We start from the raw sequence: 288358 nt of genomic DNA on the forward strand, positions 1-288358 counted from the left end.
CTTGCATTTATTTAATTGTTATCTTTAAGTTATTCACTTACAATTGTGCTTGGTTGATTCTGCACAAGTTTAGTTTGCCGCTACACTCCGATCGTGAAATTCCTGTCAGAACATGTATCTTATTGCATTCAAGATGGCAGCGCGTTTTTACGTATGACGTCGCTCTGACGTGTCCGGCTTTAACCCAATGATACTGCGGGGTTAAACACCTACGTCATTCCCTGAATGCACCTTTGCACTTCTGACAGGATTTGTTACTGCCAACAGTTTCAACTGTAACTTTACGCTGAATATTGATTTATATTATGCTCACTTACTTTCTTTTGATGTCGCTGTTCTCTGATTTCGCAGATTTACCATTAATATTTTCGTCACCAAAGTTCTTGATTTGCTTCCTCGATATTTCGCGTTATGTTCTACTTCCTTCTTATCAATCTTCTCTGTGAGCCTTCTTCCTTCGAAACTCTCGTCGCCAAGTTGTTGTGCCAAAGGATGATAGACTCCGGTGAAGAGATAATATAAGTAGTTTATTTAGAAATATATAGGTAAAGGCCCACAGGGGAATACAGCATGACGGACTGACCATGTCAGAAGGTAGCGGCATCTGACCTGTCAGTTTGTGTGACGTCACACTTATAGTTTCCGAAGATTCTAAGAAGACTCATAGTGACGTGTGGTGGTATAACTACAAAGGAAAACAGACTCACAAGGTTTCCTTAAAGAACAAAACAAAGAAGAATGATCTAAGAAATAAGACTAGGGGGCATTTCATCAAGGGTGGCGATAGGGAATTTTCGCCGCTTTAGTGGCTGTTTTCGGCCGCAAAGCGGCGATAATTCTATTGCCTATTAGCAAGCTATCGCTAACAGCAGTTAGCGACAGCTTTTAGGTGATAGCGAGCGGTTTGGGGCCCGCTTTGCATGTTAGCGATATTTATCGCTAATGACATGCAAAGTGGGCGTACCCAAACTGTTAGCGACTGAAAACAGTCGCTAACATCGCTATTGCCTATTAGCAAGGCAGGCGTAGCGATGGAAATATTCACGCTAAGCGCGAATACCTCCAAATACTAACACCTGCCCAGACCAGTTCTTAGCCATGTTATCCAATGGGAGGTGGATAACATGGCAAAGAGCATTTCATCGCCAATGCGTGAATATCGCTGTATTCTCAGCGATATACACGCATTTCGCCGCTATCGCCGGAAAATTTATCGCTTTGGAGATAAACGTTGCTAATAGCACATTATCTCAGCGATAAATTCCGGCGATGCTCAGCGATAAATAAATCGTCGCTAAGCCTATTTAGCGATAAATATCGCTATTTGTTGGTAATATGCCCCCAGGTTACACTACACAACACCAGGCGATCTGCAGTCACCAGCACAAGTGGGGCAATAAGACAGAGCCACACAGGTGATTTTCATGCGGTGCCACCTCCTTAAAGCCAATAGATGACTAATTGTCGCCTTGGCACTGGTGACCAGTTTGTCGCCAAGCAAGACCATCATGGGAGGAAAAATTCACAGCTGTACCACAGTCAAGCCTAATTTTCTCATGTGATCACAAGATCTATTTTCTAATAACTTCTTCTTCCTTCAACTCTCAGGGCCGACCTCTCAGCGAGTTCAGTGCAAACCCGTGAAGCGTCCGATTACAGGAGACCCGAAGTCTGTGACGCAAGCACCCAGCCGTTTGTTTAACGTTGCTCCCCATTACTGCACGAGGGGAATTTCTGACGTTTCTCTCGAGAACCCTCGAGGCTTGGAGTGTCATCTCTTAAGTGCATTCGATTGCTTCACTGGACGGTGCATATCCGGCCCGTCCGTCTGTCTGTAAACTCAACTTCCACAGAAACACCTGAACCACAGCACCACCTGACTTTTAGGCTATAATATTGCACAACCGATTTACCGAAATATAACTATTTTAAACATCGGAAAGTAAGCGTGCCCTCGAGGGTTGACATGTCATCTCTTCAGGGCATTCTATTGCTTCCGAGTGCAGTCCATATCCAGCCGCTCTGTCATTCTGAGAACTCAACTTCCACAGAAACACCTGAACCACAGCACCACCTGATTTTTCGTCTATAATATTGCACAACCAATTTACCGAAATAGAACTATTTCAAAAATCAAAAAGTAAACATGTGTGTGTGTGTGTGTTTGTTGAGCTTATGTTACCCTATCTGTTAATTGGGTTTCAAAATATTTCAGTACACTCTGCTCAATAGTACAGTTACAATGTGTCTTTTGCCCTGCTTCGTCAAAAAGACCCCAACAAACAACTCCCTGTGCCCCCCCACCCTCTCTACCCCCTCCTTTATGCCCGGCTCTAAAATACATTTCTTAGGGAGGGCCATAAAGAAGGGCGGGTCGGCCATTAAGATGAGTAGGCACTGGCCAAAACATAAGAACGTTTTTAATCAATCTGAAATGTTATGGATTGGCATCTGTCCGTATTTTACATTTTTAACAAAATAATCAGTAGCCAAAGAACTACGTACTTCGCTTGCTTTGATGTCCCTCCGATATTTGGGGAAGGGTAGGGATGCTACTTGTCACATCTTTAAGATGGAGACATTTCAGACTGCAGCAAGCTCCTGGTCATGTGCAGCAGCAGAAATGTTTATGTTGCCATGAAGAGCCACTTTACAGCTTTTCTTGTTTTAAAAAAACGTTGGTAGCTTTTTACTTTGCAAAGCATTGAAGTTTAAAAATACCATGCAATAAGCCCAGAATAAATAATTCAGTTTCCAGGATATCCATGCTGGTCATTTGTGCATCATAGCAGCTTATTAACTCTGCTGACTTCCCACCTCTCCCCAGGCCTGAAAGTAATCATAAAAATTACCAATAAGGGAGGAACGGTTGTATTTCAGTTCTTAATGGCCTTGGGTGGGCTAGGGTACTCCTTGGATGGGCTGGCCCACCTGGCTCACCCTCTAAAACCGGGCCTGCCTAAACCCTAGATTGGAAGAGTAGACCAAATAGAGTCCAACAACCACAGGTCATACAGTGCAGCTTCCACAAGGCTACGACTTTCAGGGTTTGCTTATTCCCGTAGAAGCATATAGGCTATAGTAAGTAATAATAATAGACCAAATTCAAAACTCTTCTCCTTGTTGGGCAAGTCGCCAAGGCATACCTTGAGAGAGAAAAGAAAGAAATGGGTCACAGATGGATTCAAATGATTCAATTCGGGCTAGTTTTAAGGGCTTAAGGTTGGTGTGGGCTAGGGTGCCCATGTCTAGGTAGCAGGGCCTGATGGAGCGAGATAGAAAACAAAATTTTGTTTAAACTCGCAAAGTCACATTTCCATAACATGAATAAAATTATTAATGATTTGTGATATGTTGTGCTAATACAACCTAGATTAAACTTTACACGTGGGGGGACTAACATGTGTGCTCATAAACGTGCATAAATGTTGCATCTTTTTGTTCGTGCAAAATAATAAAATAATTTATTGTTTTCGTTTTTGTCATTACTAACTGCTGCATATTTAAAATAAGCATGTGCTTGTTTTGCTTATTCTTGTCTGTGTGATGTCATTTCTACTATTCTAGGTGCATATGGGTCTCATAGAAAAACGGAGACTGGTAAATATAAACGCTGCTTTATTTGTTTGCAATGGCTAGGTAACATTTTGATTAATCGGGTGGGTTAATTATTTAGTAAACCATGGGGTGGATACAGAATATACTTTATTTCTTACATTAATACTTTTCTTGTGTTTGTTTTATACTAGAAATCATAAGTTGCCTGCTTTTGAGGCCTAACTATTTGAGCCGCACAAAAAGAGCTAATTCATATTTCTGCAGAAAGTCACGAGACGCCCATTCTGAATTAAAACGTTTATTGAAGCTGCATTCACAAAGCAAAAACTGATGAGCTGACATCATTCTGTCGGACATGGCCAAGGTCGAAAGTGAACTTTTTGTCAGTCCTTAACTTGGCATCCGCGGAAGTTGCACTGTAAGACTATGGAAGCTGCGAGGATGACTTAAAACAAAGTTGCAATCGCAGGAAGCCTCTGGCTTCACGTGGAAGAGACAATGGTCTTTGTAAGACATGATTTTGTGGAACTTTTTAAGAATCGGGTGACATGTCACTTGTCACTCTCAGCCAATGGGACGTCGAGTATTTCTGAAAACTTTCCTTTGCTAGTTTAGTTAGCGTAGAAAGGTATAAAAAGTCATGCCCTTAGGGTTGGGCTGGCTGCTGCTTTCTGACTTTCCGATGAGGGTGATGTACTGCTGGACTTTGCGTGGAGCACGTAAGAATCCTCAAAGATCTTTACTTTAATTTCTGTCTATTTAGCTCAGTTAGGGAAATAGGTTTTAGAAATGCTAAACTTTATATAATTTCTTTAAATTGATTCAATTGCTTAAATTGTATTTTTCCATATTTCTTACTATCATGCTTGCTTTATTGCAAATAAAATTTCATTTATAAAATTTACAACTTATATACCATAATCTAGAAAATAAAATCTTACTTTTGACAAACAAGCTGGTCTTGGTTATTTAGAAGTATAGGTTACCTTTAGCTAGATCACGTCGCCTATGGTGGTCGTTTAAATGGTTGGGTTTTATTCTAATGACAATATTCTTTCTGCAAATGTATAAATATGTTTATAGTTTGTAAATAATGTGTATATAGATTTATTCTGACCACCTGATTCAGTAGGCCCAAAATATATCAGGTTCATAAATGGGTCCATATTTAGTATAGAATTTTGTTTATAGGTTATGAAATTGGGTAGCGTAGTTTATGATATATTTTCTATAGCCCGCTGGATCAATTATCTGGTAGCAGAAATTGATGGTTGCTAAGCGGTAACCAAGGTAACATGTTGGTTGCTAAGGATTGCGTCATGGTATGAAAATAGGATCAATGTTTTAACACTCGTTAAGTTCGTTTTTCGTGCCTATCTGTAAGCTATACCGGTATAGATTGTGTGGCGAGAAATTAGTCACGCAAGCCATCTGTTCGTTTGTAGTGATATCGCCGAGTATCACAAGAGGTATCGCCGTGTACCATAGTGTTGTCGCCGAGCAGCACAGTTTTAGGGCTAGGTCTGAATCTTGTATAGTGAGGAATTTCTAAGAAATCAAAGCAGCATGAGAATAGGGACAAAGCGCCTTCCATAAAACTCACTGTGATGAGAGTATTAGTTATATCCGAGCTTGAGTGAAGGGTAAAATTTAACGTCGGTGCATGATTATCTATAAACAGGTTAGAGTCCTGTACGGGTACATGTTTCATATCTATAAACAGGTGAGAGCCCTGTACGGATAACGTCGTTATTTTGCTAACGGTGCATGATTTCTATAAACAGGTGAGAGTCCTGTACGGATTTCGTGTGTGTTTGAATTTAGGGAATTTTCCGTGTAAAAGTGCGAGTTTGAATTGTATTTTATGTTCAAGTGGAACTCTTAGAACTTTCACTTCGCGGTGGGTTCAGAGCAAAGCGAGTTCATAATTATACTTGCTTGAAGGGTGGGGTAAGGTTACTCTACTGACAATTGAATATTATCCTTAGTGTGAATAGCGCCGTCTATTCCGAAGTGTGGATACTTGAATGTATGTAAACTATCCTAATTAGTGAAACGAACAGATGTTGTCTTTATAAGTCATTGTTAAGAATTAATTTACACTGAAAAGTGTTCTTAAAATGGCGCTGTGAAAAGATTTTGTGGAGGAGGGGTAAGCGCCAGGAGTGAGAAGCGAGAAACCGCAGCTGCTGTGTACGTCACAGAGCCGCGCTGGGATTGGGTGACCTACGTCACAAGCTGTATTCTGATTGGCTCCTGAGTCTCTGACGGCCTGTGAGCTGATTGGTCCTTAGGAAAATCTCCAAAATTATTGGTCGAGCTGAAAAGTGACGCAGCTCAACTGCCGTTGGCTTGTTGGTGTGTTTCGCGCACGGATTGGTTGTTTTGCGGAACATCCCGGAAATATTTTACGAACGATTTTGTGAATTAAATTTAACTTTTAAAAATGAGTTATCATTTTAAACATGTTGAGAAAAAGACAACATTATTTCAGAAATTTAAGAATTTATTTTCACCTGACAAGAAAATCGAAACGCGAGGTGGTAAACTACTTCATAAGTATAAAACACCTGCAGCGTACATGGAAGGTGAATACGGATATCATACTGTCTTATGGTTCGACAGTTGGAAACGCTATACTAAAAACGATGGTGTTTTGACTTGGCCTGATGATGGTTCATTTAATGTAAGAGTTTTAAGAAACTTACGAGAAAAAATGAATGCTCTTGTTCCAAAACCGAGACCAACTCAATTTGAAGCTTTAGTTGAGTGGGAAGATGAGATGTATCAGTTACAAAGAGAAGCTAGTGGAATTAAAAGACCTTCTAAAAATCCATCATGGAAAAGAGAAACTCATGAAGATAGATTACGAATGTGGAGACAGGGAAACATGAGTGAAGGATTGTATTTAATTCATGAAATGGTAATGGGTTCTCCTACAGGAAAATCTATGGAAAGTGAATCTGAGGATGCAGTTATGGAAGAAATATATACAACTGCTAAAAATAAACAGCCGAATCAGCCTTTGAGACCTCCTAGATCGTGGTCTACTCCGGTGGTTTCTACTGAAACTTCACCGAGTGCACCTCCAATTAATGAAGCTCCTAAACTTTATCCAAATAATTGTGAAATCACTGAAAATCCTAGAAGACCAGAATTTGAGAATGCTCGAAATGAGGGTAGACATTTTTCAATGACTCCAAGAGCAAGGGAACCTCCAAAAGATTATGCAAGAGAGACAAGAAATGTTGATGAGGTCGATTATAATGAATACTTAAGGTCTAAAGAAGAATTAATCAAAAGAATGACAAAAAGCATGGAAGCTGTCACAGTTCCAGTAACAATAGGTCCTGTTCAACCTGTATTTGATCAAAGAAATACAAACAAAACTGGATTAACTATTCCTTTAAATACAGAAATTCAAAAGCCTGCTGAAAAATTTTATTCAGACTTGACTGAATTAAACACTTCTAGATCGAGAATGCCTGATTTAACCTTTAATGAGGATTTATCTCCAAAAACACCAATGGGTGCTATGTCAGATGTAGGAAGTCCTGAAGTCAGGGTAACTACACCAAAGCTTGATGTGGCCAAATTAAAAGCAAATATAGAAGAATTAATAATTGGAACAATTGGCCCAGATAGTTTAAATTACTATCGGGATGATGAACTATTATTCATTTGCAAAAGTATTCAATGGAAAACGAAAAATAAATATGATCAATTAGAGGATCTAGCTGCAGAACTTGAAATCGATGTGAGTAAACAAAAGAATTTTGCAAAACATTACAGATTAGATTTCTCAGAAAGCGACATTGAGAGTTTGAACTCAATGGGAAGAATAGTTCACATTAAAGATTTAATTGTCTATATCAAAAAGCTAGGAGAACTGAACAAATGGAGAGTGAAATGGACTAAAAGGAAGGAAGATGAAAGATTAGAAAGAATGTCAAAACAATTTCCAATGAGAGAAGTTGCAGGTGGAGGATATGTTCATGTTCCATGGTCGAGACAGGACATTCTGTTATTCACAAATGACTTTCCAAAATTAAGAGAGAAACCTGTTGAGTGGTACAGGCAAGTCGATAGATTTATCAAAGTGTCAAAAGTTCTGTGGATTGATTTGGATGGATTTTTTGACATTGTTGTTCCATCTGATCTTTGGACAGAATGTAAAATTTCTATTAGTTGGCCAAAAACAGAACCTGAGCGAATTAAAGAAACAGGTGCCCCAAATCCACTTGTAATGGATTTTTATGAGAAAGTAATTGTTTGGATGAAAAACAAAATTCCACCCAAAGAAGTTGATTGGGTTAAAATAGAAAGAACAGAGCAGGAAACAAAAGAATCAGTTCATTCTTTTTATGAAAGACTACTGTTAATCTTTAAACAATACAGTGGTTATGAAAAATTAGATGAGAAAGACATGAGTCATTTTATCTATAGATTTGTTTATGGACTAAAACCTGAAATTGGAGAAATGATCAGAACTAGTATTGTCGGATGGCGAGCACTATCTATTGATGATATTCTGAGAAAGGCAAAATATTGTAGCGATGAATTAGAAGTAAAACAGAAGAAGCTGAAGGAGAAAGCCATGTGGGCACAGGTAAAGGTGGCTGAGCAACAGATTGCCAGCATGGGAAATAAGAACACTAATTTTGTTCAAACTGGAAATACGAACCAGATACAAGGAAAGTTTAAAGGTAATAATTTCCAAAAGAAATTTAGCCCAAAGATAGAAGAGCTGAAACAAAGATTACCTTGTTTTAATTGTGGCGAAATTGGACATTGGAGGGACGAGTGTCCTCATCCTCCTAGAAATTTAAAGAATCCCTTATTGAATCCACAGATGCAGAATGGTGTTAACGTGCAGCAACAGCTACAGATGCAACAGGGGTTAAATGAATTTAATATTCAGCGACAATTACAACAACAGCAACAACAACAGGTGAATAATCGTCAGGACCAGTTGCCACAACCACCTTTTCCGAATTGTGGGGGAGTTCAAAAATATAATCCAAACGTGGGATTTCAGGGATGTGAACAGGTAATAAAACCACAAAAACAGCAAAAGCAGCAAAGGGTTCAAATGCAAAATGCTTCACAACAATTTTTATTAACAGAAAGCCAAGACAGTGATTCTGATGATTATTGCTGACGGTGCCCGAGAGAGGAGGAAGAGTGTGTTGTTGGAGCCACTCTTGAGGTTGACCAGTCTGGTCCTTATGTAAACGGGAAAGTTAATGATGTAGACATCACTTTTCTAGTGGACACTGGTGCTACCCGTTCTACTGTTAGATCAGTGGAAATTGAAAACCTACCTCTCTCTGGGGATACCATCCAAGTTGTCGGAGTAAGTAATCAGCAAATTAAAACAGACTTAACTGATCCAGTACCAGTTGAAATTGGAAATTACAGAGACAAACACAGATTTGTGGTTTGTAATAGTAGTCCAGTAAATCTATTAGGTAGAGACATTCTATGTAAAATGAATTGCAGAATATATTGTTCTCCTGAAGGAGTTGAGTTACAAACAATGGAGGAAGATGGTTTGTACAGAATGACAATGATGATGATGGAAGCAGAAGAAACAAAATTGTTTCCTGCATTTGAAGAAAAAGATTTACCTGAAGAGCTAAAAGAAACAGTGAAATCTGAAATATGGGATTTTACTGGGAATGAGATGGGTCTGATGAAAAACGTAGATCCTGTTAAAATTGCATTGAAGCAGGGAATAGAATTTCCAAACACTCCACAATATAAAATGAAAACTGAGACAATTGAAGGTATTACACCTGTAATTGAAAAATTAATCAAGCAAGGTGTATTGGAAGAAATGAAGAGTAGCTCTTGTAATTCACCAATTATGGGAGTTAAAAAGGCTAACGGAACATTTAGGATCGTACAAGATTTGAGAAAGGTTAATCAAATTGTTATTCCATGTTGTCCTGTGGTTCCAAATCCAGCAGTAATTCTATTTCAGATTCCATATGATGCTGAATGGTACACAGTCATTGACCTTTGCAATGCATTCTTTACTGTTCCCTTACATCCAGACAGTTATGAAATCTTTGCTTTCAGATTCCAAGGTAAGACCCTTGGATGGACAAGAATCCCTCAGGGCTATACAGAAAGTCCTTCAATCTTTAACGAACTGTTAAAAAGATCATTAGAAGATTTAGACTTACCAGGTAGGTCTACGTTGGTGCAGTATATTGATGATTTGTTAATAGCTGCAAAGACAAGAGAAAATTGTGTAACAGACACAATAATTCTGTTAAATCGCCTTGCAGAAGAAGGACATAAAGTGTCCCCAGCAAAATTACAGTTTTGCAAACAGGAAGTAAAATATCTTGGTCACAGAATTGCAAAAGGAAGAAGACAAGTAACAATAGAGAGAATAAAAATGATTCAAGCAATGTTACCGCCAAGAACACAAAGACAGGTCAGAATGTTCCTGGGAATGGTAGGTTACTGTCGACAATGGATAAGTGGATTTTCAGTAATTGCGAAACCACTACAAAGACTGACCAAATCAGATGTAAAAGATCCAATTATTCTCAGTGATGTTGAGATGGAATCTTTTGAAAACTTGAAAAAGAGCTTATGCCAAGCTCCTGCTTTGGGTATGCCAAATTATGAGAAAGATTTTGAACTGTATTGCAGTGAGAGAGAAGGATGTGCATTATCTGTGTTAATTCAGAGACATGGAAACCTAAAGAAACCTATTGCATATTTCTCTGCAGTTCTTGATCCAATTGCAAAAGCATTACCAGGTTGTTTAAAAGCAGTTGCAGCTACAAGTATTAGTCTTGAACAAAGTGAAGGAATCATTATGGGATTTCCTGTGAAAGTTTTTGTGCCTCATTCAGTTGAAATATTACTGACAAGAGGTAAGACTCAACATTTAACAAGTAGCAGATTGACAAAGTATGAGAAAATCATACTAGGAGCAGATAATGTTTCGATTTCAAGATGTTTGAATCTGAATCCTTCTACATTACTGCCTGATTCAGAAATCGTTAATGACATTGAGACAGAACATGAATGTTTAGATGTCATGGAATTCTGCACAAAACCAAGAAAAGACATCAAAGACAGACCTTTGCCTGAATCGGATTTTGTCTACTTTGTAGATGGCTCATGCTTAAGATCCGAAGGTGGTGTCTTGAAAGCTTCATACTCAGTTTGTACAGTCGAAAACATTAAAGAAGCATCATGTCTTGAAGGAGTTCGTTCAGCTCAAGTAGCTGAATTGATTGCTTTAATTCGTGCATGTGAAGTATCAAAGGATATAAGAGTTACCATCATTACTGATAGTCAGTATGGGTACGGAGTTGTGCATGATTATGGACAACTCTGGTCACAGAGAGGATACATGACATCAACAGGGTCACCAATTAAAAATGCAGTTTTCATTAGAAGATTAATTGAAGCAATACAATTGCCAAAAGAAATTGCCATAGTCAAGTGTGCAGCACACACTAGAGGAACTGATTATATTTCCAAAGGAAATGCCTTCGCAGATGAAACAGCAAAGTACTGCGCAAGGAAAAATTATTCTTACAATCGGAATAGAAGTACAGAAACTGATTCAAATTCATTAATGCTAACAACTATTGTAGAAACATGGAATGAGATTAGAGATTTACAAAACGAAGCAGATGATGAAGAAAAAGACCTATGGTTAAGATCAGATTGTAGACCACGTGATGAAGATGGAGTGTGGGTTTACAAAGATGGCAGAGTAGTTTTACCAAATTGTATGATTTCTGATATGGCCAGATTATATCATGGTCCTGCACATTTAGGAAGAGATTCCATGGTCAGACTGTTTAAAGAAACATGGTTCAATACCAAATTCAGAACAATTGCAGAATCTTTTTGTCAAAGGTGTTTGTCATGCCAACAAATGAATCCTAACAGAAAATCAGTGGTGGGGACAGGAATAATTGGTCGAGAGGGTGGTCCCTTCACCAGGTTACAAATAGATTTCATTGAAATGCCATTACACAACTGTTTGAAATATGTACTTGTAATTGTATGCTTGTTCTCAAGGTGGGTAGAGGCTTTTCCTACAAGACATTGTGATTCAATTACAGTAGCAAAACTAATGCTCAGAGAAATCATCCCAAGGTACGGTTTTCCAGTCACTATTGAGAGTGATGGAGGAAGTCATTTTGATAACAAACTGTTGAAATTAATTTGCGAAGCTATGAGTATTGAGCAGAAAATACACTGTGCATACAGACCAGAGGCATCAGGTGTAGTTGAACAAATAAATGGAACTATCAAAAACAGAATTGGAAAAATGTGTCTAGAGACAGGAGTTAAGTGGACTGATGCTCTTCCACTTGTTTTGATGTCAATAAGAAGTACACCAGATAAAAAGACAGGTTTGAGTCCTCATGAAATTTTGATGGGAAGAGTTATGAGGCAAGCTTTTGTACCTGTAGGTAAACTGTTGAGCATAAATGACAGTGCAATTTTGGATTACTGTAAAAGGTTATCTGATATGGTAACTTCTGTGTCTAATCAGGTGGGAACTGAAGCACAATCAAATGACAAAGTTTTGACACATGATCTGAGACCTGGAGACTGGGTCAGAACGAAAGTACATCGGAGGAGGAATTGTCTATCTCCTAGATGGCAGAAACCTAGGCAGGTAATCTTGATCACTACTAATGCTGTAAAGTGCAGAGGATTGAAGCGTTGGATTCATCCAAGTCATACTATTCCAATACCAACTCCTGAGAATTCTGATGTTGAAAGTGATACCACAGATGACTCTGATTCTGAAGCAGAAGACAGAACAGAAGGTGAAGTAATTCCAGATTCTGAAGATCGACAAGAAAGTCGACATCTGGAAACTGTGCCAGTGAATGGAAATCTGACAAGAAAAGACTTAGAAATAATTGAAATAGATTCTGAAGGTGAAGAGAATCTGCTAAAAGGAAAGATAACTGAGGATTCGGTTGTCTATGTTGAAGACAGAGAAGCTGAACCAAAAGAAGTTACAGACCAGGAGAGTATCGAAAGGCAGAAAACAAGCTCTGAAGTAAGGAACAAAATTCCGAAATCTGGGAAGCTAGAGGTAATTGAGGAAGAGGAGGAGAACGAATTACCGAGTACCAGTGATGGAAGACAAAGTGAAGTTCCTGAAGGAGTGAAATTGCCATATAGAGAAGTTCCTGAGTCAATTGAAATTTCAGACTACGAAACTGAAGAAAGTGACGTGGAAGGTGGAAGTGAAAGCAGAAAGAAAAGGACTTGGAAATCTGAATCGAATAATTCTGAACCAAAGAAAAAGTACGTGAGAAAAGCAGACTACTGGCCTGGTGGAAGATTGAGAGTCAGATTGATTAAAAAGCCAATAGAACAAGTTGAAGAAATCAGTAGTCAAAAGAGTCCTGGAAAAGAGGTTGGAGTTGGAAGGAAAATAGAAGTGATATCAAGAAAAGGGAAGAGAATAATTAGACCAAACCAGAAATACAAGTCTCCTGAGTGGACTTACTTAGTAATTCCACCTGTTATAGACATATATGATAGTAGTGAAGAAGAAAACGGAATCCAAGAAATTAGTGACAATGATTGAAGTACAAATTTATTAAATTGGCATAAGGCTGAAGAAATCCTGTTAGTTGACACAAGGTCGAAGAAAAACTGTCTAGTAGAAGAAAAACTTATGTATGACATAAGGTCGAAGAAATCTTGTTTAGGGTTATAAAAAGAAAAATATTTTAAAAGGGGGGTGTATATAAATTTTAAAATTTATTTTTATTTTTAATTTTATTTTTGAGGCTAAAACTAACCTAAAAATGCCTTACATTAAGGAGAGCACTTCAAAATGCTCTGTATTTAAAAGATGCTGTAAGATGACTCTGGTGTGTCTGCTTATTTTAGTTCTGCTCTGGTTGATACTAGCTGTGATTATACCTTTAGAAATGAATAGAGAATTACACAAAGTTAACTTAACAAGCAAAGCTCTGGTTAGCCAAACTAAACATAGTGCATCTGCAAAAGTAATTGATCATCAGCCTAACATTCATCAAGATAAATCAATAGGTGATTTTTCAAGCAATACTTTCACAAAGCTTTTGAGTGAATATGTAAAGGTAATGGATGCAAAGGATTGTTATGTATGCGTTAAGTTGCCCGCTTCTGTTTCTGAGGGAGTAACATATAATATGCTTCCTCTCACTTATGCTGTTACATGTAGTGTATTAACTAGTTTATTTTATCAAACTGGTCGTTTAGAATATTACTATTCAAATTATGATGAGATTTTTGCTAATGTCAAGATTGATAATGCTTTAAATAAGCATAAGAAAGCTAAACAATTGAGAGAATATTTCCTTGTTACTAATGAACTCACTTATGAGTATGCTTACAAGAATAATCTAACATGTAAATTAAGTGCTGAAGGAAAGAAATTTTTGAATATGGTTGAGGAGAGAAGAGCAATTTATAAGAGAAATGAATTAGTCAAGCAGACTAAGTCATCATTCTGGCAAAAAGAGGATGAGAAACTAAATGGCAAAATGCTTGAAAATATTGCAATTCACATAGACAAACCTGTTAGTGGAAAGCTTTGCATTAGAAGAGATAACACACTTTTTGATAATTATTTTGTAGGTGCAAGCAACTGTGAAGATACTTATCAGATTTTGGGAGGTTGGGGATTTAAAGGTGGAAAAGATCCTATCTTTCCTGGAATTTATTTTGTTTGTGGTGACAAAGCCTACTACAACCTTCCAGACCATTGGTATGGAACTTGTTATGTGGGAATTGTTTTTCCTAAAGTGTTTCATGTTGACAGAGATTCAGAAGGATTATTTAAAATCCATAATTATGTAAATAGAGCTAAAAGAGAAACTTTTACTGAAGTTCTGGGAGATATTTTCCAAGCTGTAATACCTTTTGTTGGTATAACCCTAAATGCAGGGAGAATCAGAAAATTGTCCACTATAGTTGATAGATTATCAACTGACACTGCTGATGGATTTCAATTAGTGAATGTTGAAGTTATTGCAATTAGATCCATGGTAATTCAAGACCGTCTTGCTTTAGACATACTCTTAGCAAAAGAGGGAGGAGTCTGTGGCATTTTACATGTCCAACATTGCTGTACATATATACCGGATGAAAGTAAAAATATTGAAATGTATATTAAGAATATTACACAAATGCATTCTGAAATAATTCCTTTAGAAGAAGAAGATTTTACTGGGAAACTTTCAAATAGGTTTCAAGCAATTAAAAACTGGTTTCATAATATCGGAAGTTCAATTCTTGGCAAGATTCTGGCACCTTTGATTATAATTATATTCATTTTTATTTTGACTAAAGTAGGTTGTTTGTTGCATAAAAGAAAGAAGCATTTGAGAGAAAAGAAGAGAATTTATAAACTCAGAAAAGAAGAGGAAAGGGAGATTGAGTTGCAGGAGTTACATAGAGAGCGTCATGTCAATTGCAAAGATTATGCTGAAACAGACTTTTAGGTTTACTAATACAATGAATTTGAATCGATTTCTTATAAAATAAATTTACCAAAATTTTGAGTGCTGGTGTGGTGATTTGTTAATCACCAGATGAGGGAGTTGATGGAGCGAGATAGAAAACAAAATTTTGTTTAAACTCGCAAAGTCACATTTCCATAACATGAATAAAATTATTAATGATTTGTGATATGTTGTGCTAATACAACCTAGATTAAACTTTACACGTGGGGGGACTAACATGTGTGCTCATAAACGTGCATAAATGTTGCATCTTTTTGTTCGTGCAAAATAATAAAATAATTTATTGTTTTCGTTTTTGTCATTACTAACTGCTGCATATTTAAAATAAGCATGTGCTTGTTTTGCTTATTCTTGTCTGTGTGATGTCATTTCTACTATTCTAGGTGCATATGGGTCTCATAGAAAAACGGAGACTGGTAAATATAAACGCTGCTTTATTTGTTTGCAATGGCTAGGTAACATTTTGATTAATCGGGTGGGTTAATTATTTAGTAAACCATGGGGTGGATACAGAATATACTTTATTTCTTACATTAATACTTTTCTTGTGTTTGTTTTATACTAGAAATCATAAGTTGCCTGCTTTTGAGGCCTAACTATTTGAGCCGCACAAAAAGAGCTAATTCATATTTCTGCAGAAAGTCACGAGACGCCCATTCTGAATTAAAACGTTTATTGAAGCTGCATTCACAAAGCAAAAACTGATGAGCTGACATCATTCTGTCGGACATGGCCAAGGTCGAAAGTGAACTTTTTGTCAGTCCTTAACTTGGCATCCGCGGAAGTTGCACTGTAAGACTATGGAAGCTGCGAGGATGACTTAAAACAAAGTTGCAATCGCAGGAAGCCTCTGGCTTCACGTGGAAGAGACAATGGTCTTTGTAAGACATGATTTTGTGGAACTTTTTAAGAATCGGGTGACATGTCACTTGTCACTCTCAGCCAATGGGACGTCGAGTATTTCTGAAAACTTTCCTTTGCTAGTTTAGTTAGCGTAGAAAGGTATAAAAAGTCATGCCCTTAGGGTTGGGCTGGCTGCTGCTTTCTGACTTTCCGATGAGGGTGATGTACTGCTGGACTTTGCGTGGAGCACGTAAGAATCCTCAAAGATCTTTACTTTAATTTCTGTCTATTTAGCTCAGTTAGGGAAATAGGTTTTAGAAATGCTAAACTTTATATAATTTCTTTAAATTGATTCAATTGCTTAAATTGTATTTTTCCATATTTCTTACTATCATGCTTGCTTTATTGCAAATAAAATTTCATTTATAAAATTTACAACTTATATACCATAATCTAGAAAATAAAATCTTACTTTTGACAAACAAGCTGGTCTTGGTTATTTAGAAGTATAGGTTACCTTTAGCTAGATCACGTCGCCTATGGTGGTCGTTTAAATGGTTGGGTTTTATTCTAATGACAATATTCTTTCTGCAAATGTATAAATATGTTTATAGTTTGTAAATAATGTGTATATAGATTTATTCTGACCACCTGATTCAGTAGGCCCAAAATATATCAGGTTCATAAATGGGTCCATATTTAGTATAGAATTTTGTTTATAGGTTATGAAATTGGGTAGCGTAGTTTATGATATATTTTCTATAGCCCGCTGGATCAGGCCCATTATAGTTTCGGGCATATAGGAGGTGGCACGATTTGGCTGCGATCTGGTGTGTTTTTGGCTTGTTTTGGCTGAATTTGGCTTGTTTTTCAATGGCCGCGGGTGGGGAGTATTTGGGTGAAAAGTTGTACCCCTTCCCATTTTACGATTGGGATGCTGCTTGGTGAAGTACTTGGGGATAAGTGGGACTAGTGTCCCTCTAAGTTTCAAACGGATCGATGCATTGGAAGAGGTGGAAACAGAATTGTTTGTGAAGGTGAGGGTTGCAATGTTATCCAACGGGCCCGTTTTCGAGGTTGTCGAGAAATGCTTGGGGCATTCCAGTTGCTCCAGGTGAAAACTGGATCTGTCACTGATGGCTAGGGATATCTACTGTGCCTGTGATTTTTTTGAGAGGAAATCGATCCATGGGAAGGGTGATTTTGGGCCTAGTGTCTAAATGGCAAAACGCCTACATTGGGGCCTAAGGAAAGGAGCGGTTTTGCATGTTTTTGAGGTGCAATTAGAGGGTGTTCCAGGTGTTTGCTAGTGGATGTCCTTTGATGGGCAAGTAGCTGGGAACCTCAATATTTGGCTGCAAGATGTTTGAAGGAATTTGATCCAGGGGAAGGGGTGTTGCGGACCTACTTTCTTGATGACATTTGTGAATTCCAAACCTCTAGAGTTGTCTTGGTAGAAGTGCTATGGTAAGCATTAATTGGGCTATCCCCTTATGGCTTCCATGTTGGATCCCAGATGGATCTGCCTATCACTTCACAGCCCATATGCACTCAATGCTTCTCTGAGGCTTTAACAAACCAACGTGCTACAATTCTAAGTTCAGCAGCCGTGTAGTAGAGCACAAAATCCGGGCCAGCTATCCAATTGTCTGGTTTAGGATTCCACTTAACTCAATAGCTCAACCAAGCTCGCCGACCCTGCAAAATGAACAGCAGCATCCAAGACTGGACTTGTGCAAGAAAAGACTGTGGAAACTGTAACCGGAAGACCTTGAAAAAGCGAAAGAGCCCATGGGAGAATGTTCACTTTTACAGTGTTAACCGTACCCAGCCAAGAATGCCATAACGAGAATCAGTGCCTGTAGTCATTACGATTGGAGCCAGGGGTTTCAGATAATTGGTGGTATAGAAATCCTGGAGTTTGGGAGTGATAGTTAAAATATATTATAGAAATGTTATATATTTTTTGTCCTTCCCTGGGCCTGTGTTGCTAGAGAAGCCATATACATTTGGGGTAGGATTAGGTTAAGAAGTTCCACATTATTAGTATTCATTTTAAAGGCAGTAATGGGCTCGTAGTCTTGAAGGCGCTAAAATACTTGTTGCACAAAGGTAGCAGAATATCATCTGCAAATAGTGTGATCTTATGTTCTTTACTAGCTAGGGATGCCTCTTGTCTCCCCATCCAGTTTTATTGTGGCCACCAGTTGCTCAATGCGTAAGGCAAGGAGAAGAGTAGTAGGTGGAGGGGCAGTCCTTCTGTGTACCTCTCTATAAGGGAAAGGGAGCAAAATATGTCCTGTTTACAAGGACATTCAACATGGGAGACCAGCAGCTCCTGATGAAGGAAGGGGCAAAGCCAACATCTTCATGGGTAAACTTCAAGAAGTTCCAGTCCGCCCGTTCAAAAGCACTTCAGACGTCACGGGGATACCTTTCCTTCATGTCTGATTAAAGAGTTTTGTTAGGTAGGGAGTTAATTTGTGGCAAAGGCTTTATAGAAATGGGACGTGAACCCATCTGGACTCGGTGCCTTGGGTAGTTTTAAGGATTTAATGACTGCGTCGATTTCCTCTTCAGACACGGGTGCCTCCATTTCTCCCCTCTGATCATCAGAGATTCGAGGCAGGTTAGTAGAATGTAAATAAGCTTTGTTGTAGGCTTTACGAAGTGTAAAGCTCAGCTTACCCGCTTCTGGCGGCTTAGTGGATTAATGTGACCGCTGTAGGCGCCTGTGTTTGACCTCGTGGTCACAGCTTCAAATCCCAGCAGGTCCACTCAGCCATTCATCCTTCTGAGGTCGATAAAATGAGTACATTGAGTTGGGTAAAAATAAACATCTATTTTGCAGCACCAGGGTACACTTCTGGATGAACGTGCCCTTTACAAATATACATGTTATGTTATCTGCAGTGAAGGATGTTTGGTAAACCTCAAGCCCACACTGAGTTAAAGTCTCAGATGAGAACGATGTCTCCAATAGTGAATTCTCAGTTTATAAGGAAGAGATCAAAAAGCATCTTAATTAATATTGGGGACATAGACTGGCGCTAAGGTAAGAGGCCTCCCTGTATGATACCTGCTACTATAATGTGTTGGCCTTCCTTATCCATCATGGGAGCCAGTCGGTAAAACCCTAATGATACATGAATAAATAGTGCTGCTCCATTATGTTTAGTATTGTTGGATCAGAAACAAGTACAGGGGTACAATTTATGCTTAGGGTTGTGTTCATCTCACTTGTTGAGGTGCATCTCTTGACCGGCAACTTTATCATAATGTGTTACCAGAGTTTGGTACATTTATTAGGGGAATTTATTACTTTTGCATTCAGGGAGAAAAGTTTAATCATCTAGAAGCACTAGAAGAGTGGCTCTCTCCCAAGGTCAACACTCTAGAGTCCCCTCCCCCTCTCCCAATAGCCTGTCATGCTCGTCAGGTAACCAAATAAAAAGAGGAGGTAAGCTCAGTGTATCAACTGTAATGAAAAGGGTTGTTCCTCTCATCCAAAACAAGCAACAACAAGTAAAAAAAGAATTTAACAAAATATCTTGCTAGAGTTAACAACCATAATCTTAGAGGGAGATAGGGTGTGTCCAAGTTGCTGAAGTCAGAATCCGTTTACTGGGTTTGGAGCGCAGAAACTTCATCAAGCCATCCCTTGGTCTGGTTATGCCTTCCAGCCTTCTCTGACCCACCCTGTGAGCTCTATTAATGCTAATTAGGGATTGAGGTTCCACAAAGAAGTGTGAAAAAAGTCCAGACAGGAATGCCTTCAGGTCTGAGCCCTCTGCCCCTTCCTAAAGATTCTTAATTTGTATATTGTCACATCAAAGATGATTGTTAAGCCTTTGTATTTCGAGGATGTAGCAACCATATGTTTTATGATGTGGATTAACAACGTTTTTAATATATTTCCCTTACTACTCCATCTTGTATATTGGCGATTCCATTTTGACCAAGAGAAAGAGCAATGAACTGTGATTGGCCTAATTACCAGATACTTTAGTATTCTCTCTTTCTTCAAAGATCTTTTCAACTGTGAGCTGTTTCATCGATAAACTGCTATGAACTATCTTCTATTTTTTTGTGTGTTGTAATTCTTTATTCACCTTTTGCAGTAGAGAAGGTTCTGCAGTCATGTTTTCCTTTTTCCTCTCTCAAATCCCATACCTCTTCTCCCCCTTGACAAGGTCATAGTCGAGTCTCTCGCTAAATGTTCCCTTACCTGCTTCTCAGGGAGGAGATTTGTGAAAAATTGTCAAAGTCCGTCTCTAGCTTGTCTCATTGGCTGAATCCTGACACACGGGCATCCATTGAGTCAACTTTGAATGGCTTATCAGATACATTAAGAAACCACATTCGAGATGGCCACCATGGATATGTGCGCATCCACTGTGGTCATCTCTGAATTGGGTTTCTTAAAATATAACTAAATACATTGAAGGATAGCTGTTCCAGGAGCAAGTACATCCTTGGCAGCCATCTTTGAATGGCTTTTCTTATGCTTTGAGATCCAGTGCTCATCTAGAACATTTAAACACACACTTTGGCAAAGTTCAAGGCCTATTTGTATTGTAAATGCTTGTTTGAATTGTGTTACACACTTCTATTCTAACTTTAGGGATAGGTGAGTCCAATCCAAAAAAGATTTCAGAGAACGCCATCACTTTCAATGTGTGTATATCTTACGTAAATGTAGAGAACTAAATAGAGCAAGCAGCTGTTAAAGAATCCTCAAAGCCTAGCCCTACACCAACCTTCAACACTTTATAGTGTACAGTGTCATTAAGTGGGTGACACTCAAACAATTAGTTAAATGTGAGTATTAGAGATGGTTAGCCAAGCAACTACTATTGGTAAATCCCAAGGACAATTCACTTGTGTTGAGGATCTAACCATCACCAAACATTTCCATCTTGGATTAGGCCTACCAGCTTTACTCTATTCCTCTCTAAAACCAATAGAATATGCATATGTTGTTTTAGATCACTTCTTATTCCAGGAAGCCTTGTGCTGAAACCTGTGATTGGTTCTATAGCCACAGACTGGAAGTCGGTGACGCAGGTAGACAGCTGTTTGTGAAACTTCTCACAGGTCGCTGAATCAGGGGAATTTCGGTAGCAGCTCTCAAGGGTTCTCAAGATACGAAATGGCATATCTTCCGAGCACTTGATTGCTTCAGAAGGGCGGGGCTTGCAGAGAAGTGTTTAATCCTGGCTGTCCTTGTACCTGCGAGAGCCACTTTGGAAAAGCAAACTGACTTTCTTGTTGTAATATTTCAGAAGAAATTTTCCGGAGTGCGACTCTTCCACACTAGAATGTGTCACTTTTCCAAGAACTAATAGTCATAGAGCATTTGGTATTTTTTCATGGAACACTGAAAGAGGACTTAGTGGCTCCCTGGCACAATAGCATGTTAACAAAGGCTTCCACTTAGGACACGGTTTAGAAGATCACTCATCTTTACACATCATTGCTTTTCCTTCCAACAATTCGGGCCAAATCCGAAATTGTCCATCATTTTGCAATCCATGTGCAAGCACCTGTTTGCACACTTGTACAAATATAAATGTGCAAGTTTTATTGCACTTACTACATATGGGTGCAATAAAGTTTGCACCATCTGATACATTTCAGCAGATCAATCATGTTGGCATTTAACAGGAAACATTTTAATTTTAATGTGGTGAGAACTTTTCATTCCCCAGGAAGTTGGAATAGGCAGTAATTATCACACATGGGGGCCCGTGAGCACACCTTGGGGGTAAGCCTTACTGTTTCCTGCCGTCCCGGAGACCGCCACTTCTGGGTCCTGCTTCCTCCCCTCCCGCCGCCGCAATCCACATCCTTCAGCGGCTGCAGCGCGGAGGGGAGAATACATCCGGACTACCAAGCCCAGACTCCCTAGCGGCAGCGGAAGCCGCAACTCGCACTCTTCGCGCCAGGAGGCGCACAAAAAGGGACGCAACCCCTGTGGAGCGGGGGCCCGCGAGCACACCTTGGGGGTAAGCCTTACTGTTTCCTGCCGTCCCGGAGACCGCCACTTCTGGGTCCTGCTTCCTCCCCTCCCACCGCCGCAATCCACATCCTTCAGCGGCTGCAGCGCGGAGGGGAGAATACATCCGGACTACCAAGCCCAGACTCCCTAGCGGCAGCGGAAGCCGCAACTCGCACTCTTCGCGCCAGGAGGCGCACAAAAAGGGACGCAACCCCTGTGGAGCGGGGGCCCGTGAGCACACCTTGGGGGTAAGCCTTACTGTTTCCTGCCGTCCCGGAGACCGCCACTTCTGGGTCCTGCTTCCTCCCCTCCCGCCGCCGCAATCCACATCCTTCAGCGGCTGCAGCGCGGAGGGGAGAATACATCTGGACTACCAAGCCCAGACTCCCTAGCGGCAGCGGAAGCCGCAACTCGCACTCTTCGCGCCAGGAGGCGCACAAAAAGGGACGCAACCCCTGTGGAGCGGGGGCCCGTGAGCACACCTTGGGGGTAAGCCTTACTGTTTCCTGCCGACCCGGAGACCGCCACTTCTGGGTCCTGCTTCCTCCCCTCCCGCCGCCGCAATCCACATCCTTCAGCGGCTGCAGCGCGGAGGGGAGAATACATACGGACTACCAAGCCCAGACTCCCTAGCGGCAGCGGAAGCCGCAACTCGCACTCTTCGCGCCAGGAGGCGCACAAAAAGGGACGCAACCCCCGCGTCGCGGGACCACGCGCGGGCTAAGCCCGGGCAAAGGGCGGGCCCTCTGTGGCCCTCAGAGGCCAGAGGAGACCGGACCGGGCCTGTCCTCTTGGTTTTTTGCTTGTAAGGTGATCCTACTTCGAGACTTTACCTTCATGTCACGTGACAATGGCTTCTAAGAGCTGTGGTGTGCAGAGGAGAGAGGTCACGGGGCCCATGGATTGCTATCTAGAAATGGTAATTTTACCTATCACTCATGAACTAGATAGTTTAGAACAACGCCTGCCCAGAGATAGCGTGCTCTGCAATCACCCTGTCACACAGACAGCCGAGGTAGCATATGGATCAGCCTTGCTGAAAGAACTGAATGATCTTTGTAAGACCCAGTACGTAGCAGCAGATTATGTAACCGAGCAACTCCATGTTTTGGTCAGTCCCTTAGTAACTCCAAATGCCCCGCCCACTACGCCTTTACTGATAGATGTTAATACACCTGATGCCCCCTCTCCATCTCCATTTGTAAAACTTAACACCAACCATATAGGGCCCCTTAACATCCCACCCGCCAAAAGGAATGGTCACGGAACTACATGCACGGGGAGTGAAACCAAACAAGGAAAATTGTGTCCAAATTCCCTAGCAACTACTATACTTACCCCGATACCAGCTAAGATACACAAAACTCTGGAATTTCATGCTCCTACCTCCCAGGCCACTTTACTGGACGTCATAGAACGGTTGGTTACTTCTATCATATCCCCACTGATAGTAAGAATAAACAGTCTAGGAGATAAGCTCAGTGAAATTGAGACGTCAATTAATGCCAGCATGTCACTAATAAAGAACATGGCAGAACTCAGCCACCAACCTGTTCGAGCTGCTACTGTGGTGCACGAATCACCTATTCAAAACAATATCTGTAGGAATAAATCAAACGTTGCACATAGGACAGCACGAAAAAATCTAAACGTAGTTAGCCACTCCACTACATCCCAGAGGTCCAACCCCAAAGTAAGGTCTACCCTAGTCCCAACACCTCACAATGTGATAGCTGACAACCAAGGTACCACCCCTGGCAGAAGCGACCACATAAATCTACCCCCAATAGCCGCCCCTTTTGTATGTGTCCTTTCGGGTGTCCCACCACTTAAGAAAGGAAAATCGGAAACACAGTACGACTTAAGAAATAAAGTCGTTTTTTGGCTAACGAAAAACAGACCCCTGCCACCTCATATTGACGGCTCGATAGTAAGTGTCAGAAGGGTGGGTTGGTTGGGATCGCTCCCTAAGGATACCAAAGGGGATCTTGTCTTGGTAAGATTTAGAAATGAACGTGTCGTCCCTTATTTACAATCCTGGCAGCCCCAATTGGGAGATGGGCCAATATCTACATGGCAATTACATGACTTTTATCCCAGGGCGTTTTTCCTCACCCCGTCAAGATCTATAGCAGAGAGCAACCATCACTTGGCCAGAAATGTATATGTATAAAATGGTTATAAAATGCTGACTTCAAATCAATTCTAGATTTTGCCCCGAATCTGGCGTGGATTAGCTGTAAATATTAAATTCTGTAAAATATTGTTTTCTTTTAATCGTGTAAATAACTATTTTCGTGAAATGTAATTATTATGACTGCTCTGAATAATTTGTATGCTTTTATGATTTACATTTTTTTAAATCGAATAAAGCTTAATTGAAATGAAATTCTTGTTTTCTCGCATGGATGATCGGTGCACAGTACTGTAGAGCCGTCACCAATCTGGGTTTGACCTAAACTGTTCCGACTTATGCTGGCCCATTTGGGTCAGAAGCAACACCTGACCCAGGGAGCCCTAGGTTGTGTTTGAAACTAAAAGAACAGGGTTGGAGTCAGACAGAACACATACTGCGGGTTAATCTGCAGTGTATTCTGTCTGACAAAAGTTTAATGCAGCATTGTTGTGGCCTAGATTGACAAAATGATGACAACCACATTTGTGTGTTTTATATAAATGTGTTTTTTAGACCCAGTAGTTTCGGACTGGTTAAGATGCATTGAAGCCAGTCATAACCCACCATTCCAAATAGAATGAGTACGATACACTTGTCCGATAACCTGTGCCCACGCTCTGATAGCTTGGCACCGAGCAGTATGGCTTATCCTCAGGCTTGAATGTAAAGAGTTAGCACAACACCCCCCCCTGGCAACACACTGCGTGCACCATATAAAGAGTCCCCACTGTATGTATAAAAACACAGGTCTTTGTATTACACAAACACACGCACTGAAATCAAAACAAGATACACATTGTATATAGACTTTACAGTTATACGCATTAGTCAATCTTCTCAATTGAAATCACAACGAAACACACTTTGTAGCTACCCTTTACAGTTATATGCAATTGTCAGACTTTCATTTTGCAGGAAGGTCAAACAGGCACTTGCCTCTGGCAACACCCCAAACCCAGCTCCTCGGTCTTTCAAACCTACCAGCCAATTATACAAATTACCCCTGCTGGCGCCCTCTTGACTAGACAGTCAGAACCACCTAACACGGACAGAAACGGTTACTTAGTTATGTCCATCTGAATTAGACCTCCAGGTGCCCGACGTCACCTGCATGAGGGTGGGATTGCTATCCCCCATAGACAAAAGGTTGTGATCCAGCAAGTTAGCGCACTTCCCGTCTGGAGAAATGTTTTCTCCTTAAGTGAAGGTGTGACCTGCAGTAGACCTCCGGCAGTCAGCTGCAGCTGCGCACAAGACCACAGGAAACTCTTTGGGTCTTGCCACAATGTTTTCCAAAACAAAGTACCCTGTGGCGTGAGTCCAGGGAAGGGAGCCAATGACCTCGGCCAGAGGCCGCGATGTCAGGTACTGTCATCCTCCCAATCTGGAGGCCGAAGACACTCTCAGCTCCCAGCTCAGGCTCTCCTAACACCCCTCAGACAACACAAACTTTAGAGTATTAGCGAGCACAGTTTCCATTGATTGCAAGCACGGCCCCCACGCGCTTTGCAAGCTTCCCCTGCACTCCTTGAACTCCTCACATCCCAGTACCTCAGGTGGCTGCTGATCTTTGCGCACACACTCCTCGTGCACAGTAAGATGATGTTTGTCAAGGAGTCCTTGTCCCAACCAAGATCACTTCCACCTGTCTCTGCCGCACCCAGTATGGTCTTTATGATTTTGGGGAGACAGTGAGATCCTTTGTGTCCCTGGGATCTCGTGGACAGGAGGCCAGCTCACCAGCCCTTGGAGAGTACAAGACCCATGCCTTGACAGATGGCACTAGCTGCAGGCCAGCGACATCCAGGCAAAATCCACCAAGTGATAGTCTCCTTCTTGGAGCACGACAAGCTCCAAGCCCTCACAAGTCTGTGGATAGTCCAGTTGGAGTCCCTCCTGCCTTAATGATTCCTCAGGGGAGAGGTGTGGCGCCGCGGCCAGGGCGACTGACGCTGGAATCTGGGGACCACGGTTCGATCCCCGGCTCCGGCAGCAGGTTAGCCCAGCACCATGTGACTCTGGGCAATAGCTCGCTTAATCTTCCCGACGGCCCCCAGCGCCTAGAGACCCTTACGGGTGATTGTGCGCTTTACAAATGTGGACCTTACCTTACCTTACCTCATGTCAATGTCCTAGTATCAAACTTGCGTAGTATGGTTCCAAATCACAAAAGTGTCTCTACTTTCGGAGGCTGAAGCCCTAGTAGTTATGCCCACCATAGCCTTTGAAGATATGATCAGTTCAAACGGCCACCTTTGAAAATGCACTGGTCCTCTCTAAGGGCTAGATGTAGGTAATTGAAATTTACCGATTCTAAAATACCGAATTTTACCGATTCGGTATTTTAGAATCGGTAAATGCAATGTAGGTAAATATTCTGTAAGTATTACCGAATCGGTACGATTCGGTATTTACCAAATCGGTATTTACCGATTCTGTAATTTCCATTAATTCCTATGGGCCTATGGGCCTGGAGGCCCATAGGAATGAATGTGAATTACCGAATTGGTAACTACCGATTCGGTAACATAGGGAAACATTCAAGGGTGGCAGGGTGTCACATTGACACCCTGTTGCACTCCTGAATAGTGCTTGTGTGCACATGTGGCGCACATACATGCCCTAAGAGCATGTATGTCTGTCACATGGCACAGTTGAAAATGCACAAATTTGCATTTTCAAAGGTATTCGTTATTTACCACCAACTAATAGTTGGTGGTAAATAACGAATCCTTAAAGCACATGAACACTCTTTAAAGTGCTTCCTACATGTCATTTACCGATTCGGTAAATACCGAATCTGTAAATAATGATTCGGTAAATACCGAATTGGAAAAATACCGATTAGGTATTTACCGAATCATCCCCTACATAGGAAATGGCCCAGTACCGTTCGGTAAGCCTGAAATTTACCAAATTCGGGTTTACCGACCGGTAATGGGCCACCTACATCTGGCCCCGTATGTTGTCCTGTCTGCCATACTACCCTGGGAGGTTGGATCATAATCTTTAGTGGGGCCAAGAGCCTGCCCCTTGGAATGCAGGTGCCAATTCCACCTCCGTGTAACCATCCCAGAAAGGCCCTTCAGAGTCAGAGGTCTGCAGTTTCCTGGGAACGCTAGTTTATGGCCCTCTATCTGGAATGCACAGATGTGGATACCTTCCTAGCACCCACTTGTGAATTAGGAGACAGGCTGCCAGGCACACAGAGCCACGCACACTGAAATGTCCACTTCCTCAGAGGGACATTTCCATCACCGTAAAGTTGAGCCCACTCCCACTACCGGAGAGGATTAGCCATTTAGGACTCATCAATACCAAAGATCATACTGTTGCTATTCTGCCCATAGAAAATATTGCTAGACAGCCTTTCCCTATATCCCCCTCATGCTAAAACAATGCGAGAAGCAGGCACCATCATACCGAACACACCAACCGGTGTCAGTTACGTCTCTTCAAGGTAACACATACACACACCTGCCCAACCTCTTCCCAACACTGCACCCTGTCACCAGGTAGAACTCTGATGTAGCTGGAGATATACAGAACCTTAGCACACAGCTTTGTAAATGCCAAGTCGAGTGACAGTAATTTGTGCACACAGGCCCCACCAGGGCAAACCTGTAACACAATCGATGAGCTACTTCCGTGGGTGGCACAAGTAGTACGCCAGGCCCACGGTGGCACATTCGAGATACATGGGCCTAGTATAGGTCTTACCCCATGACAAGGGACTTACAGCTACCTTGAATCAGCCAATCATATATACACAGCTCCGTACTATGTGCATGATGAGCACAGCCCTTTGACACTGCACGGCACCGCAAAACGTTCCCAAGTCCTAAGGCTAGCATCCAGAGCAACAGAAAACTGGGAAGGAGAAAACAAAAAGTCAAGGGACAGCACTCTAGAAAGGGCAATTTCCATCATTGGTGATCAATTATTTGGCCCTGCTTCAGATGATCAAATTTCAACTGATAACTGGTGCATTTATTGGTCATATCATTGAAATACTTTCAGTAATTTACAAAGATGTAGGTATACCAAACTAAGTGACATTATTCATAGAAGAATTCACAGCCCATAAAGATAAGAACCTTCACTTATTCAGCCTCTGTCCCAAACAATTAAATGTCCCTGTTGTTGGTCCTTCAACCCCTGGAGTGAATACATTTCAGAATATAAAGTGCCTTCATGATAAAAATCAAAGGGGAGAGGTGTATACAAACATTATAGAAATTAATTTGAGAAGCCTGTTAGCTTATCTCCTTGCAGTTATTTAAAGGTCCACTGTGGGGAGACCAAGCCTTACCTGCACAGCCCGTGGCAGGGGCACAGGGGCGCATTATATCCAACACCAGCGCCGTGAGGGGAACGGCCGCGCAGACCAGGAAAGCCGTGAGGGGAACGGCGGTAGTTCCCATCGGGGAACTACACCACCCAGCAGCCCCGGGACCGGCGCACGAGGGAGGAGTCACCAGCGCACCCGGAGGCGCTTCATAGCTCGCACCCTCCACTCGCCCCGCGAGTCGCACGCGGGAGCTGCCCGGGAGAAGCCCGGGACAAGGGCGGGGCAGTCTCTGGCAGTCCGGGGCAGGAAGAGGCAGGGCAGGGCCACCCCGTTAACATCTACCACTATAAATGGGTAAGAGGAAAAAACATTTAACGATGGAGGATGGGGGAAAATGCTAAAGTACCAAGACACTCTAACTCTATAATGTCATACCTATCCTCTGCGGTGGGGGCACTTAGCAAGGAGATTGCCAATGCTGAGCAAGAACTGGGCATTGTGTTGACTTCCCCTCGATATGTTGCATCATCACAGTCTCTGGAGGCTGCTGTGCCAGGCCCCATTAATGTATCTAGTTTCCCCCTGGAACCTCTCGTCACCATAGTAAATCCTCCCCCTCTCGGTGAAACGAGTCAAGACATTGCCCCCATTCTTAATGTTATATCCCCAAGGGTGTCACCCCTGCGGGCGCCTCAGCCAATTAAAAAAGGGAAAAAAGTTAACACGAAGCCACATACAACTGACATTTCGGCCAGTCTGGAGGATAAACTTGAGGAGCTTTTTGTGGCGAGGATTGAACCCCTCTTGGTGGGTATTGCAAAAGACATTGTGGACACTTTAAATACATGCTTGGAAGGCCTTCTAAAGAAATGTTCCCTCATTGACAGACTTGTAAGTTCCTTACCGGCCAACCCAGCTCTAACGAACAAATGTATACCTGAAGCGGCGGGTGGGGTTTTGACACCAGTAGGCAACACGATAAATTTACTCCCCACAAGTAGTACTATGCATAAAAATGCCAGGCCCCAGGTCTTAACATCAGTTCCCCCCCAACAGATGGTGAACGCCCCTATTTCTGGAGCTCAACCATTGGCCCAACTCCCGAAGATCTCACCCCCACAGAGGAGGGCCACCCCAAGTTCATACAAACTCCACCTCCCCCCAGAGGCGTCTCCCCTGGTAGCTGTGTTCATTGGGGTGGAACCCCTTATGGAAGGGGAGAGGGAATCTACCAGGGATCTTATGACCAAAGTGAAAATGTGGTGCTCTGAGAAATGTTGTGGGGAGAACATTGCTGATATGATAACCCTGTGATCTAGGCTGTGGCTCAATTGACTGTATGGAGACAACGGGTCAGGAGGGCCCTCACTTTGAGCACACCAAAGCAGGTGAAGAGCTTGAAGAATTCTTGGCCTATTTTAATTTTTTGGAACCAAGGAATAGGGAGGGGGAGCCTAGATTACCGACCTTTAAGGGGACAATGCCTGGGACAACGATTGATTATATCTTTGCGACTCCAACCGTTCTTACCCGTACTATTTCTTACTGCACAGTCCCTTCCCCTGTCAGTGACCATAATCCCGTCCTTTTGGTGGTGGCATGGGGGGATTCCATGGGCCCTAAGCCAGGACAGGTTACCCCTGGACCTGCACTAAGTCTAATTGACCAGGGTAGACGGCTGAAGTGGGCAAATGTGGTCCCTGGTGATTTTTATGCTGATATTGGTCCACAGATAAATGACCTGATTATGATTTGCCAAAACTCATCCTCGCAGGGCCGGGACATCATGGATGCTTTCCAAACGATCTGCAGTAAAGTCTCTTCCAGCCTAATGGTCCAACTGAGGAAGGGAGAGATTAAACGCTGCCGATGGTTTGACGCTCTGTGTTCAAAAGCCCATAAAGCCCTAAAACTGGCCCTTAAAACAAATCCTGGTTTCAAGCTTAAGAAAAGAATATAAAAGAGCTATTAAAAACATACAGGATAAGATCAAGCAGGAGGCTTGGGATAACTTAATTTCCATAGATATTTTGCGGGATAGCAGGCAATTTTGGTCTGTAATCAATCAGCCTTACTTCTCCGACTCACCAAACTTAGATACGGACTGCGTCATCCCAGATGACAAGTGGCTAGTACATTTTAGTTCCGTTTATGGAGATAATGGTACCATCACCCAACCACTTGATACTACCTTCTCTGAGGCTATTCCCTTGCATTTTAATAGGGCCAAGGTTGAGATAGCAATCCGCTCCACTACTAGGAATAAAGCCCCTGGCCCGGATGGGGTACCCGCGGACTTTTACATACATTCACCTGAATTATGGGCCGGTATCTTAGCTAACGTATTCACAGCTGCAAATAGCACCCCTCCCCCATCTACATGGGTGACATCTACTATAGTTCCCATATTTAAAAAGGGGCAAAGGGACGATCCGGGGTGTTATCGGCCTATATCCCTCCTGGACTCCTCAATAAAGATCTTGGGTAGAGTGCTTTTGGCTAGGTTAAGGGATAGTCTGGAAGGTTGTGGTGGGTTGGCCGACATCCAGTACGGCTTCAGAGAGAAAAGAGGCCCGATTGAGCTGTGCTCTAACTTGCACCTGTTGATCTCAAAGTACATGGTGGCCAAGGAGGGGTCCTTGTACTTAGCATTCATGGACCTCTCCTCGCCCTTCAACTTGGTCAACAGGTCCAAGCTCTGGGTTACCCTCTTGAGGATGGGGATTGATGAGGCCCTGGTCAGGTTCATGGCCTCACTCCATCAAGAGCTTTTTGCAGAGGTGAGGGTCACAAGAGAAGGCAGATGTACGTCCCGCTTTAGGTCGATGCGGGGGGTTAGGCAGGGCTGCATTCTAGCTCCCCTGCTTTTTACAATCTACATCAACGACCTTGGCAATCATCTGGAGGGGGCTGCGAGTGATGTTCCGCGTGTAGGAGAAGTTAAGATCCCTGCTCTCCTATACGCGGACGACGCAGTGCTTATAGCCCGTACTGGCGTCTGTCTCCAACAGCTTTTGGATGCATTTGGTACCTTCATGGACCACCTTGATTTGAAGGTTAATTCAAGTAAATCGCATACTATGGTCATTGGATCGCATAACAAAAGATCCACGGTAAAAACATTCAGATGTAAAGGAGAACTAGTGTCTAGAGTTCCCGTTTTTCCCTACCTGGGTGTGCTTTTTGACAACAAGGGCACCTGGGGACCCCAGGTAAGGGCCAAAAGCCTAGCGGTGACAAGGACATCTATGGCCCTTTTGGGTTTTGCCAAAAGGTTGGGCCACAGACCGATGGAAGCCATCTTAAAGGTGTATAACAGTAAATGTTTTTCTGTGGCACTTTATGGTGCACCTTTATGGGGTTATGTTCGTTTGGAAAACATCCAGAAGGCAGAAAATAGATTTCTACGCTCTCTTTTGTGCCTTCCCCAATCGACACCGACTTTTTCCATTCACGCGGAGGTAGGAATGGATTATGTCTACGATAGGTTAAAACTGGCGCCCCTAGTATACTGGCTCAAGACATGGCTAAATCCAGAACTAACCCTTAACCATCTGATCTTGAAAGATGTTATGTGCTTGGAGCATAGTAGTGCATTCCCATGGCTGGCTTATTTGGAAAAAACTTTTACGAACCTGTGACGACCATATTTGTTTACTGCCCCTTCTGGTATAACTATTCAAGATGTGGATACCATAAAAAAACAATTTATGCTAAGGGCAAGAATGAGCCGAGAAGAAACTGAACTGTTAAAGCCATCAGTTAGACGCCACTATTTGTTAGTTAATTCACCTGCACTTGAACCTTATTTATGTTTTGTCACCAATTCATTTCATAGGTTTCTTTTAACGAAATTTAGGTTTAATCTTATTCATTTTTATTTGGGCAGTTTCAATACCTGGACAAAACCCGAGCTAGCACCACCGTGTACATGTGATAACTTTTCTGCACAAGACACCATGCACTTTATTATGTTTTGTGATTATTTTTGTGAACAGAGAAAAAAACACCTGCTACCTCTTTTAAGGGAAGCTGGCTTTTCCCAGGTGAGACCAGCCATGTTTTACCTACAATCTTTGAAAAATATTCGCATCACATTTTGCATGGCAAATTTTTTAGTGGCGGCAGCTAGATCTAGATCATGTAGGAGCTTAGAAATTCACCCTGTATAAATTGCTTGTATAGATTTTTAATCTTTGTTTTTATCATAACACTCTGTCACATGTATTCGATTGTAAAGAAACTGTTTAATTGTATTTTAATTGTATATAATATTTTTTATGCTCTTTGTATGATTTTTAACTAAATCGAATAAAGGTTATTTGACTGACTGACTGAGGTCCACTGTGGATTTTGAATTTTGTGGTTCTTTTATTTTTAGGGATTTGTCATTGCTCTTTACCAAAGCAAAAAAATCTCTTTGTTTTCCATGCTTATTGATACGTGTATTAAGGAAACAGCTGGAGCAACAATGGGGAAGTGCATTTTCCATTTGACTACAAGCGTTTCTATGGCCATCACTCATAGAGTACGGAGTTGAATTGAAGTGGTCAGGATGTTCGCAACCGCATTCAGGCCCGTTTGTGCCAAAACCTTGTTCCTTGCACTGCCCATCAAAGCATTGACCGCTCGCATGAAGGGACACCACAAGGCTCTGGCCCGCCCATTCACGATGACAAGAGGATTTTTGCACTGCAGCGACAACAATCAGTGACACGAGGCCTGCTCTTTGTGGTACATCGACAACTGTTATGCTTTCCTGCTCTTCGCGGTCCCTACCATGTGAACAGGACTCTTAGCGCTGGACTGAGAAGGCAACATTTCAGCTGGACTAACCTGGTTGCTGTATCTAACCCGTGACTTTCTCCTGGTCTTGCATTACCAGATAGCCCTGAGTAGACTTTTGGGCTTCTTGGCCCTATTTTAACGTAAAACTTTAAAATTGCATATCTCAAATACTACTGATTGTATTTTTGTTGTTTTGGTTTCGCTGTATTCATAAAAGTTTGCTCTATTGTTCTGAATTGTGTTGCGTTTTCACTTTATTACTGTTTGAAGTGTTGCATATATACTTTACACATTGCCTCTAAATTAAGCCTGCCTGCTGTCTGCTTATCTACCAGAGGGTTGAGTACAGGTTAATTTAGAGTTTGCTTGTGCTTCACCCTGACAAGGATTTTGGCTGCTGCTTGAGTGGGGTTTCACCCCCTCAATCAGTAACCCAATTTCTCACAGCAGTTAAGATCATATTTTGTTTTAACTGAATATTAATCCAAGTTCATTAATAACTTTGCACCACTAATCCATCCCCTGAGATCATTGTTGAAAAAGAGTGTCAAGTTTATGTGGTCAGCGGATTGTAAATTGGCTTTTCAGACGTTTAAGAAACATGTAGGGTATATGCCAACTTTGAGACGCTTTGATGTGTATGCCAACTTTGAGACCCTTTAATGTGCAAAAAAAACATGTACTTACAACAGAAGCCAGCCTTAAAGGGCTGTTGGGGTTTTGTCGCAGATTGTTGCTGGTAAAGAGAAGGCTATTATGTTTGTCTCTAGAGCCCTAAGGAGAACTGAAGAGACCAGTTATATAACGTGAGGCGCTGGCCAGGACGTGGGCAATTCAGTCGTTACAATTTTACTTGTGGAGATTGCCTTCAAGAGCATCCACAAGCCCAATGTTCATATTTGATTCATGCAAGCAGAGTCAAGGCAGCATTCCTTGTATTGAGAGATGGATGGAAAGTGTAAGTGAGAACATTTTGAGGTGTAATATGTGTCAGGTTTGGAGAACAAGGTAGCCGATTGTTTGTGAAGGGTACAACTTGTCAACAAGGCTCTTGTGAGGAAACCAGGCGTGGAAATGTTGACATGGCAACCAAATCTATCCAGTAGATTCAGTTCGAATTTGTGAAGGATGGATGAGTAAAAGGCTATTTGTGAGGATTTAATGTATAATAATATTGTGGGCTTTGTAGTGAATGATTGGCCAGATGTAGTTGATATGGATGTCCACACTAGTAAGTATCATGTCATAAAGAATGAGTTGTATTTGTTGGCGTATGTAGTTTGTAGAGATAACAGGAGAGTTCCTCCTGAGTCAGTCAGAGAGTGGCTGGTGAACATTGCTCATGAAGGGCACTGGGGATGGAATTTAAGCAGGGCGAGATTGAGAGTGTTGTATTGGTGGCCCAGTTTCAAAGGTATGGTGGAGACTGTTGTCAGGAATTGATATTCATGTGCTCAAAATGATAAAAAAAAAATAGGGTTGCTCACCAACAACATTAGCACAAATGTCCTCTGGAATGTTTTGTAAAAGAAGGGGTGGAATTCACTGTCATCATTGGCTGTATGACCCACGGAGAGAAGGAGCTGCATCAGCTCAAGCCTGTCCTGCATTGTTTCCTCGATGGTGTTCATGTTAAACTTCCTGACAAGGACTGGCGTCTGAGAGTTATTTTTTTACTTTATCACAACACACTATATCAACCCGACATCAGAGCATAATAGAAAATGAGCAGGTGGTCCAAACTCCCATCCCAAGTTGTGTATTCATACTCCCCTGACTGCCCTCTGGGAACAAAGTCATTCCTCCCTCTCACAGTTATCTCAGCCACCCACCCAGACTCCAGGCGCCATTTTGAAAGACAACCATGTCTCCGGTTAAGCCGTGGTAGCACTGCATTTACTCCTTTCGTCCTTATGTGTTGGTACTCCTTCCACACCACCAAGGGCCCTTGCCAGTGGCAGGGCTTTGGGGCTGCCACCACCACCATTCGGGTTGCTCTGTGCACAACACGCATCTCCGCTGACAGCCAGGCTTGAGGGAGAGGGGAGAGGTCGCAGATGACTTTCCTGATGGAACCAATACTAGATATTAGTCCCGAGAGAGCTCCACCACCAGGGCATTCTTGATATTCCTCCCAGGGGTTTCAGGTAGTCCTTTAAATGAGCAGGTACCATCCACTACTGAGTACCTGAACTTTTTTAATTTTAAAGAGATCGTACCTGCACTTCTCATCACAGCTGTAATACACTTAATGGGAGAGTACCGGCAATTCTCAGGAGGAGACAGGTACTCTAAATAGTGAGTACCTGGACTTCCTTATTTCCATTTAAAGCACCGGTTTCAGGCGAACCAACTCAGCGTGATTTGTAAACAAGCATTTACAATGCAATGGTCTCGGCATTATTAAAGGTAGAGCTATTGGCATTGCTCATGAAATTATATATATATATTTTTTAAATCATAAATAAATGGCATTGTCATTTACATTGCCAATATTTTAATCTTTTGCATATGCGAGACCTATTGCATTAGCACTCACACACAGGGGGCAGGGGCAGGAGAGCAAGCACAACGAACGAGGTGGCAGGGGAGCAAGCACGAGCAACGAGGGGGCAGGACAACGAGTAACGAGGGGGCAGGACAGCAAGCACAAGCAACGAGGGGGTAGGACAGCAAGCCCAAGCAACGAGGGGGGCAGAACAGCAAGCACAAGCAACGAGGGGGGCAGGACAGCAAGCACAAGCAACGAGGGGGGGTAGGACAGCAAGCACAAGCAACGAGGGGGGGGCAGGACAGCAAGCACAAGTAACGAGGGGGCAGGACAGCAAGCACAAGCAACGAGGGGGGGCAGGGGAGAATTTGTTGAGTTGTACACGTTCCTGAATATTTAATGTTTAAAAAGTTATACTATGTTGGAGGGCTAACACAAGCCACATAATGCATCCTAATGTTCAAAGGAAATAAGTGGTTGGAACACAGCGCACGCTTATGAAGCACTTGATGGTGTGAAACCCAAACATATTAATTCTTGAAACAAAACAGATGCCAGTTTCAACAATGCGTTTACTACTGTAAATTTCATTACAATACTTTCTGTTGCTTGCTTACTGAATACTGCAACATTATGTTGCAAGCCAAAACAAACAATACCACTCGGTGAATGTAAACTACAAAATAACTAAGCTCTACCCCATCAGGCACTGATTTGAGACACTGGAAACACGTGCTTTTAAAGTCGCTCACGAGGTACAGGCTCCACTGCCAAGGGAGAAACGCCTGTTAGCTTCTGTTGTGGCATCACAACCAAATGTCCATCCCCAAGAATACATTTCAACGTAATCGGCGTTGGCTTGCGGGCAGTGGAGACTCCAATCTACCTTTACTGACGGCATTACACAATGACAAAGGAACGGAAGGTGGGATGAACATATCGGAGCTCTGAAATAGACAACGTTAACTATGGATGAAGCAGGCTGCAGAAAAGGCGGGACTGCGTAGTCACAACTCACATTCCATATTATAAGGGGTTTAACTCGGCCTCCAGGGGGCGCGGCGCATTATCAGACCTACATAAGCTACGTGGAAGCGGGAAACCCTTCGACCCGTTATTTTGCCTACAGTGTCACAGTCTAGACACCAAAACAATTAAGCATAGAGGCTGCACTGGCGAATGTGACATTTTAAATACTTTGCACGGGTCCATGCAATATTAAAGTTTGTGGTCATTATATGATATAGGGTGGCCTTTCACGTAGTTACAAGAACAATGAGCGTGGGGAAAGGGGATACAACGGACATCCTGCACAGAAGGGCAACGCTCATTCGTCCGCAGTGTGTGCACCAAAGCAATAGCTTCGGCAACACTGAGTTTACTTGACCGCCAATTCCATGTGGATTTAGCTGCACTGTAAGAACAAACACAACACCCTCCCGCGAGGACGGGATTGAAACACGTGGTTCAGAGGGAATCCTTGGCAACAAAGCGCCGCCTAGCCACAGTGTAGCAGAGAGGGAATCAGACGAGAGCAGAGCAAACCAACAAGCGCGGAGAGGAGCACACCAGCTGAGCTAGCGGGCAGCTGCACATAGGCAAAGGGCTTGATGTAAAGGCAAATGTTAGGCTAGCCAAGAACCAAGGTGGAAAAACACGCGGCCTTCTGCAACCTGCAGGAAAAGGTTCAACTGCGCTGGGTTGGTTAGCACGTCCTCTGGGTGTTTTGATGGCTGCAGCAGCCCATAAACGATGCATTTATTTAGGACTTATCCCCAGCAGGCCCTGCACACTCGCCCTATGGTGCAATCTGTTATTTAAAGCCTCAATTCCCTCTCGCCCTCATCGTGGAGACTTTACGATGTGCCACTCCCGGAACCCACAACAGTGCACTGTTAACATATGCACTCTCGTTATCAGGCGCTCACCTCGGGCCTGCCCCGGGCCGGCGTGGCCTCCCTCTCCTCATCGCTGGAGAAGTTGCGGCTCTTGCCTTTGTTGCGCACCGTTTGGTGCTTGCGGTAGAGCTGCACGTACACGTCTTTGCGCTGGTCCCAGGCCGGCAGCGCCACTCTGTTGGTCAGCACAGACGGGTCCTCCAGGAACTCGGGCATCCTGCACCAGCTCCCTGGTTTTTGCCTGGCTGGCCGTGACCAGTCCAGAAGCGGCTCCCGTGCTCTGAGCTGCTGCGGGTGGAGGAGGCAGAGGCATCAGGTGACAAGCTAAGCCAGACAAATGGAGCCCGCTCTCACACTGTCGAGGAGGGTAAAGCTCACCCCGCAGCAACGCGCGCTACAATTGGTCAAAAGCGGTATGAAGCAAGGTGCTTTTTGGCTGCCCCCACCAAGACACCATAACCAAGCTCGTAGCTCTGTAACAAAAACCTTGAGTCGCACAAGCAAAATGGCAGGAAAATGCCCTGTCTGAATCGAGCGGGAGGGAGGGCGTGGGTAGAGCGGCCTGACTCCATCCTCGGCACTCCCCGCTTTGTAGTGTCTGCTTATTATTGTGCTGCGTAATAGCATTAGAGCCCATACTATTTTAAAATACAGGGTTTTCTGATTTAAGAGTCTGCAAAGGTGGGGACATTCTATTAAAGAGGACGTTAAACAGAATGGTATAGAGTCATTTGTTGTGAGAGGCATCATTTACAAATGCTGCTCGGACAGAGACCAACCAAAAAAAAGAAATGGCTGCCGCAAGTCAGAAATTTTTCGGAATCGGGGGCGTGTTTTTTGCTGAGTGACGGATGACGTCACAGATAGAAAGAACGCAAAAAACACGCCCCCGAATCCGAAAAAGATGGGGCTTGAACCGAGTGATGCCCCTCTCCTCCAATGGCTGGCCTCAGTTTAGGAAGCCAGCCAATGGAAAAGAGAGGCGGTTCAAGCCCCCTAACTAAAAAACATAAAATCTTCGGACTCCGCCCACTGCTACGCAGTGTGACGGTCCTCGACCTAAAAAAGGGAGCCGATCTAGTGAGCTCCAAAGAGATGCAGCCATCTTGGGCCTTGTCCAGTGCTACGTCATTTCCCATGCTTTTGCCTTACATACCTGCTCACAGAAGTCTCCCCTCCACCCAGCGGCATAGAAAGGGGGGGGTCAGCCACGGCTGGCAGTGGGAGTACATGCAGGGCGGTGACTTGGGGAGGGGGAGGGGCTGGGTGGGAGGTAGTAATGTATGGATTACGGAGTTTTACAGGTAAGTAAACATTTAAATAAATACAATAATTTCGTTGCGCGCACTGCATCGCATTTGGGGATGCAGTGCACTCAACGAAATTCATTTTATTTATTTAAATGTTTACTTACCTGTTAAACTCCGTAATCCATACATTACTACCCCCTACCCTGCCCCTCCCCCTCCCACGTCACCGCCCTGCAGGTACTCCCACTGCCGGCCGCGGCTGGGGGAGGGGCCCGCCCCGGGCAGCATTGGCGTAGCAAGGGAGGGCAGGCAGGGCAGTCCGCAGCAGGCGGCATAAGTTTTGGGGGCAGTTGCCTCCCCCCACTCTTACTTGCCGGCATGCAGGGCAGCCGTCGCAGGAATTGCCTGCACCCCCCCGCCCCCGCTCTTACAGGCTGCCGCAGAGCAGCAAACGCTGTGACTGCCACGGGGCGGCACAACGTCTAGCTACGCCACTGCCGGGCGGCATGAGTTTCGAATGAGGTGGCCCACACCCCCACCTCCCCACTCTTACCTGCAGTCGTCACGGTGCGGCAAACGCAGGTATGGTCAGCATGCCCCACCCCCTTACCGGCAACGCCTGCTGCCAAGCGGCAAAAGTAGTTACTGCCACGGGCTGCAAACTATTTAGCTACACCACTGCCTCCACCCGCTTACCCTCACAGCTATCAATGAAACATAATATCATAACAGCACCTAAGCTGACCCTAGCAGCAGTAATGGCTCTGAGCATTATTGGGTAACAATAGAATGTCAGTTTTGGAAATTGAAACCTTGCTGTTCAGCTGAAGAGCCAGCTGATGTCTGATGTCTGTCGGGAGCTCGTTCCAGGTCTTGGCCGCGATGTAGGAGAAGGATCTTCCTGCTACTCTGTGGATGCGCGGGGTTTCGGCGAGGACAAGGATGGCTGATCAGAGGTTTCTTTTGGCTACGTGGAGGGTGACTCTGTAGATGAGGTATTTGGGTAATGTGTTATGTTGGCATTTGTAGGCTTGCATGAGGATCTTGAAAGTGGCTCTCTTTTCCACGGGGAGCCAGTGGAGCTTTCGTAGAAGTTGGCTGATGTGCTCTTGTCGGAGGAGGCGGAGGAGGAGTCTGGCGGCGGTGTTCTGTATAGTCTGGAGTTTGCGGAGTAGGGACTTGTTTATGTAGGCGTAGAGTGCGTTTCCATTATCCAGCCTCCTGGTGCTGAGTGCATGGGTGGCTGTCTTCCTTGACTCGGGGGGAGATCCATTTGAACATCTTACAGAGGATCTAGAGGGTGTTGAAACAGCTGGATGCAACGGCGTCGACCTGTCAGTTCATGAAGAGAGATGAGTCGAGTACAATGACGAGGTTTCTGGCATGATCCGTGGGGGTCAGTGGGCTGTCAAGAGCTGTGGACACCAGGTGTTCTCCCATGCTGAAGGGGAGGTTCTGAGGATGAGGACTTCTGCCTTTTCGGAGTTGAGTTTAAGGCAGCTGTTGGTCATCCAGGCTGTGACGTCCTGCATTCCCTTCTGGAAATTGAGTCTAGCAGTGGTGGGGTCCTTGGTGAGGGAGAGGATGAGCTAGGTGTCATCGGCGTAGGATACAATGTTGAGGCTGTGTTGTCAGACGATGGCGGCGAGGGGGGCTATGTAGATGTTGAAGAGGGTCGGGCTGAGTGATGATCTCTGTGGGACTTCACAGGTGATTTCCGTAGGGTTGGAGAGGAAAGGCGGCAGTCTGATCCTTTGGCTTCTGCTGGTGAGGAAATATCGGATCCAGTCAAAGGCAGTTCATTGTATGCCGGGGTCTTCAAGTCTGGTTACGAGTATGAGATGTGAGACGGTGTTGAACGCTGCTGATAGGTCGAGTAGAATTAGGGTTGCGGTGTGGCCTTGGTCGAGGAGGATGCGGAGGTCATCTGTGGCGGTGAGCAAGGTGGTCTCTGTACTGTGGTTGCTTCGGAAGCCGAATTGAGATGGGTCGCGGACAGCATTGTCTTCAAAGAATCTCGTCAGTTCTGCATTGACTGTTTTCTCCATGAGTTTGGCATGCGTTATATAATTACCCTGTTCAGATTATCACATATCTTGGATCACATATAATGCATTGCACACATAGGGGTCTATTATGATATCGGGCGGATTGCCTCCGCCAGGCTGGCGGTGGCCACCGCCAGCCTGGCGGAGGCAATCCGCCCGATATCATAACCAGATCCCCCCCCCCGCCATATAAGGATGGCGGGGGGGACCACGGCGGACGGAAAGACCGCCCGCGGCTTTTCCGCCCCGGTCGCCTTGCGGCCGGGGCGGAAAAGGAATAATATGGTGGCGGTGTCTAACAGACACCGCCAGCCATATTATGATGTCTGGTTTTCAGTGCCTTTCCGCGGCGTCGATGCCGCCACGGATAGGCATGCGGTCTTCACTCTGGGGGGCCCCTGCGGGCCCCCAGAGTGAAGTACAGGTGGGGGGTGCACATGGGGGGTACCTGTGGTACCCCCTTCATTATCATTTACAAAGCAGCAGGCAACGCACGGTGCCTGCCGCTTTGTAAATGACAATGTGAAAGTGCATTTTCAGCATTGTGGCGGGCGGTGCAGAGAGCACCGCCCGCCACAATGCTGAAAATACAGGATGTGCCCGCCACTGTGGCGGGCACATCCTTATAGCACCCCCGGGACTCCCGCTCTTATGGAGGGCGGTCCCGATTTACGATGGGATGACGGGCGGGCAAAGTCCGCCCGTCATCCTAATGAGGCCCATAGTATCTAATAGTACATGTTAGAACATTACACACATCTAACAAAGGACGTGCAGCACATAGTTGGCTATCACCTTGCTGAAGACAGCACACACACCCAACATAGGCACACGCTTGACATTCATCAGCACACACCAGACAGGCCTCAGCACACACACATCCAACATAGACCAGGTGTACTATGTAGTTGGGTATTACCATGCTCAAAACAGCTCTGACCGCTAAGACACGAAACACAGTACCCTACAATAGAACACACTTAAACGGAACTACGAACATTCCTCCGGCACAACCGAAATATGAAAAGAACTGAACAATCAACCAGCTGAACTTTTAACCACCGACTGCCTTTCAAGAAATGAGCACGAGAACAGATAGAGACGATGCACAGGTGATATGGACAACCATATGATGTTATCTGTCACCACCAAGAGCATTCATTCCCCCGTAGCTCATTCACGCTGACACATTCAGTTAACACAGGAGCCAGGCCATTCACTCTACTGACAGCACACCTTCACAGGCTGAATCAGATCGCTTGCAGAGCTCACCTAGAAGTGTTTAAAAGCTAACCTGACTATACAAAGCGCTACAGTGCCATTCCAGTGGCAGACTGTGCGCTGCCAAATGTGAAAAACAATAAAATATGCAGATTTGTAAAGGGAAATGTCACCCTAAAAGAAACCTGGAAAGGTCTGAAGGGCGTGGAGTTCATGGTTCATTGGCTTGCATCAGTTCAAGATGACAAAACAGGCAATTAAAAAAAAATAAGTAAAGGTTATTAGATTAGAAAGAGTCGACACTACAATAAATGATCCAATATGTTTTGTTTACTTTTTGATTTCATGCGTCGTGGTTCAGGAGACTATCCATCCGACAGAGGCCCATGATTTGTAGGGTTTTGGAACTGAAAATGCTGCATAAGAGAAAAGAGAGAGAGATACAAAAAAAAATTCTCCCCTGGAAGCTCCACGTCAGCGAAGAGCCAACCTCTGCCAGCGCAGCAGTGCCTTCTGCAGCAGACTGCATTGCAGGGTTTCTGCCAGGGACGTGGAAAGAAGCTCTGGCTGGAATCTGTGCAGGGGCTGCTCCTGAAAAGAAAAAACACAGCTAGACACCGAGGACTAAAAAAGCTTGCTAATTCAGTAAAAATGCAGCAATTACAGTACAAAATCTGTTCTACGGACGAGTTATGAGTGAAGTAGGCTGTAACAATGCAATGATATTATTGCTTAAACAGCGCTTCATACCGCACTTCTGTCTTTTCTAAGCACTGTACCTAACAGGTGTTACTATTTCCTAATTTTGAGGTACCCATCTCAGAAAGATTGATGAGGTAATCAACTTTCTTGGGAATTGAACAGGTGACCAGGCATGTGCAGAATTTCGATTACGCCGGACTAATTTTGATAATGCCACATTATTCACTAATGTGGAATTACCGATAATTAAGAGTAATTTGGGATAAAAAATCTTACCCTTAGAGTGTGCTCGCTATTTGTGTTCTGCTGCATTTAGCACTGTCTCTTAGTGCAAAATGCATTCTCGCATCCATTTTATGCTAAATGCCAGTCGTAAATTGGGGGGAAATCCTACCCCAAGAGGACAATTAGTGAGCGACTGCTCGCGCTCGCTATTCATGTTCTGTTGCATCCGGTCTTATTTCTTAGTGCAAAATGCATCCTCAAGTTCATTTTCGATGCAAGAGGGCACTGCTACACTAAGAAATAGCTCTAAACACAGAACTACTCTTCTCGCGTAATTCAAGCAGAATCTCATTGAATTCTTAGATTCTTAGATTATGCTACATGGAATTACATCAACCCCTACAGGTGACCTTCAGAACACTGCATATTTCAGAAGTAATCCACAGAGGCATTCTGGCAGCTGATATGATACTTGGATGCAAAAAATATTGACACAAAGTTCAAAGGCAAAAGAGTGCAAGTCAGATAAATACTTTTAGCTGTTGTATGAATGCAAACGCTTCACAAAACACACCAAACTTGCCAGCACTGGCATATATACTGATATCTGCAATATTAGGGGAGCAGGAAAAGAAGTATATTGTTGATTGCATGGGTGTTTCTGGGAGCATAGAGGAAAGAAGATACGATTATTTCTAAGAATAAACTGTACAACTTTTGACTATCATGTCATGATACCTTTGATTTCCATGACCTTCCATGACCTTCGAGTGAATTTAGTCTGTGGCCCTGATGACTGCATACCCTGATTATGAATGGGCTACCATACTGACTGTATCCCTTACATATATCAGAATTGATAACTCAGCTGTGAAACAAGAGATTAGGGAACAATTTGGAACAATGAATCTCAGGGGAATGCAAGGAGGGTAAAGAAGACGCATTGGTTTTGAGACAGGGCGTTAAGCAGTTTCCAACTGTCATGTTCCTTAGGATCTCATACTATTTCTAATGTCTTGGTGCCTTTGCCTTTTTGGAGCCTACTGTAATGAGTAAAGCCTACCAGACTAGGAATGCCCCATGGTTTACAGAACAGTTAAAAGTTGCAAAATCCCTAACTAGAAAGGCTGAGAAAAAATGGCAAAATAATAAAGATCTAGTAAACCGCAATGCATATAAAACTCTACATATTAGCTATATGCGGGATATAAGATCGGCAAAGCGAACATATTTAGCGGAGCGCATAAATAAAGCAGAAAATTCCTTCAAGGAATTATACCAAATTTTAAGAGAATTTACCACCCCCAATAATCCATCTTCTATTCCCAACTCTAGAGAATGGACCGAAGCTCTTTCGGGTTTCTTTGAGGATAAAATAATCGCTATACATGAATCCTTTTCCCCATGCCAAATCCCAATGCAGCCTGAAGGGCCTATCTTCATCCCCGATGACTCATCACACATCTGGAATGAATTTGAAATGTTTAATAATTATAAGACTATGTCTGTTGGATTAAAAATTAAGTCAGGCTCCCCCACTGATCAAGTCTCACCCAAATTGTTCACTGTACTGGCCCCGGTTCTGGTAGAATGCCTAACCAGCCTCCTTAATAAATCTCTTCTGGAGGCAGATTTTCCCACAATATGGAAGGCAGCGAGAATCAAAGCCAGGATGGGTTCCACAGCGGTATTCGTACAAGCGCCTTGAGACCCTTGCGGGTGAGTAGTGCGCTATACAAGTATCCATTTACATTTACATGCTTAAAACACTATGTCTGGTTCACAAACAGATGTATGGCAACGGCCCAAAATGTTGGTCCCGGAAGCTTACTTGGTACGCTCCCGGCAGGCAACTCAGATCGAGCACTGAGTCGTTGCTTATCCCACTGAGAATACAAACTGCCAGAAACGGGGGTCGTGCTTTTTCCTTTCTTGCACCCTCTCTTTGGAATAAAATGCCCGTGAATTTGCGCACTATTTCTGAACACATCTGCTTTCGCAAAGGGTTGAAGACATGGCTCTTTACTAACTAAGCTGTCCTCCTCTTGTCAGAGCCGTTCTTCAAGCGCCACGAGACTCTTTGGACGTGATATGTGCGCATTACAAATGCCTTTGACTTGACTTGACTTGACAATGGAGAATGTCTGGTCATAAAATACCTATTGTGGGATTGTCAAGAACTCCCAGTGGCTATAGCCCACCCATTGCTTTCCATTTGCTGGCTTTATTGTCACTCTTCATTTGTTTAATCCTATTGGATGGCTATCCAGGTCCTACCTTGTCCATCTTGTGTTTGTACCTACCTTGGAGCATAGACTCGTTACCATCTCTATTATTGGCAGGCTAGATACAGCACATTCCTCCCCTTTTATTTTTCAATAGGCAGCACAGCTGGAAGGCTTGCGGCGTTGCCCTATGCCAAAATAATTTAAATAGGCCCCTTAGACTTCAGGTCTAAACTTAGACTTCAAGTCTAACTTTACCTTTGTGATTGGGCCCTGAGTTTGCTTCTTGGTGTTTAAATAATAGGCATTATTATTGCCTAACTCAATGGTACCCATGTTTTCAACCCCAGAAAAATGAAAAGCAAATACACTCTTTATGGATTAGGACCTGTCCACACAACTCAAAGTTCTAAATTAGAACAATCCAAATCAGATTTTCACTATATATGCTATGTTAAATTCCTCACATTTAGTTTTTTTTTACTGTGCCGCACCTAGATAAATGGACTGATTTGAGAATTAATTCCCCTTAATCCTTCACACTTATAGTAGCTGTTGGTGCTTTTAAGCAGCCTTAGGACAACATACAAGCTATACTATTTATCTGTAACACAAGTCCGCCAATTCATGACCCCCACATGCTCTGTTCTAGCCGCATCTTCTTCCAGGTCAATGAGTTTCCCTTTTCCCTCAGCTCTCTGCAGTCCTGTGGTATTTACACCCTCACGTTGTCGCTGTGAGGCTGCACGTTGGGATTATTTCAGTATGCATGAGCTTCTAATGAGCAAAACGTAAGCAATGCTCCTTCTGGGCATGTTTATGTTGCATTTAGAAATGATCCCCTCATGGTGTCCCTGCTCCCAAGCCCTACCTGTCTATGCTTCCAGGTCTTCTCACTAGCTACCAGCTAGGCCTCCCCATCTCATACCTGAAGTCCTAGAGTTGAGGTAAACAGCACACAGAACTCCATCAGTGTAACACAAGCTGGAATCTTGTTGCGAACAGAACTGATACTAAAGCCTAGCTGCTGATGCAAGATTCAGTCCATGAGTAACACACTTAAAGATGTGGGTATGACATGAGAAGGTACCTTCTAGAGTAGAATAAGTCAACACCAAGCACTGCATGAATAAACCCTTTTATTAAGGGTGCTTCATGAAATTGGGCACTTCATAGCTAGGACACTTCATGAAAAGGCACTTTCATATGTAAGGCAAGCCTTTCCAAAGGGCCCCGTGTAACAGCAAAAACAACAATTGATGGACATAATGCAGAGCAATGTCATACATTCTCCCCAGTACAGAGATCTGGGCCTAAATCCATCGTTTTTTGCACTTCACACCACCCAGGTTTAGACAAGGCCATATGCAAATCAGCCTTGACCCTGAGCCTCACGGGAACAGTGCAGCCCGAACTGCCAAGCCATGTCTTTCCTGGACCGGAATCAAGCATCCTAGGACCGGTTTCTGGCTATCAGCCGTCATCAGCCAGGATAGCTTGACTCCAGTGGTGTGGAGAGCACGGTACTCACGTCTGACCATAACCGTCCCACTCGGGGTAACACATGCAAAACAAGCATTTGCAATGCACTAGGTCTCGCATTAGGAAAATTTGAGCTATTGGTATTGTAAATGACAAATAGCGAAATTAATAGCATTGTTATTTAAAATGCCAATAGCTATAACTTTCGCAAATGTGAGACCTATAGCATTTGTAATGCAATATGTGTTGTATTTACGTGACTTACATGTATTGCTATTACAAATAACAACGGCTTTTAATTTTTTTAAATAATTAATACTTAAATAAAAGGTATTGTAATTTATAATGGCAATAGCTTAAACTTTTGTAAATAACTTTTGTGAAGATTATGTTCAGTGTATTTCATTGGGACGAAAATCCAAGAACAGAAGTGAAATATTAACATCTTTTTGTGACATTTGTAATAAAGCTTGAAACATTGAGAGAACATATTTGAACCAGTGATGCTGTGGTGGTGCTGAGTGATGCTGTGGTTACCCTGGGTGATGCTGTGGTTGCGCTGAGTGATGCTGTGGTTGCGCTGAGTGATGCTGTGGTTGCGCAGGTTGATGCTGTGGTTACGCTGAGTGATGCTGTGGTTACGCTGAGTGATGCTGTGGTTGCGCTGAGTGATCCTGTGGTTGCGCTGGGTGATCCTGTGGTTGCGCTGGGTGACGCTGTGGTGGTGCTGAGTGACGCTGTGGCGGTGGTGAGGGATGCATTCTTGGCCCTGAGTGATGATGTGGTGTTGCTGAGTGATACTGTGGTGGTGCTGGGTGATGCTGTTGTGCTGCTGAGTGATGCTGTGGTGCTGCTGAGTGATGCTGTGGTGCTGCTGAGTGATGCTGTGATGCTGCTGAGTGATGCTGTGGTGCTGCTGAGTGATGCTGTGGTGGTGCTGAGTGATGCTGTGGTGGTGCTGAGTGATGCTGTGGTATGGTGAGTGTTGCTGTGGTGGTGCTGAGTGATGCTGTGGTGGCGCTGAGTGATGCTGTGGTGGCCCTGAGCGATATTGTTGTGCGGTGAGTAATGCTGTGGTGGTGCTGAGTGATGCTGTTGCGGTGCTGAGTGATGCTGTAGTGGTGCTGCGTGATCCTGTGGTGGTTATGAGTTATCCTGTGTTGGTGTTGAGTGATGCATTCCTGGCCCTGAGTGATGCTGTGGTGGGATGCTGTGGTGGTGCAGCGTGATGCTGTGGTGGTGCAGAGTGATGCTGTGGTGGTGCAGAGTGATGCTGTGATGGTGCAGAGTGATGCTGTGGTGGTGTTGAGTGATGCATTATTGGCCCTGAGTGATGATGTGGCGTTGCTGAGTGATGCTGTGGTGGTGCAGAGTGATGCTGTGGTGGTGCACAGTGATGCTGTGGTCATGTCGTGGAGAAGTGTGGCTCACCGGTTAGAGGAGGCAGTCCCTGATGCAGAGGTCAGACCCGGGACCAGGGTTCAATCCCCGACGCGGCAGGGTCTTGAGCTCAAAATGTCCACGGACTCGATAATTCTCGCCTCGGTGCCTACTCGAAGCGTGGGTTCACACTCTGCAACTCTGGGCAATAGCTTGCTTAATCTCCACTACGGTCCCACCGCGATGGGATGCCTGGTCTTCACCTTGGGGATGCCCAGTAGGGGTAATCTCGCAGGGAAAGGCCAGGATGGGTTCCCAAAGCAAGCACCTTGAGACCTTACGGTGAAAAGGCGCTATATAAGAACGTACGATTTACGATTTATGCTGAGTGATGCTGTGGTGGTGCTGAGTGATGCATTCTTGGCCCTGAGTGATGATGTGGTGTTGCTGAGTGATGCTGCGGTGGTGCTGAGTGATGCTGTGGTTGTGCTGAGTGATGCTGTGGTGGCGCTGAGTGGCGCTGTGGTGGCACTGAGTGACGCTGTGGTGGTGCTGAGTGATGCAATCTTGGCCCTAAGTGATGATGTGGTGTTGCTGAGTGATGCTGTAGTGGTGCTGAGTGATGCATTCTTGGCCCTGAGTGATGCTGTACATATGTGTATGTGTGCAGTTAAGCTTATGTAACTCTCTGTGTGTGTGCCTCTCCACAAATGCTGTTAAAAGCTGGTGTGATGTAGAGCGGTCATAATGTAGGAGCGGGGTGGGAAACGGAAAAACAGCACACGGCGGGCAGTGAAGGTTGGGGAGGAGCGCACAAGGCAGAGTGAACATCAAAGAAGCACACAAGTGGGAGAAATATAGAGAGCAAGTGGGGGAGAGATGTACAACGATAAGGACGTAATGTTGGTAATGCCTTGTGCAGCGCCGCAGCGGTTCACTGTAAACTTGTTAAAGCTCCAATTAAAATAAATAAAAAAGCTGGTGTGAGGTAGAGCGGTTGTAATGTTGGAGGGGGTGGGAAACGGAAACAAGCTCTGGCATTGCGCAGAGGGGGCAGGGGAGAGCATTCCTTTGAAGTGTGAAGCTCTCTGCATTGCTGTGGCGGGTCTGATGCGATGATGCGGGGCACAGACAAATGGTGGTTTGTGACGTGGCTGGTGTGGGGGGGCAGAGGAGCGTAAGGGATTGCTTTGAAGTCTGATGCCGAGGCTCGGGGAGCAAATGGCAAGCGCGCGCACGGAGCACATGCACTGTGCGTAATCCACCTGCCAAAGCCCTCTTGAGAAGCTTTCCTGGTGCACCTCTATATGTCTCGACAGCTGCAATGCGCAAGCGCATTGGCAGGTCGAGACCCAAACAACAGTTGATGGACAGAATGCAGAACAATGTCATACATTCACCCCAGTACAGAGATCTGGGCCTAAATCCATCGTTTTTTTTTACTCCACACCACCCCAGTTCAGACATGGCCATATGCAAATCAGCCTTGACCCTGTGCCTCATGGGAACAGTCCAGCCCGAACTGCAGAGCCATATCTTCCTTGGATCGGAATCAAGCATCCTAGGACCGGTTTCTGGCTATCAGCCGTCATCAGCCAGGATAGCGTGACTCCAGTGGTGTGGAGAGCACGGGACTCACTTCTGAGCATACCTGTCCCACTCGGGGTGACAAATGCAAAAACAACAGTTGATGGACAGAATGCAGAACAATGTCATACATTCACCCCAGTACAGAGATCTGGGCCTAAATCCATCATTTTGTTGCACTCCACACCACCCCAGTTCAGACATGGCCATATGCAAATCAGCCTTGACCCTGTGCCTCATGGGAACAGTCCAGCCTGAACTGCCAAGCCATGTCTTTCCTGGACCGGAATCAAGCATTCTAGGACCGGTTTCTGGCTATCAGCCGTCATCAGCCAGGAAAGCTTGACTCCAGTGGTGTGGAGAGCACGGGACTCACGTCTGAGCATACCCGTCCCACTCGGGGTGACAAATGCAAAAACAACAATTGATGGACAGAATGCAGAACAATGTCATACATTCACCCCAGTACAGAGATCTGGGCCTAAATCCATAGTTTTTTTGCACTCCACACCACCGCAGTTCAGACATGGCCATAAGCAAATCAGCCTTGACCCTGTGCCTCATGGGAACAGTCCAGCGCGAACTGCCAAGCCATGTCTTCCCTGGACCGGAATCAAGCATCCTAAGACCGGTTTCTGGCTATCAGCCGTCATCAGCCAGGATAGCTTGACTCCAGTGGTGTGGAGAGCACGGGACTCACGTCTGAGCATACCCGTCCCACTCGGGGTGACAAATGCAAAAACAACAGTTGATGGACAGAATGAGGAACAATGTCATACATTCACCCCAGTACAGATATCTGGGCCTAAATCCATCGTTTGTTTGCACTCCACACCACCCCAGTTCAGACAAGGCCATATGCAAATCAGCCTTGACCCTGTGCCTCATGGGAACAGTCCAGCCCGAACTGCCAAGCCATATCTTCCTTGGATCAGAATCAAGCATCCTAGGACCGGTTTCTGGCTACTAGCCGTCATCAGCCAGGATAGCTTGACTCCAGTGGTGTGGAGAGCATGGGACTCACGTCTGAGCATACCCGTCCCACTCGGGGTGACAAATGCAAAAACAACAGTTGATGGACAGAATGCAGAACAATGTCATACATTCACCCCAGTACTGAGATCTGGGGCTAAATCCATTGTTTTTTTGCACTCCACACCACCCCAGTTTAGACATGGCCATATGCAAATCAGCCTTGACCCTGTGCCTCATGGGAACAATCCAGCCCGAACTGCCAAGCCATGTCTTCCCTGGACCAGAATCAAGCATCCTAGGACCGGTTTCTGGCTATCAGCCGTCATCAGCCAGGATAGCTTGACACCAGTGGTGTGGAGAGCTCGGGACTCACGTCTGAGCATACCCGTCCCACTCGGGGTGACAAATGCAAAAACAACAGTTGATGGACAGAATGCAGAACAATGTCATACATTCAACCCAGTACAGATGTCTGGGCCTAAATCCATCGTTTTTTTGCACTCCACACCACCCAGTTCAGACATGGCCATCTGCAAATCAGCCTTGACCCTGTGCCTCTTGGGAACAGTCCAGCCCGAACTGCCAAGCCATATCTTCCTTGGATCGGAATCATGCATCCTCAGACCGGTTTCTGGTTATCAGCCATCATCAGCCAGGATAGCTTGACTCCAGTGGTGTGGAGAGCACGGGACTCACGTCTGAGCATACCTGTCCCTCTCGGGGTGACAAATGCAAAAACAACAGGTGATGGATTATACCCAGATCTGTTGACTGGGTGTGAGTGTTTGATTGGTTCAGATGCTCCGTCCATCACCACCCCCTTTTGTACCGCTTTGTTTACCATAAGTTGGCAGGGTATGCTCAGACGTGAGTCCCTTGCTCACTTTGCCACTGGATTCAAGCAAGCCTGGCTGAAGACGGCTGAAATGCCAGAAACCGGTCCTAGGTAGCTTGTTTCCGGTCCAGGGAAGGCATGGCTTGGCAGTTCGGGCTGGACTGTTCCCATGAGGCACAGGGTCAGACTGATTTTCATATGGCCATGTCTGAACTGGGGTTGCAGAGTGGGCTAAAGAACGTGATGGATTATACCCAGATCTGTTGACTGGGTGTGAGTGTTTGATTGGTTCAGATGCTCCGTCCATCACCACCCCATTTTGTAGCGCTTAGTTCGCCATAAGTTGGCAGGGTATGCTCAGACATGAGTCCCTTGCTCACTTTACCACTGGATTTAAGCAAGCCTGGCTGAAGACGGTTGAAATGCCAGAAACCAGTCATAGGTAGCTTGTTTCCGGTCCAGGGAAGGCATGGCTTGGCAGTTCGGGCTGGACTGTTCCCATGAGGCACATGGTCAGACTGATTTGCATATGGCCATGTCTGAACAGGGGTGGCAGAGTGGGCTAAATAACGGTGATGGGTTATACCCAGATTTGTTGACTGGGTGTGAGTGTTTGATTGGTTCAGATACTCCGTCCATCACCCCCCCTTTTGTACTGCCATGTATAACAGGGCACTTTCTAAAGGGATAAATCAGAAGAGGGCATCTCATCTTTACCTTAAGACCCTTCAGGAAACAGGGCCGTTCATTTGGACCTTAGTTCATGAGTAGGCCACTTTATTAGTCTCATGCATCGAGAGAAGGACAATTTAGCTAAGGAAATAGAGCACTACTTTAGTAGTGAACGTCTTAAGTATGGCACATTATGAATGGGGCACTATATAGGAATACCCTTCATTGGTTATGCACTGCATGAGTATAGTGTTTCACTAGTGTGACACTTCAAGAAATAGGACATTTCACAAGGACACTATGGGTTGTACAGATTCTTCTTTTCCCACCTTTAAATTCGGGAGGACTTCATTGTGACATAGCAGGTTATTGCTTATTCTGCACACACTAAATGTTAATCGCTGTACGTCGAAAAGTTGTACGTAGGAAAAGTCTCCCTCAGACCTCTTATTATCAAGGCAGTGAAAAAGGTCTTCGGCATACATCAGAGGAGGAGACAATGGGAGCAAATCATCCTTGTGAAAGGCTCAACATAGATGTTAAAATGGCATGGTGATAGTGCCAAACCCTGAGGAGCATTGAAGAAGATGCAGTAGGCACTAGACACAGATGGTGCATCATAAACCTACTGGGACCATATGGAAGGAAAGAGGACAGCCATTTAAGTGCCATCCTGATCCTGCTATCTAGTCTTTAAGATGGTAAAGTTGATGATGTAAAATGCAGTTGATAGATCTAAAACGACCATAGCATTGACTCCACCAACACTGGCAGCCAGACATAGTTTCCAAAGTGCTTCCTCTGTGCTACCATAAGGACAAAAGTCCAACTGTGTGCCATTTACAATATTATTCCCTTGTAAAAAGGTTTTTAATTGGCACGCCACCTGCTTTTCCCTTATTTTATCTGTCATGGGAAGAAGGGTGGTGGTTGTTTGTTCCATAAAGTCCCAAACAGGGTTGTGTCGGAAGAGGTTCTACTGTAGCTTCACTAAGGTGGTTGAGCAAATGGCCTTCCTCCAGGGAGAAGTTTCAGATGTTAACAAATGGGGTAAAATAACTAGGAACAGTTGACTGAGGAGATACTCTCTGCATGGCTGTGGAGGAGCCAGATTTCAATCAGCTGATACATTGCTCCTTGAGAGTGATATCAAGAGGGTCAAAGGAAGTACCCGAAGAGGAGGTGGAGATCTCGCAAAAAGAATCGGCAAACCATTCAGCCAATTTACCTCTAAAAACAACTTCAGAGTAAAAAATGTAGCAAGGGAGTCGCAGAGTGCTTGTGAGGCAGTGATTTTTGGGATGTTCACAAGTTCTTTTAAAGTTACAATAGGCTGCAGAATTTTAGTGGAGTACATGTAGATCTCATTTACCATTTGCACCTCTGGAGGGCTCTTCTGTGTGTCATAAGAAAAATTGGTGTAGTCATATAGCCAGGGGTATAACCAGGATTCATCAGCCGTAGCATGAGTGTTAGACCTGCCAGAGACTAAGGGAAAGCACAGGACTGGTTTGGCCCTAGGATCAATGTAGATTTCAGAGGAGCCTGAGGAAACAAAATAATCCAATTGTTGATGGACACATATTCTATAGAAAGCTGTTAAATATGTGGCCATATGTGGTATTTAAATTGGACTATTGTTTGAAGAGAGGCTTTAGCACAAGCATGTTTCAGGGTGTGGCTAAGGAAGTTTTAATCTAGTAGGTGAAACGGGGGTAGAAAACTCAATACAAATCTGACCAAGTAATAGAGAGATTACAGTATATGCAGGTCTAAAATGCATGCGTCTAAATATCGCCCCCCTAACAAAAGCAGCAGCAGTGGCATCTTCTCTTCCAGCCATGGATACAAAACGTGTACCAGTGAAAGTGGAAAGATGTCCTTCCCTGTCCTGTTAGTTTGAAGGGTATCAGAGAACATATGCCGATAAAGCAGAAACTGTAGCATTATCATTCAATCAATTCGTTCAGTTTTCTGAGTCGTATGCCTAATACATTTCTTAATATTATACACGGGCAAGTTTACATGCATGTAGCATGTATTTTATCAGAGAAAAGCCCTGTCACATGAGACAAAGGGTAATTTACATCTAAAAATGAGTTTTTGTCTAAATATGATTTTACATCTTAATTTGACTTTGCCCTTAAATGTGATTTTACATATAAATATGGTTTGATGTTTTGCTGCTCAATTTAACTTTTGCTCATAAACGTGATTCCACTATCCTGCTGTTTTTACATGTAGAGTGAATTTGCACCTACATTTTGCTCCATTGTGTCAGCACACTGATTTCGGGGTCCATTCATCATCACCTGTAGACAATAGACTCTCTGACAGGGTTGTCTCATTCCTAAAACTCTCCCTTTAAAAAAGCATAACTCACTGGAGAAGGAGAACAAGACACCGGCCAGTTACTCTTTTCGCCAAAAAAGGATATATTTCATTCTGGGGAAAAAGGGATCTACCGAGTGTGACCCCCAATAATATTGGGTCGAATATTGTATCTTGGTGCAAAATGCTTCAAGAAGTAAACTTCACACTTAAGTGCAAGAACACTTTTAAGTGCAAAAATTCACTCTTGGTGAAAATTCACCCTAAGTGCAACATTGACAAGAATGTGAAAATATTTTTATAAAAACAAGTCACATTTATGTGCAAAAGTAAACATAGATGCGCAATCGCCCTTGATGCAACATCATCAGGAAAGTAGCAATACTTTCAGATATAATGACACATTTAGGTGAAAAAGCACATTTAGGTTTGAAGCACATCTAGCTGTAGAATTAGACTAAAACAAGATTATATAGACATATTTAAATGCAAAATACATATTTTGGAGCAAATATCTAATTCACGTGCAAAATCAGACTTGATGCAATGCCAGCAGCCGTGTGCAAAACTATTCAGATACAAACCACTCAGTATAGAGGGCAAATGAGGCAGTAAGATGTCTCACTAGGTACTGAGCATGTATTGAATTGTAAAATCATCCTTAGCGTAACATCAGCATGAGTGTTTAAAACCTTTTGGAGCAAAAATCATGCATGGGTGTAAAGAACTTTTTAACTGCAAAATAACCAGGAGTGTAGAAACGCTTGTAGAAACAGACGTGAGCCTCTATTTTAGCGCATGTATGCTTTACGGATGTATGACGGTACAACGCGTACCGTCACAACGCATCCCTTTACCACGCATCCCTTACAACGCAAGTCGTTACCACGACTTGCGTTGGGGGGCGCGGATTTCGAATAGTATAATTTACTATTCTAACACCAGTCCCCGTGGACCCTAGGGAAGGTGTTTGGATAGTAAATTTACTATTTTTAATCCTTTAGCGCCCTCCAGCGCAAGTCGTGGTAACGACATGCGTTGTAAGGGATGCGTGCTAAAGGTACCGCGTTGTAAAAACTTCGTGGTAAACGATGTTTACCATGCTTTACATCACTGTCCTTACACTGTGACGGGAGGCACTTGGTTGACGAACAATCCTAGTATCCAACTGCTAATTGTGAGAGTGAAAAACTCCTCTGGCCTTATCACATATGAGTATCACACTTTCTTCAAACAATGGTTGAAGAGGGGTGTTCCAGACAGCGGCGGTTCTTCCACTAAGGCGGAGGAGCGTCGCCCCACTGGAAAAATAAAATGATAATAACACCATGTTATTATTATTTTTTTTATTTTTCAGAACTGGCTCTGTAGGTGCAGGGTGCTGGGCCACTAACAGAGCAGGGGAAGGAGTGATGGGCACTTTCTAAGTGCGAATTACGGTTTGGCCGGCCGTCTATGGCGGACCAAACAGACATGCGCACTTAGCATGTTCTACTCCCGGCTACATTGCAAAGCCGGGTGGAGAACATGCACAGCCTCCCACTACCTGTCTGAGTGCCGAACCAGGCTGCTCAGACCAATCATGACGCTGCAGTCATGCTGATGACAGCAGCGTTGTGATTGGCTTAGGGGAGTCTCGGAGCCTGTGTGCTTCCTGCATCAAGTGAAGAGGACAGAGGAGAGGCGGCGGCTGGCAGTTAAATTACATTTTTTTTTTTTAACCTTCCCATCCCGCCCCACCACTACTGCCCCGTAGCACCACTTACTAGTTCCACACAAAATAATAGTTGGAAGAGACTGGCATCACCCAGGCGTATGTTTGTGATATTGATGACATGAGCTATTGTTGACAGTTAAAGCTGTCTGTAGCCACAGAAATACACTTACAGCACTAACAAAGAAAAAGTACGAACTAAACAGATTATTAAGCGAGAGAGCCACAACATGGATAAACAAATACAAATCCATAAACTTATGCTCAGCGAACAAAGCAGGAAGGGCACTCGCAGGATACCTAAAAGCCAAACAGAGGCAGCACTCAGTGGCGGCAATCACCGACACAGACAACATAACGCACACAGATAACAAACGAATCCTCGAAACTTTCAGGAGGTTCTACAAAGACCTATACACCGCAGACACAGCACTGGAGGCAGACGGGGGGGCTAGCCTTCTAGAGAAACTTGACCTACCTAAACTAAGCAGTGAACAAAGTGAGGCGCTAGACCAAAACATAACAAAAGCAGAAGTAGGGATAGCCATAGACTCACTAAAACTCAACAAAGCCCCAGGGCCAGATGGATTCACAGCGACTTTTTACAAAAAGTTCCAACCGCTGCTCAAGGACATACTAGTCAAAGTCTTCCAGACATGTGCAGAGAAGGGTACCATGACAGACTCAATGGCGGAAGCCAACATTATTGTCATCCCCAAAGAAGGAAAGGACCCCCAGTTCCCACAAAACTACAGGCCGATCTCCTTAATAAACGTTGACTGCAAAATCTACGCTAAAGTAATGGCAACAAGAATAAATACATACCTTCCCGTCCTCATACACAAAACACAAGTGGGATACCTGAAAAAACAGACTCTCACAGGACAACACCAGACTGCTCTGCCACCTAATAAACCGCGCAGCAAACAGCACAGAGAAGGCTGTAATGATCGCACTAGACGCGGAAAAAGCCTTTGACAGGGTCTCGTGGCCTTTCCTAAACCAATGTTTGCGCAAATTCGGATTTGGAGAAAGATACAGAGGAATGATTATGTCCCTGTACAAAACCCCCCGGGCTCGAGTGGTGGTCAACGCAGCCACATCAGAGACACTCACCCTAAGCAGGGGGACAAGACAAGGATGCCCCCTATCACCGGGGCTATTTCTGCTGGCACTAGAGCCTCTTCTCCACATGATCAGAACAAACCCGCAGATCACAGGTGTGCAAGTAGAAGGTCAAGCCTTCAAACTGGCGGCATATGCGGACGATATCCTGGTCACCACAAGCGACCCACAAGAGTCAATAGAGGCACTCGTACAAACAATAGAGGAATATGCACATGTCTCAGGGTATAAACTCAATAGGGAGAAATCTGAATGCAAACCGATGAACTGCCACACCACCAGAACAGTCCTAGGCACGTCAGGCTTGGCGTGGCAAACAAAACCCCTAAAATATCTGGGACTTCTCTTCTGGAAAGACCTCAGATCAACCTTAGAACACAATGAGGAGGCAATGCGGAAAAAGATCAACATGAAGCTAGACACATGGGGACCCAAATTCGTTAGCTGGTGGGGCAGAATAGAGACAATAAAGATGATGATCACCCCTATGCTAAACTACTTGCTGTCCATGCTGCCACTAACTCTAACCATAGACTTCCATAAACACTTGGACAAAGCCATCAACGCGTTCTTATGGGGAGGGAAGAAGCCAAGAATAAGCCTAGCGAAACTCAGGCTAAAAAGAGAGCAAGGGGGACTGAACCTCACAAACTACAAGGCCTTCCAAACAGCATGCCTAGCCAAGCAGGGGCTACACTGGGTAGCACCAACACCAGACTACACGCCAGTATGGCTGGACCTGAAAAGGGGCATTCTAGGAGGGGCAGACCCGATCATGGCCCTCACGGCAAACAGACACCCAGAAGCCAAAAACGCAATACTACGGAACACAAAAACAGCATTACTGAGAGTAGACAAGGAACTAGAAGTAAGCATCAGAGGCACCAAATGGGAGTCAATATGGTACAACACCAAAATAACATACAAAGGTAAAGCGCTAGACAGCAGAGAATGGCTCAGCAGAGGTATCACAATGCCGGCACAACTAGAGGTAGGAAACAATCCACTCACCTTCAAGGCACTGCAACAGACAACCAGTCTACCAGACAAGGAATTCTACGAATTCCTAAGAATCAAAGCAGCCATCACCAAAGCAAACCTCTCAAAACTCAAACCCACCATCATACAGTATGCACAGAACCTAAACAAGACAGGCCACCAAATGGCGCAGATTTACAAAATAATCACACCACGCACCACTACTCTTAACAACAAAACATTAGCCTTCTGGGAAGAGACCATACAGAGACCGCTAAATGAAGAGGAGAGGGCAAGACTATGGACATCGGCGTCCAAAAACAAGATCGCACCACAATTAGCACAAACAAAATACTGGATAGTACACAGAATGCACTGGACACCTGCGAAACTAGAAAGAGTAGGGGCGAGCGGCAGCAACACCTGCTGGAACTGCCATAAGGCAAGGGGAGACCTAGCCCACATGATATACGAATGCCCCAAAGTTAAAGTATTCTGGAACAAGGTATACAACCTAATAGACACAATCACGGGATGCCAGACACAACGAGGTCTAGCAGGGATCGCCACCGGCTTCCTAGAGACACAGCTTCAATCCAAAGAAGTATGTGACTTAGTTGACGTGCTCCTGACAGCCGCAGTAAAAACCATTCTGGGGAACTGGAAGACCACCGGCAAAGCCACCTTCAAACGCTGGTTCAACTGGGTAACTTTCCTTCGAGGGGCAGACAACATTACCGCCAAACACAAGGCGGCGAACCACACAGCCAAAGAGGACATGTGGGAGGCCCTAGATGTGTATTTGAAGCAGTGACACCCAAATGGAGCAGTGACCCCCCCCCTCTTCTCTTTTCCTTTCTCTCTTTTCTCTCTCTCTTTGGCACCACTAGGCCAAGCACACATTGTAAGAGCAGCCCAAGAAAGACAACTGTATACATTGTATATGTGAAATTTAATTCAATAAAAACTTTTGAAATAAAAAAAAAAAAGCTGTCTGTAGCCAGACTTAACAAGGATGTATGAATTTGACGTTGGTATATCCTATCAGAAATTCACATCCCAGTCACTGTCCTTCTTCATCACAGCATCATTCATATACAAACAATCAAAAGACCTTAGAGATTCAGCTAGCTCCTGGCCATGGGCAAGCGAATGATGCAGTGACGTATCCATTTCCCGACAGTGGCTCACAAATTGCTTTCTCTCATGAAACTATTACTTATTATAAGCTGCCTCAAGGAATAACTTTGTGCTGCAGCATGACAGCCAATAGAGGCAGGAGAGCAACTTCTCCTACGTGCACAAAAGCAGCCCCCAAGAAGTTCAAAAAGGAAGATTTAATAAGATGTTGCACATTACCAGCGGCAGATGCATTACTCACACCAAAAGAAGTGCCTTTCAAAGAAGGAAGTCGATTAAAACCAAAGGATGAGGGAAGGAGAACGACATTCAATGGGGTCAAGTGGTAATAACAAATAAAAAGAAAGTGCTTGAATTAAAATGGCTTAGAAGAAAAACATTAAATATATTAGGCAAAAGTTCATAAGGGTGAAGAACCATGTCAACTCTAATTTAGCAAATAAAGCAACAATAACTCCTGTTTCCAGTTTTCAAAACCAAAGGTCATATTCAAACTTGAAGAAGCACCACTCTGGACAAAGTTCGATCATCTCAGCCCTAAATAATCTTCTCATAATTTAGGAAGCAGTTATCTGGAGTCATAGGGGTGGCAAATTTCATGGTGGTGGTTGGGTTACTTCACCCCAGATGCCTTTTCAACCTGGAGGCAGAGACGTTTTAAGGCATGGGCAAAGTGTGCTCTGGCCCTGGGCCCCAGCCTTTCAGGGGCCCCTTGATAGAGCCAGCTCTGTTCTGCAGAGAGTCTTGCCTTTTTGACCTTGAATAATTCTTAAACAGATTTTTTTAAATACTTTTTTGTTTATTTATTTCTAATGGGGGTGATGTCTGAGAGTCTATTATGGACATTTTGCAGAACAATGTTGTATATGTGTTTCATGCAGCATCCATAAAAAGTTTATTTTACATAAAAACAGGACCTCTCGTATGAGAAATGGGAGGTTATCACAGACATTATTTGCAGTACTATTAGTGAGCTGCCACTGTGTTACAATAATAAAAAACATGCATCACTTTCTCTGAATATTAGATTCAAACACATTTAGAATTTGGACAAGTGTGTCTGTGCACTGTTAGTGACCAGGTCAAAGAGGGCATGAAAGAGCTCATATTTGATCATAAATTCAAACAGAGGCCCCAAAATACATTTTACCAAGGGCCCCCAAAATCTTTAAAATGTCCCTGCCTGGGGGCTCTGGAGGTCAAGCTGGCAAAATGGAACACCCAACTACCACTAACTATCATGGATAGTCCCATATTTCTTTCCAGTGTAGTGGCCCCTTGAATGATATTTGCAAAGATTTATTATTGAACTTGGGACAAACGAATATACTTACTAAGCTGTATCATATTCTAAAATCTACACAGAGATCTTTCTTTAGACTGTATATCAAAAAAGTATGTACTATGTCATAAAGTACAGACCACAGAATGAAAACTGCATAACCACAAAGTTATATATTTTTTTAATGTAGTGCTTCACTTAGAGATTTATTACAGCATGACTTCTTCTATAAATCGGCAGAGCCTCTGCAGGTCAAACTGGTGATTTCCCCACATAAGTTACAATCAGGGCAACCACTGGGATTGTAAGAGAAGGGTCTCAAGTGGATGAACCATCAGAAACCCTTTCCCTTGTCACCTTTCCACTCCACGGGCATCAGATCATGGGGATACTCCACTGTTTTTCTCCGATTGGGTCCACCATGCGAGACATAGTTGTACTCATGCAAAATGTTGGTCTCACGCAAAGAAATCCAACAAGCATTGGCATAGCCAATAGGTCTCACCTTTGGGACCTTATAAGTATTTAGCCATGCAGCAAAGTGTAGAGCTGATTAACACGATTATACAGTGCGTTTGGAAAATTAAGGACATATCTACATACATCGCTTTTACCGAATCATCACCTATAGACATATTATTCTGTTTACATATATTAGTGAGGAACTGAGACTACCTAATATCATGTAATCAATTATACCTGCATATCAATCTCCACAATTGGATTAACGTGGCCGTTGTCTGCCCTGTGAGAAACAGTCCCCTCAGACTCCCCCATCTCTTTGCCAATTAGATAATGCTGAAACAAGCTCCAAAGGCTTTTGGGTTGGTTCAGAACAATGCTGTTTGAAGTGCCATTTTCAAAGATTGTAAAGTACCATTACAGTGTCAGTTTTACTGTTCACAATACCTCAATAAGTAAAGCACCACTACCAAATTGCATATTGCCGTGTTTGTCAAAGCTCTGGTAGATAAAAGATCTGGGGTGGTTGCATTAGAAACAATAATGCTTTTAAAACATACATTCAAATTTGCTACAATTACTTTATTTTTACTGCAGTGCAGACACAACAATGGAAATTTCTGGTTAACCAGAAAAATCATTAATGCGCCTAACATATCCTTACTGAGAATGTGAGTCTTTGGTGGCGTGACTTGCACTCGCATGGCGGTGGTCGCATAGGAGACGAGCTCCAGCGCCGTCCGACCTGTGGAGAAATTATTCGTACCTCCTCCCCCATGGGCACCTGAACCCCAGTGTCTGGGAGGAGTGGTGGAGAAGCCTAGTTCCCCTGTTGATGGAAGGGGCCCCCCTATACGGAGCAGATGGCGAGAACAGCCAGCCCCGAGTGAAAACCAAAATGGCGGGTGCATCACCGGGCCAGTGGTGACTAGCTCGGCCCGGTGCAGGAGAGTGCCAGCCGGAGGAGAATGTGAGCAATGTTTACTAGAGCAGGAAGTGTGTGTCCCCCCCTTTGTAGAGTGGATGGCAGGGAGCATCGAGCCTGGTACCAAGGTCCACCTCAGCTGGCTGCAACACTCAGGTACCAGCAGTGCTAGCACGGCAAGGGTTTACAGAAGTCACCCTTTTGAAGCAATCTCGGCAATCGTGCACTAGCTTAATATGTTAAGTGAGCTGGCGTTAAAAAAAAAGTAAGCAAATAAAAAATAAATGTCGGCCACACATTCTCAGTATGCCAAGTTTCCCAAACCACGCGGGAAGTACCCGAACAAGGACCTTCCCTCCAGCCAGTAAACAATACCGTGCAGGGGTCCATGCAACACATGGTTGCAAACTGTGAAGCTCAAATCAACTGTGGAGACAATGCACAGGGGAGCAGGAAGCTGCGTCAACATTATGCGCTCTGAAGCTCAGGTGCTTTGCATGTGCATTGGTGTTTAGATCCATACATGTTGTGTCCCTTTTTCGAAATCACAAGAACGTTCCTGGTTTTGTCAAATAAATTTAAGAATGCAACTGTCAACGTTATTGCTCAATGGAGAGAATACGGTTGGCATGTTCAGGCTATGATACGTGCCTACCTCAAGATCTGTATTATTTCTTAACACCAACCGGTTTTGGCACTTCTGAATTTAATAATGCGGGACCACGAGGATAGCTCTTACCTGGCGGCAATGGCCACTCTGAATTTAAGAGTGTCTCACACATTGGAGTCGTACTTTTTAAAACGTAAAAAGTTTTTTGAACTCCTATAATCCAACTCACGCAACACTTTCAACTCAAATTTTAGTCATTTAATGTTTCACGGACATAAACGCATGTTGCACACTACTAACCGAAAAAATACAAACTCGTGCACGCTGTAAATAACAGCAAACAGAGCAAATAGAAAAAAACTCTCTCGGCGTAGCCCGCGGGTTAACAAGTGGAAGGGGTGGGGGAGTGCGGCCGAGAGCACGCACAATGTTTCCCTTGCTGGAACGAGCAGGGGAACCATCTGTTTGAAAGTTAATTACAAACAGATGTTGCCAAAGCTCGCTCCCGCAAGGGAATCGCCAAACGTGCATGCGTTGCCATTGAAAGCAATGCAAAGCGTGCACGTTTTTGGGCGAAAAAGCAAATCGATTTCAAGAGGTCTCCTCCTATAGAGCGCATGCGCGCTGCATAGGCAAGACCTAATAATGGCACCCACATGCAGGGAGAAATCTCCCTCTGTGTCACAACAAAATATTCAGTTTCTTGTTTTTCACTTTGGAAGTTTATTTCAGAAAAACAAAAAAGAATGTCAAGATTAACAAACATACACACACCCTCTCTGCATGTATCTATGCCAACAGGTCATGCTGTCTGCTACCAGATGCACTGAAAAAAAAAAAACAGTTGATGGATAGAATGCTGATCAATGTTAAACATTCACCCCAATACAGGGATCTGGGCCTACATCCATCTTTTTTTGCCCCCAATGCCATTTGAACCCACCCATATGCAAATCAGTCTTGACCCTGCTCCCCATGGAAACAGTCTAGCCCAAACTGCCAGGTCTGGTCCTCCCTGAACAAGAAACAAGCATCCGGGGACCAGTTTCATGGCTTCACCCCTCATCAGCCAGGCTAGCTTGACTCCAGTGTCCTAGCAAGCTTTCTATTGTCTCTCCTGTTGCCTCTGACACACTCCTCACTGTCTTACTCATTACTATCTGCTTTCCTCTCTCATTTGTCTCAGTTTCCTGCCCTTCTCTGTCCCTCCCTTGGTGCTGTGACTGCATCCCCCTCCGACTCCACTAAATGGAACTCTGCTTTTCTGTAAATAGAGATCACTCTAATCACTAGTATATGCAGTAGACCTTTGTACTCTCTACCACTCCTATGTGACTCAGAGTATATCCATTCATATCCCTTCCCTATGTATATAGAGATAACTCTAATCACTACTATATGCAGTAGACCTTTGTACTCTACTATTCCTATGTGACTCTGAGTATATCCATTTGTATCCCTTCCCTATGTATATTGAGATAACTCTAATCACTAGTATATGTAGTAGACCTTTGTACTCTCTACCATTCCTATGTGATTCTTAGAGTATATCCATTTGTATCCCTTCCCTGTGTATATAGAGATAACGCTGATCACTAGTATATGCAGTAGACCTTTTGCACTCTCTACCATTCCTAAGTGACGCTTAGAGTATATCCATTCATATCCCTACCCTATGTATATAGAAATAACTATAATCACCAGTCTCTTCTTTGTGTGACTTTACATCTTGTACATTTGCAATTTTTTTCTGTGTGTATCTTTTATGTAACGCATGTAATCCTAAGTCCTTATGTTTTGCAACTGGTTCTTATGTAAAGCGCTCTGACACCTTCGGGTAAAGTTTGCGCTATATAAAATCGCATTAAATAAATAAATAAATGGAGAGCATGGGACCCAGATGCATTGAAGGCACAGAGATCCTTGCCAGGCAGGCAAGCATATCTATATATGATGGGGAGGAGTCATGTACCAGGAAAGCATTGGCTTTGGCCTCGTTTAAACCTGCTGGCTAGTGGTGATCCACAAAACTGAAAATGAGAGCATTAGTATTCTATTTTTATGGAGTGGTAAGCTGTTTAATTCAAGGAGAAATAGAGAATCACCTTCCAATGGTGACAGTGAAAGAGATAGACGGAGAGAGAAGGTGAGGGAGTTGTTTGTGGGCGTGTGTGTGTGTCTGTGTGTTTATGTGCGTGTTTGTGTATTTATAACAGAATTACGCCTATCTCTGCATATAGTGGATATACCTCCTTGACATATAATAGTCACCCTGGCCTCTGATGCTCACCACTGGCATTTTGTGAACATGCTTTGTAAATGCCAGCTGTCCATGGCATGACAGAGCCAGATGTCCATCCTTTGTTTCCTTGGTAACCATTTCTGGCATAGAATTAGCATCTCTGGCACATAGAATAGACATTTCTGGCCTATGGTGATTGACCGGAATGTTGCAGCACCTTTCATAACTACTTTATATATCACTATGCCTACATAGCATTTCAGACATGAATTCCAGAGCTTTCTAACTGTGCTGCATGTCTTGTTTTCCAGGTACTCAAAGACTCCTTATCCTGAAAATGCCTAGAACATTTTCGCCATTTTTGAAGCACACTCGTGATTCCCAGGTCTGCTCAATATTTAAAGGTAAAAGATGATCTATTTGATATTTGTCTGTGCTCTGTGACTGACCCATGAAAAGCTTCAAGGTTTGAAATACTTCAGCACTGTTCTTCAAACTTCACATCTCCAACCACATATGAAATGCAGGTGAAAGAATGGCATGGATCCTGCATTTGAAACTGTGGGATTTAGTACGTTACATGTTAAACTGTCCGGAATAGGGTTCCCTAAAAGTACCACTCTGAGGAACTTTGGGGCAGATTTACAAGCCCCTTGCACCTCTTTTACGCTGCTGTTGCTTCACTTTTGTGACGCAGCGGCGGCGCAAAAGATGCGACATGGCGCTGGATATTTACAACGTGACGCAACTCCCAGATGCGTCACGTTGTAAAGCCCTGCGCCAGAAGGAGGTGTTGCATCGCAGGGGGAGGGCGTTCCGGCGCAGGAATGACTCCCACAAGTGGCTGAGTGAAATCTACAAGATTTCACTCAGTCACTTTTGGGCCCATGCTGCGTCAAAACCCTGCGCCTGCTTGAAGCAGGCGTAAGGATTGACGCAGCATTGTGGAGATAGAGCCCCCCAAGCCTTGCTGGAGCTGAATCGCGTTTGTGACGCAACTCCAGCAAGGTGCCGCTTTTACGGCACAGATGCGTGACGCATCTGTGCCGTTTTTGCCCCATGGTGCGCCGCATTGTCAATGCGGCGCATCCAGGGTGGCGGAGCTGCGGCGCACAATTACTGGCGCATCCCTGCTGATATGCAGGGATGCGCCAGTAATTGTAAATCTGCCCCTTAGTCTGCATCTCTCATGGTGTCATCTAAATAAGTATGTTGTGTTGTGTTATACTGTGGTGTGAGCATGTCGTAAGTTATTGCTAGTGGTTAATGATGTTTGTGCTTAATTTGAGCCGGTAGTTACTGTCAACACCTGCACTTATGACAGGCTGCCACTGTTTGCCTAATTTAAAGAGCAGCACATTAACAGTTGTTTATTAGTTCAATATGCAGTAAAAATGACTAATACATGCTGCCCAAGCTATTCTTAAATCTTTGGGGGCCTAGAATAGTGTAAAATGTCGTACCTATACATGTATGATGGTTAGTAGTTGTGTTGGTAGTGTCACTGGCAGCGCTGTAAGGGGCAATGGGTGGCGCTAGCAGCAATGGCCTTGGAACTTATTTATTTACAAATTAAGCACTATGGGGCATATTATCGAGAAGGGTGTTAAAATTATTGCTGCTTTCTGCTGCTAAAGCGGCGATAATGGGCTTGATAATGAATTCCCATAGAAACCCAGGTTCACACCAGAACATGGTCTTCTATGGGAATTCACAAAGGCATATTATCAAGCCCATTATCTCTGCTTTAGCGGCAGTTTCCTGCCACTAAATCAGCGATAAATTTAATGCCATTTCTTGATAATATGCCCCCATGTTCGTTGTGTGTAACCAGAGATCATTGCCTGCTGGGTACCTGCCATCTGAAGGATTGGTCTGTGCAATGACTCGGCTGCAATGCGTGGCGACCAAGGTACCACAAATCACAGACATGCTGACTGCAGGCCAATCAAGGAAATGGTGTAAACCCTTGAAGCCGAAGGCTGATAGATGTTTAACTTGCAAATGAGTTTGCGGAATAGAGCGAGTCAGATTGTAGAAAGTAGGTCACGGTCATTTGGGTAAGTGACAGCATGCAAATGACAATTAGGCGTAGGTAGGTTTGCAAAAAACAAATTCACAAGTGTGGCAATAGGGGAGAGCCTGGCTGAATTTACACGGGACTCATGCGAGGTCTCTAGGTGGGGCGATACCCTGCCCTGCCCTGAAGAGGAAGCCGCAATCAGGCGGTTCTCCAAGAGTGGCTTTCGCTGTTGGTAATGAGCACTAATGCTACCAAATGGGTAATTTGTCATATAATAGCCATAGTTAAATGACACACAGTCAAAGCTTACAATGCACTTGTAATAGGTACAAGAGGATAATCTCCCTATAAAAGTGTGTGATTTATTTTCTTGTCACATCCTCACTATGGTGTCAGAAGACTCCTCTAATCATAAAATGGAGCTTGTAATAAATTATTACAAGTATTACTTTTCTCTGTAATTCCAAGCTGCTGCTGGGTTTGAGCACTCCCCTCCTACACATTTGGTACTTCATCCCTCGAAGGAGGGAGCCCAACTGCCTATTCTGGAATCCAATAGCAGTAGTCGAGAGTTGGTCGTAACGACAATGCCACAGCCTCCACTTCCTTCACTTGCTCTGTCTTCCACAGACAGGGCACAGCGGACATGTGGGGTTAGTCAACTGCCAAAACAATGATGCTCCAGTTCTTGTTCTGGGATGGCCTCATTTTACAGCTACCACTAAGGCCCTAATAGCCTCAGGTTGATGTGCAATCGCGTGGCACACTAAACCAACACCGTACAAATCCGAAGGCAGGCCTTACTCTGCCCCTTGCATTGCTCCTCGCCCCTGTCTTGTCACCCAACTCTTGTATTGCATTGTTTTGCGCCATTTAAATTCCACTTACTACCCTTATGTAGTGTGCCTAAGCATTTGGCTATATGGGTAGCATGCTACAACGTCTAGGGTGTGTGGTTGGAAGGATGTTGTCTTTATTTTGATCCTATCTGGTTAGTGTTTCCATGTCACGCATGATGACCACCGAGGTGCGGTTATCGTGTGATGGGAAGCAGGGCATAGAAGTATGAGGGATGGACGTAAAGCATGCTCATAGCGTTGAACGGTCTGCAGTTCCCTCTATGGTATTTCTTATGATGTAGTCTGCTGAGCTTCTTACTGTAATGGGTCGTCCAGTCTGAGATTTTGTGTATAGTTGTGGCCTGGGCTGGCATGGTTGGAGGGAGAGAGAAGTGGAGAGGTCTGTGAGATAGGCTTTTATATTATCATCCCATACCTGGGTGTCTTTTTGAGATGAAAAGAAACAGTCAAATTGTATAGTTATTTGAGACCTGCAGTGGTAGACGGTAAAAGTCCTCTGAATTGTCGAGCAATATGTGGCAGATCTCTCTAGTTATTCCATGCCTGTTCACTTTTCAGTATTTGTTTTTGTGGCTGTACAGTGCTGGAGATGGACTACCCTCGCAGCAGATATTTCTTATATGAACTTAAGAGGTATAGATTACAAACTGCGACCGACTGCTGCATATTATGGCCTTAGTATTATTGTGGGCCATAGCTGATATATTTGCAAATAGATAACTATATAATGACAAAGAGAACCTTCGTAGCATACCTGCATGTCGAAAGCAGCTTTCTAGTTAAGTTTTCTCCAATTTGTGGGTTGTAAACTGATGATTTTGCTTAATATCATAACTGTTTTCTGGACTATGCTCCAGTGATGTGGGTGGTGCAGTTATCTAGGCAATAGCCAAGTTTCCAACTGTGTTCAGTAGTGTATTTGCTCCTGAATGCCTCTTGTGTTATCTGGTAGTGAGTGTTCCAGAGCCTGGAAGCTTGTACTGAGAAAGCTGTGTCTCTTACAGATTTCTTATGATAGGATGGTGAGTGGTACATGACTGGAGTACAATGTTCTGTTCGGTTTGCATTGCTTGAATTTAACTTGTAACAATGGCAGTCCTTTTCCTTGGAAGGCTCTGTGGACAATGCAGAGCTCCTTGAAAATTGTCCATAGCTATAGGTAACCATAAATTGCAGGACTGGAGTCATGTGTTCTCTTGGGTGAGGGCGGAGAAGAGAAGTGAACATGGGAGACGCCCACGCCACTACAATATCTTCCATACCACTCTCTTCATTTATGAAGATTGAAAACTATAAGGTTTAGCAGAATATCTTTGCATCTGGAAACTTTTTCAGACTTGATCAAAACAAAGGCCTATATTTTCTGCCATACCCCTGGGCTTCCTTATTGGTGAGTAAATCGACACCATGTTTTGTGTCACACAAGCACCCATGCCTAACCTTAGCAAATTACCTCCAACATTATCCAAAATGTGCACAGCTACCTGATTATAGGTCACTTCAGAGTTCTGTGCCTGTATATAACACAGTCAACTACCTCCTTTGCAGGGGCATAGCTTCAGGGGGGGTATAATGGGTGTGCAACCCCCCAAATAATAGCATTCTTGCTTTGTAGTTAGGTCGGGAGGTCCAGAGTCGGGTCTACTGTGTTTGTGTTGGTTGTTTGTCACAAATAAAAGACAAAACCAAGGGCCTCATTTATGAAGGCCTTGCGCCACTGGTACGTCACTTTTTCCTATTTTAAAAGTGACGCACCGGCGGCGCAAGACCTTCATAAATAAGGCCCTAAGACTTTTGAGCTACAACAGAGGAGAAACAAAGATATACATCTGGTGTCTGAATTTCAAAATATTAAACCAGATAACCTGAAATCAGCTTCAGCTTCCCTGAATGCTGAAATTTCCTGATCTTTCACAGAGCCTTCCTTCTCTTTATTATCGCACAAGAGAGTGCTTTTAAATACTTTTTTTAAGAATGTCTGATGTAGGGGGGCGTGGCTTGGCGCCCGGCGAGGACGGCGGTTCTCATGTGAGCGCTCTGGGTCGGAAGGGGTGTTCGCCGCATATCCGACTTCACCACCGCCTGCAAAGTATATTTTCCTGGATCGGAGGCCGAGGACATCAGCACGCTTCTGACTGTGACAGAGCACGAGCAGCGGAATGGTCATTTTCGCTACTTTTGTAGCGGACGCGGCTGTGTGACGGTCGCGCCCGCCATCTTGAATCCTGTCATCGCGGACCACGGCGCTCCCGTTCTGAAAACATGCGAGCCTGCCACAGAGTTCTCCATACCTTCAGCGGCTGCTGGTGAGATACTTTCTTCGTCTTGGCACCTCAGCTGCAGGAGTTTAAATCATGACGCTATTTTAAGTGAGTTTAGGCAAGTTTTACTCACGACTTCAAGACCTTGGCGGCCATTTTAAGCAATTGCTGTTCCTCTTACCTCAGATACCCTGCATGCACACGCAGTTGTAGCCTACTCTCCATTAAAAGCGTTTTATTTCCTCACGCTTTTATTTCATGGCTATTCACAACTTGGAGCAGTTTTTGCGCATTGTTGCTGCACGTTTTTCTCTACTTGCTCTTCCTGCATCTGTGATGTTCCTTCATTGATGGTCCTCCCCAGCACCACATTGTGCCGTTTTTTTTTGTTTCATATATCTCAGTGCCATGGTGTTTCTCTGCTTCCACCATCAACGTGTTAATTCCTCCAACGACTTAAATGCTGCTCCACTCACCTGCCTAATTTCCTGGCATTCCTGAATTCTGCGCAGATAGCCTTCTTTTCCTTCTTCTTATTTTTTGGAAGTCCAGGTGCCCTCCTCCTATCAAGAGTTCCTGCATATACTTACAGTTGTCTATGGGCTCGCAGTGAACACTACTGAACTCTATTTCTCCTTACCAATAACTCTTTTTATGGAAAGAAGGGCAATTCCTCGCACTCTCAAAACTCCACGCCGTGTCTTCATTAAAAACTCAAAAGTCTTCTCTGCACTGGCGCACCTCGAGGCCTCTCAGGCGCTCGTCACTCAGATGTCGCAGTCTTCCACGGAGCGGTCTGCCCAGCCTCAAGGTAAAGTCACGACGAAACGTCTTAAAAAACATCCACCATCACCAACAGGATCCACCTCGGCTGTCTCCATGGAGCTGTTATTGGAGGAAATTCGTGCCCTCAGACCTTTCATGGAAGAAACTAATTCTAAGTTGCAGGTTCTTACCGACAACTGGTCTCAAATGGATGCCAGGGTGACAACAGTGGAACACTCTTTGTCTTCTCTTCAAGAGTCGTCCTCCAAGGTCTCACATATGCAGTCTCAGATTTCCTCTCTTCAAAAGCAAGTTGAAGAATTGGAGAATCGAAACAGACGCAACAATCTCCGTCTCTACGGCCTGGCAGAGAATTGTGAAGGGTCTGATCCCATCGCCTTCTTCAAATCATTTCTACCCAAACTTCTTCATCTGCCTGAGGGTACTACGCTTAACATCCAGCGTGCACATAGACTGGGCCGCCTCCCTTCTACTCCCTCTCCTTCTTCACGGCCGAGAGGTGTCATCATGTACTTCCTGGAATATACTGACCTTCTCAAAGTTATCTCAGCGGCTCGTGCTTCACCTCGTCTCCAATGGTCAGGATCCAATCTCTTCATTGCGCAGGATTACGCCAAAACTACAGCCAGTCGCCGCAAAGCCTTTTTGGATATGCGACCAGAGCTTCGTGCCATCGGAGCCAGATACGGCCTTTTTCATCCTTGCCTGTTCAGAGTTACTCACAACAACAAGACCACGACCTATGAGGATCCTGTTAGTCTCCGAAGTTTTTTGAACGCAATGCAAACATCTGATATGGACTCATCTGGCTCCTCATCAGCTTTTCCTCCGTGAATCTTGCCTGATATGACTTTGTTGTCCTAATCACATTGCATCTTTCATGTTTGTTGTTGGTTGTTTTGCTGTTTGCCTTTCCTGGGCTTCCCAGCATCTTCAGTTTCTTTGTTCCTTTTTGACTCTTTCCTATCTTTCTTACATCCCTGTTGGATGAATATGTAATTTTCATTAGTGTCTTTTGTATGCGTTCTCGTTATACACCATTGTTTTGTTCCCCTCTTCTCTTATTCACGTTCTTCCTTTTCGTTTTTCTTCCTTGCAGGTCCCACGATTTGTATTGCGTTCACCCCTCGACTTGTTGGTTCGCTTACATTGGATGCTCTGCCTCCTCTAGTTGGCGCTCCCCCCTCACTCTTCTCTCCTCGTCTCCTCTCCTTGGTGATCATCCCTCCTCCTTTTTACCCTCCGTAAGTATGTTTTCCATTTTCTCCCTGATGTTCGCTTCCCTCTTTGTAACTTTTTTTCTCTCATCTTCACTAGCTTTCTTTGTTCTACAGGTGTCTTCTTCTTTTGTTTTTCGACAATTCTTCTGTTATAAACTTCTTCCCATCACTTTCTCTATTCTTTGGACTACCTTCTTATCTTTTTTAAGTCAACAGTTTTTAAATCCTTCTTTTCTACTCTCTCTTTCTTTCCTACAATCTTCTTTTCAACCCTATTTTGTATTGATTCTTATAGACTTTCGCATTCTCTTTGGCTTTTCTTCCCCTCTGGGTTCTTCTCACATCTTTTTTCTTCATGTTGATATTTTCCTTCTTATTTTTATGATATGTCTTTGAAGGTAATTACTTGGAATGTTAAAGGCATTAATTCTCCCATCAAACGACAGAGAATCCTATCACACCTTGCACGTTTAAATGTGGATATTGCTTTTTTACAAGAAACCCACCTATCTGCTGAAGAATCTGTTAAACTGAAAAGGAGTTGGGTGGGCGATGTTTACTATTCTCCTGGGGATGGTAAACGTAATGGTGTGGCCATCCTATGTCATAAAGCTCTTTCTCACTCCTTGCTTGCTCAAGAATCGGATGCTGACGGCCGCTGGACGTATGCTAGGCTTTCTGTCAAGAATGTTCCAATTTCTCTACTAAATGTTTATGCACCTACTACTGGTGATCCTACGTTTTGGCATTCATTTTCCCAACACATTACCAGATTTACTGATGACAATTTTATTTTGGCAGGTGACTGTAACCAACCCCTAGACCCCTTTCTGGACAGGAATTCCAAGGCACACTTCATTCCTAACAAGTCACATAAATCCTTTCTTCAAACCATCTCTCAACATCAACTTACTGATGCTTGGCGTCTATGTAACCCGGAACTCCAAGAATTCACTTTCTATTCTCCATGCCATCATTCCCAATCCAGGATCGATTACATTTTTGTGTCCCACAACATTGTTCAAACTCTCACCCATGCTGAAATTGGCCCGATTTTACTTTCTGACCATGCCCCAACTTTAGTTCAATTGGACATCTTACCTAAATCAGTTGGTCCTAAACGTTGGCGTTTTAACAATTCTCTTCTCTTAGACCCTAAATTTACCACCTCCTTCATTACTTTCTCAGATGAGTTTTTCTCCTTGAATGATGATTCCCCCGTCCCCAAGCACACCATTTGGAATGCCTTTAAGGCGGCAGCGAGAGACTTTATAATTGGCTTTGTTGCAAAAAAACGGAAAGCTGCTCGCAACTTCACAAATGCTATCCTTCTGGATATTAAGAAATTGGAGCATTCTTATTTTACTTCCCGTTCACAGGAAAGTCTAACTGCCTTGATTAATGCTAAAATGAAATTCAACAAAAAATCCACGGACGATGCATCCTTGTATCTTTTGAAATCAAGTGCCAAGTTCTATGCGGGCAAAAATAAGGCTGGTAAGATATTAGCTAATTATCTAAAAGTTAAGCAAAATAAGTTGAATATTGAATCAGTCTACGACGCTACCTCCACTCTCAAACACACAGATGCAGATATCCTCACTGAATTTTCCACCTTTTACAAAACCCTCTACTCTTCTGAAACCCAACCCTCTTCCCAATCCTTGGACAATTTCTTCTCTACCATTCAAAAACCAACCCACTTCCCACTTGACCTCTCTCATCTAGAACTTGAAATTTCCCAACAAGAATTGCTTAAGGCACTTCAAACTCTCCAAAAAGATAAGGCTCCTGGGCCAGACGGATTCACTGTAGAATTTTTTCTTCACTTTTCTAAGTTTCTTATCCCAAGACTCCACTCCCTCATTGGCGCTTTCCTCACCTTGGGTTCCTCCTCAGGCTCTTTTTCAGATGCGCATATCTGCCTCATACCCAAGGAGGGGAAAGATCCTCAACATTGTAAAAATTATAGGCCAATTTCTTTGGTCAACATTGATTACAAGATATTTGCGAAGTCTCTTGCGGCTCGTCTCGATCTTCTTCTCCCAGATCTCTTGGGTGAGGAACAGTCGGGCTTTGTTAACAGCCGTTTTATTACGGATAATACCAGACTTCTCTTTAATATTCTTTCTAAATCTCGTCTTTCACCCCATCCCCTTGCGGCCATTGCCCTGGATGCTGAGAAGGCATTTGACAGGGTTGAATGGACCTACCTCTTTCATACCCTTCGCTGGTTTGGTTTTGGCCCTGTTTTCATATCCCTAATTTCCCTGCTTTACTCTAACCCAAGGGCGGCGGTTTGCGCCAATGGTCAAATATCTTCTTTCTTTGATTTGCAAAGAGGTGTCCGTCAAGGGTGTCCCCTGTCTCCTTTTCTTTTTAATTTGGCCTTAGAACCTTTCCTCTCTAAACTTCGTCAAAACCCCCTCATTCAAGGTTTTCAATTGTCAGACTCCCACATCAAATTAGCCGCATATGCGGATGACATTCTTCTCTTTATTTCCAATCCCACTGTTTCGATCCCCGCCTTCCTCACTGAAGTCCACGCCTACTCCCACATATCTGGATATAAGCTTAACAATGACAAATGTGAGATCCTCCCCTTAACCAAATTTACATTTAAACCTGATTTTGTTGCCTCCAACTTTACATGGAAATCCTCTAATATTAAATACCTTGGACTGCACATCACCCCTACCATTCCAGATACTGTTTCCCTTTGTATGTCCACATGTATTCAGAAGTTAACGGATCTCACGTCCAAATGGCATCCTCTTTATTTGTCCTGGTGGGGTCGCCTCGACACCATCAAGATGATGCTCTCTCCATTGTCCTTTACACCCTCTCCAATATTCCAGTCCCCATTCCTTCTAAATTTTTCAAAAAAATTAATTCAATCCTCACGTCCTTTCTTTGGAATAAAAAGAGACCCCGAATGTCTCTAGCCCGTTTGATTCGCCCTAAATCAGAGGGTGGGGTCAACTTTCCCGACTTTCCTGCTTACCATAAAGCGTTTCAACTGCGACAAGCTTCCGTTTGGTTGCAGCACCCCAGTACTCCCTGCCCTTTATGGGCTAAATTTGAACGTCTTCTTCTTTCTCCCTTTTCCTTTGCTGAATATCTTTCCTTCTCTCGTAAACCCACCTCCATTTCTACTCCCATTCATAAATTCACCACTAAATTGCTTCTGTCTTCTTCTCCTTCTCCTCCCATAACCATTGCTGACTTTCTTTCCTCCCCCATCTGGCATAACACCTTCTTACTCATTCGTAATAGACCCTTCTTTTGGAGAACATGGCATAGCAGAGGTTTGCAGTGGATTTCCCAACTCTTCTCTAACTCCTCTTTCTTGCCTTTCCCTACTCTCTGCTCCCTTTATAACTTACCTACCTCCTTTGCCCGCAACTATCAATTGCTTAAGGATACAGTTCTAACAAACTACAACCGCCTTTCTCAGCCTTGTTCCACTCCTGCTTCATCCACTCGCCCTTCCTCACTTCACTCCTTTTTACGTACTACACCAAGAGCTGCTGCTATCTACAAGTACCTTCATACTGGTGAGTCTATCAGACCCAAATCTAAGGTGGAGGAATCTTGGGAACATGACTTGTCTGTGTCCTGGTCAGTTCCTTTTTGGGACAAAATCTGGATCAAGATCCGCAAATCCTCGAGAGCGGCAACCCTTACGCAGACTTTGTTTTTCACTTACAACAGACTTCTTTTTACACCCTCTGACCTTCACAAACGTTTCCCAACCACTCCTCACACTTGTTGGTCCTGTTCATCGCCACACGCCACTTTATTTCACATGTTATTTTTATGCACTCCTGTTCACAGTTTTTGGTTGCAGGTTTGGCCTCAAATTAATATGATTTTCCACACTTGTATCCCTTTTTCTCATACACATATATTCTTGGGTAGCCTTTCATCTTGCTGGGACAATGTTGATTTAAAACCTCAAGTTGTTGACTTACTATTGGCAGCTGCCTTTCAACAAATAACGGTCAATTGGAAAGACTTCTCCAATATTTCCTTCAAGGCGTGGTGGTTCAATGTCTGCCATAATCATAGACTTGACACTGCTTTTGTTTTTCCGACATGTATGGCTACAAAACGCATGGACTTATGGCTCCCTGTCACGCTTTATTTGGACTCATGCTCTAAACGTTTGTTTCACCCATCACCTTCGCAACAGGAAGTTCTCAAACCCCCCTAATTGCTTGATGCATTCCTTTTTTATTCTCCAATGTACCATTTTCTTATTTCTTACAATTATTTTCATGTTTCTGATGTTTGCTGTTTGACATACCTTTTCTTTCTCTTCCACTTTCCCTTTCTCTAGTACCCAGACCTATTTTCTCATTATATTTATATTCCAATGATTGGTTTTTTTTGCTCATAGTCTTTAAGTTACTATTCCAATGTATTTTGCTTTGACACCTGATTTCTTCCTTGTTATTATCAAATAAAAATTTTCTTGAACTTAAAGAATGTCTGATGTACAAGCTTATGCTTGATTTAATAGACTGTAATGTTTCTCCATCTATAATAAGAATCTAGGCCACATTTAGGGTTCACATGACTACTGACTTGCATCTTAGTTAAGTAATGCATTGTTGTTGAAGGCAAGTCATAGATGTTTCTCTGTTCCTGTTTAAAAACTATCACTTTTAATAAATGTCTGTCTATGCAGTGATATAAGCTGATATACTAAGGTGAAACACTACCACAAGTGAAAAATATAAATGTTTTGAACTTAGAAGAGAATATTTCATATTGTTACATTATGTTTGTTGCATAATATACATGCCCAATGTTTTTATGGCGTGGCTCATGCATGCGCTCTCAGAGTCAAGTCAGAATCATGGCTCTGCTCTGGCTCAGCTCACCCTATTAACTTGCTGGCACGCTCTCCACTATTTGCAACTCGGGCTTAGTACATCGGGCTGTCAGTCACTTGATACAATGATCTATTAATGACAAGGACTAGAAACATGAAGCCCTGCCTACATGCATGGGTTTGACAACCCTACTATCAAGGTTTCTCTTAGCAGACACGAAGAAGAGTGCATGCAGTAAAAATACATTTAAAATAAGTGATCCTAGTGCAGGGACTCCAGGCCGAGGTGGTGTGTGTAACACAGTGAATGCTTGCAAATAGTCTAGCCCGTGCTAAAATGCGGGGTCGCATTCTAACCTATCATTTTTTGCTCACAGTGCCACTCTAGACAGAAGCCCACCTAATGAAAATTACTACCTACCCTGTTCGTCATGGAAACAGTCCATCACAAACACGGACTGTCTCACTCCTCCACCCTGCAGCCCGCTGCTTTGTTTAGTTGGGAAATTTGAGATTCATGCCCCTGAATGTTACTGACTAAGCTATGCCTTGCTCATTTGTTTTAGTTCATACAATCTTCAGTACCTTAAAATATCCTTTTGATCAGTGATTATTTTGAGCTGGTGGTTGCAGGTGGGGCCAACACTATAGGGGACCGGCATTTATTTTTCTTCATCAGACTTTGATGCAGGGGCGTAACAAAGGGCCCTGCAGCCCCCGCAATGCGGGGGCCCCAAGCTCCACTGGGCCCCCTCAACACTTTACCCTGGCCTGACAGCTCCTGAGGAAGTCCAACTGAAATGCATTGGCATTAGCGCCTGCCCTCGGAAAGTCAAGCCATAGCATTGTTAATACCAATGCTAGTCTGAAATATAAAGCTGGAGAGTGGCAGCGTGCTGCTCAGGCATGCTCGAGCTGGCTGTCTGAGCAGTGATTGTGCTACAATGTTTGATTTGCACCCAGTGTCAGCAGCCGACTTTCGATAGCCGTGATACGTCACTTCCTGCTGGTGCCTGTAGCGCAGCAGGAGTCTGGCAGCAAAGTTTCTGTGCGGCAAATGGTAGTTCCGCTCGCACTACCATGGTCAAAATGTAAATTAAATGAAATGAATCAACATTGCAATTCCCGACGACTGGGCTCTCGACTCACAGGACCGTGGCAGCTGCGATGGAGTGCAGAGCAGGCCAGCACACCACTCATGGACTGTGCAGCTGGTGAGTACCTTTGAATCATTGCCCGGGCCGCATTAAGTGATTACTTAACTTATTCACACTGGGGATGGGCGGGGTTCACAGAGCCATGCTGTGGGACAGGCAAGAAAGGGTTTCTTGAAGTTTACAGTGTCCACCCCAGCTCAACGTCGTTAAAAATTACCCTCCACATCACCTTAACGTAACACAATCCATATGAGCGTTTGTTAAAGCTAGTAACGTTTAAAAAAGGTGCAAATATGAGGGAGAGTTTTTATCTTCACGCATCCCAAAACATGACAGCAAAGTCCTATGGCCAAGCCACCTTAAAAATTTCTGTGTAAATTGTAATACAGGAGAACATCCAAGTTGAGCCATTTTACCTTATTTGCCACTCGATTTAGAAATAGCACTTAACCTATTAAAAATGAGTTTTATTCGAATTGGAAGGCTCATATGGGTTTTTATATCTCTGGGAACATTTTATTTATCCAGTTTTGGGGTATCTTTCATAGATTCACATGCTTAGAAACATCCCCGCCGACCAGGTGGGAGTCTCGCGGTACAATAAAACATATACATTATAGTCATAATAACATCACACCATAGGCTAAAGTAGATAGCAAAGTCACTACACTAGCCTATCTTAGTCCTTTTGCAAAACGAACCAAACTTGGAAACCAGCCAATCAGGCAGCAGCCCCCTCTAGAACCTTTCCCACGGAGAGGCAAACCCTCAGATTTTCGACCGCACCTCGTGTGTTAGGGAGTCTCCTTGAGCTCTGCTCAGTTTTTTTTTTAAACCTTTCTTCTTGAGAAAAAGAATGTCTGATTCCAAGAAAAGTTTGTTTTTGGCCTGTTCTTCATGTGGGAAGAAGAGATTACACTTTGAGGATCCACATAAAGAATGTATCTATTGCCTCTACCCAGCTCACAAGGTCAAGGACTGCAGAATCTGTAGAACTTTTCCTGCCAATACCTTGAAGGATCGAGAAGGACGTCTGCTTGTTTGGTTGGAGAAGTTGAAGGCATCATCTGAGGTGGTATCTGAAGGTGAAGGCAGTATAAGTCCTCAAGCCTCCACCCCCCTATCCAAGAAGAGGGATAGATCTGGGGATCCTCCTGAGAAGCTGAGTAAGACCCTGAAGAAATCTCATTCAGAGATTGGTCACTCTTCCTCAAAAAAAGAGAAATCCTCATTCTCTTCTGAGGTAAAATCTGGAGAAAAGGTGAAGGTTTTTTGCAAACGACCTCAAAATCTCTTCCTGAGCCTCCGTCGGCATGTAAAACATCTTCGTCGACGAGAAAATCTCCACAGAAGGTGAGTGGATCTTCAGCATCGAAGAAAATTCCACTGACGATGAAATCTACGTCGACGGCGCAGTCGACGAGGGTCCCATCTCCGTCGACGATTCCCATCATGTCGACGCCTGCTTCGTTGTCGACGATCCCATCGACGATGCCTCCGCCGTTGACGACGATTCATCCTTCGTCGACAAGTATCCCGTCGACAATGCTACAAGTTCTGTCAACGGGCCCGCCGTCGACGACACTACCGTCGACGAGTCCACCGTCGACTATGATTATAGTCTCGACGACGAGTCCACCGTCAATGACAACGTCAACTATGACGTCGACGACCACATCGTCGACGATGTCTTTTCTGTCGACGACATCCATGATTACAACATCGACGATGCCGTCTATTACAGCCATCTCGGCAGAATATGAATCGACATCCACGTACATTTCAGCTACATTGAAACGTAATAAACCCGCGCCTTTACAAATTACGCCTGTTTTGAGCTCTAAATTATCATCTACCAGGCAATTATTTGGAGGAATCTGATCATGATGATCCCTTTGGACAGGAGCATGATCCTTCTCAACTTAGAATAAAATATCAAGAGGATGACAATGAAGAGGAGTTCTATGAACCATGTGAGTCTTTAAGAGGACCTCAAGAATCGTTCCATCAAGGACCTATGGTTCAGATGCCTGCAACTTTGCTTCAAGACCTTACAGCAATGTTAAAAGACTATAATAGCTGTTTTCCTCCAGTCGCAGCTCCACAAAGAGCTCCTGCACCTACAGAGATGCAGCCTGTGACCCCTGCAACACCAGTTTCTGAGCCCTAAGTGTTGTTGCCTTCACAATTGCTGTAAGATGATGACGGAGACACGGTGGCAGAAGATGGAGAAATTCCTAATTCACCCACTACCGTAGATGAATGGTACGAATATCTGATCCCAACACCAGCTTCACCGGTTCCTCTAGCTGTGGACTCCCCTCCTGAGGACATAGGAGGTTTCCATGCAATTATGGAAAGGGCTACCTCTAGATCACCTTTTCATGCCAGTACAGAAAACAGAGTGTTTTCTCTATGATTTTAAAGATCTGAATAGGAAATCCACCCGTTCAATCCCTATAATTGATCATATATGGGAGGAGGGAGTAAAGATCATGAAAACTCCATTTTCCATTCCTGCGATCCTCCCTAGGATTGACAAAAAATACAAAGCGCCAGATGATGCACCTGCCTGCCTTTCTGGTCACCCTAAACCAGACTCCATTACCTCTCAAGCAGCGCAGAGAAAATCTCGGAATCCTTCCACTCCAATAACAGCTCCACCCGACAAAGATGGTAGGCGCCTTGACAATATAGGCAAACGCTTTACCACCATGGCAGGCGCTACAGTTCGGGCTACGAATTGTTTAGCTATTTTAGGCAGATACGATCGACAATTGTGGTCGGACATTTCACCTTATAGAGAATATCTGCCTGATGACAAGAAAATAGAGGCAAAGAAAATTCTTATGGAAGGTGAAGGAGCTGTTTCTGAAGTCATAGATATCTCTATGGATATAGCTTCTCTGGGATTTAGTCAAATCGCCGGAGCAGCTACCCTTAGACATCAGGGCTGGCTGAAATCCACTAATTTTCGCCCTGAAGTCCAAACAAAATCCTGGACATGCCTTTTGATGGCGACCCCTTGTTTGGTAAACATATCGATGACGCACTGCAAGAAATAAAGAAGGACACAGATACTGCCAGATCTTTAGGTACCTTGCAGTATAGGAAGACACCTTTTCGAGGAGCAAGGGGTAGAGGTTCTTACTCCTTTCGTTGAGGTTACCAGAAGTACCAACAACAAGGGAGCCAGGGTCGATACGAATATAATTACCAACAACAACAGCAAACCTATAGGAATCCTCCAGCGGCCGCTTACAGACAACAAGGCAGGAAACGTCAGCCTCAGGGCAGAGATTCTGACAGAAAACAGTGACACTCCTATTGCACCTGCACCAGATATGCCTCAAGCATTCAAAATTCCAAATATTTCCCATCTCAAAAATTGGACAAAAATAACCAAAGACAAGTGGGTATTGGATATAATAAAATTTGGTCACTCCCTGGAGTTCACCAAATTTACCCCTCCTTATCCACCTTTAAAGAAAAACCCACCACATCTTTCTCTACTCAGAAAAGAGGTGAAAGCTATGTTGTCAAATGGGGCGATAGAAAAGGTTCCTCGCTCTCAAAGAGGAAAGGGGTTTTATTCTCGCTTTTTTCTGATAAAGAAAATGTCTGGGGATTGGAGACCAATCTTGTACTTGAGAATGCTAAACAAGTACCTTCAGAAGAAATCCTTTCACATGGTAACACTCCAGGAAAGTCTTCAGCTTCTAGACCATGCAGATTTTATGACACCTTTAGATCTCCAAGATGCGTATTTCCACATCCCAATTCATCCCAAGCATCGAAAGTTCCTGAGATTCACTGTGGCAGCTGCACATTTCCAATTCAAAGTCCTTCCATTTGGCCTGCGCTCGGCTCCAAGAGTCTTCACCAAATTTCTAGCTCTGGTAGCAGCTCATCTCAGGCTGCAAGGCATCCAACTATTCCCATATCTAGACGACTGGCTGATAAAGGCTCCATCCTTTTTTTTTTTTCTTTTTTTTATTGAGAATTGACACAGTATCAAAAAGACAGCAAAATACAGATGTTATACAATAGTTAATATCGCACAGTTCATATATCATCCTGACAATACATAAATACATAGTTATGATTCAATGTTATTACCAAAATATATAAAATATATAAGTTAGAGGGCCGAAATAAATAACATTATATAGATATGTACATGTATGTCATAAAAAAAGGGATAGAATTCATACTGGGTATTAATAGTTTAAATCAGAGCTACATTGGCGGCTATGCCCTCCCTCCATAACTTCACTGGAGCCCACATTTTATAGCCAAAGTCCCGCAATTTTCTGCCTTTATGTAGAAGATTCCAAGTTATGGATAGCGAGGAATCTGGCCAGCCACATTGAGAAGGTCGGGGGAGAGGAGTCCTTCCAAGCAGCTGATAGCAGGATCCGTAAAACGGCCACAGCGAGAAAGACTAGAGCCTCTGTTTCTCTCCTACTACTCAGACCCAGCTTGCCATCAATCCCGAGAATCATAACTGTTGGGGATAGACTGATCTTGGAGCCTAGCAGCCCCTCTAGGAATTTCTCGATCTCGGTTTTAATTGTGGCAAGTTTGTCACAGAAGAAGAACACATGTAACAGATCAGCCGAGTCTTGTTGGCATCTCGGGCATTTACTATCCGCCCTCATACCCCAGTCGTATAACTTAGAGGGGGTGTAATATAGGTTGAAGATAGTCATAAAGTGTTGAGCCTTCAGATTAGAGGGCCTAAGTACCTGCTTATCTAGAGATAGGGCTTTATCGAGATCTACATCTGGGTCTTGTAGTTTTGCTGCCCATGCTGCCTCATGTTTCTCCAGATCATCGGGTAGCCTGTCCACCAACTCCTGATAGACAATCCTGATCCTATCTCCACCCTTCGATAAGTATTCAAGGATAGGGCTAGGAGCGAGAGAAGCAGTGGCTAATAGAGCTGCATTGAATGTTCGTGTAATTTGGAAATACTTAAAGCTGTGGCCCGTAGGTAGATCATATTTCTGCTGAATAGCTTCAAGTGACATAACCTTGCCATTACACGTAACATCCCCCAGCGTCTGAATGCCCTGTTGTTCCCATACTTTCCAGGCCCCGTCTATACTTAGGTTCGGAAAGAAACCTGATTTCCATAGTGGTGTATATCTGTTGATTCTGGGAATCTGCAGGGATTTCTGTATCATTTTCCATAGATCCCAGGCTCCCAGCGTAACCTTAAGCCTTGTTTTCTTAAAAAACCTACGCCCGTTTTTTCTTAGTAATGCACCCATAGCTTCCTTCCCCATTAGGAGCTCATATATTGAAGGGAGGGTATATAGGTCTGAGGTTGGATCCAAGGAGTATCTCTCCCTACTAACAGCTTCGAATAAAATAGACACCTGGGTCATTAAACAGGCCCAATGGTAGAATCTTATATTTGGAGCACCCAGACCTCCAAGTTCCTGGGGGAGAGACATATATTTGGCTGCCCTTCTAATCTTGCCATATTGCCACAAAAAGCTATTAAAGATGGATTCAGTTTTTTTTAACACTCGTTCCTCGATTAGGAAAGGAATAGACCTATATAAATACAAGAGCTTGGGTAGCATTGTCATTTTCAGAACATTTGTTCTGCCGATAAGGGACAAATGTAATGCGTCCATGCGTTTTAAATCTGTTTCTATTTTTTTAAGAAGTGGGTTGAAATTGTCTTGTATGATTGACCCTGTATCTGCCTTGATAATGACCCCAAGATAGGTAGCAGAGTCAACATACCGTTGATCCATTTTTATTATATTCTTTGAGCAAACCACCTGTGTTTTTGCCTCATTTAACCTATACCCAGAATAAAATCCAAATTGCTTAGTGACCTCAACTAGTATTCGCATGGTCTCTGCCGGATCTGGTGTAAGAACCGCCAGATCGTCAGCATATGCTAGTATTTTGCTCTCGAACCCGTTGATTATTACTGGTTTTATGCTGTTATTTACCAGTATCTGCCTGATCAGCGGGTCAATATATAAGGCAAATAAAATTGGAGAGCAGGGACATCCCTGACGGGTGCCCCTTTCTATCCTAATTCTATCCGAGCTCAGGCCCATCATCTGTATACGAGCCAGCGGATCACGATACATGGCCCTATTAGCTGTCAGAATTTTTGGGCCAAAACTTCTCTCCTGGAGTAATCCCAAAGTTATTGCCATCTAACGCGGTCGAACGCTTTTTCGGCGTCGAGGAGGATCATGGCGATCCCCTCCCCCCCGGCATGGGCCTCGAATATAGATATAGCTCTTCTCACGTGGTCCGTTGTTCCACGGCCAGGAATGAACCTGTGCTGCCAAGGGGAGACGAGCCCACCAATGATCCCCCCCCAACCTCGTGGCAATGATCTTTGCGTACAGCTTGTTATCAGAATTTATAAGAGAGATCGGTCTGTATGATCCGGTGCTTTCTTTTGGCTTTCCCTTTTTATGGAAGACGACTATATTAGTATCGCTCCATGTATCGGGAATTTTACCTGTACAGATAATTCCGTTAAAAAGATCTAATAAAAATGGGGCGATCTCGATCTTCAGGCATTTATAGAGCTCCAGGGGTATGCTGTCAGGGCCAGCAGCCTTACCTACAGCCAGCTGAGATAATGCTTCCCGTACCTCTTCTATTGTTATATTAGACTCCAGGTTTGCCGCTTCACATTGCTTCAACCTGGGGCCTAAGTCCGGGTAATGGATACCTGAGGTATTCGGGTGTGTATCCCCTACTTCTTCCCTATATAGATTTTGATAAAATGTTGCCAATATCGATATAATATCTTGAGGTTCAATATGATCTCGCCCCTCATCATGTATACATGTTATGGCATTTTTAACGCTATCTTGCCTGATTCTTAGAGACAGTGTCCTCCCTAGCCTGCTCCCCTGTCTCGTACATTTTCTTCCTGTACGTCCAATATTCTGTAGATGCCTTTTCAGCCATCTGTTTCTGTATTTCAGCTTTAATCAGGCAGATTTTGGTTTGGCTCTGAGTACTCTCCTTCCCTAGTGACAGTTCAAGGCAGTGCTGTTCTTCTGCCTTAACCAAGTCACCCAGGAGTTTGTTCTTATCAACCTGTTGTTTTTTCCTTAACTGGGCGGTATAGCTAATTACTTCCCCTCTTAACGCTGCTTTAAACGAGTCCCAAACCGAGTTTCTCGAGGCACTATATTGATTTGCGTCGTAAAACTCGCGGGTCCAAGTTCGTAGATGTTCTACAAATGAAGCATCAGCCAGTAGTTTACGATTAAATGTCCAAGATCTTCTCTTCCTAGCTGGACCTAGGCTATTGTGACTAATTACTAGCGGATTGTGGTCCGAGAGGACTTTAGGGAGCTTCTTAATGTTAACCTTCCCAATCTCTCCTGAAGAAATTAAAGCATAATCTAATTTACAGTATTTCTGATGGGGGCATGAGAAGTACGTGAAGCCGGGATCGTCAGGGTGTTTTAAACCCCATATATCAACTAAGCCATGTGATAGCATCATAGATAAGAGTGCCCTAGAGACTCTTGGCTTCCTGCGGGTATATGGTACACTATTTGTCAAATCTATCGATATGTTGAAGTCGCCACATACCAAGATAGGTACAGGCCAGCTTGACAATTCCCCCTCCAGTATTTCAAACACTGCAGGGTCGTCCTGGTTTGATCCATAGATCCCACAGATCGTTAATCCACACCCTAGTTCCGCTATAGCCCATCTTCCCGACGGATCCGATTTAGCCCGTTTAGCCCCCCCCCCAGAATTATTTTACCTAAGATTACTACCCCTCTTATTGTTGAAGTCTGATTGGAGCATGATAGTATCTTGAAGCCACCAAATCTTAACAGTTTTCTTTTTGCCCAAGAAAGATGCGTTTCCTGTATACACAGGATGTCAATGGGTTCAGATTTAACAAATTCTATCAGTCTGGCTCTTTTTCGCCAATCGTTCAACCCCCCTATATTGATCGAGTAAATACTAAGACTAAGCATTTTCGTTTTTCAGACATCTCATGCTTTTTGAAACCAGGGATTGATTGCAAACAGTGACGATTCTATACAGTGAAACCACAAAAATCTAAGTTTTATATCGTCAATTCTCAATTTTTTTTTTCCATGCTTTTCCCCCCTGCCCTCCACCACCCGTGAACCCTTTAACCTCCCTTAGAACCCTCCTTTCTCCCCCCGCTTCCATCCCACCCTTTCCCTCTAGAAGCGCTCAGACCGAGGTCTGTGCGTTAATGGATGGAGACAGCAACGTGGTGTATGGGTGCAACTATACATCACCAAAATCATACCATAAAGAAAACATATCCTACCCCCAGAAACCCCATCCTGCCCCCCTATCCCCTTGAAGAGGGTCAACACAACAGAGAGAACAGTAAAAGTTAGTGATTTTTCCGACCATACATCGCGCCAAAATCTTTCAAATACTTTTTCCCAATATTAGCAGATCATAGTGAGTCCAGAAACTCCTTTGCCTTCACCTCAGATGAGAAATATTGAGTCTTGCCCTCTCTCACAACCTTGAGCTGTGCAGGATTTACTAAGTAAACCTGCATATGTTTATCCTGGAAAAGCTTAATCAGCTGCCGAAGTCTCCAGCGCCTCTCGACCGTTGCGTGGCAAAAGTCTGGTCTGACAAAAAAGGATATGCCCTCGCTCGTTCTTTTGGCGTCGGGTTTGGCTTTATCAGATATAATTTGTCTGAGGATGAAGTTTCCTAAAAATATTAACACTGCCCTTGGTCTATCAGTAGTAGTCCCTGCACGAATTTTGAATGGAGTGCGGTGGGCTCTCTGGATTTGGGATGACCAATTCCAGTCTGATAGTTCTAGGAATGTGTTCTTAAATAAAGTGATAATATAGGCCCTTGTGTCTGACCCCTCAGCCCCTTCCGGAACCCCCAGGACGCGGAGGTTGTTGCGTCTTAATCTGTTTTCCATATCTTCCAGCTTCCACTGGATATCAACAACCTGCGCCGCCTGAGAATCAACTTTAAGTGACGCAGAGGCAGCTTCTGACTCAGTTGCCACTATCCGTTCTTCTAGATTAGTGACCCTATCCCCACATTAGCATGAGCTTTCGACAGTTTTCTGACAACAGTTTGTAACTTACGCATTGCTGACTGTGACTTCCTCGTATCCTGTCTAGCTTCTTCTCTGTGCGTAAGCATAGTCTGGTAAATAACATCCAAAAGGGGGGGATGAGGAGCAGATGCCTCAGCCTCCTGGATACCCTGAAGTGGCGTGGCTGAGGAGTGATCCCAGGTCAAATCCTTATGTAATTGAGTACGGGTCTTCTCATTGCCAGCCGGTCTTTTGGCCGTGTTAGGGGGGGTTTGATCCAGGCCACTGTCTGATTCTATATTACTTCCCTCCTGAGAGGAACTCTTCTCGTCATCAGACCACTCTGCCTCCTCGGTCACGGAGTAGAAGCATTCGCTGCTATCCTTCTCCTTCTCCTGCTCGCTTTCCGCACCTTCCGCCAGGGTCATTGAAGCGAGAGGGGGGCATAGTGTATTATCCCTTTTCCTGCAATCAACTTCTTTCGCCGTGTCCTGACCGACAGTGGCATCTACAGGTTCGATGGCCGTTGGATCCGCCAAACATGAAGTTATAGATGGAGTACAGACATTTGTGCCTTTGCCAATTGCTGCCCCATCAGTTTGTTCTTGTTCCTGTTCCTGTTCGATCGTCTCTGTACTAGTAAGTTCGGGGGTCAGCTGAGTTACTCCTTCTACCCTTGCTTCAGGCAAAGCTACAGCACTCTCCGCAGCCAATTCTTGCAATGTGCTCCCCGTACCCCCCCGGTGGAGTAACATAAATAGCACTAGTACCTGATTCAAGTGTCCCTTCTTTAGCCGATATATGGGGTGCTGCACTTGCTATATTTTTCTGACTTTGACCACTACGAGCAAAAAGTTCAGGGATTGAAGAGGTCTGCTTCGACCTCAGCGCCGTTTGTTTATCTGACTTGGTCTGTTCATGGACCTCCGGCCGCTCCGATATTACGCCAGCCTCCAACACCGCTTCCTTCATCTGTGCCGTGATTGCTGGATCAGCTGCCGTGTGAGAGGCTGCCCGAGCAGCCTGTGCCTTTTTCTTTGCGGCAGCCGCCGCTGCTGCTTTAGTTGCTAACCCGGAGGCTACCTTTGGGGCCATTACCAGTCTTGACTGCTCCCGATATTGCCTACACCAGCCGAAACCACTCCCGAGCCCTACTTTCAATCGAGGCTCAAACACTGCCGAAGACCGCGAGACACGCCCGGTACTCCGCCGTCGCCGCGCCCAGGTAGTGAGTGCCGCCGTCAGAAGCCAGAGTATCGCTCCTGCCGCTCCCGATATTGCTTTCACCTGCTGGCTCCTTCGGGCTCTTGCGAGGTGCGTTCTCTTGCGGCTGCAAACGTCGAACATGGATAAACAGATTGCGGATTGCGGGTTGCGTCCGGTATGGTAGGAAAAAACGATCACCTATTCACTGCCATACGGGGGAGATGAGGAATCCAGGGGTATGTTTGCACCACCACACGCTGCTGCTCCGCGGCCCCTCTCACTCAGCTGCCATCTTGCTTCTTTTGGAAAGACATTTGCCGTATGGTCTCAATTCTCAAAGTTCTTGTCTACCGATAAAGGCTCCATCCTTTCGTCAGGCTTCTCTCGCAATGACAAAATGCCTGCAAATGTTTCACTCTCTGGGCCTCTCACTAAACGCCCAAAAGTCAAGCCTCTATCCTTCCCAAGTAATTCAATTCCTGGGAGCAAAACTAGACACTATTCAAGACAAAGCATTCTTGTCCACGGACAGAATATCTCGCCTCATCTTTCTGGCATCAGATCTTCTAAAAAGGAAGTTCGCTTCAGTGAGAATGATCAAATCTTTTCTGGGGATTTTGTCATAGGCAATTCTGCTAGTGCCTCAGACACGGCTAAAAATGAGGCCAATTCAAGAGGAGCTGGACAATCAGTGGCTCCAAATCTCAGGTTTGTTCGACGACATAGTTCGAGTAACTCCAGTTATGAAAGAAACGCTTTCTTGGTGGAGGTTTTCCAAGAATGTCGACGTAGGGCTCAGTTTTCAACCTCCAATTCCGGATTTTATCCTCATTACGGATGCTTCCCTGGAAGGTTGGGGTGCCCATCTTCAAGACCTCAGCATAAGAGTAAAATGGTCTTCAGCAATGGCAAAATGCACATATATTTTTTGGAGCTTCGAGCAATTTCCCTGTCCCTGCAGTGTTTTCTACCTCGACTCCAAGGGTCTACAGTTCTCATCAGAACCGACAACACCACTTGCATGCATTATTTAAACAAATAAGGGGGCACCAGATCTCACATTCTGTTTAAGGAAGCTCAAAACACCTAAAAGTGGCTTCTCTTGCACAATTGGCAATCAAGGTGGAACATCTTCCAGGAGTCCATAACACCTTGGCAGACACTCTCAGCAGAACAGAAAAATCTTGCCACAAATGGGAGCTGAATCAAATGATTCTGGACAATGTATTTTCGGAAGTGGGGCAAACCAAATCTGGATCTCTTTGCCACCAAGAGCAATCGGAAGTGCACTTTCTTTATGAGTTGGGAACCAGAGAAGGGCTCCTGGGGGAACGCTTTCATAATGAGATGGACGGGAATTTTTGCTTACGCGTTCCCTCCTTTTCCTCTGATCCCGAGACTTGTACACAAGATAAAGAAGGAACCATGTTGCATAATTCTGATTGCACCGAAATGGCCACGTCAGCACTGGGTCACAGAACTTCTTCTCTCCAAGTGCAAGCCATTCCGCTTTCCAATACTGCTGGACCTGTTGACAATGAGAAAAGGTCACATTCTTCATCCTTGCCCAGCTCAACTGCAACTCCATGCTTGGTTTCTGGATTCACGGATTTCATGGATATAAACTTACTTCAAGAATATAGAGACATTCTGAATAAAGCAAGAGCCCCTTCTACATTACGGACCTCTGCCTTAAAATGGACAAGATTCTGTCACTGGTGCTGCAACAACAATTTGCATCTGCTGGAATGTTCTCCCGATAAGGTTCTGCCTTATTTATTGTCATTATCTAAATCTGGTCTCATGTTCGCTTCAGTTAAATTGCATCTGGTCGCAATCTCCACATACAGACGATCCTCAGGGGCGACATCATCTTGTTCCAATCGTCTCATTAAGCAATTCCTGAAAGGCCTTTTTAGAACTTTCTCGCCTATTAGAGCTCCTCCTCCAGAATGGAGGCTGAATCTGGTTCTACAACAACTGATGAAACATCCGTTTGAACCCATTCATAAAGTAGACTTAAAATATCTCTCATGGAAGACAGCTCTCTTATTAGCACTCACCTCTTCTCGGCGAGTGAGTGAGATACAAGCATTCATTATAAAACAACGATATTTGAAGTTCAGCAATGATTATGTCCTTCTGAGAACTAATCCCACGTTCATACCTAAGGTTCCTACTTCATTTCATCTCAACGAACCTATGATATTGCGGACATTCTTTCCTAATCCGTCTTCAGCGGCGGAAAAGTCATTACATACTTTGGATGTCAAAAGATGTTACAAATTCTACATATCTCGGACTGTGTCCATCAGAAAATCTGACCAGTTATTTATCTCGTATGGTGGTCACAAGCCAGGATCAGCTGTATCAAAAGCTACTATTTCAAGGTGGATTGCATCCGCTATTCGATTCTGCCATTTCAAGGCAGGCCATCCATTGTCAAAGAAGCCTAAAGCTCATTCCACCAGAGCTGTGTCCTCATCTACGGCATTGTTCGCTGGTGTGTCTCTGGACAAGATTTGCCGAGCTGCAACCTGGAAAAATGTGCACACTTTCACTCTGCATTATTGCCTAGATTTGGCAACAGAGGCTGAGTCAGCAGTTGGGCAAGCAGTACTACGAAACCTTTTTAGATAAGGTAAGCCTTATGATAAGAGTATATTGTCCGTGCCATTGTATATAACTATTGTTGCGTACATGTATGACTTACTCTTTATGTTAGTACAGATATGTATTTATATATATATGTATATATTGTTTTTGCACTTTTTTGGTAGGGTGTATTTTGGATTCTTCTTATGATGCCCACCATCCACTATGCATCTATATATTGTTTACTGCTAGCTACTCTGATTCTAAGTATGTGAATCTATGAAAGATACCCCAATACTGGATAAGAAAACGAGTTACTTACCTGTAACTTCAGTTATCCAGTATTGGTATCTTTCATATATTCACATGCGACCCTCCCTCCTCCCCGGAAACGCTCACCTTATCATTTTGGCATACTTATTGTCACTTGTGCTACGAAAATCGGAGGGTTTGCCTCTCTGTGTGGGGAAGGTTTTAGAGGGGGCTGCTTGCTGCCTGATTGGCTGGTTTCCAAGTTTTGTTCTTTTTGCAAAAGGACTAAGATAGGCTAGTGTAGTGACTTTGCTATTTACTTTAGCCTATGGTGTGATGTTATTATCACTATAATGTATATGTTTTATTGTACCACGAGACTCCCACCTCGTCGGCGGGGATGATTCTAAGCATGTGAATCTATGAAAGATACCAGTACTGGATAACTGAAGTTACAGGTAAGTAACTTGTTTTCTTGCCCATCATAACGAACAAAGCAATACATCTTCGTTAAAATACAACCTGTCTTACAAAATAATTTTTTCATCGAATAAGATATAATGAAGCTACATCGTCTTGTACGTGTATAAACAAGTTATGCATACACCTCGTGTTACTTCGAAAAAGCTGTATTTTGTAATCCCTACAGATATATTCAAGCACATTATGACCACTCATTATTTAAAGTATTGTTAGTATGCGCAATTTATACATGTAGCTTGAAAAAAATATGCACATGTGGAGATGTTTTAAGTGTTTAATTAAGGAAATGCCACAATAGTTAAGAAGTTCATTTTCACATTAAATAGACCTGAGGCACTCAAGCCTCTCTTTCCAATCTTCAGAAAACGTGGTCTCCTTGACGTGTTAATGAGGATGGAGCTGTGAGCAAGAGTTAGAGCACGTGATAACAACCCACAAGAAAGCCGTATTGTAACAATAAGCTAACGCCTAATTCCCATATAAAAAACTCAGCAAAGGGAGCACCTCTCGCACTCCGACATCTCAAAAAAATCAAACCTTTTATCCCAGCTGAAGATTTCAAATCGGTTGTCCAATCTTTAGTCCTGTTGAAAATTGACTACGGAAATGCTTTAATCTCCGGAACTCCCAAAATTCACCTTACCCCCCTCGAATCTGTTCTCAACCTAGCGGCTAGGCTCACAACAGACTGTAAACGCTTCGATCACATCTCACCTGCCCTCAAGGCCCTTTAATGGCTTCCTATTAAAGGCCGATCCTCCGATAAAAAAGCATGCATTACGCACAAAATCCTCTACCAAAAGATCCCACCTTACCTCTCAAACAAACTCAACAAAGCGGGAAGCTGAGAAGCACCAACTCTCTTCTCCTCATTCCCCCTCTTCTGAAAAAACAAGCCTCACAATCCCGTTTCTTCTCAGGAAAAGCCCCCAGCATCTGGAATACCCTGCCTAAAAATCTACGAGAAAACCCCTCCTATCTAAATTTCAATTTGCCATGCTGCAATTGATAGTAAAAACACAGCTACAAACCGTCTCACTCCTATAAGTGTGACAATTCGGAATATTCCAGGCCCCCAAAGCTATAAGACTCGCTTGGGTGGCAGGTAATAGTAATTTTGAAAGTATATTGAATTAATAATTAACTTTTGTTGTGTTCTTCTTTAAATTAGCCCTACTGTAAAAAGCATTGGTGTTGGCAACTAAGTTCCGGTGCTCAGCACCGGAATCCACCTGCTCAAATTAAGCACTACCCATTGACCTTATTTCAAGTGCATGTGGATATAATGCACTTGTATTTGGGTGATATTATATTTGTAATGTTTATGACAAAGTATCCAGCCACCAAAATCTAAAACTGCTCAAAGCCACTTAGGGCCTAATTTAGATTTGACAGACATCGTACTGTTACAAACGTGATAGAGCACCCTGCCTGCTAAACCCTCGGTAGACCAGCCTTGTTGAGAGATGTGAGCACTTTCAGTATTCTGTCGGTGGAGCCCCGATTGACTCTATTAATGAAATACTATCTCCAACTGCCCAACAGGGTAGGGGCCGCCAGAGGACGAACATTACACCACCCATCCTATTTAGGAGAATGTATGAGTCATTATTTTTATGTATTTCAAGAACAAACTTCCACTTTGAGAGCTTGTTTTTGCAAAACAAAAAAAGTCAATAGTTTGGTATATGGCTGTCAAAAAACAGCTGCTATACACCAAACTATTAGTAGATTGAAAGGAACTGTTGTGGCAATGGTTTCTTTCAATGTACAGCGATGACTTCATGGCAGGCAGTTATTTCTAAATGTGCAGACGGTACACAGGGCTGGCGGTCATTTCTAAATTTGGTAGGGAGAGAACCCCTTAGATGGTGGAGATAATGTCCTCCGCCGTTCCAACGGACACTACATCGTCTGCCAAACTCATATCAGGCCCTTACGCAGGATTGTTATAAACTAGTCATGATTAGGTATGCATGAAATTGTATACAAAGTTTTGTATTGTAGCATTTAAATAGGTATTCATATCCTGGATGTGGTCATGAACAACTCTCATTTATATCAGGATCTGGTGTGGTATTTTCAGAGCAGCGAGTTGAGTAGCATGTTGGTTGTACATTGAAGCATGACGCACTGCTGTTGCTTTTGTTACCGGGGGGCGATAATGCAGCACAAAATGGCCCCCATTGCTCCAAAACTGGCCCGCCCTGCCTGCCCACCAGGAACACTCCTGATGCCCACTACGGGCATTCTGGCCCTGGTGAGAAGCAAAGGCTTGTGTCATGGATGGCATGATGAGTAAGGCACATTGCTGATAAGAGTGGCTCAAAACCACCTGAGAAAACTTACCTCACTCAGATATCATTCCCATAAAATAAGCCAGCCAGACAGTGGAGAAGAATTAGAAAACATTTATTAGGCCATTAGTTTCTCTATAGAGAGGCCCCGTCAGGACTGCACTCCAAGGAGTGCACCGAGAGGACTGACGGTTCTCAAAACGACAATACATTATAACACGTTACAGCAACATTAGTCACGCCCCTAATGGAAAAGTACAGGACTGGAGAAATGGTGAACAATGAACGCACACATGAAGCCGCTGCACCTGCGGGAGGATGGCTCTGTTATCAATCCCAAGGCCACGGAGCCGAGACTCTGCTCCTCCCGGGCATGGGAACATTACTGATAGCAAAGAAACACATTTCGTTGTTAGTTTTCTGAAAATACTAACTCAAGGCGAGAAACGCTGAGACGAGGGATTTTCGGCTCATAAGGAAGGGGGATTTGCAGTCTGGTCGCGGAGACATGTTCCCAAGATGGCGGCACAGGAGCTAAGCTAAGAAATTGCTAACTGGAACACGAAAATAACCAATTAGTCCTAAATACATATGCAACACATCATTCAGTTAGACACACTATGCTAACTTATACGTCATCATGTTGAGTGAATTGAGGGGCAGGAAATGCAAAACCTATCATTGCTTTCAGTGTAATGTGTCTAGCCATAAGCGACCATAGTAGAGATTGAAATGTTACTGCGAAACATGACCAGTCCTGAATTACACATTGAGGAAACTGTCTCTTCTTAGAGTGAAGCCTATCATGTGGCCCAAGCTATTTTGACCAAGTGTTCAATTGATGGTAGATGTTTTATTTACCACAGCCTACAAACCTGCCAACCTAAGAATATTTTTCCCCGCGTGAGAAAACAGGAAGGAGGGGCTTGCGTCTAGTGAGAGTGCGAGCGGTGCACAGACATAATATCGACTCCAAAATATCGTTTGGACATAATATCGACTCCAAAATATCGTTTGGACAAAATATCGACAGGACAGAATATAGACAGCCTAAATATCGTTTTTAAGGTAAGTGAAGTAATATCGACTGTAAATAATATAGAAAGTGAAAATATGTAAGTATATAATATAGATAGTAAAAAAAATTGTTTTTATTTTTAGGGTTCAGGGTCAGTTTTGGGTTTTTGGGTATTTTTAGGGTTCAGGGTCAGTTTTGGGTTTTTGGGTAAAGGGGTATTTTTAGGGTTCAGGGTCAGTTTTCAGTTTTTGGGTAAAGGGGTATTTTTAGGGTTCGGGGTCAGTTTTCAGTTTTTGGGTAAAGGGGTATTTTTAGGGTTCAGGGTCAGTTTTCAGTTTTTGGGTAAAGGGGTATTTTTAGGGTTCAGGGTCAGTTTTCAGTTTTTGGGTAAAGGGGTATTTTTAGGGTTCAGGGTCAGTTTTGGGTTTTTGGGTAAAGGGGTATTTTTAGGGTTCAGGGTCAGTTTTCAGTTTTTGGGTATTATTTTATTATATTTAGTTACTATATATATATGTTTTAATAAATATGAAATAAAAAAATATTTATTTAACTTTCATTAATTATTTAATTATTATAAGTTAATTTAAGTAATTTTAAGTATATTTTAGTAATTAATTGTTAATATTAATTTAATTTAACACTGTTTTTAGTAAATACGATATTTTTTACAACTATATTTTTGTAAACGATATTTTTAACTCGATATTTTTGTACTTACCTGTTTGTAGATAGAAACTCGATATTTTGACTGTCGATATTTTCTCAACGATATTTTTGATGGTCGATATTCTGTCCCTCGATATTATTTCAGTGATCCAGTGCGAGCATCATGTCAATGGGGTATTGGACCTGCTGTTTTGTCTGGTAATAGAGATCAAGACTGAGTGCCCATCAAGCTGTGGAAGATTCTTGTTGAAGGTTGTTAGAAATGGCGGTCTCCACCCTGTGCAAGTAAGGACCCACAATCCTAGTCAGGGTAAGTAAGTTACACACCAAAGATAACCTCTGCTTTCCCCTCTGGTAGCCAGGGGCATAACACAGGGCCCGCAGCCCCTGCAGTGCAAGGGCCCCAAGCGGCAGGGGGGGTCCCCTCAGCACTGTACTCAGGCTGGAGAGCTCTGGATTAAATCCGGAGTGGGGCCCCTCTGTGTACCTTGCAGGGGGGACCCTTCAACTTTCATTATGCCACTGCTATGATGAAGAGCATGAGAGGGAAAACACAAGGGGAGAAGAAGAGAGAAGGGAAAGACAGCAAAACAGTGACAAAGGGAGAAAGTAGAAACTAGCAAGAGTGCTATAAAAGAGTGTTTGCTGGGATAGTAAAGAGACATGTCGTGGAAGTAGGACTATGCAGCTTTGGTATTCAGCATTCCAATATTCGGTAGTCACAGGTCTTTCAAGCAAAACTTTTGGCCCCAGGTATTATACTTTTACAAATTAAGCACTGCTTATAATCTACGGCTGGGGGTACATTGCTCTGTAAGTGAAAGATAGTTTCAGGAAGTAGAGGGCACATCTCAAAACAGCACTGGCGGGTGGCAGTGACATTTGGTGGGACGTAGGGTAACAAAGATCCTTTCTTGAACTTGGTGGGATTTGGATATCCGAGGAAGAGCCTCAGTCAGATCCACCACAACCACAGATGTTTAGAATCATGCTGCTTTTTCAGCTAATGAACATCAGGTCACTGTTAAGAGAGGTTTATCTCTGGCCAAGAGGAAAGAGGAGTGGAAGCAGGATGTTAGACAATCAAGGGAATTCCGGAGCAGCATCCACTTCCTTTACCGCCAAATTAATACCACTCCTCCTCCTCATAGCATGGCTGTGACATCAACTACAGACTTTTCTGAGGATAAGGGACTCATATTGACAAATGTGCAGGAGAGTACAACTATACATTTGCATCAATAGACTCGAGGTGAAATAAGTGCCTGGGACTTTGCAAAGAAAGGGGAAAACTATAAGTGGTGTTGCATAGAGGAAAGATCCTTAGGGAAGGGTGGGACATCCTTGAACTTGCTCGGTTTCATCTTGGAAAGCACCGGTTAGCTGCGGTGCTATCTATGCTGTGCCTTCTCTCCAAAGTAATTTTCATCCTCACTCAAATTGCGTGCGTGTCAAAGTTGTAATTAAAACCCAACTTTGAAAACGGTCTCGGAAGATCGCTTTATTCTTGTCCTTAACTGGAAAAAAAGACTGATCTATTTGTCAACAAGCACTGTAAAAACCCTTACGGTACTGCATGTGAGTGATACAATCTCGGTTTACATTTCATATATTTTACTTTACCCTTCAATCCTTAATAGTTTTTACTGTTTTTCAACGTGGTGTGTTTCTTTAGTTTAACACTTGACTCTTGTATAGGGCTTACTTTGAATTGAGTCACCTCAATTTGTGAGAGGGTGTTTATGACAGGGCATGATTGCCAATTCGATCTTTAGGCAGAAAGTAGGGCGTGTTTCTGACAGTGCCAATGGGTCATATAGCTTTTCAGACAACATGCACATTCTATCCTTGGCCTCTCTGCAGAGCTCACAGAGCATAATCACATAAGAACTAATGGTAACTCTGGGAAAGTGTGAGATATGCAGATGAAAATTTCAGAACGATGAAGGTAGAAAATGGGTATAGGTGTCTCGCAGAGTGAGAGACTGCAGACGGAAGTAGCGTGGTGTGAAGGAGAGATGAAGAGTATCTGAGACGCTCTGAAGGCCACTATCATTTCCACAGACTTAAGTCATTTTGAATTCAGTCCCATATTTCATGAATAGAAACATGTTCAATTCTACTTACTCACAACAAAATTATTGTATTTATTTATCCGATATAGCTAAAAAGCATTGGCAAACAGAACACTCATTGAGAGACTTCCAAATACTGTGTCAAGCACAGGATTTTAGTTTGAGTTTTTAAGCCACACCCTTAATTACATAGGCTAAGCCTCTAGGAAAAGATTCAAAGTTAAACTTTTTTTGCCACAACCCTTTCAGAGAGCTCACATATTTTTCATTGCACTTAAAACACGTATGCACATCGATGTGGACCAGTAAATCCCTTAGTTCAATTTAATTTCATTGAGTGGTTTGATTATCTAAATCCTTTAAGATAAGGTCCAAAACAAACCCAACATTGGCAAAGCCAATATGTCTCGTCTATGAAAGAGTTATTGGCTTTGCCAATATGTTTAAGCCATGTTGTACACCATCATGGCTACTGTTCAGCATGGCTAAAAGTTAGTGGATTGAAGGAGATTGGCGTGGAGTGGAGTGTCATAAAGTGGAGAACAGTGGAGTGGAGTGTTATGGAGTGGCATGGAGTGGTGCAGAATGGTATAGAGTTGAGTGGCAACGAGTGGAGGGAAGTGGGGTGCCATGGAGTGGAGTGGAGTGTTGTGGATGGCGTAGAGTTGAGTGGAGTAGAGTAACGTAGTCAAGTGGCATAGTGTCATGGAGTGGTGTAAAGCAGATTGGAGAGGCGTAAAGTGTGTTGCATAGAGTGGAGTAGAGTGTTGCAGAGTAGAGTAGCGTAAAGTGAGATTGTCAGAGAGTGGAGTGGCATAGAGTGGAGAAGTGTAGGAGAGTGGAATGGCAGAGTGTTGTAGAGTTGAGTGGCGTGGGGTGGCATAGAGTGGAGTGGCATGGAGTAGAGTGGAATGGAGTAGTGTGCCGCAGAAGAGCATGGAGTAAAGTGGCATGGAGTGCCATAGAGGGGGTTGCATGGAGCGTCGTAGAGTGGAGTAGTGCTCTAGAGTGGCAGAGAGGAGCAGAGCATTGTAGAATGGAGTAGAATGTCGTAGATTGGAGTTGTATAGAATGGAGTAGAGTAGAGCTTAAAGGAGTAGAGCATCAGAGAGTGGAGTATCATAGAGTGTAGTGTCGTAGAATGGAGTAGAGTGGCCTAGAGTGAAGTTGTGTAAAGAAAAGTGGTGCACAGTAGATTGGCTTAGAGTGCAATAGCATAGAGTGCATTGGTTTTGACTAAAGTGGCGTAGAGGGCATTGGCATAGAGTGAAGTAACATGGTGTAGAGTGCAGTGACAGAGTAGAGTGGCATAGAGTGCAGTGGCATTGAGTAGAGTGGTGCATATTAGTGTGCAGTATTGCAGAGTAGATTGTTTTAGAGTAGAGTGAAGTTGCGTAGAGTGGAGTGGTGAAGGGTAGAGTGCAGAGTTGTAGAGTGGCGTAAAGTAGAGTGGTGTAGAATACAGTTGTGTGAACTGCAGCTGCTTAGAGTGCAGTGGTGCAGAACAGATTAGAATGCTGTGGAGTGGTGCAGAGTGTAGAGGAGTAGAGTGGATCGGCATAGAGTGGCGTAGCCTTGAGTGGTGCAGAGTAGCGTAAAGTGGAATAGAGTGCAGTGGTGTAGCTTGCAGTAATGGAGAGTGCAGTCATGCAGAGTGCATTGGTGTAGACTAGAGTGGCACAGAGTAAAGTGGTGCAGTGTAGAACAGAACGGCTTATCGTGCAGTGGCATAGAGTTCAGTGGCATAGAGTGTTGCAGAGTAGAGTATAGCATTGTAGAGTGCAGTGGCACAGAGGAGTTGGCGTATAGTGTCATGGCTTAGAGTGCCTTAGTATTGAATAAAGTGGTGCTTAGTGCATTGGCATGGAGTGCAGTGGTTTAGAGTAGAGTGGCGTAGAGGGCAGTGGTGTACAATATAATGGTACAGAATAGAGTTGAGTGGTGTAAAATGGCACAGCATAGATTGCAGTGCAATAGAATACAGTGACAGTGATCGGACGGTTCAACAACAACAGATACTCCACTACCATAAACTCACCTGGGCCCATAAACTCACAGTGCGTAAAACAGCTGGGGTCAAGTTTATAGTTTCCACAGTGTTCAAGATTAGTTATTTGAAATTCCTAACTAACCTTTCACTGATCAAAAAGTTCTTTCCTCTGGTCAATGGACCATCAGTCGAACTAGTTGATAGAAATTAACTATACTTTTATTCAATGTAAATAACCACAGATTCAAGAAAGTTTTAAATCTTCATCTAAATTAAAGAATATGAATCACTTCAAAAATATAGTTCAGTCACCATCATTCATTGGGAAGAAAATTCAATTCATTAGACACCAAGCATATACTTCAGACTCATACAATGATCAATGCTCAGAAAGGGAGAGGATAGATAGAAAAGTACATCAGTAAAATAATGAGAAATGTATAATTACCAAGGATGATGTGTAAGACCAACCCCCTGGCCAAAGGGCAGGTAAGGGTCCCCCGGGATAGGGAAGGAGACAAAGATTTCAGGACAGGATTCAGGGCAGACTAGTTACCCTCTCTAAGATACCGACGGTTGCGTCACACCCCTCTCTGATACTCTCTTCCTCCTCGAGATTCTTCTGCGATCTTCTGAGCTAACCCAATTAAATTAGGATAGAAGGTTCTGCTTCAGGCTCTGCAATCAACCCTTCATCAGAAACACAGCATCAGCTTCTCTCCCCAGCATTCAGCATGTCTCCGCTCACAGCGTTCAGTTCTGTCAGCTCTCAGCAAATCTTCATCTGACTAACTAACTAAATCTATCTTAATTATATCTTTCGTTCTGCATGTTCCACCCATTAATGTTTCAATATCGGGAAAATACGAAATTTGATTGGTCGAGCAAGGGGGGAGCTCCATCACACCATGCTTACATGTCATTAATATCTATTCAACAATTGTTCGCAAACCCATCCCCTTAATTCTTGTTCATGATTTTAGTTCTCACTCGCATTTATATTTCCCTTGCAACATTTTCTTAACATTCTGAATAGCAAGTCCTCATCGTTGAACTTTTCACCATCCGTTCCCAGAGTATATCACTTGTGTCCTTGGCTCCCGTTCACCATCTGGGTCATCATTTCGGGTTAACTTTCAGCAGTCATGCGCAGTCCTCATGTGACTCAGCTTAATTCAGTTATACAAGAGAGGCCCAAATACGCACTAGTGATGAAGTCATAAAGACAGATATTAGATTCACAAATAAAGTGGTCTCACTGTATACCACCCACCTCTACTCTATTCCCTTTTATTTATTAATACTTTTCCTGCACTAGCATTAGTAAAATAGCTTGTTTTTGTTTAAGCAAGCAGATGCCATGCACGTGAGTCTTCAAGACTCCATTTTAGTATCTTCTGCTCATGCGTCAGAATTTCCCTCCATGCATTAATACGTCATACTACATAGATGCAGTTGACGCATGTGCACAACAGTTCCCCGTTTAAAGCGATATTAGTCCGTCGTTCATATTATCCACGTTAGTAAACACATAAGCGAGCTTCACTAACCCCCGTATTCACGTGTTGCGCATTAGTTATTCACATAACATGATTTAATAACTTATTAGTAAGTTAACGAGAGGATCGCATCAAGACAAGTTTCTTTTGCGCGAAACCCTGCTCCATCAGCGGTGAGTGCAGTGTTGCAGAACAGACAGTAAAAGAGTGCAGTGGTGTATCGTAGAGTGGCGTAGAGTACATTGGTGTGGAGTGCACTGGCATAGAGTGGTGCAAAGTAGATTGGCATAAAGAGCTATGGTTTAGAGTACAGTGGTGCAGAGTAGAATAGAGTGGCATAGAGAGCAGTGAAGTAGAGTACAATGGAATAGAGTGCAGTGGCATAAAGTTTTGCAGAGTATAGTGGCGTTGAGTGCAGTGATGCAGTGTAGATGGGCATAAAGTGCAGTGACAGAGTGCATTGGTTTTGAGTAAAGTGGTGTAAAATGCATTTGCATAGAGTGCAGAGGCACAGAGTGGAGTGGCGCAGAATGGGGTTGCGCTGAGTGCAATAACCCCAAGTGTAGTGCTGTAGAGTAGATTCTTTCAGAGTAGTGTGGTGCATGGTAGAGTACAGGTGCGTACAGTAGAGTGGTGTAGAGTGCAGAGTAGGTTAAAGTGGCGTACAGTGGACTTGCATAGAGTGCACTGTCATAGGGTGTAGTGGTACAGAGTAGAGTGCATTGGCATAGAGTGCAATGGCATAGAGTGGAGTGGCGCAGAGTGGTGTAGAGTGCAGTGATGAAGAGTGCAGTAGTGCATAGTAGAGTACTGTGGGGTAGCGTGAATTGGCATAGAGTGGTGTAGAGTAGAGAGCACAGAGTGAAGCGGCTTAGAGTCGAGTGGTGTAGAGTAGAGAAGAGTACAGTGGTGCTTTGTGAAGTTGAGTGGTGTAATGTGGAGTAGAGTAGAGTAGAGTGGAGTGGCATAGAGTGGCGTATGCATGTGGGATAGCGCACTGTCATTACAGACAACACATCTTCAATTGAAATGACCATTACATTTGCACAGACATACAGTTTTACTGATAAACGTATTCAGAGCACAAATGATAATGCGCGGAAATGTCATCACCTAGTGTATTGAATTGTTTTGATCATAATAAAATATTTGTTTCCACTACACTTCAGAATGACCAAAAAATTAGCTTCTTTATGATTTTTCTAATTGTGAAATACCAACACAGTTCATTTACAGACATTTAAATTGTGTTGTCTGTGAGAAAGATCAATAACATCGTACAGCCTTCCTCTAGTATTCCATAAGTAGACAGCACAATTGTCACAATCAACTTCCCATTTTGAAGTCAGAGAAAGAAGAGTAAACACCAAGCTCCCTGGGAGACAGGCCTGACATTTGACCTCGGTCTTTGAATGTACAGCAAATGTGACAAGAGAAGAACACGATTCAAAGCCCTGTTTACAGAAATCCAATACTGGTGGAATAATACAGTAAATAGTATGGCTCGGCGAGTCTCGGGCTCAAAATTACACGGACTCGACAATTCTTGCTCCGGTGCCTACTCAACTCACAGGGTCACACTCTGCAACTCTGGGCAATAGCTTGCTTAATCTCCACTATGGCCCCTCGCGGCGGGATGCCTGGCTTTCACCTTGTGGACACCCTGCCGGGGTTTCTCACAGGGGAATACCAGGACGGGTTCCCTAAGCAAGCGCCGGGACGCTCACGGGCAGCTGTGCGCTTTACAAGTCCAGCACATTTACATTACAAGTCCAGCACATTTACAATAGACGTTGGACAACAAATAGAGCCACCAAATAGAAAGCAAGTAATTGTGAGTTATAAGTTACAAGTCATAGGTAAGCAATGGGCAGAATGTGCGCCAATGGATGCTTTCTGAATGTCCCCAAGATGTGGTTAGCAAGCCAGACAGCTGCGTTGTTTGGTAGGCTTTTACCTAAAAAGGGCACAGATATATTGGCAGGAGAGCCACAGACTGCTCTGCAAAATGAAATCAGAATGTGATTTTCTGAGAAGAGCTTATCATTTTTCCTCTGTCAGCCAATGTCTAGTATGCGAACACCACTTTGACATTATTATGAAGGTAGTATTGTGCTAGTAAGCAGAGAATAAAACAACTCTACCAGAGACCAGGCCCAAATAATTTTTTGTTCCGAAAAAATTCTTCATTAAATAAAAACAAGGTGCAATGACGCGGCCGGTGCTGCTCGTCATATTGCTTTTTGTTCTGGGGCAAAGCGATGCAAAAAGAGGAAGGGTGGAAGGGACGGCTACAACCAAGCAGGGGGTGGGAGGAACATGGCAAACAGCAAAGAAGTGGGATAGGTTTGGGAGGGATGGGGAGGATAGAGGGCCTGCAAACACATTCACTCTTAAGGAGTGCTAGAATAACAATTTCAATAAAGTATTTGTACCAAGCAGTGGCCAGTGGAAGGACATTGGCCACAGAAACTTTTAGCTGGTCCATTCGCCATGGATGCTGGACAACGGAAGAACTGGAGAGAAAGTGGAAGCAGCAGGAGGTCCTGACCATTATGAAGCATGGAACTGAGACATACGTGGGAGCCAACCAATAGTAAGTAACAGTTAGGATGGGGCGGGCTCCGAGACAATATTTATTAAGCTTTTTTTTTATTAACAATTGCTTTCCCTGACACCGTATGCTCGCTGAAGGCGATACCTAAAAAGAAGGAAGAGAATAATGGACCTCACTTCCTTCAACCGTAAGGAACAGACACAGACCCAGGGCTTTAAGTAGGCCAGGTCCTGCCGGTGCTCAGCACCAGCAGTTCTTAAAAGCAGTTGCAGAGGGGGGTCCCTATTGGGCTCTCCATTTTTACCTTTAGTGTGTAAAAGAAAAGCCTCAACTCTGTTTTCCAGTTTTATATAGTGTAGAAAACTGGCTCTGTATATACTATACCAAAGTAAGGAATAGTGTGCACAGAGGCCAATGGATCCCCAAAGGTAGACAGAGGTAAAAGTAGATAATACCTTACTCTCTATTTGCGGTAATGTGGGCGAGCATTAAGGCTTTATAAGAGGGTAGTGTTAAGCATTAATTGTACACATTCAAGCAAGAATTGGTTTCACACACTGAAAGACTGAACTCGGACCAATTATTTAGTTTAATTTTATTTCTAGAACCAAACAGGGCCTAGCCCAGGTAAGTGTAGTCGTACTTTGCAAGAACAATGCAGTTGATTACAGTTAAGTGCAATTGGTTTGGATACAAGTAAGTAAAATGTTCATAAACATTTGAATTTACTGTGCAAATATTTTGTAATTACTTTTCAGATTACTTGTTTTACTCAGTGTGATATGCCTAGATATCACACTGGAACATTTCCTGGATAAAAGGTAAGTAAATCAGTTTTTGTAAATATTCAGTTTCTTATGTGTTCATACAATTTCTCAACTCCACACTTGGAACATTTTTCACAGAAAAGCAGTCAATGCAATCCTATGGGAGGAAATTAAGTTATCGATTTACAGGTAAATACTTGGGTTTGGGAGTTGGGTGTCTGGGGTTAGAACAAGGGTTCCCCCAGGGTCAAGGATGTACTCTCAAAGCACTTGCTGCGGCACTAGGGTGGCCAGGTGCAGAGTGCGGAGGCCCAATGTTAATAAAATGGAGGATAGGGAGCCTCCAGTTGGTGGCTGCTCACGAGCAGGCCACAAGGTTGTGAGAGTAAAGTTTTGGGGTTATGACCAGGGCAAAGGGGGGTGCAGGTTAGTACACAAAGTGCCCTGTTGTTTTCAAAGGGAATCGCCAGTTTTGGATTTTGGCTGCCGGCTCGGTCTAGGACGTCTTCCGGGAGGAATCAACAGCTTGGCAGGTAAGTAAGTTGAAGGGCCGGGGACATAGGTGCACCTCGGGTTCTCTCCTCCAGGGTACAGGGGTGGCTGGATGCAGGGAGGGCTTTTGAGGTTGGATTTCACCTTACCGGGCCCACTCGCAGTTGGGAGGGTCTCCGTGCAGAGGCTGCAGACGATGTCGGAGAGTCCTGGAAGGATCAACCCAGGGTGGACTCGGACTCTGGGTGGCTGGGAGACCTCGCTGGGACCGGTGGGCTGCTTGGACTCGGGCCGTAGGTGTTGGGTGCAGTGGTGGTTCCAAGCGTCTGGTTTCTTTGTCCTCAGTAGGCTCGGAGTCTTTTGTTGGTGATTCTTTTGAACAGAGCTGCTGATCACAGGAGATCCGGTCTGTGTTTAAGGCAGTCAGTCATCCCAGGGGTTCTTGAGGTCGCTGACTGCAGGACACGGCGACTTTTGGCACAGATCTCTGGAAACTGCAGATGGGCTGGTAGGGCTGGAGCTGAGTCAGTTCTTCTCTGCAGTCTCCTCAGCTAGACGTCTTCTTTCGTCCTTCTTCGTAGGTTGGGGGAATCTGCCTTCTTGGTTCAGGACTGCCCCTAAATACTATATTTAGGGGGTGTTTTAGGGGTCTTGAGGTCATTGGCTACTGCCCTTAGGGTGACTACACCCTTGGTGGCTCACCCAACATGGGGGAGTGGGCACAATTCCTAAAACTGATTGGAGACTGCCTGCTATCTGCAAGATGGTGGGCACTGAAGAGTGGGCTTCACCTCGCCTCCCCTATCTGAGGGGTGCTGTTAGCAGAGGTGGGCACACCTTCTGGGCTGTTCTAATTTTTCCCACTTGTCTTCCCCCTGAAAAGGACGTACTCCAAATGAAGCCCTGGAGTACGTTCTTGCCCATATGCAGGTTGTTTACCTTCAGTATGTGGGATTACAATGCAGGATAACGCTGCTGTCTTTGTACTCAATTGTAATTTGCATGGGTGTAGGCTGAAAGTAGTGGCACCTGAAGAAGGGACTTAAGGTCACGAAATGCATTGGGTATGGTGATTTCAAGCACAACATCAATCAAGACAACTGAATTGATTGTTTTGTTCTTCAATTTGTGACCTGTGTTTCAGAAATTATGATACTGTGGAAAAGTAAATATTGCCATGTTCTGTGTCCCTACGTGTCCTCCATCTTATGTTATGTGTGCATGATTAATATGCATATGTATTCCCCATGTTTGATTAAAGACGCAATTACAGTTGTGTCCATCCCTAGTATGCCAGTTCCCAGTTCTCGTGAAAGCTACAAGTATTAGGCCTATGTAAAGTTGCGTTGCCACGTTTCTCAGTGTGCACGTTATTTCATTGTAAAGTTCCCGTTTCTAGGCCTCAAAAGGGCCCGGACACCAGATTCAGCTCCTGTCTCCTGAGCCTCGCTGAGGAGCGATACAGCCCCCACCTGTATTCCTGACCCTTCACTTACTTCCTGCCTCACAGTGCCCGGTTCAGCCTGGCTCTGCCTACGAGTCTGCCAAAAGTATGTTTTGATTCTAGTTATCAGTCCAGCCTTCCTTCTCTGCATTCCTAAGCTACTGAATCGCATCAATAGTTTCCGTCATTGTCTAGCCTTTGCGTCTCCATGTAAGAGAAATACTGCATTTAATGGTCATTTAATATTCTTCATCACGCACTACATGTAGAATAATGCATGCTCCAGTCTTAGAGTCTGTTAGCCTTTTCCCTCCTGACTCTTAGTTTATATCAACATGTTCTCTAAACATCAGATACTAGATACTGTTTAGGTACATGTCGCCCTGACTCTCCAGACTTCAGTCTCTACTCCTAGCACAGAGTTCATAGCCCCCAGCTTCTCCTAGTAACACGTCATTGTCAGTTTGCGCGCACCATTAGGTTAGAGGTCCCGGCTCCTTAGGTAGCCCCCTCCATGTTTCCGCCCCATTTATGACATATTCTGTTACGTTTGCATCACATGTCTATGTATACGCCTCCTGTTACACCTACTTTCACCCTTATCTTTCGCGACTGCTATTGACCACACCCACTGCTCCGCCTACTGTAATTCACTGTAATGCAATTGTTTCAGTATATATATGTTGTGCACTGTTATTAAATATGATTCCCTTACGCCGATTCTGATCCTGCCCCCGGCAGCGCTGCCATCCTGTTCCCGTGCAGGTTGTCCTGTTCCTGTCCTTTATGCTGTATTAAACCTGCAAACTCCTACTACCTCGAATCTTGACTCTTATTTATTGAGCTATCTGTTATTGCTATGTCCAGTAAAACCTAGATCCGGTATTATTTATTTATATACCACATAATGGCGCCCGAATAGGTACTTGCCCTTTCCCCACGCGCCGGTGAAGCCACGCCGGCCCCCTGACCCTCTGCAGCCGTGACGGAACCATACCGTGCACGTGCAGATATTTCTGCTTCAAGTATCCCTCAGGCCCACGGAGGAGACGGAGGTGGCGGTCCAGCATCCAGACGAGGCGGTGGAGGAACGCGGCGAGTCCCGACCAGAGCCCAAGCCGAGAGTCCAAGGTCCGAGGTATCCGGAGGCCCACCCGTAACAGAAGTCCGAAGTTCGTCCGTCCGGCGTCGAAGCAGTCCAGTCCAGTCCGAGGCCTTCCGTTCTTGCTGCCCGGTGAGTACCGTTGCTGGGGTAGTATCTAGACAGGGTCAATCTAATTGTCTCTGGTCCGTGGGTTTTGGTGGTACACAGACCCAAAACGAAGTGTCCACTTTGGTGGATGCGGGTCCTGACGCGTCTCTTTATGAGACCGGTAAGTTTCGTACTGTTTCAGCAGTGCATCTAGTTTCTGTTCTAGTCAGTTCTGTTCTCGAGAAGATTCATGTATTCTGTTTTCAGTATTCCAGGTAGTATTCTGTTCGAACTGTTATTTTAAATGTTATTCATGTATTTTAATGTCGTGGTATGAATGTGGAGTAATTATCGTGTTCATTGTGTATTGTATTGTGTCTAGATTACAGTTCAGTCATGCCCTTATTTTCTAAATTACGTCAGTTAAAAACCAGAAAAGGTCTGCTAGAAGCAGCAGTTCCTGTCCCGCCTAGGGACAGTCCAGGTCATTTTATGTATCAGAAGCATGGCATAAGTGCCATATTATATCTAGATTTATGGGTAGAGTATACCAAAGAGTTAGAGGAAAAGTATAGATGGCCCGTATCAGGTACGTGGGATGCCGAGTGCATCATGCGAGTAGAAGAAGCATTATGGAAGAAGAAAGCCAGACAGTCACAGAAAGATGCCATCGAGTTATGGAGCAAAGAATCTCATAAAAGAACCGAAAAAGAAATCAGAAAGTCAGAATTAAGTAGAGAGTCCTTAGAACGAGCCCAAGAAAAGGAATTGATCGAGATAGGTGAACGAGTTAAAACCGAACAATCAGACAGACAGAGGAATGCCCTCATTAAGGGTATGTACCCTCTTCTTGCCGAGGGCTTGCCAAAAGCGACCCCGGAGGCATCCAGTAATTTTCCGCCACCACTAGTTCCGATCAAGCTACGTCACAAACCGACCGCAGCTGATATTTTTATCTCGTCCTATTTGGACGACACTGTCCCGGAATATGCGAATCCTGTTCCGCCAGTCCCTGTAAATAATGTAAATCCAGCTCCTCCAGACACCGGGGCACCTCTTGCAGTACCTGCTACGGTACCCCCGGTCCAGCCAACATTACAGTTTCCCACTCTGCCAGCACGAAGAATGTCAGTCGACGATTCTAGTTTGGGGGCCGCAGGAGGAGGTCCTCCTGGTACCCCGCCACCACACCAACGTAGAACGTTGGCCGAGTTACATGAATGTGCGTTACAGCGTACGCCCAAATATAAGTCCGTTGCAGATATCCGACGAGCTCTCACTGAATGCCGCTATGATCCAGTTGCAGGTGATGATAGTACAGTAATATATTCCATCCGTGTAAGACGGGTGACCGGGTATTTGGACACCCTACCAGACATGAAAGAAGATCTAGACAGAATATATCGTTTCATCCGTACAGGGAATGATCCAGAAAGTATTGGCGAAGCCATGTCTCAAAGGAAAGCTGAGATCCAGCTCATGATATTAAAGTTTCTGATTAATTGTCTAATAAGAGAACAAGATTACCCGACTAAAGATCCGGCCGAAATGAGAATCCTGACAAGGTGGAGTGATAATATAGCCGAGGGTAAGCACAAGACTATCAGTAGTATAGAGAGTATGTACAAGAAAATTCGTAAAGAAATACTAAAGTTACACGAACAACGTAAAGCAGCACAAGTAAGCGAGAAAGAAAATGACTCTACTGAAGAGGTAGAGGACGAGAATCCCGCTAGAATAGCGTATGTAGGAAAATCTAGATTTCCAGATCGCCATTTGCGCCTAGAACACAAGTCAGTTCTACATCATCCAGCACCAGAACAAGGTTCTCTAGAACAAGTATTTCAAGCTACCGATCACATTCTGAAATCACGAATCGGTTACAGTGAATTAAGTACTATGCATGAACAAGAACTAACCCGATCAGCAGTCCGATGGATTACTGATTCTACCACTTTTCCAGACGAAATAGTGGCACAAATGTTTCTGAAACTGCCCCCAGCCGAGCAACGACTGGTGGGTATGTATATGATCCAGCACCTCATTACTCTGTATGAGGGTCAACATTCTGATCCTGGTCCGTTACATGATGTCCTGAACGAGTTACTCCAGTATAGATGGAAAGGTCTAGGTACCGATTTAATTAGTGTCATTCTAGAACAGCGCCACAAGTATAGTATGTTTTTGAACCCGCATTTTGTTCATGTCTCACCCCCAGAAAATAAACCCTTTTACATAGACAGACAGAATCCGTTACGAGAAGTACACCCAGTCAGGACAACAGATGGTGAAATGCAACGAGTGTTTGTTTACACTCCGATTACAAAGATGGAACTCTTAGAGATGAAGAAATTAATTCCCTGTCATGACAAAGATCCAGCAGGGTTCCACCGAGAATTAAAGGACATGCTCCGTATGGGAGAATACACGTATCCAGATATTATTAAAATGTTAAAGGTCCTGTTGCCCGCAGGGGTATATGAAAAACTCAAGGAAAAAGATTGGGAGGTGGGAGAGAAAAAGATCGATTGGGCAGTTCTAGAAGCTGAAGAAAATTCACGTGTACCAGGTACCGGTCTAGGAGAGAAATGTAAAGAATTACCTGAACTGTTAATACAAGTTTTGCCAAGATTATTAGCCACTAAAAAGGAAGACTGGGATGCAATCTCAGCCTGTAAACAGAAACAAGATGAAGACACTAGTGATTTTTATTCTAGATTTGAGAAATGCTTTAGTATCAACAGTGGCCTCAAGACAAGTAGCGAGTCATACCCTCATCTTTTTGTTACTAAATTAGTCGAGAATTCAAGTCCACAAGTTAAGAACCGAGTTTTGAAAGTCGAAAGTACCTGGCAAGCTAATACCCCGTCCCAGATGTTACAGATGCTTCAGTACCGCCAGAATAGAATCAGAGAAGAGCAAGATCACGAGAGAAAACGTATGAAAGACACAAAAATGAAAGTACTAGTTGCACAATCTGTTCCTCAAGACAGTCAGAAGAGGGGTCCGAATCAAGCCAGTCATCCTGCAGCTCCCGTTAAAGGGACATGCAATTATTGTAAACAGCCAGGTCATTTTATAAACGAGTGTGCAGTTCTGAAACATAATATAGCTACCGGTAAGACTAAAGAAAGACCACGTCCGCCTAGACAAGAACAAGTTTCACAGACTTCTCAGCCACAGAATGCACAACAGACAGTTACAGTGCCGCAGCCTATTGCTGCAACACAGCATGTTACACAGCAGATGTACCAGTATGCACAGTCCGAGTATCCAGAGTATCAGCCATATTCATGAAACAGCCTAGAGAGGGAGGTAGGCTTGCCTCTCATCGAGATACCTGTAGATCAAGAGGGTCCCTATGTTCACAGTCAAGTATTAGGGAAAGACAGAAAGTTTTTGATTGATACAGGGGCAAGTAGGACCACCATCAGTCACGCCGAAGTTCCAGGGGCTCCGCTCTCAGGCTCTAGAAATGTTTCCCTTGGATTTTCAGGAAAGCCTATTGTAAACGAGATATCAAAGCCAGTCACTCTAGAAGTAGGTCCACTGTCCCGAACTACTGATCTGTTACTTACTAAGTCATGTCCAGAAAATTTATTAGGCATTAAAACACTGAAAGAATTAGGTGCAGTTATTTGCTGCTCCCCAGAGGGAATACGTCTGTTCCTACGTGACTTCAAGGGTCACTATGTATTACGAGATTTTGATCCGAGATTGTCTAATGTTCCACAGCATCTATGGGCGCACGGTCCAACTGATGTTGGTTATATGCAAATCACACACCATCGTGTGACTCTCAAGCCAGGTGTAGTCCTGCCACGAATCAGACAGTACAGATTGCCACCTGAGGCTGTAGCAGCCTTATCCAAAATTATTGACGAACTTATGGCTCAAGGAGTAGTTGTAGAAACTGACTCCAATGTATGTAATTCTCCGATCATTCCAGTCATGAAACGTACTGATCCAAATGCACCCCCAGTATATCGATTAGTGATTGACCTTCGAGAACTCAATAAATGTATTATTCCCCAGTACCCAGTTGTCCCAGATATCTCTTCCCTATTGACAGCCATCGATTCTGAAGCCACATTTTTTACAGTCATAGACCTCAAGAACGCGTTTTTCAGTGTCCCCATTCATCCAGACAGCCAGTTTCTTTTCGGATTTTGTTTAAATGGAAGGAGCTATATGTTCACACGCGCTCCTCAAGGTTTCACAGAAAGTCCAAGTATTTACAGTCAAGCACTTAAGAGACAACTAGACAACATTCACATGCCAACTGACACTGCCCTGCTCCAGTATGTCGATGATCTACTGATCACAGCCCGTTCTGAACGTGCTTGCGAGCGAGCATCCCTTACAGTCTTGTATTTCCTTGCCGAGATGGGGCACAAGGTGTCCCCTTCGAAGCTTCAATTCTGTGTCCAGCAAGTGATCTATTTAGGCCACTTACTGTCCAAGAGGGGTAGGCAGTTGACACCTGACCGTATCCAGTTAATAGCGAGTCTTCCTCAGCCCAAGACCCAGAAGGAGGTACGTGCTTTTATTGGCCTCACTTCTTACTGCAGACAATGGATTCCTCAGTATGCATTTCTAGCTAAACCACTGATACAGTTAACGACACAGGAGGCAGCCGTATCGACTGTCCTCCCTTGGACATCTGAACATACACTTAGTTTCAATGAATTAAAGAAAGCTCTATGCCAAGCTCCAGTTCTAGCTACACCGAACTACAGTAAGCCTTTTACACTTTTCGTCACTGAACGTGAAGGTACAGCATTATCTGTTCTTACACAAGATCAAGCAGGACAATACAAGCCCTGTGCTTATTTTTCGAGCACATTAGATCCTGTAGCCCAGGCTCTGCCTGCGTGCCTCAAGTCAGTTGCAGCCACAGCACTAGCTATCAGACAAAGTGATTCCATAGTATTAGGACATTCCTTGACAGTACAAGTTCCACACTCTGTGGAAGTTCTTTTAAACCGAACACAGACTCAGCACTTGACAATTGCACGTTTAACAGGTTATGAACTGACACTGTTCCAGCCACACATAGAAATCAGACGCTGCAACGTTTTGAATCCTGCCACACTGTTGCCTTCAGTTACTTCAAAACCTGCCACACATGACTGTGTGGAAGTTGTTAACACCATGACAAAGCCAAGACAAGATCTGACAGATATTCCATTACCAGATCCCGACCTGACACTTTATGTGGATGGTTCATGTATGAGAACAAGTACAGGAGAACTAGTAGCCGCGTATGCAGTGACTACAGACACTGAAGTTATAGAAACACACCGTATTGACACTCTGTCCGCTCAAGCAGCAGAGCTAGTTGCTCTGACACAAGCCTGCATACACGCTAAGAACCTGAAAGTTAATGTTTACACAGATTCACGTTACGCATTTGGAGTCGTACACGACTTTGGAGTGCTCTGGCAGGAGAGAGGTTTCATGACTTCTCATGGAACCAAGATTCAGCACGGTCTCCTTATTCAAGCTCTGTTAGATGCCATACATTTACCGACATCTATTGCCGTCATGAAATGCAAAGCACATACGAAAGTTACTGACATCATTTCTCAAGGTAATGATCTAGCAGATCGCACAGCCAAGCTTACAGCTCAGACACCAGACAGTCCAGTTAATAAGACACCGACACACACTCCAGATCCAACTACCTGTATGACAGTTAAGGACCCTACTCAAGATGTCATAGATATCCAGTTACATGCTACTCCCGATGAAATCAAGAAATGGTCCGAACAAGGAGGGGTCCAGACAGATCAGGGATGGGTAACGAAGGGTAAAGCCACATGGTTTCTCCCCGACTCTATGGTTCAAGTCATTATCAATACCGCACATAGTCCAGCACACTTAGGAGAAAAAGCTATGTTAGATAGTATCCAGAACATTTGGTCCAACAAGCATTTACGAGCTGCAGCTAAGCAGAAAGTCCGTACCTGTATGATATGTTGCCAGTTCAATCCAGGTAAAAGTGTCCCGGTGGAACAAGGTGGATTCCAGCCCCCTGACCACCCTTTTGAAGTCCTCCAGATGGATTATATTCAGATGGAGCGATGTCGAGGTTTCAAGTATGTCCTTGTAGTTGTATGCGCTTTGTCCAGGTGGACAGAGGCATATCCAGTCCCAGATTACACAGCCGCGACCACTGCCAAGCAGCTGGTTCGTGAATTCTTCCCCCGCTACGGACTCCCTAGGGTCGTATATTCTGACAACGGCCAGCCATTCTCATCTGAGCTCATGAAACATATTTCCCTTTTGTTAGGGTACCAGTGGAAGTTTCATTGCGTACGCCATCCTGAAGCAGCCGGTCTCGTAGAGAGACATAACCAGACCCTGAAAATCCGTATTGCAAAAGTATGTAAAGAGAAAGGTGTGGACTGGCTAGTAGCTCTGCCAGTTGCTCTGTTTTATATGCGCATGGTCGCACATTCCAGATCAGGTCTGTCCCCGTACGAGGTCGTATTCGGCCGCCCCCCTAATATGTGGGGTACACCTAGACCCCGAAGTATTACCGATGTTTCAAGTAATATGCTGACAGATTACCTAGCTTCCTTGATGTCTGCCCTACACTCTTGTCGTTCACAGGTTGCCGCCGCATTTCCAGACAATACCGAGGTGGCACCGCATGAAATCGTTCCCGGATCCATGGTTCTTGTCAGGAACTTTGATCGTTCAAGTCCGCTGGAGCCTCGCTGGAAGGAACCCCGACTGGTCCTCCTAACCACCCGTACAGCCGTGAAGTTGGAGGGGAGAAAAGGCTGGGTGCATCTGTCGCATTTAAAAAAGTTTTATGGACTGAAACCAGTTTCAAAGAACATTCCCGAGGATTCTAAAAACTGTCAAAGTACTAATCTTAAGGACTGTCCCGCAAAAGACTCTGATACGAACCCTTCCCTGTTAGAGAAAACTCCGCAACAGGAGTATAAGCTTAAACTAAGGTCTAGTAAAATAAGTCAGCCAGTTTGATTGTCTAAGTCCTCCCCTAGGTGAAACGGTTAGACCGGTTTCTGACATGTATATAATAGACCCCCACAGAGAGAGAGTTAGTGAGAACTCTAAAAGTTGCACTATTATTTTATGTTTTCTGCTATATTTCAGCATTATGATTTCCTGCACCAGTTATGCATTTTATTTGTATCTTCCGATTTCTCATGTAAATAAGTCTGCTAATGTTACAGTAGAGCACACGTTTAGTGATCTGCCTCCTCATGAACTCTCTTATCGTCTTGCTATGCGTAATAATTCCTTTATCCGCATGTTACATTATTCACACCAGACCAGCAATGCCACTAATTGTTGGGTGTGTGGTCGACTCCCCCCTTTCCAGACCCCGAAGGGAGTTCTGCCACTCTTTCCTTATCCATTTTCACATAATGGTTCGTGTGGAGCATGGTCCACGTTAACGTCATCCTCAACCGATATGTCTTTTCTTAACAGTACATGTTTTCCAGACAAGCAAGGTCTTCCCCACAGAACAGGGTTAGATCTAGAAAATGAAGTTTATAATTTGGGTAATTATTCTTCGAATTTCATGGTCCTGAATGTTCAGTCTGATTCTACTCCAGACTTACCTGCTATGTCAGTACTACCAGTCAAAGGTGAATTATGTGTCCGAAATAATGGTTCCATACATGTAGGCCATAGTGATTGTACTACTATTGTCAAGTATAGTGACAGTGGGAAATCTATTTTCAAAGCTTCACGTCATTCTTATTTTGTTTGTGGTCAGACCGCATATGTTCGTCTGCCCCTCGATTGGGAGGGTACCTGTTACATTGCCTTCCTACTGCCACCAGTTTTTCTAGCCCCACCCGACTACCATAGGAATTCCCACCTAGTACATACTAGACACAAGAGAAATCTCCCGATTGTCGATTATACTGAAACTGCTCTAGAACAATACATAGATATCAATAAAGGTGTCTTCCCCTACTTAGGTACTGTTGTAAATAGTAAACTGATACGTAGATTAACCAGAACACTTGAAGCAGTAGTGATTGAGACTACTTCTGCTCTAGGTAACTTAACCGAAGAGCAATCCTTTATGAGAATTGTCGTGCTCCAGAATCGTCTCGTCCTTGACGTCATACTGGCCGATAGGGGCGGGGCATGTAGAGTCATCGGATCTAGTTGCTGCATTTTCATTCCTAATAACGCACCGTCTGTTTATTCAGCTATAACCAGACTCCATAATATTGCCCATATGTTACACCAGAATCCAGGCACCTGGACATGGTCCGGTTGGTTCTGGAATATAATTTCCGCCTGGGGATGGAAAGTTTTGTCCTTTCTAGGTATTGCAGTAGCGATCATATTCAGTTGCTGCCTCTGTTTACAATGTGGCCCTGCGATTTGCGGCATTTGTGCTACATCTTGTATTCCTAGTCCCAAGTCCCGTTCTAAATCCAGTTCCAAGACAATTCGAGACGAGCAAATGATACTGTATGAAATGATAGATGGTATCATGAATATTGATGTTTCCTGATGGAAACGTAGTGACAAGGAGGGAATGTGGAAAAGTAAATATTGCCATGTTCTGTGTCCCTACGTGTCCTCCATCTTATGTTATGTGTGCATGATTAATATGCATATGTATTCCCCATGTTTGATTAAAGACGCAATTACAGTTGTGTCCATCCCTAGTATGCCAGTTCCCAGTTCTCGTGAAAGCTACGAGTATTAGGCCTATGTAAAGTTGCGTTGCCACGTTTCTCAGTGTGCACGTTATTTCATTGTAAAGTTCCCGTTTCTAGGCCTCAAAAGGGCCCGGACACCAGATTCAGCTCCTGTCTCCTGAGCCTCGCTGAGGAGCGATACAGCCCCCACCTGTATTCCTGACCCTTCACTTACTTCCTGCCTCACAGTGCCCGGTTCAGCCTGGCTCTGCCTACGAGTCTGCCAAAAGTATGTTTTGATTCTAGTTATCAGTCCAGCCTTCCTTCTCTGCATTCCTAAGCTACTGAATCGCATCAATAGTTTCCGTCATTGTCTAGCCTTTGCGTCTCCATGTAAGAGAAATACTGCATTTAATGGTCATTTAATATTCTTCATCACGCACTACATGTAGAATAATGCATGCTCCAGTCTTAGAGTCTGTTAGCCTTTTCCCTCCTGACTCTTAGTTTATATCAACATGTTCTCTAAACATCAGATACTAGATACTGTTTAGGTACATGTCGCCCTGACTCTCCAGACTTCAGTCTCTACTCCTAGCACAGAGTTCATAGCCCCCAGCTTCTCCTAGTAACACGTCATTGTCAGTTTGCGCGCACCATTAGGTTAGAGGTCCCGGCTCCTTAGGTAGCCCCCTCCATGTTTCCGCCCCATTTATGACATATTCTGTTACGTTTGCATCACATGTCTATGTATACGCCTCCTGTTACACCTACTTTCACCCTTATCTTTCGCGACTGCTATTGACCACACCCACTGCTCCGCCTACTGTAATTCACTGTAATGCAATTGTTTCAGTATATATATGTTGTGCACTGTTATTAAATATGATTCCCTTACGCCGATTCTGATCCTGCCCCCGGCAGCGCTGCCATCCTGTTCCCGTGCAGGTTGTCCTGTTCCTGTCCTTTATGCTGTATTAAACCTGCAAACTCCTACTACCTCGAATCTTGACTCTTATTTATTGAGCTATCTGTTATTGCTATGTCCAGTAAAACCTAGATCCGGTATTATTTATTTATATACCACATAATGTGGTATATAAATAAATAATACCGGATCTACGAGACCGGCTGCTTCAGGATGGCGTACGCAATGAAACTTCCACTGGTACCCTAACAAAAGGGAAATATGTTTCATGAGCTCAGATGAGAATGGCTGGCCGTTGTCAGAATATACGACCCTAGGGAGTCCGTAGCGGGGGAAGAATTCACGAACCAGCTGCTTGGCAGTGGTCGCGGCTGTGTAATCTGGGACTGGATATGCCTCTGTCCACCTGGACAAAGCGCATACAACTACAAGGACATACTTGAAACCTCGACATCGCTCCATCTGAATATAATCCATCTGGAGGACTTCAAAAGGGTGGTCAGGGGGCTGGAATCCACCTTGTTCCACCGGGACACTTTTACCTGGATTGAACTGGCAACATATCATACAGGTACGGACTTTCTGCTTAGCTGCAGCTCGTAAATGCTTGTTGGACCAAATGTTCTGGATACTATCTAACATAGCTTTTTCTCCTAAGTGTGCTGGACTATGTGCGGTATTGATAATGACTTGAACCATAGAGTCGGGGAGAAACCATGTGGCTTTACCCTTCGTTACCCATCCCTGATCTGTCTGGACCCCTCCTTGTTCGGACCATTTCTTGATTTCATCGGGAGTAGCATGTAACTGGATATCTATGACATCTTGAGTAGGGTCCTTAACTGTCATACAGGTAGTTGGATCTGGAGTGTGTGTCGGTGTCTTATTAACTGGAGTGTCTGAGCTGTAAGCTTGGCTGTGCGATCTGCTAGATCATTACCTTGAGAAATGATGTCAGTAACTTTCGTATGTGCTTTGCATTTCATGACGGCAATAGATGTCGGTAAATGTATGGCATCTAACAGAGCTTGAATAAGGAGACCATGCTGAATCTTGGTTCCATGAGAAGTCATGAAACCTCTCTCCTGCCAGAGCACTCCAAAGTCGTGTACGACTCCAAATGCGTAACGTGAATCTGTGTAAACATTAACTTTCAGGTTCTTAGCGTGTATGCAGGCTTGTGTCAGAGCAACTAGCTCTGCTGCTTGAGCGGACAGAGTGTCAATACGGTGTGTTTCTATAACTTCAGTGTCTGTAGTCACTGCATACGCGGCTACTAGTTCTCCTGTACTTGTTCTCATACATGAACCATCCACATAAAGTGTCAGGTCGGGATCTGGTAATGGAATATCTGTCAGATCTTGTCTTGGCTTTGTCATGGTGTTAACAACTTCCACACAGTCATGTGTGGCAGGTTTTGAAGTAACTGAAGGCAACAGTGTGGCAGGATTCAAAACGTTGCAGCGTCTGATTTCTATGTGTGGCTGGAACAGTGTCAGTTCATAACCTGTTAAACGTGCAATTGTCAAGTGCTGAGTCTGTGTTCGGTTTAAAAGAACTTCCACAGAGTGTGGAACTTGTACTGCTATCTGCAAGATGGTGGGCACTGAAGAGTGGGCTTCACCTCGCCTCCCCTATCTGAGGGGTGCTGTTAGCAGAGGTGGGCACACCTTCTGGGCTGTTCTAATTTTTCCCACTTGTCTTCCCCCTGAAAAGGACGTACTCCAAATGAAGCCCTGGAGTACGTTCTTGCCCATATGCAGGTTGTTTACCTTCAGTATGTGGGATTACAATGCAGGATAACGCTGCTGTCTTTGTACTCAATTGTAATTTGCATGGGTGTAGGCTGAAAGTAGTGGCACCTGAAGAAGGGACTTAAGGTCACGAAATGCATTGGGTATGGTGATTTCAAGCACAACATCAATCAAGACAACTGAATTGATTGTTTTGTTCTGCAATTTGTGACCTGTGTTTCAGAAATTATGATACTACAACATTTGCATTGTTTCATTGATTGGTTGATAAATTAAAATGTTTGAATAGTCAAATGAAAATTGATTGATACACTTCATTTGAAGACTGTTGTTCTTATTCATTCATTAAACTGTCAGAAATGTTTGTTTAAAACATGTAAAGATAGAATATTGTTCAGTTGTTGTGCACACAGTTCCTTCAGGCTATCTTGATTAATCACTACTACACACAGTTATGTGTGCCATGTCAACTTCACTTTTCTCTGCACCAAAACGGCAGCCTGCAAAGGGGCGAGGGGGAAGAGTGTGTGTGTGTATGTGTACCCATGGTACCTTTTACAATGGACTTAAAAGTGACCAGAGAGGTGCTAACTGGGAGTACATAGGTGCAGTTTTTAGGAAAGAACACAGGCCCTGGGAAACTGAGTGGCCGGGACCGGCCACATCAAAGTCAAAGTGCATCAGAAATCTGGCAAAAAGTTGGGGGCTACTGCACAAGAAACTCAATTTCCTACACATAGCACAAACTTAGAGCGCTTTACATGAGCACCAGTTGCATTACACAAGGATATATTCATTTTTGGAATAACAGGGCGTCAGGCTCAAACCTGTTTTCTCAGCTCGAAGGTCGGCTGCTCTAGCCTTAGCCACAACCTCGCCCACAAGAGCGAATTGCATTTTCAATATTATATGGAACGAAGTGATAGTTGTTGCTGAATTATCTTATGCAACTTACAACCATTGACAAAGCCAACAGTCCTGGCCTGTCATAGGTGTAATGAAAAAGACAGCAGCGTTATCCTGCATTGTAATCCCACATACTGAAGGTAAACAACCTGCATATGGGCAAGAACGTACTCCAGGGCTTCATGAGAGGCTCCCCCCAATCCTCCTTGTTTTTCCATCCCACTTCAAGTCCTGCACAGACCCTCCATGTATAAGATACCTGCCAGTACGTTTCCACGTGGTACCGTCCAGAAAAACACGAGAGATGAGAATCTGAGAGTGAATCGAATGAGCAGTTCTTGTAGCAATTTGGACTCATACAAGAACTGCACCATGTTCTCGCAGAACCTGTTCCATTAAGCATTAAGTTGCCCCTGTGGCCAGCTAACAATCAATTTGCAGAATTACTAACACTAATTGTAATGCTGTAATTTGCGGCTATGTGATGCCCTGCATCAGGATAGCACCTCTTTATTCTCCTGATGTTGTCCAGTTCGAGTTGCCCAGGGAGGCCTAGACCCAGCAGAGCAGTGAAAGGGGTCACCCTCGTGGCAGCCACGTTTCCTTTGATCAGAGTTCACGCCAGTTCTGGGACATCTGAGAGGCAGTGGTAGGGGAGAGTGTGGCCGGCAGGGATCTGCGGGCAGGTCAGGGACGCAGCAGGGAATAGTCTGGGTGTTATCTCCGTATGAGACATCCTCTTGGGTGGACCCGAGGAATGGGCTGACTCAGGGGAGGCGCCGCCTGTTCTAGGGGTAAATATGCCCGGAATGCCAGAGGAATGGCCGAGGGATCAGCGCTGACAGGTGGAAATGCAGATGGATTGCGTGTGATTGACGTGGCACGGGCTGGGCCCACTGGTCTTCACTCCTGATGCCATCCAGTGGTGGTGTACGCAGGGTAGGGGTGTGTGTGGGCAGGAAAAACAACCACAACAGCAATGACAATTATAGCAATGGAATTACCATGATGAAAAAGGAAAGCATTTCTACCAACATGAGTAACTGTAATGAAGATGATAATAAAAAAATTGCAGTAATTATGATTTTAGTAATATTATTATTGTTGTTAATAATAATAGCAATAATTATAATAGCAATACATATTGAAGAACAGGGAGCATTTATATGTTAATTCGGAATGCATTTAAGTATATTGCATTATGCAGGAAGGTGTAAAGGTATGTATGTAATTTTAAAAAAAAGAAATAATTATGTTATGCTTGAGATTTTGAAAGCAGTAATAGTTGGATGGAACCTAAAATAAACTGAAAATTGGAAATAAAACTGTAACTGCGAAGAAGTCGAATATACTACCACTGATCCCCAAGAAAAAAGGATAGGTGCTACCAACTTTAATAGTAACAATACGCTTTTCAACACTCATAAAAAAATAAGATGATCAATAATAAGTAGAATAGGAAGAAGACACCCTTACGCGCACCAATAATATCAAAGATGGTTATAACAATTGCATTACCAATACAAGTTTTAATAACAGCAAAAATAGCAGTAGCAATAAAACATACCAAATAGTCAGGGCCACTGGAACTATGCGCAGCGGAGGGCCAAATTATGCGGCGAGGGTCGCAGAATCCAGCGGCCCTGCAATTCTGAGTAAAGAATTATAATGAAAATGAATAGTGTAATAGACAGAGCAAAGAGGCTTGGAGCTTCTTTGCTGATACAATAACGCGTGTACAAATATTTGCTATGAACCTATTCTCTAATAAAGCACATGTCTGTGTTACCTAAAGCTAATGATATTAGTTAAGCATCCGTCCTGCAGCCGCACCAGCATTTACTTTCTGTCAGAGCTCAGCAGCCCTCTGGGCCTGTGATCTCACCCTAAATATAGCTGTGGGCTCGAGAGGTCAGCGCGCTCAGTGCAGGGTTCACGACCCTAGAACAACTGACGCTGAAAACACCGCAGAGTTTAGAAAGTCACGGCAGCTTTATGCGGGAGCAATTCGTGTCCGGGTCAAGCATCCAGCTTAAGCTCAGGAGGCGGAAGTTCGAAGTGGCGGGGGGGGGGGGGGGGGGCTGAGGTACACCGTATGCCAGTGAAGCCAAAACATTGGGATTCGCAATATTACCGGACACCGAATGAGTCTTTCGAAAAAAAACATACCACGTTTGGGAATATAACCAGATGCTAATACCGTTATTCGAAATAATTGAAGTAAACGCCCGATTTTATTAGAAAAATGCCTCCCACTGCACTTCAACACTCTTCCAATCAAGCAATTCCCATGGTACAGATTGCTAGGCAACCGAGAATGCACACCAGTGCCAATTCAGGAGTCTACCACAGTATCGAGTTTTTTACATCGAAAAATATCAACTGCAGACCATTGAATACCATTGTATCATCAAGGTCGGTATATAACTGCAAGTACTGATTTACTGTTCTTAATGCCACATCCTCTTAATTTGGCCATATTATTTATATCTCCCAAGAAATTATGTATTTTTTTTTTAAAGTGTTTCTTCTATGTTCATGTGCTGCAGCTGATTTGCACTGTTTTTAAAGGAGTTTGCCACCATGCACTGTTGATTGAGGCTTTGACAAAGACCTTAAGGTCGAAACGTGTCAGCTATCATAATAAATTGAAGCAGTGATAAGGATCCCTGGAGTGATGGCTTTTCTTTAGTGTAATGATCTTTACACAAGGAACTTTTTAATATTTGCAAGCGGGGCCTGCTACCACTGCTGTACACCAGCCCCGGATGGTGGATGCGGTTGGGGAACAGCAGGGAGCTGTCTAACCATATATATGGCGGTCATCACTATGTACAAATGCGGAGGTCATAATTTCCATAGGAAGCATGTTTTTATTGACAAATCTTTACACAACTTTAATTAAAAAAAGTTCATCCACCTCAGGTCCTTCTGGAAAGTTTCAGGCTATCCATCAAGCGGAGATCAAGAAAAAGGGGAGGAGGTACCTAAACACCCCGTCCCCCCATGCAATTATACAATTTCCATAGCGAAAATTGAACAGCAAAAGAGAGAAAACAGCTGAACAGAACTACACCAAATTTGGCAGAAAGTTAGAGATTTACCCAGAAGGTGTGCTTTTTGTGATTTGCTGTAAATGTTTTGAGCCATTTTAGATAAATTAAGGTTTAAATATTGATTGGCTGGGAGTGTGGGACAGAGAGCGGTCCTAAGGGAGCAAAATCTCTTATTGGTTGGTCCCATCATGAGGAGAAATGCTGCTCAAGTCCTGGAAAAAAATCTAAAAAAACAAGGCTGGGTAATCTTTGTGGGGGGCGAAGGGTGATCCTCCCTGGTCAAAAAGAAAAATATATATTTTTAGGGTCGTTGCTATCCCATGGTACTCCTGTGGGAGCCAGTGCGCCCCCACCCCTGCGTGGTCCTGTATTTAGGTCATTTATATGGAATTGGAGATTTCTCTGGTTTTTGTTTTAAAACTTTTTTTTATTATAAAAAAACCTACATAGAACTACTTTTTAACCTTTAATTTAAAGTGAATTTGTATATATGTAGATTTGCAGAGTGTAATATATCATGTATTACCATTGTTGAGGATGGGGAGATGCCTCATGCAAGGGAAACCCCTCAAATAAGTCCAGATATACCTCTCCTCCCACATCAACTGTAACGAATAGCATATTATACTCTGTGTATCTGAATATATGATTTATGGCCTGTCATTTTTTCATTCATACTTGTTATAACAAAACATATTTAATTAAAACCGGGATATAGGCATTACATTTGTGCAGTATGTCAAATTCACACTGAAAAGGCGATTTGACTATTAGGAGAGTTGTTTCCCCAATGTGTGAGGCAGTAAAATAATTCTTCATTCGTTTTTTTTTTGTCACGTCCCTTGGTAAATTGAACACTCTCCTAAATGGAACCTATATTTTGCAAAGATGTCTGAGACATACTCATTAGGATAGTTTCAATCTTGAAAAAAGAAAAATTTCTATGCACATTATAGCTGTAAATTGCGATGAATTCACCTCCTCATTTTTAGTTCTGCTGTTAGCCAAGACCATGGTGTTTTGATAAAATTATATATGTAAGCTACTTACTTATGGAGGCTTTCAGACAGCCCTCTTCATTCATTAGTCTGTTGTTGCGACATTCATGTTTCCGTCCACCACTACAGCATGCAGCACAGGGCAAGGGGTCAGCTCACTTCAGCCATTAACTAACTTTGCTGTGAACAACCATATTCTGCTCTTCAACTCCAATTCAAAGCAGTTCCATTCACTGTCGTGGACTACTGTGAGAATATGTGCTATTTGAGGCCAAAAATATTTTAGCTTTTAGCTAATGTTTTTTTCATATTTGTGAGGGCCTGACAGCTCCCCCAGCAATAAAGATTTGAAAAATCCATGACAAAGCAAAACAGGCATAGACAAAGCCAAAAGGCAAGGAGCCAATGCCAGACCTCTTGGCTTTGCCAGTGCTTATTTGTAAATCGGGTTACACTCCAGGAGGGAAAGGCAATTATATGAAAGAGACATTAAAATAACATACTGCATGCAAAGACATTCCAGTAGAGGTGTGGCCTTCAATCAAGAGGTCATGAGATTTATTTATTTATTTATTTATTTATAAAGTTTTATAAAGCGCGAACATGATACTGAAGGATATCAGAGCGCTTTACAATTGGAGGAAAAGAAGGTAATAAATGCAGTATCGACATCAGATAAGAATACGAAAACAGAACAATCACAAAACAAAATGGGTCAAAGGAGAGTAATAACATAACTGGTACATAGCGAGCTAAGAGGGTAGCAAAAGATAGGTTAAAGAAGAGTAGCACCCAGTGCAGGTCGTAAGGTTGTAGGTCCAGTGACTTAAAGCAGATGATGCTAACCCATTTAAGGTAAGAACTTGTTCATAAAGAATCTTTTAGCCTCCAATTTGAAAGCAACAGTGTTCAGAATCCGCGTATACGATCAGAGGAGAACTGCACGCCATTGTCAGTCACCAAAATATATGGAATGCCTTCCTCAAAGAACACGTTTTCTAGAAAGTTGATGTGTGTTGGTGTCAATATGATGGACACATTTACAGCCAGATTCATCATTGAAAATTGCGCTCGCAAAGGGCCAGATTCTGAGAATCTGGCCCTTTGCGAGCGCAATTTTTGCATTTGGGATTCATCATCCCAAATGCAAATATCGCTAATAGCAAAATCGCAAAATTGCGAGGAATTGCATTTAAGGAATCTCTATTTGAGATTCCTTAAATGCAATTCATTAACCATTTTTAATTTGCGAATTCACAATTTTTGGCCGCTATTCACCGCGAAGTCTGACTTCGTGGTAAATAGCGAAAACTTAGAAAAATGCACTTTACTGCATTTTTCTAAGTTGTATGTTACACACACACACATGTTCTTTGGACATGTGTGTGCTCAACATCAGTCTACATTTTCATTTTAGGGGTGCTACAGGGTGTCCTTTGGACACCCCTGGCACCCTTGAAATCGCATCCTTATTTTCGATTAGCAAATTGCTAATCGCAAATAAGGAATACCTCCCCATTCATTCCTATGGGCCTTCCTTATTTGCGATTAGCAATTTGCTAATCGCAAATAAGGAAGCTGTAGGAATCGCAATTTTTTTTGCGATTTCTACATGAATCCCGTTTTGCAAGTCCTTAATAGCGATTCCTTAATATTCGCTATTAAGGACTCGCAAAACGGGACAAAGATGAATCAAGTCAAGTCAAGTCAAGTCAAGATTTGTATAGCGCACTTCTCACCCAGAGGGTCTCAAGGCGCTTGAGGGGGGGGGTGTTCCCTATTTATCAAATAGCCAGGTTTTGAGTTGTTTTCTGAAGGAGAGGTGGTTCTGTGTAAGGCGGAGGTAGGTGGGGAGAGAGTTCCAGGTCTTGGCCGCTAAGTAGGAGAAAGATCTTCCTCCCATGGTAGCTCTTCGGATGCGTGGAATCGCGGCGAGGGCTTGATTGGACGATCGGAGTTGGCGGGTGGGGGTGTAAGAGGTCAGGCGCGTGTTGAGGTATTTGGGTCCTAGGTCGTAGAGAGCTTTGTGTGCGTGGGTGAGGAGACGGAATGTTATTCTCTTGTTTACGGGGAGCCAGTGGAGGTCTCTCAGGTGATCGGATATGTGGTTGTGGCAGGGTATGTCTAGGATGAGTCGGGCGGAGGCGTTCTGAATTCGTTGGAGTTTTTTCTGTAATTTGGCTGTGGTTCCGGCGTAGAGGGTGTTTCCGTAGTCCAGTCGGCTTGTGACAAGTGCTTGGGTGACTGTCTTTCTTGTTTCGGTGGGGATCCAGCGGAAGATCTTTCTGAGCATACGTAATATGTTAAAGCATGATGATGAGACGGCATTGACTTGTCTGGTCATTGAGAGGGAGGAGTCTAGGATGAATCCCAGGTTACGAGCATGGTCCGTTGGTTTGGGTGCGCTGCCCAGTGCCGGTGGCCACCACGAGTCGTCCCATGCGGAGGGGGATGATCCTAGGATGAGGACTTCCGTCTTGTCAGAATTCAGTTTTAAGCGGCTGTTCTTCATCCATTCGGCTACGTCTTTCATCCCTTCGTGTAGGTTGGTTTTTGGGTCTTTGGTGAGGGAGAGGATCAGCTGTGTGTCGTCAGCGTAGGAGATGATGTTGAGGTTGTGCTGGCGTGCGATGGGTGCGAGGGGGCTCATGTAGACGTTGAAGAGGGTGGGGCTGAGCAAAGATCCTTGTGGAACGCCACATATGACTTCAGAGGCCTCTGATCTGAAAGGGGGAGGCGGACTCTCTGGGTTCTTCCGGCGAGGAACGAGATGATCCAATCCAATGCTTTTCCTTGTATCCCGGCGTTGCTGAGGCGTTGTACTAGGGTGCTATGACAGACCGTGTCAAACGCTGCGGATAGGTCCAGGAGGATGAGGGCAGCTGTTTCCCCGTTGTCGAATAGTGTTCGGATGTCGTCTGTGGCTGCGATGAGGGCGGTCTCGGTGCTGTGTTTGGCTCGGAATCCGGACTGGGAGGGGTCAAGGGAGCCGTTGGACTCGAGGAAGGCGGCGAGCTGGCTGTTGACGGCCTTCTCTATGACTTTGCCAGGGAAAGGGAGGAGAGAGATGGGGCGGTAGTTCTTAAGTTCGGTGGGGTCTGCTGTAGGTTTCTTCAGGAGGGCACTAAGTTCGGCATGTTTCCAGCTTTCCGGGAAGGTAGCGGTGTTGAGAGAGCAGCTGATGATATCTCGGAGATGGGTTGCTATGATGGAGTCGGCCTTGTTGAAGATGTGGTGGGGGCATGGGTCGGTTGGTGATCCGGAGTGAATGGAGTTCATCAGGCGGATGGTGTCTTCGGTGCTGATCGGGTTCCAGGAGCAAAGGGTGGTGGTGGGGGGCTTTAGTTCGGTGGTAAGGGGGTGGTCTGGTCGCCGAAGCTGTTATGTATGTCAGCGATTTTGCTGTGGAAGAATGAGGCTAGAGAGTCGCAGAGGTCTTGAGAGGGGGTGATGTCGTTGGAGACGGCGCTGGGATTGGTAAACTCTTTGACAATGCTGAAGAGTTCCTTACTGTTGTGGGCGTTGTTGTCGATGTGATCCTTGAATGCTGATTTCTTGGAGGATCGGATCAGCTGGTGGTGTTTGCGGGTGGCGTCCTTGAGGGCGGACATGTTGTCTGTGGTTGGGTTTTTTCGCCAGGTTTTCTCAAGGGTGCGGCAGTTCTTTTTGGAGTTCTTGAGGTCGTCATTAAACCAGGAGGCTTTTTTGCTACCTTTGTTGTTGTGATGGTTTTTCAGGGGTGCTAATTCGTCAGCGGAGTGGGTGATCCATTGTGCGAGATTGATGGATGCTTGATTAGGGTCCGATGATTTGGCGGGAGGGTTTTCGTTTAGAGATGTGGTGAGCTGGTCGGTGGTAATTTTGTTCCAGTTTCTGCGGGGGGCTTGTTGTGGGTGGTGGTGGGTCAAGGTCTTTTTAAAGTTGAAGTGGACGCAGCTGTGGTCTGTCCAGTGGAGTCCTGTGGCGTGATTGAACGAAACGTGCTTGCTGGAGGAGAAGATTGGGTCGAGCGTGTGTCCGGCGTGGTGGGTGGGGGTGTTTACCAGTTGTTTGAGTCCGAGATTAGCGAGGTTGTCCAGAAGGGTGGTGGTGTTGCTGTTGTTGTTCTTCTCCAGGTGGAAGTTGAGGTCCCCTAGAAGAATGTAGTCCTCGGAGGGGAGGGCGTGTGGACTGATAAAGTCGGTGATGTCTTCGCTGAATTGTGTGCGGGGTCCTGGTGGTCTGTATATGAGAGTGCCTCTAAGTGTGGTCTTGGGGTCGGTGTGTATCTGGAAGTGAAGGTGTTCGGCGAGTGTGAGGGTGTCGTCTGAGCTGGTCGTGATGCGGATGGTGTTCTTGTGGACGATGGCGATGCCTCCTCCTGTTTGGTTGATGCGGTCCTTTCGGATGATCTTGTACCCGTTCGGGATGGCTATGGCGATGTCGGGCGCTGATGAGGTGTTCATCCAGGTTTCTGTAAGAAAGGCGACGTCCGGTGATGTGGTGTCGAGTAGGTTCCATAGTTCAATGGCGTGTTTGTGGACCGAGCGCGTGTTGAGCAGGATGCACTTCAGGTGGTTGTTGTTTGGGCTCTGTTTGGTGGTAGTGGTTGCAGTGTGGGTCCTGATGCAGCAGAACTTGCAGGATTGGCAGGTGAAGGGTCCATGGGTGCGTCCTGGGGCGGCTTGGTGGCAGTTGGGGAGTCGGCCGGTGTTAAGTGCAGAGAGGGTTGCGGCGTCGTATGTTAGGCGGGTGGAGTGGATTTTACGGGGGCCAGGGAGTCTTGCGCTGGGCGTGGTCCAGGCGCGGACGGGCGTAGACGGGCTTACCTTTGGCACGCCTTCGGCGCGCATGGGGCACGTCCGCTGCGCGTGAACGCTGCGCGTAAGTGGCTCTGTCATAAGTAGAGAGTGGAGGGGGCGGAGCGAGGGAGGAGCAGCTGGGAGGTGGGAGCGGGGTGAAGAGTGGGGAGGGGATCTATAGAAGGTGCTGTAGGGAGCGGGGTGGGGCCGCGGGGGAGCAGCGGCTGGGAGTGGGGAGGAGAGAGGGCAGGAAAACAACAAAATGGCAGCAAACAACAACAACAAGGTGATGCAGGGCGAGATCGGGCCACAGACACTGGATCAGGCAGCAAAATACGATTAGCAGCACAAATGTAGAGCAGAGGCTGGCACCCAAATTAATAATAGCAGCAAATGCACAGGCAGCAAATACGATGGCAGCAAATACGATACCAGCACAAATGTAAAGCACAGGCTGGCACCCCAAATTAATAATGGCAGCAAATGCGCCCAGCAGCCAATACGCTATGCACACAGATTAATAATAGCAGCGAATGCACAGGCAGAAAATACGATACCGCAGGCGAGTATGGTATAGAGCACACTATGGCACAGAGATTGTGGAAGCGATGGCCAGGAGCGGGTGGAGCGACCGTGTCTGACGAAGTCAGGAATCTGTCTGCTAGAGATCACCCAATGTGTGTGGCAGTCAATGAGAGGAAGATTTTTGGGGAATAACCAGGTGTACCTTAAGGGTGCTTTTCATATAAATTGGGAGGACTGCAAGAGCATATATACCATCAGTAGCAGTGAGGTCAAAACAGCTACAGACTTAGGCCCTGATTAGGATTTCTGGTATTTCACCCAGAGTGGTACCTCAGGATGAAATACCCCAAGTCGCAATGCTAAGTTTGACTGAGCCCAGAATGATCATGTCCAAAAACCCAGAACACAATCATGGACGTCAATTCACTGAAACGCCAGGGGTAGTGGAAGTGACATAACATGATCTTTGAACTCCACTTTCACTCACACATACTTACACATATACACAAATTCACACACATACTCTCTCACCCATATAAAGACACTCTCACCCGCAAGCACACACACAACATACATTTAAAAGCCTTTTTACTTACCTCAGTTGCCATGGAAGGGCATATCCCAGCTTATTGTAGCCATTGTTATTACACTATTAGTGAATATTACATTTTATTTATTCACTATGGTGTAATATTTTTTTTGTTTACAGAAAATAAAGAGAGCGGATTTCCAGCTATCCCTGTGTTTCTGGCACTGAATTTGCCACCTCTGACGCCAGGGGTCTTAAAGGCAGAGCTAGGGGTAGAAAAGGGCAAGCCAAGGGCCGCAGCTGCGACCCGTAAATGACGTCTATGGACCCGATAATTCTAGGCCCAGGAACACCGGACAGCATTGCCCGGCCTCCGCCCGACCCCTGCAGCTGTCAGAGTGTGGAGTGGTGCGGCAATGCGTTCCACGAGCTGGCACAAGCGTGCCTTGAAACACTACTAAGACAAGTGGAAATTGTCCGCTTTTTTCACAAAGATCAGGAAAAACGTCCCAGTAAAGTGCCGGGTTACTCGTGGTCAGAGCAGTTATTCCCCATTTCGTGGAAAATCAATGGGCGGACTTTGGTGCAATAGTTTAAATTTCGGCCCTCTGTGCCTCCACACAAAAGTCCAGCCAACTCTTAAGAAGAGCCCCTTGGTCGTCATTGTGGGGAGAAAGTGATAACATCTGCTGCAAAGGAGGACCCACGGCGATGGATGGACACAAAGGACATGGCAGGGTTCTTCTAGGTTAAAACGATGAACCAAAGAGCAAAACCAGCGGCGTGATGGGAAGGATGTAATTAAGGGCACGTGCTGGCTGTCTGAAGATTAGAAAGGAGAGGAGGCAAAAGGAATGCAGAGCACAGGACTTCACCGAGGGTCACGAGATCAGAGGGGGCAATTGGGACCAGATGCCCATGGGAGGAATGCAACATGATCAGCAAGGATACTGACCCAGGCCTGCCCCTGACGTCACTAAGAGAAGGATAAACAGTGGGCTGTTAACCCTGCCCTGACAACAGCCTGGAGTTTCTGAAGGCCCAAGAATGCTAATCGATAATTGGCAGTCTTTGCATTCCACCCACTGCCAGAGGTCTTTTTCATCTCTTTGGGAATGAAACCTGCAGGGTGATTTAGGGTTGTGTGGTATGCAGAATTTAATGAGGTGTGTATGTTTTCTTTTGCACAATGTAGTACATGTTGTACCTCAATTATTTCACACCCCTTATAAAAGTGTGGCGCGTCAGTTTCATTTATGTAGGGTCAGCAGAAACACTGTGGGCACCCATAAAAGAGCTTGGGTAGTGGCTTGCTATATTTAATACTGGATCTTTGCAGAGAGTTGTACATTTTATGCCCACAGTATTTGTGATGGGCGTAGTCACCTTGTCTGCTGCCTTCAACGGCCTTTCTACACTGAAAATGTCTCGAGATCGGCTGCCATTTGCCCACAGTCACACAATGGATCAATCTAGGAGCCGCAAACTCAAGTACTGGCAATCCAGCTTCAAACCCAGGGAACCAGTCACCGGATCACAGTGGTTTTTCTCAACATCTGCCTAAAGCACGAACAAAACACGGTGAACTAAGTAGGCCACATACAAACACGGCTATCCAAACAACCATTCATTTCCCTCGAGAATGGAAAGCGAGTAGGACTCACACGTCCACAGGAGGAAGGAACGCAGATGACTTACATCACCACCCTGAGGGGGCGGAAAAGATGGACAGAGCTGCAATTTCTGCGCTTTTGCAGATGGGGAGGGGCAGTGAGAGCAACACAAGTCTTTCGACCGATTATTCACACAATATTTACCAAAGTGAGAAAAGGTAATAATTTCCTTGGACATCTATGGATGGACTAGGCCTATATGCTTTAAAGTGCCTAATATACCTATTTAGAACATCCTTGAAACATACTTATTCTTAAGTGTTGCAGAACTATGTGCATGTTTGAATCTTAGCATGACACGCTCAGCTTTCCATCTTTAAAGAGGTCTATAAAATGAACCAGTGAGTTAGATAATAAAAGCACTTTTGGCAGACTCATTGGAATTATGCGATTGTGTGGCCGGAAAGATTTTCGCATAATTATACATTTTCCACATTTGCAGCATAATCTATCATCTGCGCATAATCTGCAGATTTTAACAAAAATAAAATTAGCTTTTAGCTCAAACGGTTCAAAAGTTACTAAAAATGCAGTGACGTGTGTTCTGTGCAGTGGAAGGCCTTTTGCAAATCTGGACTGACCACCTTTCCGATGCTTATTGCTCTATTACTTACCGGTAATCTTCATTACTCCTGGTCCCGTTGTCCTCGGCCCATTCAGAAACTTATGGAGATAACCATCTTCCAGACAGAAAATAAAAACAAGAGGAATGCTGGGTTATCCCTACTGCCCCTCCCCCCGGGAGTATAAAGGTAGGATCTACCCAGCAGCCCTCCTGTACAAACAAGCCCAGACAGGAAGGCCGGCCGCCCGGGAGGGAGGGAGGGGCGTATGAATGGGCCGAGGACAACGGGACCAGGAGTAATGAAGATTACCGGTAAGTAATAGAGCAGTACCCCCAGGTCCCTTATGTCCTCGGCCCATTCAGAAACTTATGGAGAAATACCAAAGCAGAAAAGCCGGCCTTCCCAACCCAACAGAAGCCAACCCAGGAAACCACACCAAGGCAGCAACCGCAGAAGGAAAAAGGAAGAACCGGGGAAACCCCAGGCAGAGCCCCCGACAAGAGGGACCCCCACCAGACCAGCAGACACCCAACAAGAGCAAGGGCGCACAGCCAGACGACCAGACCGGCCACCACAGAGGCCAACCAGCCCACCGCAGGAACACCCGACAGCCAACCAGCGACAGGGAGAGCACAGACACCCAAGCCACCACAGGCAAGGGGACAACAGCAGAAGATAGGCCAAACAAAGAGAAAGGCCAAGAGCCACCAGGCCAAAAAGCCAGAAACGGGCAGAAGAAGACAACCCATGCCAGAACAGGCAGGAGACAAGCGGACCAGAGGAACCAAAGGCCCAACAAAGAAGAACAGCGGAAGCCCACCAGAACCCGACCCGGAAGGCAAGACCGAGCCCAAGGCCAGGGAAAGAGAGAAACCCCAGACACCAGGGAACGAAGAGCAAACCCCAGGAAGCCAAGCCACCAGGTCCCGCAAGACGAGGACACAAGGCAAAGGGAACCAGCACCTCCAGGAAACCCGAGCAGGAAGAACCAACAAGGGCAACCAACCAGGACAAAGAGACCCGGAAAAGAGGAAAGGGAACCGAAGGAACCCCAGGAACCCCAAAACAGAACTCCAGCCAAAGCGGAGGAAACGGGAGCAGGAATCAACAGCCCAAAGAAGGCAAACCTGAACACCAAAGCAGGAGCGCAACCGGACGGGCCAAGGACCCGGAGGACCCAAGACAACAGCAAGGGAACCACGAAGGACACAACAACCACAGCCAAGCCAAGCCAAACCAGAAAAAGGCCAGGCACAAAGACCCCAAACAGCCCAAGCAAAGGGCCGGGGCAGAAACCCAGAGGCCAGAGAGACAGAGGCAAAACCACCCCAGAGGACCTCACAGAAGCAACCGCAGCCAGGGAGGAAAGCACAAGCAAACCACATCCCACAGCCCGGCAAGACCCAAGGCAGGGCAAGCACAGGGGACGAACCCCGCACGGCGAAAAGCCGCAACCAAGGATACAGACAGGAAGCCAAAGCCGAAGCTAAAGCAACCCGCAGAACCAACCCAAAACAAGGGAAGGACAAAGAGGGCAAGACCCCAACAGAGCACAGGCCCGAGAGCCAACAGCCCCGCCGAAGCCCCAACGAACCCCAGAAGAGGCAAGAAGGGAAAACAAGAAGGCAACAGCATGACGGGCAGAAACAAGAACCAGACCGGAACACACCACACCCACAAGCAACCGGAACCCCACGACACAGGGACCAGTCACCCCACAGGTAGACAGGGCACCCGCAAAGAAGTGCCAAGCCACCCACGAAACACCCAGAAGAGACTCCACCAGGCAGCCCAGGACCGCAGAAAGAGCACAACCAGGCAACCCAGAGCAGGACGCACAAACAGAAGGCAGACCAGCCCAGAACAGGAGCCAACAGGGAGGAAGCCCAAGGCAACAGGCCACCACAGAAAGCCACGGCCGAAAGCCAAGCAGAAGCAAACGCAGGCCACAGCAACCAGCGCAGCGCGCCTCCCACACGCCCAAGCAACGGGGAGACGCGCATAGCGACCCGGAAGAAACGGGGAGGTGGCGCCCCCGCTCCAAAGGGCCGAGAAACCGGAACACCGGCCAGGAGGAAGCCAAGCCGCCCAGCAAGCCCGGCAGGCCGGGAGGCAGACCCAGCAGACATCCAGCGAGCCAAAAACCCACAGGCCCAGGATAGGCAACAACAACAACGGCCACCCCGCTCCAACACCAAAACCAGAAGAGGCAGGGAAGAAAACCAAAGGAAGAAGCCAAGCGTACCCCGCAGCTCCAGGAGGCCAGGCAGAAACCCACCAGGCCAGAGCCAAGCCACCGAGCAGACAGCGGAGCGTGGGAACAACACACCAACCCCGAGAATAGGAGGCATGACAGGACCCTGCAGCCGCCAGGAGGCCCCAGGCAGACAGCACAGCAGACACAGGAGGGGATGCCAGGAAACAGCAGAACCCAGCAAAGGGAAGGCCACAGCACCAGAAGGACCAAGCAGGCCCCCACCACGCACCACGCCCGACAACAGGCGCAGGCCGGGAGGAACAGAACAGCCGGACCCAAGGCAGCATAAGCCACCCAAGCAGAGGCAGAGGGGAGAGAGCACCCCAAAGAACCAACGGCACCCACGAGAGGAACCAGGCGCAGCCAAGGCAAAGAAGGTGAGGACCAGGAACCCGGAAGGGAAGAACCAGGATCCCCAAGCAGGGCAGAGGCCACAACAGCCAGCCCGCAGAGGAGGCAAGACCACCGAGGAAGAACAGGACGGCAGGCCAACCTGAACGAGGGGAGCCCACAGGACCCACCGCGCAGTGGCCCAAGAAGCAGGAACAACGACCCACCACCAGACGGGGCAGAGAGCCGGAGCAGAAGGCAACCCAAACAGGCCGCCGAAGCAAAAAAAGAAGAGACACCGGCACCAGAGCACCAGAGGGCAAGGCGCAAACCAGCAGGCAGGGAAACCCCAACCACACAGGGAACCCACGAGCAAGCACAGGCAGGAGCAGCAAAAAGAACCAGCCACCACAGAGGCGACCGGAACCCAAGCCAGAAACAGAAAGGGCAAACACCCCCAGAGGCGCCAAGAGCAGGGGAACCCCTCGAAGAAGAGAACCAAGGGAACAGACCCACAGAACGTCCACCACCGGAGAACCGGGGCCAGCCGAATGTAGCGCGGACCCCTGAAACAGCAGCAGCAGGAAACCCCAAAAGGGAAGGCAGCACACAGCCCACAAGCAAGCCCCGACACCAAACAGAGGCGCAAAACCGCCAGAGCGGAGGCCAACCAAACGCCGCACAGGGGACCGGAGGACCGACAGAGGGCAAAGCGCCCACCAACACAGCAAAAGGAAGCGCCAGCCAAGGCAACCCAGGAGGCGGACGAGCAGCATCACGGCAGCGAGGAGCCCACAACAAGGAGAAAGGCACCCACACCCAGCCGCAGCGGAACAGGCAGCAAAGAGAACAAGGAAAGCACCCCGCACAGCTACTCACACAGACCCCCGCACAACAAGTGCACAGGAAGGCCAAAGGAAACCGCACACCCAGAAGGGAAGAGGACCACAGAGCCACCAGACCCAGAACAAAACAGGGGCCAAAGAACAGCCCAACCAGCCACCACGGCAGGCAGCAGCGCACACACCCCTCCAGACCCGGGCCCAGGAAAGCACCCCAGAAACCGAGACCCAAAGCCCAGCGCCGCACTCGGAAGCGTGGCGAGACGATAGGAGGCACGAACCAAGGGTGGCAGCACCAAAGACGGCAGAGGCAGCCGTCCGCCCAGAAACATAGGAGGAAGAGCGTCCCCGCTGAGACTAGAACCTGGACCACCCACCGCCATGTCGTCCGTCCAAGCCGAAAGAGCAAGATAGGCAGAGTGTCAGGGACAGAGCAGCCCCACCACTGCGGCAGGCAGCACACCCCCCCCTCTCAGACCCAGGCCCAGGAGAGCAAGGGACAGAGCAGCGGCCCAGCTGACACTCAACATCAACAGCAGAGGCCAAAAACAAGCCCCCGTCGCACACCCCCCTCCAAGATCGACCAAGAGGAGGCGAGCAGAAGGGGCGCAGGGCAGCAAGCAGCGAAGCGCCCACACACACAGGCAGCTCCGGGACCAGGGCCTGCAGCGAAGAGGACAGAACTAGAAAGGCAAAGAGACCAGCACAGGAAGAGGAACCAATGCCGAGGGACGAACTCGGGACACCAGCCCCAAAGACCGCAGCTACGGCAGTCACGCCACACGCTCCGGCACCCCATGGAACACTCCGGAACAAGACATGCCGCATCCGAGCACCCACCGGGGGAGCAAGAGAAACGCAGCCCGACACCGAGCACCACGCTCCCAGGCATGCGACAGCAGCAGCTGCAGCCTCGAGATGCTGCAAGGAGGCAGAAGGGGCGGGCCGCGCCGGGATTCGAACCTGCAACCAACAGAGAGTACACAGAACTCTGGCGTGGGCGCCCAACCTGTCGAGCTACCAAACAGTCAAACAAAGCCACAGACAGAGGGAGAAAATCTACCGCAAAAGCGGGACTCACCCGGAGCGGGGGCCCGAGCAGCACCAGCAAGGCCCCCACACACCAACAGCCGGATCCGGGATCGACCATCAAGCGCAGCGCGTCTCCCACCCGGCCAGGCTCGGGGAGACGCGCACAGCGACCCGGAAGGAACCGGGGGGCGGCGCACCAGCCGCAAAGGGCCGGAAAACCGGAACCACGGCCGCGAAGAAGTAAAACCCCCCAGCAAGCCCGGCAGGCCGGGGGGCATACACATCAGGAAACACCACCCCTGCCCGCGAAGCCAGGCAGCCGGGCAGGAGGAGCCAGAAGAGCCTGCACGCCACCCAAGCCCAGCAGGAGCAGGTGCAGCTCAACATCACCAACAGCATCCAGCAACTCATTCTGTCGAAGACAGAAAAAAAAAGAACAGGAGGGCTGCTGGGTAGATCCTACCTTTATACTCCCGGGGGGAGGGGCAGTAGGGATAACCCAGCATTCCTCTTGTTTTTATTTTCTGTCTGGAAGATGGTTATCTCCATAAGTTTCTGAATGGGCCGAGGACATAAGGGACCTGGGGGTAATGCTATATTTGAGTATTAAACTGATACTGATGAGGTTGAACTACTGCCCAGAGAGTGTCACAAAGTTTAAAAATGACAAAATAATGAAGTTATACTATTACAAAACGTGTCGCATTATGCCACATAATTTTCCTTTTCTTGCCGCATAATTCATTCAACCCTGCAACATAATTTGGCCCTCTCCTGTCACATAATCCCAGTGGCCCTGACTATTGCTAAACACTAAGGGACAGTTCGGGATGTGGTGTGCCTATATTCATAGACAGTACAATGCAACTCGATGTGACACCACCCTAAGAGAATTCAGTATGGCTCATGGCAGGTGTCAGACCCCATATGCAGGGCCACTGGGCAAGAAAAGTCTACCAGGCCTCAACTGTGGGAGTTGAGATATTTTGCCTCTGGTGTTCTAGTTTCCGTTCAACTGTGGCTCTGCTAACTGGGTCAAGTAAAATCCCTTCAACATTTGATTCTCAGTGGTAGCAATGGCAAACAGTCAGAGGCCTCTCAGAGAAGTAGTGTGGGGTGCTCGAGCTCAGCATTCAACCAGCACACATTAGTATAATACATGATTTGCCAGCGCAGTACTTGATATTAAAAAAGAAAAGTACTTTAATGCACACTAGAACTACACATATGAAAATCTACACACCACAATATAATGTCCAGGAGCTTGACTATATGTGTGCCTCTTCCCACTATTTGCCACAGTCACCCTCTTGTGGACCATCAGTTCCCTCCCCAGGTCAATAACTAGCATGAATAGGCTCAGGTACAGATTACCCCAATACTCTCCTTACTGTGCACAGTGTTCCCTTCAGTTCACTGTCGACAGTTCACCCAATAGGTCTCTCAATCCATCACCGGTTGGCGCTCTTGAGCGGCTGTCCTCACCCTTCTTGGATGACTGTGAGCTAGTTTGAGAAAGTGCCCTCTTTCTGCCTGGTTGCCCCCACTTTTTGCTGAGCTGCTGATGTACTTTGACTGAGTGTGCCCTGGGCTCCTGCCAATCAGGTACCAAGTGCCTATGTTCTTTCCCTAAAACGGCATTGAAGACCAAACCCAATTGGCACTCTCTGGCCACAGGTCAGCCCCTGGTAAAAGGTACCACAGGTACCCAGGGCACTGTCACCAGGGAAGGCCTCGAAGGCCTGCAACACTTATTGTGCCACCCTTAGAGGTCCTGTACCTTTACACTCACACACTGCCTTTGCAGGCTGCGTGTTTTGGTGCTGAACAGAGTAAAGAGTCGACATGGCACCCATACCTGTGCCATATGCCTACAACCCACTGCCCTGGCATATATCAGCCACCCGTCCTGCTGGGTACACTATACCAGTGGTGAGGGTACAGGTGCATGAGCCCTGTACCCCTCCAGTGTCTAAGCCAATTCTTAGACATTGTAAGTGCAGGAATGCCATTAAGAGTACATGGTGTTGGGATTTTGTCATTACGAACTCCACAGTACCATAATGGCTTTACTGAAAACTGAGAAGTTTGGTATCATACTTCTCAGCACATTAAACCCACACTGATGCTAGTGTGGGATTCAATGAAAAATGCACACAGAGGGCATCTTAGAGATGCCCCCTAAAAAACGACCCACCGCTAGTGTCCAGGCTGAGTGGCTGCTTTCAGCTGCCATCACCAGACATGTTTCTGGACCCATGCTGCTCTCGGGGGCCTGGAATAAGGCACATACTGGGACGAGGTGCCAAGCCTCCTCCCCTAAGGATGGGCAGGGTCCACAAAGGGGAAGCTTAAAAGGCTTGCCGCCTTTGTGAGCTTCCCCAGGCCTTTTGCTGCTTCCAGCAACTGGTCCTCACCATTTCTGACCCCCACCTTGGGCGGGAGAACCAGTGGGAAAACCAAGTGAGGAAGGGAGATGTGTCCACCTTTGCAAACCCCAACCCTCAGGTGGGGGAGGCGAGGTGAAGCACAACTCTCAGTCCCCGCCATCCTGTAGATAGGGGGACCCAGCCAACCAGAGTGAGGCATATGTCCCCCCCATTGGAGGGTGGCATAATAGGAGGTGTACCCACCCCAAGGAGGGGACCCATTGGTCCCAACTTTTTACTTACCTATAACGCCCCTAAATCTAGTATTTAAGGGCACCCCTTAATCTTGCCTCCTGAGACAAGCAACAACCAAGAAGAAAAGAAGAAGAAGGACCGAACAGCCGTGCCAAAGCTAAGAAGAGGAGGACGTCCACTGACTTGGCCCCAGCCCTACCGACCTGTCCCCACCTTGAAACCTGCAGAGGCGAAACTCCGGTGTGTCCTGCAGCCAGCAACCTCACGAACCCCGAGGACCTGCCCTGCCTTCCAAAGAAAAGACTTTGTCTCCCGTGAACATCGGATTTGTTTCCCCACAAACTCCAGCTCCGGCCAAATCCACGAGTCTGCACCACCTTGCACCGGTTGCCCATAGCCGGAGTTCGAGTGGCCCAACACCACAAGTAGGTCTCCCTGGCGGTTCTGACCCAAGATCTGGTGAACTCTGACCTGCCTCGAATCTCCCAGCGAAGCCTGAAGTCTCTTTCTGGAGGATCCCCCCGACCGGAGCTGGTAAGAGAAACCTGACACCTAAAGACACCCCTGCACCTTAAGCCCCACAGACTTGGGTGGCCCAACAGACGGTGTACCAGCATCCACAGGTATCCCAACTTACCTCTCCAACTGGTGGTCACCTCCAGAAGATAGTCGTCCCTGAGCCTGCAGTCTTTGTTGAAACCGGAGAATCCGCATTGCAATCAACAGGGCACCCAACGCCAAAAGTGCACCCTGCACCCAGTCACCCCATGTCTCTGCTTCGGGTGTACTTTGGGTGCTGACTCTGATCTCCCTTTGCCCTGAGCCTAACACTAGGAGTTTTGCTCCCACAACCCTGTGGCCTGCTCGTAAGCAGCCACAAACCGGAGGCCCCTTATCCCCCATTGGAGAACATTGGGCCTCAACACTCTGCACCCGGCCGCCCTAGTGCCACTGAGGGTGTAACCAGAGTGCATCCTTGACCCTGGGGGAACCCTTGTTCTAACCCCAGAAACTCAACCCCAAAGACAGAGTACTTACCTGGTAACCGTTAACTTCATTTCTCTCCATAGGAACCTATTGACTGTTTTTCTATATAACATTTTCTAAGTGTGGAGTTGATTTGTATGGAAACCTGAAAAATAACAATTGGAAAAAAATGATTTTACTTACCTTTTCTCTAGGAAATGTCCCAGTGTGATATCTAGGCATATCACCCTAAGTAGAAAAAGTAATCTAAGAAGTAATCTGAAAAGTAACGAAAAGGTAATCTGTACAGTAATGTCAATACCTTGACTTACCTGTATTTCAAACAACTGCATTTGAACTTGCATTGACTTGTAAACACAGAAAAATATTTTGTAAAGCTTTTATTTCACTTAATTGTGCCAGGCTTGGTTCTAAAAATAAAATAACTTAAAGTTTTTATACACACAAAATTGGTATGAGTTCAGCCTTTGAGTATGTGACATCATTTGCTGACTGAGTGTGTACAACAAATGCGTAACACTACCCTTTGATGCAGCCTTACTGCTCGCCCACACTACCACAAATAGTATGTTATGTTATGATTTTTGTAAGGCGCATGGCTTTCCCAGCAAAGGGGCGTCCCAGTGCTGACCTGAGTCAGTCAGAGGGGCATGGCAGAGGCAGGCAGGGAAGAAGATTAATTAGGAAAGAGATACGTTTTTATAGCCTTATGGAAATCTGCATGGTTTTGAATGTTTCTGATGCTCACCTGGGGGGAGGTCCAGAGTTTAGGAGCAAAAGCTCGAAGGAGCGCCCTCCTGCCTTAGCTCTCTTTACCCAAGGGATAGACGCCAAGTGCTGGCAAAATGAGCACAGCCTGCGGGTGGGTGTGTAGGGTATGAGAAGATCCGATAGGATATCTGGTAGGTGGGCATTCAGGATTCTGTGGGAGATACACAGAGCTTTAAAGTGGATTTGTTTCCCCACCGAAAGCCAATCAAGTCTGTAGATGAAGCCAGAACTAGAGCAGGTTCTGGGCAGGACAAAAAGCATCCGGACAGCAGCATTTTGTGTCCTTTGTAGGCGCTGTATCTCTGCTCTATTGGCCCCTAGATACACAGAGCTTGCGTAATCCAGCCTGGATAGTACAGTCGCCTGGATAATAACCTGGCGGGTGTTAGCATAAAAAAAACTAGCTGGGGTTTGAGACCACGTAGGAGCCCGAAACAGACTCCAGCTACCGCCTTTGTTTGAGCCTGGAAGGTCAGTACAGAATCAACCCATACGCCCAAAGAGAGAGTAAGGTGCTATCTACTTTTACCCCTGCCTACCTTTGGAGTTCCATTGGACTCTATGCATGCTATACCTCATTTTGGTATTTTATACACAAAGCCAGCTTCCTACAGCTAGCAGCTTCTCTCAGACTTCTCTGTGGTCGCCTTGGTGATGGTGCTGTGGCTGCAAAAGACAACTGATTGAGAAAGTGCTGAATCTCACAAAACTGGTCCAGTTATAACTCGTGTAGCCCAGCTAGATATGATTTGGTGTGGATCAACCCTCCAAGAAATTCCACTGACCAAGGGACTGAGAGACAATTCTCTTCCATTTTGGAAGAATCATCATTCAGGGATCCTGCTGCACTTCGCTCCTCTTGGACAGTTACTCCTCCTGCAGGTTTGGAAGTCTCCTTCTCTCTCCCAGCAGTCAGGCTGGCTTCTAGGCGCTTCAGGATAAATGAAGAGCTCTTCAACAAAGGTAGACTTAATTGATGTCTCCTCAACCCAGATAGATGGCTGTCAGGCAGATAACAGCACTACTTGCACTGAAGTCCTCAGACGGCTCTACAGAGCACTCCCTTCTTTGGTCATAGAGATGTAGGAACGATAAGTGGGTCCCACTTTTATACAGAAGAAGCAGACCGGAAATGTGAATCCACTGTATGCACTTTCAGAACGGGTTGGAGGTGGTTCTCCTTTCAACTGGTCTTTCCAGGCTACTCTCCAGACACAGCTTTTCTGTAGAGCAGTGTTTCTCAAACTGTAGGTCACAGCTGGTTTTTGGTGGGTCGCAAAAGTCCAAGCAACAAGAAAACATGCCTTTAAATTCTGTATTTATCTTGTCACAGTTGCTCCGCTACTAAGATAGAGGTCAAATGTCAGGCTATTAGAGGTAGCCGAGCCGGTAAATTAACAGGGACACAAGCCTACGTAAATCATACAATGGACATCACATAAAATATGATAAAGTCTATCAAAATTCCCAAAAGTTTATTTCTTTAACACATGGAAGTGTTGGCATTAATATGTCACATTATAGTACCGTAATGAGAAGTACTTTATTAAAAGTGATAGTTTACTAATGGTTCATAATTAATGCATAAAAAACAAGTGAATTGTCATATGAAACCTGTAGGTGGCCCAGAATATTATAGAGCAACATTATAGTCTATTAAATAAAAAACATTTGTTTTTTTGTCCAACTGGTATTCTTAACTCACATATCTAAAGTTCAGACGCAATAATGAAAAAAAAATAAAGAGTTTTGGTGAAATAAGATCACACAATTTAAATAGCCATTAAATGGGTAACTATTTCTCTTTCCTCGTGTGTTAAAGCTTTATTTTTACCTCTTTGCACATTTTACTGCAGTTTTTATATGCACAAACTCAACCGAAGGTATTGGAGCACTTTACATGAGCACTAGTTACATTACCCAAGGTCACCCTTCATTGTTTATAGGCACAGGGAGATTAAGTGGTTTGCAGGAGATCACAGGATGTTCAGCCGATGATGAGGCTCCAGCCTAGTTCCCCAGGTTGAAAGTCGGCTGCACTGACTGTAATGCCAAATCCAGGGCACAAGAAATGAGGCAGGCAGCAGTCGCATGAACGCTTGGCTCATTTATGGGTTAGAGGATCCAACAGGACCTCGAGCTAAGCTCGAGCCATGCTTCAGGCTCAAGCCTGGCTCAAGCTTTCCATACTTTGCCCACCTCTACAAGCTATTTATTTATTTATTTATTTCAAAGGTTTTATATAGCGCTGCTGGACCCTGGAGTATCAGAGCGCTTTACAACAGAGTTAGACACAATAAGATAAAATAGCAATATATGCGGAATTAGCAACGGGATACAGTATTGCAAAAAGTATATAATAAGGGGGGGAGTAAGAGACAGCTAAGAGAGACAACAGCTGAGTAAGAGACAACACAGCTTATGTTGTTTACATGTGAACTGTTTTTGTTTTTTACAAGCTCCTCTTACTTTGCAGTCAGAAAAGGTCAAGTGAATTATGTAAAAACCTTGCTGGGGTACATGAAGTGTGAATGGAAAGTGTAGGATCCTTCTGAAAGGTTACCCCACTTTTTGCCTGGCGCTAAGCTGTTTTTAACTAGTCGGACTAGGAACCTGCTACTCAGGACCCCCGTCTCTCTGCTTTCTCCCTTAAATTGTTGTGGTCAGCACTTAGGTACATCCCAGATTGGATACTGGGGTACACTTATCAGTCCCTAGTATATGGTACTAGGGTATCCAGGGTATAGGTACCCCAGAGGTCCCCCATGGGCTGAAGCATGTATTTTGCCTCCCTTGGGGGACAATTCAAAATGGAACTACAGGCCTGCAATTGCAAACTGTGTACGCTGGTGCATGAACCAACTACGAAAGATAGGTTTACTATATCTAAGGGCCACTGCACTTAAAACCTATATGTCACCCCTATAGCAGGCCTTTGCAATCCTGAAGGCAGGGTGCTCGGTTCTAAGTGTAAGGATGTTCTTGCATGAGCAGGACACCACTACAGCCTACGGAATCCATTCTCCTGGGTTGTAAGCGAAGCAGCCATATAGAGGGGCACCGCGTAATTACCAGATGACCATCTTGAAATTGGCTGCAATTAATCCTATCATGTTTGGTATCAAACATGTTGGAATCATACCCCCACACCGCAAACAGTGTAGGAGTATGATTCCAAACACTGGAAGAGCCCTCAGTTAGACTCTCAGTGTTCCCGGTACCAGTCTTCTAGACCAGGACAGCATAATGTGGCTGGTGTCGACCAGATACATGATTCTGTCTATTGCTGCTAAGCCAAGCTTGAGCAGGGGAAGGCAGAACAATAGTTATCCTGTCCACGGGTGGGGTGGCTCTCCAACCTTCTGTTTTCCATGGGTTTTCTTCAGGGTCCACTGGGAAGGATCCTTAATCTTTAAAATTACAACAGTAACTTACACGTTTATTTGTACGGAGAACACGGTTGTGTTCCCACACTCACCCCAATCCCCGTGGAGCTCCTAGTCTCTCACCTTGGGTGGTTCCTTGGTCCCCGGCACTTCTACATCCTCTTGACATGTGTCGTGGTTCTTATACCACTTTCTTAGTATATGGTTTGATCCCCATCTGGGGTCCAGTGTGTATTCTGTGCTATTTACTTGATTTCAATGCAAAGTATTGTGTGCATTGTGTTTGTCTCTGGGTAGGACATATCTAAACCTATTAGAGAGTAGAATGTAATAAATACATATTTTTATAAATACATTGAGTGGTTCTTTTTCATTTAAAACTAGTTGCTTTACACGCCTCCTGAAGGCTGCTGTCCACGGCTACCACTGAGAGAGCTTTTTAAGGTTGTCTAAGACCTCTTAAATCACCATAAGGGTTTATAGACAGGTGCAGGGTGCCCACTTACATTAGTGGACATCATATAGCTTCTTACAGAAAGGCTGTAGGAAGTGATTTTTTCGTAACTCCCAACAAAATGTAAATACTTGTAAATGAACAGTACACATTCATCAGTTACGAAATGAAAAACAATGAAACACGTTTTAATGTAATTCTGAAGTGTAATCGAAACAAGGAACTTAATATGATCAAAACAAATTAATACACTTTACTTGGTGATGCACTAGAAATAAACATTCAATGAAACCCGATTTCCAAACATCATTTATGTGCAATATAGTTTAGGTAAAACTGTATATCTGTGCAGATTTGGTGACCATGTTGTGAGAAAGTGCCATCTTTCTTGCGTAGGTATGCCCCCACTTTTTGCTGAATTGCTGATGTGCGTTGACTGAGTGTACCCTGGGCTCCTGCCAACCAGGTGCCCAGGGCCTGTGTTCCTTCCCTAAAACTGTGCTGAAACTGAAACCCAATTGGCATCTCTGGCCACCTGTCAGCCCCTAGTAAATGTTACCCTAGGTACCCAAGGCATGGTGACCAGAGAAGACCACTAAGGGGTGCAGCACTTATTGTGCCACCCTTAGAGGCCCTGTACCCTGACACCCACACGCTGCCTTTGCAGACTGAATGTCTAAGTACAGCACTAAACAAAGAGTCGACATAGCACACATCCCTGTGTGCCATGACCACAAGCTCACTGCCCTGGCATCCATCAGTCACCCCTCTAGCTGGGTGCCCTATGCCAGTGGTGTGGGCACAGGTGCATGAGCCCTGTGACCCTACAGTACCAGTGCCATTCCTGGGCACTGTAAGTGCAGTGCTGCCATTAAGAGTATATGGTGCTGGGAGGTTGTCATTACGAACTCCACAGCACCATGATTGCTTAACTGAAGACTGAGAAGTTTGATATCAAACTTCTCAGCACATTAAACCTGCACTGATGCCAGTGTGGGATGTAATGTAAAATGCACGACAGAGGGCGTCGTAGAGATGCCCCCTGAAACCTAACCAACTCCCAGTGTCCTGACTGTGTGGCTATCGAGGCTGCCACCACCAGTCATGTTTCTGAACCCCTGGATCGAGAGCCTGCCGCTCTCGGGGGCCTGAAACAATGCACATCCTGGGACGGTTGTGCCAAGCCTCCTCCCCCAGGATGGGCAGGGGAAGCTTCAAAGGCATACCACCTTTGTGAGCTTCCCCAGGCCACTTGCTGTACTCAGCAACTGGCCCCCACCGGTTCTGACCCCCACTCTGGCGGGAAGAATGGCGAGAAACCCTAAGTGAGGAACGGGGGTGTGCCAGCCTATGCAAACCCCACCCCTCAGGTGGGAGAGGCGAGGTGAAGCACGACTCCGGGCTTCGGCCATCTTGAAGATGGGGAGCCCTACCCAATCACAGCTAGGCTCCTGCCCCCTTACACAGGAGAGGAGCAGGCTAGGGGGTATACTCACCCCAGGACAGGGACCCATTGGTCTCTGCCCTTGCCCTACCTGTAACGCCCCTAAGTTTAGTATTTAGGAGCACCCTAAACCTTGCTCCCTCAGATCCTGATTGCAACAAGAAGAAGAACAAGAAACAAGAAGACCTGCCGTGCAGCTGCTAACAAGATGCCGACACCAACTGACTGGGCCCCAGAAACCTACAGGCCTGTTGATCCTTGAACCTGCTCCTGCGAAACTCCTGCGTCTCCTGCGGACAGCAACCTTGAAAACCCCGGAGGACCTGCCTACCTTGAACCTTCCAAAAGACTGGGACTCCCACGAGCAGTGGTTCTGCTCAAACAGCAATACCCCTGGTGCTAGCCAGGAACCGCGAAACCAACCCACTCTGCACCCGCCGAGCCCGGCCTGTGCCTGAGTGAACCAAGACCACGAGGACGTCCCCCCGGCGACTGTGACCCGAAGTCCAGTTCCCAAAAACCCTCCTTGACGAACCAGACGACGCCTTGCAGCCTCAGAACCAGGGACCCTCCAACCGCTGAGGAGAGGTGTGGCGCCGCGGCCAGGGCGACTGACGCTGGAATCTGGGGACCACGGTTCGATCCCCGGCTCCAGCGGCAGGTTAGCCCAGCACCATGTGACTCTGGGCAATAGCTCGCTTAATCTTCCCGACGGCCCCCAGCGCCTAGAGACCCTTACGGGTGATTGTGCGCTTTACAAATGTGGACTTTACTTTACTTTAACCGCGACCAGCTGAGGGTAAGATTTCCCGACACCAAAAGATACCCCTGCACCCGGTGCCCTGCTGCTCCCTGTGCCTTCCTTTGGGGTACCTACCTCTGCTCCAAGATCCCAATTTACCTCTCGAAGTGGTGGTCGCACCTGAAGAATCTCTGTCCCCGAGCCTGCAGCCTTTGTTCACTTTTTAACTTTTCCATTGGATAACATTGAGCGCCCGACGGCTCAAAAGCACCCGGCACCCAGCCGCTGCAAGTGCAACTACTACCCTACTCTACTTCCCCACTTGCCCTGAGTAAGTGACCAGGAGCTCAGCTCCCACAGCTGCGCGGCCTGCTTGCATGCAGCCACCAACCAAAGGCACCCTATCCTCCATTGGATTGCATTGGGACTACTCTCTCTCCACCCGGCTGTGCTGAGGGTGTAACTACTGTACCTTTCCGACCCTGAGAGACCCCTGAGCCTATGCCCAGAACCTTAACTCCACCAGTCGAGTACTTACCTAAAAGCCGATAACTCGTTTTCCTTCCATAGGTTAACATTGACTGGTTTCACTTGAAATTTCTTCTAAGTGTGGCGTTTTGAAACTTTAAAATAATCATCTAAAATCAGCCAAATACCGAATCCCGAATTACTCACCTGTGATCAGGAGAGAAGCCAGTACTGTACCTTTTAGCTCAGTACTGAACCGAAAAAGTAATCATAACTGTACTTACCAGTAACCAGAATTTTCTTCTGTCGATTTTTGCAAACTACAAATATTCTTTAAAAATCGTACTAACTACCAACACATAATTACTTACCTGTCTTAGGTAGAGGTCCCAGTGCTGAACTTAGGAGTCCAGTACTGGATTACAAAAGTAACAAGTACCTACTTTACCTGTAACTTGAATTTCCTCCCATAGGATAACATTGCTTGGTTTTCACTGAAAAGTTTCTGTGTCATCTGTGAAAATACATTTATATTCTTTAAAAATCACAACTGTGACCAAAACGCTTTTACTTAACTGTTTACAGATTATGTCCATGGACTGAATCCAGGATCCAGTCCTGTGGTTAGAAAAGTAATCCATAAAGTAATCTATTGCATTTATGTAGAAAAACCCATTGAGCTCAATGTTAAATTGTGTTTGAAAGTGTGTTGCCTGTTGCTACCACTGTAGCTATTATACTTACAAAGTCTATGGCCTTTTTGCAAAGTAATTACCTAAAGCCACTCATATTGAGAAAAGTATATTTTGATGCCTGTTGGTTCTATAAATAAAACAACTATATCTTTTGATATAAAACAATTGGCTAGAGTTCAGTTCTTGAGTGTGTGAGACCATTTGCTGACTGAGTGTTTATAACAAATGGTTTACACTGTCCTCTGATACTGCCTTACTGCTCGACCAAGCTACCACTTTGGAGAGTAAGGTTATATCTAACTTTAACCTCTGCCATACCTCTGGAGACTGGAGACTCTATACACACTGTACCGTACTCTGGTCCAGTATATATAGAGCCACTTTCGTACATTTATCTGTGCAGATTTGGTGACCATGTCAATAAAAAAATGTGCGGTCTGTAAATAACAATGCACTACCACACAATGCATTGATTACAGTAAAAAAAATCACATGCCTCAGGTCTATTAAGCCTAGGTAGGTTGCCAAGGTTTGTGATACTAAAAAGTGGGTCATGGTTCTAAAAACATTTGGGAAGCACTGGTGTACAGTATTGCTTCACACAGCAGAGTAGTCTCTGGCTGGAGTACCCACAATAGAAGCAAAAAAAGGTGTGAGTTTCTGACATCATCCAAACTGAAGTAGTACTCAGGGAGAGACAAAAGGATGGACATCACCAAAAAAGGGTCCTTTTCATCTTGCATAACAAAGCCTGCAGTGCTGCCCTTCACCCCCACTATATACCAAATGGCAGTGCTTTGGGAAGACTAACCAGCAGCTCAGCAAATGGCTAACTGAATTTCTAAAGTAGCCTTGCCTCTTCTCCCCTCGCTTCAATGTCTAGGTCTCTACCCTCTAGCTTCAGGAATGTCAGCACTATAATTCCATTTTGTGGGAAAATAACCTCACCTGCATATTGTGCAAAAGACAAGGCCAGGGGCATCCAAAATCGACCCACAGCCCTCAATAACTGTGGGAAACACACAACTATTCATGTACCGCCTACCCCATACATACAAGCATGCATCACATACTCTTGGGATACTAGCCCTGGGTAAGGGCATAGAAGTGTAATGTTACACAAGTGAGCTAGCTGGGCTCCACATCAGACCCACAGATCAAAAGGTCTGGTCACATCCTTTATGGATTTGCAAAACACACTGCCACTACTGCTCTATATATATATATAACCCATGGTGGTTACAGTAGTCTACGCTCTGTACAATGAGGGTACGCCTGATTCATTCCTCCAAGTCTTGGGACAGGTCCAGGACCTCACTCATGTCAAGGAATGGGCCTAGGCCTCTGCCCACCAGATTAGTGTGAGACTCGGACCAAGATTTAAAAAAAATAGGATACGTCATATAAGTAGTCAGCACTCCGCGCATGGAAACAACAACTGTACCCCAGGCAGGGGGCGCTCTCATCCCAACAGCAGGTGTGAGTATCCTATGCAGCTGTATCTTTTAATTTTTTTATGGAAAATATGGAATTCATCAAGCCACTGGTCAGAAATTACATTGTTTTAAGAACAAATCCAGAACCTGAACCATGTCTATTTTATGTGCATAATTGGGAGAGAGCTCTACTGCTGCTATTTTGAGCTCAGTGGCATAGTTAGTGGGTGTTGGGGGCGGACCGCCTCGGGCAGCACTCTTTTTGGGTGCGGCGGAGGTGAGAAAGTCATCTGTCGACTGCCACCATTTCCCCCACCCCTGAGAACAAACTAAGGAACCGCCCCAGGCAGAAATAGGTCTAGCTACGTCACTGTTAGAGCTGGTACGATTTGTTATATGCTCTCGTTCCCGCGAGGATATTTTGGAAAATGTAATGGGATTAAACGTGCCAATGATAACTCTTTATTCCAAATCTTACTGCACTTTACTTTGTTTTCTAAGTTCTGTAAACCTTATAGAACTTTGTATTTATTGCCTCTTTTTATGGAACACATTTTTAAGGAATGCAGAGTTGATCTTCTACTTCCTAGTACTGATGTATGTTTCAGATTGGGTCATTTTCTCAAATCAGCTCTATCTTACCGTAAGAATTTAGGCTTATTAGGGTGATAGATGGTTAATATTGTGTGAATCTTTGTACAGAACGCGTGTGTTATGTTTTCTCCGACATTCAAATAAAGACATTCATCAGAATAAGATTTTTTAATTTTTAAAATGAAGAACAACAAAACCTCAAGTACCAAAATGCAAATTGAAATCTAGCTCTGAATTAACTACTCATAATTGACAAAGGTACCACAGCATCACACTGAAAACTCAGTTTACCGCAGCAACAAATTAGAAGCTAACAAGTGGAAATAAAATAATTTCAACACCTCGTTTCTATAGCAGGCACTGTCCTAACCCATGCTGGAGAATAAAAAGAACATTAACCAGGAAAAAAGGAGCGAATTTACAGTGCTCCAGGCAAAATTCTGTTTTGCCTCCTGGAGTACTTTAGATGTACCATAAAAAGGCATTTTTATGACCTATATTATTATAATTCAGGACCAGGGATTCCAACATCATCTCTTCTTTTCACCCAATTACCAACCTGCACTTCATGCCTTGAAAAGTGTGCAGCAACTCCAGAATGGCCTTTCTTCCCACGATTTTTGACAGCAGTACTAATCTGGTTCCTCTCCCTGGTGTAGCACAGATCAGTGTGGCATCTAACACAGTCAACTACAATGTTGTCTGACCACCATGATTTATTTATTTTTATTAATTAAAAAAAAAAAAAATTTATTAAAGTAAAATCCCAACATAACAATAGTGGAGAGCATCAGTGTGATACATAGCAGTATTTAGTCGTGCCAATGAAGAAAATGACAAAAATCAGGTTTGCATGTGTTACATTTCTACAATATATTGGTTATTGCAGCGTCACTTCAAGTGGGTGGTCAACAGGGGCTATCGGTGGGGGCTCACAAATGTGCCCTCTGTACTCATTCCAATTGGACCACACCTCACACCACTTGCGGGGACACCCCCTCGCTGTATACACAGTTTTCTCCTGCAGCATGCACCAATCCATATCAGTCTTCCAAGAGGAAAGTCTCGGCGGCGACACCGCCCCCCACAGTCTGGCAATGTTTCTCTTAGCTATGGTGAATCCCAACGTCGCCCACAACCTCCCGCAGGGAGAGAGGTCAGTCGACTCCCAGATATTGAGCAAGCTTCTCTTCGGCTCAACTCAGAGCTCCACCTCCCATGTCTCGCGCATACATTGGTGTACGCGGCGCCAGTATGCCTGAATCAATGGGCAGTCCCATAGGATGTGGAAAAAGTACCCAGGTCCCCGCACCCCCTCCTACAGAGCCCGTCATCACTACGTCCCATGAGCTGCAGCCGGGTCCCCGAGATATAGATCCGATGCAGTATCTTGAGTTGAATCAACCTGAGGCGCGAGGAAATGGCAACCTCCTTGGGAGAGGCGAGCGCATAGCTCCATTTCTCCTCGTCGATCAATAGTCCATCTTGCTCCCATTTTACTTTGAGGCCCAGCAGAAGATCCGGGGAATTGCATATGAGCTTTTTGTATGTTAGGGAGATGGCGTGCTCCGATAGGTGGCCATCCAGCAATCTGTCTTCAAGCGGAGAGGAGTCAGGGGGCTTAGTCCCTGGTAGGAAATTAGCCTGGAGGGAATGACGAACCTGCAAGTAGCGAAAATATTCTGATTGTGCAAGTTTGTAAGATTGCTGGAGGGTGGCAAAGGAGACTACCCCTTCCCGATCCCATAAATCCCGAATATGGGATATTCCTATCAGGTCCCAATTCCAGAACCCCTTGGTATTACCCAGGTTACCCAATCTCTGCGACACCCATAGTAGGGTGGCTCCAGTGAGTGTGTTTGCCCAACCCAGCTTCCGTTGAACCAGGTGCCATATCTGCACCATTTGAAGGGTGGGACCAGTGAGTGGATATATACCAGGCCTGGAATATAGTGCTGCCTCAAAGTTTTCTCCAGGGAGGAGCCAGCGGTCCATCCCGTATCCTGGGTCATTGCCATCACATTACGTGCCGTGATTGACCGCTACAAGTTGTGCAGCCCAGTAATAATTACGGATGTCAGGGTGGGCAATACCGCCATCATACCACCCCCTAGTAAGCTTTCCGAGGGAGATACGAGGGGCGCCCTGCCATAGTTGTTCTCTGAGCAAAGTTTCAATACGCTCAAAGTAGGAGTTGCGCACGAGATCAGGGCAGTTCTGTAGGGCGTAAAGGAACCTGGGCAGCGCCATCATCTTGAAGAGTGACGCTCTGCCAAGCAGAGACAGCGGGAGCTTACACCAGGAAGAGGAATCTCTTCTAAACCATTGTAGGGGCGGCAAAAGGTTTCTCTCATATCTTAGGGTTCGGTCCTTAGAGATAAATATCCCCAGGTATCGGAACCCGTCAGTGGCAATTTCCAGGCATTCTCGGAGGGACTCCATGGAGGACATAGACCACCAATTTATCCCAGTTGATCCTATAGCCGGAGTTGCGTCCAAAACTAGCAAAGACGTCCATTGCAACCATTAGGGACTGACGAGGTCTAGAAAGATAAAGAAGGATATCATCTGCGTAGAGCGAGATCTTGTCCTTCCATCCATCAGTCCATCTCAGCCCTCGTACAGAGATATCCTGCCTGATCCAGGCTACCAGTGGTTCGAGCGAGAGGGCAAAAAGGAGGGGAGACAGGCAGTGCCCCGCTCCAAAGCGAAAACCTCAGAGACCTTGTTGTTGACCGCCACCTGCGCCAAGGGTTCAGTGTACAGGAGACGCACCCAGGCTGTGAATTCAGGCCCGAAGACCAGTTTTTGGAGCACCGCCATCATATAGGGCCATTCCACCATGATTAACCATATTGGCCAGGTGGGTAGGGTTATGGACAGGTTATTTCCCTTGTTTGGGCAAGAGCTGCCCCAGGTCTACTGCCATTTTCTGTAGGCTCTATTTTGGCTCCTATGCCCTTTAACACCTAGATAGAACCTTGGGGTTACTTTCAGCTCAACACATACTTTCTATTCATCTGTATGTGGATGGTAGCCAGCTAATTCCTGCTTTCATTCTCTGAGACACAGCCTGTCTACCACTGAGGATTAGTTCTGAAACTGTATGTGTATGTGGGAAACTTACTGTGTGTTGCACCCTCGGAATGTGTGAAGGAAACCTTCTGTGCTGCTATCCATGATGTACAGGTTGTGGGTGTGATGGAAGCTTACACTGATACTGTCTGTGCCGTACCTCTACTGTGGTAAAGGGATCTGCTGTGCCATGACTGTTTTTAGTGCATAAGGTCGCTTGTCATAATGCTGCCTGTACTATACCTTTCTTGCATTTATGGAAGCTACTAACTGTTCCTGCCCATGATATGCATGTTCTGACACTGAGAAGCTTGCATACCAGGGGCCTATCAAAAGTGCTTGACTGGCACTATGGGCATGTGTGCCTTCTTTTTGTACCCTGGGATGCTTTGGCAATATAGAAGGGGCAACAAACGATTGCATGACCCTTCTGTAACACTACCATAAACGGGATGCATACTCACTGCACATACACGCTCTCGAAGTGCACACCACATCAACGTAAGGTTCTGGTGTTGAAATAGTAGTAGAATTTACAAGACAGGGCTCAATAGTCTCTACTCTCCATGGCACATACAAAAAGTTTTTGTATCACTAATGATTCGCAAACACTCATTATGCTCCCATCCCCGTTTTATGTGTCACGCTTCAGGCATGGAGAGTAGCTTTATGCCCACTGTGAGGCTGTGCTTTGAGCCGCACTCCAGGTCACAGAACAGGACCCTTTATGCAAGATAAGTATGACACTACAGCCAAACAAAAAGTCACAATACAGGTTTGCACTCTGGGCACTCAGGGAAAGGGTGCAGGCCTATTGACCATGTGGAGGGTATTCCTACCTTACACAGGACCCTCCTAGATGAGACTACCGAATTGGAGAAATCAAATTTTCAGATTGGCAAAACCAGCTGAAAATTCTATTTATATTTCCATGATTGATTCCGGCTTTGTGCTCTACTATGACATTTGGGCCTTGTAACAAAATAATTCAGTTCCCACCCTTTATTTCCATAAACCACTTGAATGGTTTCTGACCTGTTTGGTTCACAGACTTGGCACTAAACATGTAAGGCTGGAAACTCATCTAGGCGCATACTATTGCACAACATTCATTTTCAAAGGCCACCCAGTTCTGTTTCCTAGGAAGCAGTTAGCAGCTGATAATGTCCACTGGACAGTCTCTAACCTTATCATCAAGTTTAACTCATTTACCTGAGGGGTCAGTCTATACAATGAATGAATGAACATAATCAGATTCCTTCCACATAGGTTTCTTCTTGGGTGTCAGGGATGTCAGTGGCATAACTATGGCCCCTTGTTGGCCACAAAGTTCCTGCCATATCCAATGAGCCCTACCAAAGTTCTCACTGGAATTTGGGTATTGGGCCCTCCCACCCTAACACAGACTGGATTTTAGCATCCAAGGGGTCGAGCTTCCTGTTGACCACTTGATGTCAAAGGCAGACCACAGAGGACTTGGCTGCCTTGAAAGTCAGTTTTCCTCTCATGTATGAACTCTAGGTGTCTTAGATGGTACCCCCACGTATTGCTAAGGATGACAAGGCCATCAAGGTAGGCTACACTAAACTCTTCCAGTCCTAAGAGAACATAGGTCACCAGGCACTGAAAAGTGGTAGAAATGCATCAAAATATATGACCCTGAACTAGTATGATACTTCTGGCATAGAGATTGTAGTCTTCACCTTGGTATGAGGTGCTTAGGTACCCAAGAAGCAAGCAGCATCCAATTGGTCCACTAGCTCATCAGCTCTAGGAATTGGGTGTGCATCTTTATTGGTCACCTCATTAAGGGCCCGGTAGTCCATGCAAAATGCACAAGTCTGTAAATCCTTGCTTAGGTACTAACAACACTGGAGAGGCACACGTTTACATGAATGCTCACTGATCCCTCCTAAATCCAACATCCTGGTGTGGTTCTGAAAATTCTGAACTCGTGTAATAATTCTGGACTCGAGAATTAAACTTCGACGTAACATGACGAATTTGGTATCAAAAGACCGAGAATGGCTAGTACACTATGTACAAGCATTTTCGTCATATTCGAGTGACAATTTCATCTCGAAATCGTCATTCTCGTTCTGAACCCTTGGCTTCCATTTTGTGTATGGCAGCCATTTTGTGAGTTGCCCCCACATAGGCAGACGAATTAAGCCAAATTCGATTCCAAAGGACACGTACACCTTAATTGACTTTTCTCTGACCTGGGCAAGTTGGAACCATTGCCCCAGGCCGAACCTGTTTGGTCAGTTCCTCTCCCAGTGGCCGAACGAGATAGCATCAAGGCACACCAGGCCATAAATCCTTTCATCACACACACACACCCTGCCGAATCTTGCTCACACCTGTCCCTGCTCTTTTCTCTCTCACTTGCTTTATGATGGGGAGGTGCCCGTTTTTATTGGGGGTCCACCGGTATCTGATGGAAATGCTGGGCCTTGCTGGGTAATTTGTTGTGGGCTGAACGAACAGAAATATGGCTTGTCACCATGACTCTGCTTTTCCTTTTGTAGTGGAAACATTTCAATGGTATAGTAAAATGTGAAGAATGTTTGCCTAAAGCACAATATTTCGTATAAAAAGAGAAGCCTGACTTTGTGAATTTGAGCAGTCTCCTGAGAATACATCCCGTGTTGTTGTACTTCTAGGACCTGTTACTTGGTTGCAGCCAATAAAACCGATCCTTGACTTCACCTAGAAGACTCTGAGTTTCTGTGGTCTGAATCAGGAAAGTACTCGAGGTCTTTGGGTGTACCCTGACACCGCTGGGTTACCGGTTCGGTACCGGTTCTGAAAAACCCAGTACCTCAGTTGGCGCCCAACGCGGGGCGATACCAGCGGTACCGGTCCAGCCAGAAGTTCGTGAGGAGCTTCGTGTGAAAATTCTGGAGGAAGGCCAACCACTTCATCGACCCCTGCATGTCGACGTGGTCCGAAAGTCTTTGCTTCCCGACGGCTACAAAGGACTGCTGCCCTGGCTATCGCCCTGATTTGGACCCTTGAAGTTTGGTAGAGCGAAACGCTACGACGAGTCTTCTGGTGACGTCATCGATATCTCAGTTAAGTATAAGTGGAGCGTCTCCCAGTCCTTAGTTGGTTCTTAGTCTTGGGTATCCCTTTGGGATCATTTGGAACTTGCAAGTGCCAAAACCGAAGGACTCGTGTATTCACGAGAAATATCGTAATCGATAATCCTTTGAAGTTTGGAGCTAGACTACAGAGCGAAGATGCCTGGTCTTAGCAGACTTGGAAATTTGTTTTGACTTGGTTGTAGTAAAAGGGATTCCCGATTGGAGGACTCGTGTCCGGTTCCTCCGATTGGAACTCCAACTTATGAACTGTATGTGAAACATGGAGTAGGCCCCGTCACATATAATGAAGTGTGGATCAAATACACCAGAAAAGATGGTGTTTTAAAATGGCCCCAATATGGTAGCTTTGACACAGAAATTTTAGACAATCTCGAAGTTAAACTTTTTAAGAAGAAAGCCCGGCCGGCGATGTTTGACTCTTTCCGCCTTTGGCGTAAGGAAGCCAAACAGAAGGAAATAAAATTAGCAAAGAAAAATAAGAGAGAAAGGGGTATTTCGATAATGCAAGCTGCTATGCAGTTTAAAGACAATGAAGAACAGATGAGTGAGCAGTTGCACAGGCAACGTAAAATGGTAATAGATAAATGCTATCCAGTTTTGCCGCCTCTTCAGCAAGATGCAGCAAAAGAGCTTGAAAAAGATCCGTTAATGATGCATTTATTAAGTTCGCCACCCCCCAATGTGCAAAATGCTACGGCACCTCCGCAACCTTTAGTTGCGCAACCTGTGATTGCATTGCCTCCTGCTCCTCCACAGCACCCACCAGCTGTTCTTCAGCTGGCTCCTGCTCCTTCGGTGCAGCCTCCTCCTGCCTTATCTCACCCTGTTTTTCTGCCCGTTCTCCCGTCAGTTTCTCCTTCCGTTCGACAGAGAATGGCCAACACTGTTACTAATCTTTTCTCACCTTTCTTCGGGTCGCCTAATGCGACCCCTAACACGGAACGAAGACAGTTGCGGAGTCAACTGCCTGACTATCGAGAGAGAGATTTACTGAATCGTTTAGCGCATAAATGGGTTATCGACGCTGTAAGGTATGATGTAGAGTCTGTCATGGAAGTCTTCCGTCAATGGGAAGCACCGAAGCAGAGATATGTTTTTGAACAAATGTGTGTTTTTCTCTGTGAAGATTTGGAAGACAATGATCTGGAATACAACCCGCCCGAGTTGTGTCGTGTGCGGTTCAAGTTCGCAGAGGGCATGATCGTAGGTCCTGATGTCGAGAAAGCAGTTGAGACATTGTTGTCGTATCGGAGTAAGGGGGGCACTTCTCGATCACTATTTGAGCGTGACGCATCCGGTAGGAAAAAGGCGCAACAGTATCCCATGAGAGAAGTTCCCCCACAGTGGAGGGAAGGGGACCTACAAGCTAACCCACCTATTCAGCCTCATTTTCAGCGTGTGTGGGTCCATGTTCCTTGGAAGCGAGCTGAAGTTTTGGCCCTTAAGCAGACATTGCCTGATCCCCGTAAAAATCCCGCAGGGTATTACAAAGAGTTGTCACAGACTGCTGGGTCATGTATCATGAATTTAGCAGACATAGACATGTTGTTTGGGAACGTTGTTCCACAGCCTTTACGGGGAAAGATTCGTCATGCAGATCATGATCAGGAATTAGGAGACTCATGGGCTAATATTGCTGCTGCAGATGCCCTACAAATTGGTGGTTCTAAACCTGAGCCTTTAGTAGCAGAACTCCCTGGTAGGATCATTGATTATATGAAAACTATAATGCCTGCGATGCGTGTAAACTGGGATAAATTGTCTGCTTGTAAGCAGAAGAAAGAAGAAACGGTGTCTGATTTCTTCACCAGGTTTGAAGAAATGTTTGTCGACCACAGTGGTCAAGATATGAGCACAAAAGGTGGTCAGCGTTTGTTCGTCGATAAATTTGTGCACAATCTGCTTCCAGAGTTGTGTAAGAAGTTAAAGGATTCAGAGAGTTCTTGGGCAGTTTCCTCTTCAGCACAGATATTGGCTACTGCACAATATTACGAAAATAGAGACAAAGACGAGAAAGATAGAGCAGAAAAGAAAACTAAAGAGCTGAAAACGAAGGTTTTGTTATAGCAAGCATATCCGCCACGTGGTGGTGGTGGCCAGAATAATGGTGGTCAGAATAACTATCAGAGTAATTATCAGCAGCCTCAACAGTATCAGAGGAACTCGCAAAGAGTCGAGTATACTCAGCCACGTGTTCCTGTAGGCCCCAAGCAGTGTTCGTATTGCAAGGAAGAGGGTCATTTTAAGTATAGTTGCCCTATTCTGTTACAGCGCGCGAATGGTGTTTCAAACACAAGAGGTAGAGGTGTTCAGCAAGCGCCTAGAGGTAGAGGACGTGGAAACATCCCTCAGAATGCACGTCCCCTTCCGCCTCAAAATTCTATGAAAAGGTTTGATCAGCAGAATAACGCATCTGGTAGGACGGCTCAGTACTATGCTGATGATTACTATACAGAAGATGAGCATTGGGAAGGTAATGATTGCTAGGACAGCCATAGACAAAGAGAGGGAGTTGTTTCAGTTCCAGTAGATCAGAGTGGACCATACGTCGAGGTGATTACATCAGGTGTGTCAGAGCCTTTTCTGTTGGATACTGGTGCTACAAAGAGTTCTATTATGCACTCCAAACTCCCTGGCGCACCTTTGTCTGGCGAAATGAATGTTTCTGTAGGTTTTTCTGGCGCCCCGGTTAGGAACCCGATTTCTGACCCTTTGTCTCTTTCTGTTGGTCCTTGTGAATTAGAAGCACCCCTTATTCTGACAACAGGTTGTGGTGAAAACTTGTTGGGATTGGATCTGTTAAAAAGATTGTATGCGACTTTGTACTGTTCTCCTTCAGGAGTACAACTTACTTTAGGTAAGAAAGTGGTTTTCTCAATGTATTTGTCAAGGGATAAACTTCCAACAGAATTGTCGTTTCTTCCTGATATTCTTTGGGCTACTGGTCCTAATGATGTGGGTCTTTTAGAAATACCACCATATGTTGTAACATTGAAAGCCAATGTTAAAATGCCACGAATTCCCCAATATAGAATCTCTAGTGAAGGTGAAAAAGCTTTGCTAGCGATCGTTTACGATCTAATTGAAAAAGATGTCATTGAAGAGACAAGAGGCAACGTTTGCAATAGCCCTGTTCTGCCTGTTTCGAAACGAACTGATCCTTCCCAGCCACCTGTTTACAGATTTGTGATTGATCTTAGAGAGGTCAATAAGATCGTTGTGCCACAATTTCCAGTTGTCCCTGATATCACTGCCCTATTAACTATGATTCCAGCTTCTGCAACCTGGTTTTCGGTGATTGACCTGAAGAATGCTTTCTTCGGCATTCCGATTGCTGAGGAGAGCAGGGATATTTTTGGCTTCAGTTTAGGAGGACGAAGCTTCCGCTTTAAACGAGCTCCACAGGGCTACTGTGAAAGTCCATCAATATATAGTCAAGCTTTAAAAACACAGCTTGATATGATTGTTTTACCTGAAGGTGCTACTCTTGTACAGTACGTTGATGATTTGCTTATTGCTGCAGATACTGAGGAAATCTGTAAGAAAGCCACGTTGTCTTTGTTGCGTCATCTGTGTGATTTGCATCACAAGGTGTCACTTTCCAAATTGCAATATTGTCGACAAGAAGTGACCTACTTAGGTCATCTCTTTTCGAAGGAGGGAAGGAAACTGACCCCAGAAAGAATTCAGGCAATAGCGAAATTGAGTGTGCCAAGAACACAGAGAGAAGTGCGTGCTTTCTTGGGTATTACATCGTACTGTAGGCAATGGATACCAAATTTTTCGTTATTAGCCAAACCTTTGGTGGCAAGAACATGTAAAGATACACCCAATCCCGTTCCTTGGTCTGAAGAGTGTCAGAAAAGTTTTTCTGAATTGCGCACAGCATTATGTTCGGCTCCTGTGTTAGGTACCCCCAACTACAGTAAGCCCTTTACATTGTATGTCCATGAGAATGTAAATGGATGTGCTGAAATCTGCAATGAAATTGATATTGTAAACCTCTCGGACCATGTATTGACACCACCAGAAATAAAAATATTGAGCAAAGGATTGGGTTTCTGTCCAAGTAATGTACCGGATTTTACGTCTTTTCATATCAGTTGTTTTAAATTCATCAGAAATATCAAATTGCATAAATTCTTTGTTGACAAACCTAACAGACAGTGTGGGGGAGCAAATATATGTATGCACAGCACGAATCCGTCAATCAAAGATATTAGAGATACCCACTTACTAGTGAGTATTGATGATGAGGAAGGAACAGAGAGCATAGAATCTGTGGCAGCTGACTTACAACTAGACACATATACGGAAATCAGTAGTGGTCTGAGGACAAAATCCAGATTTACACCACAATTGCAAGGGAACAACAACATAGACAGATTTCAGCATAATGTAGTACAAGATCTCTACCGTTTGGAAGATAAATTTCTTAAGACTCAGAGGTATACAACACATAATATCACCCAGGAAGAACTTAAGGCAGTGATAAATCTAAAAAAGAAGGACTCCCTTGTCATCCGTGAGGCTGACAAGGGGGGAAATATAGTTTTGATGAATCGCAGTGACTACATGGGTGAGATTGATAAACAATTAGGAGATATAAACACATATATCAATTTAAAAACCAATCCCATAAAGGAGACAAAGTCAATAATTCTTGATCATCTCAAGATCTGGAAGGAACAGTCTTTGATTTCAGAAACAGAAATGAAATACCTATACAATGATTCACCAACATATCCTTGTATATATTGCCAACCTAAGGTACATAAAAAAAGTGATTTTCCTCCGGGCAGGCCCATAATAGCAGGTATTGGATCTCCAACTGAAAAAATTTCAGAATATATTGATCTGTTTTTACAACCACTTGTAGTGAACTTACCCACGTACATCAAAGATACTGGGGATGTTTTGAACAAAATTGGAGATGTGGATTGGGTAGATGGACACCTGCTAGTGACCTTAGACGTTTGCTCGTTGTATACGAGCATACCTTGTGACAAAGGTTTACTAGCGGTACGTCACTTTCTTGACAGTAGACCTATTGAGACATATACCCATTCTAACATGCTAATGGCGATGATACAACTTGTACTTGCAAACAATATATTTTTGCACAATGGAGAATGGTTTCCCCAGATAAAGGGCGTGGCAATGGGGGCGAAATTTTCGCCCTCATTGGCCAATCTTTACATGGGATATTTCGAACTGATCCACATATGGAGAAAATGCCCAGCCAATCTAACAGATAACATCTTATATCTAGGTAGGTATATAGATGACTTACTCATGTTCTGGTCAGGCAGTAGGGAGGAACTAGACATGTTTTTTGATCATCTAAATGAGAATCCTTTTAATCTCAAGTTCACTAAAGAGCAAAGCATGTCTAAAATTAATTTCTTAGACATAACAATCGTGGCAAAGAAGAATAAATTATATACTGTTGCCTACAGAAAGGACACGGCATGCAATTCATTATTGCATGCACAAAGTGCACACCCTTTCTCGCAGATCAAAGCAATCCCCTATGGGGAAATGCTTAGAATTAAAAGAAACTGCAGTGATGAAGATAGGGTGGATACAGAACTAAAAGCGGTGGAAAGGCGATTTTTGTTTAGGGGTTACAATAAGGAATTAGTAACCAGCACAAGAGACAGAATCAATAAAATAAATAGAGACTCACTGCTCAAGCATAAACAACGAAAGTCTGCTAAGACTAAAAGAAATATAAGATTCATAACACCATACAGCCCAGTTAGTACAGACCTCTATAAAATACTAAATAAACACTGGCATCTACTATTGGAGGACCCAAGTCTACATGAGAAGATAGGACGAAAACCCTCCATTACCTTTAGCAGAGATAGAACATTAAGACAGGAATTGTGTCCGAGCTACATTCCCCCCCAAAAAACACAGATTTGGATGCCTATAGCTCCGAAAGGGTTTTATAGATGTGGTAGTTGCTGCATTTGTTGCTTTGCACTGAATAGGACGATCAACTTCAGATACAATAGCGAAAAACTGCATACAATATATCAATTTATTAACTGTAATACCACCCATACAGTGTATTGTATCAAATGCATATGCGACTGGATATATATTGGGAGCTCGATAAGGCCTTTAAAAGAAAGAATACAGGAGCACATCCGTGCCATACGTAATAACAACATGCAATACCCATTCGCGGTGCATTTCAACATGACACATCAACAGAATGAATTGCATAAGATTAGGTTCCATGGTATAGATGTGGCAATGGTAGGAAACAGGGGCGGTAACCGTGAACGTAGATTACGGCAATTGGAAAGCAAATGGATAATTTCTTTGAGAGCAGTGGAGAAGGAGGCCAACATTGATAAAGAGATGTGTGAGTTTCTATAGACAACATGTAAATTGCTTGACTGGTAATGTTGAGATGATTAAGCTATACTTGATACGAAGTCAAAGGTCCAATTTATGTGAAACTGTATTTAAAAATGTGCCTTCTGAAAGCAATACAAATGAAGTGTATTTTTATACCCATTTGTGAGATAAAAATGATAAAGTATATTGTAATGTTTTAAGATGCAAAATGAAATTGGAGGTAAATGTGACTTAATTTTTTTTTTTTTATTTGTTGTCTGTTTAAAATATTTCAAATATAAGAAAGTGTATATTGGGTGTGATCATCTTAGATTCCTATCAGTTTAATACACCTGTATGATCCACCTTTTGGTATATAACACATAAGCCCATCAGAGCTTTTTGTACTACTCCAAAATGGCCACTATGTTAACACGGCACAGTAATGAGAATCACCAGATAGTCCGTTTTTTACCTTTACTTAAATAGGTAGGAAGGAAGTCACAAGGACTTCTGGGAAGACGAACGCGAAAGAAGGAGTCCATACAAACGCCAAAGTAATGCGCTATGGCGGTAAGTTTGAAATTATTTAGGACATGCCCGACTTTGTGGTTTGGTACACACAGCGTAATATAAGCACGCGACCCGCATTGCTTAGGGCTAGAGATTTATAAGTGTTAGAGGGGCTAGGCTTCCATACCAGGAATTAACGAGACCTGCTTTATTTAGAATTTTCGGGGTAATCGAGATTGTGGGCTCCCCAATTACGGCGTGATTAATGGGACCTTTCTCTGAACACATTGCCAGATATATGTTGAACCTTCATAAAATGAACGTCGTAATAAACTTTAAATACTGCTGTGATTCACGATCAAAAGCGCGTCTTTACCGCTTTATGACAATGCGCGATCAGTATCCCATTAAGGTCAAATGACATTATACGACTATTGCTGATATAGCGATGGTAATAATTTATGTGACATGAAGCATATGTTCGAATTTAGGGAAGTCCTGGATTACTCAGGGACACACAGGGTTGGACTATGGCATCAAATGTACGATTAACACACCATGTAGAGGGCCAGAGCATAATAATGTGAGATAGTGGGACCCTTAGGTCGCTTTCAATACCAAATTTACACTTTCGTTACTTATTATTAAAATTTGTGATTACCCACAGTTTATAAAACTGTTGGTTGTATATAACAATTAGTGGTTTTAGAAAATAAGCAGTTAAAGAACCTTTGAACAGAGCATTGAACTGTTAAAATACAGTGTTTTTACAATCAAAAAATATTATTTTTTAATGAAGTCAGACAGAGGAACTTATGTTTTGATATAATTCTATTACAGATGGAACTTATCAAGGCTCCAGATAGCGCTCAGTAACTTGCATATTCCTATAGGATTGGACTATTCATATATACGGTGGACTGACAACTTTTTTGTACACCAACTTTTTTTGTACACCAGCTTTTTGATATTGTGCATTTTCATGTTATTCAGTGTGATGATATTTTTAATAAGTTATGTGTTATTCTCTTTTCGAGTAACATTTGCACCCACTACATCGCCTATACCTCCTCCTCCTACTGTTTCCCCACACTCTTTTCAACCCCTTCCTCAACACGAATCAGCTAGGAGATTAGAGTTTATTAATAACTCCTTTGTTCAGCTCTTGCACCAACACCAACTTGTAATAAACACAACTAACTGTTGGGTGTGTGGTCTTATGCCTCACACAACGGATAAAGGTATTCCTTATCTGGTCCTGCCATTCAGTCACAATGGTTCTGTGTGGGCATACAGGACAATGTTCATATATGCGCACGAAGTCTACCCCCTACGTTCTGTAACAGGCAATCCTAAAAATAGTGCTCTAGTTAAGGGTATAGTAGACATGATTAAGGAAGGTATTTCTTATGAGACTATCCCGAGAGATGAGACACTAGTATACATAGGATGGAACGTAACCGGATATGGAGCTACTCTGAGTGAGAAACAGAAAGCTAAGAGATCTTCCCCGATTTGGATTGTACCCCATCAGGGTCACCTGTGTCTGCAAGGTAATGGCACGAATCCCAGAGCTCAGTTAGGGAAGAGTATCTGCACTAAAACGTATGTTTTTGCAGCCCAGACTTCCCCTTCGTTTTTAGAAGCTAAGGGTACCTATTTCATCTGCCATGATAGAGCCTATACATGGTTGCCCCCTGACTTTTCGGGCTCATGTTTTGTTTCGTTCCTGTTGCCACCCACCTACACAGCAGCGGCAGATTACCACAAGACAAGGGTAGTCAGAGGTGTCTTGAGTAAAGAGAACACTGCAGGACAAGAATTTGGGGACTTCGCAAAGGGTTTTCTGCCGTTCTGGGGACCCATGGTTAACAGCAGGAACATAAGGCAATTGACAAGGGTGGTTGAGTCCACTGTAATTGAAACTGCTGGTGCCCTTAGAAACTTGACTGCTGAGCTCCAGTCGGATCGTCTTATGACCCTTCAGAACAGGGTCGCTTTAGATGTCATACTTGCAGACCGAGGTGGGGTATGTAGATTGATCCAATCGAGTTGCTGTGTTTTCATTCCAGATAACGCTCCAACAGTGTACCAGGCCATCTCTAAACTGCATAAGATTTCCAGATCTATTCATGTGGATAAAGGAGATTGGTCATTAATGGGATGGTTCTGGGAACTGATATCCGCCTGGGGATGGAAAATTCTGATGGTCATTGGGATGGTCTTAGCCATTCTTTTCCTGTTCTGTCTGTGCGTACAGTGTGCTCCTGCAATATGTGGCCTCTGTGTTACATCATGTGTAAGGAAACCTGTATCAAGAGACGAGCTAAGTACTAGGATGATGTTACAGCAACATCTCAATGACTTTAGAAATATAGACCTGGACTCAGATTAGCATGAGATTAGGTTAAATTGCCTATGTAAGGGCAAAAGGAGGGTTTGTGGTTCTGAAAATTCTGAACTTGTGTAATAATTCTGGACTCGAGAATTAAACTTCGTCGTAACATGACGAATTTGGTATCAAAAGACCGAGAATGGCTAGTACACTATGTACAAGCATTTTCGTCATATTCGAGTGACGATTTCACCTCGAAATCGTCATTCTCGTTCTGAACCCTTGGCTTCCATTTTGTGTATGGCAGCCATTTTGTGAGTTGCCCCCACATAGGCAGACGAATTAAGCCAAATTCGATTCCAAAGGACACGTACACCTTAATTGACTTTTCTCTGACCTGGGCAAGTTGGAACCATTGCCCCAGGCCGAACCTGTTTGGTCAGTTCCTCTCACAGTGGCCGAACGAGATAGCATCAAGGCACACCAGGTCATAAATCCTTTCATCACACACACACACCCTGCCGAATCTTGCTCACACCTGTCCCTGCTCTTTTCTCTCTCACTTGCTTTATGATGGGGAGGTGCCTGTTTTTATTGGGGGTCCACCGGTATCTGATGGAAATGCTGGGCCTTGCCGGGTAATTTGTTGTGGGCTGAACGAACAGAAATATGGCTTGTCACCATGACTCTGCTTTTCCTTTTGTAGTGGAAACATTTCAATGGTATAGTAAAATGTGAAGAATGTTTGCCTAAAGCACAATATTTCGTATAAAAAGAGAAGCCTGACTTTGTGAATTTGAGCAGTTTCCTGAGAATACATCCCGTGTTGTTGTACTTCTAGGACCTGTTACTTGGTTGCAGACAATAAAATCGATCCTTGACTTCACCTAGAAGACTCTGAGTTTCTGTGGTCTGAATCAGGAAAGTACTCGAGGTCTTTGGGTGTACCCTGACACCGCTGGGTTACCGGTTCGGTACCGGTTCTGAAAAACCCAGTACCTCACTGGTAACATCTACCTTGATGCCTTTCTGTACTTGGTCTTGCATCCTGTAAGTCACGTTCTTCAGTGACAAGCTATTGCACACAGACAAATGTCAAAACTGTATGAAGAGAAAACGGATGAGAAAATTATCCAAGTCTATCTCTAAATCTCTCTGTTGCTCAGGGGTGAGTTCAGGGGCAAGTTGTACCTCCTCAAAAGAACCAACCTTCTCTTTACTATGCAATAGGTCAGGAAGTGGGTCACTATCTTCCTCAGGCTCCTGTGTCATTGCCTAAATGTTCACTGTAAAATCTTTCCAGAAGAATGACTTCACAATTTCACAAGAATAATCCTCTTTGGCTCTCTTGGTGCACTTAAGAAACCTTGTGCATTACCTTGTTTGGGCCACACCATTTACCCTTCAAATCTCCTGGACAAATAGTCTTCAGAAGCAACAACGTCTGACCCTCCTGGTTCCCAATTACATCACTTTCTGGTCAAACCACTCTTTCATCAGCTTTTTACTTGAGTTTAGATTATGAGAAGATTGGTCATGTTCCATATATTTCACAGCGGGCAATGTAGAAGACTTTGGAGACGTCTCTTCTTCTAATTAAAAAAAACTGGAAGTGTACAGTGGCTCCTGATGCTCAGGTTTCGGACTTGTCAGGCTGCATCATTCAGGACTGTTTGTAGGTCACTAATTTGATGTCTAGAAAGACCAATGTACAATCTATTTCCATACTCAAGATGTCACGGCTCAAGAAATAGTGATGCCTGTAGTTGGTGCTAGTTAATATGTACCTCTTTGGCTCCAAATCAGGAAGTCATCATTTAAACATGATGCATTCTATGGGACCTTTAGACATCCCGGTCCATATTTGGAGAGAATATTTTTCTACACTTGAAAGGGCTTCACTGAAACACTGGTTGCATTTGATATTTCTGTTGAAATCCTCAGCGATATTAGTGTGGACACGCAGTTTTGTTTAAAAACAATATGAATTGCAGCATGTGATATCAGTTGAACGCTCATTCTGTTTCTCTGGTACTTAGAAGTCACAAAAACATCTGTAAACAGATGCAGATTTGCATACAAAGAAAAGAGGAAATGGAGTAAGGAACTGAGAAATAAAATGTGACAATCATTAGTAAAGAAATGTCAAAGAGGAATAATACAAATGAACAATGAGTCATAGACTGGACGGTAGCGGATTCAATTATTACAATTGGGTTATGCAGTTCAAACTAATAGCACACCTGGTTTATAAAGAAGGACTTAAACCCACCAGCATGACATTCACATCAGTCCTTAATTCAGACTGGTATTTGCCAGCACTTATTTCGTGACACAGGCACATATTCATGACAGTCCAGTATATGGTGGCACTGTCACTCTATTTTAAAAAAAAGCACAAAAGCAAAGTGTTTAACAATTCAATATGCAATTAAAACATGAAGATACGAGGTCGCTCAGACCGTTCTTAGAGCTTTAGGTCACCACGTATAGTCGGAATTGTCACATTTGTTGGACTGTAATGGCAATTAGGCATCATTAGTACTGGTATTTGGCGGTGTTGGCAGGGACCAGAGATAGTGCAAGCTTCGGTGGCTTCCTGAGGAATATCTTGGGCTGTGGCATTTATTATTTTAGAAATATAGTGCTGAATCACATCCATTAGGCACTTCCACATGGAATGCCTCTGGCAAACTTTATCACTCTCATCATCCTGCTCTCAATCAAGCTGTCAACTAGTTTTCATTGCATTTTCATCTTTAAAATTTATACCAAAAACATCATTAACTCCTCTAATTTATACAACACTCCCAAATCCACTTTTAAATCAAACCTCAGGATTTCTCTCATAGTAACTCTACCTGCACCCAAGATTATCTCATCAACATAGATTGCTCTCTCAAAGCAACATGCTGTAATAATGGCACACTTCTCTCACCACAAATAATGACCTATCTCACAATGATGTTGTTCTGAGCATTGACATCATGATCAACAAATAATACTCTTCTTAACGAGAAAGGCCAACTAGAACCCAAACGATCTTGCAAATTATTGTTCCAGCACTCTCAACCTCTCAGTCTTGAAAACAAAGTAGCAATACAGGTTCAAATCATCTTGACATTGACTACTATTCTGGCCCCACTCCCAATACAGTAAAAAGAGTGCAACTCTAGAAGTTGTTGACACCCTTCAAAGTAGAGGCAAGGGGGTTCCCTGCCTCCTGGCCCTCTTAGATCTGAAGTTGCCTCCATTTCGCTGCATACTATTTCACACGCTCTCCATGTTTATGGGCATCTCTGACATCGCTCTTATATGGGTTGCCTCCATGTTCAAATAGACTATTTGAAATTCCCCTCCAGTCAACTTTGGTGTCTCTCAGGGTCTAATCCTAAGTGGAGATTTTATGGATGTTTCCAAACAATTGCAACTTCAACCTTTGTGAATATATGAATTAAATGCAACTGTATCTCGAATTGCCATTCCTATCAGGCATGTAAAATCTAAAATATTTATTAGATTCTATTCGGCCATTGGTGAACACCACCCACCTAAAGCTAAATCCCACAAATATGGATTTTATACTCATTAACAATAACATACTAAAACTGCAAACTTGGGCTCAGTTGAACAGAATGTACCTAGGCGTCTTGAGCCATTCACTCACTGCCATTGTCAAATCCCATGACCTCTACAATGATCCCAAAGTTTCCTTCAAAAATAGATCTGTACAAGATCAGCCTCCTCTGTTAGACAAATCTATTTTACCTGATACCCATGCTTCACACAACCATAAATGTCCCTGCCCTGTCCCGCCTTTATGGAAACAATGTTCTGGTCACTGGCCTTCCTGACCTCACCTTCATCCCACTTCCAGGCAGCCACCCAACTAATCACTGGAGAATGTGAATTTAACCACCTCAAATTTACACTTAGAAACACCCCCTGGCTCCCAATACCAAGATGGATGTAAATTAAATCTATGAGCATTTTCTACTTATGACATAAACATACTACTCAGCAGAAAAACTCTACTTCACTGGCTGTGCCCATACTGGTATTCCACTAGAATATTGTTTCCAAAATATCATCCTGCCACAATATTGGGAGGGAAATATCAAGACCCAAAATACCAACAACAGATCTATATATAGGTAGGTACCAGTTTAGTTTAGTTAACAGCCTACCTGTTAAAGTAAGAACCAAGATAAAAGATGTCATATCTCAGAGAATCAAATTCAGGACCATAAAGTGAGACAGACAATCTAGCTCCTAATATGAAATGCCAGAGGCTTAAATAACCTCTGCAAGACACCTAACTAGACACAAAGTTGACATTGGTCGCCTACACAAGACTCATCTAACTAAACTTTCCGAAAAGCAATTTGTACCTAAATTGAGCGCCCACAAATTTGTTGCATCATATTCAGCATTCTCCAGGGGCATAGTCATTTTCATCAGGTATAATTTTCATTTTCATCCTCTAAGTGCAGAGATGGGTAACAAAGAGAAATACTTGATGCTGCAGGGGATATTAGGATACACATGTCCCCATTGTCAATACTTATAATCCTAACACAGACTGCCCCTCCTTTTCCAGGAGTTTCTGGAGGTCTGCTTTTGATACTCCCTCATACTTTATTATGGTGTGGGACCCCAGCCTGACACTAGATTCTAGATAGACAGGTGATCTATAGTGCGCAAGTAGCAGTCAGCTGCTAATATGACTTTGCTGCTCCTGACCCAAATCCATTGTCCAATGGACATGTGAAGAAGTTACTCCGAAACAGAGGAGTATGAATTCTACTCTGCTGTATACAACAAGTCACTTAGATCACTGTATTGGTACAATTTACATCAGCACTTGGACAGATGCAATGGAGCAGCTGCCTAGGATATTATCTGATCACTCTCCTGTCAAATTTCAACTGTCACTTGATCTGGCTTTGCTGCTTGTGACAACATGAACTTCCTGCGTTGGCGCTTTGTGACTCTGTGTTCTGATTGGGGCTTAGAGCTCAATAGGAGAATACTTCCAGTTAAATAAAGGCTCAGTAAATGATCCATGTACACTATGGGAAGCATTCAAAGTAGTAACAACAGGGGGTGTCCCTCTTAAAGCAAGTCAAAGTCTAAAGGACAATTGACAGCTACTTTTCTAGATTAGAGTGCAGGCTTAACATATTTGAATCAAAACATGCTGCAATGGGGGCGTGGCCTGCAGCCGAAGAAGATGGCCGCAGCCTAAAGGAGCTCTTTTCCCCCCACATAGAAACTGGGCAATGGGTTTTAGGCACTCTGCAAAGTTGGGCTGGCGGGTAGTTCTGAATCAGTCTTGCAGGGAGGCAGGGAGGGGGAGAGTGAATAAGAGTCTTTTTGGGTAACCTTTTTTATAATTAGTATGTTTGTCGTTCTTTGTTTTATGGCACACTCGACTCAAGCACACGATTCAGGTACGATCGAAGAGATCTCCGTGACTTACAATACATGTCCCTAACGTTGTCCATGACAGGGCTACCTGACCCCTCTACGGTTGTGAATACACCATCACAGCAACTGCCTATAGTCTCCTGGAATGTCAATGGCCTCCAGGATAAGTTAAAGCGGGGACTGGTCCTCCAATACTTAAAGCACACTGCACCAGCGATAGTCCTGCTCCAAGAGACCCACTTGACAAGAACGACCGTTAAGTCTCTTGATAGGTGGGGCTTCAAACTGGCGGTGCATTCAGAGTTTACGTCCGGTTCCTGGCGGGGGGAATTCTCATCAAAAAGCAACACCCAATTATTATAAACCACACATACACTGACGATCAGGGCCATTTCGCTGCCCTGTCGTGCCAATGGGAAGGTCGGGTTCTCAAGCTAGTTTCGGTATATATCCCCCCGCACTCTACTCACTAGCATTCCCAGCGCTAAACGGGTTCCTGCTTCAGCTCCCACAGGGTTATTTAGTTGTAGGCGGTGACCTCAATGCAACACTGGATGATACCAGCACCTGGGTGTAGGACTGACATACTTTCAATGAGACAGTAGTGCAGAAGGGCTATATTTTAATGAGGCTGTGCTACAGCCTCTGTGTAAAATTATGATATTTCTAATGAGACAATACCGGTGTTACTCTTTGATATTGCTGCTGTGTAAATCACACAGTAACAACAATATTTGCTTGCAGCACATGTTTAGTCACTAAATAATTAATTGCGCCGAGGGGCATCTCATACCATTCCCCTGTCAGTGCTCTGAATACATGGCACACTACAACACAGCGACAAATCTTCCCTATTTATCCGGGATACCTCAAGAATGAAATATTTGGGAAGGAACTAACTGAGCCACCAAACTTTATTTTAGCGAAAACGCGACCTCGGTCACCTCCCCACTAACAGTATGGGAAGCCTACAAAACAGTGTTACGCGGACAAGCGATCTATCTTATCGCAAATTATAAAAGGGAAAAAGCCCAGACAGTGACGACACTCGAGCATGAGGTAGGCGACCTGGAAAAGGCCCACGAGCAAGACCACTCTGATGCGACCGCTCATTCGCTGCTTCTCAAAAAGCAAGAATGCAGGGACTATTTATGGTAGGAAGCAAAGGTGCGCCTCTCTGCGACTCAGCACACTATACACGAAGTCGGCGATAAGGCCAGCAAACTTTTGACATGGCGAACAGGTGGATCGCGGAGCTCCAACTCTCCACGGGCAAGATTATAACCAACCCACAAGGCATAGTAGACCTCCTAGCACACCATTATGAGCAGGTTTACACCTCCGCGCTTACAATAACAGAGGCGGATGCGGAGGGCTTCCTCCACGATATCCGACTCCACAAACTCACAGAGGTTGAGTCTCAATTATTAGAGGCGGACCTCCCCACGGAAGAGATAGTGACTGCAATTGGGAATCTCCAGTCAGGGAAGGCCCTCGGCCCTAACGGTATCCCCATAGAGTAGTACAAACAAAACACTATGATACTTGCGCCCCATCTCATGGCAATGTACGAAGCCGCCCTGGGTGAAGGAACACTCCCACGTGACCAGCGGATAGCGACAATTGTGGCCATTCATAAGCCTGGCAAACCGGCTCAAGAGTGTGCCTCCTACAGGCCCATATCTCTGATTACTGCTGAGGACAAAATCTTGGCTAAATCCCTGGCCAACCGACTCACGCCGCACCTAACCACACTGCTACACCAAGATCAGTCGGGATTTATGCCAGGCAGGAATACAGCTCTTAATCTGTATTCCTGCCTGGCATAATTTAATTTAATTTAATTTAATTTAATTAATTTAATTTTACTTTATTTTTACCCTGTACCCCTGTACCCCAAAAATTCAAAACTGACCCCAAACCCTAAAAATACCCCTTTACCCAAAAACCCAAAACTGACCCTGAACCCTAAAAAATACCCCTTTACCCAAAAACCCAAAACTGACCCTGAACCCTAAAAATATCCCTTTACCCAAAAACCCAAAACTGACCCTGAACCCTAAAAATACCCCTTTACCCAAAAACCCAAAACTGACCCTGAACCCTAAAAATACCCCTTTACCCAAAAACCAAAAACTGACCCTGAACCCTAAAAATACCCCTTTACACAAAAACCCAAAACTGACCCTGAACCCTAAAAATACCCCTTTACCCAAAAACCCAATACTGACCCTGAACCCTAAAAATACCCCTTTACCCAAAAACCCAAAACTGACCCTGAACCCTAAAAATACCCCTTTACCCAAAAACCCAAAACTGACCCTGAACCCTAAAAATACCCCTTTACCCAAAAACCCAAACATATTACATTGTAAATATAATTATATACTTACCAATACTTACGTTGTAATAGTATGCGTTGTAAAGGTATCTACGTTGTAAAAACATGCGTTGTAAATACATGTGTTGTAATGGTTTTTGCGTTGTAAAAGTTTCGTTGTAATGGTAGTGCGTTGTAAAAGTAGCGTTGTAAAGGTTGTTTCCCCTGCTCGACATCTGTGACTCATATGGTAGACACTCAGGGTACACAATCAACTGGACTAAATCGGTGATGTACGTCTTGCAGGGATCTCCGCCACCCCTATCAGATAGATGCCCTATAACGCTAGCCGGAGAGACTTTTAAGTATTTCGGAATCCACGTCACTCATGACCCAGGGGTCTTTATGACTCTGAATCTCCAAGCTCCCCTGCGTCTGCTACAAAGAGACACAAAATACTGGCAATCATTCCCACTGACACCTTTAGGAAAGGCGGTGCTTTTCAAGATGATAGCACTTCCGAGGTATTTGTATGTCCTTCAAAACACCCCCTTCCTGGTCCCCCACTCCTACTTCCAAGCAATAGAAGCAGTAGTTACAAACTTCTATGGAATAACAAACCAGCGTGCATAGCTATGACAAAGTGATTCCAAACATGGTACGATGGCATTATCGCACTCCCAAGTATCCAAATATACTATTGGGCATCCCAGCTAACTGTTATCAATCACTGGCTCCATGTCCTGCACACAGATCCAGCCTCTGGCCTTGATAGACTAGAACTTGGCGATGAGGGACTATACCACGAGCTCTATAACAAGACACGAGCCAGACTAGGCCCAACAAACCACATACTTCAAGAGTGGAATATGGTGTGCAAAAAAGATGGGATGGCATGATAAAATCACACACACAAGCAACTCCCCTCTGGGTCATGAATAACCTTGGTAGGCAGGGTTAGGGCAAAGGCTAAATCACTGGGACAGCATGGGGATATCTAAGGGTGGAGAACTATGGACGCGGGGAAGTTGATCCCCTTTGAACAACTTCAGAAGCAATACGAGATGGCACCTACGGAACAGTTCCGCTATCACCAGATCAAACATGCACTAGAGGCAGTGATTCCCCCTGGTACTACCCCGCCCGAGATCTCCCCGCTAGAGGATAGATTACTAACAGACCACATGACCACAAGAGCAATCTCCATGACAGACCACAAGAGCAATCTCCATGACATACCGCAAGATAATCAACAACATGCCTGACCCCATGCTAAAGCTCCGACACAAATGGGAGGAGGAGTTTGGGGAACTCAATGGCACTGACTTGAAAGAAGCGCTGGCCTCGCCCACAGAGGTAGCGGTTCCATCCAAGCTGCGCCTAGTGCAACTTAAAATACTCCACAGAATATATTATACCAGAACCACGCTCTATAAAATAGGAAGAGCTCCCACCCAGCTTTGTCTACGGCAGTGTGGGGCGGATGATACCTTCTACCATACTCTCTGGGAATGTCCTGCAATACAGTCATATTGGAAATCTGTTATGAACACCATTACAAGAGTTAGCGGGAAACCAGTCCCTCCTGAACCCAAGCGCTGCATCTTGAATATCTGGGAGGCTACAGATCTTACCTCTATGGCCCAAACATGGGCAACACTGGGAATGATGCTGGCTACGAGAAATATCACCCAACATTGGGGGGGGCACTTGTAACCACACATACGAACTGATGTAACGATATTGACAGAGCCATGGTGGTAGCAAAAACTGTGTAGGTGCGGAGAGGGTGTCCAAAAAATGAATTAAACTATGGGGTGGCTGGAACACCTACAAAAGGCTATGTGAATACCAATGATGCCGTAAATGTAAAGGACAATATAATGCATGCAATCATGCCCACAACCGTAACTAATGTATGTACTGTGTTAGTGTATGATACAAATTTACTATCTGATGTGAAGAATCAAAATATAATTGTGTTGTATATGTTTAATAAAAAGATTTTAAAAGAAAGAACCTGCTGCAATAAATGACCCTCTGTATTAGCAGGGCTTAATGTGGCACTATAAGAATACAAAGAGAAGGTGGACATGGAAGCGAGAATCCTGGGCATATATGTAGACATATATCGACGTTCGGTGGAAGAGAACCTGGGTAGGACATTAGGACATCTGCTCTGTTGACCTTGAGTGTCTGGTGGCATCTCATGCATAGAGTGTTGTAGTGTTGTAGTGAGACTAGTGAAGGCCAATGGGCATATGGCACTGATAGTAAAGCAAGAATTTTCTAAATTCTACATTGAACTTTCCACCTTTCAATTAACAGCAACACATGAGGATATAAAGTTACATTTGAAAGATGTTGCACTTGCCTGGTTGAGCAATGCACATAGGCACCTTCTAGCTGACCCAATCTCTGTTGCTGAAATTAGAACTTGAGTATGCAGCCCGTATGGTGGCTGGGTTCCTCGAAGTGATGGGCTGCCAGCTGAATTTTATCAAATATATGTAGGCATATTGGCTTCACATCTTCTTGTTGTGACCTTCCACACAATGAGACTCCTACAGACCCTTGCCCCTTATTTACCCGCGAAGTAAAATACTAGTAAAATACTAGACTAGATGTTTGCCTATAGATTTCTCCCATTACTTCCGGGTCTAGTCTGACTTTATTTCGGGTCAATCAACATATCATAATGTGCATGATATTCTCAGTCATCAACTAACTGCAACCAGATCTAGATGTGGTCACACTCTTACTCAGCGCAACAAAGCCCTTTGATTCTCTGGAATGGAAATGTTTGTTATCTATACTTGAAAAAATTGCAATAGATCAAGAATTCATTAACTGAATCAGGCTCTGATATGCTCAACTAGTTGTCCAAATCAAGATTATTGGCCTAAATGATTCTCTCATAAAAATTACCAGAGGGGTGAAACCAGGGCATCCGTTGTCCCCAATCCTCATTCCTTTAGCCATAGAAAACAAGCTTCACCAACATAACTCTCTCAATAGTATGCTTCTTAGGTCATGAAGGCTGTTATTGTCTATGCACATGGATGATATCTTATTGTTGTCAGAGACTGTCAATTTAGGCCCATCATTCGAGACATTTTTCACTTTGGTGGCATATCAGGTATGTCGATAAACTGGGGCAAATTGTTAATTTTCTCTAGAACTCCTAGCGCCAGCGAATGCGATGTAGAGTTCCTTTTACAATGGTATCCATCAAATACCTGGGAATTTAAAGCCACTGCAACATTAAATAGGTCATTAGAGACAGACATGGGATTGCATACACCAAATTAGCTAAGAAGGTGGAGAAGTGGTTCTGCATATTACTGTCACTGGCAAACCGAATAACTGTATTCTTAAACGCTAATGGCATAGCTAGCTTGGGTGGAGGCAATCATGCATGCAATGGAATACAATAGCACTCCTTTGTTGTCTGGGTGGATTTACAGCATCAAATTCTAAACTTTACTTCCTTTGTACGCAGGTCCAATTTGTTTATTTCTGACTTTATCCTCGATCATTTCTTCCACATGATACATCTCCTCCCTCTGGCCTTGATTCTGCGTCAGCCTGCAACACAACCCTTGCCTGTGAACTGGCAGAGGCTCAACAAATTTGCTGGCACTGTGATATTATACTGTGGTGCTTTGCCATTCCCAGATAGCTCCTCTGTCCTATTCAAACTAGAAACTAAGGCCATAGCTCAAATGTTAATCATGGGATTTAACTTGAGCAGGGTACACCTTTTCCATTGATACCTTTGTATCCCTGAAATTAAAGAGACTGCGTTCACATTGCACCCTGCTAGACAGTTTCCTTCAATATCACCCCCAGGGTAGCAGACAGCTTACCCAGATTCGTACTCTTGTGCAATTGATAGCAAATCCCGAAAGATGATACTTAGGTTTGCGACTCCATACAGAAATAACATTGCAAGTGGTGAGATATTGATCAAGTGGAAATGGGAGACTGTCCTGGACACCACGCTCAACTGCCAGAAGTGAGCTTACAGCTTCACTCAAATAGAAGAGGTGTCACTATACAACAGATATAGGTTCTTTCATTATAAATCCTACACAGACTTTATTAAAATTACGAAAGGCCCATCTGAAAAAATGTAGAGGGAGGAAACTAGCTGTTTTTTCTGTCACACACAGGAAGCGGGATTCCATTATCTGGCTTGGATATATGGGAAGAGATGGAGCACTGGACCGTCTTTCTTCAGACCCCTGTCCCTTAAGACATGGTTAAGCCTATGCCCAGACCACTGCTTGACAGTATAGGACATGCTCGATATATACCGGTGGCATGCTGCAAATTTATAGCACTCACGCTACTGGTAGCACAAAGACAAGTGGCTATGAACTGTCTGGGGGAAATTATTGTACAAGGTACAGAGATTTCATCGCACTCCTTTCTGCCTAGTTGTTTTCTCTTGTGAGGTTCGTAAAAAAAAGCTATTTTGCTGCAAAAGGAGATTTTGTAGGGGATGTTTAGGAATGTCATGTTTTAAGCAATGCTGACATATTCCACTACCTTGTCCGTTGTCTATGGAAAGGTATTCATAAAGCGCTTGCTCACAGACGTTACAGCAGGATGTATGTCGTTACTACGCATGCTTTAACAACGCATGCCTTTACCACGCGACTTTTACAATGCAAGTCGTTACAACGACTTGCGTTGGGGGGTGCTGGATAGTGAATAGTTTAATTTACTATTCCAACTCCAGTCCCCGTGGATAGAAGGGAAGGTTTTGGATAGTAAATTAAACTATTCCCTATCCTACAGCGCCCCCCAGCGCAAGTCGTTGTAACGACTTACGTTGTAAAAGTTGCGTGGTAAAGGTAGTGTGTGGTAAAAGTTGCGTTGTAAACGCTGTTTCCCGTTACAGCATCTCACTGACATTCTATTTGATATTTGCCAATTTTTTTTTTCCTGATTGGGCTAAGAAATGTATCAGCATGTTGAAGAGAAGGAAAAGTATGGCAATACAGATAATGTAATCATATTTTAGAGGCCAGGTGATGACTCCATTCGTTGCCAGTTTCTCCAAGGTTCCATGTACTTTATTCAATTGCATTCATGATCCAGCTCCTAAAATATCTGCAGGTGAACGTCATTCCTTATTGACCGAGGACAACTCGGGTACTTCAAAGCTCTTAGGATTTTAGCTGGGCTCCTTACAACTTCCTTTCTTCAGGGGAAGATGCATAGGAGCCACAAACTCTCTTTGAACTTACGAAAAACACCTGATCTTGATTCCTTCAAACATTGACATAAAACATGTTTTTTTTTACTTGCACTGATCCATAAAGCGGTTGGCTACTTCAAGTGTTGGAAGTCTCGCGCCTAGAAGCATCTAACGGATGCATTAAGTTCAAATTAAATGTATCTATCTACCTAGATCTAGGGGTCATTTACAAGCTGTCTTTACAAAAAGAAATGATTTGCCCAAAAAAAACCTCCTAACAGAACTCATGCATTAGACTATCCCCCACCCACGTATTACATGTCCGCAAAAAAGTAGCTTCAGCCCCATTGTAATCAAACTCTCTTTTGTTAATTTATTTTTGTTGCAAGACTCTGCAGGTATCCCTGCCCTAGGCCTCTAGGTAACGCTTTTCTTTGCAGTAATTTCAGGTTTCCTTGTGAACAATGTGACAGCGCCTGTGTTGGCAAAGAAACTAAGTTCTCCTCTATAATCCTCACATATTTCATTTTATGATCAACCCCCTCTTTGTTATACATTCTTGAATGTGCACGCAGCACAATAACCTTGGTTACCAAAGAGGCAGGCTCAGTCTCACGCTGTCGCCGAAACCCATGTAGCATGAAAGCTGTGATTGATGGCCGACGCGTCCTGGTGAAGCTGGGCCGAGTCCCTGTTCTGAAGGTTGCGCGTGTTCCTCCCACGCTGAGGGAAGCCCTTCAGACGTCAGCGTCAGACGTGCCAGAAGGACGCTGCGCCCATCAGGACGTGTTACCTGGCCCTTCCCAGCTGCCCCGGGACACCGAGGCCTGGCTGTCAATGCTGCCGCTGTTTGCGGTTTGGGCTTGGCATGTCCTGCGAGGCGCTGAGATTGTGGTGCCTTGGCAACAGTGTACAGGCAAGGCCATGCCTGGGAACTCTCACGGCCATGCTCGCTGGTTTTGAACACAGCCTGCGGCAGGGGTTGGGCTGTAACAAGGCTAGGTGTTCAAGATAACCTCCGAACAGGGCTTTACGTGGGATGAAAACATTGGGGGAGTCTCTCAAAGGGGCGTGGCCTGTGTAATTAAGGGGCAGGCTTAAAAACACATAAGCTAAAAATCTGTGTGTAGCATAGTGTGACCGTGCTTAGCATTGTGTGCCACCCGACTGGTATTTTGCAGTTTCTCATTGCATCCAGATATGTAATACAAGTAACATTATGCCTACAACAAGTCAATGGTTGTAAGCCGCATATGATAAATAAGCAACAACTATGATTTAATTCATGGGCCGGACTGGCCGAAGCGGGTACCGGATGTATCCCCAGTGGGCCGCCAGGTGGGGGCCGGTTTTGGGCACCTGGGGGGCCGTTTTTGTTACAGGCCCGTTCTTGCAGCATAGTTGCAATATCGACCCTTGTAACGAAATTGGCCAAAATCGGCCCCGGCACACAGCTCGGCCACACCCCCAACCCCGCCAAGGGGCTGGCCGAGCACTTTGCCAGGGCCGGTTCTAGTTCCCAGTCCAGCCCGGACTTAATTGTATTTAATACTGAAAATGATTCAGTTCTCAAATTATAAGACTGTGAATGAACTTGGTACTACTGCTGCAGACTTAAGAATTTTTTGTTCACCCTGAGGGTGAGGGCAAAAATGAGGAGCCCGAGGGGAACCGTCTCAGCACCTGCTTTTTAGAACTGCTAGGCAGGACCCGGCCCACTTAAAGCCTAGCCTCCGAATATGTAAATAATTTGCACTTAGATTAATTAATTTCAGTGGATACCCTGAAAACGTGGCATAGATCTGGACTGCCTGGAACTAAACTTGCTACCCTCGGCATAGTCTCAAGTTGTCCAAACGCTCCATATACCGAAATTTACTGCGTTTCCAGCCATGCACATTCCTAGTTTACAAGCCATTATTGTTGTGCATGTGTGTTGTTTTTGCATTTTTATACGGTGCAAATTTAACCAAAGAGCGCTTTACTTGAGCACCAGATTACATTATACATTTGGGGAGTAGAGGTGGGCATTAAGTTAAGTGATTTACCCAGAATTACAGAATGTTCAGCTAGGGCGGTACTCAAACCAGGGATTCCTAATTCCAAGGTCGTCATCTCTTCCCCCAGTTAACCCAATTTTGTCAAGTAACACAGAAGAGCACTACAACTCCCACAATGCACTTTTCGATATATGAAAGATCATACTGACTACTACCTGTTCAACTATTCCATATACTTGGAATGATCTGGCAAACTTGACTAATCAAAAAGACGTACTTCCGGTCTCAGGAACACAAAGGTTAGAGGATCATTTCTAATTTTCACCTGTGTTTCATCCAAATTTCTTTGACTAATAATAATTTTTTGTCCTTTATGTCTTCTTGCAGATTTGTAATCCCATTCCACTGGCAGTGTTTCAAGACAACTATTTGAGCAGAGATCTCATGTTTCCCCGGTCCTACAGCTAATCCAGTAGTCTGTTTTCCTTTGCATTCAGGGACTTGTATCCCTGATTTTATGACTGACCAAAACAATTCTAAATGTTCCTGAATGCCAAGCAACAAAACATTGGCAAAGCCAACAGATCTGTCTTTGGCTGCCAGCCTTTTAGCTTCGTCAATGCTTGTTTTGTTTGTCTGTTTTTGTAACCTTTATTGTTGGAGGGATTTCTGGGTCCTAGACAATATATAAAAATAGAAGCTAAAAGCAAAAAACTTTTTTTCATGTAAAAAAGCACATATTGACATAGTAGTCCCTTGCACTACAAGTAACTACTTTGTGTATGGATGTGTTCCTTATGAAAGAGCAGACCGCCTTCACTCGCAGTGAAGTTAGCCAATGGATGAAGGGGGCTGACCCACTGCCCAATACTGTAGTAGGTGGAAGCAAAATGTGAATGACAATAACAGACCAATGTAAAAAGATGGCTGGTGAAGCCCCTATATAGATATAGCTCTTAATACCCTGACGAGACGTTGAAGCGCTTTTTGGTGAGTAGCATGGTACTCCGGAACCCAAAAAGGATTTGTCGTGAATTAGTATAAGGAAATTTGAATTTATTTGAGCGGTGGACATATGAGTCTGTTAGCTGGATTGAAAAGGATAATCGAGGGAAGAGTCTAGAACGTGTTTATTGGGAGATCATAGTAGTAGGAGGAGGTTTAGGTTCAGCAAAGGAGAGATGGAAGAGGGAAGAGTCTCAGGAAATTGATTTGGGAGATCATAGTAGTAAAATGAGGTCTCAGATGTGTCTAAGTAGGGGTACATGAGGAAAAAATTTAGAAAGGGTGTCACCCTAAAATCATGACACCAGCAAGAGGTTTTTCTATGTACAAAATCACATAGCAGAATCTTACTCCCGAGTTTTTGTTCTGAAACAGAGTGGGTGTTCCTCTGTGAAAATGTTCCTAGACACACTAACTGCATGTGTAGGATGACCAGCTGGCTCCATGTCATCGGGACACCGCTTTCCAGTTCCTGAACTTTGCTTTTACATACCAGTGCATTCTGGGAGTTGTAGTGTTAGTTTGTTTTAATTGAGCCAATCAAACCAACAAAACTGCTAACAATGAATACCAAAATCTAGGAATGAAAAGTGGCCTCCCGATGACATTGAGCCATCTAGCCACCCTGTGCCTGTACTTTAGTTTTGGGCTCAGACCTCTTAATAAAGCGCCGCTGAGAGTGGGTGTGGCTAGCAGGAATGAGTGTAGCTGCCAATAGAAAATTTGCTAACATTCGTGCCAAGAATTTTCAATTCTATTAAGGACAGGAGGCGAGGATTATGCTTTCTATGCTTTCTCAATTCCTTTACTGAAACAGCAGCCAATCAGTACAGTAAAGAAAAACGCCCGACTACATTACCCATAAACCCAGGGTAACCATAGAGTCCACATAAGTATAAATAAGGAGATAGAGGTTACAACCCCCTCTTTCTTTGTCAATAACAGTAAGCAAAAAGTTCAACAGTAAGGTCCAGAGGCCAAGACGTCCATCGGAGAGGTCACCATCAGGCAGAAGAGACTGGAACCTCCGAGAACCAAAGAAACAGCAGAAGACCAGCCAACAGGAGAAATTCGAAACACATCCTATTTAAGGTCGGAGCCTGAAAGGAATAAGAACAAAGCCGTAAAGACTATTCCCCAAAACGGAAAATAGAAACCACAACAGGGCGGGAAAACATTATATGCACAAATAGTATCACGATGCAGCCGAATGTACAAAACAATTCATCAAAATTAATGTACAAGGGTGGGATAATCCTCGCCTCCTGTCCTTAATAGAATTGAAAATTCTTGGCACGAATGTTAGCAAATTTTCTATTCTATGGCAGGACGGAGGCTCCGATTATGCTTGTTCAAAGCCCAGCCACCACAACAGATGCAACATCAACAATAGGTTTAAAATAAAAAGTCTTGAACACAGACTCAGAAGACCAATCAGCAGCCTTCATGATGTCCTGAAGGCTGGCACCCATGGAAAAAGCTTTAGAAGCCATGGCTCCTCTAGCAGAATGAGCACCAAACAGAGAAGTTTCAATGCCCGCTTCCTGCATGAGCCAACGTAACCAACGTGCCAATGTTGCCGGAGTCACCGGCTTGAAAGGTTTCTGCAAAGCAATAAGCAATTGTCCCTGTAAATCATGCCTAAAAGGTGCAGTGCTTACCTCGTAATCTTTAATACATTGGACTACACACAATTGAGGGTTGTGGGGAAAAGAAGGGTAAGAAACGGAGGACGTATTACACTTAGTCCGTCTGGAAATGACAAAGGTAACACCTTCAGGGGAGAAAAGACGACCAGCGAGATCCAAAGCACGCACATCAGATACTCTTGTGCAAGAGACCAAACACAAAAGCATAGTTAGCTTGGCTGAAAGTTGTTTGCGTGTCAAGAGAGAGTTAGAAGGCCAGGCCAACAGAAAACGCAAAACAACGGAGACATCCCAAAGGGCAACATATTTGGGACAAGGAGGTTTTACCATTCGGACGCCCCGTAACAATTTAGATACCAAGAGATGTTCTCCCGCTGGTTTACCATCAACAGGCACATGGCCTGCAGAAATTGCAGAACGAAAGTTATTAACTGTTCTGTAAGCTAGCCCAGAGGATGCCAGAGATGCCAGAAAATTAACGATCAAAGTGAGATCCGCTGAAACGGGATCCACCGACCGCTGTGAGCACCAATCACACCAGCGCTTCCAACTTGATGCATAACGCTTGCGTGTGTTGGGTGCCCAAGCCTCATTGATAAATCTGGTAGCGTCTCCCGATAAGCCTTGGACTTTCCAGCGTCCCCCAAAATTCTCCATGCTACCAGATGGAGCTGGCCTGACAACACCAGGGGGTGAGGATCGCGAAGAGGATCCAACAGCAGGTTCCACATGTGAGGAAGTAGAAGCGGCGTCGAGCAGCTCATCTCCAGAAGAACTGGAAACCACGCTTGAGCCCTCCAAAGAGGGGTGATTAGAACAAGTTCCGATGAGAACAGACGTGCTCGGGCCAGAACCCGGGGAATCATGAGGAATGGCGTAAAGGCATAGCACAGGTGATGAGGCCATATTTGGAGAAATGCGTCCGTGGCCAGAGCTTCCGGATCCGGACGCCAGCTGTAGAATAGGGGAACTTGGGTGTTGAGACGGGAGGCAAAGAGATCCAGATGACAAGTCCCCCAAAAACGGGACAGCTTGCGGAATACACGAGGATGAAGCCTCCAATCGCTGTAATCTCTCAGGTGACGAGAGTTCCAGTCCGCGATCAGATTGCGAGAACCCGGCAGGTATTCTGCAATAATCGTGATCTTGCGCTCCAAACAAAGGTGCCAGAAATCCTTTGCAATCTCCGAGAGAAGCCTGGACCTGGTACCCCCCCAGTTTGTTCACATAACGAACCGCTGAGACATTGTCCATTCGGAGAAGAATGCAACAATTTGTTTTCTGTGGGGTGAGACACCGAATCGCGAAGGAGCCCGCCAAAAGCTCCAGGCAATTGATGTGCAGGGACAATTCCTCTGGAGACCAACGACCCCCTGTTGACACCGAACCGCAACAGGCTCCCCAGCCCCAAAGGCTGGCATCTGACTCTATCACAACGTCGGGAGTCCTCCCAAACAGAGCACGGCCGTTCCAGGATTCCATGTGGTCCAACCACCACATCATCTCCGTCCGGGCATCCTCCGAAAGGAGGACGTGATCGGAATACCGAAGACCCCTCTGCAAGTGACGTATTTTGAGGCGCTGAAGTGCCCGATAATGCAGAGGGCCCGGAAAGATCGCCTGGATGGAAGACGATAAAAGACCTACAATCCTGGCCACTGACCTTAAAGAGACAGTCTGTTGGGCGAGAACCGACCTCAAGTCTCTCTTGATGGATCATATTTTCTGACCTGGAAGAAGGAGTTGACAAGAGACAGAGTCTATCCGAAAGCCCAGGAAATCCATCGACTGAGATGGAGAAAAATCGGACTTCAGGGGATTGATGAGAAAACCCAAAGATTGCAAAAGATCTATGGACCAGTGTACCTGAGATTGAAGAAGAACAGGGTATTGAGCCAAAAGGAGAATGTCGTCTAGATAGACGATAAGACGGACTCCGCGGGACCTCAAAGACTCCATCACCGGACGAAGGAGCTTTGTGAAGCACCACGGAGCGGAGGACAGGCCGAAAGGAAGAACCTTGTACTCGTACCAACTGTCCATCCATTGGAATTGAAGGTACCGACGATGAGGAGCATAAATCGGGACCGACAGATAAGCATCTTTTAGGTCCAGTCGAACCATCCAATCGCCTTCCTGAAGAAGGTCTCGCAGAAGATGAATGCCCTCCATCTTGAAATGGCGATAAACCACGCCGCCGTTGAATTCTTTCAAGTTGAGGACTAAACGAGACCCTCCCCCTTTTTTCTCCACGAGAAAAACATTGCTGATGAAACCCTGGGGATGAGGAGACGTGAGAACGATGGCTCCTTTGGCCAAAAGAGAAGAGATCTCCGCGGAGATGAACTCCTGGTCTTGTCGGGAAAAAACAAGGGGGCGCGGCCGAAGATTCTGGTGAGGGTGAGAGTAAAATTCTATTTTGTACCCTTGCACCGTCTCCAGAATCCAGGCATCGTTTGAGATCAAACGCCAATTGTGTAGAAAAAACTGAATCCTGCCCCCCAGAATAACAGTTGAAGCGAGAATCAAGCTCACCTGATGACGTCCTCCTTGACTTCCGGAGTATCCACCTTTGCCATATTTCCCTCTCCCTCTCTTAGAGGGATAGAAAGATGACTTGTTGGAGGAGTATTATTGCTGTCCACCTCGTTGGGACTTGTTCCCTCGCTGGGGAGTATTGTCGGAACCACGGCCGGACGAACGTCCCCTTCGTCCGGCCCTGCCAAAAACCGGGCGGAAAGCCCGTCTCAAATTTGATTGGGCCTTGTCAAGGCCGCTGAAGGTGGAAACAAAATTTGTAAGCTCCTTCAGAAAAGGAGAGCCGAATAGTAAACCTTGGGCCAAAGGGCCCGATTCTGAGGAGGCCAAATCCGTAAGTCTTGGATCAAGCTTCATTAAGATGGAGCGATGGAGCGACGGCGCTCAGTGGATAATGCACAGTTGGCGTTTCCAAGCAAACAGACAGCCCGTTGAGACCAACCGACCAGCTCATCTGGGTCAATAAGGGTGCCAGACTCCTTGGCGTGATATCCCAAGTCCAGAATTTTAGTGAGTGGGCCCAAGAGATCCAAAAGTTTATCTTGGCACGTTCGCCAAGACCTATCCAAACCCTTAGTAGGATCTTTGGAGTATTTACTCATGTATGTGACCATAGTAGGGTCAACATCAGGGATGGATGCCAGCTTGTCCGCCAGATCAGGTCGTGGGCACTCGGGGCGTAAACGCGCTCTCAGATCCTTGTCAGAAGGATGACGGATGTGGGATTCTATGTATCGAGCCACCTCGGGGGAAGGCAGCCAAGAAGAAGAGTGTGGGTGGATAATGTCAGAGGGGTTGAATGTCAACAAGTGCGGAGAAGAAGGAGCATCAACATAATGTTCTTTCCGCGATTTCTTGGAGGGAGGAGGCTTAATAGGCTTGGAGGAAGAAGAAGAGGATGTTCCCTCATCCGAATCGGAAGGAGGATCTGAACGAGTGGACACCTTGCGCTTCTTTGCAGAAGGAGCAGAAAGGGTTTTAGCAAGTTTCGCAAAATGGGTGGTATGTGGAGTTTTTGGCGACTTTTTGGAACGCCCAGAGGAAGGAGGCACCCAGCCTTGCTGCACAGCATAATCTGCAAGGTGTTTTTTCAATGGCGCAATTGCTTGACAAAGCGCTTGACCCATTAAGTCATCGAATGATGCAGAGGACTCCTCCTCCTCATAATATTCGTAACCTTCATCATCATAATACTCTGCCATGGCGACGATGTCGTCCAATAAATGCCCAAGGAATGTTAATGAGAGTTAACAGCCAAATAGCCAATTTTTGGGGGAGTGATACCCCTAGCGCAAGTCTTGTAAGCAACACAGGAAAAAAGCCCGTGAAACAATTAAATAAAGAATTAAATGTGGAGGGAGCAGACCTGCACCATTAATAATAAATAAGTAATGCTAGCTTTTCCCACTCTAGGCAAAGGCTATGCAAGATTTGTACAACCCCCCAACTCTGAACCTGTCAGAGGGCGTAAGGGAGCTCTAAAGGCAGCAAAGTATGGGCGCGCTGTAACCAGCAGTCTCTCCGTCGTAGCTGAGGCAAAGACGGCGTCTCAAACACACACGCCTGACAGGACGTGTAAACAAAGCTGCCGCGCGTGCACGAACAGCCGCTGCCAGATAGGAAGGGTGCGCGAGACACGCGCATCCTTCCAGCTCCGCTCCCGCTCCACACAAAGACTTGAAACAGAAAATATTCAAGTCGGGAGGTGCCGCACACGCTCCCCAAACACCGGCACAGAAGCCGGTAAACCAATTAAGCCGCACCGCAAAGCGCCGGAATAGAAGGCAGAAATGCGCACACAGCGTCTCACAATGAATGCAGTTAAGCAAAGACAGCAATGAGCAAGCAAACAAAGCGGTAAGCCAAAAACGTTGAAATAAATATAAGAGTAATGCAAAAAGCACTTAACTGGCTGCGAAGTAGCAAAGAAAGAGGAAGTTGTAACCTCTATCTCCTTATTTATACTTATGTGGACTCTATGGTTACCCTGGGTTTATGGGTAATGTAGTCTGGCGTTTTTCTTTACTGTACTGATTGGCTGCTGTTTCAGTAAAGGAATTGAGAAAGCATAGAAAGCATAATCGGAGCCTCCGTCCTGCCATAGAATTAGTCCATATCCTGTAGGCAGTGTGTTAAATGGGTACGGAGTACCGGCAATTTTTTATTTTGGAAGAGTACTGTCACGTCTCAGGAGAAATGCAATACTTTTAATTGGAGAGTACCGGCACTTCTCAGAAACAAGCAGGTACTCTGAGTACCTGCACTTCTATTTTTCCATTTCAAGCACTGCCTGTAGGTCACCCTTGTCCAGTCTTGACTTTTTAGCCAACAGCTGTATGAATTCTGGAACTTGTAGCCCAGTATTTATAGTTAGAAATGTGAAACTACAGAGCCCCAGAATGCAACGCGTAGTTGACTAACAATCCAAGGTGCCTGTAGGGGTTCCTCATGGACTTGGGCCAGCTGGCAGATATTACATAAACTACAAGAACGAGTATTTTCTGGAGATTTTTTAGACTGGAAGCCACGGCGCCGTTTCAGTCAGCCCGAGCCTCGTTTGCATTTTGTGGAAGCTGACTCACCTGCGCGGCAAATGCAAATATCCCGAGGCAAGGTGCGCTCGCGACGCCCTTCCCACGGGCAGGTCTGTCACGCCACGCTGTCTCTGGAAGACGAACACACAACGCACAGGCGCGTTTGCAGAGTCAGCATCAGGGAGCTCTGACGCAATTGATTTTTCAGCCTCTGGTTGCTGCATCGCACGAAATCCGATCAGAAAGGCAGGTACTGCCGGTCCGCCACGATCTATCACTTACGTAGCGCACGGAGCAATAACAATTGCGCCCAGGCTATTATTCAGCGCTGTTAACCAGACCCAACAGTACTTAGCTCATGGAGATAAAGCCCAGTGCTCCAGGCAGGAACCTCAGGCTGTGACATCATGCTTAGAACTCTAACGGAGGACAGAACCGAGCTACATGCACGAAGGATAAAGCCTGCTCGGGGTCACCTAAACTTTACTGTTAGCATACAGGGCAAGTCAGAGGCAGAGTAGCTTTACCAGCTCAGGTTTTTTTTGTTTTTCATTTTGGATCTTCTAGTTAGATTTTTGCAATGTGATAAGCGAGACAATGAGCCAAAAAATGTAAAGCCAAAACCTGGGTTGTAATTAGCACATCTGAGAGCTTTAGTACAACCCTGCAGCTGAGCACTATCATTAACCTTTTTTGCATCAAAGGGGCTTACCCCCAGATTCATCAAAGTCCCGTTTTGCGAGTCCTTAATAGCCATTTTTAAGGAATCGCTATTAAAGATTCGCAAAACGGGATGCATGTAGAAATTGCAATATTTTTTGCGATTTCTACTGTTTCCTTATTTGCGATTCGGTAATTGCATCGCAAATAAGGAATGGCTTTTCCATTCATTCCTATGGGCCAAGGCCCATAGGAATGAAGGGGGAGTCATTCCTTATTTGCGATTAGCAATTAGCGAATCGCAAATAAGGAAGCGATTTCAAGGGTGCCAGGGTGTCCAAAGGACACCCTGTAGCACCCCTGAAATGGTACGGTACACTGGTGTTGCGCACACACATGTCCAAAGGACATGTGTGTGTGTAACATACAACTTAGAAAAATGCACTGAAGTGAATTTTTCTAAGTTTTTGCTATTTACCACGTAGTTAGACTTCGCGGTAAATAGCGGCTCCAGATTGCGAATTCGCAATTTTAAAATGGTTCACGAATTGCATTAAGGAATCTCAAATTGAGATTCCCTAAATGCAATTATTCGCAATTTAGCGATTTCTAAAATTGCAATTTTTGCATTTGGGATGATGAATCCCAAATGCAAAATTAGCGCTCGCAAAGGGCCAGATTCTCAGAATCTGGCCCTTTGCGAGCCGATTTCGGCTTGATGAATCTGGCTGTAATTCGGGAATATGTTTGCATCTGCAGTTTTACACCAGCGCGTGTGCGTAAAGTTACAACTATCAGGAATTCGCAAATGCTTCCAAGGGAAATTTGCAACAGTGGAATCTTTTTTGAAAAGATCTGTGAACTTCTACTTTGTCTCTGCAAAGGGCGTTGGGAAAATAAACTATGCATAACGCAAAATTGTGCCTAAGGAAATGACATTATATTCATACAACTGCAGATTTCCACTTTGTCCTCTCTCCATTTGAACAATTCCCATGGAGAAAATCATTACCAGTTTTGGGGGTGATCTCTTCCCATTCCCAGCCTTGAAAGTGATTTGATCCTGTCCTTGAAAGGAACACATTTCTGCCCATTTCTAGTGTGGAAATGGGTCAGCAAAATGTTTCCAGGGCTTCTCCCCCTTCCCATGGAGCAGAGTTATGAGTAATGTTACACCATCACGCGGTAACGCATTGGTAAGTCATTTTACAAGACAAAGTGCAACTTTTGAGAATTGCTTGCACATGGAAATCTCAAGCCATTTGAGCATGTAAACTGAATGTTCACACACAAATGGTATTGTGAATCCGGTCTAAGGAGCTCTAAATCCCAGTGTGACGCATCAGCTTATTTAATATAGTGTTATGAGGACCAGAACACATAAAGTGTTTGCCAAATTGTTATTTTTAGTAGGAATGGGTGGAACACATAGAGTTTCACTCTGCAGAATTCCACAGAGTTACCTAAAAACGCAGTGAGATTCTGATGAGCGTCGGAATTTCGATACATCGCACTTCTCGTGCTGATTTTTAGAGCCAGGAGCTTGTCCCTCGCTGTAAAATTAGCTCAAACAGCACCACACGGCATGCCAGAGGTTGGTGAGCAACGCTTGAGAAAAGCTCTGCCACACGGCGGTTGGCAGAGTTTTTCCAGAACATAGAGCTGCAGGCGGAGTGGGCAAAACTCTGCGATCTCTGCCGGCAGAGCGGAATTTACCTCCCACCCCTCATTTTTAGTTGACTTGTCCCTTCAACTCCCCATTTACCTTTTTGAGAAGGTCACATGATGCTGCATATCCAAGCTCTGAAGTTACCCAGCTCAGACCATCCAAGTCTTTTATTTTTGTACTGGGACATGAATCTTGATTTAATAAAGGTACAAGCAGGACTACATATCCACAAATCTGTGCTGGAGGAGCTACTCATGCATGGACCTGCGAAACAGCTAGCGCTCTGTCATACATATCTTTTCACAAGAAATAACAAAGTAAATATGACTTGTTCGTGGGTCCTATTGGCTCTGCCAATGCTTTTGACGATGCGGTACAGGATTGGTAAAAAGCAAAATGCTTCTTCACCATTGTGTGCAGCATCATAGAAAAAATACATCATGATGTGACCTGAGCATAGCCCATACGCACCATGATGCCACTAGCGCCAGTGTCATTCATTAGGTGTCTGCACGCATTACCAAGCATGTGCGCACCTACTGAATGACACGGGCATCACTGTATGTTTTTTAGGTTAAAATCCAAGATGGCTGAGATTGGTGCATTAATTTAACAAAATAGTTTTCAATTGCACTGAAGCCAATTGTTGAAGCCGAGCAAACAGATAGCTTCAGGGCTGTCGAATAAACATAAAAAAAACAATACTAAAAGGACCGCAGGAGTAAGCATGCAAAGGAGTAGAGAATGTGGAGAAGCAATGTGGATTGGGCGTGAGTGGTCGAAATAAAAATAAAGTTGGGTAGGTGAGATGGGATAAAGAAAGGAGAAAAGCAGCAGACAAGGGAGAGCGCAACACTGAGCATGGGAATTTGGGAGGAGGGAGAATCACACAACAGATAGAGACAGCAACACAGAGAGCGGGGGCAGATATTTGATGAGGGTGAATCACAAATTAATTTTTCTGAAAATGAGGCAAAGTAAATGTTCACAATCCTAAAATGTTTAGGTAACTCAGACTGATGCCAGTATACATGTGTGCCTTTTCAGACACTTTGTGATGAACTAGCTAGCTTCTTCTTTAATATAATTTTCAATTGAGCACAAGGCATGTGTGAGAAATTGGGGGTATTACTTAAAGGGTGTGATGACCCACCTGAATCAATAGCCACAATCCTTGTCAGAATGACCTACTAAATTAACCTGAGATCAATCCCCTGGTAGCTATGGCAGAGAGTAGACAGGCTAAACTTAAAGGTAATACGTAAAGTATTTTTGCAGTACCAAATCACTAATCCAGTCAAAAGACAACACAAGAAAAATCCTAAACCAAATTAGAAAAATAAATAACATTTTAATAAATAAAATCGCACCAAAATGCTAAAATTCCAAGAAGCCAAAGTGGAGTTATGAATTTTTCATGTTTAAGTTTAGATATAGCACCAAAAGCCTAAAGTACCAACCTCAGTCATCTGGTTGCACTTGGTCGGTACCTATGCACGAGATAAGGCTGTAGCTGAAAAGAAATCCACAAATGAATAGGCATGACCTCTACAAGGTCCCACTGGTTTGGATTTGTTGCAGCGGAAAAGCTCTAAACGGAAGCAACCTGCATCTTCAACCCTGGCAATGCACCTTCATCAATAGGTCTGTAGTCATGTTTGCCCTGTCACTATAGTGGATGACAGAATTGGTGTTACAGTCCATACACTGTGCGTACACTTTGTACCATATACTAGGGACTTATAGGTGAGATAAATCAGGAGTAAAAGAATCCATATTTGTAAAGCACAAGCATATCACCCCTTAAGGTTTTAAGGCCCTGGGGGCTGTCAGGGAGATTAACCGCTATATGTATCAACAAACCATTTTGCATTTCCTAAATAGCGAATTTTAAGGAATCGCTATTTAGGAAATGCAAAACGGTATGTATGTACAAAATCGCTTTCCAATAGCGATTCCTTAGCATTCCTAATTTGAGATTAGCAAATTGTCAATCGCAAATTACCCCTTCATTTCCATGGGCCAGGAGGCCCATAGGAATGAAAGTGCAATTTGCAATTAGCAATTTGCTGATCGCAAATTAGGGATTTTTCCAAGGGTGCAGGGGTGTCTCAAGAACACCCTGCTGCACCCCTGAAAAAGACATTTGGGGGCATATGGCGCACATACATGCCCTAAGGGCATGTATGGGCGTCATATGGCACCTTTGGTTTTTTTCAAAAAAGCTTTTTGATAAGAATTCGCAAATTACCACCAACTAGAAGTTGGTGGTAATTTGCTAATCCTTAATGGCATTTTTTCCATATTATTTGTTTGATACATTGCATTTAAGGAATCGCAAAATTTGCAATTCCTTAAGTGCAATCGCAAAATAAGGATTAGCAAATTTTGCTATTCCTTATTTTGCATCAAACTTGTTTGATACATTCCATTTGTCTATTTAGCATTCGCAAAGGCCGAAATTCGCAGAATTTCGGCCTTTGCGAATGCTAAATAGCTTGATACATATAGCGGTAAATGAGCTATTGCCCAGAGTCACATGGTGCTAAACTGAGCTGATGCTGGTGCTGGGAATCGAACCATGAACCTAGCACTCTGGAGTCAGCCACTCTAGCCACTGACACACACCTCTCCCTCTACCAGGTATGTCCATTTCATCAAGTTGAAAAGAGAGGCACAAGCACTTTACCACTGGTTTGTATGGGTAAAGTGCACAGAGTTCTACAGCCAGCAAAAACAGGCAGGGCAGCAACCTGGAGGTACGCCATCTAACACAAATTGTTAAGACACCAACACACAGTCGAGGTTACCTTCTCAACCCTGACTTTACCAACATATTAACATGGCCACAGATGATGCAATTCCCATACTATGGTCTAGTCACTGCATTTTCCCCTTCTGGCTTTACATTCCCAGAACCACAGTCAAGCAGCCCCCGCCAAAGACCCAGACAGTCTTGATCTAAATTCGACGTTGGAGAATGGGTAAACATACTCACTGACTCTGCCCCCCCCCCCCATGAAGGGGACACTACGGAAAGGTACAGCAAATTTGAGAGTTGGATAAACAACTAGTTGAATCCCCTTGTCCTCTGTAAACCTCATATGTCCATTTGGACAAATGGGTGGGCTCCAGTGTACACAATGTGTGTACAACAGGGTTCTATTTTGAGTCAAACACCCTTTAATCATTATGTAGCCCCATAGGCGGCAATCGTTCACTGTTATTTTTTTTTATATTTTGACTATGCAGATTACATAAAACTAATTATCCGACTGTACACCAATCTGCCATCCCTGAAAGCCAGATTTATAGATTGCTGGCTGACATTGGCCAATAGATGCCCTGACCTTGAACTCCTCCAAGACAGAAGATTTTATTTTTGGGGACGAAACAATTTGAGATGAAGAGTGGTGGGTCTCTAGACCCTCAACCATGCACATATAGAGCAGCAAGAAATGTAGGTGCCAACTTTGATACAAGCCTATCTTTTCAAAAGTATATCTTTGAGCTGATTTCTACCTTCATGTTTCAGGTTTAAGGTCTGATGAAAGATCTACGATCAGTGCTTTAAATGGGAAATTAGAAGTGCAGGTACTCACTAATTAGACTGGGTGGGCAGTTAGGCGTGTGGCTGGGGGCATGGCTGTGAGCCATGCATTTAACAATAGCCACATTTTTTTGTTATGGATCAAAGGTTTGTGACCTTTGAACCATTCAAACAAACATCATATAGCACAATAAAAAGTTAAAGATGTAGCACTGCTGTGAGAGTCTAGATTTGATAGATGTAAACTGTCACAATGAGACCCACATTCTAATGCTTCTGATCTGGAATTGGGCTTGAGAGGGAGTAAGTGCCAGCTTGTCTCTTCCAGTTCTGCCACTACATGTCGGCTTGTGATGGCGGCATAGGCCCATAAGGATATATATTCAAGAAAATTCAAGTCCGCATTTGAGGCGACCTTCAATGTATTTGTTGTTACACATGTAACTGCGGTCCTGTTTATGTGTTCTGTGAATCAGCTCTGTACCTCCTGACTCAGCCAGGTCACCGAACACTCAGCTCCCAACAAGTACATTAGGAGACATGACAAGCATCAGCTTCTATGTCATATGGGCGGGGCTTACATTTTGGCGAGTTTGGCCCCTGGGCATCAGAGTGCTTTACATGACAATCAGAACACTTGCATTAAAGCTCACTTTTTTAAGCATGTTTGGTTAAACGAGCTGGCGAGAATCACAGGATGATGAGCAGCTATCAGGATTCGAACCTGGTTCCCCAGTTCCACACTGTTGGCAGCTCTGGCCACATCCTCATTCTTGTTACCATGCCAATTAGAACCTAACACTGCAGGGGCAACCCAGGGCAGGAATACACTACCCGTTGCCTGCCAGAGCTACACATAAACATGCTCCATCTGGAAGGGTCATTTTCAGACGTTTCTGGGAGTACCGGTGCTCTTCTTGCCCAAAAAGAATTTCCGGTACTCAGGGGTAGAAAACTGAGTAGTGCCGGTACTCAGTACCGGTGAGTACCGGCCCATTTAAAGCACTGACTACGATACCTATTGAAGGATTGTTGGCAAATAAGTCAAGCTTCAATCCTATCAAAACTTGGCTATTGTAACTCAGTCTTAGCCCTTCCTCAAAAACAGATGGATTGACTGCAAAGCATTGAAATTGCAGCCGCAAGGTGGTTGTTGGGTATCAGAAAATTTGGCTCGATTTGCCAATACATACGGGCTCTGCATTGGCTCCTCGTAAAAAAAGAAGATGTCTTTTCAAAGCTTAGAATCTTCTGTTTTTATGCCTTATTCAACATTGGTCCTTCTTTCATCAGCGATATTGTCCCTAAACATTCTGGAACACGGTCCTTGAGATCTGCCACTGCTAATCTCGTGCTCCATGTATTGGAATGAAAGTGGAGGACTTTCTTTCCCACTTACTATCTCCCTATAGATCAAGCTTCCTATACGATCAATGACTCGTGACCTGTTGTTTAGAAAATACCTAAAAGCATATTGGTTTTCTAATTAACACCTTTACAAGACATTTTTCTGGTACAGGCCAAACAGAAATCTCCAATCTGAACAACTCTTCCTTTTATAAATTCTCAAAATTCATACAAAAATGTACGGGAATAAAGATTTTCCTTCTCCGGCGCTTAAATCATGGAATGGACTTCCACTTTCCTCCATAAACAATCTTTTCTAGCCCTCTTTAGAAAGTCCCTGAAAAAGTGTGTGCCTGTGTATGTTTCAGTGTGTGAGGCAAGGTTCGCACAAAGACCTTTCCCGCTGCTAATCCCTAATTGATGCATTTCTTTGTGGGGCCACTACCCACAAGTGTCAGCTTTCGAGAAGTCTTCCTGTGCTCTGCAGACCATGTCTTTCCACTCAACAAGCGTTTAGTGACCAGGGCCAGCTTTCCAGATTTTACAATTTCCCTCCCTAGGCGGCTTAGTTCAAATATTAGTTGGAGCTCTAATGCTCTTGGGCCGAACACTGCTATATAATGTCATGGTAACCTCAATAGTGTGACAGTCACACATCAGGGAATTCAGGAGCTCTGGGCAAAACTAGAAGTAGAAATACACGAATGCCATAAAACAGATTTCCCTAATTATTCCTCATCTGAGAGCAATTAAGCATTGACTGCTCTCTTGAATGAGTAAAAATCGAGATCCTTTGAAGGTATAAAGGCAGAGAATTCAATTTTTTTGGTGCTTAGTGGGAGAAGTAACGTCTGGCTACTCTTGAGAGGCGGCTACTCTTGAGAAGCGCCTACTCGTGAGAAACAGAACCTTGGTAGTCGAAGCAAGGATTATAGCTGACATAGACTAGGAGTCACCTGTTGGTGAGAGAAGCAGGCATTTGCATTTTGAAATCTTTTACCACTCGTAACGACTGTTTTTAAAATTGAATGTTTTTAACTGTTTAACTGTTATGCACTGTGGGGACGGTGGGGATTTTGAGAGTCTTACTGGGTTTCACTGTAGCCCTTCTGCTGCTCTCCGGTCCACCGCAATCAGACAGCTGGTTGTTTGAGTGGAGAGAGTCGACAAATCCACCGGCTGGAATTGCGGCCCGGCATTGGTAGCGGTTAGCGTTCTAGTCTTTAACTCACTCAGGGGCATAAATACCACCGCACCTGCGGCCACTCAGCAGGCGTGCCACTGGCCTGTCCGCGCCTGTTCGCTGCCCGCTGCCAGGAAATGCTGTCCATTCTTCAGCAGGTATGTCCTATGCCTAGGATGTGCTATTAGAGAGAGAGTTTGTTGCAATGGGGACTTGTGGTACCCTGTCCTGGGGGGAGAAATAACCCTCAAGCAGTGGATACCCTCTCAGATTGGAGTTGCCCTCACTGCAGCTGGTCAACAATGGATACAGCGTGTAACTCATGCACCTTTCATGCTGACCCGAAGGGGAATTATGTATTGGGGAGAGAATCTTCTAAGATAAAGAATAAGTCAATTCTTGAGGCTGGAACATCGTAACATCGAGTCAATAGGAGAGGAGGAGATTCCCAATCTAGAATACCCATTATTGGTATATGAGGAATACAAAACAAAAAAAGAATCAGTCGGCGGGGGAACCAGTAGCAACCTTTCAGGGGCTCTATCTCAATGTTAGATCTATCCCAAAACACTTGGCAGAAATTTGGGATTTGTTAGACAACACAAAACCGGATATCTGTCTTTTTACCGAGACATGGTTTAATAACGATGCCACTCCAGCATTGGCAATAGCATTCCCAGGGGACTATTCGGTTGTGCGCTTAGATAGATCAGGTAAGAGGGGTAGAGGTCTGGCTATCACCACGCGTACCCCTTTAAGACCCTTGATACTATCCCTACCCCCAATCTAGAGCTGTTGATTTTTAGACTACAACGAGGCCATAAGATTGAATGGACGGGAGCCCTAGTGTATCCCCCTCCTGGAGGAAATAAGAGAGATTTTGGTACAGTACTATTAGAGAGGTTGGCCCCTTTCACGCTGCAATCGGACAGGTTCCTACTTGTAGGGGACTTTAACCATCATTTGGAGGCACTTGCCAATGCAGATTCAGCCTTCCTGCTTGCAGCTATGGAATCTCTTGATCTCTCTTCTAGAGTAGACAGTCCAACTCATTTGGCAGGTCATGTATTGGACACTATTTTTTTTAATATCTCAGAATTAACAGTGGAACCTCCACAGAGGGTAGGCTGGACGGACCATTCGGTTATAAGGTCCTCCTGGGCCCCCTTAAAATCGTGTGGTACACAATGGCGCAAAGAACTCCGTAGAGCCTGGAAAAAGGTGACAGCCTCAACCTTTAGCAGGGTCTATACCCTTCCAGTCTTCACAAACTGCAACGATTGAGACCGGGCCTTAGAAATATTTGAGGCCTCTATTACAGAGGTTCTCAACTCTGTTGTACCATTGAAGATGGTAAAGATCCAGACCAGGGCAGCCCCAGCACCGTGGTATACTGGTATACTTAGAAGAGAAAAGGCCCTGTGTAGGGTAAAAGAAAGGAAATGGAGAGAGTCCAAATCCGAGCAAGATGAACGGTGCTACAGAGAGGCCCATAGAATCTACTTAAATAGTAGTTACTAGAACCTATTTAGGCTCTCGAATTATAGGAGCCAAGGCCTCCTCGCGCGAGCTCTTTGCCATCTTGAAGGAGTTTACAAATCCAAGGGCAAACAACCCACTTCTGCCATCCACGCAGGAATTATGTAATCACCCAGCGACCCATTTCACTGATAAGATTGATACAATTTATCACTCCTTTGGGCCTGAAGAGGATGTTCAGGAGAGAGCCCCCTTCCAGGGAAATCCCTGTTCCCTGATTTAAGAATGCTTCCCCATCATTACCAGCGAGCAGGTAGGCGCGGTTTTAGCTCAGGTGATATCTGGTTCTTTTTTAGGCCCGGTACTACCTGCGGTTATGTCTGAACTATTCCCAGTTTTAGCGGACTCACTTACAGAGATATGTAACATCTCATTAGCGACTGCAACTTTCCCACGCGAATGGAAGAACGCATGTATCAACCCCCTGCTCAAGAAAGTCTTAGCAGATCCTACGGATTTACAGAAATACAGGCCAAGTTCCCTTCTCCCTTGTTGTTCTAAAATCATCGAGACAATAATTAATCGACATCTTTCTAGATATTTAGAACAGAATAAAATACTAGACCCATCCCAGTCCGGTTTCAGTGCATCCTACAGCACCGAGGCTGCATTACTAGAGGTTACCGATACGCTAAGGATGTCACTGGATAATGACTCTCCAGTTATGCTAGTACTGCTTGACCTGTCGGCAGCCTTTGCCACCATCTCTTATTGTATCCTGTTGAAAAGGCTTCGAGAGATTGGTGTCAGAGGTCTAACCTTTGATTGCATTCTGAGTTAACTGTCAGACAGAACACAATGTGTCCAGTTGGACTCATTTGTGTCACATATAGCTGTGGTGGACAAGGGGGTTCCACAAGGCTCTATATTGAGCCCCCACGCTGTTCAATCTGTATGTTGCCCCCTTGGCCTCAATCGTCAGAAATTGCGGGTTTGACATCATATCCTATGCTGTTGATACACAGCTGATAGTACACATAGAGAACAACCTCGCAGTAACCAAAGCTAAGTTTATAACTTGTATGACCAGCATTGCTAGCTGGATGAGGAAGAACTTTCTGCAACTTAACTCCTCTAAAACGGAGATTTTGTTGTTTGGCAAGGCAGAACAACTGTGGAGCGCTGACTGGTGGGCGTCAGAAATAGGAGAAGTACCCACCCCAAGAGGGTGGGCTAAGAATTTAGGGGTCAGAATAGATAATAAGCTTTCAATGGGAGAGCAGGTGAAAATACTTGCAGGGACCTCTTATAGGACCACGCGGTTACTCAGAAAGATCTTTCCCCGGATTCCATTGAATGCCAGAAAGACTCCCATTCAGTCGCTTCTTATCAGTCACCTTGATTACGGCATTTCCTTGTTGGTAGGAATTAGGGAAGACCTGTTATCTAAGCTGCCGGTGGTGCGAAATACTGCATCCCGTCTTGCCCTTAACAAACCTGCACGAACCCCTTCCCTCCCTCTCCTTCGCCATTTGCATTGGCTTCCTGTAAGGAAACGAGCCACCTTCAAGTTACTTTGCTTGGTCTTTAAGTCCCTGCACGGTACGGGCCCGGCTTATCTGACTAATAAAATTGAACGCTATCAACCTGGACAACAACTTAGGTTCAGTAATCGCAGACTGCTCTGTAGCAGGAGAATAAGGAAAGTCAAAATGAGGGGTCGTGCGTTCTCTTACCTGGCCCCCAAAAATTGGAACGAGCTCCCAGAACATATCTGTGCCTGCCCAAACCTCCCACAATTCAAAAAGTTGCTTAAGACCTGGCTATTGTAATGAACGAATATTATATTTTACTTTAAATTTGGCCTCCTTCTCGGGCGCCGAGAGATCCCCCTGGGGATGATTTGAACGCCTTATACATGAGTCAAATAAATAAATAAAATAAATTGGTACATTTGATTTGTGTGGAGGGAGAAATGGTGTAGACTCTTGCCTGCTGTGCTCTTGTATTTCGGGGTAACAAGCATATATTAAAGTGGGATGTTGTGGGAGCACTGAGAGGGTGTACAATTGCTAGTTCTTCTTAATGACATAGGAACCCTCACTCTCTGCAATGGTGTGAGAGTCCCGGCTTTCAGCGAGTGTTATAAAAACTATGATTGTTTCCCTAAAGGGGTCTCTCACTTCTGTATGAAACATGCGTTAGTCAATTAATTAAGAAGTGAATAGAATAGATATTATTATATCAAATGCAGATTCTTATCATGTTGTTGGGTTCTGCACCCATATACTTACAAACATACCTATGTATTACAAATCTGATGATCAAGTTTAGGGGAATAGATTCATGATATTTAGTCATTTCTGCTGAGCACATTATTGTTAACCATTATTAACAAACAGAAATCTAGAAAGTTAATAGTTGTGTGTTGCATTTGTTGTTTCTCAAAAAGAACATTGCCTGGGGCATAGCTAGAGGCACTACAAGATGGCCGCTTAGGACTGGGGCTTGCACTCGAAAGAAAAAATGTTGCATTGTCCATCAGCTTTCTCCTGAATTGGTGGCAGGACCAGACAGGGAATAGCAGAGGAACGGAGGGGTTCCATTAAAAATGTATGGCCCGAATTGTGTTAGCATACATTACTGGGAAGCTATTGCTTCAAAATTAATGTCACTTTATTTATTTTATTTTATTTTCGGTATTTATAAAGCGCGACACTCATCCCAAGGGATATCACGGCGCTATGAACCAAGAGAGACTACTGAGGCATTGCTGGGGGGTTATGTTTTAGAGAAGGGTTATGTTTTAGGGAAAAGATGGGTTTTCAGTTTTTGTCGAAACTGAAGATAGTTTGTGGTGTGTCTAAGGTCGGAAGGTAGGTCATTCCATCTTCTGGCTACCAGGTAGGAAAAGGCGCGGCCACCTGTTCTGACTTTGTAAATACGCTTAGGTTTGGCCAGAGCTGATTGACTTGATCGTAGATTCCTGTTGGGAACGTAGAAGTCGATCCTCCCTTGGAGAATTGTGGGGCCAGTTTTGTGAAGAGCTCTGTGCGTGTGACTTAGTAGTTTAAAGGCAGCTCTCTGGCGCATTGGTAGCCAATGAGGTTTCTTTAGGCATTCCGATGCCGAGTCTCGCTTGCCTTTATTACAGACCAGTTTGGCCGCCTGGTTTTGCAAGACCTGAAGGCGGGAGAAGAGTTGTTTGTTCATCCCTTCGTATAATGCGTTGCCATAGTCCAGGCGGCTAACCAGTAGGGCTTGGGTGACTGAGCGTCTGCAATCCAGGGGTATCCAGGGGAATATCTTTGAGAGAAGTTTGAGTATGGCAAAACCCTTGCCCCAGAGTGATCGGACGTGGTCCTTCATGGACAGGGCGTCGTCCATGATGATCCCCAAGTTTCTCGCGTGTTGTTTTGGAGTGGGGGCCAGTCCTAGTGTGGGTGGCCACCATGTGGCGTCCCATATGAGTTTGGCTCCCCCGAACAAGAGAATCTCCGATTTGCCGGTGTTTAATTTTAGGCAGTGGTTGTGCATCCATTGGGCCATCTCGGAGAGACAGTCGTGAAGCTTTTTCTTTGTTGTCTCAGGCCCTTCATCCATTGCCACCATCAGCTGTGTATCATCAGCATAAGAGCATATGCCAATGCCCCACTTCCTTCCAATGTCGGCCAGTGATGAAATATAGACATTGAAAAGAGTGGGGCTCAAAGAGGCCCCCTGGGGGACCCCACAGCCGATGGTGTTGGGTTTTGAGTGGAACTGACCCATATGCACTGCCTGGGTACGATTGCTCAGGAAGGATCGAATCCAGTTCAGTGCTGTTGATTGCACTCCTTTACTCAGGAGTGTGTTTAGCAGGCAGTCGTGGGAAACCGTATCAAACGCCGCTGACAGGTCAAGCAGTATCAGTGCCACCGATCCCCCTTGATCAGTGGAGCATCTGATACTGTCCGACACTGCCAGCAACGTTGCCTCGGTGCTATTGTTCGCTCTAAAGCCGGTTTGAGATGGATCCAGGAGAGAGTTATCTTCCAGATACCGGGTCAGTTGTATATTGACCGACTTCTCCAAGGCTTTGGAGAGATAGGGAAGCTGGGAGATAGGTCTGTAGTTCTCTGGATTAGAAATGTCGGATCCTGCTTTTTTCAAGAGGGGGGTCACGGAGGCGTGTTTCCAGGCCTCAGGGAAGGTAGCGGTGGTTAGCGACTTGTTGAAGAGTTGGGTGACAAGGGGGCAGAGCGTGGGTGCGATTTTGGAAAACACGAAATGGGGGCAGGGGTCCGAGGGGGATCCAGATTTGACTGTGCTCAGTAGCGCTAATACCTCCTCCTCAGAGAGTAGTTGAAAACTAGTTAGACGAGGTGTATTGCCTAAGTCTAATTGGTCGTTGCGTCTCTCTGATGTCATTATGTGCTTGCCAGGGTTGTCCGTCTTGCTAGGGGTATTTAGGGAAGTGAAGATGGAATATATTCTATTAATTTTGTCGGAAAAGAAAGTGCTGATGCGCTCACAAGCCTCGGTTGAGGGGGTGAGGGTTTGTGAGGTGCTGGATGGTTTGCTAAGCTCCTTCACTATTCTGAACAGTTCTTTTGCTGAGTTGCTGTTCTCATGAATGCGTTGAGTAAAATACGCCTTTTTTGCATCTTTAATGGCCGAGATGTATTGTTTCCGTTTGGTAATATAGTTTGCTCTCGCTTCACTATCTTTCATCTGTCTCCATAGATGTTCATTTTTTTGGCATTCCTTTTTGAGTTTCTTGAGGTAAGGGGTGTACCATTTCTCGTTTGTGGTTTTTTCCTCGATTCCCGCATGGGGGCTAGTTTGTCTAGCGTTTGCTGGATTCCGGCATCTAATAGAGCGTTGTCTTTACAGACGGGAGAATCATCCGCCGGTGTGGTGGCTGTCTCAAGAAAATAGTTTTGAAAGTTTGATTCATTAATTAGCCTCCAGGCACTGCTGGCCATGGGCGGGGTAGTTCTGGGCTTCAGAGGTTTACCGGGAAGTTTAAATGAGAAGGATACCATGGAGTGGTCGGACCAGGATAGGGGTAGGATTTCTTTAATATCGGTCGACTCAATGTTGGTGAATAGTAGGTCTAAGGTATGGCCAGCTGAATGTGTGGGGCCCACTATCCACTGCTTTAGTTGTAAAATTCCCATGTCGTATTCCAATTGGGAAGATCCAGGGGCATCCGCTTTTTCATAATGGATGTTGAAATCGGCAACTACCATATAGTTTTTGTTTTTCAGACAAAGTGGTAGCAGTTGGTTCAGTAGTTTAGCGCTTAAGCTAGCTTGTTGCCCTGGGGGGTTATATATGACCGCTGTGAGAAGTTGGCCTGATAGGTGATGTTTCCAATTCTGGAACCACCTGTTATCAGACCAAACAATCCCTTATGGTGTCTGGTTGTAAGTCAACCTTATTAGACAAGCTATCCTAGGGGTAGCATGGACTAAGCAGCCTAAAGGCTTAACTTAAGAGGTTGTGTTAAGCGAGCTGTTTTACCACATACAATCCTGTAATATCAAATGAAAGGACACCACACAAGTATATATTATAAAAATATATGTATTTATTACTAAAAACAATCCCCAGTATTCTTTATGAATAAAGGGGCACAAGGGTTAAATCAAAAGCACAGTTTAAACATACAAAGTTGCACAGTTATGGATGAGGGCGGGTGGCCACTCAAACCATATACTAAACAAGTGGTATAAGAGATACCAATCGAACAGTGGTTAGGCCTAGGGCCTAGGGAATCGCTGGGAGCAGTCAGGACAAGCAGTGCTGAAGTCGGGAAAAGCCCGCGGGATTCGGGTGCAGTGCAGAAAGCACACGCATGCACCAATGTTAACCAATGGTGCGTAAAAGTTGTAAAGTTAAAGTTTAAGGACACTTCCGCTGAACCTAGAGGAACAAAACTTAAGACACAGACCCTAGAGATGTGTACCAGTGTGGGAACACCGGCGGAGCAAAGTTACCTCACCCACAGGAAGCGGGTGCACAGGGTCGAAGTGCGTCGGGTTTTGACACGCAGGTTCTTGGCGCTTGAAGCTGAAGATGCTGCAGGCGATGTGAAGGAGAAGTGTCCGGTGGATCCAAGGGTGGATCTGAAGTGGTGAAGACCTGAAAGCAGAGGGGACAGTGTTCAAAGTCACTGACCAGTGACCACCGTGGAACCAGATTGGAACCAGGCAAAGTCGGGTGCAAACAGGTGATGAGGTGTTGCTTCTCTCTGCAGCCACGTGGACACGAAGAGGTCAAGGATGTCCAGAAGTCGATCACGAGCTGTCCCTCAAAGGCTCTAGCTGATGGCGGTGTCGGCAACTCAATTGAAGCAAACAATCCTTGGCTAATGCAAGCCACGGGGAAAGTAAAAAAGGCTTATTACTCGGACCAGCAAGGTCAGAGCGGGTACTCCTTTCTACAGGAGCGAGGGCAAGTCTGGAGCAACCAGACCCACAGTGTAAATTGTAGGTTTTGTCGCCAAGATGGCCGCTGACCACGTGACAAGCGGCCGGGATGGCGAGTCGAGTGGCACAAAGCAAAAGGGCCCCACGCAGATCGTGGAGATGCTGGAGGGCTGATCTTTGGTGCAAATGCTGCTCGATTATGGGGCTTCTCAAACCCCAAAGCACAGAGTCAAGGGTACCTCGGGTGCTGCGCAGTCAGCGTCTCGGGGGTCTTTCAAGATGTCCGCTCCCACGTCTCTCGGTGCCTCCACGGGTCCCTTCTTTGCAGGGACTGTGGATCGGGCTGGGAGAAGTCTGGGAAGATGGGTCTTGTCAGGCTCTGCACTCGGGCTCCGGCGGGAGGCGGCGGTAAAGCAGACGTCGAGGTGCTGGGTAGTGCCTGTGTTCACAGGGTGGCCCCTCCTAGGCCACAAGGGAGATGCTCTTCAGTCTTCTGTTCATCAGAATGTCGAAGTCCAGTCGTCTTCTTAGTTTAAAGGTGATTTCAGGATGATCTGAAGTGTCTTGGCACTGCTCCCACTCTTATTCGAATCTGGGGGGCTGGATTACCTGCTAGGTCCCCTCCTATGGGTGGGACCCAGGAAGTGGGTGGATACACCCCTTTCCTTTGATCCAGGCCGCCCTGGCACGAGGGCTGGAGTGCCCCAGAACCGGTTTGGCCGGATTATGCAAGGGGCAGCCTTGTGCTCCCCATGCAGTGTCTGGTTTCTTTCAGACCTCCCTGCTACAATCCACTATCTCCTGTCTGGAGGGTGATAACACCCCCCTGCGACAGGAAACCCTTTGTCCAGGCCCCATTTGGCTGAGTTTCGGTCAGCTTCAGGGGGTCAGACTCTTGTCTGTGGCAGAGGCATCCATTTTGTGGATCTAAGGCCCTTTTAGAAATTAACCGCATTAAAGTAAAGTAACATGTCTTACCCCTCTAGAGGGGTGGAATGCTATCCCCGTCGCCAGAACTGGCGAGGGGATAGTATTCCAAATCGTATGACACCTTACACGACATGTTTTGATAAAGCCAAACCAAAGTTGCTATATAACCGCGAGGATTATAAGGCACTTAAGAGTATATGGTATGGCATTATCCTGAAACAGCTTAGGGAGTTGTTCCCGACAGCTGCAGACAGGCTCAGCTCATGCTAGAGCTCCATCTCACATGAAACCACGCACTCTGCCTCCAGGATTGATGAGGCCTTCCATAGGAGTGGCTCACAGGTTAATATGTGTCCAGATATAGGTTTAGATATAGGTATACTATATCTAAGCAAGGGGTGATTACACCACCTTACCCCAGCTGAGTGATCAGCCAGTTGTGTCAATTTAAGAACCAGCCAGGGGTGGCAAAAGATATGCTGCAGCCCCTGGTAGGCCTTGGTGGCCCCTATGCCCTGGGCTCTTATAGTGCATTATACAGGGGCTGACAAGGAGTCCATTTCCAATTGTGGTATGTACCTAGGGTACATGGAATCCATTTTACAGAGAGAGCAGATGGCCTGGGGCCCTGATTAGCAGGGAACCAGGTCAACTAAGTCAAAAAACCAGCTAAACACAGGCAAAAAATCTGGGGTAACCATAGTCAGGTAGCCACCTTCCTACATAACCCCCCCCCCCCCCCCAAACGAAAGGAGATAAGGCTATCCTTGGCCAGGTAAGCCTATATTGCCTGAGTGGCCATATAAGGAAGTACCTGCACTAGCATGGGTACCCCCTGTCTCATGGTCCACTAAGCAGTCCCTCACCCTTTGGGTATTAGAGGGTCTCCACCATAGGGAATCACTACCTTGGGTGTGTTTATGCAAAGTTAAAGGCTGGTTTGGATATGGAGTATTGAAGTGAGGCTCTACTAATTTAGGGCTTAGCTTCCTCCAATTATCTTCCACCATGTGTGCCTTTCTTTCTTTAACTGAGTTGCACTGTGCTCTCAGGGTCAGCCTCTGGCTACCTAAAGCTGGAGGCTGGGTCCCTCTGTTTGGCTTGCTGGAGGGACAGTTCAGGTTTGGGCCCTTTGGGTCCCAGGTTTGGCTGTGCCCAACAGAATCCATCTGTGGGAGGTCCCTAACTGTTTTTAAGGGGGCTCCCTCAGGAGTTTTTAAAGTTTTCACCTCACTAGGGCTACTAGGTTTGGTGCCCCTGATCTGTTGATGGGGGTGCTTTATTTGACAGGGGGCCCTCTGGGCCTCACTGTCCTTCTTGTCCTCTGCAGCCCTGGGCTGGCTAAGGCAAGGGAGAGAGGGGCAGGTTACCTGCTCCAGACTGGGTCCCACCTGAGAAGGGTCCACTGACATCAGAGGTTCTGTCAGGCTAGGCCCAACCACCTCTGGGGCAGTTCCTTCATCAGGGGTAAGATCAGTTCCCTGAGGAGGCTGATCCTGTCCTAAAGTCTGGTGAGGGGGAGATTTCTCTTCCTCCTCCATGCTCTCAGTTTGTGTGGAGTTATCCATCATTTCAGGCTTCACAACACACATATCAGTTTGAGTTTGGGCTGTGGCCATCACAGCCCCACCAACCTTTTCAGGAGGAGCCTCAGTTTGGGTTTCTGCTGTTATCATAACAGCTTTGCTATTCTGTCCAGGAAGAGCTTTGGCTAAAGATGGGGCAGAGAGTTTCTCAGCCCTACCAACCTTTTCAGGAAGGACATCTTGAATTGGGGCTGTAGCCATTACAGCCCCACTAACCTTTCCATTGGAATTTACCATTCTAGAATGGATTTCCTGTTCAACCTCAGCCCAGGCTGAGATCTCCAAATCATTACCAAGTAGGCAGTCTACAGGCAAGTTTGGTGACACTGCCACTCTCTTTGGGCCAATGACACCTCCCCAGCTGAGACTTACTACTGCCATGGGATGATTGGTTTTGACGCCATCAATGTTTGTTACCTGGTATGTGGCACCTGGTAAAAGTTGCTTAGAGGGGACTATACAGTCAGCCACCATGGTGATGCTAGCCCCTGTGTCTCTAAAAGCTTCAACTTTCAAACCATTGATGATGGGTTCTTGTCTATATTTGCTCAAAGTATTTGGGCAATCAGAGAAGTTGGCAAACCCCCTGCCAGTCTCATAAACAAGATCATTTGGGGATGGGGACCTGGATAGGCCAGGGTCCTCCTGGGCTCCAAAAGTAAACCCGCCCAGATTCCTGGGTGTGCTCCCACTTCCTGGGGGATTACTGCTGACAGTAACAGGAGGTGTTGGAGCTGGCTTTGGAGGTATATTCTCTTTATTGTTATTCTTGGGACAACAGTTGTCTGTTTTGTAATGCCCAACCTGTTTACAGGCATAACAATAAGGCTTTTTCTCAGTTGAAGAAGTGTCTTGGGACCCACCCCCATTCTTGGAGTTTTGGGGCCCTGGGGAAGTCTTTTCTTTATTTTTATCCCCACCCTTATCTTGAGGCTTGGTAGACTCCTTCTTCTGGTTACTGTCCTGATTCTTAGGCCTAATCCTGGTTCTGACCCACTTGTCTGCCTTCTTTCCCAATTCTTGGGGAGAGGTCAGATCAGAGTCCACCAGGTGCTGGTGTAAGAGCTGGTTCTGACAATTACTTAGGATCTGCTCCCTCATAATCAAATTATACAATCCTGTAAAGTCATGTACTTTGCTGCCATGTAGCCAACCCTCCAGAGCCTTAGGTGCACAATCAACAAAATCAGTCCAGTCCTGAGTCTGTGTCTTCTGGGTGTCTCTGAACTTCAACCTGTACTGTTCAGTGGTTAAGCCAAACCCATCTATCAGAACACTCTTCAGGACTTTGTAATTGTTTGCATCCTCATGTCTAACAGTGAGGAGCTTATCTCTCCCTTTCTCTGAAAAGGAGTACCATAAGATTGCTGCCCACTGTTCCTCAGGAACCTGCTGTACCATACAGGCTCTCTCAAGAGCAGTTATCCACTTGTGGATGTCATCCCCTTCCTTGTAGGGGGGCACAATCTTTGTCAGGTTTCTACTATCATAGGACCTGGGTTTCTCTTTAGGAATATTGCTGCCACCAGTGGCATCTAAGCCACACAATTTTTTCGTCTCTTGCCAAGGCAAGTCTAGCTTGAGTCAAGGCTACCTCCTCCCTCTCTATTTGGAGTTTGACAGCCCTCATTCTGGCCCTATGCTCTAACTTTTGAGAAGCAGTCATGCCTCTCTGGGATTCTCTTGAGGCACTAGAAATGTGAGAGTCCCCTGAGGGAGATCTCACTCTCCTGTTGCCTGGGAGAATGTTATAGGGTCTGGGGAGGTGCTGGCCCTCTCCATTCCCCAGTAGGTCTAAGTTGGCCTGGTTAAGCCTGGCAACTAGGACCTGGCTACCCCTCTGATCCTGATCTTCTGGGTCCTCTACATCTGAGTCCTCCTCCCCCTCCTCTCCTTCTTCTCCTTCTTCCTCCTGAGGGGTATCAGTTACAGGGGGGTTCACTCCATCTCCTGACTCTAAGGTAACTTCATTCACCTTCTCTAAGTCATCCTGCTCTAGAATGGCTATCAGGATAGGACAGGTGGGACTTCTGCCCCTTTTTAACCCTCTTGATATGCACAAGGCAATCAAGTCCTTTTGGGTTAACTTGTCATAGCTGGAAGTTGCCTTGGTAAGGTCAACTGTCACAGGAGCAGACCCTGAGGCTTTTCCTGTGTCAGACATGACTGCTAGTGAGGTGTAAGTGGTGCACTTACCTACACTAAGTGTTTTCCTACTGTACCTTGCTAGTGAGTTGTAGTCAGGGTGTGCTAATCCCTTTAATCTATAACTACTAAGTTCAGTAGAACTTAATATGCTAAGCTTTTGATTTATATGTACCTAGAGGTACTTGATGTGATCTTTCAATTTGATAAAAGATTGCAATGGTAAAACAACAGCAAGCTCAAATCCGCACCGCTGCTCACCAATGTGAGAAGTTGGCCTGATAGGTGATGTTTCCAATTCTGGAACCACCTGTTATCAGACCAAACAATCCCTTATGGTGTCTGGTTGTAAGTCAACCTTATTAGACAAGCTATCCTAGGGGTAGCATGGACTAAGCAGCCTAAAGGCTTAACTTAAGAGGTCGTGTTAAGCGAGCTGTTTTACCACATACAATCCTGTAATATCAAATGAAAGGACACCACACAAGTATATATTATAAAAATATATGTATTTATTACTAAAAACAATCCCCAGTATTCTTTATGAATAAAGGGGCACAAGCGTTAAATCAAAAGCACAGTTTAAACATACAAAGTTGCACAGTTATGGATGAGGGCGGGTGGCCACTCAAACCATATACTAAACAAGTGGTATAAGAGATACCAATCGAACAGTGGTTAGGCCTAGGGCCTAGGGAATCGCTGGGAGCAGTCAGGACAAGCAGTGCTGAAGTCGGGAAAAGCCCGCGGGATTCGGGTGCAGTGCAGAAAGCGCACGCATGCACCAATGTTAACCAATGGTCCGTAAAAGTTGTAAAGTTAAAGTTTAAGGACACTTCCGCTGAACCTAGAGGAACAAAACTTAAGACACAGACCCTAGAGATGTGTACCAGTGTGGGAACACCGGCAGAGCAAAGTTACCTCACCCACAGGAAGCGGGTGCACAGGGTCGAAGTGCGTCGGGTTTTGACACGCAGGTTCTTGGCGCTTGAAGCTGAAGATGCTGCAGGCGATGTGAAGGAGAAGTGTCCGGTGGATCCAAGGGTGGATCTGAAGTGGTGAAGACCTGAGAGCAGAGGGGACAGTGTTCAAAGTCACTGACCAGTGACCACCGTGGAACCAGATTGGAACCAGGCAAAGTCGGGTGCAAACAGGTGATGAGGTGTTGCTTCTCTCTGCAGCCACGTAGACACGAAGAGGTCAAGGACGTCCAGAAGTCGATCACGAGCTGTCCCTCGAAGGCTCTAGCTGATGGCGGTGTCGGCAACTCGATTGAAGCAAACAAGCCTTGACTAATGCAAGCCACGGGGAAAGTGAAGAAGGCTTATTACTCGGACCAGCAAGGTCAGAGCGGGTACTCCTTTCTACAGGAGTGAGGGCAGGTCTGGAGCAACCAGACCCATAGTGTAAATTGTAGGTTTTGTCGCCAAAATGGCCGCTGGCCACGTGACAAGCGGCCGGGATGGCGAGTCGAGTGGCACAAAGCAAAAGGGCCCCACGCAGATCGTGGAGATGCTGGAGGGCTGATCTTTGGTGCAAATGCTGCTCGATTGTGGGCCTTCTCAAACCCCAAAGCACAGAGTCGAGGGTGCCTCGGGTGCTGCGCAGTCAGCGTCTCGGGGGTCTTTCAAGATGTCCGCTCCCACGTCTCTCGGTGCCTCCACGGGTCCCTTCTTTGCAGGGACTGTGGATCGGGCTGGGAGAAGTCTGGGAAGCTGGGTCTTGTCAGGCTCTGCACCCGGGCTCCGGCGGGAGGTGGCGGCAAAGCAGACGTCGAGGTGCTGGGTAGTGCCTGTGTTCACAGGGTGGCCCCTCCTAGGCCACAAGGGAGATGCTCTTCAGTCTTCTGTTCATCAGAATGTCGAAGTCCAGTCGTCTTCTTAGTTTAAAGGTGATTTCAGGATGATCTGAAGTGTCTTGGCACTGCTCCCACTCTTATTCGAATCTGGGGGGCTGGATTACCTGCTAGGTCCCCTCCTATGGGTGGGACCCAGGAAGTGGGTGGATACACCCCTTTCCTTTGATCCAGGCCGCCCTGGCACGAGGGCTGGAGTGCCCCAGAACCGGTTTGGCCGGATTATGCAAGGGGCAGCCTTGTGCTCCCCATGCAGTGTCTGGTTTCTTTCAGACCTCCCTGCTACAATCCACTATCTCCTGTCTGGAGGGTGATAACACCCCCCTGCGACAGGAAACCCTTTGTCCAGGCCCCATTTGGCTGAGTTTCGGTCAGCTTCAGGGGGTCAGACTCTTGTCTGTGGCAGAGGCATCCATTTTGTGGATCTAAGGCCCTTTTAGAAATTAACCGCTAAAGTAAAGTAACATGTCTTACCCCTCTAGAGGGGTGGAATGCTATCCCCGTCGCCAGAACTGGCGAGGGGATAGTATTCCAAATCGTATGACACCTTACACGACATGTTTTGATAAAGCCAAACCAAAGTTGCTATATAACCGCGAGGATTATAAGGCACTTAAGAGTATATGGTATGGCATTATCCTGAAACAGCTTAGGGAGTTGTTCCCGACAGCTGCAGACAGGCTCAGCTCATGCTAGAGCTCCATCTCACATGAAACCACGCACTCTGCCTCCAGGATTGATGAGGCCTTCCATAGGAGTGGCTCACAGGTTAATATGTGTCCAGATATAGGTTTAGATATAGGTATACTATATCTAAGCAAGGGGTGATTACACCACCTTACCCCAGCTGAGTGATCAGCCAGTTGTGTCAATTTAAGAACCAGCCAGGGGTGGCAAAAGATATGCTGCAGCCCCTGGTAGGCCTTGGTGGCCCCTATGCCCTGGGCACCTATAGTGCATTATACAGGGGCTGACAAGGAGTCATTTCCAATTGTGGTATGTACCTAGGGTACATGGAATCCATTTTACAGAGAGAGCAGATGGCCTGGGGCCCTGATTAGCAGGGAAACAGGTCAACTAAGTCAAAAAACCAGCTAAACACAGGCAAAAAATCTGGGGTAACCATAGTCAGGTAGCCACCTTCCTACAACCGCTCCGGCTATAATGGTAAGGCCTTCAAAAAGTCCTTTGAAAGGTAGAGTCTGATGTTCGGTATAGACAGTTGTAGGTTCGGCGAGGCACGTTAGGTGATCCCTAAAGATCACAGCGACTCCGCCACCTTTTTTTTTGTCCGGTCTGTCTTGTGTAATAATTTTGTAATTAGGAGGAAGGGCATTTGCTAGGTCTGGAGCACTGGTTTCAGATAGCTTGGTTTCGGTAATGAAAACCAGGTCTGGGGCCTTTGATATCAGTAGATCCCAGATGTCCAGGGCATGTTTAGGTAGGGATCTGGCGTTAAAGTATAGACATTTCAGTGCCAGAAAGTTTTGGTTTTTCCCGATGATTGTGAGATGGTCTGTTGGGATTTGACCCACGCTAGACCAACGGCAGGCGAGGCAGGAAATGGGTCCATAGGAAGAGCCAGGGCCGGTTTGGGTGCACAGATGAGTTTTTTTCCATTCCAACCATCTCTTAGGAGTTGACTGTTATCAATTTGTGGACTCTTTTATTGATACGAACTCAAAAACAAAATATATACCTAACAAAATGTAAAAGACTTCTTCCGAAAACTATTCTTTCCCGAGTTTTAACTGATGCATGGAGGTTTTGTAACCCAGATGTTTTGGAATACACCTTTATTTGTCTCCTGCTCATCACACTAGATCCAGAATAGACTATATCTTTGTAAGGAAAAATATTACTCAATCCATTATATGAGCTGAGATTGGTGCAATTTTAATCACGGATCATGTCCCTTTGATCGTGGACTGTCATTAGAATAAATAGATGGAGATTTAACAACTATCTGCTCCAACATCTTATTTTTATTATTAAATTTGCACAATTTACAAAATCATTACTTGATAGTAACAACACCAGAGATTCAAAATTAAATTTTATATGGGATCCCTTTAAAACCAAAGCCCGAGTTTTTCTTATTGAGTATATTGCAGTTAAGAAACAGTTAGCTATTAAAGAGTTGCTGCATTTGCTTAACTTAACTTAATTAAAGATCTAGAACATGAATGTTATTCCTCTAATCGCAGGCATACTGTTCTCGGCTCACCCAAGCAAAATTAGACCTTTATAAGAAATTTACTAATGAAGCTTGTGCGATGCATTTAAAAATTAAAACTAAATTGTATATCTATAATTAGCTAATTATCTCAAAATTAAAATACAAAAATTTCTGCAGTTACACATACTAATGGGAATATATTTTATTAAAATTCTGATATTCTAAAATGCTTAACAGAATATTACAATGATTTATATACCCCAGAAAAGAGTTATTTTATTTTAATATTCCTAAAAAGGATAGTGTGATGCACTGGTCAAAGGAAAGAGTGGTGGTTAAAAGGTGTTAGCCTCCCATTGGGTATCCATTTTGTTGGATATATTTGCCTCACACACCCTTGCAGGTGTCATTACCTTTGTTAGGCAGAGGTTGGGGCAGAGGGCGAGGGCGAAAGCGAGGCAACGCGCCAGAAAAGAGAGTGCAGTGGGAAGCAACACCCCAACAAGGGATGGACACCAGGAGCATGACGGCACGCAAATAAGCCTGGTTGTTAATCTCTCAGAACGTCAACTCTCAAAAGAGGAAGAAAAAGTACTACAGAAAGGCCTTGGTTTTGTACCAACTCCTAAAATAGACCTGTTCCAACAAACATGCGAGATACAGAAATTTTTCCGAAAAATCAGGCTGAGGGCCTTTTTTGAAGGGAGACCAAATGAACCGATTGAGGACTCTGGTCTACACAGTCCCTCAACTTTCACCTCACATAGTGGGATGGTTCCTAATGAAGTTCTCACTTATGAACAGGCTGTCCTTAAAGAAATCAAGACCTTGAATTACCAACGGAGTCACCAAAAAATCTCGAGAGCTGAATTGCATATACTGGAATCCTTAGCCAATGACCCAGTGATTACAATCAAGCAGGCCGACAAGGGGGGTGCGACTGTACTCATGAATACCAAGGACTACGAGACAGAGTGCCTTAGACAATTGGGAGACAGGCGGTACTACACCCCCATTCCATCTGATCCCACTGAACGCCTCAGAGGCACTATCACAGGCCTTGTTGAGGAGGCAGAATGCGAGGAATGGATAAGTAAAAAGGAGGCAGAGTTTCTGGTCAAGAAGGATCCACGGACCCCCTACTTTTATGTACTCCCGAATACCATCCTATATACAGGACACCACAGATGTCCTACGCAACCTTGAGACTTTTCAGGGTAACGGTCAGGCAAATGGACAGATTGATTTTCTAATCACCCTTGATGTGGAGGCCCTCTATACTAACATCCCACAGAGGGCCACACTGGGGGTGATAGAAGAAATTCTCAATAGTGAACAATGGGAGTCCAATACACCACCGACATTCATCATGGAATGCGCAACTCTGGCTTTGACAGAGAACTATTTTGAGTTCATGGGGAAGTTTTATCACCAGACACAGGGCACCAGTATGGGCAGTACTTTTGCCCCTTCGGTAGCCTGTCTGTACATGGCAGACTTCGAGGGGAAGCACATACACCAAGAGATGAACCCCTACCACAGTAACATCCAATTGTGGAGGAGGTTCATCGATGACATTCTGATCTTTGGGACAGGAACAAGCGACTCTTACCAGGCATTCTATGACTGGATCAATACACTGAACCACTACTTACACTTCACCATGACAGTGTTTGAAACACAGATCCCCTTCCTGGACTTGACGATCAAACTCACTGAGGGCCAACTGAGTACCACCATGTTCAGGAAACCCACCGACCGGAATAGCCTCCTACATTTCTCCAGCCATCACCCGAAAGCGCTGCGAACAAATTTACCGTTCGGACAGGTTCTTAGAGTGAGGCGGAACTGTAGCAGCCTACCTGAGTACAAGAAACAATCCGCTATCCTGTCCAGAAATCTAGTGGAGAGAGGCTACCCGGTTAGAGACATAACAAAAGCTCAGAAAAGAGCCAGAAATAATCATAGGGACGCCCTGCTTGAACATAGGGAGAGAACCTTCTGTGAAAATGAACCGATGACCTGTGTAACAACCTTTACACCAGCGTCAACACAAGTTAAAAGCATCATTAAACGCCATTGGCAAATTTTTAACACTGGGGATCTTTCCCTCGAGTTACCAAGATTTGCATTCAAGAGATCTAGAAACGTCAAGGACATCCTGATCAAGACCAGACCCAAACCAATCAAGAAGCCCACCCAATCTACCCTTTGGCATCTACCTCTGGTGACAGGACATTATCCTTGTGGGTCCTGTAGCGTATGCCCATACACTGCCATACACAAGACAATACAGCTGACAGAATCCTTCAAATGGGAGCTAAGGGGGCATACGAATTGCAACACCTCACATTGTATATACCTGCTTAGATGCCCGTGTGGACTGCAATACGTGGGCATGACCTCACGTCCCATCAAGACACGCATCACAGAAAACCGCAGCAGTTTCCGCTGTAAAAAGGACAACTCCAAAATGTGCAGACACTTTATTGAACACAAACATACTGCAGACTCCCTGAAGTGGTTAGTCCTAGAAGCTAGTCCCAACTGCTCTAAACAGAGCCTATTCTTGAAAGAACAACGGTGGGTACACCGTCTGGCCACAGATAGGGAGGGATTAAATGAGGACATCCCGTGGAGTTCTTTATAAGGACAGGATACACCATATTTCCTCCTTAGGACCACACTCCAACACCTTCCTATTATGTGTCCTCAGGACAAGTACCAGAATTTAGATCAAACTAATAACACACAAGCCATACAGTAAAGAATGGGGGATTGATCCTATTACCCTAACCCTGTGAGCCTCTATATAACAGCCACTTGAACCCAACCCCTAACCAGTAACGTTTAGAATTTCCATCAGACACCAGGAGGCCCACATCCTCATGCCATATCCCCTCCCACTCACAATGGGTTTATATACTATACTCTGATTGACCACAACCGACTCAAGGAATAGTAAACCCAGCGGGTGGTGTCTATAACACAGTTGTCCCCTAACCTTTAGCCACTACAAAATGGCCGCCTTGTTATCGAACATTATCACGTGACACTCACTTCCTCTACCACACCTCCAACCTCTCCGGGGGCGTGGCCACTACCCCAAACATACAGTTTTATTCGGGACAGACGGTTAAGACTGCACCGGCCCGATCTCGGCGGAATGAGGGGTAGGACAAAGGCCTACTACACGGGAAGTTGTAGGTAAGTGGCGCGAGTGGCACACGAGGAGTCGAGAAGCCGGCAAGTAGGACAGGGCATGGGCCGATAATCTCCCCATAGTCGGCGCGGCTTCACGCTACACGTGCACCATGGAGAACAGCCTGTAAGGACTGTTAACCACGAATGACGAGAGGGAGGTCCCAGTGTTTTGCTAGAATCATCGGCTAAATACATAATACCAGGGTACAGGTCTCCCTTCTAACATTTATACATCAGGCAAGTGTCCGTGTAGTTTTGGATTAGGATCTTTGACCGCCCACACACAATCCAGGGATATTGGCCACTTCTGCTGAGTAGCAATCGATCCCACCTTATGAACAAGGGACACTAACACATAGTATATGGATGTTTCTTGAATGATGCTATACGATGCAAACATTGTTTTTAAACTCCCTATTACCCAGCCTATAACTCAGAGGCACCTTTTCCGCTGTACAACCCGCCGAGTATTGATGGGGCGAATAATTCCTGACCTTTAGGTGAGTTGGGAATACCTATTCTCATTAAAATAACCTGAATGCTGCCACATTGTTTTTAAACATTGTTTTTAACCGTTTCATCCACTCGCATGCAGCCTCTCACTCATATGCTGCACTTTAAAATCCACGCAGTACCACAATGAAGCATGACACGTGGTCCAGCTTTTAATCAGTTACATGCTTAGCGCGCAATTGCACCACAGAGCATGTCACTTTGTATGCACCTGGTCACTGTTACTATGTCACTCATGCTCATAATCAGCCTCTTTTGTTCCCCACTGTAGGCAGGGAACAGCACTATTGAGGTAAAAAATTCTTCCCATATTTTGATAATGAGCAACACAATTTGATATAGACACAAGTACTTTTTGTTTTGTAGACTATACCATATAGGTCCTGACGAATCGCAAGTCACTGTTACATAGCGAGAAACATGTCGACCGTTTTTATACTTCCTAGCCTAGTCTAGAACAAGGAAACATTATTTTCCAGATAGTCTAGTCTAGCTTCACCTTTTTAATTGTAACAAGGGACCACCCGAATAAAGTAGTCTCAGGTACCCTACGCTACATTTTAACTCACATCCAAGTCTACAACCCCTCTGGCCCCATACCCACACTTCACCCATAGGCAGTTGGATTCAAAAGATCTCCGCTAAAGAGCCCCTCTTTGAGGTGAGCCCGTTGGGAATTGCACCGCCTACCCGACGAGGAGCAACGCCTATGATGAAGCATGACACCTGCAAGGGTGTGTGAGGCAAATAAATCCAACAAAATGGATACCCAGTGGGAGGCTAACACCTTTTAACCACCACTCTTTCCTTTGACCAGTGCATCACACTGTCCTTTCTTCCCGAGGAACAGCCTTGTCCTATTTGCTTGAGTATAATACTGACTGAGGGCACGGATTGAGGCTGGACCTTCCGCTCCATGTGAGTGGTAATCACGCCCCTATTGATCCCTCCGGATCATTTTCTCCCTCCTTTTTGAACACAATATTCCTAAAAAGACATCACAGTCATAGGAATTATCCTCTCTACAAGCTGATATCGATCCCACTTAAATAAAAAATGGCATTTCAAGCCTTTATACAAACCTGGGCCTGATGGTTTTTCTTTTGAATTTTACTCATGTGTTTCTGAGCTCCTTATACCCATACTACATTCACTTTTTCAACATTTTTGTTCCATACATTATGTTGACGGTTAATTTTTTTAAGCAATGCTGAGTTTAATTCCTAAAATAGATCAGGATCAAAATGCAAAACTTTAGACCTATTGCTAAACTAGAACATGCTTTGATCCACCCTTTTACTGTAAAGGAATTTTCCTATATACAATGAAAGCCTCCTCCTTAATCCTCTTCTGTACTTAATTAATCTGCTTTATCGGCTAGACCTCTCCTCAAAATTCACAGTCATAATTGGATCTCCTCAAATCCTCCCTCATTTTGAATAACGTAAATGTTGCACTCAATAATAAGATGTTTTGTTGGTGTGACTCTTAGTGGAAAAAGGTAAATTGATCTGTCAATCTAAGCGAATCAGTTTCATACGTTTGAAGTTATAAAAAGCTGGATTCCATGTGCCAAATGACTTTAAAAAAAAATATGACCGTTAATAGCTATAATTTAGCTAATAAGCCAGCTTTGTTTGACTCTGATTCGCACTTGCCCTCACTTCGCTCTCATATTCCTCCTAATTGCACATATGCAGTTAAGCCTTCTTTCATCTACATACCATTATTATTTTAAAGCCCTACCAGATCTAAAACTCTGGTTTAACTTAAATGGGAAAAGGAGCTCAATTTGTTTTTTCCCATTTTCCTTGTAGAATAAGATTTGGTCCAACCTGCATTAAACTTCCCGTTCGGCTAGCACTACTTAAACCTTATATTTTTTCTATATTTGACTCTTCTTGACCCCCATTTTCACTACATAATTTGAAACTAACTCAGGATAGTAGGTGTTGGACATGTAATGAAGATAATAGTAATGTTCTACGCACAATTTTTCACTGTACAAGTTTTTTTGGGTCACAATTTTGGGATAAAACTATAGAACTATGCAAAACTAATTTCCCATTTGGATTAGAGCAAATTGTTTTTGCAGGGTATACACTTTGTGGTCACATAATTGTATGATAGGCAGTTTTGTGGACTTTTTTTATTGCTAGAGCGGTCTAGCATTTTCCCATTAGAGGTAACAATTTAATGAGGTTTCATTTATTAAATGTGGAATATGCTGTTATCATCATCATCATAGGCTAGACAGAGCCGGCATGGGCGTCCGCAGACATTTTTCCAGGGGGGGGCAAAATGTTAACGTCATCACCATCTTCCGACATGATGTGTGCCAGTTGGGGCACAAGAAACAATGGGGCGCAGAACTGGGATAGACTCAATTAAATGCCAGGAATCCATGACATGTAACTGACCCTGCCACATGCCAACAAACACCTCCTGTAGGGAAAACGCTAAACTTTCTGACAAGCTGCTTTATCTCTGTCTGCAGGTGTGCAGACTTCCGGGTCCTCGATCCAACACCAATCAAGGCTGTCTTCAGCACGATTAGATTTTTATCAGAATACTTTAAAACAGCCTATGATTAAAGAACCAGATTAAATATACTGTATGCACAGTGTATGTTAGGGGTTATTTGTAGCACACATATTTCCCAATATTGGCTTCTTGGTGCTAGAATTCATGATAACTTTTATCCAAAGTTAAAGCACAACGTCAAAGTTAGTAATAAATAATGCAGCAATCACACACGCTAGTGATTCGCCAATGGGTGCTCTCTTTACTAGAATTCCCCGGGCATTGCTAAATTTTACACACATTCAATTAATTTATATAAAATAAAATGTATAGGTCCAAATGTTAGCTATATTTTTTTAAAGAAACTTAGAGTCCCTCTACGTGTAGTCAATGTCAAACTGACAACGTGCGCAAGTTTAGGGATACAATAACATGCCAGCTCCCTTATGCGGAAGCCTGGCACCGTAAATGTGTGGCTCATGCGGTGCCCGCATCGGCGGCACGTCACAGGTCCAGGGATGTTGAGTCTAAAATTATGGCTCTGCCATATTTGTCTCATAATGCAAGATCTGCTGCATGATCTGACCATTTAAACTAATAAATTGTTTGTAGCTCAAACATATCAAAAGTTAATATAAAATGTGACTTGTGTTGCTGCGGAGTGGATGGCCTATTGCAAAGGTTGACTGGTCACCTTTCTCACTGCTGCGTTTGTATGTTACAATGGTACTAGTAAGGCAAAATCTTTCCAGAGAATGTTAGCATGTGTACACACGTCAAAATAATAAAATATCTGAAAATATACTGCATTACAATGCAGCCTATTTTTTAATGCATAATTTAGTCAACACTACGGCATAATGTTGTCATCCTTTGCTGTATAATTAACTCCAGTGGCCCCAACGCAGGCAGCACATGTTAAAAGTGCTTGTGAATGAAGCAGGGAGACTGTGAAGTTTGCGAACTTAGTTTGGTGTGCGTGCAAATCCTGCATTGCCAATCCCTGGTGAGTTGCAGCTACTACTGCTGAAACAAGACCAATGGAGGTACCTATGGGTGAGGCAGACTGGCCTCAAGGGCAGGGCCAACCATAGCACTGGTGGTGTCCTGTGCATTAATGTTTGTTAGTGCCCCCCAATGACCACCTCTACCATGGATTCCCTCACTTCCACCGTTTAACTGTGCCCCTCAAGTCTCCGTAACCACTCCCTCTCAGATGCATTTAATTTGATTTACAGCGCCACTGTAGGGTGTCAGAGCACTTTACATCACACACATTACACAGAGACAATCAATATGTGTGTAAATCACTGTATAGAAAATGTTACATAAGACTAAGGACTACAAGGTGTAGGAGTCACATGACAACCATACAAGTAGCCCGTATAGTTCTATAGTGATTGGTCTGGAGAAACACAATACCCGGAATTTAAAACGTAATACCATCGTTGGGGGTTCTCCTTAATAATCAGAATTGATTTCTGTCCAAAAGAACACTTTTTGGGACATTAGGATAATGAAAGACTGGGGGACGGGGGGGAACATAACGCTCTTATTTATATCTTGCAGTTTGTATGCAGCTCTAGATGACAGTTAATAGCTCACTGTTCTAAGTTAGGATTTTAACTTATAAACTGCAAGTAACAAAAGGATCTCTCTGACAAAAGCAGTAGCCCACTGCCCTATTTACATTATGTGCACTTTGTGATCTGCATGGCGCATGTTCTTTGCAGCCGATACATTAACCCTCTGAGCTACCTTTCCATGAGTCAAAACTTCCACTGGACAAAATTCTGATCTCTCTCTAGGAAGAACATTAATCACCAGAGTCATCATGACATTTTTATTGTTGCCGAAAATTGCTGGAGGCCAGGAAGGAGGTAGCAAGCGTTTTTAAAACCATAATATACTTGCAAACATGATGCCTCCACCTAAAGTCAGCACCCGGTGCGGTCACACTGGTTGCACCGCCCTAGAGCTGGCCCTTCTCAAGGGTCCTGTGACCTCAGTGACTGTTGTTCTAGGGTGTGCTGCTTCATAGGCCTGCCCCAAGACTGGAGGTGAACTTCAGTATGGATAGTGGTGGACAAGCCTTGAAGGTTAACCTACACTTGTCATGCTAGGGTTCACCTGCAGGTGCGAAGACACCAGGACTTCTAAGGTTTTGTGGAGCCTTCTAAGGTCTAGCATGTGATTGTGCTCTCGCAGGAGAGTGGTCTGGTGGGCTGGTTATTAATGCTGAACCTGGTTCCCAGTTCCAAATTCAGCAGCTCTGACCATAGTGCCACATCCTCTCCCCCACTGAACACCGTACTGCCCCACTGAGAGAAACTCCCACTGTCTTCAACTACAACCCAAATGTTGCCCGCTATAAACACCTGGATGCAGCTCAATTTGAATTACGCACTAGACAAGAGAAATATGCAGCCTACAAAAAAAAAAGTAACAACATCCTGGAAAAAGCAAACACTTATAGGGAATGCAACATTTAGCAAACCATGGGAAATGTAAGCAGGAACAACATGGTTACCTTAATGCTTTTACACTCACTATTCAGAAATCAGTGAGTGCTTTTGCCTGAAAAGTTAAGGACACGACTACAGGGCCCTGAATGGACCCATTTCAACGGCCATTTCTAATATACTTACAAAATTTAAGAAGTATGGTAAAAAGACCACATCCCTGGATGCAGAGTTGCAGCACACATGTTGTTTTCCGATCCACACATTGCAGTATCTCCAGGATTGGTGCACTAGTTCCAAGTCCAGGGAAAACAAAGACAAGAAAACAAAAATAGCGCTTCACTCTCAAACTCTGTAAATGTGGCGCTAATGCGGTGGATTCCGGGTTGGTGGCAGCTTCCCGGCACCATTTGGAGAGAGACATTACACAAGGGCAGACCTCTGAGAATTGCTTTTTAATTTCTATGTACTTGTGTGTATTATTTTACGGCGCTACTGAAATTACTGAGTTGAAAGCCGTAATTTTTTTAATTGGACTCTCCTAACGCAGCATTTCTGGAGTGTTTGCATATCAGCGCATTATCCTGAGTCCTGCTTTCGAGGCAGACATATAGCGATCTTCACGCTTGATGTAAACACACGCAGCGCGACTGACTAATAGCGCCATTTCTTTTTTACCTGCAGATAGCGGCCCTTCTGCCCCGGTCCACCGCGGCTCCTCTGCCGTTAGAGTGGAGGGCGGCTCACCTACCGCGGCTTCCTGTGCCGGTCTGGTGGCGAGAACGGGCGCCATATTGGGAGGAGCCAGAGAGCACTGGGACCTGAGGCAGCGGTCCAGTTGCTCGAGGCTCACTCACATAAAACGCGATGCGTTGGAGGGAGCGCAGCGGACGAGCGCAGCGGGCGCGACGGAGGCGCGCCGGAGTTGCGCTTGAGTTAAGCTCGTCTGCGCTCGTCCGCGAGCGTCCGGGGCTAGGGGCTAAGGACTCTGCCAGTTTTCATACGTACACATCTGCAGAGCTACTAGAGTTAAGACCTACCCCTATGATGTGCCCTCCCGTACCTCTCAACACGACGAAACAAACATTTCGTCTCGGTATTAGTAATTCCGCCAACCCGATGGCAGACCCTACTCCTAAGTACGCGGTGCTTGCGACTACACCCGGCGCAACATGTAATTTTAGGTGTGTTTATTTAAACACTCGTTCAATGACCAGACATCAGACGGACATATTTCTGCTATTAAGTGATACAAAACCAGATATGCTGCTGCTGACTGAAACATGGCTCACCCCAGACTCTCTACCGGACATTCTAGCTGCTTTACCAGCTGATAATTACATCTTATCAGCAATACGTCCAGCAGGGAAAATTGGGGGAGGAGTGGCCATTATTATCAGTAAAAAACATCAACTCAGGCAACTACCATCCTTACTTTTGCCCAATACAGAAAATATAGTTGCCAAACTAGACACTTCCAATGGAACACTTGTATTGGTGCTACTGTATCGTCCACCTCATACAATGGCCACATTCCCCTCTATTTTAGCAGAACAACTGGCTCTGTTAGCTATAGACCATTCTAAATTACTCCTGGCTGGAGATTTAAATTTTTGGTTTGATAACACGCTACTAGATCCTCAAGCAGCAGAGATGAAGGACCTTCTTAATGATATTAATTTAACACAACATATCAATACTTCGACCCATCAGAAGGGCCATAGTCTCGACCAAATCTGGTCTTCGAACCTATCAGTATACTCCATTGACATAAAACCTTGCAGCTGGTCTGACCATTTTAGTATAGGCTTCTCATTCCATATAGACAAAGCCACCCAATTCAAGCTGCAAATTAGCAGGACCACTCGGAAATGGAATTCTGTGGATATGCCAGCTTTTTTAAACTCTTTAAACACTTCCCTTCCCCCACAGAGTACTGATGTGGAGGTAGCAGACCTTAGGCTTAAAGAATGGCTAAACACAGCCATCAATGTCCATGCTCCCCCTATTTGCTTTGGTAGCTCTAGAAGCATGGATGCTCATAAATGGTTTACACCTGAGCTAAAAAAATTAAAACTGAAAGTTAGACAACAGGAGAGAGTATGGCGATCTAACTATTGCCCACAAGCTAGGGAAGCCTATTGTCTAGCTAGGAAAGCATATCAAAAAATCTTACATAATCACAAGACTGTCGAAAGAAATCTTCAGAATTGTGAATGAACTATGTAATGACGATAGAACCTCCCCTCCGGTAGTCCCTACACAAACACTCTGCAATTCCCTAAATAACTTTTTTAGCGAAAAGATACTCGCGATCAAACAGATTATATCCAAACTCCCAGTTTGCGCCCCTTTGGATGACAGCTCTTTCAACCCATCAACACTACATTCTTTTTCTCTCATCGACTCAAAAGTTTTTTTAGATCTATTGACTAGAGTCAAATCAGGATCTCCTGAGGATGTCTGCCCCCCTCACATCATGAGGGAAATTGGTCGTGCCATCCCCCAAGGCATGATACCATTGCTCAACAATTCACTCATGTCCGGGACGGTCCCCCGCAGTTTCAAGCAGGCCTTATTGATTCCCCTTACTAAAAAACCTGGTATAGACCCTCTCGACCTCACTAATTATCGGCCTATATCCCTTCTGCCCTATCTATCAAAGATTTTGGAGGCTCATGTCACCAATTGCCTTTCAAACTTTGTGGAAGATTCTGGTTATTTGCAACCTAACCAGGCAGGCTTTCGGCCTGGTCATTCCACAGAGGCAGTGATATTGGCCGTCCAGAACACCTTGAGGTCTAATGCCGACAAAAATCTACATCAGGCATTGGTGCTTCTTGACTTGTCTGCAACATTCGACACGGTTGACTATTCCATCCTGGTCAACCGTGTCGAACAGGCCGGCCTCAGAGACTCTGCCTTGGCCTGGCTGCAATCTTTCATATCTGAACGCACCCAGTCTGTTCGGCTAGGGTCTTTCACAGCTTCCAAAATTAACTCCTTCTGTGGGGTCCCCCAAGGCTCCTCCTTGTCTCCACTATTATTTAATTTATACATGCGGCCCCTCTTGTTTTCCTTGAGAGAGCACAAAGTCACTGCATACAACTATGCAGATGACTTACAGCTAGTTTTTACATTAAACTCACCTAATGCTGTTGAAGACTTTCAGGCAACTATGATCCAGATTCAGAGATGGATGTCCCTAAACCATCTCAAACTGAACCCGGGGAAAACAGAATTGATTTTGCCCGGGAAGAGCGAGATTAGTTGGGGCCCACACTTCTGGCCTTCAGATATGGGCCTCCCTCCCAAAAAGTCCCAATCAGTAAAGAGTCTGGGAGTGACCATTAATGAGGACCTTGCCTTAAATTCCCAGATCGGAACAGTAGTCTCCTCAGGGTTTTTCCAACTAAGAAAAATAAAAACAATTGCACACCTTCTTACCCACTCAGCCCTGATTCAAGTAGTTACTGCCCTAGTCCTTTCCCACATCGACTTTTCGAACAGTCTCTACCTAGGTTTGCCTGTAGGCCAACTCAGAAGACTGCAACACCTCCAGAATCAAGCTGCCAGGCTGATCTGTAAGGTACCTAAATGGGAATCGATTAAATTAGGGCTAGAGAAACTGCATTGGCTACCTGTGGCCCAGAGAGCCGCATTCAAAGCCGGATGTATCATCTTCAAGGCTCTTCAAGGCAAGGGTCCCCTGTTCATAAGGCAACTGATAGGGAGATACACCCCCTCGCGCAGTCTGCGATCAGCCCACAAAGATCTACTTGAGGTACCCCGGTTCAAGAGAAAGCGACAGGGAGGCAGTTGTTTCCACTTTCTAGCAGCCTCCCTGTGGAACTCTCTGCCTCTGACCCTTAGACAGAGTAAGGACCTTCTTGCCTTTAGAAAGGCATTTAAGACCTTCCTATTTACACAGGCCTACTTGAAATAGTGACTCATGCTGGCATCTCTCTTGTTATGTTTTTTATCTCTCCTCAGCGCCAAGAAGCCCATGGGCGTATGCGCGCTTTATACATTTTAATTAATAAAAAAAAAATGTGTTCCAGTGTGAATAAAATTAGTTTGGCCAGTTTACTTTATTTAGTTATTTATCTAGTTTCATATTTTTAGCCTTTTATTCCCAATGCTGCACTTTGGAATTAAAATGTGAGAAAAATACTACAATTCCAGCAAAAGCGTCTTTCATTTTTGGATCCATTTCACAGGGAAGCAAAGAAAAGAAAGGAGAGGAAAGAGAGTGAGAACCCCGTCTTGATGTCACGGTTTTCATGGGCGTCCGCAGCGGGGGTCAAAGAGGGTCGCTCCAGGGGGGGGGGGGGCAAGCGCCCCTCCTTGCCCCCCCCCCCTGCGGACGCCCATGAGAGCAGGGTCAACATCTATTTCCATAGCCACCAAAAGAGATTTATTGTGTTTGCCACTAACTTATTTATCTAAACATGCTTGCGGATCTTCAGATGCTCTTGAACTTTTTCATTCTCCCTGACTTTTATATTTTTGTATGAGTAGCCATTTTCTAGGACGTTCTAGGACTTTCATAAACAATTTGCCTTGATAATATCAAGGCTCCTAAGCGATAAAGGGGCATATTATCAAGGGGGTTTATCTCCGCTTTTTTGGCTTTAAAAGCCAAGAAAGCGGAGATAAAATTATCTCCCTATTACCTAGCTGTCGCTAACACCAGTTAGCGACAGCTAGTAGGAGATAGCGACCATCTTGGGCCCCACTTTGCATGTCAGTGATATTTATCACTAATGACATGCAAAGTGGGCGTGCCAAGGTGTTAGCGACTGGAAACAGTCGCTAACATCGCTATCTCCTATTACCAACTTTTGGAGATATTCGCGCTAAGCGCGAATATCTCCAAAAACTAACACCTGCCCTGAGCAGTTCTTAGCCATGTTATGCAATGGGAGGTGGATAACATGGCTAAGAGCATTAGCTCGGTAATGCATGAATATCGCTGACTTTTCAGCGATATTCATGCATTGCGGCCGTTTTTTATCGCATGTGCGATAAACCTTGATAATAGCAAGGTTTATCTGCGATAATTTCTGACGATGCTTAGCGTTAAAAAATTCGTTGCTAAGCATCGTTAGCGATAAATATCGCTTAACGTTGGTAATATGCCCCTTGGTTCCTGCAATCCCTCCTGCCCCCCTTTCCTCCCCTCCCCTCCCCTCTTCTATTCTCTTTACTTCTTCCTTATAAAGTCAGACAAAATATGCTTATTTTCTATAACCTGATATATTATTTATCAATTTATTATCTGACTACAGTTTTCATCTCCTGTTATAGCAATATGTTATGTTACTTTATATGCTTAGTTACAATTCTATATGTAGTTCTTCATATCGCATATGTTATGTTTGTATTGTACCAATTGTATATACTTAATAAAGCATATTTCAGACACAAAAAAACTTTACCTAATAATTCAAAAATTGCTGTAAGAGCAGTTCACCACCCTATATTGATTATTTATTCTGAAAGTGTTCAACAGGCCTCTAATTAAGTCTTATAAAACTGTACACAGAGAGCTGAGAGTTCGAGAGGACATTCACACCAGTGATTTCAAGACTGAATGACCACAACTTCAGCACCCATCCTAATCAAAGGCTGCTGTGAGGCGAGCAGCCTTAACTGGCTGCTGTGTGAAATATTCACAGTGACCCTGGTGACAGAAATAGCAGGCTTGCAATTCAGGTAGATCAATAGGCCTCATTGTTCAGAATCAGGTATGTGAGTGCGCACCACATTTGAATCCCAGAAAAGGCAGTTTGTTAGCTAAATCTGCAAAATGCACATGAGGGTGTTATTGCTAAACATATAATAACCATATTACAATAGTTTCTGCTGTTCTCATTGTGCATTCACTTTGTTGCTACCTTATTGTTTATTTTGTGTATGGAGACAGTTCATAATGTGTGCACTGGATATTCCATTTCCTAGTGCGGCTTGAGTGTGTTATTCATTTATGAAAGAGGATTTGGGTTTCCACTAACTGTCCCTGTCTTGTCTCATGGGACTGATCGTTACCAGAAACAAATCTTACGCTATCATTGCTCAGTGAGTTGTGTATTCATTGTAGTCCAACTAGTTTTCTGATTCAAATTGCATATCAACTGAGTCCGTAGTGCTAGGGAGTCTAGAAAACGAAATACTGGTATTCTAGAAAATTCTAGAAAACGTATCCGTAGAGTGTAAGAATTGTGGTTCAAATGTTGTTGGCATAGGTGCTCCGGAGAATCTTTGTGGGATTGTGTGAGGGTCCAGTGTGTTAGGGAGGCTGCAAGAGTGCTAGATCACGAGGATGGCATGCGTGCTCTGCAAATCTGCAGAGCTTAATTTGTGCTGGTGGCTACAGATGGGTGGCACCAGCACTCATTTGTGAGGACAAGGATTTATTTTTCATCACCCGATTGTGTCCCAGAGCAAGATAGAGTTAAGAAGAAAAGGGAGAGTGCTGGAAAGAAAAAAATAGTGGGAAAGGCAGGAAGCAGGGATGAAAAGGATGCTTCAAGAGTGAGGTAAGCAGGACGTTTAAGTTGGTGAAAGTAAGAGGTATGGGGTATTCAAGAGAACGCACCATTATTAGTTGGCACCCTGGCATTCAGAAGCATTAGTAGCAGGCTCCCAAGAAAACCTCTGTGTCCCTGCCCTTATGTGTTTTGCAATTCAGCACAGAAGACTGTCTCTTCAAAATGATGGAGTTACCAACCTTGACTGAACAATGGCAGGGGATGGATGCCCTTTTTGGTCGGTTGGGATTGGAGAGAGGGCCAGTGTGCCGGTAGAGTTTGTAGGTGTGCTGGGATTATTTCAAGGAGTCTTCTATGTACCGTCCTTCCAAATGCTGTTGTTGCTTCCTGGTTAAAGAAGGCCTCTGGATATACCAAAAGCCACTAAGGGTTATGAATCAATCAATGAATCAATCAACATGATGTCTCAGTGGCTTATCTCAAGGTCAATTTGAGTCTTGCTGCTTTACTCATAAAAATAACTTTTTGGCATATGTTTTGCCACACTGACTGGCTAGAGACGTAGAATATCTTCCCTAGGATTTTTGACCCTGTAAAGGAGCATTCCACCTATCACAATCAGTACCCAGAGGGAGAGAGATTTTCTGCTACAAGATTGTTTTGGTTTTTATTTATTTGCTAATGTTTGTATGCTGCACACCACTTCATGCACATCACAGCACAGTGAGTTGAAAAGGTAATGGTGATAGCACAAGTATTCAGGAGTCAGAAATCAGAAACAACATTGCCCAAGAGTGGTCCAACAAACTGTCCATTTGAGCAATCACCATCTGTGTGAAGGTATGGGGCAAAATCATTGGTAGGGAGGACCGCTAGAATCTCAGTGCCACCCAATGGGTGGAGAGCAACAACCTTGATGACAACATCTGGCCTGCAGAAGTAAATGAGTTGGCTCATGAATAGAACAGGTGGTGGCAGCCAGTGCTTTGAAAGAATTGAACATGTGCTGGTGGATGTGAACACGGTACCTTCTCCGATTCTGAGGCAGCACATGTATGAAAAGCTCTCGGACAGGAATGGAGAGCGGGGAGAAGCAGCTAGAGAGTGAATCCAATCTAAAAGCCCAAGACCCCAGTTCTGCAAGGATGCGATGGAGTAGGAAGGACGAGTGACTGTGTAATGGTCTCGCCCATTGCGCGCCTTGCGCGAGGACATTGTGATGTGCTGGCCTCGCGCCGCCTGCGTGCGTGCGAGAGGCGTTACAGTTGACAGTTGGTTTAGGACAGACTTTCCCCATTTTGATGCTGTCTGGCTTCCTTGCCCGATGCTCCTGTGGGAACTCAATAAAGTTAAACTACTCAAATTAACTCCTGTCCGCAAGTTATTACACTCTTTTATGGCAACGGATTGAACGAGTTCCCACAACGAATTCACCAAGAAAAAAAGAAACGCTAATCACGGACACTCACGAAGAAACTGTGACAGGTCGGGCGAAGTGTGGTGCAGAGGACGGAAGAAGTGAAGTCACGCTGGGAGACTGCGCGATGTTGTGAAGGGGAGGAGCGGCGCTGAAGTAGGTGTATGTAAGCGTTGTGAAGAGATCTCCCCGCCCGCTGTTGACGCATTCAACGGGGGTTGGTGAACGCGCTTGACTGAACCGCCCCTGTCAGTCTTCCTGTCGAACGGCTTAACCCCGGCGACGTTATCAAGTGAGGTGTTGAAAGTTAAGGAGCAGGGACGAAAACATTGAGGTAATAATTCATGTTTGTACGGAAATGAACTGGTGTGAAGAGCACAGGAGAAAAAGGCACCTCGCATTAATATATTATCATTCAGCTTAATTTTCGGCGTGCATCGAAAAACACGGTGACACGCACACCTTACAATAAGAAAATGAAAAACGTTTTGAGGAGTTGAATATTACATATTATTAAAATAAAACGAGAAGTGAACATTTAAGTGACTTTATTGAGAAAGTGTTGAAAATACATTCGAAATTAAGGAATTCTTAGCTGTAACACTTGTAGACTTGAGTGTTACAACAAAGAGAAATTAGTTGTGTTCTCAGTTGACTATTATTATAAGTCTTCACAACATGCAATCTGTCCATCCTCCACCCCCGTTTCTGGATGCGCCTGGAGAACCACCAATTGTGTGGAGAAAATCGTTTGATGCTTTTGAGAATTATCTAGGGGCAATTGGTGTGCATAGATTCAGACCAGAACGGAAACGTTTTTATTGCTACACTCATTAGGGTTGGAAGGAAGGGAACAACCAAAAAGAACAGGATAACCTGACCAGGGTTCAGCACAACCAAAACATTAGTTCAAATTAAAGTAATATTGGTGCAGCAAACTTCCCGTGCCCGTTGTCCCCAGGCACAAATCCAGTCAACAAATTGTAAATAAAAGGTGGAAGGCGCACCCAGTAAGGAATTACATAGATTCTTTTAGTCCAAGAGTTTTTTCTTCTTTATTTCGGTAATTTTACCCAAAACACATACACAGCCAATGCGTTTCGTTACTTGTTGTAACTTCAACAGGTCTGAAAACAAACATGACAAAATACAAATTACATTCAAAACTTCACAAACGAGAATTATATGCAGAGAAACAAAGAAAAGAAACATGTGACAGACAAAACAAGACGAAAAATATGACAAGCGTAATATTTTTTTATGAAAAAAAGATATTACAAGCACAAAGCATTAGAAATCACAATTCGTGTTGCTTATCACCAACATTATTACCAAATGGTAAATATATATAAAGGCATAACAATTAATGACTACTCATCCAATTACACATAAAAATCTTTAAAAAAGGGATTTCCTTATATATACATTACTATATTACAAGCCATGCATAACACAAGCATCTAAGGGTGTGAATATATAAATATAGATAACACAGGAAGAATGAGAAAGAGAAGAAGAAGAAAAAGAAGAAAAAGACGAAAGAGAAAGGAACCTATGAGTCACAGGCCCACAGTTAGCAGCCGATAATGTCTTGCAACCAAATCTTAATTCCATTGACCAAAAAAGTGTGGGCATCCACTACGTACAGACAAATGATGCACGCCCAAAAATGATGATAAGTAGAAAAATGAATAAAGAGGGAGGGGGGAAGAAAGTTGAAGAGGAGTGGAAGGTGGTATCATGACCACATTCTAACGATATGTAAATGACCACTCACCATGAGCTCTACTGTTTTATTTCAAACTAAGAGCCGGTTGTAGTTGAAAAACGGACGTGATGTAAGAAATCGAAATTCCACAAATCTGGGAAATGCTGTGTAAAGAAAAACAAAGAAAAATAAGATAAAATATAGCAATAACCATATTTAGAAAATGGGTCCCACCATCAGGCATGTTAAAACCAGAGGAAACTAACAATTTATGGTAAAGTCGTGGTGACAGAATATCTCAGCACAAGAACAGCGAGTTGGCCAAATACTGTCACAACCAATCAAAACATGAAGAACCATTATGGGACCCATTTTCTAAATATGGTTATTGCTATATTTTATCTTATTTGTTAAACTACTCAAATGAACTCCTGTCCGCGGGTTATTACAGACTGACATGACTTAAAGTTGAGTTTAACTTGAGGAGGGTGGTCCTGATGGTGCAAAGGACATTACCTGGATCTGACATCTAACAAGCAAGCAACAGATTGTAGGAAGGGGATCAGACCTACAGTGAAAAATAATAGTTTGTCCCCCAAAGACAAACCCGTAGAAGAGTGAGGAACAGGAGCTAGATAGGGCGGGGAGAAGAATTTTATTCCTCCATCAGTATAGTATGGAGGAGACTATGGTGCCGATTAGGATCGCGGTGAATCTGCATCCTCCGGGCCGGCGGAAGCCACCGCCGGCCCGGAGGATGTGGATTCACCAATGCGGAGGCTCCAAAGACCCACCGCCAGATTAGGATGGCTAGTGGGTCAGGAAGACCGTCCGCCGCTTTTCCGCCGCGGTCGCATTCCGACCGCGGCGGAAAAGCTCTGATATGGTGGCGGTGTCTATCAGACACCGCCAGCCATATTAGGATGTGGCAGAAGACATGCTTTTCCGCGGCGGCTTTTCCGCCGTGGAAAAGCATGTGGTCTTTCGTTTTTGGGGGCTCGTTGCGAGCCCCCCGGGTGTTGGGGGGTGGGGGGTGCACATGGGGGGTACCTATGGTACCCCCCTGCATATGCATGCACAAAGCGGCAGGCACCGCGCGGTGCCTGCCGCTTTGTGCATGCATATGTAAAGCATGCACTTTTAACCTTGCGGCGGGCGCTGCTTCAAGCAGCACCCGCCACAATGTTAAACATAGGGTATGTGACCCCCAGGGTGGCGGTCACATCCTAATCTGCATGGAGGGAACGCCGCACCCCCTGCGGACGTTCCCTCCACCTCGGGGGTGGCGGACGGACGCAGGTCCGTCCGCCATCCTAATAGGCCCCTATGTTAGGTCTACTGCCAAACTAGGCTCCAGTATTCGTGAACAAAAGTTGGGACAGTGATTCATGAAGGTTTGCTCTCTTTAATTTTGGGAGCGAAATGCGACTAAGGACTTTTGTGATTGTGTCTGCAGGGAATAATCAAATAAGTAGTATATTAGAACACAATAAGGAAAATGTAAGCAAGATCTAGAGAATCGATTTAAGCTAAAAAATGAATTACCTTAATAAGGGTAAAAAACTAAGTGGAGTATATGCTGTCAATTATATATTAAACATATAGATTTAAATTAAACTCAAGCGGAAAGTTTAAGTACTAAATACCGTAATATCCTGTATGGGATATAAAGTACACTCCTAAAGCTGCTCTAAATACATATGCCCAGGCGTAGATCCTAACTATTGAGGAGGAAATATCAAAAGGTAAGAATGAATAGATTTTCTATTCGTAACTCAACATCTATACCATCATTTTACATATAAATCTATTATTTTTCCATATTCACTTACCTTTAAATATTTTGTCCCTCGAAATTAAGGTATCAAGATATTCCTAGATAGGGTGGTTTTGGTGGTGGTTAGGGAAGGTTAATGGTGCTTACGTTAGGGTGGTGGATAGGATGGTAGGTAGGTGCTAGGGTGGTGCTAGTGCGGTGTCAGAGATACGGTAGTGGTTGTGGTTAGGGGGGTGGTACAGGTTATTGTGGCGGTGATTAGAGTAGAGTGGTGGTGCTTAGGGTTGTGGCGGTTAGGGTAGGCTGGTGGTTAGGGTGGCAGTCAGGGTGGTTGTGGTAGTGTGATGGAAGTGGTAGGGCAGTGGTGGTAGGGTGGTGTGTGTTGGTGAGTAGAGTGGTGTAGTAGGGTTTTAGTACACATACTGATGCAAACAGGGAGACAAGGAAAAGCGACAACAAGGACTATGGGGAAGAAGAAAGAAAAAAAAGTACCTCATTCTGCACGGGCAGCGGATGGACACTATTCAAAAAGAATTACTCAGCACTTGGTCCGTGTTCCACAGAAGGGTGAAACGATTACAACTGGCTGCAACCCACAGCCAGCAAATAAGAGTGACAATGAAGACAATGAATGATAAGCAATTGGTGGGCTCTGGGCACTTTTCAGAAAACATAAGAGCTTGTCAGCGACAGCGAATACGCTGTCTCAGGCAAGACATAAAAAGGTAGGCGGGACGTTGTAACAAATATTTCCCCCTTCCCCAAAGCAGTTTCAAAGTAGGTGAAAAAATGTATTTCCTCCAAACTTTTTCAACTTTGCATGTGTTCTGCACTGTACAGCATGCATACAAAGTAGAAATTTTTTTAAAGTTACTCTAAGCATATTAATTTGTTCTTGGGGGCAAAGGGTACTATTCAAGTATAAAACCTTTGTTAGTCTCAAGCACATTACTTTGCACTATTGTGCAAAAGTGTGTGTGTGAGGGGCGAGGGAACTAGAAAGTGTGCTATATCTTGGAAAGAAATCAGTAGTGCCTTGGTTTAGTAGATAAGATATTTTTTTGCTCTCTCCCTCTCATGCAACACAGTTCAGCAAATTTGTTGCTGCACTGTAGAAATATATGGCATTTGCCCTTCAAATTGTGGAGGTACTACTACACCGGTAAGTAATGCACCTGGCGGTACCAGTATTTACCAGGTAGTGTATTACCTCTCCATATAATGAAACCCTTAGTCTCCTGTGCACACACACAGACGGAAGAGGACATTTGACTCTGCAGCTAATCGCTGCTATTATTAGGCTGGACAGCACTCCATGTTGCTATCACTCAAAGTTGGGTGCCTTTGCCGGTGGGAATTCACCTCTTCCCAAGTTTAAGTGCTTCTTCTATGGTCTTGACCATACTTTCATAACTTTGTTGACTACGGGGACTTAGGGCCAGATGTAGGTAGAATAGATTTACCGATTCTTAATTACCGAAAATTACCTAATTTTACCGATTCGGTAATTAAGAATCGGTAAATACCGATTTTCACAAGGGTGCAGGGGGTGTCACTTTGACACCCTCTGGCCCCCCCAAAAGAGGCTCGGGTGCCATGTGGCAGGCATACATGCCCTAAGGGCAGGTCTGCCTGTCACATGGCATAGGTGTGCATGCACACATGTGCATGCACACCGGAATCGGTATTTTACCATCAAATTGGATTTGATGGTAAAATACCGATTCGGTAAGGCCTCTGGGACTCAGAAGAGTCCCACCTACATCTGGGTGCCTCGGAATCGGTAAATTTACCGAATTTTTATTTTACCGAATCGGTAAAATTACCGAATCGGTAATTTTACCGATTCGGTAAAAAAATGCCCCCTACATACCTGTCACCCATTTACCGATCGGTAACGGCCAAAATCGGCCGTTACCGGTCGGTAAATGGCCTGAAACGGCCACCTACATCTGGCCCTTAGTCTACAAACTGTCTTAGTTTTTCCCAAACCTAGGAGATAGGTACTGCTACTCCGTTATGGCGTAGGAGTGTCCCCCAGCGAGAAATAAAATGATAATAAAGCCAGTTTATTATCATTTCATTTTCCTTACTGAGCCATTTGCCAGCCTTAGGCCAGGCTGTCCTGATGGAGACTCCCTCAGCTGCAGGGTGGAGTAGAATTGGGCACTGTAAGTGGATATCGGTTTGGCCAGCCATCTTAGGATGACCAAACCGACATTCGCACTTACATTTCTTCAACCCTGCTGTGTTGCACAGCCGGGTGGAGAAAAGGCACAGACTCCCAGTGCCTCAGCGACCATTAGTTTAGCCCGCTCAGGCCAATCATGGCGCTGCTCTCCTGCCGGTATTACCAGCAGGAGAGCAGCGCCGTGATTGCTCGCTAGGAGCCTGTGCAGTGTCCCCAGCGTCAGGAGAGGAGCACTGAGGCGGCGGCCCTCAGCGACAGGTTAGTGCTTATAATTTATTATTTCCCCCCTCACTTCCCCTGGCGTTCATGTTGTCTCACCACTTTGAGGTTAGAACAGCCGCCACTGGTAGGAGATTTGCCATAATATAAATGTCTCCACTAGGATCATCTTAGGCTGGTTTCAAGGGATCTCATATATTAATGACTCCAGCAGTGGCAAGAAATCTTTTGCAGGGAGCTAGGTAAAGTGCCTCATAATTGCAACTGGGATCACACCTTGTGGTTGTAGAACAGTACTGTAACTGGGAGAAAGGACTCTGAGCCCAACATAAGGCATTACTCTAGAGTCCCTCAAACACTGTGGATGCAAACCTCTGTCAGAGGGAAACAGCGTCACTAAAAATGTGCTCTACTTCTGCTTACTCATTGAAATTCTGGCTCTCCTGCTGCAAGCACTTGGATTGACTACTGCGTCAACTGGGACTTACCAGCCATGATGGGCAGACTCCAACATAATGATGCAGTTCTACTCACATAGGCTCGAAGTGCACAGATCACTTCACCCTCCAAACCTCCCATCACCATTTCAGTGTACTGGCTACTGACCAAACAACCTGTTCAATTTACGACATGTTGCTTTGTGCACCTGACCCTATATGGCAAGGCAACATCCTAACCGAAGGTATCAAAAATGTCGGTCCAGCAGGTTATCCATATCCCTAATGAGATACAAATGTGTTATGTTGTTATGTTATAATCCTGGTTCATTGTGTTATGTAATTGTTATTGTCAGTTTTACATTGAAATCTTGGCTCATGCATTTCTTCATGAATGTCCCAGATTCTGGTAGTTGCTGTGGGATTCTGGGGCAGTCACCACGGAATGTGGTGTTCTGTCCAGGTTCTGGCTTATCGCATAAAGCTTTACTTCATAACAATAATCGTTTGAATTGAGCCTACTTGGAACATAACAAAATATCTTGGTGCACAACCATTCACGAGCTGTCCACTAGCTCCAGTCTAACTCCCCTTCCATCACCCGCACAAAGTGCCTTGAAGAGACTGGTATGCTGTGTAAGCGCTACATAAAACAACACCTAAATGTCTAATGAAATGAACATGGGATATTTTCTCCAATATTGAGTAATTGTGCGACAGAGTAACCCATCAGTGGTGGAGAAGTGGACCAAGTGCCTAGAGTCCGTTCTTCATTTTGCTTGTTTAGAGTCCTGATTAATTTTGTGATGTCAGTACTATGCTCATCAAAGTTCAGAGGCATGGATCAGACCTGTTAGCAGCCCATATGGTATCGCCTACATGTTCCCTCTGTTTTTTGGAGTAAAGTAGTATCTCCCCGACACTAGGTGTTCTCTGGTTTGTCTACACTAGAGAACGTTGCCCGTTTCTCGCAAAGTAGTGTCAAGTATCTGCCTTCATACTCTTGCTCTGATGCTTCCAAATATGAATTTGCTAAGAGAGTGGTTTCACCCTTGGAGGCTTGTGGCCATTCTCATAAGGGCAATATGAAGGACCCGCCTGATGTGCTTGGATAGCTAGACACCCATTTTCACTATGTGCAACATAAATAAAGGCACCCATGAAAACATACAGGCATAAATGCTCACTGATCGACAGCTATCCATAAACATGTGATTGTATAGTTTCTTTTATTGTTTTACATGGAAGGCTCTATGTACCTAGAGACACTCAATCTGTGCAATAATTTCAAAATAAAAACAAACAGAAAACAACACGAAGTGGCAATTGCCTTAATCTTTTAAATTACGATATTTTGGTTTGAATAGTTCTACATTTTAAATTTCATTTACATGTTTTATGAAGAAAAGGGATTCCGCCAATTCCCTCACCTCTAGAACACTCTTTTTCCCTTTCACCTACTCCACTTTCCTACTACTTATGTGTATTTTTAGGTCGAAGACCGAAAGGCTGCGCTTGCGCAGTCTCCGGTCGGAGATTTCATGTTTTTTAGTACGGGGCTTGAACCCGCCTCTCTCCTCCATCTCTCCTCCATTGGCTGGCTTCCTAAACGGAGGCCAGCCATTGGAGGAGAGGGGCATCACTCCAATCAAGCCCTGTCTCTTTCGGATTAGGGGGCGCGTTTTTTGCGTTCTTTCCACCTGTGACGTCATCCGTCACTCAGAACATCAAAACACGCCCCCGAATCCGAAAATGTTTGGAGCTTTGCGGCCGCCATTTTGCTGCTCGTTAAGATGAGGCCGGCCGCTCTCGCTGTCCTCGTTCCCGCCGTTTGTGTCTTTTTCCCACCCCCTCCCGCTGTCCGTGTCTTGTTCCCACCCCCCTACCGCTGTCCGTGTCCTCGTTCCCGTTGTATCCTGGATTTATCTCTGTTAGCTCCCTTGACTGTGTCTGGGCGTCTCTCCGTCCTCTCGTTGCCCAGGGGCTCGGTGTAAGTGGCTGCGGACATGGCCTGCGTTGCCACTCACTCAGCCTCCCTCCTATCTTATCTTCTGCTCCCCCCCTGCTGTTTCTTGCCTGCCCCATTCCCCATGTCCGGTGTCTCCTCTCCCCTGTCCCTCCTCAGATCTGTCTGTCCAGAGCTCGTACTGTAGCTCACCGAGGCTCTCACTCGGCGCTCTCCACTGATATTCTCCGTAATCCTCTCATGCGGCTCCCTCCGCTCTCCCTGAAGCCAATCGATGGCTGGCTCCGGCTCCGCGGGGGTGAACACAGGATCGTTAAGTTATTAGCACCATTCTGTCAGCTCTAATGTGGGGATTGATCGGAGCCACTGCACTTCCGCAGGAGCCCCGCATCCCCCCCTCCTCCCCACACACACAATGCAAACCTCACAGAGCACCTCATTCACCCCTCAGCACCCATCCAAAGCCACCCACAGCACTCACGGGCCACCCAGGACCCCCATAGGCGATGACCGACTCAAAGCACCCCACACACCGCCGCAGCCCCCTTCCATTGTTCCCGCTATAGCCCCGCACAACTGTCTCTGGAGCCCCCTACAGCCTCTGCACTTCACAGACTGCCACAGCGATCAGTTATCCCCCCTCCCCCACACACAGCGCTGCAGTGCCCCCCCAATCTCAGCACCTCAAAGCGTTGCAGCCAGCTTTCTCTCTCAGTTCCCACCAAAGCCCCCCCCACACAGCTTCCTGTAGCACTAGAGAGCCGCCTAGAGCCCTCCTTGCTCTTGTCTGACTCAGCACCTCACAGAGCCCCACAACCATTTTAATCTCAGTTGCCTCCAAAGCTTCCCGCCAGAGAGCCCCACACAGCCTCGGCACTTAACGGAGCGCCAGACCATCTTCGTCTCTCAGCATCCCTCCAAGGAAAGCCACTAACCGAAAACCTTACAGGGGACACCGCCATAACCTCTCTGCGTGCCATCACACCAGGGCAACCCAGAGTCCTGCATAGCTCCTCGTGACCTTTAAGTATTCTACAAACTAAGCGCCTACCAGTACCAGTATCAATTTTCAGCGTCCCTTCAAAGCCACCAAGAACAGCCGTCCAGAGGCCACCGTAACCTCAACATCTCACAGAAGTGGCACTTCCACCTTCCTTTCCCTGTTTCTGTAGCCCTCTCCACTCGTGGGCTACAGGCAGTGGCGTCTCCAGAAGGTAATTTTAAGCAAGGGCACAGATTGGGCCACAGAAAAAATGTGCTAAGGCCACCAACAAAGGTCATGTATAAATGTGTGTGTCAATATGCGTGTAAATATATACATTTATAAAACATATACAGGTTTGCATAAAAAAATTACATCTGAATTTGTATGTGTATATATATCTATATATGTATACTTAGCTATTGGCATTGTAAATGACAATGCCATTTATTTAACGATTAAGCTATTGGCAATGTAAATGACAATGCCCATTTATTTATGATTTTAAAAAAAAAATGTCATGAGCAATGCCAATAGCTCTACCTTTAATGATGCCGAGACCATTGCATTGTAAATGCTTGTTTTGCACTGGGTTTGGTTTGTGGCAATCTTAATTCCATGTTTTTTTTTCTTTAACATGTGGCACCAATTTGCTCCTTACATATCAGCTTGTGAAAAGTTAGTCTTTTATTCTGACATTCTGCAAAGTTTTCAATTCTAAATTGAAATTTGAACTTTTCATTTTCGAACTTATTACATATGTCTGCTTGCTTTTCAGTTTTTGTAATTTCAAAATTTACACTTCAAAACTGTGATTTAAACTTTTACAACGTGCTCCACGCTCGTGGGCAGGGCAAGAGCTGAAAATAACTACACATATTGGCCCTTGTCCGCTCCTGTGGTCCTAATTCAGTGCACATTGTACCCACGTTACAGAATATCCCCCTGGGTGTTTTTCTTACAACATTCAATACAATTGTGTTATTCATCACTTAAACCAGCCAATCTAGCCATCAATCCCCTACTTTGTACACAAAAGCTTTGATACACAAGCTGGAGCAACAAACACTGTATATTCCTTCGAAAACAACACTGGCTCATGGTTGGTGCTAATCATAGCCTTGCATCTGTAATTTGAAACCGTTTTCCTTTGCCAAATAGTTTCATCATTACCGTACAATTGCTCAGATATGTTCTCCCAATTGCAAACCCATCGTTCTAACGCCTGGATGAAGGCGCCTCCCACTGGGAGACACAAACTGGATTCTTTCAGGATGTTTCATGATGACATCGAAGGTAAACATTAATGACCGTTCTCTTCCACACCCTTGACTCAGACCAGGCAGTATCGAAGGAGCCTGAAGAGAGTAGCCTGCTGTTTTTTTTGTTTTGTTTCTGTGTCTGTCAATGAAAAGTAAAGGATGTGTTGTTCCATCCTGGAAAAAAAATACCAAAAAGCAGAGAATCAACCCAGATTTCTAATTTAAGGCTGCAGACTGGATGCTACATAATTATCCAAAGAAGAGGCTGGTTCATTAAGTCTTGTATCACATTTCTTAATGATCTTTGATTTAAATAGATTATCTTACAACAATATTATTGGAAATGTATCGTAATGCTTTTGATCTAAATTAATGACTTGAATAATTATATTCAAAAATTGCAATTGCATTTAAATTTACTTTCTTACTGTATTCATTGGACCATGATATTTTTTCCTGGTCTTCCTTTTCATATCAAATAAATATTTTCTAACTCAAAAGTTCCCTTTGGGTGTTTCTATAAATCTGGAATGATGCCTTCCTTAGGAAGAAAGCTCATTAAATGTGCTAGTACTACCAAATTCACACAATGTGGGTCCCTGAGCTGGCTGTCATTCCATAATGAAATATGAAATAAGCAATGGACTTGAATACTGTTTCTATATGCTTTTAGTCTGGTTGAATCTATTTTGCTTTTCTTTTACGAATTTTGCCCGCAGGCATGTAGCCCCCCTGGTGCACGACGGGATATTTTACATCTGAAAAAGTAAATTTAATCACCATGCTCTTTGTCACATTTAATTATTTGTCTCCACTATGCATTCAATAGAGAAATACCTTTTCGCTTTTATTTCTCAGCATTGGAAAAGTCTCCAGGCAGGCTATAGAGTAGTAAACAGCATTTCTGCACACAATGCATGTAGAAACATTTGTGCATGCCAGTGTTTACATGCACTGGTGCATTAAAGCCAGACCTTTTGGCTTTGCCAATGCATGTTTAATACAGTTTTTGTCGTACGGCTCAGTTCAAGAAACATATTTTCACATTTGTCAAACTATTTAGTAAAATTATACTTCAAAAGTGTTATGTCCAGTTGAAATCAGCCGCACACCTTGACCACTTTCCTGACCCATTGACAGTTCTTCTGTCACACGTCTTCAATCAACCCCATGACACTCTATTCCTGACTCCTTCCATTGGCTCAGTGTCAACCCAACAAACTTTCCATTTGCCCCTTCGCAGTGATTCCCATCTCCATTTTGGCTGTTTGTGTTGTGTCCTCCGAATGTAGAGCCAGTGTTCAGTACAACTCCATTGCAAATGAGCCACGCTTCAAGGCAATCATGGGGTCATTGCTGTTACAGGACAGCATAGGGCTATATTCAATTAATGCCTGCTTCATGGCTTCCAGTTTGCCATTCTCCCAACTCAAGATGGCTAATTGTTCTGTATGTAATACTGGTAAGAAACCACTCCAAGATGGCCACAAAATTTCCTACTACATGTTTCCTCTTCCTTTTTCTTGTTTGCCAGAATATAAGAAGGACCGGTAAACCACTGACTGCATTGCAGCGCAGTCCAAGTTTATTTTTTTCTCTGAGTACATCTCCTGTTTCTATTTTTGTTGGGATGTTCCAGATTTATGGTTTCTTCAGTCCTGTGTTTCTTCAGCACTACTGTGCCTACTTTTCGCTAGCCCTTCTCTTCTAGACAGGTATTCTGTTTTCTGTGAGTTCAAGCCTTTTGACCGTCCTGGTTTTTCAAAGATGTCTCTGCCTTTTTTGGAGAATGTTTCTGCCTTGAAGGTTTTTTCCTCCAAGTTGTTTCTAACCCACCATGCAGTGTGCCGCGTGTGTTTTATCACGAGGGCAAGTGATGACTGGACCAAGATGAACCTATTTTGAATGGAACTGTTATGGTATTTTGGTATCTTGATCTGCAAAGTGATTGCTGAACATTCTATACGGGTGCTCAATCAATAATTGGGCACAGCGACAGTATTCTCATGGTTCACTTTACCTGCTTTTGCTTTGTTTCAAGGATTGCTGTAATGTATCTGGTAGATGGCTGGTGCAGTGTGCAGGCCAGTGTTCAGATTTTATGGTACTGGCATTACTAATTGGCCATTAACTCCACTGTCATCTGTGCATCATCCGCATGGAAACAAAAGAGCAATTGACATGTCTGAGGTGTGACATCATCACATGTGGGTGCGGCCATTTTGGTATCAGTTTCATCATGCCAACCACGCACTGGTTTATAGTGGCTACACAGATCTACATTTCAAATAGATTGACTCAAATTCACAAGCTTTACTATTAAATCCGGAGCGGTTCATTCATTTGCACTAGAAATATTCTGAAAACTGTTGAAATATACTATCCAGTCTTAGTGGAACATTGTTGATGTACATTTCCTTTCAGTGCAAAATTGCCAAAAATAGATAAACTACTTTATAAATAAATAAATAAATAAGTTAAAGAAACACTGTCTTTACTCTGGTTGGTGTTTATTGGGCTACCACAGTGAGCAATCCATAATTCAACCACCAGCTTTCCTGCAGTTGGTAGGTACACCACATATCAGATGGGTGGAATGATCTAGAGCTTTTATTGCTTATCTTGGCGTTCTGGATATTTTCAAGTTTACAGCAGATAGGAAAAGGTGGTTACTTGAACACTCATTGGGGTGGAAGGCCTTGACATTTTTAAGCACTTGTCGATTTTTGTACAGGAGGATGAGACGTGAGTTTGCCAATTTCACTGAACAAGTTATTAGAATCAAACTGATAACAAAGTGATCCTACAAATGAATACAGGAGAGATTACTAACCAGCAAAACCCCTTTCCTATGCAAGGCAGTTGAAATTGCCAGTAGCATACAGGATTTAAATGAATCAGACAAGGAGTTGAACAGAGTTGAACTGTCTGACTAGAGAGTTTGTGCAGTGAAGTTCAACAAGTTTGGGATTGAACCATCACAGAGGAAAATACTTTTAATAATGCTAACCATTGTTTTAGATGTATACTTAATCAGAACAGAATCTACTTGAATTATATATTGATTTATTCTGAAGCTCTGAAATCACATGGAGGGCCTGTTATATCTGTCACTTCTCTAAGCTGCAACAACATAATTTATCATGCAAGTCGGGAAAATGTGATTTTGAAAAAATGCAATATTGATTATCATCTGTCAGTTCAAGGATTGCCAAGGAATCTTGAGAAAATATCACCTGTCTTGAACTGGCCTTCTCCTTCAACAGTTAGAGAAACTCGGTGCTTTCTGAAGCAATGCCAAATCATTAGTGATTTTTACATATAAGACCTTTTATATATCTCTAATCTTAAATGTTTACATTTCAAGCAAACAAAATGACACTGTATTAGCTGCTAGTCATAAAGCAAGATTGAACGGAATGATAACATTTATTGATGGAAACTCGAGAAACCTTCAAAATAAGAACAGATCGTAGGAATGTATAATCCTATAAGGAATGCAATCACAGAATAGTTGTAAAGCAGACTGGCCATATTTTGTTGCGACTTTTCATAACATATACGGGCAGATTCTCAGAATCTGCCCCTTTGCGACCAGTATTTTTGCATTTGGGATGCATCATCCCAAATGCAAAAATCGCAATTAAGGAATCTCTAAATTGAGATTCCTTAAATTGCGATTGCATTTAAGGAATCCCAAATTGAGATTGCTTAAATGCAATGCATCAAACTTAAAAAAATAGCGATTTCGCAAATAGGAGTAGCCAATTACCATGAAGTTGAACTTCATGGTAATTTGCAAAAACATTGAAAAATGCACTAAGGTGCATTTTTCAAAGTTCCATTTTACGCACACACATGTGCAAGATGTACCCATATGCAGATTTCAGGGGTGCAACAGGGTGTCCTTTGGACACCCCTGCACCCTTGAAATTGTATTCTCAATTTGCGATTCGCTAATTGGTAATCGCAAATTGAGAATGTCTTCCCATTCATTCATATGGGCCTCTAGGCCCATAGGAATAAATGGGGAGGTATTCCTTAATTGCGATTTGCAATTTGCGAGTCGCAATTAAGGAACTTTAAGAAATCGCTATTTTTAAAGCGAGTTCTTGATGCATGGCATTTTGCAATTCCTTATTAGCTAATCCTTATTTTTCGCTAATAAGGAATCGCAAAATGGATGCTTGATGCATCTGGCTGATATTCCTTTATCACAAAACGTTGTAAAAGAATAAAAGGGATTTTGCAATCTTTTCTCCAAAGAGTTTGAGAGTGCCATATTCAATTACATAAAGAAAAGTTGGAAGATATGTGGTATAGAACACACTGAATCATTGTTACAACTTATATTTCCAACAACAAAAACTATTTATATCTACAAAGGATCTGAAAGAGGAAGTCTTTCAGCTGTGTTATGATACAGCTGTTGCAGGTCATTGTGGGGTTACTTCTATGCCTAGTCTTGTGCTCTGTTCCTTTTGGTGGCCTTTGGTGCATTAAGATGTGAACCTCTATGTCCTTACTAGTCCAACTTGTGCTGAAGATAAGGCAACAGATGATAGTCCTTTTGGGTATTTACAATGCTCACCTGTGGCTCCCAGGCCCAGGCATACAATATCAAAACAATTGATAGTACATTTACCACCATCTGATGACAACCATGTGACTAAGCCCACAGTGGACACCTTTTTGAAGATGGCTCACTTTTAACCTTTTACTAATAGCCAAGACTTGGTCTACCCGACACCATAATTTCTGACAGATTATCACAATATTTTTCACTATTCTATTAAACATTTTGTTCTACACTTAGAATACAAGTGCTTTTATCCACAAACCAAGGGGAAAACAGAAAGGGTAATACAAACTTTAGAGCAGTATTTACAATGTTATTAGAATGCAATTCACAGCAACTGGTCTGAACACCTATCCTCAGCCGAGTTTGCATATAACAATACTTCTCCCTCTGGTTCCATGTTTAAATATCGAAAACAAAAATATAGCCAACAAAAATATCGATGTAAAAATATCGATTACAAAAATATCGACTCCCTATACTTAAACAGGTAAGTGCAATAATATCGACTAAAAAAAATATAGATGTAAAAAATATGGTTTAAAAAATAACATATCTTAAATAAAATTAATTAAATAATATTACTATTATTAACAAATTAAATTACATGTAATATATATTTTAACTAATTATAACAAATAAATGTAATTTAATCAATATAAGCACAAAAAAGTGTACATATACATATATTTACTTAAATACATTTTATTAACTATTATCTTTATTTAATTTATCAAATGTATTAATTATAAAAAATAAATAAAAACATATATAAATATAATAAAATAAAATATTCTATATTTAATTAAGACATGAAACTTAAAAAAAATTATACATACATTTAATAACAAAATAAAAACATTAGTAGTTAAAACATTTGATAGCAGGAGGCTAAAAATTACTATTCCAACTCAAGTGAGTGCAACAGTAGGGAAAGCGCTGGATATCGTAGGGGTAAAATTTACTATTCCCACTCCAGTGAGTGCAAAATTAGGGAAAGCTCTGGATAGCATAGGGGTAAAAATTACTATTCCCACTCCAGTGAGTGCAACAGTAGGGAAAGCGCTGGATAGCGTAGGGGTAAAAATTACAATTCCCACTCCAGTGAGTTCAACAGTAGGGAAAGCGCTGGATAGCGGAGGGGTAAAATTTACTATTCCCACTCCAGTGAGTGCAACAGTAGGGAAAGTGCTGGATAGCGTAGGGGTAAAAATTACTATTCCCACTCCAGTGAGTGCAACATTAGGGAAAGCGCTGGATAGCGTAGGGGTAAAATTACTATTCCCGGGGGGAGGAGCTTCGCGCGCATCCGAGATTGCCACATGAGCACAGGGCTCCCGGGACCCTCGCCGCCCTCCGCATATATCCTGTAAGATATCCTGATTATGAAGACGGATTATTGGAGATGAAACTCAGCTGATATCTTAGTTGCTTTCAAAAATCGATTTGGACTTCGGGAACCATCACAACGACGATTTGAACTTTTGAGGCCCACCCTACGGCGACACCTGGGGCTCGAGTCACTGAGACGCCCGGGAAGTAGTTGAACAACAACGGCCCAAGGGGTTCTGCTCATTGCCCTGGAGTTAACTTTCGGTTTCGTTTTGTGTGTCTTTGGCCTCGTTCGATCACCAGACTGATTTGTTTGCCCGAGGTCCAGCCAAACTCAGCAGGTCCATCGTGTGCCACTGATCGCGAGTGTCTGTGTGCTGAGCAACGCTGCCGCTACTGCCACTGGCACCCGTTTTTGAAGACTCTGGCGGGTTGACCGCGAACTGCCATTTTCACAAGGTCTCACGGGCCCCTCGGGGGCACACTGCCCAATATGGCGGGCAGGCCCGACAACGAAAAGCGGAAAACCAAGACGCCTCTTCGGGGGGGGGGGGACTGTCCAAACGAATGTCATGGATCGATATACCCATCCCAAGGGGTCCCCCGGAGGTATGAGTAGGACCCTGGAAGAGGCTAAGGAAGACCCAGCCGTGCCGATCGACCTGACTCTACAAGACGTCATGGGCACCATTGCCAATATGAAGACCTCCATTGGCCAGCAATATGAGGCTCTCGCCCTTAAACTCGACACTGTAGCCATTGATGTCACTTTGATTAGAGCAGACTTATGGAAGACTAATGAGAAGGTCAAATCGTTAGATCTGAAGACCTCCAGCCTCACCACCGATGTGTCCGACTTGCAGACGGAGGTCGGCAACCTGCGATCCTCCAATGATCTCATGGCTCGTTGACTGGAGGAGTTTGAAAGTAGGGCCCGACGCAATAACGTTCGTATTATCGGGGTCCCTGAAAACTCAGAAAATCCTACTGCAGATCTCCTTGTGGAGGACCTCATCCTAAATCATCTTGCCCCCACTGGACTGAGTAAATTCTTTGCTGTGGAGTGTGCGCACCGAGTGCCGGGTGGGAAACCGAAGCCGGATGCCCCTCCGAGGCCGATCATCGCCAAAATGTTTAACTTCTGAGATAGAGACGCTATCCTGCAGGCATCGAGGGTGGGCGGCCCCGTGAAGTTCGAAAACACAACGGTGAGCTTTTACCCGGACTTCACCCAGTTCGTTCAGAGACAAAGGATGGGGTTCCGGGGGGTGAAGCGAAGGGTGAGAGACATGGACTTAAAATATGCGATGCTATTTCCAACCAGACTTCGTGTCGAATATGAGGACCGGACATTTTTCTTTGATCGTCCCGAGAAAGTGAGTGACTGGCTAGATACATTACCAAAGCGGAGCAACCGAACGGAGCACTTGGGTGGAGCTGAGGGTGGCGTGTCGGAACAAGAATGACAATATGGTTCCCGACTTCCGAACAATTAACAATCCGTACAGCTGAGTTTGATGACTTTCGTACTAATCTGATTTACTGTTGCATACCCGTGGGTGGCGGGGGGCGTGGGACTCTTTCCTCCTCCGGGTTTCTTTTTGTAGACTAGTTTAATGTCAGGGCGACAGGCACACTGCAAGTTGGGGTGACTTTTGAGTCTAACGCAGGGGTGCAGGGTGGGGAGTATTGTAACGAGTTCAAGTTGGGGGTGGAGGGGAGTGTTTGGGTGTGTTTTATCTTTTCTCAAGGCAACGTATTGTTTACTTATTGGATTTGGTCACTGTGTTCGCGAGGGGGTGGTTTCTGCATTCATTTCCGGGGTGGGGGTAGTGGGTTGAAACTATTGTGTTGGAATGTCAATGGGTTGGGGGATAGGATAAAGCGGGGGGTAGTGCTACAGTTGTTGCGACGCCTCTCCCCTGATGTTGTGTTGTTGCAGGAGACGCACTTGATTGGAAATACTTGTCTCGCCATGAATCGGCGAGGATACCGTCTCGCTGTACACTCTGGGTTCACCCTCTGGCTCTAGGGGCGTGGGCATCCTAGTCAAGACCTCCCTGGCCCTTGAAATAGACGAGGTGATTCTTGATGATAGGGGGCGCTATGCCGCTCTCACCGGGAGATGGGAGGGGAGGACCGTTTCGCTGATCTCTGTATATGTGCCGCCTGGTCTACAGACCTCTACCTTTGCAGATCTTGGGCGTGTGGTGTTGGGGCTTCCGGAGGGCATCCTGATAATTGGCGGAGATTTCAACTCGGTTGTCTCCGGTACCCTAGATCGCTACCCCCATAGAGATCTCACTAGGTCGCAGTCCTGGTTGAGTGGGTTTTTGGATACACTGGGGCTGGTAGACTGCTGGCGGCTGATGCACCCGGACCAGATACAATACACTTTCCACTCTGGGGCCCACGGCAGTCTTTCTAGACTCGACTATGTTTTGATGCCATCGGCACAGGCCTCCTCTATCAGGGAGATTAGACACCTGGCCCGGGGCATATCAGATCACTCCCCACTATGGCTCCAAATGAACACTAGTATGGGTAACGAGGGTCGGGTTGCTCCGATCAATCCCTGGTATCTTCGCAATCCCAAAACCCGTGCAGAGTTGATCAAGTCCCTGGATCAGTATTTTGCCGAGAATGAGGGGTCCGTGTCCTCTTCTGTATCACTGTGGGAGGCATTTAAGACGGTCATCCGTGGACAGGCACTATCGTTAATCGCTGGTGCCAAGAAAAGTAAAAATGAGGAGGTGGTCCGTTTAGAGACTGAAATAGCTGAGCTTGAAAGGGAATTGGAACTGGGAGTGACTCGTGATAAGCTTCATACCCTCAGCCAACTAGATTACAAAGCCCTGGTTACGGATGCTGCGAAAGTCATGAGTAGAGAGCAACAGGGCAGATTGTATGATGTGGGAGATAAGGCAGGGAAACTGATTGCCTGGCTAGATAAAAAAGAGAGAGCGAGTTGTGTGGTTCCAGGGATTGAGACAGCTGATGGAGTGTGTGTGACTGATCCGACTGAGATCATTGAGTGTTTCGCGGACCATTTCCAAACTGTATACTCCCCAGTTTCTGATAGACCTGAAGAAGACTCTCATCTGTTGCTGCGTGACATTGCATTGCCTTGCCTGTCTGAGGTGGACAGGGACCTAATGGACACAGCACTCTCGGCGGAAGAGGTGGCCATTGCTATTCGATCCGTGCGTTCGGGCAAAGCCATGGGTCCTAACGGTTTGCCCATCGAGCTATACAAGTTGCGTCCTGATAAAATGGCGCTGTACCTCCGCGACATGTTTTTAGAGTCGCGGGACATCGGCTCCCTCCCTCGTGATCAGCATCTTGCTACCATCGTGGTGATCCATAAGGAGGGGAAACCGAGGGATTGCTGCACGTCCTACAGACCCATTTCGCTTTTAAACGCCGAACCAAAGATTCTTGCCAAGTTGTTGGCAAACCGCTTGATAAAAGTGATCGGTGACTTGATTCACCCGGATCAATCCGGTTTTATCCCACACCGCAATACTGCACTCAACCTGAGGCGTCTTCATGGTGTTCTCGCGAGGGCCGCATTTCTGCGCGAGACGGCCATTTTGGCTTCCTTGGACGCTATGATGGCCTTCGATACACTGGAATGGCCATATCTCTGGGCCGCTCTTCCGAAATTCGGCTTTGGTCCCGGGTTCATTGGCTGGGTGAAACTTTTGTATGAGGAGCCATTGGTGCAGGTGGTAGTGAATGGTCGAGTGTCTAGACCCTTTGTCCTCGGGAGGGGCAGGCGGCAGGGCTGTCCGTTGTCCCCACTTCTTTTCTCCCTGGCCCTGGAACCTCTGGCCGCCTGGTTGCGATGGGAGCCTTCGATGAAGGGTATTCAATGGACCCCGGAATCCGAAGATCGCATATCGCTCTACGCAGAGGACATTCTGTTGTACCTTACGTCCCCTCGGAAATCGTTGAATGTTTTGATTGATATGCTCACCTCGTTTGGTAGAAATTCTGGCCTAGTGATCAATTGGGCCAAGTCCTATGTATATGTGCTTTCGGGTGGTGCCCCCTCCCTGCCGCGTGGGTGCCCCGTCCAGGTTTCGCACACCGGATTTAAGTATTTGGGGATTTTTATATCTTTGGATCCAGTGGCTCACTATGAACATAATCTCCTCCCTCCTCTTCAGAGGTTACAACTTGACGTTGTGGGTTGGCGCAAGCTACCGCTTTCGCCACTCGGGCGCGCAGCTCTTTTTAAGATGATGTCCCTACCGTGATTTTTATATGCTCTCCAGAATACATTTGATATTATACCGGCGAGTTACTTTCGAGAGGTGGAGAGTCTTCAGAGACAATTGATCTGGGATGGACGCCCACGTATTGCCCTTCCTAAGCTTACACTCCCCTGGTACGACGGGGGTATAGCACTTCCGGATATCAGGCGATATTACTGGGCCTCTCAGCTGGGAGCGATTAATCATGGAACGTACGCGCCGGCCTCTAACCCTGCATTTGAGATGGACAAATATGTGTTACTGGGCGGGAACTACAATAGGGCGCTTTATACCAAAGCAGCGGGAAGGGAACTATCAGGACCCACCAGGATTGCGGTACGAGTGTGGCACGACGCGAATGCGGCAATGGGATGGAGGGATCGACTGACCCGAGCCACTCCGTTGTATGCATCTGAAAGACTGTGATGCCTTCGGAAGACGAAATGAGTTGAAAAATGGGATATGATTGGTATCAGTAGGGTGAGTGATCTTTGGGTCAAGGGTAAAATCAAGACCTTTGGGGCATTGAAGACAGAGTATGAATTGAGTGACAGGGAATTCTTTCGTTATGCACAGATTCACCACGCATTGACTTCGGTTTTTCCTGGGGGCACTAACATCCCCGAATCTTCCCCACTCGAAGATCGGGTGCTTGACAGCTACGTGCACGACAGCACTATTTCTTTAATATACAAGAAATTGATTAATGATCGGTCGGATTTGTTGGTGCGTCTCAGGGAGGTTTGGACCAGTGACGGCTTAGAGTTGGACGACGAGGACTGGCAATCTGCGCTATCCTCGCCTAAGGAGGTCGCGATCCTGGCCCGTCTCCGACTCGTGCAGCTCAAAATCCTACATCGTGTATATGTCACTGGCCCGCGCTTGATTCGTATGTGTTATTCCTTGGATGGGTTATGTAAGGGTGGATGTGGACTGGTCGGAACCTTCCTCCATATAATTTGGGAATGTCCGGAGGCAGTGGTGTATTGGAATTGTTTCCACACTGTGATGGAAAGGGTCACGGGAGTGGCATTACTGCCCGAGGCCAGGCGCTGCCTTTTGAATGTCTGGGAGCCGAATGATTACGGTGCGGCACAGAAGCAGTGGGCGACTCATGGGAATATGATTGCTGAGAGAGACATCGCACAGTTGTGGGGTTCCCAGCGGCCGCCCACGGTATCGGTATGGAAGGAGAACATTGACTGGTGCATGTTTAGAGAGAAGACGGTGTATGTGGCTAGGGGCAGACCTAGGAAGTGGAATAAAATTTGGAGCCAGTGGAACTCTTACCGTGGTAACATATGTACGCCTCCATTCGTTGAGACTCCAGAGGTTCCCCTCTCCCCCTGACTCGACATTCCATATCTTGTGTAACTTCTGTGACTACTGCTCTTGTTTCCTCACTGCCCCCCCCCCTTGCATCAATGATTTCTGTGGTATATCGTACGGCGGTTTTTCCCCCCTTTGTAGCACATGTCCAACTGTACAATTTTATTGCCTTGTGTGTAATTTCTTTTTCTTTAATAAAAATTTTAAAAAAAAAAATTACTATTCCCACTCCAATGAGTGCAACAGTAGGGAAAGCGCAGGATCCCAAAACAATAAAAAACAAAACTATCAACATTTTTATTAAATTTAATTTCCAATTTTAACATAATTAATATGTAAATATATTATTATTAACAAAGATAATAAAAAATAATTAATTACACATTATTTAGCACTATAATATCCGCAACACACACCTAAAATGAATTACACAATTACATTTAATATTTACTAAATAATTAATGAAAATTAATGTATTAATATTTATTAATTAATCAATTACATATTATTTAGCACACTATACTATCCACAACACACACCTAAAATTAATTAAACAATTACATTTATTATTTACTAATTAATGAAAATTAATGTATTATTTATTAATTAATCAATAAAAAAGTAATTGCTTACCAGCTTGCACAGCATTTACACATATAAACACCACAACACACACCTAAAATTAATTGCACAATTACAATTAATGATTACTAAATAATTCATGTAATTAATTTTGAAATATTCAATAATTAATCAATAAACAATTAATTACTCATCACCCTTCACACCATGTACACATACAAATACCACAACACACACCTAAAATTAATTAAACATTTAACATAATTGATTAATAATTGACTAATTAAAAATCATTAACAATTCATTACTAATTAATAAATTAACATATTCATTATTCAATTAATGTTATATAATTAAATTACTTCCCACCCTTTCCCCCTATAAACCCACAACCCGCTACGGAACTAATAACACACAATTAAACTTAAAATAAATTAATAACTAGAAAAATTCTAAAACATATAATAAAATGACAAACAATTCTTATTAAAAACATTAAAATACATAACATTATTAATACATCGATATTTTTGTAAACAATATTTTTGTAAACAATATTTATTACAACTATATTTTTGTAATCGATATTACTTACCTGTCAGTCGATATTCTTGTCATCTATATTTTTGTTGTCGATATTTCTTCCAGGCGATATTTCTGCGGCGATATTAAGGTCCCTCAATATTTCTTGGTCGATATTCCTGCTCTGCACCACTCCCTCTGTCACTAAAGTTTCAACTTTCTTGTGGCTTCAAGATTTTCCTCCCCCAATCTTTCCATCATGGTCTCAGGTACCTCATTTGGTTCTTGCAGCAGCTGATTTTATTGAACACTTACAAGAAAAACAACTCATTAATAAAAATCTACCTCTGGACAGAGGAAACATAAAGAACACAACAGATCAATAAAGAAAGCCAACTTCAAATATGCAACCATGAGAGACAACATTGTAATTTTCTTGTTTTTATCTGCATAATGGCTACCTGTCAATTTACTTTGCTTCCTTCTTGTCAAGCAGATTAATCCTGTGACATTCTGATTACAACTAACTTCTGGTTGGAAGATTCATCCAACATTCCATATTTCACACCTGAATACTGTCAATCAATCAATCAATCATTAAATTTGTAAAGCACGCTACACATCCATGAGGGTCTCAAGGCGCTGGGCGGGGGGCTGCTACTGATCGAAGAGGCAAGTCTTGAGAAGTCGTCTGAAGGCCAGCAGGTCCTGGGTCTGTCGTAGGCCGGTAGGGAGAGTGTTCCAAGTCTTGGCTGTGAGGTAGGAGAAGGATCTGCCGCAGGTGGTGGTTTTCCAGATGCGTGGAACTGTGGTGAGGGTGGCAGAGCGGATGCTGCGGGTGGGGGTGTAGAAGCTGAGTCGGTCATTGAGGTATGCTGGTCCGGCATTGTGTAGGGCTTTGTGTGCGTGGATGAGGAGTTTGAAGATGATCCTCTTGTTGACGGGGAGCCAGTGCAGGCCTCTCAGGTGGGGTGTGATGTGGCTGCATCTGGGGACTTCGAGGATCAGTCGTGCCGAGGCGTTCTGGATGCGTTGCAGCCGTCTCAGGAGCTTGGTTGTTGTTCCTGCGTAGAGGGTGTTCCCGTAGTCCAGTCTGCTGGTGACGAGAGCCTGGGTGACGGTTCTTCTCGTGCCGGAGGGGATCCATTTGAAGATCCTGCGGAGCATTTGGTGGGTGTTGAAGCAGGAAGCGGAGACGGCATTGACCTGCTTGGTCATGGTGAGGGCGGAGTCGAGGATGACCCCTAGGTTGTGTGCGTGGTTGGTGGGTTCTGGGGCTGTTCCTCGCGATGTTGGCCACCAGGAGTCGTCCCAGGCTGAGGGTATTGAGCCGAGGATGAGGACCTCCGTCTTGTCTGAATTCAGCTTCAGCCTGCTGTCCTTCATCCATTCGGCGACGGCCTTCATTCCTCTGTGGAGGTTGACTTTGGCAGTGTGGGGGTGTTCGGTGAGGGAGATGATCAGCTGAGTGTCGTCGGCGTAGGAGATGATGTTGAGGCTATGTTGTCGTGCGACATGGGCGAATGGTGCCATGTAGATATTGAACAGCGTCGGGCTGAGGGATGATCCCTGTGGAACGCCGCAGATGATCTCGGTGGTCTTGGAGCGGAAGGATGGGAGGCGGACGCTCTGGGTTCTGCCAGAGAGGAAGGATGTGATCCAGGCCAGGGCCTTCTCTTGGATTCCGGCGTCATGGAGGCGTACTGTTATGGTGCGGTGGCAGACCGTGTCGAAGGCTGCTGATAGGTCCAGAAGGATGAGGGCGACTGTTTCTCCTGTGTCCTATAAGGATCCTGATGTCGTCGGTGGCGGCGATGAGGGCGGCCTCGGTGCTATGGTTGCTGAGGAAGCCGGACTGGGATGGGTCCAGGATATTGTTGTCTTCGAGGTAGCGGGTCAGCTGCCTGTTGACGATCTTCTCTGTGACTTTCTACTCTTCATCCAGCACCTTGTGGGTGAATAGTGTCAGCGTCTTCCTCTGGATCATGTCTTTGGTTGCCTATGTATGTGAATAGCTTTGGGCAATGTCAAAAGCCACAGCTAGGCCGGTCTCTATTAATCTCACATTTGTGAACGCCTTTCATTTGAGTGTTGCTGTGTGTGCTCATGTCTCTTATTTTTAACACTACAGCGCTCATGTTTGCAACCCTTGTATCACGGAACACTGAGCTTATTTTTATATATTCACTTTTTTTTTCTTGTGCCACATGTGATGATATTTTTCCTGGTTTTTTCACATTGAGGGTTTGGTTAACCTCTGTGTGACCTGAGGGCCTATTGTGTATTAGTCATTTAAATCGCTTTTTGGTCTGCATAAGACTTTGCACTTCTAGGTTATATTGGGTCCTTTCTGGTGTTCAATGTGTGGTGGAGGGTACTCTAATACAACAATCATATGTATATGCGGTATGGGTGGGAAGAGACTTATGGGTAGAGGTCTGGTTTCATGCGCGTAAAGTGACAGCAGAGTGGCATTGTGGGGTGGCAGCAGTTGTTACAGTAGCAGGACGAGCCTCTTCCACACATGGACGGACTGGAAAAGAAAATCAGCCTTGAAAAAAAAGTTCAAACTAGCCTTATTCTGCCGGAGACCGCAACTAGAATTGGTTCATGGCAGCTCATCCTGTTCTGAAAGTACCCCCTAGCCTGCTACACTCCAGGGAAATGGGAGAATGGAAAGTGTGGCCCTGGTTCCAACATATTTTTATTGTCGGTGTATTGGCGCTAAAAAACAAAGACATGCATAAAGATCTGAAAGGAAATCTGGAGTTAGGTAACATGGTCATCACACCCTCTTTATTGGTTTGAGGGTGCACGTGTTGAGGGACTCGTCCTCTGCTGTTGCTGTTGCTGTTGCTGTTGCATTAGCAGTAATACTTTACCTCCTACCAGTGCTTAATGTATGTATTTGATTGCAAAAGGTGCTTAATTTAGGTTTTCCCAATACTGTTTATTTAATATTTTATTGTAGTTGTCCTGTGCTAGCTGAAATGTAATCTGGTGGCCCGATTAACAGGTTTACACCCGGTGAACTGAGATCTAATCTCAGATTCCCTACTTGACTCCACTGTCTAATCACGTTTTTTCTTCCTGAGATACAAGTCCTCTCCTTGTCAAAATTGGAGCTGGAAATATTGTTATTTTGAATCGATTCACTATTGTAGTATATTCTGTATTTTTGACATTTGCAGCCATGCATGAACTTTATTCTTAATCATATTTTTCTCCACTACTTCACAGCATTTTTTTGTTAATAGATTCAGAGCAGGTGACAGGCAGTTGAACAGTCAGACACTGATATTAAAGAGTGTAAAGCAGTATGAAATATTTAAATATAAATTTACAATTGATCTGGCTTTCCGTGTACTTCGAAAGATAATAAACCAGACCAGCATGAATTGCATGTCAGCTTCGTATGTCATTGCTATTTATTGGAATCTGACATTATTACTGTTTTAATTTCCGTGATATTGAAAGTACCTGCCTTATTACAAACCTGAGCAGATATGAGAAGGAATTGTTCATGACCTCATAGAGTAGTCTGCCTCCCCATCAGTGGTTACATGTTAAACGTAGTGAAAGGAGACCAAGAATTTTGTTTTTGACACACGGTGTTTCAATGGAAGCAATCGCTGGATTTGATATCAGGGGCCATAACAAGCACACATGTCAGGTTTTCATACAGTAAATTGTGGGAACTGGGCAGTTTCTAAGCATGCACATTTTGGCAAGGAAGGAAACTACCCGACTGCATGTTTTTGTTTTTTTAAAGATTGGGAACGAAAATCCTCAAATTCAATGGCCAAAGAATCTGGAAATTATTCCCTTTCTTAGAAGTCTAAATAAGGGTTCTCCAAAGTCAGTCCTGGAGGGCCGGATCCATGCCGTATTTTTAGCATATCCTCATTTAGATATATGTAGTTATCTTAAAAATCTGGCATGGATCAGGCCCTCTAGGACCAACTTTAGAGAACCCTAGTCTACATAATTAGAAACGTACAACTTTGTGCGTAATGTTTACATGAGTTATTGGGCAGAATTTCCTTCCTTCAAATTTTCAAGATTTCCACACTCACATAAAGCTAAAGGGGTATGTCAGGAAACCTATTAAATTCATACATTTACAGAGACATCCTTGAGGGTGTGCTCTCGATCATTTCTAGGACTATCACAGGATATACAGTAATTCGTCCATGCGGACTCCATTGGGTTGCCCACAAGTCGACAACCCGCTGAAATAGACATGGCAGCCATATGCCTGGAATGTACTGTTCTTGATCTGGGTTCTAATGGAAACATGGCGCCCTGGGTTCCTGTTTCCATGACTCCTTGTAGTCGGAACACGTCGGCCCATATTGCGCTGTTTCTGTCAGTCTTGGGAGTTTCTTGGCCCAAAGTTGCTCAGTTGTGAGAGTTCCTCTGTCCCTATGTCTCCTGGGTCTGACTTCCTGTCCCATAGACTTTACTGAGGTTCTGTTTTCCCGAGGCCTCCCGCTGTGTGTGCCGAGGCTGACAGAGCAGACAGATAACCAGACAAGTGAACGCCTATCAAGAAGCCCCTCAGCGGAGCAAAACATAGGATCGCTCTGTTGGACGAAAGGAAACTCTGAGGCAGGAAAGGGTTAACTGCCCTGGCTACACTGAGTGAGACCAAGTGATATTACCCATCAGGGTGAGAGATGGGGCAGTAGAGCAAGGGAATTATCTGCTAAGGATGTCACAGCAGAACTACTGCTTTTCTGGCTATGCCAGGTAAAGAGTAGTTCTGCTGTCTGTGCTGTTCTGTCTGTGCTGAGGACTGAGGGGCTTATTTAGCCCTTGGCAGGCACGTACATTGTCCACAAATTGGCTGCTGTCCCATCCGCACTTCTTGGCGGATGTACCTCGTCCGACCATCCTAAATGAGCCCCTACATCACCCGAGGAAGGGTCGGCTCAGAAGCTCGAGGCAGGCGGACACGTGGTCTATCGTGCCTGTCTCTGGACAAGTGGCAGTCTATCTATTCCCGCCCCAGTGCTGGTGACTACTCAAAACTCTCTGGCCTTTCAAATCGCAAATTGCTCAATTCTACACATAATCTTAACTCTCATCCACAAAACCATTTGTGTATCTCGTCCCCATCCATTTATGATTCTAACAAAGGAACAATGGGATGGGATGAAATGTAGGGGAGGGGCTGTACTTTTAATGTGTAAACACAATCAAGATGGCTGCCTTCCCGGTGAGTCGGACCTGTGCCCATCGATGACTCAGCAGATCTGCCCTGCGTCATGTCCTGCATATCTCCTTAAGCAGCTCGGTGGCATTCCTCACATTCCAAGGCACCGGTCATCTGATAACCAGAAGGAATGTGTTTATAAAATGGGTGGGAGAGATTTCCTCACAGCACCGCATTGGTGAATATTTCATGTAGGACTCATCTCTCGGTGCCTATTTTTACCTCTCTTATTACTTATCTTGTAATCACTTATTTGTTTCCCCTCTGGCCATCTCCCGATCTCTATATTACTCGCTTGACACGGTCGTCATTTTTTCGAGTTGGTCGGATCCAAGTAAAACCGGTTTTACATATGCAGTAAACATCACCTCTGGTATGCTGTTGTCTCTGTTTCATCATCTGCTTCCGTCCTGTCCTTCGCTGCCTCCTTCTTCTGTCCCTCTCTGAGAATAGCCATCTTTTCACGTCTTCTCTCCCCCAGTATGCCTGACACTCAAGATGTCTTTTCCTACACCCATGTTGGGTTCCCGCTCTCTTCCTATTCTTTCCCTCGCTTATCTCTCCATATTGTGTCCCTCCTTCGTTTTCTCCTCCTTGCATTGTATTGTGTTGTATTGTATTGTAATTGCATTTATAGGGCTTACTACCCCTGACGAGGCGTTGAAGCGCTTTTTCGGCGAGTAGCACGCTACTCCGGTACCCATAGAGGATTAGTGTTGAATTAGTATTGTGAAACATGCAAGTACATTTTAAGTGCTGGATAGGTTATCTATAATCCGCCCTTCTCTATTTACTATATGTCCTTATCGGCTAGCTTGCCATTTTATCACGTGGCTTTAATAATAAAATCTAATAATTCCTGTTTGTAAAGCACAACATATCACCCCTTAAGGTTTCAAGACACTGGGGGCCGTCAGGGAGCGTAAGTGAGCTACTGCCCAGAGTCACATGATGCTGAGTGGCTGCCGGCGATCGAACCGTGAGCCCCGCGCTCTGAAGTCAGCAGCTCTGGCCGTTCCGCCACACCTCTCCCACGCTTTCTGTGTTACCTTTTATTGCTTTCTCTCACTATCTCTCCATACATATTGACATTATCTCGATTTCTTTTTATATGCCGTGCTCTCTTGATATCTCCAGATAGTTCTGATCCTCTTTTATATCTCAGTATTGCTGGGGCTCTCATGACATTTCGTCATATTCTCCCTCTTTGACTATCTCCTCATACTTCTACACATCTCTCACTACTCTACTAATATCTCTCCATAATATATACAACTTTCTCACTATTCATATTTTGCCCGTCTCCCATTATCCCTCCATATGTCTGTCCTTCTCACAGCTTTATACTGTCACGGCAGTCTCTGCACCCTGGTCAAGACATAGTGATTTTTAATGTGGTATCATTAATAATGGTATTTGTGATGTTCTTTGTGATTTCCTGAATGAAGATAGAAGCAGCGTGTTGTAAGGGCCTTTAAGATTGAGTGCGTTTCTAGATGGAAAATGATTTGACTTTTTATGCAATGCATCAAAATTCTTCCTAGCTCCTATATTTTCCATTCTCTTTATATACGTCTTTCTGTTTAGCTATACATTCACTTTTACTGAAGCAGGAGCTTTAGCCTATTATCAGCTAGATCTGATAATAATTTTAACAGATTCAACCTCCTGATGAAACGTTCATCTTTCAAAGGTCAAAAACAAATAAACTGAAAAATAGAAACACCTGCTCCTGATAGTGATTGCCAGCTTGCCCTGTGTTAGGCGGGCACCATGTTCTGTGGCATGTTTTCATTTCACAACCTAATGCATTCTGGGAGTTGTGGTATTCATTTCTGTAAACCAATTTGACCAAAATGCATGATAACAATTTCTAACAAGAGCAACAAAGAATGGAAACATGGTGGTTTGCCAAATGATCACGAGTGCATTAGAGCTGCATTAGAGGAATGAAGCACTATGCAAATGCAGCCGTGCAAAAGGCCACAGCATGGCTTTATCTGTCAACCCTAACCACATTTAACACTATGCCACTGCAAGCGTCACCAACTAACGCTGTATAAATACACCTAGCTATTATTTTTAGGTCTTAGACAGCTTTATCTGCCGTTTGTCAAAAGACTTACTGTGGACAATACTGATACTTATACTGAGCTGTGTGTCAGCCTATTACACATCATTAGCAGGCTTCCTTGTTAATCTCCTTTGTTGTGCTTCGATTGGAGAATAGCTTCTTTATCATCCATGTAATTGGGCGATGCGTGTCCTTTTACTGCTGACATTCAAATATCTACTTTTTTTCTTTTTTGTTTAGCACACCATAGGGGTGCATGTGTTTTCCTGCTCTTCCTCCTCCCTCATGTGTGCTGTTTTCCCTTCAGTTCATACTCTCTGTGTTGCTCACCTACCAACTCAGCTCATCTCTTGCCTCCTCCAGACCTCCAAAACCCACTTGGCTTAAAAAAAAAAAAAGCCTCCCCTTTACTCTCCCTGCTGACCGTCTCTCTCAATTTAACTCCTCTCCTCTATTGCTCCTACAACTTTCTTATTTTTTTGATGTAATTTTTCTTAAACTTTTTCTAGACTGGCCTGGTACCTGCAAGTTGCTACCAACTACTTCCTTCTAAAAATGTGTTTTCTTGTGCATGTTTTTTTTTATTTACCCCTTTGATAGGGGCAGCCACCATCCTACAATGGTAAATATAAAACGATGGTGGTTACATCATGACATATGTGTGTGCCTACAAATCATTGTGCTAGTGCTTCATCATGCATAGGTACACTTGTGTTATGAAGCAAGCCTGCTTATACATCATTGTATTTTTTTGGCAATGCTGTTCAGCATCAGCAATAACCATTTCAGCATGCTTAACAGCATTGGCAAAGGCAATGGGTTTACATTAGCAAAGCAGCGAAAAAGCGAGACCTATTGGCTTTGTCAACGCTTATTTTAAAGATGTCACCTGCGTTTTCAGGAGCCCACATAACTCCGGGGCAGTAAGATCAGACTTCTCTGTTACACTTTTAGAGGCAGAAGTTTGGGACAGAGCTCTGTGCAACAATTATGGAAATTCCACTGACGAACCCCCTGCTGTCGTGTAATTGCGTGTGATTAATCCAGACTGGTAATTTACTAGGATCCCACTTTGCCCCCTCCCCGAGGAAAAGGGATAAAGACACAGGCATTGAGATCTGAATGCTTCTAAATGAGCCACTAATCAAGAAAATGTCGAAAATTCACTGCAGCTGATTGTATTGAAAGGAGTCGCTGGATTTAAATAAATAATAAGGTCTCTAGATGAAGGCCTCAATTGAAGGAAGAGTAGACGGATGGGGAAGAGGTAGGGGGGTGGCCAGATGTCCCTTGCCCCTCCCGGGCTCCCCACCGCTTTTCTTCTCCAACAGATCTGTAAGACTTAGGGGCCTATTATGATTGCGGTTTTCCCGCATCCTCCGGGCCGGCGGAAGCCACCGCTGGCCCGGAGGATGCGTGAAAACCGCCGCGGAGCCTGGAAAGACCCACCGCCATATTAGGATGGCTGGTGGGTCTTGCATTCCGTCCACAGCTTTTCCGCCGCGGTCGCCTTCCGACCGCGGCGGAAAAGCTTTAACATGGCTGGCGGTGTCTATCAGACACCGCCAGCCATATTAGGATGGTGTAAGATGTATGCTTTTCCGCGGCGGCTTTTCTGCCGTGGAAAAGCATACGGACCTTCACTTCGGGGGCCCGTTGCGGGCCCCCTGGGTGAAGGGGGGTGGGGGATGCACATGGGGGGTACCTATGGAACCCCCCTGCATTTGCGTGAACAAAGCAGCAGGCACCACGCGGTGCCTGTCGCTTTGTGCACGCAAATGCGATGCATGCATCTTTAACATTGCGGCGGTGCAGCTTGAAGCTGCACCCGCCGCAATGTTAAAGATGGAGAATGTGACCGCCACCCTGGCGGTCACATCCTAATCTGCACGGAGAGAACGCCGCAGCCCATGCGGACGTTCCCTCCTACTCTGGGTGAGTCCGTCCGCGATCCTAATCGACCCCTAAGTCTGGTGTGGATTGTGAGTGGTAGCAAAGTCAGGAGTAGGCAGAGCGAGGATGTTATATGTTTTGGTGCTGATAATTAGATGAGTTATACGGTTTGCAAGATCATACCAATGGAAGAATTCACACCATTCAGAGCAGGGCTTTAAGCCGGCTGAAGAAAGTGTGAGGGAGGGGGCGCGTTCCTGAAAGGGGCGGGGCCTATATAAATACGGGCGTGGCTTAAACCTATGCACTAACATTCTCTTAGAGTCAGTCACACTCCTCACACATTTGCCTAAAGTCACACATGGAACTGGTATAGGTGAGGACTGCTCTGTGTGCATTCCAGAGAGGCCAAAGACGGGATGGCCATGTATTCTGAACACCTTTTTGCTCCACTGACAGGCACTGTGAAACAAGCATTGGAAATGCAATAGGTCTCGCAGCATTAGAGTTAGTGCATTTAGAATTGTTTATGGGTTTTTTGTTGTAAATCTTTTGCATTTTTATTTTTTGTAGCCAATGCTAAAGAATTACAAATCAAAAAAGCAATAAACATTTGTAAAAGCTTTAACTAAAAATCACTAGTAGATACAAATGCTGTAAATTGTACATAACTTGGCATGTAGACTTTTCTTTGAACTTTCACGTGTTTGTTCACACATACATGCCGGTACAGTAGCATGCATGCAGTTCTCCAATACATTATATGATATTGAATATCATATGTCTGTGACGGCAATATATTATTCTTATGGACGTAATGTGTATTTACACGTGTTTACATTTTGTGTGTGTGTGTATACATGTATAAATACACACGCAATCACAAAAACCCGCAAACAATTATTTGATGTCAGCAGTCATTCGTGCAGTCTTGTCATGCGAGATCAAATCAGGCGCTATGCTGATGAAAACGCTTGCATATGGTGGGTGGATTAAGGGCCAGAGACTCCTTTTTGTCATGGAAATGTTTTTGGTTACTTGGCGTTGCGTGGGTGAGTGGCGTTGCGTGGGTGAGTGGCGTTGCGTGGGTGAGTGGCGTTGCGTGGGTGAGTGGCTTTGCGTGGGTGAGTGGCGTTGCGTGGGTGAGTGGCGTTGCGTGGGTGAGTGGCGTTGCGTGGGTGAGTGGCGTTGCGTGGGTGAGTGGCGTTGCGTGGGTGAGTGGCGTTGCGTGGATGAGTGGCGTTGCGTGGATGAGTGGCGTTGCGTGGATGAGTGGCGTTGCGTGGATGAGTGGCGTTGCGTGGATGAGTGGCGTTGCGTGGATGAGTGGCGTTGCGTGGATGAGTGGCGTTGCGTGGATGAGTGGCGTTGCGTGGGTGAGTGGCGTTGCGTGGGTGAGTGGCATTGAGTGAGTGGCGGTGGGTGAGTGGCGTTGCGTGGGTGAGTGGCGTTGCGTGGGTGAGTGGCGTTGCGTGGATGAGTGGCGTTGCGTGGATGAGTGGCGTTGCGTGGATGAGTGGCGTTGCGTGGATGAGTGGCGTTGCGTGGATGAGTGGCGTTGCGTGGATGAGTGGCGTTGCGTGGATGAGTGGCGTTGCGTGGATGAGTGGCGTTGCGTGGATGAGTGGCGTTGCGTGGGTGAGTGGCGTTGCGTGGGTGAGTGGCGTTGCGTGGGTGAGTGGCGTTGCGTGGGTGAGTGGCGTTGCGTGGGTGAGTGGCGTTGCGTGGATGAGTGGCGTTGCGTGGATGAGTGGCGTTGCGTGGCGTGGTGTAATGTAGGAAGGGAGAGGAAATCTTGATGAGAAGCTCGATTTAAACCGTTCAGTATACAGCAGAGGCGCTTTCAGTGACAAACACCACAGTGAATAATGATCACCCGAGGTAGACTTCACTGATCAAGACTTGTGGGAATTAGACATACAGTTTGAAGATTATTTCACAATACTCATTGATCACGTGAAAACCACAGCGTGACTTCCATATAGACGGAGATCAGCAGTCAAGATCATGCACGCTATGAACTGGTTTTGGATAAACGCTTGGTGGGAAATGCTGCTGCGTCCCAGCCAGTTCACAAGTGTGTCGTAATGGTTTCATGACATGCCCGCAATGTTTATGCGCAATGGTGCCCTTTGAAATAAATGGCGACAGATAGGGTAATGAGAGCGGGGTATCGAAGTTGCCAGCCCGCTTTTCGTAAGATAAGGAACTGCGGGGCCTGCCGCTTTTTATCTCCGCTCCCAGTCCAGACTGGTGGAACAGTAAAAGAGGCGCCTGGGCATAACAAGCCTTTCACCGTAACACGGCGGGCAGGGGAGGGGGCAGAGAGGGGAGAGGTGCGACACGACAGGCAGGCAGGCAGGGGAGGAGAGTAGGAGAGGCACGGCCTAGCGGCCGATGCAGAGTCAACATGCCATCTTTTAAACGCTGCCTCAAGATGCGTTGATGCAATGTGAAGCATGCTGGTTCCATTAATGTAGGAAGGGAGAGGAAATCTTGCTGAGAAGCTCGATTTAAACCGTTCAGTATACAGCAGAGGCGCTTTCAGTGACAAACACCACAGTGAATAATGATCACCCGAGGTAGACTTCACTGATCAAGACTTGTGGGAATTAGACATACAGTTTGAAGATTATTTCACAATACTCATTGATCACGTGAAAACCACAGCGTGACTTCCATATAGACGGAGATCAGCAGTCAAGATCATGCACGCTATGAACTGGTTTTGGATAAACGCTTGGTGGGAAATGCTGCTGCGTCCCAGCCAGTTCACAAGTGTGTCGTAATGGTTTCATGACATGCCCGCAATGTTTATGCGCAATGGTGCCCTTTGAAATAAATGGCGACAGATAGGGTAATGAGAGCGGGGTATCGAAGTTGCCAGCCCGCTTTTCGTAAGATAAGGAACTGCGGGGCCTGCCGCTTTTTATCCCCGCTCCCAGTCCAGACTGGTGGAACAGTAAAAGAGGCGCCTGGGCATAACAAGCCTTTCACCGTAACACGGCGGGCAGGGGAGGGGGCGGAGAGGGGAGAGGTGCGACACGACAGGCAGGCAGGCAGGGGAGGAGAGTAGGAGAGGCACGGCCTAGCGGCCGATGCAGAGTCAACATGCCATCTTTTAAACGCTGCCTCAAGATGCGTTGATGCAATGTGAAGCATGCTGGTTCCATTAATGTAGGAAGGGAGAGGAAATCTTGCTGAGAAGCTCGATTTAAACCGTTCAGTATACAGCAGAGGCGCTTTCAGTGACAAACACCACAGTGAATAATGATCACCCGAGGTAGACTTCACTGATCAAGACTTGTGGGAATTAGACATACAGTTTGAAGATTATTTCACAATACTCATTGATCACGTGAAAACCACAGCGTGACTTCCATATAGACGGAGATCAGCAGTCAAGATCATGCACGCTATGAACTGGTTTTGGATAAACGCTTGGTGGGAAATGCTGCTGCGTCCCAGCCAGTTCACAAGTGTGTCGTAATGGTTTCATGACATGCCCGCAATGTTTATGCGCAATGGTGCCCTTTGAAATAAATGGCGACAGATAGGGTAATGAGAGCGGGGTATCGAAGTTGCCAGCCCGCTTTTCGTAAGATAAGGAACTGCGGGGCCTGCCGCTTTTTATCCCCGCTCCCAGTCCAGACTGGTGGAACAGTAAAAGAGGCGCCTGGGCATAACAAGCCTTTCACCGTAACACGGCGGGCAGGGGAGGGGGCGGAGAGGGGAGAGGTGCGACACGACAGGCAGGCAGGCAGGGGAGGAGAGTAGGAGGAGGAGGGGGGAGGAGAGTAGGGGAGGCACGGCCTAGCGGCCGTGCAATCAAGTAGTGAGGGGGCGGAGTTGTGGGAAGGCTGAGAGAGAGAGTAGGCGGCTGGGGGCATGTGCACGCGCATTTAAGCTCAATGCGCATGCGCATTGAGCTTAAATTTCTCGTGCACTGCAAGGAATCGCCACGATTCCTTGCAGTGTGGATAAAGAGCGGATAAGTGCCTATACTCTCGCCTTGCTCGATGCGCATGCGCATCGACAGGCGAGACCTAAAAACCACTACCTTCAGCTACAACTCGATTGTGGTGGGTTAGAAACACATGGAAGCGACTCAGTCTAAAGTATGCACAAGACAAGAGCAATATGCTGCCTGAAGAAAAAAAAAGCTTAACATTCCAGAAAAAGGAACACATATTGAATGCAAGATTCAGTATAGTATGTGAAATATAAGCAGCCGGAACGAACCTGGATTACCTTGATATTTTCATTGTTCAGTAATCAATCAGTGTTTTTGCATGAAAACGTAAGTGCATGAATATAAGGGCCCGAAAGGGACCCGTTTCAATGTCCGTTTTGAATTGCTACCGGTTCTGTGGCTAGGGGGGGGGGGCGGCCCACTTAAAGACCTGATCTAGATGCATATATAACCGAAGAAGGTCAGATTTGGGCTTCGGATGGTAGGGTTGGTTTCCTTTGTGCGCACAACGGCGCGCTGTCAATATATCCGGGGGCACAGCTGCTGCGCTGCCGAGCCAATTTGGCTCGTCTGATCTCCAGGCGCTCCCGATGTGTCATTCCATTTACCCTCCTCGGCAACAAATATGAAAAGTCAATTTAATTTGTGTTTTTCGGAAGTGGGGCTCGCGCTAATTGCTCACCTCCCCTGGAGCAGAGGGTAATTGTTATCTCAGTCATATTACCAGCAATAATAATGTATTCATTTATGCGGCCCCCATTATCCAGCGAGCTTAGCAGGACCCATAGGGAGTGCCCGCTTTTTAGCTGTGAGTGCCGGCGAATTTTGCTTTTATTGAATATTCTTTTGTGCAATTAAGCAAAAAAAGAACTGAGGAGGTTCTGCACCCCACCCGCGACTGCCCAAGGCGTCCTTGTGTACCACTCCTCTCATGTGCATTGTGATTGTGTTTCCTCCCAATGGACTTTAAAGTCAACCCTCATCACGCGCTAAATGACTCCATCGTCTTTCAAGGGATTGATCACTCCACCAACCTGCACCACCCTCGATTGGTAACTGACTCCAGTGGCATTATCGCAATAAAGCAGCCAACTCCCCCCTCGGTAGCTTTCAGGTCCTTAGAAAGCATCCCCATTGTTTATTTTATTTTATTTTAGAGGTTTTATATAGCGCTGGCTGGACCCGGGGGTATCAGAGCGCTTTACATTTTAGAGACAAGAAAGGTCAATAAGACAGGGGACATGCATAGCATCAATGTATATAAACTACATATAGGTCTCCGCCTGACAGATTTCAAAATGATAAATATGGGAAATAAGCACAACAAAATGTGTAAGATGTGATAAATCAAAAATATCAAAAAGGCACAAATTGAAAAAAGAGCCGGAAAATTGCGGACTCACAATAGGGAGGTTAGTGGTCCGTTAGGTTGGTAAGGAAGAGAAGCGGGAGGGGCAGAAGTGTGGGGAGGGGGTTGGAGGGGATGCGGGCTGAGGGTGGACAAGGGAAGGGAGGAGCAAGGAGGAGTGAAGGTGGTAAACAGGGAAGGGAAAGTGACGAGGAGGAAGGGCGAGAAAGGCTAAAAAAAAATGCATATAGGGTCGGACAGATGTAGCCAGTGGTAGATAACAGATATGGATTAGGGTCCCCAATATTTATTGAAGAGATGTAGTTTGAGTTCTTTTTTGAAACTAGAGTAGGAAGGGTTACAGCGAAGGTCAGTTGGAAGGGCATTCCAAATGCAAGGAGCGTTGTTAAAGGGATAGGTGGGGGGCGGCGGTCTCTCAGGGACCACCAGGGGGCACTTACGCCAAATCGGCTGGAGGGTGAAGGGGTGGGGAGTACAAGCTTCCAGCAAGCCTTTACAGCCATTCCCCTCATGGGCATGTCGGGCACCAAAGCAAGCAGCACAGCCCCTTGGGGGATGGTATTTGAGGGCGTAGAGGGGCCGAGGTAGGTAACCTTCTGGGCAGTCGGGCCTCCTGCGCAGGGTCACTCCGGGGGGATCTCACAGGTGGTTGGACCAGTCATGATCTTACGCATAGGTTCAATTCAGGATACGCAGAGACAATGTATAGTTTATTAGTTTATGGTTAGGAATAGCTATGTATTAGAGTCTCAGTTAAGGTTAGCCATCCACGAATATGTAAATAATATTGTATGGAATGTTATGGGGGTTTCTGCGTATTAAGGTGAAATTCAAATTTTATGATTTATTGTATGTAAATAAATATGCCCGGGGTTGTTACAACCCCTAAACCAAAGATTTCTGACAGTAATTGTGTGTGGTCTGTGCCTCTGGGAAAAAACTGGTGGGGAGACCCCTCCGGGGTGGGGAGGTTCCTGGGGTAGATGGTTTGAGGGCTGCTATCAAATCAGAGTTTTGGGGGGCGGGGACTCTGTAATACCTGACCATATTCCTCCCATGTGTAGATGGTGCCGAGTAGAATGATGCGACCTAACATTAGATGTGGGAAATAGTAAACAACCTTTAAAAGCATGGAGTGGAGACCAATGGTTACAAGGAAGTGAGAGTAAAGTTGAACAAACAGAAGAGGGGGGGGAGATTGAGATTTACCTGATGGTTAACTCAAAAGAGTTCATGCCTCCTCTAACCTCCTCAGGGATTGGAAGTTCACATCTGAGAGAGGTTAGAGTGCTCAAATATAGACATAGTTGATGACTAAATCTCCAAAGTCATAGAATTACTCCCTATATGATAGGGGATATAGTCATATGTCGTTTTATAAACATATGTGGGTATTTCATTGATACATGCACAGCTCTGCCTGTTCTCTTCCATCCTCTTATGTTTGACCTTTCAATTCTCAAAGGTCGTGAACGCAGAAGGCCTGTGAGGTAGAATCGACGTGTAAGAGTGTTCACACCAGGGCTTAGAGTGATGTCATTAGAGTGGGTGGGGTCAGTTAAATAAATAGGGAGGCAACCAGTGCTGGTATATAGGGTCTTTCTTTACACTTTGGGCTAAGGGTAGTGAGTCACCTTGTCTTTGGCAACTCTTGTTTTCCTTTCTGATCATTCTAATTTCGGATTTTGGAAATGCACATTTTGAAAATATAAATCTGACTGAACCTACAATCCAATCGAGTTTCGAAAGCGAAATTTATGGAATTGCCCACTATCCACACTACAGAATGAGACCACTTTTCTAAAGCAAATCAAAATCAAAAATTAAAATCTAGATTCAAAGGAAACATTTCACTTAGGCCTGGGCAGAATTTTAGTTACGTGGGAGTAATCAGATCAATTATTTTGTAATTCCACGTTACTCTTTGATGCGGAATTACTGATAATAAAGAAATTATGCATAATTAATAGTAATTTGGGGGTAAAAATCCTACTGCGAGAGTACATTTAGAGAGCGCTTGCTCGAGCTGCTGTTTATGTTCCGTTGCATTTAGCACTATTTTCTTGCACAAAATGAATCCTTGTGTCCTTTTTGGATGCAAGAGGGCATTTTTGTAATAAGAAAATAGGGCTAAATGCAGAATTAGTCTTTTTGCATAATTCTGTATAATCTCGCTGAATTTTTGGGTAATCTGGGTATGATTGCACTAAATAGAATCACACGCGTTGTGCCAACCACTACAAAAACAGATTCCTCGAACCAGTAATCCCCTTTAGCCCACGGTCTCTTACCACCACCACGTCTTCATCCAAACCAAGCATCCAAAGATGTTGCTGATCCATAGCTATCTATGTATCATCCAATCTCAGTTTGTGATTTACAAACTCAAATATTTAAGTTGAGTGATTTTCACCCAACCAAAAACATATAAATAGTTAAAATAAATAGTATCTACACACCTCATGATTGGTCAGAAGGATCATGGTATTTTTAAAAGTCTGTAAATGCCACCCAATTTGGATGATATGGACCTGGCGTAAACAGAGATAACTTGATAAGCACAGGCTTACAAAAGTTTAGGGCATTGTGTTCCAATCCAAAATCCACAACTTAACTACGCCCGGACATCTCCTTCCTATATTTTATGGTACAAATCTCACGCTTTTTGCGGGGGGTTTTGTTCCTTATCCGAGCTTTTCCAACGTTATCTTTCTTTCTTTCATGTACTGAGCAGCAGTGATTTTCCATTGGCACCTTTGCCTCACAACCGCCTATTGCATCCATGTTAAAATAAAATAAAAAGCTTGTGCCTTTCAGTTGTTTACCATGAGAGCTCAGAATCTACTCCCTCAAGGGGGATGAAACTTAGGCGAAAATTGACATGACCCCACCAGCCACCCATTTGCAGATGATGGGCAAGCCAGGGCGCGCCATGTCTGCCCTAATGTGAAATCCGTGTCTGTGCTCAAACCTGACGCAAGAGTGTTCCCTGGGGCAGAAAGCAAGAACCATCCCTGCCCAGAGACAACCAACAACAAATCAAGCACCCAGCCAGATCCTTGTCGTGCAAACGAGAGGTTGGCTCAAAAACATACGCCCATTGGACCAAGCCATCTTGAAATAGTCCACATTCTGCCTTGCAACGCTTCTTGGACGAATGGAAACAGCTCCATGTGTTTCTCTGCCCGGCTGCATGCCCAGCCGACCGTGGCATGAAGCCCAGTGGACCGTGGGTAATGCTAAATTAGTGATGAGAGATGCATCATCTACGGCATAAGGGCTGTTATGTAGTGCCCTTTATGTAGAGCTACGACCTAATTTTCCAATTTCAAATAAAACAGCTCGATGCACGCACAGTTGAGCTGCGCATGGTGAGGTGAGAATTGTTTGCATTGGGAACAAAGTCCAGTAGTTTTTGTTGGAACTGTTTATTTGCAGAAACATGCCCAAAACAGAAGCTTCCACGGAATGTACGCGTTTGAAACAGGAATGATGCAGGATTTTCAGTGCTCCAGGAAAAATATAATTTTGCCATGTTGAGCGCTCCCTCTACACCAGGGTCTTCGAACTGGGGGGTCTCAGGTGATCCCGGGGCTGGGGGGTGGGGGGGAAAGGCTCCAGGCTCTGGCCAAAAGAATCATTATGCTCTGTAATCTGTAATCGGCCATCACGACCGATTTCTTGCTTTTTCCAGTAATTTACCAGTTCCATGCTACTGAATTTGCACCAGCCCTTCTGTTCTTTCAATAGTAACCATCCCTCAGGAAAGATGACTCTCCTGTAAAGCACTCCGTCTCTTGGGTTATGTTATGTTATGCTATAGTACGTTATGAACATTTATCTGGTGTATGTCTAACATTTGCACTATTTTCAGCTCTTTCAGAGTCTAGGCACCATATACCGTTGTGGGATTCACACTGGCTGCATACAAGAGGCCAGATTACGAGTGTGGCAGTGCGGAAGCGGACCGCCATGCCGGCAGCCCACTCTCACGCCCCCAAATCTGTGGTCGTGCTGCCTGCCAGATTATGAGTTTCCTCCTGTCTGGTGGGCTTTATTTTGGCGTTCCTACCGCAGTGCCTTTAAAAATGGCCACCGCAATGGGAACTCCAAAAACAGTTCCTGCACAGCATGGACTACTAAATCCATGCCGTGCAGGAACTGGTATGAATGCACATGTTGTGTTCCCCGTGTGCATCCACATGACGTGAGGCCTCAGGGGGCCCTGTAGGACCCCCTTTGTTTCCTCTCTGCCACGGTTTTAATGGCGGTGGAATAGCCAATAAAACCATGGCGGAGAGGAAACTCACAATATGCTTGTTGGGACCACGGCTCAGGTGCCCCTCCACTTCCAGGGAGCAGCAGTTTCCTGGAAGTGGTCCAATGGCAGTCTGAGCCATATCACTACAAGTCTGGACGTCCTGGGATTGCCAGACTCGTAATTAGGCCCAAGGTGGTCTAGTGATTGTTTCAAATATGCCGCTTTTCCCCGCATTCCCTTACCCGCATGTTGTTACAACGCGGTCTGTACAACGACCGCGTTGTAACAACGCATTCCATTACCACGCAAGTCGTAACAACGACTTGCGGAGAGAGGGGCGCTGGTGTTGGAATAGTAAATATTTACTATTCCAACTCCAGTCTGTGCGGACTGTAGGAAGGTGTTGGATTTTAAATCCAACACCTTCTCCCCTCTCCGCAAGTTGTTTTAACAACTTGTGGGGCAATGGTATGCGTTGTCACAACGCGATCATTGTTACGACTGCGTTGTAGCAGCATGCGGGGTTATGGGTGCTGGGTGACAGCTGTTTACCGATTGTGTCAATGGTTATGGAAGATCTGGCTCTCCAATGTATGGTGTAGTAAGGGTTTGTTTTTGACAAAGGGGTGGCTAGGGCGTGTCCAATCCCATCTTGGAGCTTTATAGCACATTACAGTGTGAGTGTGGGCGCCGAGGGACTTTGATGCACTTTGGTGAGATGGCAGAAAAGGCCATCAGCTGGGGTAGGATTAACCTTCCGGGTTACCAGGTGAAGCTCCTTCTATGCCTACGTCACTGCTTGCGCTCATATGAACTGCTTCAACCTCTCTGATAAAAACAATGTAATTACTTACGTTTTGTAAGTACATTTGCTTTTACATTTTGCTTGTTTTAGTGCCTGGCTGTCAGTGTCTCTGCCTTTTATCAGTCAGTGTTAGTTGACATGCTACATCCTCCGATTTACTATTCAGGTTGATAAATAAAAAAATACATCGCTCTTTCATTTGTGTTAAAGGTCGTTTGATGTCACCTTCACTTCTCGCACCGGTGATACTGGTGAACTGAGATCACGAAGTATAGTTTTCGATTCGGAGAGTTTGACACCATGATTTTTAGAGATAAAGAAAGATGTTTTCTCATTTGTGACTCCCCGAAATATTCTTCCAGAGCATTGCATTTCAAGGTGAGGCTGGAGCTCTTTCAAGCTCTGTCACCCCCTCCCCATGGACAAGGGTGCTGAGCACTGTATAATTACAAATTAAAACATTTGCTCCAGTGCGTGAAGAAACCCTCCAACCTGCACGTGCGCCAAGGAGCTCTCACATTCTTGGCCAGCCTGTGGGGAGGGATTCACCCAGATGGGAAGACATCTGGAGAGGAAAGGGTTACAGGCACGTTTTGTGCGTGCTTCACTTTTATCTAACCTCTCTCCTTTTCCTATGTAGAGTAAATAAGCAGTTTGTTCTTTATCTCGTGTGTCTTCTAGGAATTGGTCATTTATTGCTATTCAATCATTTTTTTTTTCTGGACTAATTAAGGGGCACGCGCGAGGCAGCCTTTTCACGCCCCACATCTATTGTGTGGTGGCTGCCAGCCCTTGAGATCTTCTGTCTTTTAAAAAAATTTTTTTTATTTTTTTTATATTTTTATGTGTCTGTCTTTCTTGAACCACACTTGGGGGCCTATTAGGATGGCGGATGGACCTGCGTCCGTCCGCCACCCCAGAGGTGGAGGGACCGTCCGCAGCGGCGGTCCCTCCGTGCGAATTAGGATGTGACCGCCACCCTGGTGGTCACATCCTGTTTTTTTAACATTGCGGCGGGTGCTGCTTGAAGCAGCACCCGCCGCAATGTTAAAACTGCATGCAGTGCATTTGCATGCTCAAAGCGGCAGGCACCGCGCGGTGCCTGCCGCTTTGTGCAAGCAAATGCAGGGGGGTACTATAGGTACCCCCATGTGCACCCCCACCCCCCTACACCCTGGGGGCCCGCAACGGGCCCCCAAAGAAAAGACCGTATGCCTTTTTGTGGCAGCATTGCCGCCGCGGAAAGGCATGTCCCAAGGCTAATCCTAATATGGCTGGCGGTGTCTGATAGACACCGCCACCATATAAGAGCTTTTCCGCCGCGGTCTGAAGGCGACCGCGGCGGAAAAGCGGCGGACGGTCTCCCCATCCGCCGATGACCCCCCAGCCATCCTAATCTGGCGGGGGTCTTTACAAACACCGCAGCTGTGAATCCGCATCCTCCGGGCCAGCGGTGGCTTCCGCCGGCCCGGAGGATGCGGATTCACCGCAATCATAATCGGCCCCTTGGTTATTGTGCCTAACTATAGAGAAGGCACACCTGCAAAATTGCCCTAGACAATGGTTCTCCAAAGTGGATGTATGACGTTACAACGCATACTTTTACAACGCATACCTTTACAAAGCATTTTTTACAATGCAACATCCATTACACGCATTCCATTACAACGCATGCCATTACAATGAATTTTTAAAAACTACCTTTACAACGCATTCCATTACAACGCATACTACCTTTACAACGCATACCATTACAACGCATAACATTACATTGCATGTATGGTAAGTATTGGATAGTGTAGGGGTAAAAATTACTATTCTAACTCCAGGGGGGTGTAACAGTAGGGTAAGTGTTGGATAGTATAGGGGTATAAATTACTATTCTAACTCCAGGGGGGTACAACAGTAGGGTAAGTGTTGGATAGTGTAGGGGTAAAATTACTATTCTAACTCCAGGGGGTGCAACAGTAGGGTAAGTGTTGGATAGTGTAAGGGTACTATGCATTGTAATGTTATGCGTTGTAATGGTATGAGTTGTAATGACATGCGTTGTACTGGTATGCGTTGTAGTGTAATGCTTTGTAATGGTTGCGTTGTAATGGCATGCGATGTAATGGATGTTGGTTGTAAAAGTTTTGTTGTAATGGTAGTGCGTTGTAAAAGTTGCGTTGTAAAGGTTATTTCCCTCCAAAGTCGGTCTCTCTAAACAGCAAGGAGCCTGAGGGGGATAGGACAGGGATTTATACAGGCCGCCACCCACTCACTGCATCAAAAACTCTCATATGCCTGTCCCTATATATTATGGGGTTAAGGACCCCTAGTTATTTAGTCAATTTGTTTAACTCAACAGAGGGTATGTTACAGCCTTCTGTCTGTTGGTGCTAATAACAGTCACACTTTAGAAAAATAACTGCTAGTCTAAAAACAAGCATTGAAAATGCAATAGGTCTCGCAATAGAAGAGTTTGACATTTTTCGTTTTGCAAATGGATGAGTGACACCTATAGCATTTGGAATGCAACATGTTTTGTATTTACGTGACTTATATGGCAGCTCTGGTCGTTATGCTACATCTCTAGATAGTTTTATCTTTCGCAAATGTGACACCTATTGTAACACAATATGTGTTGTGAGGGTGAGTGAGGGTGAGGGGTTGAGGGTGAGGGGTTGAGGGTGAGGGGTTGAGGGTGAGTGAGGGTGAGGGTGAGTGAGGGTGAGGGGTTGAGGGTGAGGTGTTGAGGGTGAGTGGATCTGGGGGATATGGTGGTGATGGATGTGGTGGTGGTGGTGATGGTGGATGTGGTGGTGATGGTGGTGGATGTGGGGGTGGATGTGTTGGTGGATGTGGGGGTGGTGGAGGTGGTGGATGTGGTGGTGATGTGGTGGATGTGGTGGTGATGTGGTGGATGTGGTGGTGATGTGGTGGATGTGGTGGTGGTGGATGTGGTGGTGGTGGATGCGGTGGTTGTGGATGTGGTGGTGGAAGTGATGGTGTTGGGTATGGTGGATGTGGTGGTGGTGGATGCGGTGGTGGATGAGGTGGTGGATGCGGTGGTGGATGCGGTGGTGGATGTGGTGGTGGATGCGGTGGTGGATGCGGTGGTGGATGTGGTGGCGGTGGATGTGGTGGTGGTGGATGCGGTGGTGGTGGATGCGGTGGAAGTGGTGGATGCGGTGGAAGTGGTGGATGCGGTGGATGTGGTGGTGGATGTGGTGGTGGATGCGGTGGATGTAGTGGTGGTGGATGCGGTGGTGGTGGATGTGGTGGTGGTGGATGCGGTGGTGGTGGAAGTGGTGGTGGATGTGGTGGTGGTGGATGTGGCGGTGGTGGATGTGGCGGTGGTGGATGTGGTGGTGGTGGTGGTGGATGTGGTGGATGTCATGGTGGATGTGGAGGTGATGGTGGATGTGGTGGTGGATGTGGTGGTGGTGGTGGATGTGATGGTGGATGTGATGGTGGATGTGGTGGTGATGGCGGATGTGGTGGTGGATGCGGTGGTGGATACGGCGGATGTGGTGGTGGTGGATGGGGTGGTGGTTGTAGTGGATGTGGTGGTAGATGTAGTGGTGGTGGGTGCGGTGGTGGTGGATGTCATGGTGGATGTGGAGGTGATGGTGGATGTGGTGGTGGTAGTGGTGGTGGAGGTGATGGTGGATGTGGTGGTTGTAGTGGTGGTGGAGGTGATGGTGGATGTGGTGGTGGTGGTGGTGGTGGTGGAGGTGATGGTGGATGTGGTGGTGATGGTGGATGTGGTGGTGGATGCGGTGGTGGTGGATGCGGTGGATGTGGTGGTGGATGCGGTGGTGGTGGTGGATGGGGTGATGGATGTGGTGGTGGATGTAGTGGTGGTGGTGGTGGTGGATGCGGTGGTGGTGGTGGATGCGGTGGTGGTGGTGGATGTGGCGGTGGTGGATGTGATGGTGGTGGATGTGGTGGATGTGGTGGTGGATGTGGCGGTGGATGTGGAGGTGATGGTGGATGTGAAGGTGATGGTGGATGTGGTGGTGGTGGTGGATGGGGTGGTGGTTGTGGTGGTGGATGTGGTGGTGGGTGTGGTGGATGTGGTGGTGGGTGTGGTGGTGGTGGTGGATGCGGTGGTGGTGGTGGATGCGGTGGTGGTGGTGGATGCGGTGGTGTTGGATGTGGTGGTGGTGGATGTGGTGGTGGATGTCATGGTGGATGTGGAGGTGATGGTGGATGTGGATGTGGTGGTGATGGTGGATGGGGTGGTGGATGTGGTGGTGGATGCGGTGGTGGTGGATGCGGTGGTGGTGGTGGATGCGGTGGTGGATGGGGTGGTGGTTGTGGTGGATGTGGTGGTGGATGTAGTGGTGGAAGTGGTGGTGGATGTGGTGGATGGAAGTGGTGGAGGATGTGGCGGTGGTGGATGTGGTGGTGGATGTGGCGGTGGATGTCATGGTGGATGTGGAGGTGATGGTGGATGTGGTGGTGGATGTGGTGGTAGTGGTGGATGTGATGGTGGATGTGGTGGTGATGGTTGATGTGGTGGTGGATGCGGTGGATGTGGTGGTGGATACGGTGGATGTAGTGGATGCGGTGGATGTGGTGGATGCGGTGGATGTGGTGGATGCGGTGGATGTGGTGGATGCGGTGGATGTGGTGGATGCGGTGATGGATGGGGTGGTGGTTGTAGTGGATGTGGTGGTGGATGTAGTGGTGGTGGGGGTGGTGGTGGTGGTGGATGTGGTGGATGCGATGGTGGTGGATGTGGTGGTGGTGGATGTCATGGTGGATGTGGAGGTGATGGTGGATGTGGTGGATGTGATGGTGGATGTAGTGGTGGTGGGTGTGGTGGTGGATGCGGTGGTGGTGGATGCGGTGGTGGTGGATGCGGTGGATGTGGTGGTGGTGGTGATGGTGGATGTGGTGGTAGTGGTATATGTGATGGTGGATGTGGTGGTGGTGGATGTGGTGGTGGATGCGGTGGTGGTGGTGGATGCTGTGGTGGTGGATGGGATGGTGGTTGTGGTGGATGTGGTGGTGGATGTAGTGGTGGTGGGGGTGGTGGTGGTGGATGCGGTGGTGGTGGTGGATGCGGTGGTGGTGGTGGAAGTGGTGGTGGATGTGGTGGTGGATGTGGCGGTGGTGGACGTGATGGTGGTGGAGGTGATGGTGGATGTGGTGGTGGATGTGGTGGTGGATGTGGTGGTGGATGGGGTGGTGGATGGGGTGGATGTGGTGGTGGATGTAGTGGTGGTGGGTGTGGTGGTGGATGCGGGGGTGTTGGATGTGGTGGTGGTGGATGTGGTGGTGGTGGATGTGGCGGTGGATGTCATGGTGGATGTGGAGGTGATGGTGGATGTGGTGGTGGATGCGGTGGTGGTGGATGCGGTGGATGTGGTGATGGTGGATGCGGTGGTGGTGGTGGATGCGGTGGTGGTGGTGGATGGGGTGGTGGTTGTGGTGGATGTGGTGGTGGATGTAGTGGTGGTGGATGCGGTGGTGGTGGAAGTGGTGGTGGATGTGGTGGTGGTGGATGCGGTGGTGGTGGATGCGGTGGAAGTGGTGGTGGATGTGGTGGTGGTGGATGTGGCGGTGGTGGATGTGGTGGTGGATGTGGCGGTGGATGTCATGGTGGATGTGGAGGTGAGGGTGGATGTGGTGGTGGTGGTGGATGTGATGGTGGATGTGGTGGATGTGGTGGTGGATGCGGTGGATGTGGTGGTGGATGCGGTGGATGTGGTGGATGCGGTGGATGCGGTGGTGGTTGTAGTGGATGCGGTGGTGGTTGTAGTGGATGTGGTGGTGGATGTAGTGGTGGTGGGTGTGGTGGTGGTGGTGGATGCGGTGGTGGTGGATGCGGTGGATGTCATGTTTTTGTAGGCTCACAGCCAATTGATTAATATATCTACTCGGCAATAACTTCTTTAAATGGGTCTGGCACTCTTTACTCATTAAAGAGACAAATGATTCTTCCCATCACACCGCATTAAATAAAAATTACCAACTGGAAAAATGTGGTATTCTTCAGGATATGAGACACGACCAGAAAGCTTAAAAAAAATACTGGACTCAGGTAAAAAAAAAACCAAAAAAAAAAAAAACTTCAAAGCAGCAGATGTACTTTATCGAAAGTTAATACTAAAAGTTAGTATCTGCTCGGTTCCTGGAACTTATACCCAACTACGGCCTGGAAACGTAAATATAAATAAATATTTCCTAACGGCATAAAAAAAACACTTGCAGAAATAATGCAAATTCATTTTCAGTGGCTGTGCATGTAAAGGTCAATGTGTTTTACTTATGTCGTAGGTCTGTATTTGTTGGCGCTATTGGCGTTATAAATGGCAATTATTTTTACGTATGTGTTAAGGAGTTAAATGACTGGGACATTGAGAGTAACTGAAAGGCACCGAGGGCAAGAGAGGGCAGATTGTGTGAGGGTGAAACAGGTCCACATCATGACGGAATTGAGGGTTGAATGAAGAAAGAGGTGGCTAATTTAGCAATAAGCCGATAGCCAGCAAGAGCCGATGCAAGAGTTAGCTATGACTGCAGCACCAGGGCACCGGAAGGTTGATGGACAGGTGGGAGGGGCCAGAGCAAATGGCAGGGGGAGATACAACTCACCTGAAAGTTTTGCAGGAGGAGAGGAAGAGATGAACTGAGGGCCTCAAGTAGGGAGGGCAGTGGGAAAGACTCATGGGGAGAGGAGCCTGTTCGCAAGTTCTGGGATAGCAGAAGAGACAGGCTCAGAGAGAGAGGAAGTGTGGCAGACTGAGGTTAAAATGTTTTGGGGGTAGTTGGGGACCGTGTGGGATGGTGTGCAGGGGAGGGAGGGGTGCAAAGACATAGGGTATAGACGCTGATAGACACTTAGGAGCAGCAAAGAAGAGATGTATGTTTAGGAGCACACTGTGTGCTGGGAGCAAGACATGACTAGCCTGCATTGAAATACCTGTATTTTCGGGCATTCTCTTGGTCAGGAAGTAAAGGGCTTTGTTAAACGAGGCGCTTTTACTTACTTTCGCTTTTAGTGCAACGAGGGTGGAAAGTGACGGGCAGGAGAGAGGCTGGGGAGCGGAACTATTGGGGCGAGAAGTTGAAAAATGTGATTCACTTTGTGACAGCAGGGGCACCCCTCTCCACTGCCACGGCATTAATCAAGGCACTTTGGTGACACCCCGGGTGGCTAATAAGGCAACTGGGAAAGTGCTGCGAAATCCAAAAGCAAGCGCACAGAGTGGTCCCGACTGTACCCGTGCTGAGGGAGGGAGGCGAGGGAGGGAGGAGAAATACGAGACGGCCTGCCGGCCGTGAGACGTGTGAAGACGCGGGAGGGGGCGGAGCGGGGAGAGCGGCATGTGGGTGTAAAGAAGCCGGGGCCTTTGAAGTGAAGCTAAGCTTCACTTCAAAAGGTGTCGGAGGAATGCGGCTGAGGGAACAGACGGCGATTGCGGCTGAGGGAACTGATGTGCACGCGCTTTTAAGCTCAATGCACATGCGCATTGAGCTTAAAAGTCACGGGCACTGCAAGGAATCGCCACGATTCCTTGCTTGTTAGTTAAAGGTTGTTTAAGCCGCAATAGTCTCGCAAGCTCGATGCGCATGCGCATCGACAGGCGAGACCTAACAAGGTATGTGTATGCATGCATTCCATGTGTTAGTCTTACACCTCACTCTACCCTTCTCTAGTGAAACAAGCATTTACAATGCAATGGTCTCGGCATCATTAAAGGTAGAGCTATTAGCATTGCTCATGACATTTCTTTTTTTTTCTTTAAATCATAAATAAATGGCATTGTCATTTACATTGTCAATACACACCACTCTGCACCTGCACTCCCTACTCTGCCCTCACTGCTCTGCACTCTGCTCTCACTACTCTGCCCTCACTACTCTGCACTCTGCCCTCACTACTCTGCACTCTGCCCTCACTACTCTGCCCTCACTACTCTGCACTCTGCCCTCACTACTCTGCCCTCACTACTCTGCCCTCACTACTCTGCCCTCACTACTCTGCCCTCACTACTCTGCACTCTGCCCTCACTACTCTGCACTCTGCCCTCACTACTCTGCACTCACTACTCTGCCCTCACTACTTTGCACTCTGCCCTCACTACTCTGCACTCTGCCCTCACTACTCTGCACTCTGCCCTCACTACTCTGCCCTCACTACTCTGCCCCCACTACTCTGCCCTCACTACTCTGCCCTCACTACTCTGCCCTCACTACTCTGCCCTCACTACTCTGCACTCTGCACTCACTACTCTGCACTCTGCCCTCACTACTCTGCACTCTGCCCTCACTACTCTGCCCTCACTACTCTGCACTCACTACTCTGCACTCACTACTCTGCACTCACTACTCTGCATTCACTACTCTGCACTCACTACTCTGCACTCACTACTCTGCACTCACTACTCTGCACTCACTACTCTGCCCTCACTACTCTGTCCTAACTACTCTGCCCTCACTACTCTGTCCTCACTACTCTGCCCTCACTACTCTGCCATCACTACTCTGCCCTCACTACTCTGCACTCACTACTCTGCACTCACTACTCTGCACTCTGCCCTCACTACTCTGCACTCTGCCCTCACTACTCTGCCCTCACTACTCTGCCCTCACTACTCTGCCCTCACTACTCTGCCCTCACTACTCTGCACTCTGCCCTCACTACTCTGCACTCTGCCCTCACTACTCTGCACTCACTACTCTGTCCTCACTACTTTGCACTCTGCCCTCACTACTCTGCACTCTGCCCTCACTACTCTGCACTCTGCCCTCACTACTCTGCCCCCACTACTCTGCCCTCACTACTCTGCCCTCACTACTCTGCCCTCACTACTCTGCCCTCACTACTCTGCACTCTGCACTCACTACTCTGCACTCTGCCCTCACTACTCTGCACTCTGCCCTCACTACTCTGCCCTCACTACTCTGCACTCACTACTCTGCACTCACTACTCTGCACTCACTACTCTGCATTCACTACTCTGCACTCACTACTCTGCACTCACTACTCTGCACTCACTACTCTGCACTCACTACTCTGCCCTCACTACTCTGTCCTAACTACTCTGCCCTCACTACTCTGCCCTCACTACTCTGCCCTCACTACTCTGCCCTCACTACTCTGCACTCACTACTCTGCACTCACTACTCTGCACTCTGCCCTCACTACTCTGCACTCTGCCCTCACTACTCTGCCCTCACTACTCTGCCCTCACTACTCTGCCCTCACTACTCTGCCCTCACTACTCTGCCCTCACTACTCTGCACTCACTACTCTGCCCTCACTACTCTGCCCTCACTACTCTGCCCTCACTACTCTGCCCTCACTACTCTGCCCTCACTACTCTGCCCTCACTACTCTGCACTCCCTACTCTGCACTCCCTACTCTGCCCTCACTACTCTGCCCTCACTACTCTGCCCTCACTACTCTGCCCTCACTACTCTGCCCTCACTACTCTGCACTCACTACTCTGCACTCACTACTCTGCACTCTGCCCTCACTACTCTGCCCTCACTACTCACTACTCTGCCCTCACTACTCTGCCCTCACTACTCTGCACTCTGCACTCACCACTCTGCACTCACCACTCTGCACTCACCACTCTGCACTCACCACTCTGCACTCACCACACTGCACTCACTACTCTGCACTCACTACTCTGTCCTAACTACTCTGCCCTCACTACTCTGTCCTCACTACTCTGCCCTCACTACTCTGCCCTCACTACTCTGCCCTCACTACTCTGCACTCACTACTCTGCACTCACTACTCTGCACTCTGCCCTCACTACTCTGCACTCTGCCCTCACTACTCTGCCCTCACTACTCTGCCCTCACTACTCTGCCCTCACTACTCTGCCCTCACTACTCTGCACTCTGCCCTCACTACTCTGCACTCTGCCCTCACTACTCTGCACTCACTACTCTGCCCTCACTACTTTGCACTCTGCCCTCACTACTCTGCACTCTGCCCTCACTACTCTGCACTCTGCCCTCACTACTCTGCCCCCACTACTCTGCCCTCACTACTCTGCCCTCACTACTCTGCCCTCACTACTCTGCCCTCACTACTCTGCACTCTGCACTCACTACTCTGCACTCTGCCCTCACTACTCTGCACTCTGCCCTCACTACTCTGCCCTCACTACTCTGCACTCACTACTCTGCACTCACTACTCTGCACTCACTACTCTGCATTCACTACTCTGCACTCACTACTCTGCACTCACTACTCTGCACTCACTACTCTGCACTCACTACTCTGCCCTCACTACTCTGTCCTAACTACTCTGCCCTCACTACTCTGCCCTCACTACTCTGCCCTCACTACTCTGCCCTCACTACTCTGCACTCACTACTCTGCACTCACTACTCTGCACTCTGCCCTCACTACTCTGCACTCTGCCCTCACTACTCTGCCCTCACTACTCTGCCCTCACTACTCTGCCCTCACTACTCTGCCCTCACTACTCTGCCCTCACTACTCTGCACTCACTACTCTGCCCTCACTACTCTGCCCTCACTACTCTGCCCTCACTACTCTGCCCTCACTACTCTGCCCTCACTACTCTGCCCTCACTACTCTGCACTCCCTACTCTGCACTCCCTACTCTGCCCTCACTACTCTGCCCTCACTACTCTGCCCTCACTACTCTGCCCTCACTACTCTGCCCTCACTACTCTGCACTCACTACTCTGCACTCACTACTCTGCACTCTGCCCTCACTACTCTGCCCTCACTACTCACTACTCTGCCCTCACTACTCTGCCCTCACTACTCTGCACTCACCACTCTGCACTCACCACTCTGCACTCACCACTCTGCACTCACCACACTGCACTCACTACTCTGCACTCACTACTCTGCACTCACTACTCTGCACTCACTACTCTGCACTCACTACTCTGCACTCTGCACTCACTACTCTGCACTCACTACTCTGCACTCACTACTCTGCACTCACTACTCTGCACTCACTACACACACGATAACGGCAAGTTACCCGGGTTGTGCCCAGAGGCATTAAAGTCTTTGACAGGTGCTGGGCACACTCACTTGGCTGCGCTCGTGGTTACCTTCCACTGCAGGCTGCACACTGCACCACTGTGCCAAGAATGCCCACTGCTACCTTTTACCAGCACCCGCTGCTTATTGGGGGCATTACACTGGCCCTGTACTTATAACTAGTTCGGGGCTGGTAGGCAAAACGCACTTTTCCAAAGCTGCTTCATGTTCATAGTCAAAGGCGACCAAAGCGCTGCGAGGCACAGTGGACTACCCTGACAAACTAATACATTTTAAGAATGTAAAGCTCTTGCACCAAAAGGCGTATGCCTACCAGGTGGCATTCACTACATAAACGCTCATAAATTCACTACAAAATAAATAAAAAAGTATTTAGGTGGACTGTTTAATCCCCTCTGGACAATCCAGTGCCTTGACATGGTCTGATTTTGTTACATATAGCAATTAACAGTCTACCCAACTTTGTTTCTAAAAAACACCTCTTTATTGCAGCAGATCGTAATGCTCGGCACATGAAAGCAATTTGCCCAGGAACGCACTTTCAAATGCATTTTGTTTGAATGAATGCAGTTGTGAAATAAGTAGACTGTTATAATCGATGTTGTGATGCTCAAGCAGTAGTTTATTTTTGATTCTGGCTGCTTCCGAGTTGTCAGTGTAGGCAGTGGCCATAACAATGGTACAATTGGGTGGCGTAGTAATTTAACCAGGTGAATAACTGTGAGAAGTTGTGGCCGCCACATAAGAAAGATTTTGAGCACCGGGACTTATTTTTCTACAAATTAAGCACTGCTTACACTGTGGCATGGAGTCATCCTGCTCAGCTCTCGGCCTCGCGCGCGCGCCACTCCAGGCATATGTTTTCAATTATCTCCGCCGTGATGGCGAGATAATTGAAGATATATGGCCTTCTGCTCTTAAGACAATGCCTTTCACGTCTGCCCTACACGGAAAGAAAAACACACAAGAAAAGCACGAACGCGCGCCATTCACTGCAGACTGGTGAACGCGCCCACAACATCTGCATTACATTATCGCGGCACCCTGACAGCTCCTAATTGAAATTAATGCACTGCTGTGCGCGTAACCACACAGAAAATGCCAACATGCCGAACGACAAATTACATTAAGCCTATCGCGTCAAGGCTACTAAAAACACAGCACAGCGAAGACGAATCACTATGCAGATGCCATAAAAAACGCGCGCGCACTAAGGAATGTTGCAGCCCGGACCCCTAAAGAAACTTTTTTTTTTTTATAACATAAGAGCTCGGAGCTCCGCCTCCCCTGCTGACGCAGGGTTGACGTAGGCCGAGCCCTAAAAAGGGGAGGGGAGGTTGGCAGCGCCTCACGGGAGCAACACACGGGGGAGGATATGGCAGACTGGTACTCGCCTGGATCCTCACGTTCTCATCATCAGCAACTGCCAACCTGAAAAGAAAAGGGGATGAAGGCTGTGCAAAAGAAAAACTCTATGTGTTATACGTGTAAGTGAACCAATTGCGGTACACCCAACCTCCTGTGTGTGAGGTCTGGTCCCACCACCATAAAAAGAGCTGAGCTATACTAGCCACTACAACTTTATTCTGTGCTGTATGCCCATTCTAATTAAAAACAACCAACATGTTTCATCGCCATGAGTTACTTTACCGGCGATTTCATCAGGGTTTTTGTTGGGTCAGCGTGAATCCTGCACGTCTTAATTCTCCCTTTATTGTACCTGTGGTGATACATGGAATAAAAACACACATACACATACATGTAATCACTGTGTCTCGAGTGGAGATATACAATATCCACACTACATTTGGTCATATATATATCAAACATACATTACCAGGTAGCCTGGTGTGATTGAGCCTACCAGGCTCCCGTAGAAGAATTTGAAATGGACGGACCCTTTACCAGTTAATGGGTTCCTTGGACCGCCCTTTTGCACAGCCTTTATCCCCTTTTCTTTTCAGGTTGGCAGTTGCTGATGATGAGAAACGTGAGGATCCAGGCGAGTACCAGTCTGCCATATCCTCCCCCGGGTGTTGCTCCTGTAAGGCGCTGCCAACCTCCCCTCCCCTTTTTTCACTAGAGAAGGGTAGAGTGAGGTGTAAGACTAACACATGGAATGCATGCATACACATACCTTGTTTTTAGACTAGCAGTTATTTTTCTAAAGTGTGACTGTTATTAGCACCAACAGACAGAAGGCTGTAACATACCCTCTGTTGAGTTAAACAAATTTACTAAATAACATGGGGTCCTTAACCCCATAATATATAGGGACAGGCACATGAGAGTTTTTGATCCCTCCAAAGCCGGACCTGGAGGGCTGGATCAATGCCAGATTTTTAAGATAACTACATTTATCTAAATGGGGATATGCTAAAAATCTGGCATGGATCCGGCCCTCCAGGACTGACTTTGGAGAACCCTGCCCTAGACAAAACACAACTCAGAATGTCAATGCATAAGGTCTGATTCTCAAAGCTGCTGCACTCATCAGATTGTCTAAAACGTGCAAATAGCCTTTATTACAAGTGCAGAACAACTGTTGGAATTGGCAAAAGGTGGTTTCTCCGACAGGAAAATATTTTCTTAGGAGAAATTAGGAAGGCCCGTGCATCAGCACTAGCAAATATATAAACATGTATTTCCTCATGTGAAAATGGAGTTCACAAATCTTTTCCAAATGTACTCCAGGAAACGTAAGACTGTCACAGGTTTCCAGATTTTACCTGGCAAACCTTTAAACAACTAGGACATCTACACCCATACACAATCATAAACCTCCAATCAAAGTAGGGCTGCAAGACGGGAGCTGTTACGCCAACACCAAGCGAAACAAGTACTACACCTCTACGCAGAGCGAGACTGCACCACCACCCAGAATCCAAAAGTATCATACAGAGAGGAGTCAACTTGGCACAGCCCAGGCTATATTTAAAAATAGACCATGCAGTCATTGTTACTAAGGCTTCCCTGGAAGTTAGTACAGGGAGGTTCCGTTGCCTAATTGTACTAGTAGCTTCATGGAGTGAAAGAATGGATGTCTGATTACACAGTTGTGGCTTGGATGTTATTGAGCTGAAGAAGCCAAGACACATCTCGTCAAGAAGAAATACGTACCTGCTACCCATCTCTTGTAAATGATCTCTCGCCCTTTAATCAGCTCTCCATTACTGCCCAGCTATGTTTGCACTATACAAACACTACCATATAAAAGACAAGTGGTAGCAAAGTCATTAGGTCTGAGTTTAATGAGCTAGCACATGCAGTCTGGGCACATTTAAGCTAAACTGGGAAATTAAAAGGCAGAATGTACTTAAGGTGCATAGTCCTGGTTTTTTGGTTCCATTTAAAATACAGGTCCGAAAGCAAGGGAGTCTTCATTATAGTCTGTCCTTACTTTCTATAACATAGAAAGAAAGTAAGGACTATAGTGAAGGCTCCCTTGCCTTCCAACCTTCTTTTAGTATGGTAACAGAAAAATAAGTATGTTGTAGACAAGGGAGCCCACAGTATAGCCCACTTTTGTTTCAATGTAAAATGATTAAAAGAAAACAAGCATTGGTAATGCATTGGTTTCGCCTATGTACTGAATAAAGAGCTGTTTTCATCTATCATCATCTGGGGAAAGGAAAGAGCTCCCTGGCAGAGAACACAGGAGTGGAGAGTATGTGGTCCAGCGGCCAGAGCTGCTGACTTGAGAGCTCTGGATCTCTGTTCGAGTCTCGACGGGTCCGTGCAACATTTTGTGATTCTATGCAAATCACTTAATCTATTTGGGTGATAAATAGTTATATATGTATGGAGCAAAACTAAAAGCCAAACTTTAGGAAAATATAGTTCTACCAAAGCGGATGCTAACAGTATTTCGGCAGCAGGAAACTGATAAGAGATGCAAATGCAGATGAGAAACAGGCATTGGTAAATGCAGGAAAATATGCAACAGCTAATCGAAATGAAGAAAAGGTAAGTGGCACACACAGGAACTAATGAGAAGCCAGGAAAGAGAGGAGGTGGGATGTAAATACCTTTTAAGTTTATATTAAAAACAATAGATCTCTCAAGCACAGCACAAGTACTGTGCAGGCGAAACCTAAAAATACCCTATGGGTGGCTCTAATTAGAAGCCGAAGGCAAAGAGAGATGGGGGAGGGAGGAATTAAACAGAGTATCAGATTGTGATGATTTTTATGAGCATATGGAAAAAGCTACAGGGGAAGGGAAGAACGTGAGAAGGTGGTGGGAGTTGAAAAGGTGCACACATCGAAGGTAGCAGGGTCAAAAGGGACAAACAAAAGTGGGTGGAGGATAGGGAGTGTCAAGGAGCTTTCTTGGGAAGTACAGAGTGTGGGTGGGAGATACAAAATGGTGAAGGTGCAGGGGTGGTCGAGGAGCACACGGGGAATGTAGGGAAAGACCAAGACATAAGGGAGGGGTCAGCAGGAGCTGACAGAGAAGACTAGAGATGCGCAATAGTCCCCTCATGCAGATAAATTCAAACAATTGAGCGGCAGCAGAACAAAACTTCAAAACAGCCAATTGCATTAGGTGAGAGATGAATACTCTACTGGGTTGAGCCAAGATAGGATTTACAAAGTGCGAAGCCAATGGCTGAAAGGGACAAGTAGAAGTGACCCAAAGGTTGAAAGAGGCAGACATAACGTCAATTATATATATTATTAGCAGTTTCACTATCAAAACCCAGAACTAGATATACATACCTTCCAAATGGCCCCTTGAATGCCCTGAAACGTCCTTAAGCTGCTATAATG

General features: G+C 45.1%; 1 long non-coding RNA gene across 1 annotated transcript; it reads right to left on the bottom strand.

The window, feature by feature from the left end:
• Positions 1-42419: 42419 nt before the first annotated feature.
• Positions 42420-179367, bottom strand: LOC144753852 (uncharacterized). Its single transcript, XR_013594566.1, has 3 exons — positions 179098-179367; positions 100844-100986; positions 42420-42681 (listed from the first exon to the last, which is right to left on the bottom strand). It is a non-coding gene; the product is annotated as an uncharacterized LOC144753852 (long non-coding RNA).
• Positions 179368-288358: the final 108991 nt, after the last annotated feature.

Source organism: Lissotriton helveticus, chromosome 5_1, assembly GCF_964261635.1.
Source record: "Lissotriton helveticus chromosome 5_1, aLisHel1.1, whole genome shotgun sequence".
Lineage (NCBI taxonomy): Eukaryota > Metazoa > Chordata > Amphibia > Caudata > Salamandridae > Lissotriton > Lissotriton helveticus.